The 288,358-nt window shown below is 36.3% G+C and overlaps 1 protein-coding gene and 1 pseudogene across 6 annotated transcripts; one reads left to right on the plus strand and one right to left on the minus strand.

Moving 5' to 3' along the window:
• Nucleotides 1–9,853: 9,853 nt before the first annotated feature.
• Nucleotides 9,854–193,827, plus strand: ARAP2 (ArfGAP with RhoGAP domain, ankyrin repeat and PH domain 2). 6 transcript variants are annotated; one of them, XM_032853582.1, is made up of 33 exons: nt 9,854–9,959; nt 23,575–24,628; nt 33,602–33,639; nt 34,729–34,805; nt 35,542–35,633; nt 37,768–38,121; nt 53,354–53,423; nt 59,433–59,553; nt 68,017–68,195; nt 78,811–78,926; nt 81,938–82,137; nt 85,042–85,127; nt 86,106–86,288; nt 90,515–90,689; nt 91,149–91,283; nt 100,187–100,331; nt 102,402–102,504; nt 103,177–103,375; nt 103,558–103,621; nt 121,192–121,355; nt 126,135–126,347; nt 129,568–129,673; nt 135,380–135,527; nt 137,024–137,092; nt 139,522–139,596; nt 142,587–142,704; nt 150,791–150,919; nt 164,261–164,400; nt 174,831–174,913; nt 175,973–176,008; nt 177,909–177,972; nt 184,715–184,849; nt 192,809–193,827. In XM_032853582.1, exons 2-33 carry the CDS (start codon nt 23,727–23,729, stop codon nt 193,190–193,192), a joined length of 5,103 nt encoding a protein of 1,700 aa, XP_032709473.1. In that variant the 5' UTR covers nt 9,854–9,959; nt 23,575–23,726; the 3' UTR covers nt 193,193–193,827. The 6 variants fall into 6 exon arrangements, with proteins under 6 accessions (XP_032709473.1, XP_032709508.1, XP_032709502.1 ...); XM_032853589.1 differs by lacking the exon at nt 9,854–9,959 and adding an exon at nt 19,509–19,556; XM_032853597.1 differs by lacking the exon at nt 9,854–9,959 and adding an exon at nt 23,304–23,486.
• Nucleotides 193,828–243,063: 49,236 nt separating this feature from the next.
• On the minus strand, nt 243,064–243,680 carry LOC116858961 (annotated as a pseudogene).
• Between the last annotated feature and the right edge of the window lie 44,678 nt (nt 243,681–288,358).

The following is a 288,358-nucleotide window of genomic DNA, read 5'->3' on the forward strand; positions in this document are numbered from 1 at the left end:
AGCAGGATCTCTGCTGACCAGAGAGCCCAACATGGGGCTCGATCCCAGGACCCTGAGACCATGACCTGAACCGAAGGCAGTGGCTTAACCCACTGAGCCACCCAGGTGCCCCCCCACCTCTTTTTTTCTAAAGTAAGAACCTCAGACACTGATGGCATAGAAGTTGCTAATAACCAATGTACAAATTATCCGTGATGAATGACCCTTTAAATCCCGTGTCCATTTGTGGTGCTCTTAGATATAGAGACAGTAACTGGTTAGCATCTTCATTGTGAAATCTACCAAAACTTTTACATGAAATGCTGGGGCATTCTTAATCTATGTTTACCTTCCTCCAATCTATTTTTAGTTATCTGGTTTTGGGGAAATGATTGAATTTGTTTATCTAACACAATAGAGGTAACTTACAGTTAAACAAAAAAATAAAACAAAAAACAAAAAACAAAAAACAAAACAAAACAAAACAAAAACCAAAAAATGAATCTTCCCCAACATTGGCGTCTGTAGAAACTGGAAAGATGAATTGACTCAATTGTCCATTTTGTTTCCCAAAGCCCAGAGGTATCAAATTATAAATACCAAAAATTTTTATAAATCCCTCAAAAAGCTGGTGGATTAGTCATAACTATTACTTTAAATTACAATCTACAAATGTACATACCCTGAAATTTCTGCAGATTAGACTGTGTACTTCTTTTGGGTAGGTGGAGTAGAAGCGTGATTAAAAGACTGGTCCCTAGAATCATATGTATGTATGTGCTATCAACTGCTACATTTGCAATTAACTTCTCTGCATCTCATTTTATTCAGTTGATATATTGGCATAAAAATAGTACCTTCCAGCAGGGGTTGTTTTGAAGATTATATGAGATGAGGAAATAATTTCATTCTCTTCTGCTTCAATCCCTTCAATGATTTTCCTTTGTCATCCCAATGACTCCTGATAAAATCCCCAAACCTAGATATGGCCCATGAGGCCCTACGTAATATATGTGCCTGTCCTTCCAGCCTTGTCCTGTCTACTCTATCTATATCCTTGCTCACTATATAGCTGAAAGACCTTATTTCAGTTCCTCCAAAGTTCCTACTTTTGCTGCCTCTGAGGTTTGACAAATGCTCCTCTTTGCCAGGAATCTATTTCAGTCCTCCCACATACAAGCTCAGCACACATAGCTCACTCCCACCCACCCTTTACTTCTCAGTTGAAACGTCACTTGTTTCAAGAGGAGTCTTCTGATTAACTGGTCAAAAACCGTTTCTCTCCTTATTTTCTTGCATACAATCTTGTTCATTCCTTTTTTTTTTTCTTTTTAGATTTTTTTTTTTAAGATTTTACTTATTTGACAGAGAGAGACACAGCGAGAGAGGGAACGCAAGCAGGAAGATTGGGAGAGGGAGAAGCAGGCTCTCTGTTGAGTAGGGAGCCCTATGTGAGGCTCGATCCCAGGACCCTGGGACCACGACCTGAGCTGAAGGCAGATGTTTAACGACTGAGCCTCCCAGGCACCCCAACCTGGTTCATTCGTAATACCAAAAATATTGGGTGGGGGTACCTGTTTGAAGTGAATGGAAAGGTAGACAGGAATCAGGCAGACAAGGAAACAAATATTACTCATAGTCAATATGTCAGGTTCTGGAAGCTATGAATATATGTAAACCTCCCATAGGTGTTACAGCTTGGAAGAGCTGCACAGAGTTCCCACACTATAAGAGAGAGGGGATGAAGGAGTGGGGTTCATGTGACCAGGCCCTTCTTCCAAATATATCCAATAAATAAGATACTCCGGTAGCACAGGGCAGTATGTAAGGATGAGGAATGGGGGCAAAGAGAGGCAGTAGGGTTCAGAACTCCTTCTGCTTGAAGCAAAGATTGGTAGTAGGGGAAAAGCATTTCCTCCATTCTCAATTACAATTTATTAACATAAAGCTCATGCAGTGACCATTTTTGAGGTAAAATATAGACAAATATCAGCAAATTCATATGGTTTAAAAATAATCATTCAAGCTTATGTTGTGTACATATGTAAATATGTAAATGCATATGTCTGCCTGCATAGATATACTATGTAGTATGTAGTATATGTAATATATGTACACTCTACTATGTGTTCTATATGTAAATGTGTAATAGTACATGCATGTGCAATATATACATGTGTATTTGTGTAATAATTTGTGTAATATCTGCCTGTGCTATCACAGTGCAATCTCAAAAAGATAGTGAGACATGTCTATGTTTATCTCTGCATCTCTGTGACTCATCACATCTTATAATATCCACAAAAATTTAGTTGAATGAATAACAGTTACAAAGTGTTTAACATGTTCTTTCACTTACTTTAAGAACTCACTAGATACTAGATTAGGCTGCTGCTGCTTCTGCTGATAAAACATTCTTAATATATCGGGTACTGACTTTTGACCTGGGCTGTATGTTTCTAAGACCTCCATTTTGGAAATTCATAAGCTTGCCTCATAGACCACTCATATAGCTTGTCTCCCACTGATCATAATTTCAGGCAAGATCCCATAGTTGCAATCTTCACAGCTCCTAAGTTACAACCTCAAGGAGAAACAGGGGGAGTGGGACTCTTGCAGATTAGAAGAATGTCTATCCTGTCCAGAAAGGGCAGCTGCGTTTCCAGTAAATTCAGACTTGCTTTGTGGGAATGAGTTCAGTTTTATCAGACATTCTGATTTTTCAAAAGAAGCTGAAAATCCATATTTTAATATAAAATCTTCTCAATTTGGGAAACTAACAATTGCTAAACTCTAAGCTTCTGAAAGATACTTGGAGTTCACGCTGCCCATAGTTAGTTAGTGACCTTTGCTTTTATGGCGGTTGTCTTGTGGTATGAGGTCTTATCAATCCCTTCCTTGTTTTTTGTTTACCTTTTCCATGGGTGTTAGTCTGTGCTTTTCAAATTAGGTTTTTAAAAGTTTAATTTCATTGCTGTGTAAGGGATCTATTTCTAGCTGTTGTTTTTGTATTTCTAAACTCTCTACCTTTTCCTTCTTTAAATCCCTCCCCCCTTTTGTTTCTTGAGGTCAGAGAACTGTCAAAGTTAATTATATATTATAAGGGTAGCATTTTTAGCAAAAAGGAAAAACAATGGAGCTATACAAGCATTTTCAAACTATAGCACAAATAGAATTTTCTGGCATGTTTAGTAAACTGAATTTTGGAAAGATAGGAGAACAATTGACACAAAAAGTGAAAGTAATGATTTTATACTCAGTGAATGTATTTCATCTGTGAATCCACTGGGCAATAAGTAGGTTCTCTGGAATTCCTTTTAACAATAATTTTTCCTTAAGGAACTTTTTTTTCATAGAAAAATAAAATTAGATATTTATGTTAGCAGTTGTAGAGACTACTGGATGTCAACAACTCTAAAATGCAATCTATTTTAGGATACACAAATCTTTCTTTAAACCATGAGAAAAAAAATCACTACGACCTAAAGATATAATACAAATCACTTAGAATTTTTATTATACGCATATGTGAAAATACTCTTCAATAATTATTTAGATGTAGATTTTGATCTAATATCACACTGTTCTCTTTCCTTGACTTTTTGCCGAAACGTAGCGTAATCTTTTTAAAGACGTTGGAGATGATGGTTAAGCTCAACATGGGTTGCACTGTCCATAATGATGACAATATAAACACGTGTGGTCAAGTTCACGAACATGCAGACAATGACAAATTATAGTATGACTACTGCCTGGCCAACCGCAGGTCATCTAAAGATGAATCCCCATTTCAGAAGTAGTAAAGTGTAAAATACATATCAGCATCAATTAAATACTCTAGTCTCTACTGCCTAAATAAGTTTCTGAAACATTAGTTTTATAGGAAAATTTATTTTTAATTTTATAAAGTTTATTTTTAAGGGTTTATTTGTTTATTTGAGAGAGAGAGAGAAACAGCAAGCATGTGAGTGTGGGGGGATGGAGGGCCGAGAGAGTGAGAGATATAATCTTAAGAAAACTCCGTAGGAGGCCTGCATGGGCTCAGTCTACCTGAGCCAAAACCAAGAGTCAGCTGCTTAACCTACTGAGCCACCCAGGCACCCCTATTTTTATTTTTTTTACATCTTATTTTTTTTTATATCTTTGAAATTTTCCAGTCTAAAATATAAGTTGTATACAGGTTAGCAAGAGAGACAAAATTCTCATATAAGATTACATTCATAATTTATATGAGTAAAGTTTTCTTCGCACAATTGAGGTCTTTAGTTAGAGTTGGGTATCTGTGTTCTCTCCTGTGAGATGCAAACCCCTAACGATCATGTACTCTTTCAGACCACAGGAGAATGGTCTTTGAGAAGGCTTTGAGGAGATAAGAATTCAGAGGTTTGTGGGGACCGCTGATTTTAAGGCGGACCCCCCAATTTGCTTCCTTCATTCATCTTTCTTTTTCTCTGCTGCCACCAGCTTCATTCTATCCTTTTGCCAATTCATATAGTTTTATAGGAAAATGTATATTCACTTTTTAAACATTTAATGATTTCTGAAAATCTTTTATTTTATTTAATTAACTTTGTTTTTTAAGACTTTATTTATTTGAGAGAGACAGGGAAAAGGAGAGCAGCAGAGAGGAGCAGAGGGAGAGGGACAAGTAGACTCTGCCCTGAGTGCAGACTCCATGCAGGGCTCGATCCAAGGACACTGATATCATGACCTGAGCTGAAATCAAGAGCAGACACTTAACCAACATAGCCACCCAAGTTGCCCCAAATTTATATTTTGAAATAAGTTATTTCCACAGTCTCATCAATATTTGGCCAAATTTAATTGACTGAGTATTTGATGTTGCTCTATTGCATAGTTTACAGTAAACATCCATTAGGCAGTTCCCTTGTGGTGAGAAAGTTAATAAAACTTTCAAAGCAACTCTTAAAGCTTATATAAAATATCAACTATTTAACGTAATGAATATAAGTATTTCCTCTTAATAAAACAAATATTTATTCAAGGCCCTATGGTGGCACTTCATGGAATTCAAATAGTAATAAAACATTCTAAGTACCCCGAAGGCCAGGCAGACTGACAAGAGTACTCCAGTAGAGGTAATGAAACTTCAGGGAACACAAATAATAATAAGAAAAGCTCCTCAGTGCCTGTAATACAAAATCCCTTAACATCAGTATGCCAGTAGTGGTAAAAACAAGGGTCAATGGGAAAATCCAAGAGAGAGTATTGTATATTTCTGAACATAAGGCACGTCATTTTTGCCCCCAACTCAGGCATCAGAAAAGATATCCTTCCACCAAAACTTTAAAAATCTTCTCTGAGGGGCATCTGTCTTCAGCTCAGTTCATGATCCCAGGATCCTGCTCCCCAGGATCCCTGCTAGGCAGGGCAAGTCGACCTCTCCTTCTCCATCTGCCTCTCTACCTGTTCATGCTCTCTCTCACTCTCTCTCTCAAATAAGTAAATAAAATCTTAAAAAAAAATAAATAAAAGTCTTCCCTGAGGAAGAATTCTTGGGGAAATTATAGACTTTGAATTCACATTATCTGGGTTCAAATCCTTTTCTCCTTACTGTTCTTAGATGAAATAAACTCGGTGTCTCTTGTTTTTTCACTGGCTAAGAAAGGATATAATGATAGTATGTACCTTCCAGACTTGCTACGAGGATTGAATGTTAAAAAGGTGTAACAATGCCTGGTACCTATATTCTATGTATTACAGGATTTCGACCCTGCCATCATTATTATCCTAATCCAAACTGCAAACTACCCGAACTACTGAAGTTGGGTGTGGGGCGTGTAGCCTGAAACATCCGCAGTCAGTCATAGTTTAGGATAACATACAAAGGTCATCTGAGGGAATTTGTTTAAAAATCAAGTAGGTGAAGATATTTAAAATAGATTAAGTAATTATGTATGGAGATGTGACTTCACAATTGTAAGTCTCCTATGTTAGTGCAAGCATCCTTTTAAAAAGCATTCAAAAAACAAAAAAACTGGTAATTACAAATGTACATATTTAAGATGAATGAATGAGAAAAAAACAACTTCTTTATATAATGCAGGTGGAAACTTGTGGTTTGCAATAACATCCCTAGTGACAGAAACATAAAAGGATTCAGAAAGTTAGATTTAAAAAAAAATTTAGACATGAGAAAATAATATGCTTTGAAAAAAAATGAAAACAAAACGATGATTTAAAATGTGGCTCTGGTGATGCTGTTATTGATGTCAAAGTTGTATGCTAAAATGTGAATAAAATTATTTTATAAAATATGAATGGAACAAACTGTTTATATGTTAATCTATAAATTTATTTTTATAAATATTTGCTTATCTAAAATGAATTAAATACCGTAAATAGACGTATGCCTATTTTATCTATATTCCTAAAGTTTTATATTTGGCAAAAATATTGGGTTTTCCTTTACAGAAAAATAGAATACTTTAAACTCTGTTGTGTGTATGATTCTGGGTAGCAGAGATTTGGAAAGGCTTAAGAGGGAGGTGGGATTAGAACCCAGTTTTGAAGAATAATTGAAGTAAAAAGAATGGAACAAAATTTATTATGGGACTACTATTTTCTAGGTGTCTTAGACAAGCAATTAAATTAAATTCTGACAGGTATTATTATTCCCATTTTACAGATGGGGAAATTGAAGCTAAAAAAATTAAACGAGTCTTTTCAAAATACCACAACCAACATGGTCAGGCTTCATTTCCAGAATGGCCTTTTCAATTCCAGCACTGTGATTTCCCTAAAATGCAATCCAGTGCAGAGGGTGGATGCTGGCAAAGACTGGTTTGGACTTCTTTTTTTTTTTTTTTTATTTCCTAACTGATGTAAATTACTCAACCTCTCTTTCTTAAGCTTCTTACCACAGGGATAACAACACTGTCTCTTTAAGGAGCTGTTGAGATAATTCAGTGAGCTTTTACAAGTTCTGGGAATAGCAAGTGACACCTCAATACTCTATGGGAGTTAGCCTCCAAGATGTAAGGAAAAGGGGGAGGAGGGAAAGGAGAGAGAGGAGGAAAAATTTCCACTCTGTCAAATTACCTCTTCCAAAAGCAGAGTGTATTCTGGGTAGGAGGAATAGGAGGGGCAAAGACACAAAATACGGCAAGGGACACAGCTAAGCCTTCTGTCTGACTAAAAATTGAGGAAATAAGGGTGGGACTAGGTCATTTTGGAATAAATCCAACCTAGATGGAAATTACTGGGAATATACACTCCAATGGCCTTGGCAGTAAACAGATATCATACCTCAGTTTTTATGAAGTTAATTTTCTCACAGACTTTGCTTCCTGGATGCCTCTCTGTAAGGGCTGCTAAGTAATTTATAGTGTATGAATACAGCCTAGACATGTTCAATTTATACACTATTGATCACTTAACCTAAATCTGGATTAAGCCTATTTTTATAGAATTGGAAAAAGTTTTAACTTATAGAGTTGTTTTATATATACAACATGTATTTTAGATGTTTGGCTGGAATCTGATATGATGAATGAACACTTAATAGAAGAGAACTTTCGACAGATTTCCTCAGATACCTTTTATTTTTCTTCGTACATTAAGGTTCTTAAAACCAGAATATATCTTAAAAACAATGTATACATTCAGCGTGGGACCACTGTTTTTCCTTTACTTCCCAGAGCTATTCTTAAATCATTGGTGTGCCTTAGAGCTCTTAACTTTATTTCCCTTCAGAGAATATTGTAAATTCAGAGGTTGTATTGTATTTGCTACTACTGTATCCTCAATTCATCAGGCAATAAGTGTTCAATAAATTTTTTAAACCATAAATGACTGAATAGTAATCAAGGAACTAAGATACTGTTGCAAAGAGAAACAAGGTCCCAATTAGTTTATAAAATCTACCCGGAGAAGTAACTTGAGGCCAAAGCAATGCTTGGCGTTCTGAGACACACCATTACTAATGTTTCTGTTCATTTATAACCTACCTTGCTCAGAAAAGAAATGTGATGGCTTACAAAAATAAAAAATAAATGACGATTATGTGAGAGCTCTTAAAGAGAAAGAAAAAAAAAAAGAACAAAACCCAGATTAAGATCCTCAAATGAAGCCGGGAAAGCCACATAAATACAATTATATGGGAATCCAAAGAAAGGATGCTTGAGGTTCAAATAATGTCAAGAAAATTTTCTGGAAACGGGGTTTGCTATGACCTATTCATTTCAAAGACATGGAGATTTGGTGTCTCTGGAGCTTTTTAGAGCTGCTTCAGAGTCTTCCAGGCAGGAGGGGGCTTTTTGGTGGGAAGTATTTTGATGAAGATGACGCCTACCACCGGCCTGGGCTCCTGGGAAGGCTTCTACATGTTGGACCTCACCAATTATCTAATTTTTATAATAAGCTCACCACTTTCCCTAATTGCTTCACTTTCTTCAACAGGTACAGTGGAAAGATAAGGATAGTTCATCATTCAAGGGAGAGAATTTCAGGTATAGTCTGTGAAGAGATGTTTATTAAAGAAAAAATAAAGGATTTGGCCTTTGAACTCACTGGCAAAAAAGTGGTATTAAGTATTGGGAGACACCCAAGTGGGTGTTTTGTGTCCCCCCCGCCCCCAAATATCCCCTTTCTTTTGCTGCCTCCGTATTATCACTTCCAGGAGCAGAATGTCAACGTCCAACTCCAGTGGGCGATGTCTTTCCAGGATCTAACCATCTCAGCTACCAGAAGGACTGCGGGCATCCCTCCCCTCCAGGTGAGAAAGACAAGGGGGGAATTTAGAAAATCAAGGAGTAGGCTGTGTTTCTCAGGGTTAAGAGTTCTGATCTAAATAGACAATCACCGCCGTCCCTTCAAGTTGTGTCGGCTTGGCCAAGTTGCCCTGTCCCTCCGACACTTCAGTCGGAAACTGGAGCTATTACTCCCTTCCTTACGCACACCGTGTGCGGGAGAATCCTACTAGGCTCCGGCTCATCAATCTGCTCCGAGCTGGGCAGACAGATTCCCCCTTTACCAAGAAGCAGCCTGGGAAAACCAGCGCCCTAGAGGAGTCTTGAGTTTGGGAAACGCTGAGGTGACGAGGAAAGTACTTAGAGGGATACTAGCAATCGGTGCTGGTGAGGTTCCGCCCATTTGACCAGCACCCCCTCTCTGAGAGCGCAGGGAGAAACCCAGGGCGGGCGGGGGCCGGGAAGGGTCACCCGCATCTCCCTCCTGCCGGGGTAATGCCCTCGCCGATCTTCGCCCCCGGACGCGCCCCCGCAGGTATCCCAGCCCCGCCGGCCCGGGAGCCTCGCGGCCGAGGTGCGCCAGGTGGCGAGGGTGCCAGGCGCGGCCAAGTGGCGGCGGACTGAGTCAGCCGCCCAGCTATGTTGCGGAACCAGGGCGGCCGGCTCGGCCGCCCCCGCCGCTGAGCCCGGGCTGCCCCCGCGCTGGGCGCCGGCCGCCCGCCGCCCGCCCCCGCGGGCGGAGAGGAAGCGGCCGAGGCGCGGCGCGAGAGCACCTGGGCAGGCGCCGGCGGCGGGCGCGGCGCTTCCGGAGCTGCGCGCGGGCTCGCGTTCCCCGCGCTCCCCGCCTCCAGGTGCGGCGGCCGCGGCGCGCCCGCCCGTGTGACAGCGCCGCCCGCGCGGCCGCCGCCCGACCCCAGGCGCGGTGCGGGCAGCCGGCGGGGACCGGGAAGGAGGAGGCCCCGCGCCTGGGACCGACGGTGAGGACCGAGTGAACCGGGCGGAGCGAGACGCCGGCGCCGGGGCTTCCCCGCCCGCCTCGCCTTTCCCAGCTCGGCGGCCCGCGCGCCAGGCGAGTACCGGGGGCCGCGGGTGGGCAGGGCGGCGAGGCCGGGGCGGGGCCGGGCGGGGGCGGAGGGGACAGCCTAGAGCCGGGCTGGGGCTTTTCGGCACTTTCCGGGTAAATTTCCAGAGCGCAAAGTGCTTGGCTCTGGTTTCTGCCCCTTGGATTTCCCTCCCGCGTGTGGGCGTCTAAAAGGAAACCAGAAGCGGGTAAGTGATATAAAAACTCCTTACTAATGTGATTTGACCCGGGAGGGTGAGAATCCGCACAGACAACCAGGCACCTCCTCCAGCACCCCGCACCCCCAAATAAAAAGAAGCTGCCCCTTAGCGAGTTTCAGGCACCACGTTATTTACTCGGTGGAGGTAATGAGTTTGCTCGGGTCTCTGTGCTCCCCCGCACCCTGCTTGTTACACACTTTAAGAGGACAGGCTTGTTAATTAACTTTAATCACAGTCATTTGGCCTCCACCTGCCCGAACCCGACACCGTACCCGGGGACCTGTCGGCAGTGAGTTTACTAGATTGATCTTTCTCATTTTGTTTTGGAGACAAGCTTCTCGGGGGAATGGGTGTCCATCTCATTGAGTGAAGTAAGTTCGCCCAGGCTTGTTTTCTTAGACACTTTCCTCATCTCCTTTCGGCGATCTGGAGTTATTTTGATTTGGGGGAAGGCTAAGTGAAATTATATTGTGAATATGTCCTTTGATAATGAGAGGAAATAGACTCATGACATTGTAGGTTTTTGCAAGTTTGTGTAGTGATAGGAACATTTTTTTTTTGAAAGGTTGTCCTTGAAGTAGGCTGCTCGGTGGATTATATCCTTCTGGTTAAAAAAAAAAAAGTATTGAAAAAGAAACTATTTTTAAAAGTACGTTTAATCGGATGTCACTGTGATTACCAATAATAGTTTTGTACTTACAAGCTCAGTATTGATTTCCCCCGCACTTAAGCACTCTACACCCGCATGAGCTTATGGAACTTTGCCCATAAGTAATTGGAAGATGAAGTTTTGGCAGTTTTAAAAAGGAAGCTAACTTTTTTAAGGTGGGGAAACCCTCTAAACTTTTAGTTATGACTTTCATACACTTACAAGAGAAATACTGAGGGAAAATTCTCATGACATGACACTTTAACTGTGTTTAAAAAAGAAAGAAAAGAGTGAAATGGGTCATGGAACTAAGTTGGAGCCTAGAGTGGAAATGTCTCCCTGGCTCCTTTTTAAACACATAGTTAACAGATAGACATTTAAAGTGGGTCTTAACCCCACCAGTGTTTTATATAGATTTGGTTTGTTAGTACTTAGAGGTTTATTTAAATTAAAATGTATCTAGGGGAAAGTCAGTTGACTTGTTAAAACTTACTTATGTGGGTGTGTGTTTGTATTTTTTCTGACCTGTTAGATTTTATATGGATTGCCGGTGAAAGAAAAGTTGATTGTGTGTGTGTGTGTATTTTTTTTTTCTGATGGTATATTTAAAGATGAACTCTTAATCATCTAATATCACAACAAGCTTCCAGCAGTGACTCACAGATTAATGCTTTTCTATTCAAATACTCTTAGTTACTGTGGTTAAGTGTAGGACTCAGATTACAGTAAATTGTGATTTTATTTTTAAAGATTTAAAAAAAATTATTTGAGAGAGCACGCAGCAGGAGGGGTGGTAGGGGTGGGGAGGAGGGGGATGGGCAGGGAGAGAGGGACAAGCAGACTCCCTGCTAAGCACTCTGATAAGGGGCTCTATCCCAGGCCCCTGGGATCACGGCCTGAGCAGAAGGCAGACACTCAACAGACTGAGCCATCTTTGTTCTGCTGAATTGCAATTTCCTTGGGAACTTTTACATTAATATTATGGACTATGAAGTTTTAAAAGCCCCAGGACTCCGAGTTCTAGACTTCGTGATATCCAAGAAGTATTTTGTTTTGAATTTCTACCCCACCTTCCTGCAACTTTGAGAAAGTTTGGTGAAAGATGTTTTGAAATTGCCAAGTATTATGATGGTCTTCGCTTTCATAGCTTTCTTTTAACAAGAGTTTTGTGTTTTTTTTTTTTCCTCATTTATTTATAGACTCATTTATTGGATCCAGTCTTGGCACTTACTAAACTGAGGAATTTTTGGAATTCTTTGTAAAATATTAATTATGTAGAGAACTTTTTATTAATATTGGAAATATTTCTTAGCTTTGACCAAATGAGAATTGATGAGAGATTAGTAGCTATGAGATGTCTTTTTAAGCTTTACTGTGAAGACCTGGACCCGGGTAGTTTGTCATTTTAGTTTATCTTTTTTTTTTTTTTAATAGTATTGGCCAGATTAAACATATAATGATGATTAAACCATTTTGCTTGCTTATTTCCTTATTTGAAGCAATAGTCAATGGTATTCTCTTTATAAGATCTTTTCTAGTATAAGTATAGCCTATTTGTTTACCCATGCTATGGAGGGAAAAAAAAGAATCCTGATCTGGGTTGTGTCGTCATTTGATCAGCTTCAAGAGTAAAAACTACTAGTGAAGAGGTGAGAAGAATTATTTTCCTCTCTGACACCATTTATGTACAAAGGTGGATGGGTAGCTGAGGGCATACTCAGGGAAGGAATAAGAAGGTGATGAACATGCCCTCATGTTTCTCACAAAAATGGGAGGCACTAAGGGACTCTCTGCAGGTTATATTACATAGCTATTGCAAAAGGAAAGAAAGGGTAATCAGCGTGAAGCTGGAGAGATGATCAGGAAAGAGCAGAAGAGAGGTGTGGTCTCCATGCCGATTATCAGGTGACTTAGGCTCATGGAGGTGGTGATGGTTAACAGTCATTGTCAAGTCTCTTTCACACTACCCTGATGAAGTCTGGAGTCTTTAGACTGTTACTCAAGGCCCTTCATAGCCAACTCCACCTTCCTTTTCTGGCCTCACCTTTCATTACTTCTTGAACCTTAAGTTTGCTCCAGCTGTTCCCATCTCCTTGCTGTTATCACTGGAAGATATCTCCCTCTGTGCCCCCTTTATGGAGTTCCTTCTGCTTCAGAGAGGGCTGCCTGCATCTCCATTTCTTCCTACTCATCCTGAGATTCTCTTGCCTAACCCCTTCACGGATTGTTCTATCCTCAAAGCTCTGAATGGCTGCATATTTCACTGACTTCCATGGATTTAATTTGATATTTTTAGAGTTCCCTGACACTCATAAAAAATGATGGTTCTACTTCTCTATGTCATTAACAATAAAGCAATATTTAAAATGTAAGCCATGTGAAAGGCAAAGTCACAAAATTAGACTTTTCTTAGTATTATTTAAGTGCTTTTTGGGGGTATTATCAGAGTGTTCCAATTTCAGCATTCCTTCTTTACTGGGACTTAACTGAGGGGTAAAGAAATGATTTTTTGCCTGTGTGCTACTTTCCTTTGCTTATAGATCTTTCTGTACTCCTTTAGATTTTTGAACTCTGAGAGAAGATATCGCATCTTCACTTTCTTTGTGGCACTTGACACTGTTCTCAGATGAGGTAATAGGTAACCTTGAACTGCAAATATTTCTCACTATTATTACTCTTGGAGAGAGTAGTGTTCCTCAAATATTTATTGAATGAATAAATGTAAGTAAATGAGTCAGTAAGTTGGTAGACATTTGCTAAGATACCCTCTTTTCTTAAGAAAAAGAGACTGACAATAATGGAACCAATAGGCGTTAGCTCCCAAATTCAGCTGGAAAAGAGGTCAGGGTGCTATTTATAAATGCAAAGAGAGGAAATGTTCACAGTAGGCTATTTCGAAACATCTGGTTGTTAGTCTAAAAATGCGACTCAAATTCAGAGAAATCGTGGGGTATATGTTTATACTAAAATTTTAGAATTAAAATATAATGTATGATAAAATGCACATAGCATTAAGTGTAAGTCTTAATATCTCCCTGTTGAACTGTAGCATCATGCTAGTTTTGACCTGAGTAAATGAACGGTATGTTCAGTGTAGCATGAAATGGAACAGAATCCTGAAGAATGTGTGCTGGTGTTCTTATCAAGAGATCTAAGTGGTCCGGTTCTCCTTCTTGCAGCTGGCACCTGGCAGAAGCAGCCGCCCCACTAGGGGCCCACAGGTGGGAGTTCTCCACTATGATGCAGCTTTGGCTTGATGCCTTTTTACTATCCCCACTTTTGTTCTTGTAGAAGCTTGGCAAGATGCAACCTTTCTGGTTGCTCAAGAGATATGGCTCTCCTTCAAAGATCTGTGAATTAGAACTGAAAACAAGTTTCAAACGTTAGTCAGTTAACTTAAAAATCTAGATGGATAGCTTGAAAGAGAAAGATTTACTGACGCTGAGGAGATTATCCTGCACTTAACTATGAGATTATTATCTGAAACACCTAAACCTAGGTACTACTTAACCTCCTAGTAACTTCTCGTAATAAGTCAGTGAATTATCACTCTTAGCCTTTACCAGCTGTAGAAATGGATGTTAAGTTCTAGATTTTTGAAAGAGTTGTATTTTTCAGATTGCACAGTAAATAATCAAAATGTAACTTAAAACAGTCCTTTCTCCGTGATCCAAGCTACAGAATGCTTTTGCCCAGGCTGTGGCTATTTTCAGCTCAAACCTTTCCATCCAGCAGACACTAATTAAATGCTGATTGCTTGCCAGGGACTGTTATCTTTATGCATATTTACTTATTTCACCCTCAGAACAGGCACTATTGTCATTACTGCTTACAAATAGATGACAGTGGTGAGGCACAGAAAAAGGAAGGAACTTTTCCAAGGTCATGCAGCTAGCACATGGTGGAGCTAGGATCACTGGTAATCCCTGTGCTCTGTGTCCCAAGTCTAGTTTTCAGGTGAAGTCCTCATTCTCACTAATCTAACCGCATCTCTATATTGCTAAATTAATAAAACTATATTTACTGCTGTGTTAGGTGCACTGTAGGTTTATTAGAAGAATAATTTACAGTGCTAATTTAAAGGCATGTAATTTTACCAGGCAGGCAGAAGAAAACCAGTCAAACCAAGTGCAGTAATACAGTATATGACCAAGTGCAAGATTGTTACAAGTGAGTGAATAATAATAGACAACATTGATTGCACATTTACAGTTTGCACATTGTTCCGTATACCTTATATATTTTACTTGTTGAATCCTAACGAATCCTATTAATATGAGGTATGTTATCCTCATTTTACAGATGAGGAAACTGAACTTCAGGGAAGTTAAATAACTTAGAAGGATACACAGTTAACAAATGGGGAAGGCTGGTTTGGAATTCCAGTGGCCTGATTCCAGAGCACAGTGCTCCTGCCTGGGCGGAAGCAGGGATGGAGTAGGTAGGGAAAACTCATGGATGTGGTGGTCCCTGGTTGTAAGATTTGAATTAGCCTCTAAAGGAAAGGAAAAAAAAGTCCTAAGTATGTACAGGAAGTTCAGTTTGAATAAAAGCTGAGAAGTTGGCCCAGACCTTCTAGTCTCTCTCCCTAGCTCCTTGTTGTGCTGCACAAACGGGAAAAAAAAAAAAAAACAAATCGTAACATAAAATTTGCCATCTTCACTATTTCTGAGGGTACAGTGGGGTAGTAAGTAATTTACATTGTTGTGAACTAGATCTCCAGAACATTTTCATCTTGTAGAACTGAAACTGCACACCCATAAAACAGTTCCCCCCACTGCCAGCCCATTCTACTTTCTATGAATTGTTCTACTTTAGATACCTCAGAGAAGTGGAATCCTGCTGCATTTGTCTTTTTGTGACTGCCTCATTTCACTTAGCATCATGTCCCCAAGGTTTATCCATGTGGTAGAATATTGCTGAACTACCTGTTTAAGACTGTGTAGTATTCAGTTGTCTGTGTACACTGCATTTTGTTTTTTATCTGTCAGTCAACATTCAGATTGTTTACGCTTCTTCTTCTGCCTCACATTTAAAGTTAAACTTTTCTGACCCTGGTCTAGTACCGTCTGGAACAATACTTCAGTACTTTCTATTCTAGCCACACTGTCTTTGTTTTTACCATCACTATTGACTGTTCTCATGGACAGTGACTACTTTGGTTATATTTGATGATTTGATTTTGACTTCATACTGTGATGGTATATAGTGTCACAGTAGCTGTCTTTCCGCAGTGATAGATGCAAAATACATGTTAATCAGCTACATTAAGTTACCATTGCTGTATACAGTAATTTCGAAGATATTTTCCCATAATTTATGTCATTTTGTCTCAAATCTCACCCTAAGTAAAGGTAAATGAATGCAGGTTTCCATATATAACCACTTCCATGGAGACACACACACACACACACATACACAAACTGAAAAGGTATATAACACTTGAGCTCATAAGACATGGTATATTGAAACGGGATTTTCCCAGTGACTGTAAGTACTTACACATAGCTAGAGAGTAAAAGGAGAGGAAAAACATGAAGTGCTTGGTACCACTCTATTGTTAAATCAGTTATGTGACTGTTAGGGGGCATCATGGTTAACAGCGCAGATCATGGAATCTGACCCTTAGAATTCTGGAAACTATCCACTGTTTATCTGCTGTGTAACTTTGGGCATGGGACTTTCCTCCCAAGGCAGCTTTGAGGATTAAATGAGATCCTACACAGATGGTTTGCAAACATCTGTACATATTGGCTATTAATAGCGTGTAAGTCTGGGGGAAAATGAAAGAGGATGGCCGTGTTTTCATGGGTGGGGAGGAGTAGTGGTCAAGGTAAGGAGCATGGCAGGGAAGGTCAGGGCCTGCGGATGACCGCAGTTAAGACAGATGGCCAGGTTGGGGAAACTGGGCTTCCTGTAAGGGATTTGGTGGAGGTAGTGTTGCCACAAGGTAGCTATGTGAATGGGCGGTAGGAGAGAGGGGCTAAACGGCCGATTTTTTAGTATTTTCGGCAGCTAAGCACTCAGCTGGAGAACAGGATTTTAGGCTTTCGACCCTTTGCAATCTGTCTTATAGTATGGGATGGAGTAATGTGACAACAAGCATATTTTCTCTAAACCACTTCCTCTTCTACATGGTTGTGGGGGAACAGTCAGATATCATCTTATGAATACTTGGAGTTAACATCTTGGTATTAAACATGAGTTTACTTGGGGCGCCTGGGTGGCTCAGTGGGTTAAAGCCTCTGCCTTTGGCTCAGGTCATGATCCCAGGACTCTGGGATCGAGCCCCTGCATCGGGCTCTCTGCTCAGTGGGGAGCCTGCTTCCTCCTCTCTCTCTGCCTACTTGTGATTTCTGTCTGTCAAATAAATAAAAAATCTTAAAAACAGCAACAACAAACAAACATGAGTTTACTTGATATGCACATGCCATCATATGTATTTCTTGTGACTGTATTGTGTAGTGAGGCAAAGGCGGAATTCTGTTACAACCTGTAGCCTGAACTAACTAGTTCAGTATGTTATCCATATGGAGCTCATTGGTTTCTTAAAGGATTAGCTATTTCTCCACAGTAAGTTTATTCTCAACTCGAAGTCAGGGATATTTCCCTTATCTATAGTGCCAGTCATCCTCTGGGGGTAACTGATCATTTGTAGAGATTTAGAGGACTAAAAATTGTATGTGAGGTTTCTACCTTGGTGATCATTGCAGGGTGTCATAAATCAATTTTCCTATCTACTGGTTCAGTCATGATGACCAGCAAAATAATTTTTTTCCACACATTTCTGGGTTCTCCCTGGGAGATAGTTCCACTCTGTTGGGACCCATTATTCTGGAATATAGTAAACTCTCATTGTTCTTCAGATCAGTAAGACTTGTATTGATAACCTTGGGAGTTTCATTATTCATGTGGCAGCCTAATTCCGCTTTTATTTGGTAGATATTTTATAAGGTTCCTTTTGGGTTTTGTGATCCTGTGATGGTTAAACCTACTTGAACACATTTGTAGTTTCTAAATATTCTAAGGTTATGTTTCTGATTTTAAAAAGGTGTACTTTAAAAGATGGGTTAAGGGCGCCTGGGTGGCTCAGTTAGTTAAGCGACTGCCTTTGGCTCAGGTCATGATCCTGGAGTCCTGGGATTGAGTCCCACATCGGGCTCCCTGCTTGGCAGGGAGTCTGCTTCTCCTGCTAACCTCTCTCCTCTCATTCCCTCTCTCTCTCCCTCTCAAATAAATAAATGCTTAAAAAAAATGGGTTAAAGTTATGAACGAATTTAATTGTATGGTGCTACTTTTTTCCTCCTCTCATAAGATATGAGAGTTAAGCAAATGGGATTCTAGAAATTGTTAGAACTGTATACTTCAGTGACTTCATGGTTTTCAAGAAGTGACCCCTGATTTTCAGTTGTTTCTTTCCTAGCTCAACTAGGGGATATGACCAAGATCCACTCCACTGGTAGTGGGTGGAGGGATGAGTGGTGGGGAGTGGCTCACTGAGGTGGTTTACCTTACTTGAGGCACGGGAGTAGGATAGCTGCCCCAACCCATGAATTTTTAAAAGCCCCACATGTGGATTGGAATTCTTCCAGCTGACCTCCTGCTAACCTCCAACTCCTAATTTGAAGATCTCTTTTAGTGGTTAGATGGATTGGAGAAATCTGTATGTGAATCCTGTCTCTGCTTCTGACAAATTTGGTGACCTAGACATAAGCTTTAACACTTTGTGTGTTTTATACTTTCTGTTTTAAATCATCTGAAAGCTGGGAAGAAGTCATTCAGCAAACATTTATTGAGTACCTACTGTATGCCCGACAGTGTTCAAACATGAAGGCTAGAGCAGTGAACAGTACACAAGATCTCTGCCCTCTTGGAACAGTCCACAGATACTAGGTTGTAACAAAGCCGTAAGATAGAGTAGGAGTAAGGAATAGTGAGGCACAAGGCCACTGGCATGCATGGCGGGAGTAGGGAAGGCCTCTCTGAAGTGGCCACATTTGAGCAGAGACCTGCTAAAGTGAGCCATGTGTGTTTGTTGAGAAAGCAGATTTGAAAGAGATGTGAGGGTGAGAAGTGAGCTCATGAGGTGGGAATAAAACTGAGGCCACCTTGATGGGAATTGAGTGATGGGAGTGGTTAGCCAGGGAATATGAAGTTGGAAAGTCCCAAGGAGTGATGTGGTGTGACTTTTGTTATAAAATGAATCCTCCCAGCTGCTCTAGTGAGACTGTACTATATGTGTATGGGGGGGGCGCACAGGACAGAATCTGGATTTGAGTCAGGAAACTATTGTAGTGGTCTGAGATGGACAAGATGATGGCCTGGATGAGGCCGTGAGCAGACGTGGTGAGAAGTAGTTGGTTCAGGATGGAGTATCCAGGTTGAACTCAATAAAATAATAAGATCTTGTGTTATTAAGTGATATTCAAGCCCGGCATGGAGCAGGGAGTCCTAAATATTACTTCTCTTTTACTTTCTCTTGAAAATTGGTCAGGATAGGATGGACAAACATGGAATCACATCTGTAAGGCCAACTTCTTGTACATTCCCTGAAGATGTACTACATACACATTGTGCACTATGTTTATAAACAAATGATATGACTGGCGTTTATGGGGCAGCTTTTATGGGCTGGGCATCATCTTGGCAGAGTTATTAGTTTATTATGGGGTAGTAAATAATAGGAAACAGCTTTTCTGTGTGCAGTTCTAAATGCTTCACAACAGACATATGAAATACGTATTATTATTTTTTTACAGGTTTTTATTTGACAGAGAGCACAAGTAGGTAGAGCAGTAGGCAGAGGGAGAGAGAGAAGCAGGCTCTCCACAGAGGAGGGAGCTTGATGCGGGGCTCGATTCTAGGACCCTGGGATCATGACCTGAGCCAAAGGCAGCTGCTTCACCAACTGAGCCACCCAGGTGCCTCTGAAATAGGTATTATTATTATTATTTCTGTTTTCCTGATGAGGGGAAACTGAGGCCCAGAAAGGTTAAATACTTGTTTAGGCTCACAAAACTAGTAAGTAGAGGAAGTAGGATTTGACTCCAGGTGTCCAGCTCCGAAATCTCGGTTTTGTATTTCAGTATTCTACTTCTGTAGATTACTATGTAATGAATCAAATATGATTCAATGCTTTTAAGAAGTAAATGCTGTAAGAGTACAGAGAAGAGAGCTTTTTTGTTCAGTAGAGACCTTGTAAAGGAAGTGGCATTTGAGTTAGACTTCAAAGAATGGGAAAGATTTCAGCTGTGGGGAGATGGTGATGATAGGGATGGAAATAAATAATTATAATGATGGAAATGCATGTCTACTAAGGACTTAACATGTAGTAAGCACTGTTCTAACAATCTTCTTCAGTACAGAGGTACCCGTAAGTGTTTCCATTTTATGTATCCGGAAACAGACACACAAACATATACCTGTGTTGGGGCATCTGGGTGGCTCAGGTGTTAAGTGTCTGCCTTCAGTTAAGGTCATGATCCCGGGGTCCTGGGATGGAGTCCCACATTGGGCTTCTGCTCAGCAAGCCTGCTTCTCCCTCTCCTACTCTCCCTGTTTGTGTTTTCTCTCTTGCTGTCTCTCTCTGTCAAATAAACAAATAAAATTTTTAAAAAACAGAAAACAAACCCCCATATGCTTGTGTTTATACTGCTAGGATGTGGAAGAGGTGGGGTTTGCCTCTGACACCAGACTGATGGGCAGTGGGTTAGGAGGGGCATTCCATCCTGGAGGGGAGAGTGATGCGTTTAGGCTCAGGTGGGATGGTGTAAAGTATATTTGGTGAATGTGAGGAATTTAAAATTGTAAAATTTTCTTCCACATCACTGGTCATCTCTGGGGTCTGTTACAAGTACATATTTCTGGGCCTATTATCAGCCACTGTTGCTGAACAGAGGATCCGCAGACCAGCATCATGGAGAGCTACTGACCTAGATCATAGCATGCATGCCAGTGTGCCCAGGTGGAGGCCAGAATACAGAGGGCATTGATACCATTTTAAGGAGTGTACACATGGTAGCCTTTGATGGAATGGGCATGTCCATCTCTTTGTGTATGATGTGCATATGGGGTAGAAGCCTCTGCAGAAAGAACTGGATCTGTGAACACCCTTGAGTGGTCAGACAGTTAAAAAGTCTGGTGACTGGAGGATGGAGCTGACAAAGTGCAGAGAGGATGGTAGGGCCTGTGGGGAGGGAGCCTCTTCCAAATCTTGAAAAGGAATCAAGTTCATGTTCAGCATGTGGAATGATAGCAGAGGGGTGGTTTTGGGCATTTGGTGTATCTGTCCTTGATTCAGCCACCCAGGAAGTGTATGTATATACTCCAGGGGAAGGGAAGGGCGTTGCGTATAAAACCTACGTGCACACACACCACAGAACTAACAAAATGGGGCTCTCAACCACTTGTATGCCTACCATCCTTCCCTATCTCTTAAATGTGTCCCAAGCAAGCACTCTGTAGAGTTCTAGGATTCCAGTTGTACATGTATCTGAAGAAAGGAGTGATCCATTGTATTTTAAGAGGCTGAAAGGAAGCCTTCACGGAGGTGGTAATACCTGCCTGCAGATGGAACAAATGCCAGAGGAATGGGGCGATTAAGCAGTTTGTTGCTTCAGGAATGATAATTAACAATAATGAGCTACAGTGAGCGATGATGCTGGTAGAATGTTTGGCACAGTTGAAATTGAGACTGGAGCTAGTCCACAGAACACCTACCTTGCAGTAGATAGTGGGAGGTATGGTATCTGCACATAATTGCTGTTTACGTCAATAGTAGCTGCATTATTGTTGTTATTAGACTGACACTGTACTGTGGTAGGACATGGTAACAAGCTTAGACTTTTTCTTTTCGAGGATGCGGAGGGACATGCTAAATTTGGATTTTCAGTAGCTCATTGATAGCTCACGGTCTCCATAGACCATGCTGAGGGATTTGTTTAGAGACTGTAATAATCCAGGCAAGAGATCTAATGAGCATCTGAACCATAGCAGGGGCAGTGCAGATAGAGGAGTGTATCAGTCAGTTTGGGCTGCTGCAACAAAAATGCCACACACTGTTTGACTTTTAACAAAACAACACAAAACAAAATTCTTTTTCTAACAGTTCAGGAGATGGGGAAGTCCAAGATCAGGGTGTTAGCCAATTTGGCAATAGTTATTTCCATTTGTGATGTGAAAAAAAAAATAGATAATATATTTATAAAATAATTGCATAGAGCAAGAGCGGTATATCCGAGTATTAGTTTTGTATATAGTGTTGAGGTTTAAGCTTTCTTCTTTTTTTTTGGTCTTGACGTATTTTTATTTTGACTGTGACAGAGGGACACTTTATTGTCAAAGTCATTTCCTGCCCTGCATTTCATTTGTATTTTCTTTGCTTCTGCAGTGCTGCCTGAGTACAGTACATGCTTTCCCTTTTTTCACATACCTGTGTGTCATTGTTTGCTGATATTTTTAAAGAGTTGAGGCAATGGCTTTTGGGTGACTGGCAGATAAGACTTGTGGTGTTGGAGTTGTGCCTTTCGGAGAGCTATTTTGATTTGTGATTTCCAGAGGCATTGTATCAACACTTTTTCAGATCAGTTTACCTAGGTGAGGGGTGTCTCCTTTGGTTATTTCAGCATGTGTTATGCATGTTTTGTACTTTTTTCTTTTTATTGAATGAAGCATAATATCCAGAAATGTGCACATATCCTACATTTCCACAAACAGAACACAGTTGTATGAACAGCACCTAGATGAATTGACCTTTTAAAAAATTTAATGATGTTGTTTGGGAGAAAAATGAACCTATGTGAATCTGCTACTCATAAAGGAAAATGTAACCTTTAAACTTTTTCCTTTCCCTTTCATATTAATTTATTACCTGTTATCTAATGTGTTTAAGAATTACCTGGTTTTATCTTGTATATCAATATTGTACATAACATGCTATTGCATTTTTTTTAAGATGTTATTTGAGAGAAAGAGAGCACAGGAGCATGGTGAGGGGGAGTGGCAGAAGGAGAGGGAGAAGCAGACTCCCCACCCCACCCCCCACCCCAAGCAGGGAGCCGGATGTGGGGCTTGAACCCAGAACCCTGAGGTCAGGACATGAACCGACGACAAGATGCCTAACCAACTGAGCTACACAGGCACCCCAAATGCTACTGCATTTTTTAAATGGAAACTCTTGACCTGAGAAATAAGCTTAATTGTGCTTTTTAAGAGAGTCTTTGAAGAGAGTGTATAAAAGAAGAACATTGTTCATAGCTAGTTACAGTTAAGAGAAATTATCTAAAATTTGGAAATCAAAAGAATGTACAGCATGTTCTTTCAGTGCCTTGTATGGAGGTGTTGTTTAACAGGCCAACCCTAAGGGTATTTAATTCTCATCTTGTGCTCTACTTTTTATTTACTGTTTAGTTAGAGCCCTGAACAGATTACAGATTTTTGTCTGGTAAAGAGATAACCCCAAAGGTTGTGGTTTTATTGCCTTGCAGGACATTAACAAGTTTTTTAAATCTAACCCACCTATCTTAGTCTAACACTTAAAAAATAAGTCTTTTCTGATGGGCTGTCTAAACCTGTTCCCACAAATGCTCCTGGAACTAGCCTTACCATCTTACTGGTTCCCTCATTAATTAATGGGTTGAATAAATTATTTGGCACGTGTTCATTTTATATTTGTGGGTAAGTCATTTTCTACCTTTTTTGAATATCATCATTGGATACTACCATGGCATTTCTCTTCTGTACTTTCACATTGTACCTAGGAATTGACTTCTGAGGACATGCACAGTAATGCCAAAGATTCTAAATTCTGAGTGAACTGAAGTAATTATCCTCATTTCTGTTGCGTTTCTTCAGAGAAAGTTTATAAGGTATAAATTAGGTTTTAATAACTAGAACACCCTAATACATTAATATTCTCTTTCTCTCTCTCTCTATCTCTCTTTTTTTTTTTTTCAGGCTTAAGCACATAAAACATTCACTGTGAAGAAAATAACATTTTGACATTTTTCTGTCACAAGTGGTAGAGGAAGAACCAGAAGTGCACTCTCCTCTGTGTGTACCTCATTTTACTGCTTTTGATATGTCAGCTTAGTAATGAAGCCACCATTATGTCCTCAGTCAGTGAAGTAAATGTTGATATCAGAGATTTCCTAATGAGCATTAATTTGGAACAGTACCTCCCACGCTTCCGCGAATTTGGTTTGAATACTGTGAAAGACTGTACAGCAGTGAATGATGGTGTGCTACACAAAATTGGAATATCGCCGACGGGACACCGGAAGAGGATACTGAAGCAGTTACAGATAATCTTGTCAAAAATGCAAGATATCCCAATATATGCAAATATCCATAAAACAAAGAAGGACGATGAGACTTCAGAGGATTGCCACACTCCATCTTCTGGTCAAAATACCTCCACAGAACTTTCTGATACGGGTGACGTACAGGTATCTGGCCTGACGCGCTGGGAGACTGTCACCAAAAATCTTGATCCAAATGACATTGCAAATAGCCAGTCTCTTAAATCAGACGATAATCTGTCTCTTCTTAAACAGAACTTTCCTGTTCCAGAAGACGAACCACACCTGAATTTGAGTTCTTTACAACATACTCCATTTGGTAATGAGAATATTAAAACGGAATCTTTGATTACAGAGAAAACTACGGATTGCTCAGTTGAAGAACAACAAACAAAAAGATTTGAAGTGATCTCGGAAAATGTGAGCAAGCTTCCTGATGTGTATCCTGAATGCTTTTCTTCCCTTGGCTGTTCAATATCGGAGGCACATTCTGGAAATGGAACTAATGGTTTAACAGAAAGATCACCACCATCCCCATTCTTTCAATTTCAGGGAGAAATGGTTGTTAATGATTTGTATGTTCCATCATCTCCAATCCTAGCACCTATGAGAAGCCGTAGCAAGTTGGTTTCAAGACCATCTCGGTCTTTTCTGCTAAGACATCGGCCTGTGCCAGAGATTCCAGGGTCAACAAAAGGAATTTCAGGGAGGTAAGAATTTTTATGGTGAACTGTATGTATTCAGTTTGGGGGAATTTACTTACTTTTAATACAGATTTTTAGTGTTTGAAAATTCGACTTATATTAATTTATCCACTCAACCAACATTTTTTTTTCCTTCTTTTTAAACTAGAACATGCCATTTCTTTTACATATTATTACCCAGAGTCTATTTTCAACTTATAACTGCCTGGGACTCTTTAGTTTTCTCCCATGTAATTGGGGGAAATTCCCTTCAATTTTACCTGGCTGTTCCTTTCCATACTTTCCCCTCACACCTGGTATTATATTCTTCCATGAGTGCAGTTCTCATACTGAAATTGCTGATTCTGTCTCCCCACTGGATTCTTTGTTCTTTGGCGGGGACAGCCTTTCTAATGTGTATATTTCTACTGTCTGACACAATGCGTTGGCATGAATTAATAATTCAAGACACATCTGAGGAGCTCCTGCTTGGGTGCTGGTCACTGCGCTAGGTGCAAAGGAGGGAGGGAAGAATAAAGGCACTTGAGGTGTACTGTAGGAAACGGATATAAAAAGCATGGTCACAGTACAGTGCGAAAACCAGTTCACTCACACCGGAATTCTAAGGAGGGGCCCCCCAGCATGTTGGGTTCGTAGCCTTTGAGGTAACTGTCAGGCTTAAGAGCTGACTTAACAGCAGCGAGAGCTTTCATTCCTTTCTCAAAGTTACACCTAAAATAGTTGTGGTTTTCTCCAGGGTTGTGGTGGGATGTTTTTTCACTAAAAGCTAACACTTGTCTCTCTGCTGGGAGTCCTGAGGTTGTTCGACTGTTAACTGCTGTGGTACTAAATGCAATTACGGATTTCCTGCACGGGCGTTTCTTCAAGATCCTCTGTCCCTGCCTGCATCCACTCTGTCCCTACGGTTGGTCCTTTTGCCCTTGGGCATCCGTGGTGATTATTGTGCATGATCCCGGTTGTGTTTGCAGGGGGAAATGTGGTGGCTTAGTATTTGCCAAAGAAAATGTGGCCATTTACAGGACTGTTCTTTTAAGAACTTCTCATTAGAGGGGCATCTGAGTGGCTCAGTGGTTAAGCCTCTGCCTTTGGCTCAGGTCATGATCTCAGGGTCCTGGAATCAAGCCCCGCATCAGGCTCTCTGCTCAGCGGGGAGCCTGCTTCCCCCTCTCTTTCTCTTCCTGCCTCTCTGCCTACTTGTGATCTCTGTCCGTCAAATAAATAAATAAAATCTTAAAAAAAAAAAAAAAGAACTTCTCATTAAAACATAAACTCTTTGAGGGCGAAGAGCCTAGCTTGTTTGTCTTCATCTTGACATCGCTAGTGCCAATAGCGATGTCTAGTCTTTCCTTGGAAATCAGTAGTGATAGTGTCATTTATTAAACACTGTAGGTTTTAGTTTGGTTTAAAATTTCCCATGGATCATCTAAATCTCACAGTGGCCCTATGATACATGTTGTATTAATCACCCACTTTTTAATGAGGTGACTGAGCCTCAGTTCATTTTCTAGGATCACATGACTGGTAAACTAGGATTTCATTCCAATACATCAGACTCCAGAGCCCACACTCACTTTCTTAACCACTCATTTAGTAAATATTCTTAAAAATGTAGATTGCGTGTAGGAGATTTGAAGTATTAGTTACACAAGTAGAAGATGACTAATTTTTGTATGACACTTCAGTTTTAAAATGTTTTGCTAATTTTAAACAAAAGAAGGCAACTGAGAAGGGTTTGCTATGAGTACACACATTGAAAGTGTTTCTTTGCCAGTACAGAATCCTTTTGGGAGTTGGTAGGATAGCTTCAGATAAGAAACATTTGGCTTAAGTTTTAAACAAGTTGTGCTATTTTTCATACATTTTTGAGAATCTTGGTGTTTATTCAGTTGTAAGTGTAAACTGTGCATCATATGAAAGGCTTGTTATTCACATTATTTGTGTGAGTCTTTGAAGATGAAACTTGAAATAATGTTAAAATTATTCATGAATAACTTAGTGCTAGTTTCTTCGGAGCCCTGCCAAATTATCCCATGTAACCTTTCTGCTATGATTATGGCAGTAAATGGTACCTGTGTATCTATGGTGCTCATATCATAACATGAGAAAGGAAACTAAATTATTTTCAAACTGCACTGTGTTTTTCCTTGTGGTGCTGGCCTGAATTGCAAATAATAATTTTGCAAGATTTAAAAAATGTCATAATATGACTTTAAAACTGTGGATTCTATAACCTGAGATTGTCTGTAATCAAATAACATATAAATGATATTTTAGTACATTTCTCGAGGTACCAAATAAAAATATTTTTTGTGGGCAATACTCGTAACATAATTCCTTTACTAGGTAAACATTTCATGTATCTGTTAAAAGGTATAGATGTTGGATGTGTTACCCTGGTGTGAGGCTCGCCCTTTCCTTCTCTCTCCCTGAACACAAGTTCCTCCCTCTGCCTTTTCTCTCCTTATTTATCTGACACAATCGACTCCTGGCCAAATGGGTTATCTTTGTCCTTTCCTTGAGTTTCCCCTGAATTCCTGCCTGCTCCTAGTCTTGGAAAGGCTGGACTATGTGGGGATATGGACGATGAACCTCAGAAGCTTTTTTTAATCTTGAAGAGCCAGCTCTTCCCTTATCAGCTTCCCCTGGAGGTCTCCCATAGAGGCCTCCAAGCAGAGAATTCCAGAATCTTGCCCTTTCCTGGGGAGCCTCTGAATGTTTTGAGGGAAGGGGAAAAAAGCAGAGAGGCGGAGAGGACGATGGGACATAGGGCTGCACTGTGATCAGAGGACATCCGTTATAATTTAAGACTGAGGTACTGTATTGACTAACGCCCCTTGACAGCTGTGAAATATAAACCCCAAGTCTCTAGGCTTCTCTGAAATTTGTATTGATAATAGCAACCTTAGATATTTTTCTTTAGTTATACATAGACATGATATGAACATTAAAAGTGTCCCATTACATGGTAAAGTACCCATTACATGGGTAATACTTTAATGTTGAAATATACATGAGCAGAAAGTGTACAAAAAAGTAATAAGCAACTGTTGGGTACATTGAAGTGGAAAAATACGGGAATTCAACCTTTCTCATGTTCAAGAAAACTGTACATTTCACGTTACAGTGGAAAAGTGCTTAGCTGTCCAAAATTTATTTTCTTTTAAAATTCCTTCTTATGAATTCTGTGAAAAAAGTAGGCTGATTATTTCAATATTTGCAAAATTTTGACTTCATCTAAATAACGAATCAAAATTTACTTCATGGTCTGATTTATTCTTAGAGGATGATGATGTGTTTGCTCCATACTTTTTATAAGTAAAAAGACATTAGGTTTATGCTTTTTAAAATTTTCAAACACCGCTTTGTTTGCAAAAATATATAAAATTTTTAAGTTTTTGCTGAAATTCCAGTTAACAGATGGTGTAATATTAGTTTCAGGTGTAGAATGTAGTGATTCAGCACTTCCCTACAACAGTTGTGCTCATCACAGTAACTGGCCTGCTCCTCAGTCCCCATCGCCTGTTTAACCCCTCCCTCCACCCCCCTCCCCGCTGGTCACTATCAGTTTGTTCTCTGTAGTTAAGGTTTGCCTCTCCTTTTCTTTTTATTCCCCTTCGATCCTTAGTTTTGTTTCTCAAATTCCACTGAGTGAAATCATATGGTATTTCTCTAACTTGTTTAGCATATACTCTCTAGTTCTATCCATATCCTTGCAAATGGCAAGATTTCGTTCTTTTTTATGGTTGAATAATGTTCCATTGTACACATATGCACACCCCATCTTCTTTATCCATTTGTCAGTCACAGGACACTTGGGCTCTTTCCATAATTTGGCTATTGTGGATAATGCTGCTATAAATATCAGGGGGCATGTGTCCCTTTGAATCAGGATTTTTCTATCCTTTGGGTAGACACCTAGTTGTACAGTTGCTGGGTTGTAGGGTAGTTTTTTTTTTTTTTTAAGATTTTATTTATTTATTTGACAGAGATCACAAGTAGGCAGAAAGGAGGCAGAGGACAGAGAGAGAGGGGGAAGCAGGCTCTCTGCTGAGCAGAGAGCCCGATATGGGGCTCGATCCCAGGATCCTGGGATCATGACCTTGAGCCAAAGGCAGAGGCTTTAACCCACTGAACCACCCAGGTGCCCCTGGGTAGTTTTATTTTTAACTTTCTAAGGAGCCTCCATACTGTTTTCCAGAGTGGCTGTACCCATTTGCATTGCCGCCAACACTGCAAGTTTCCTCTTTCTCCACATCCTTGCCAACACTTATATATTCTTGTGTTGCTGATTTTAGCCATTCTGACAGATGATTTGAGGTGATATCTCTTTGTAGTTTTGTTTTATATTTCCCTGATGAGTGATGTCGAATATCTTTTCATGTGTCTATTGGCCATCTGGATGTCTTCTTTGCAAAAATGTCTATTCATGACCTCTGCCCATGAAAAACTATATTTTGAGCTACAACTTTTGCTAGTTGATTAAAAAAAAAGTTTGAGAATAATGATGTAGATTTTTGTGTTGCAATCCTTCTGTAATTATCATTATTCTTACCTTAAGGATGTTTTTTGGAACTTCTTGGATTGAGACTTAATTGTCTGTACATTGTAAATTTCACATGCTTGGTCTGTGTTGTAGTTAAAACACTCTCATGTTTTCTGAAATCAGATTTGTGTGTTTTATTTAGATATTATGTAACCTCAAGGCAGTTTTAAACTGATGCCTAATGATTGTGGTTTTCTTTTGAATTGAGTTCTATAATGACCTGTAGTTAGTCTGTTGTAGTAAGTCTGTGACAAATTTCAAGAATTGGATTTTTAAAAAAACATTTTATGAAATGATAGTCCATTTATGGTGTGTAATTATTTTTTGGTGTGGCTGCCTTCTCTAAGTAACAGTTAAGTATAGATCCTAAAGGGAGACCATTAACATTAATTAACCTTTATAACACGGCTTTTCTTGGTAATCTTAGGGATTAAAACATATATGAAAAAAAAAACCATCTGTAGGCATGCTGAAGATCCACTTTAATAATCAGAGTTTTTTTTTTTTTTTACCACTTGGTGTTTTACTTAATATTATTTTTGAGATTTGTCCACATTGATGCACATATTTTATGCAATGACTGTTACATATTTTTTTTTTTAAAGATTTTATTTATTTGACAGAGAGAGATCACAAGTAGGCAGAGAGGCAGGCAGAGAGAGAGGGAAGCAGGATCCCTGCTGAGCAGAGAGCCCGATGTGGGGCTCCATCCCAGGACCCTGAGACCATGACCAGAGCTGAAGGCAGAGGCTTTAACCCACTGAGCCACCCAGGCGCCCCTGTTACATATTATTTTATTAAAAATAACACTCTACAGTTTATTCCCTTACTAGGTTGTTGACATGTTTTTTCTATCACAAGTGAAAAGTATGATTACTTTTAAGGACTTTAAGAAACAAATGTGCACATAAAGTTTCCTGGGAGGAACGACCATTTTTTTTCCTCTAATAAAATAATGATTTGTTCATTCTTACTGAGTGTTTATATTGTGAAGGGTACTTTTTAAATGTTTTAAAAGCATTTTCTCATGAGTACTCCTAATATTCCTAGGAAGCAGGCCCTGTTTTATTCCCCTTCAATAAATGAGGAAACCAGGCTCAGGACTCTTAGATAACTTGACCAAAGTCACGAAAGTGTAATTAACAAGAGAAGATGGTAACTACTGCTTTTCTGTATGGGTTTTTAATTTTTGTAAATCAACCATGCTTTATATTTCAAATTTAAAAGCAGTCTACAGTTTTTTGGACAAATGGTGGGATATCAACAGGGCAGAAAGAGACAGAAATGAGGAAAGAGTGTGAGCTTTGCTTCTTGTTAGCTGTGGGAGGTGGGCTGGGAGAGCCTCCTTTCTTTATTGGTGAGATTAAGCCCCAGGTCCTATGTCATAGGGCTGTTATGAGGATGAAAGATGAGATGCAAATATATAGATTCCTAACATAATGCTTTGGGCATAATAAGTATTAGAATATAAAATAGCTTGTGATAATTTATTCATAGATAAATGAGAATATACAGATAACTGATTTTCAAAACAACTTTTTTTCTGTATTGAGCTAATCTTTCATCAACAGTAGATCAAATGAAGTTGGTTGATTTGGTAATTGTTTGCAGGTGGATATTTAGTATAAGAATTAAAATCGCAAACATTCTTCTTTATATTTCATATGGCTAATAGTAAAACCAGCAAAATATACTTTAAAACACCCCTGGTAGATAAACTTAAAATTATTCTAATTCCTTTTTAAGTGTGTTTTCTGTATATGTAAAATATGTTAGCTTTTCATTAATTTTATTAAATATTACATGTATATATAATTCTCTTTTTTGGTTTTTGTATTTAAGACACATTTGTATACTCAAAGGTTGCAAAGATTTTCTTGTGTGTATTTCCAGGCGTTTTAGAGCTTTAGCAGTGACTTGTAGTTCTAAACACTATTTCAAGTTAATTTTAGTATATAGTATGAAGTAATGGTTGGTATTCACATCTTTTTTTCCATTTTCCCATTTGTTCCTGCAACACTTGTTGAAAAGACTGTCCTTTCCCTATTGAATTGCCTTGATTTCTTGTTCAAAAACTGATAGAGCATAGATGTGTGGGAGATATGTGGTATTTTTATTCTGTTCCATTAATTTATGTTCTTATCCTTTTACCAATAACACATTGGTTTGATTGCTATAGGTTTAGATTAAATATTGGAACTATATAAATCTCCCAGTTTGTTCTTTTAAATATTTATTTGGACCATTCCAGGTTATTTATATGTGCATGTAAATTTTAGAATCACCCTGTCAATTTCTATGTAAAAGCTCACTGAAATTTTGTTTGAGCTTATGTTGACTGTATATATCAATATTTGTAGAATTGATATCTTAATAATATTGAGTCTTCCAGTCCATTAACATGGTATATCTATTCATTTTGTTATATGGTTATATGGTTATATGTTTTGTTATATGGTTTTCAATGTATATATCAGTGTTATATGGTTTTCAGTGTATAGATCAAAGCAGATCATGTCTTGACCTATTTACCCCTTAGTATTTCATGTTATGGGTGTTACTATAAAAATTGTATTTCAAACTATTTTTCCAGTTGCTCAATGCTAGTATTTAGAAATACTATTGAATTTGTTAATATTTTCCCCTTCCTGTGGGACCTTGCTAGACTTTCTTGTTAATTTGGGAATCTTTTTGGTAGGTCCCTTAAGATTTTCTACATAATAGATACCTTCTGCTTGTAAGAGATTTTCCTTTCCAAAGTGCATGCCTTTTCTTTCTTTCACTTACATTGCACTGGTGGGGACCTCTGAAATAATGTGAATGTAAGTGGTGAGAGCAGACCTCCTTGTCTTTCTCTCAATCTTAAGAAAAACCATTCAGGCTTTAACATGAAGTATGGTGTAGGTTTTCCATAAATGCCATTTACTAGGTTGAGGGGTTTTCTTCTATTCCGAGTTTACTGAGAGTCTTAATTGTAAATGGTTGTTGAATCATGTCATTGGTTTCCTGGATCTATTGTTATGACAATGTGATTTTTCTCTTTGATTTTCTTCATTTGGTGAATTACATTGATTTTTCCCATGTTAAATCAGCTTTGGTCTCCTGGGCTAAATCTCATCTGGTTATATTATTTGTATAGGTTGGTTGATTTGATTTGCTAATAATTTGTTAATGAGTTTTGCACCTGAATTCATGAGGCATATTTCTCTAACAGTTATCTGTAGTTTTGTCTTTGACTGGCTTTGTATCTGTAGTACTGACCTTATGGAATGAATTGGGAAATAGTCTCTCCTTCCCTATTTTTTGAAAAAGTTCGTATAGAATTGCTATTATTTCTTCTGAAATGTTTGGTGGAATTCACCAGTGAAATGTCTCAGCCTAGAGTTTTTTGTGGGTAGGTGACTAGTTACTAGATTCAGTTTCTCTAATAGATACAGGGATATTAAAATTTTTGTATTCTTTATTATATTTAATAAATTATGTCTCAGAGAATTTTTCCATTTCATCTAAGTTGTTGAATTTATTGGCATAAAGTATTTTTTTCCTAATAATCTATAAGTATTCCTTTAATGTTTGTAGCATTTGTAGTGATGTCCTCTTTTGTTCCTGATATTGGTAGTTTCTGTCTTGCTTTTATTTTCCTTTCCTGAGGTTTATCAGTTTTATTGCTGTTTTTGAAAAACCAGCTTTAGTTACAATGATTTTAAAATTTTGTCTATATTTTATTTCATTGATTTCTATATTTTTTTTCTTTTTTCGTTTTATATCCTTGCTTGTAGTTTCTTGGGCAGATAGATGTTTAAGAGACATTAAGGACACTCTCTTGATCCTTGCATTTATATTCAAGAATAGAACTCTTGCATATAGTAGTGGGTATTTATTGCAATTGTTTCCAGAGTGTTTTCTTTCTCTGTCATTATTATTATGTTGGATTCTAATTAATTTACCTGAAATCTTTTTCTCCCAGGGCAGCAAATTTTTTGAGAAAAGTCTTAGGTATTTTCATACTGTACTCATATACTCAAAAAGCCAACAAATTTTTGACTCAATGTTGTAAAGCTAATGACCAAAAAAACCTACATAAATACTGAAATCTAGTTAGAAAATTAGTTTCTTACAAGTGTATGGCTAGCAGTTTTGAAATTCCTATGTGCATCCTAGCATTGGGCAATCATATTCATTTACTTTTGGGAATTATAAATGTGGGAGGCAAATGCTTATAAAATCCAGTGAAGTCTCATTAAGGCTACTTAGAAAAACATTTATGGAATTTAGCCATTCTGTTTAATTAAAATCAAATTTGTTTTTCAATAGAAGTATTTTTTTTTCTATCCAGAAGAATGTATGTCTCTACAATTAATCTTTTACTCAGGATAGTAATTTACCTATTTTTGCTTATCTGTTTTAATTTATCTATTTTCCCCCTTTGCTTTAAGCTATTTCCGTGAGAGAAGAAATGTTGCTACCTCAACTGGTAAGTCTGTGACACAGGAAAGTGAATCTCCACATTTAAAGTCTTTGTAAATTAGCATTCATTTTACAGTCCCAACTGTGTCAAAGTTGTGATTTTAAAAAAAGCAGCTCACTTGTGGAGTAGGGAATAATGGGAATAATTGTCTGCTAGGGTTCATAATACATCGGATGCTTTTAAAGGTGAGTGAATAAAAGACAGTAATTTGTACTCAGATTCCTGAAAACCTGTACATACTAATATAAAAATATTTTTTTGCACCAGGCTTCATTTATCATAAGCCACAGTCGAAGGCATTTAACTAAATTAAGTGGTTTCTTTCCATAGATTTATGGAAAGTAATTTTTCCATGGTAACTGGAAAGGGCTGACATTATTTTGGTAAATTGATTATTGACAGGGCTTTTCTTTCTTTTTGAAAATTTTGCTTGTAGAAGTTCAGGAACATTCTTCATAATAATAAGATGGCAAACACTTGGTTACTGACCCTGTAAAAAAATTTGCCATAACAAAATGCAAGTGTTGAGAATTCTTGTAGATCTGTGTAATTCAAGGACAGTAGAAATTCTCTTGAAATAACTTATTTACAGATGTATTAGTGGCTGTGATGTTAGATCATATTAAGTGGATTCTGGTATTTTGAATGATACAATAACTGTTATATTAGTGAACTTCTAATAATTAAGTTGTTGAAAATTATACATCTAATACTTATTTTCTGCCATTAGTACTATTCTCTTATTTAGGAATTAACATTATAAATGGCATTTTGACTATTTGCATCATATGTGGGAAATGTGCTTAGTTATATTAATGTGGATCTTAGAGGTTAGCAAGGACATATATGACACATCACACTTTAGGAAACAGTAATGTGTCTTTGTGGTGAAGTGAGAGGCATACGCAGTGAATTCTATATCAAGAAGACCATAGGAGGAATTGATTGGAGGGTGAAAATCATAAGCATAATTTTGGACTCTCAGAATAAAACTTAAGTTGTGATATTGTTATAAAATAATTAAACACTTGCTTTTAAAAAAATATTTCACATTATTCACATCTTTTCATTCTTATCCTATCATTCCCCTAAAAGATTCAAATGAGGAAAACTCATCTCCCATTTTTCCTTATGGAGAGACCTTTCTCATCCAGAGACTAGAAAATTTCAAGGTTAGTCCCATACATTTACATTTTTTTTCCATATTCAAGTCTTTGCTTTTCTGTCTATATTTGCCTCTTCATTTATTCCTTTAAGGTGTTTGAAAAATGAGTTATATTGAAGAAAGACAGTAAAATTCTGTCAAAAAATTCTGTTCAGTAAAATCCTGGTAAATGTGTATCTTTAAATATATTTTGCAAAAACATGTTCAGTTTCAGGAATACAGAAGGGTGGGTTTTCAGAATTTTCCAACTTTCAGGTTTTTCCAAAAGATAAGTTACTTTAAAGACAAACCCCCAGAGAAAGCAAAAGCAAACAAACAAAAATCCCCTCAATTTTGCATTGCCTTATACCCAAATGTTTACTTCCAGCTATTTATACATTTTATTCAGTTTATCACTTAACCTTTCCTCTTGTGCTCTTGTTGTATTTTATTTCTTGGTTCCAATAAAAGAAGTTGGAAGACAAAAAGTGGCAAAGTAAAAGTGAATAAATTTTGTTCTTGGGTGGCATTTTCTGTTTTTCTTGGTTGAAATGATGAATTAAAATATAATATTGAAAAAGACATCAAAAGACTGCTTTTAATTAGTCTCCCTAATTAAGTTGTTTTTACTGAAAATTGATCTAAGCAGTTAGACATTTGTATAAAAAAACTAAACTCAGATATTGTGGATATTTGTAGACTATTGCTAGCCTAATAAAAGTGTATATAAAAAATCCTAAAAAAAAATATATGTATTTTAATAGAAGAGGTCTATAAAGAATGAATTTTGGACCCATGAAGAAACACTCAAAGGGGAAACAATTACTGAAAGAAACTCTTTTGTCATCAAATCAAGGTATGAGGTCATGATTGATACTGATTAATCCTTTTGAATAAAATGTTATGAGTGTTGACTTCCTGCTCATACAATATTTCTAAGAAAATGGTTTACATTGGTATGTTCAAATCTTTCTAGACGTTTTAGTAACAGCCCTTATTTTAATAATTGAATTTAGAATCTCTAAACTAGGCATATAGTGACATTCGGTGGCACTTTATATTCGTTTTCCTAACTGAAACCACTCTTTCTGTCCCAAAGTGGCAGATATGTTGTGGTGCTCTCCAACTGCACATTAAAGATGGCAAGTTATGTTACTATGAAGGAGAAAGGGGTGGTGCAAAAAATATAAAAATGCTGTGCAGCATTTTTATAAATGTAATATATCCTTCTTATTGGATGTATAACATTGACAAGTGGCTTGACAATAATCCAGTTATTTGGATCACACGTGAAATTAAACAGTGAGGCACCAACTTAAATTTTAGTGTTCTCAGCTTTATTAAAACTCCATGTACTACCTCATTACCAAATGTTCATTTTATTTTTGATTTTTATTCTTCCCTTTCCAAGGCTGACATCGTTGTGGGTTTTTTGTTTTTTGTTTTTAAGAGGAGAAGGGGTGGTGGAGAGAGAGGGAATGCGGGGGAGAGAATCTTAAGCAGGCTCCACCCCCAGTGCAGAGCCTGATGTGGGGGGTTCAGTGTCATGACCCTGAGATCATGACCTGAGCTGAAATCAGGAGTTGAATGCTTAACCAGCTGAGCCACCCAGGAGTCCCAGTTGTAGGTTTTCTTAAGTCAAAACTAAATAATTGAAGACCGTCAGTTAGCATTTGATATGAATGTATTATAATGCAAAACGTGCAAAGGGCCAGATGAAATCATTCCTTTAAGGAAGCAGTAGTTTTTAGAACACTATATCCAGAATGGTGTAATTTGAGCCCTATGCATATCTATTCCATTGATTAGCAAAAATGTCCTTGTAATGAGTTTTTTTTTTTTTTTAAGATTTTATTTATTTATTTGACAGAGATCACAAGTAGGCAGAGAGGCAGGCAGAGAGAGAGGAGGAAGCAGGCTCCCTGCTGAGCAGAGAGCCCGATGTGGGGCTACATCCCAGGACCCTGGGATCATGACCCGAGCCAAAGGCAGAGGCTTTAACCTACTGAGCCACCCAGGCGCCCTTGTAATGAGTTTTATTACACATAAATGACTGAGTGAATCTATTTTGTTATTCCTTAAGTCTTTAGCAATATACTTAGTTATTACGAATGTCTTCTGGTGAATATTATAGGTTATACAGCTTTTACCTTCTGATTGTCTCCTGACTCTTTCTCATTTTCTGGCCAACAGTGTGGTGCAGTTTTTTCTCATTAGTGTTGCAAAATAGTACAGAATCTTTCACCAGCTGAATGTACTCACTATTTTCTGACATTATGATGGAACATAGGATTCTTGGAATTGAATAGCAGAGAGCCAGCAAAGGGCAACCAGTTTGGAAGTAAGATCTGCAGATAGATGAGGTGGTGGTTCACGACGTTGCCTGGGGACTAGACCTTGGGCTGGCTCCATAAGGGTGTTGGTGAAGATATGAAATTGTGATGCAAGGAGTATGGTCAGTCTCCACCCTTACTACCAGTCTGCCCCAGCCCCCTAGAATAAACAGATCAGATTACTGACGTGTAAGAAAAACGGTACTACTTCTAGCAGTGTTCAAATATGTTAGTGTAATAAGAGATTTCTATTTAATTTTTCCAAAAGAATTTAAGAAAATTATCAGATGGATTAATTGAACGCCTAAGACTTTTCTGAGCTTAAATTTCTGTGATTTCTGGGTGCCTGGGTGGCTTATTCAGTTAAGCATCAGTCTCTTGGTTTTGATTCAGGTGGTGATCTCAGTGTCCTGGGATTAAGCCCCACCTGGAGCCCCGAGCTCAGTGGAGAGTCTGCTTCTCCCTTTCTTCCTTCCCCTCCCCCTGCTCACATGTGTGCGTGCGTGCACTTGGGCACGTGTGTGCTCTCTCTTTTTCTCTTAAAATAAGTCTTAAAAAAAAAATTCTGTGATTTGTTGTTTATAAATTTGCAAAGTAACCAGTGGCTTAAATGACATATGGCACTTCGAAATATTAAGACCATTTTTTTCCCTTTAGCATATATGATAACAGGAAGGAGAATATAAGTGAAGACAAAGTGGAAGATATTTGGATACCTCGAGAGGACAAAAATAACCTTCCAGTAGACTCTGCTTCAGAATCAGAATATTCAACAGTAGAAGAATGCTTTCAGAGTTTAAGAAGAAAAAACTCAAAGGCATCTAAATCTAGGACTCAGAAAGCATTGACTATGGACCCCGCCAATAGGCACAGTTATCCATTAAGCTCAACAAGTGGAAATGCTGAGTCCTCAATCGTTTCCTCAAATGCAATATCTCCCTATGCCTGTTTTTATGGATCCTCTGCAAGGAAGGTTAAATCGGGATGGTTAGACAAACTGTCTCCTCAAGGGTATGTCGTTATTAATTTTAACCCTCTAAGTAGCATAAGTTCAAGTTTATCCATTTCTAAACTTGCTGGGTTGCTGCTACTCCTCACCCCTACCCTTCCCCCATGCATACAGACACCGTTTTTAGGGACTTTCAGTGTACTTTTGCAAATGCTGTTCTTCAGACCTGAGGAGGAACATGTGCGATGTATTATATGGAATGCTGAGATAAGGTTCCGAATAGCAAATTGAAACTGAAGTTTGCAGTTTCACATCTACATCCTTAATGTTAGTTTCTAACTTTACACTGACATGCACTGTGTCCCAATTTGTAGCAAAGAAAAACAACAGAGATTGAGTTGGTATTACTAGGCCCACGCTGTTTGGCTTTTGCTCATATTATAACAGTGTTCTGTTTGGGAATACAAGTCTTAATTGTAGTTAGGGAAAGTACATCATTGTTAGACTTCAGGCTTCACTGTTATTGATATATTGTTTTGATTTTTGTATGTTGCACAGAAGGTCAGAGTCCTTGAATATTATACTTTTAAAACAGATTTATCATTTCAGATGTTTACAAAGAAACTTCTGTCCCTTAAGGTTTTACAGTACTGAAAATACTTGGGGGAGGGATTATGTTTAATTAGAATTGTTTTCTGGCATCCCGATTTTTGAATGTCCTTTTGAAATATTTACTTGAAATATTCCTCATGAACTATTAAGTTATTTTGGGATGAAATATATTCTTGTTTCAGTAGTTAATGTAGTGAGACCCTGCAATGTGCTGGTTTTCTTTATTTCCCCCCAAAATGTGCATCATTTCTAGAAAGACTTTGTTAGACCTAAAATAAATTTTATTAGCAGGAAATCACCAGAAGAAACATTAGTTGACTAGTGGGGAACAGATTTTACATTTCTGAAGAAAGTGGAAAAAAAAATCCCAACTTTTTAAGTATATTTTATGGTTATAAATTATATGGTAAAAACTTTATACCGTTGCTTTCTTTTAGCGAATTAGGTGTTGAATAAACTGAAACAGAATACTTTTTAGTACAAGTTATCTTATCTCCTTTCTGGTTACATTAGGGTGACAATGTAGTCAACTAGGCCTACTTTTCATCAGTCATCAGTATTACTGGTAACTACATAGTCTAATAGCAAAGGTATGAGTAAGCACTCTAAGGTACACACAGGTGACATGGAACAGCGAGTTTGAATATTCTCGAATCTTTCATTTCTGTATAGTTTAAGTGTTTAGGGTAATCCTAGTGCTCTCTCCGCTTATACCAGAAGATTTAGCAGATTCTGGGTATAGAGCCCCCAGCAGCTGTGGTTTCCTGCATGATCTCTGATGGTACCTCACTCTCTGCAGTGTTGATCTGTTTATGCTCCAGGCACACTGAAAAAGCTTTAACATCATTGGCTACCTCTGGGACATTTAGTACATTTTTCCTCTCTATTTATCAGAACTCAGACTTGCCATCCTTCCTATTCTGAATCTGCCTAAGGTTAGATGCTGTATGTTGTCTAGATTTATGTTTTTCCATTTTAGGGGAAATGATTGAGTTTTCTGCCTTAACAGTTTTTCTCCTGGATACCAGGATGAGCAAAGATCACAAAATTAAAGGAACTTGTTATATCACCAAGAGGTTAAACTCTTCTACATGATTTTATTGCTATGACTTGAAAAGAAGTATGTTACTGGCCAAGAAGCATGTATTATTTATTATAAGTAGAATTGGAATTTCTCCTTTTCCTAATTGGACTCTGTAGGCTATTGTTAAGGGTGTTTAAGATGCTCATTAATTAGACAAAGTGATGCTTGCCCCCTCCTTAAGCAGAGGTTACTGGGCTTTATTGAACTCATGGTCATATGTCTGTTTGGTGCTGGGGCACTCTGTAGATGGCATTCTGAACTCCAGAGAGAAGGTATTAGCAAACTTTTTCTGTAAAGGATCAGATAAAATACATTTTAATCTGGGTACAGCCTCTGTAGGATATCTGTGGGAAATCAGCAACTGAGCAGTTGTGGCTTGAAAGTAGCGAGAATATATAAACCAATGAATGAGGCTGCGTTTCAATAAGACTTTATTTATAAACACATGATGGGCCAGATTTGGCCTGTGGGCCATAGAGGCATAAAACAGATTAGAGAATTAACTAGAACCTTATACCAGCTTCTTTTTTCCCCCCTGGGCCCCAAGTAGAAAATTATAACTGGATAGATCACAAAATAGGGAAACTGCTTTCTATTATTCTAATAAAGATAGAAGTTCTGAGAAGCAGGAGCCCTTTTTGGGGACCTGTGCCCTTGTCATTCTTTGTCCTGCAATGCTCTTCCCCACAGAGCAATGTGGCTTCTACCCTTCCTCCCTCAAGTTCTTGCTGTTATGTCTCCTTTGCATTGAAGTCCTGAACACTAAAGTTAAAATTATCACTACCTCTCTCCTTCTATGACCCTATCACTCCATTAATTACTTTATTTTTCTCTGTGGGGCTCACATGCTAGATGATTTACGTACACTCCATAGGGATAGTCGTCTGTGTTGGTTTTTGTTTATTGTGAAATCCTCAGCCAGCTAGAATGTAGACTGGCATGTGGCAGATGCTTTTAGTATTTGTTGTTGAGTGAAATCAGTGAGAAAACAAGTGTTAGATATGTTTTTTCTTTAAATTTTTTAAAAATAGTTTTTTATGCATAGGGATTTTATAATAAGAACTGAACTGCAGGGGTGCCTGGGTGGCTCAGTGGGTTAAGCTGCTGCCTTTGGCTCGGGTCATGATCTCAGGGTCCTAGAATCGAGTCCTGAATCGGGCTCTCTGCTCAGCAGGGAGCCTGCTTCCCTCTCTCTCTCTCTGTCTGCCTCTCCGTCTACTTGTGATCTCTCTCTGTCAAATAAATAAATAAAAAAAAATCTTTAAGAACTGAACTGCAAATAGTATGTTGGTTGAAGATCTGGAGGTGCATTGACAGCACTGGTATACAATAACAGTGCAGTGGGCTCTCAGCGTTCTTTTTAGGATTCTCTTTCCCTCTTAAAGACACGTTTTTTCAAAACACAGTTGGAAAACAAAGAGCCATACTCACTTATCCTTCTCCAAATAGTGTTTAAATCTGTCCTCAATCGGGTGGGACATTAAACAAAATAATCAAATTTATAATCTGGGTTTATTTCACATGACTGTCTATTTGCTTTTGCAGTGCAAATGCCACTCCTGAATCAGTGCATAGTATGTGAAAAAATGTCTAATATTTAGTAAGAGAGTAATTGTAACATCATGCAATTAAAGAAACACTAGGACATTTATAGTTGGGCTTAAAGTTATGAACATTCACTTAGCTATTTGTATGATCTAATTATAACATAGCCTGATACTATCAAATTCAAAAATTGTATGGAGGAAACCCAATAAAATGTAGACCTTGCGTCTGTTACTAGTGTTTCAAACAGGTCAAGCAGATGAAAATCTTAATAAATGGTACCTGTTTAACAGAAAAACAAAACAAAACAAAACAAAAAAAAACCAGAACTCACTGGGTTTTGAGGATAAAAAAGCAAGTCTTTTTCCGTCCCTTTTCCTGACTATAACTGATAAGTTGAAAGTCCTCACCCAATGTGAGTGGATGCAAATATGAAAGACTGGATATAATTTATTCCAGCATTTCCTGAGTATGTAACTCAGAGAAAGCATTGTGCAGGTTGCTGTGACGAGAGGCGAGCATCCCTTCTGGGAGGTGCGTATGGTGAAATACCCAAACATTTCTGCAACAAAGGAACCTTTTTGACATTTTTAACTTTCTATTTTCTAAAGTTAATGTGTGTGTTCAGTATAATGCACCATGAATTTTGTAAACATTGCAATGTATCTCAAGGAATTCATATTTTACTTGAGAATATGTTTTATGACCTTATTTCTTATTCAGCGGAATTCCTCTTTAACAAATTATTAACTTTTTCCCCATGGAGAGGCATTGTGTGGTAATCTGAGCCTAGAACAGCAAAAGCTGAGCATGTGAGGCTAACTCAGCAATTTGGATATAGAATGTGCTTAAGAATTTGTGGAGTAATACAAATATATGAAAGATACGTGTGTTCCTTGTCTTTTTTGTGTCTTCCATTTCGGGCAGAAAAAAAGGAAGCAAAAAAAAAAAAAAATACCGAGTCTAGTAATTGGTACAGAAAAGTCCTCAAGAATATAGAATTGTGAAATTACAAAGGGGCTGAGAAAACATTTCTTCAAAGATCTTCTAGAGAGGGGAATTAGCAATTCAGTTGACCTTTGGAAATGGATAAGATTTTAACTGGCATTTTTAGAAGAAATACTTTTCTCGCTAGAGGGAGTGAAAGGGCACTGACATAGGTGATACCTAGAGGTACTGAATTCTGTGAGATGGATAGCAGGGTTTGGTTGGGTTATTTTCTTGGAGATGCAAGATTGAGTTCTAGAACCAGGAGGGAGAAACTACCAGTGGATTGTATGTTCAGGCTGAACAGAGAACTAAGGAAAATGAAGAAGTCAGTGGTCAAATACCAAGAAAAGATCAAATCCCAGATAGAAGTTAAGAGTAGGATCACCCGGAAGCCAACAGTCCATGAGCTGGTGGGAGATCAGAGCTTAGACTGTTGGTGCCTCTGTCAGTGACTGATTTTCTGGCTCATACCCAGCATCTCCAAGGCTGCTTTCATGAAGCAGTTCCTCACCCTGGTACACAAGTGTGTGAGCTCCAGTCCTAGGAATGCTGACCTCTGGTTGGCCTTTATGTGAAAAGCAAATGTAGTGGAAAGTTGACAAGTCTCTCTATCTGACCAGGATGTTATGTACCAATCACCACGTTGAACTTCAAGATGAAGCTTAAATCTTTGATAAAAAGTATCTTGCTGTGCCAAGCAAATAAAAAGCTTCAATATTTTACTTGTAGTTTGAGGAAACAGTTTCTGAGTTTTAGTGTTTATCAAATAACACGACTAATTTCTTTCAGTCTGTTTAGTGGCCAAGAAATGAATGTGAAAGTGTTGGAATCAAACTGAAATTAGAGTCGTAAGCCATCTGTTGGTCATTGGCTGTGTATCCTAAAACCTTCATTTACATAAAAGTATAGGGTCAAGATTTCCTCTGTGGGATCCATTGGAAAATTAGGTAACATTGTGCCTGATACTTAATTGGGGCTTAGTAAAGTGCAGTTACCTTTCTTTTCAGAAGAGCATCACTTTATTTCAGGTGACCTTTGGTAATGTGAAGTTCTAGTCAGTTCTTACCTTGGAAAATATAAAGTAAAGGGAGCATGTGTTCACATTAAACTTTTTAAATTAAGGTTTTGGTGATTGAAAAAGCATATGGTTTAAAGTGTCAGAAAGTTGTACATGGTTTGTTAAAACAAAGCACAACACATAGCAGCTTTCCTTCCCTTCCACTTCATCACAAAAGACAGCTGGTTTCAATTCTTTTAGTAGTTTCTTTGGTTTTTACTTTGTATATCTTAATAATATTAAAAAATTTTTTTTTTATAATTCTTTTTTTCTCAGGTAGGCTCCATGCCCAGTGTGGGGCTTGAACTCATAACCCTGAGATTGAGTCACATGCTCCACAGACTTGGCCAACCAGGCACCCCATCTTAATAATATTTTTATACTATTTTTTCCCCTCACTTTCCAGTTTTAGGGATTATCTACTGAAGTACTACCAAGGAATATAATGTTTATCCATTTTTATCACGGCCCCCACCCCTCTTTCTGGCATATACACGGCTCCTATGTATCATCTTTTTCATATAGTTGTATAAAATAGTAGCTAGATTCTATCTGTATTTAATTTTATAGCCTCATGACTGGACATGCTGCTCGTATGTGAGCTCTGTGACATAGGATTAATTTTTCTTTCATCTGTGCTCTTCAGTTTTCCATGAGATTTATAATTTTTGATTTTTTTAAATTTGTTTTTTTATGTACTTCTCATTCATGGATCCCAAAATTCTTGCTAAACTAAGGACTATAAAACCGTGAAGTAACCAAAATACTTAACAATTTCATCATCAGACAGCCTCCTAAGGAAACTTTAGTTTGGGCTGGTGGTCACCAGATCTGCTGCACCATGAACCAGTGAGCTTTCTGTGGTCCCTTTCATTATTGGCGTGGGGAATCTCTATGCTGAGTGTTTTTGCCTTTCCTCAATCTTGTGTCATTGCCTGCCTGCCAACACACCCACCCATGCTTCCTGGAGCTTCCTCAGAAATGGTGAATTGGAGGGACAGTTTTTTGAGGCTTTGTATATTTGAAAGTGTTACTTTCTTCCTAAGCATGCTTATTGATAATTTATCATGGTTCCAAAATCTTGATGAGAAAGAATACACCCTTCAGATCATCAATCCCCAGTCTTCTAGATCTCTGGTATTATAGAACTGGTATTGAGAAATCCTATTCTCAAGCTTTTCTATGTGGCCTGGTTGTTTTAGTTCTGGGAGATTGTCTTGCTTTATTTCTTTGTTAACTATTCTATTTTTTCTTTCTAAACTTCTTGGTAGTTTGGTGTTGGACCTCCCACACGGAAAGGTTGATAAAAATGTAGCTTTTTCCATTTTCCATTTCTGGGAAGTTTCTTCAATTGTACTTTCTAACCCACTTTTGTTTTTTGTTATCCTACAATTAATATAGAAAGCACCTTCTTTTGACTGTTCTTTTTATAGCTTATTGTTATTGTCCCATGAACACAATATTTTCTGTTATGTTTCTGAAGATCTTAATATATTTTTGAAGCTTTCTTTTCCTGTAGAATCTGTTTCTTTCAGTTTTATTTCTTTTGGGGCAGTGCAAAAGAAATAAAACTTTTTTGGGGGGTCATTCCCCATCTTTTACCTTAGAGGTGTTTTCCTCAAATATTTTATTAATCTTAGGCTGTTTATTTTTAAAGTGAAATCTTACAAAGCCGATTGGAACAGGTTCTGATGAGTCCCGTTATTTATTTCTTATAAGATGTTCTTGCTGGACTTTTCTTAGTATGTTTCCTTGTTGAGTCCTCATGCTACTATCTTTTAAGTGAATCTCTTTCTTTGAGGGTGATAGGACTGGTAAAACAGCTTTTTGGGAGCTTAGTAGGCAAAGTGGACTTTGAATATAAATATGTATGTCACAAACTTTTGATTTTTCTGTTTTGAATACTGCCCCTTACCTCAGTTATATCTGAGCGTCCCAGCCCAGAGACTCTCCCCTGTTTGATTTTCTGCCGTGAATGAAACTCCCCTCTGCTATTGAGCAAGAAGCGGGGCATGTTTCCAGCAGCCTGAAGAGAGGGAGGATTCTGGGATGGAGCAGTGAGGGGCACAGGTTTATCTCTTAAACTGCCTTTCAACAAATCTTCTTATTTTTGGCACCCCCTCTCCTTAGTCATTTCCAGAGTTACTTGATCGCTTCCATCTCCTGAGACTTTGTGAGATTTTGAGGGTAAATTGGTTTTCCTCTCATTTTGATCTGTTGCAGGCTTAGCAGTCAGCTCTCGGAAACTTCCTAAGTCGGGCTCCCATCCTTCCTTCTGCTTTCTTGGTTTCGAATTATTGTTCTTATTGTCTACTTCTCTGGTTAGTGTGGGTTTGTAGGTACTTACTTATTTTTGTTTTTTTAATCCTTTGACGCTTTGGGAGTAGAGGTAAATGCAAGCTTTTAACTGATCATCCTAACTGGGAGCTGGTTTCCTGTGTGTGTATGTGTGCGTGTGTTTACAGAATATGACTGCATAAAGGAAAGAGGTGGGAATCATCTAACGTGCTTTTCATATACCTTGTCATGTTAGCTGTTGGTGGATATTATAGAATTGAGAATGACATTTTAAAAAGAATGTTTTATTATTGACTTCCGAAAGTTCTTTTTAACTTGGAATTTTACATTAAAATAACATTTGTTTTTTCTCATTGAAAGAGGTATAGCAGAGGTAGAAGCTGGGATTTCAGCGAATTTTGGTTTGTTTTTGTTTTTTTGGCCCCGATTCATTTTGGTTCACCTATTCTTGGAAATTGTCATTTTGATATGTTTAAAACTAAGGAAATGAATTTTAGAATAGAGAGGTGCTGGCATTTTACACTTGGTGCTAGCCAAAAGGCTGAGAAGCGATAGTACTGGCGTGTTATACAAATATGATAATTTCTTGCATGTACTTATAAGACACTTCATAACTAATACTGCATCATTTAAAAAGCCTCATACTTAAAATAGTAGGTAAAATAATTACTTAGCTAAATAAAAAATGAGTAATTAGATAAAAATCTGTATTTTTGGAAATTGTGGTAGTTCTAAAATAGTGAGGCTAGAGTAGCCAAAAAGATACAACATGCATATAATTCTTCAGGATTATGTAAACAAGACAGAGGAATCTGGAACACCATGTTGATACCCTTTTCATTAGATACCGTTTAGAATACTTGAGAAGTATGTCTGTGATGATTTAAGTTACCAGATTAATAAAAGCCATAAACGTGACTTAGTGACTTTGAGGTTCATTTCAGTTGCATCATGTTTAATGATGGTTAGGTAGCCTCTGCCACCCTATGTTACTCATTGCTTACTAAACTAGTTTAATTTGGGGACTTTTTTTTTTGAACTAAAATATTAAATCTTTTTAAAGCAAACAAAAAAATCATCCAAAACCCTGTTGACATTTAAGAATGAAATTAAAACAGGAGTACCTTTGTATGCATACTTCATAAATAAAGAATTGTTTAATTCTAATTGTTTGTATATATATTGTTGTTAAAGAATTTTTAAGATACACAGTTTGAGACAACAAAAACTGATATCAGGTGGTAAGGCTGTATTTATGATAGCAGTTGAAACTTTACATCAGCTGCCCTACCAAAGCTCAGGGAAAGAGTTTATAGAAATTCATTCCATAATGTGGCATGAGCTTTATGAATTATTCTAAAAAAGCTTTTTAAAGAAATATTTCCCTTCAGAACCCTAAAAACAAAATAGGATATCGGGGGCACCTGAGTGGCTCAGTGGGTTAAGCCTCTGCCTTTGGCTCAGGTCATGATCTCAGGGTCCTGGCATTGAGCCTTGCATGGGGCTCTCTGCTCAGCGGGGAGCCTGCTTCTCCCTCAGCCTGCCTCTCTGCCTATTTATGCTCTCTCTGTCTCTCTGTGTCAAATAAATAAATAAAATCTTTAAAACAAACAAAACACACACACACAAAAAAACAAAATAGGATAAGATTTAGGCTAACATGTTTCATGTCTCCTCCACCTTTTTTCTGAAGGAATTCTGACGCACTTTGCAAAATTGAACTCACCTATAAAATGAGTAGAGGTCAAGTGTTATCACTGCCTAAAGGGATGTCCAGGATGCCTTGCTACAGAATGTTCTAGTCTGTTTTGCATCATGATTAAGATTGGGGCTGGATTACCTGGATCTGACTCCCAGATATGCTTATTCACTAGTCGTGTGACAAATTATGTAACCTGCCAGTGTCTCTGTGCCTTCATCTATAAAATGGGAATAATAATATTACCTCATATGTCTGCTTGGAGGATTAAATGAATTAATATTTGTGTATGCCTTGCTACAGTGTCTAGAATAAAGCATGACATACTGTTTGCTGTTTTTATTATGAGGTGTATTATGCCAAATAAATTCTTAGTTGAGGCTTTATCATCTCTTTTCTTTGTAATAATTCATTATTATTTCAGATCTAATTTCAGTGCTATGGTAGTAGAAATACAACCGAGGATGGCACTGTATTTCATATCCTGTCTTTATTTTATTAGCATTTACTAAGCAAATTAAGCTATTAAGTGAAATTTAAGGGAAAAGCATAACTTAACCTCAGAGTGAATGTTTAAAATACTTTTGGAACCACTAATTGTGGGTAGTAGATTAATTTTGTATAATTCCAGTGGAATTAGTTGCCTGATATCTAATAGCCTTTTATAAATACGTGAAATATATGACCCTTGCACAGAAAAGATAGTTCTTAAAAGTTTGGTATTCATCAATATCTATTTTAAAATCATACATTGACATTTAGAAACACCTTCTCAGATTTTCCCTTTTATTATTTCATTTAAATTTTAATTGATTGATAGTCTTTACCAACATTAAATCTGAGTTTCCATTTGCTGGAAAGGAGAATAATGTGAGCAGGGATATAAATGTAAGTTCTTATCTTTAATTACCAGTTATTAGAATTCAGTATTGAACTTACATGCAGAAAAACAGTTAATTGAATATTGACGTATTTAATGAGCAAAATAGATTAAACAATATTTATATAAATTGAGTTTTGGAAACATTTTGTATTGATTAATTTGTATTTTTAAATAGGAACGTGTAAAATGCATATATTTTTTAAAAAGTGTATTTTAAAAGTGCTTAAACATAAAACGTATTTTTTAAATTCTGTAGGTATTACTGATGAATTTTCCAAGCTTTTGGTAGGCTCTAATTTTTCTGTAATAACAAGGTATTTTACAAAGCTTTTGTCATATTAAAAAAATCTTTGGTATTTGAAAAACAAAAAATGAAGGGTAAAATGTTTTAGTGGTGTTTCTCTCTATATAAATAATGAAAATTTGAGTAAGCATTTTTCAGTGAAAGATACGTTCTTTTGTTCATTAAATATTTATTAAGCACATTTTATTGCTAGGAACTGTGGCAGATGCTGGTTTTATATTGATAAACAAAACAGAGCCGGTTTCTCCACTCAGGTATCTCAATATCTAGCATGGGAGATGGGTGAGGCAAAACATACATAAATACAAAATCTGTTAGGCGTCATTAAGCAAAGAAATGGAGCAAGAGACCAAGGGGATCTGTAGGATCTGTATGGTGGTAAGGATGGCTACTTGGGAATGCTTTCAAGCTGCGGTTTCAAGGATAAGGAGCCGGCCCTGTCCAGAGCAGACAGGGAGCGTTCCAACCAGAGAAAATCACATCTGAGAAGGCCTGGGGGCAAGAAGGAGTCTAGAGATAGGAAGCAGTACGGCTGGAGGATAGTGTCCACAGAGTGAGTCCCCACGGATGTGATGGCTGGCTGGCTGGATGAATGACAGCAGAAGGAGGGGGTTAATCATAGGATTGCACAGTAGCTCTCTCCAACTGCAAAATGGTGTTTCCTCAGCTGCTACACTGTGTGCCCTCTCCTTCCATTTCACTCCTGGCTGGGATTTGTCCTCCATAGATTATTAGAGAGATTTAATAATCCTTAAGAATATTGAGCTAAAATGGCTAAACACATCTAATAGTTATCTGGTAGTTGTGAAAATTAAGTGGTTGGGAGAATATCTCTGAAACTGAGTGTCACAGAGACTGAGGTGGGACTTTGCTCGGAGAGCCTCAGACCCCAAACCCTCCATCTAGTTGGTGATGGAATTCTGAGAGAGCTTTTTGCGTCCAGGGTGGTTGCAATTAACAATTTAAGTAAAACATTAAAGTAGGCTTTTTACAACTTTTCTCTCACTCCATGCTTTGGCAGGTTTTGAAACTTCAAATTTAATTTTGAGTTTTCAGAAGTTTTCCTGTCTTCTACCAACCTTTTTTTTTTCTTTTAAGATACTGATTATCTGAGTGCTAGTCATTGAGGTTTATTTGTCATCTGGCTAAAAGGACTGCACGCATGTCATTAATTCAACCAATTATTTTTTTAGTGCCGTACATGTCTCTGTGTTAGTTGGAGATTGTGTAGTGAAGGATGAAATACTCTCGGAGTTTGTCTTTATAAAGCATAGGGTATGGGAGACAGACATTGAGCAAGTAAACAAACAAATACACACGCACACACACACAGATTGTGTTAGGTATTAGGAGGAAAATGTGTGTTTTGACAGAAAATAACTTTGTCAGTGCACTGGATTGGTTCCTAAGGGAAGGAATATTTGTGTAGGTAGTGTAGGTAGAACTCTGAAAGAGAACGACTTGTTAGCAAAGGGAATAGAGGGGTAATGGTAATCGTCTCCCTACAGATGTTGTTTTTATTCTGAAATGGAAGATTACATCAACTGTTGAGCTCTAGCTTACCACCATTTGCAAAGTAAGGTGGGTAGGGCCCGAATAAAATCTTGATTTACAGAGTTTTTGCTGACATTGTGTGGGAAGATGTGTATTTACCTGCCCTCAGGTATGACAGAGATCAACAGGAAATGAGTGTGGAGTGATTAATTTGTTCAGTGTATAATTACTGTGTGTTTAATACTTCTTTACCTTTTAATGTTTTTAACACAAGGAATTTAAAGAATCCTTGAGTTTTGAAAGCTAGATGTCTAACTATTGCATGTTCCAGTATTAAGAAAACGCAGACCACAAGAAGTTAAAAAGAAGCAGAAAGATGATAGAAAGAAAACTGAGGAGTTAGGCTTATGATTTCAAGGTCTTTATTGTTACTTCATAATTAATTCAAATGCATATATGTGGACATGTCTGTCCTTATTAGAGTCTGTCCTGATGAACTTTGAAACTTTTATCTGTTTGATCAGGTTTGCTCTAATTTTATGTGAAGCCGAATAGATCAGTGTGGGAGGCTTGCTGCATTTCACTCGAGGGATACATGTTTGGTGCTCAGAAAACAGCTGGGAAGACAAGGTCTCCACACTTCCAGATGTTCTTTCTTCCATCTTTAAATCTTAGGAAAATTTCAGAATGTTAAACTAATCCCTTATCCTAAACATGTTAGCAAACTGCAAATGGAAAAGGTAGACATAGTTTTTATTTACATATTTGCTTAGAAATAAAATTGTTTAAACAAATTTAGTTTTCATATATCATTTATGTTAGAAGCTAAATATATATTGTGTCAGGTACAGAAAGTCACGTAGAGAATAGGATTGTCCACAGCAGGGAAGGGTTCTGAGACAAAGCAAAAATAAGCCCAAGTGGGAACTGGTTCTTCACTTTTCCCTTATATAGTCAGAAAAAGTTTCTCTTTTAAACCTAAATAGGAAACATGTGATTACATTATTTTGCTTCGTTTCTCATTATTTTTCCATGATCATCTTAAATTGCATTTGATTTTCATCTGATTCTTTTTTAAAATATTAATATTTCAATGCATTTTGGGTGATTGTAAAGGATTCTCCATATGGGGCTTTTTTCAGCTCATTTGATAAAAATTAAGTAATTTATGTCTTCAAATCCAATTAACAAAGCTTTGTTATTTTGGCAAAATATTATTCATGCTCCAAAGCAAAAGTTAAGGTAAAGTAAGATAAATGCTGTAAGCTTAGTGAAAGATGAAAGCTTATATTATTTTTTTAATGTTTTTTTAAAAAATTATGTATTTTTACATAAACTCTAATCTCAGTCTGGGACTTGAACTGGTGGCCCTGAGATCAAAAGTTGCCTGCTCTACCAATTGAACTAGTCAGCTAGTCCTATATTATCTTTAGTAAGGGATTATTTTTGCTGGGGGAAATGGATGCAGTGCTAGTGTTTCTCACCACACTTTGTTTTGCACTAACCCTTATAAACATGGATATTAATACTGTTAATAATATCATTATTTTATTTATTTTTATATTTGAATATAGTTGACATACATTGTTACATTAGTTCTAGAATATAGCTACCATGTGTCACCTAACAACACTATTAAAGTATCATTGGCTATATTCCCTGGGCTGTGTCTTTGTTTCCATAACCTGTTCATTCCATAACTGGAGATTTGTATCTCTCATTCCCCTTTACCCATTTTACCTGTCCTCCTAACCCTTTCCCCTCTGACAACCATTAGTCCTGTTTATTTATAGGTTTGATTTGGCTTTTTGTTTTATTTATTTGTTTTGTTTTTTAGATTCCACATGTGTGAATTCATAAGATATTTGTCTTTCTCATCCTGACTCGTTTCACTTAGCATATATTTTTTGGGTCCATCCATGTTGTCACAAATGGCAAGATCACATCCTTTTTTTATGGCTGCATGATACTCTGTTGTATGTGTATGTGTATATGTACACACAAACACCACATTTTTAGCCATTCATCTAATGGATGAACTTTTGGGTTGCTTCCATAACTTGGCTATTGTAAATAAGCTGCAGTAAACATTAGGTGCATTTATCTTTTCAAAGTCCTGTTTGTGTGTGTGTGTGTGTGTGTGTGTGTGTGTGTTTATTGTTTGTTTTAGTAAATAATAGTGGACTTGTTAGATCATAGGGTATTTCTATTTTCAGTTTTTTGAGGAGCCTCCATACTGTTTTGCCCAGAGTCTGTATCAATTTACATTTCCACCAATGAGGAATTGGTGTATGAGGGTTCCTTTTTCTCCATATCCTTCTTAACACTTTATTTCTTATCACTTTTATTCTAGCCATTCTGACAGATGTAATATGATATCTCTTTACAGTTTGACTTGCATTTCCCTGGTGATTAGTGATGTTGAGCATCTTTCCTTATGTTTGTTGGCCATCTGTGTGTGTTGTTTGGAAAAATATCTATTAAACCTAAATAGGTTTAGGTCCTCTACCCGTTTTTTAATTGAATTGCTTGTTTTTTTTGTTTTGTTTTGTTTTGTTTTTTTTTTTTTTTGGTGTTGAGTTGTGTAAGTTGTTTATATATTTTAAATAATAAGCCCTTATCAGATACATCATTTGCAGATATCCTCTCTCATTCAGTAGGTTGCCTTTTTGTTGTGTTGATGGTTTCTCTCACTGTGCAAAAGCTTTTTATTTTGATGTAGTCTTAATACTTTATTTTTTGCTATTGTTTCCCTTGCCCTAGGAGATATATCTAGAAAACTGCTTCTACAGCTGATGTTAGAGAAATTACTGTATTCTCTTCTAGAATTTTTATAGTTTCAGATCTCATATTTAGGTATTTAATCCATTTTGAGTTTCTTTCTGTGGATGGTGTTAGAAAGTGGCCCAGTTTCATTCTTTTGCATGTAGCTGTCCAGTTTTTTCCAACACCATTTGTTGAAGAGACTGTCTTCTTCCCATTGGATATTCTTGCTTTCTTTGTGGTAGATGAATTGACCACATTAATGTGGGTTTATTTCTGGGTTCTCTGTTTTATTCCATTGATCTATATGTCTATTTTTGTGCCAGCACCAACAGTATCATTGTTTTAAATACTTATGTTAACTGATTAGAAAGTATCATTTTTTCCCCTACATGCCATTGCTAAAACCTACATTGTCATAGCCTATTTTTTTAAACTGTTTAACAACGAATAGGAATGTACTCAACCCAGTTACATTACAAATGTATTTAAAATTGAAGTTCATGATATTTTTTTTCAAGTTCATGATTCTTGAATGTAAAATAACAGTTTCATATTTTTTCAGGAAACGCATGTTTCAGAAGAGATGGGTGAAATTTGATGGCCTTAGCATCTCTTATTATAATAACGAGAAGGTAAGTACACTTGATAGTTCTCAAAGATTTTCTTACATATCCAAGGTATACTTAAGTAAACTAAGCAAACAATTTGTTTTTTAAGAACAGGAGTTGGATTACCAACATGAAAAGAGTTTGCACACAATACAAACACTGTGTGCACTAAAAAAACTCTTTTTAGTTTGCAAACACTGTGTTCATAGTTCAACTTCTCTTCATACATAAAATTTGGATTTAAAAAATTATACATCCAACAGTATCTTCTATAAACTACAGGAATTGTTCTGAGTGATGTAAGGATGAATAAGGAATTATCTTTCTCCTAGAGAACCCTAAGAAGTATTTACGAAAGGATACTACAGTTAGGCGCACAAGGTGAAGTTACTTTATACTGTGGAAGGGTATGGAAGAACCAAAGAAGGCTTCTTGTGTGTTATTTCATTTGCCATGGTTCTTGAAAAAAGAATAATATTTACACATAGGGTAGAGAGATAAGATGTGGTAATGTAGAGAACCATGAGATGTCCAGATGGGAAGTCAGTTTTCTGACTGGAAAATGGGATATATGAAGGAAACTTGAGGAGAAGAAGCTGAGAAGTTCTTTGGAGTTAGAGCTCATGGAACATCTTGATAAAGTGGTCACAATTTTGTCTTCAGGCAAGTGAGTCTTAACAAAATGATACTATTTTGATCATGTCTTCATTAGGTATGAGACTTTCTTTATTCTTAGGAGATGTAGGCTAGAATATTTGAAATGTCCTATCTGCAAACGTTTTTCAGATGTATATCTGAAAATGATGTATATGACATTTCATAGTCATAATCTTTCAACTTCTCTGTTGTTGACAATTTCCTTAATGAAAAGTTGGAACTAATAAATATATCATATTTTTATTCATTAAAATCAGGCATTCTTACAGTCTTAAGTATATACATTCTCTTACCAGACTCACTTAACATTTAAGCACATTTTCTTATTTATAGCTTATAATCTAACATTATTTTCTCATTATTTGGAGAATACCATTTCCTATTGTGATATTTGTGGCTTGAATAGAAAGTCCCTTTCATATATTGATTCTTCAGTGCTACCAGGCAGAAGAGTGTATGCTTTTAGATAGAAAGTAACATTCATTTACGTGCGACAATACTAAGAACAATAGAAAGTTTAGAGAAGTATTAATTATTTGGTTTCAATTTGCAGTGATCTAGATAAAACATCAAATAAGTTTAAACACACCTCCTTGGGATTTGCAGGATGGTGGAATGAATATTTTTTTTTAAAAGCTGGTTTTTTGCCTTGGCTACTGATTTTAGTTTGCTTGTGCATTTGACTGTTGAGACAGTTTTTATGCCAGCGGTGGGTACAATGTGGTCTCTGTATCTGCTGGAATCTGACCCCTAGTTTTTTTTTTCAGTAGCTGTGCCCTTCTCTGGTTTGATTGAAATAAGGGGAAATACTATTCAAGAGTGAGACTTCCGTGCCATGAGGCTCTGTTGGTGGTGGCATTATACCCCTTTGGGAGAGAGAATTTCTGGTATCTGTGTCCAACTGGACCCATTCTGTTTGTCCTGTAAAAGGTCTTCTCAACTGTGGTGAGATGAGTGCCTGCCACATTTGTAGGTATTGATGCAATAAAAATCATGCAGCCTTGGTTTGAAATTGTGATAAAAAGTTCATGTTAAAATGAATGGCTACAAATTCTTTAGCTTAACAACTTTTTAAAAAATTCAAATTATTGTTTTCTGTGACATTTTGTCCCTTTACTATCCAGATGGTTGGTTTCATCTTGGCAAAAAATAAAAACATCGATGAGTGTTTCCTAAAAAGAGAGTTTCTGTTGTGACCCACCTTGCTCAAGGGTAGATTGAAGGGCTGGGAAGAGGGCATTTCAGGGCCAGTGTTTAGAAGGCAGGGGTGTGGCCATAGCCACTGCCTCAGGTGAGAGTGCAGTGTCAGTGGTCATGTGCGCTGAGTCATCATGCCTTTTGGTGTTTAAAGGTGCATATGAGGAGCACGTGGCTGGGCAGAGCTCTATACTTCCCTCGTTTTCTCTCACTTTCCTCAGCACTGCTCTATCCTGTCTCTGCAAGAACTTTTTCATTGTATTACTGAAAATGGTACTATCCCGCTGGCCTCGATACCTTGTCACCTGCCAAGAAATCTCACTCACCCTCATTCTCACTCAGCTGTGGGCAGAATTGCCCTGTGGTCATTTCATTGTCTGAAAGTGGTAGTAGATAAATGATGAACTTGGCTTAGATATCTGTGTTTCAGAGTCTAGGGATGCTTTAAAATTTCTGTCCTAAAGGAAAATTTTATACTCTGAAAGACGCAATCACTCTGAGTCTCTTGTCCTTTTTTTCCCTCTATCTTGTCTTTATCATGTGTTGTTTGAAGAGAAACACCAAGTCAACTCTACAGTGTTAAAACTTATGAGATTTCTTGGGAGCTTGTAATAGGTTATGAATGAGCCATTTGAGAAACTGTAACTTCCAGGGGTTAATATGACATGATAGCTTGTTAAGTACATTTTGATCACTCCTGGGGAATTTATTTATTTTTCTGTTACTTTTCTGGAGTATTTACCTGCTAAATAGGATCTTATTATTATAGGCACGTGGGTGGTTACAGTTTTGTAAGGAATTGTTTTTTAATCTCTTTAAGCAGATCTGGAAGAGGGAAAAATCTCCTTTTTAAAATTCCAGTTTCCTACAGTGCTGCTTGATTTTTCTATACTGAAAAATATATTCATGGTAACATTTTTATTCCACAAATGGTTAATTATTTTACTAGAGATCTATTTTTATAAGCTCTTGTAATTCTTAAGCAAACTGAGATTTGAGAATGGATCATCTAAGAGATGTAGCATAAATGTGGACATTCTAGATTTTTCAGTCTGATCTCAGCCACTTAGACTTACAGCTAGAGGGGCTCTTGTACTGTCCCCAAAGGTACTATGCTCTTTCCTATATCTGAGCTTTCCTGACACTAGGGAGACATTTTCCCCTATTTCTTATTCCTGGAGCTCTTAGTGGTCTAGTAGTGCCTCGCATTGCCATCATACCCCACTGCATTTAGTGGCTTTCCTTTAAGCCAGTCAGTCTTGTATTTCTTTGCATGACCTTTTGCAGTGGTATCTGGGTACACACTGTGGGGAGTGTGAACATTTCTTTTTCTTGTATTTTCATCTCCTTGTTTTTCTTTTCCATCTGAACCTTCAGAGCCATTGCCATCCATCAAAATTCTGTGCAAACTTGAAGATCCATTTTTTTTATCCCCTCTACAAATCTTTTATTTTTTTCTAGCTATGACATTTGAACAATCATATGCAAGAAAGGTTAGAAGGAAGAGATGCTGAAAGTAGAGAGGCAAATCAGGGGAGTGTGCAGTAAATCTGACATTAGTTATCAGGGTGTAAGCTGTGTATGCCAGTGGAAGTATTAAAAAATGAATTTAGAAAAAATATCAGAAATGAGCTGTCAGAGCTTGATTTGATTGTGATTGATTGGACATAGAATTCATTCACTGAGAAAATACTTCTGCAATTCCGTTTATGTGAAAGGTTTGAGGAAAATAAATGTATGACTCACTGTCTATTTGGGGAGAATATCTTAATCAAATGACCACACAGTAAATATAAAAAAAAATCACTGTTTAAGTTATAGTTAGTAATTGCTATAAAGGAAAAATACAAATTGTTATTAACCTAAGTTAAGGTTATCTGCCTAGTGAGGATGGGGGGCCTATGAGAAGAGGCTGGTTGGAAAACCTTTCTTCTGAAGCATATACTGAAATGTGAAGGATGGAGAGGCAGGAACCATGTGAAGCTGGATGAGGACAACATTCCTTGAAGAACAGAGTAAGCAAAGACACTAGATTGCGAAGAAATACGGTGTGTTAATGGAATCTCAAAGAAGGCTCATGTGACTGGAGAGAATCAGAGAGTGCCAGGGAGGAAGTGGACACTGTCACTGTAGGGAGAGTCCCAAGTTATATGGGTACAAACGAGCCACACAAATGAAAGACCATGTAAGACTGACTTAGTAATATTTTAATGAACAGATATAGAGGGGAGGGCATGTTTTCAGGAGATAATTTAAAGTTTGAGGGGCTTATGGGATAGTTTCATGTATCATTGATGACTTGAAATAGGATGATGGAGTTGACCAAAATGGATAAGGAAGGAAGAAGGGACAGATTTTAGAATTTTCCTCATAAACTTGGCTGTTGAAATAGTAGGAGGGGATTTTCTTAGAGAAGATAAAAGAAAACCAAAAGTGGAAAACGAGAAGTTACCTTGAAGTTACTTACTTCTTGACATCCTTCTTTTTCTGTGAGGTTGCCCACTCATCTTCAATTACAGTTCAAATATTGTATTCCATCTTGGTTGTCTGAGAAGATGTGGGAAAGCGTCTGTGGCATTGATAGTTAAAATGGGGTCGAAGAATGTGTAGGATTTTGATGCATACATATAGTCAGGGATAAAAGATTGAAGCAGAGGCATTAGAAGAGAAGAAACTGTCAAAGAGCTAAGAGGTAATGCCATGATAGCATAGTATATCTTCTCAGTGGGCCTAGGATAACCTCCCAGTAGAACACTGTGCTGCTGACAGTGACTACCCCTTACCTATCTGATATGCATGGCAGGAGTTTACCAGTAGGAGGAATATGACCTTAGCACTTATTCTCTGTGTGGAATGGTTTAATACATTTTTTTTTTTTAACCTAGCCATTTCCTTCAGATACTTGGGATCTGCTAAAAAATGAAGGTTCCATGAGTCATTCTTTGGAAGGAAATGGTAGAAAAAAAACCCACAAAGATGTGTCCAGACTCTTCTGATATTTAAGACCTTCCATATATGCCCTTGATGTATGTTTCCAGCTTTACCTCTTTGACTCTGCCCTGTGGCTGCTCTTATTTCTATACTTATGCCTCTATTATTAAAGCTTTCCAGCCAGGATGGCCTCCCAACCCGTTATCTGTGTGGTTGAACTTAAGCTTTCTTTAGGTCAGGCTCTAATGTCTTCATGTCTGTGAAAATATCTGACCTCTTTTAAACAGAATTCGGGAGTTTCCATCTTTGTACTCATACTTTCCATGGCTCAGACTCTGTTTTAAATTTTTCTCTCACTACATTGGCTGATTTTTCATTTTGAGGCTCTTTGAATATATAAATACTATTTGAATTTTCTTTCCAACACAAGGTCCAGTAAATATTTCACCCTTAGTAAATAGCGGGCATTGTCAGGTGGTTCTTACGCCAAAGGGTTTTGGTGGATCCAGAAAAACAAAGACTGAAAAAGCTACCAAGAGTCTTCAGAATGACCTTCCTGAGCAAAAGGATAAAATGCCGATGCCAGTTGCAAACAGCCAAAATTGTATTAGGTATTTGCCAGTTGCAAACTGCCAAATCCTTTTTTTTTTTAATTCTTTTGTCTTTTTCATTAATTTTTCGTTGGGGAATTAAAGGTAAACTGAGGCAGTTGTGATATTAAGATAATTATTAGAATCATTGGGTAATATGTTTAATTGCTATAATGCAACAGGCTGGTTTTGAGATGTGTTCTTGTTGTTCACATATGTAGTAGCAGTCGTTTTGAAGTAGTTTAGTTACAGTACCCATTATGGCCAGCAGATGCCTGCAGACACCATCAAATCATTTTGACCAGCGTGTTTTTAAAAAACGTACTGTTGGTTTTGGGAACTATATCTTGCTGGTCTAGTACAACTGTTTGTATTTGATTCTTTGCCTTTTAATTTTAAATTCCAGAAAAGGAGAAAATTGAAAAGTCATTTCCCATGGAAGGGCCATTTAGTATTTTCCTTTCTGGGGTGTCAAGTCATGTCTGAGGAGGTATACTATTTGTATGTTATTTAAAAAATTTAGATTAAAATTATGAAAGAGAAGCACAATGTGCTTGTAAATATTTATAGTATTTGTACCATTCTTTTTCTTGATAAGGTCACAAGAATTTCATTTTAATCTGTCTTGTTCATGTATCTTTTTCTCTAACCAATACAGGAAAAGTATTCAAAAGGAATCATTCCTCTTTCTGCTATATCTACGGTACGGGTTCAAGGAGACAACAAATTTGAAGTTGTTACAACACAAAGAACTTTTGTTTTTAGAGTAGAAAAAGAAGGTAAGGTTATTTCTTTATCCCTGTAAAAACACTCATAGACATTAATTTCTGACCAGTCAGAAGATTGGTAAGCTAGTGAAGCTACACGCGTCAAGAAATCTTAGAATATGTTACTTTTAAGTAATTTACACTTGATATTATCCTGAATGCCATAAACGAGCTGACAGGTCTTTTGTTGGCTCATTATTCCTGCATCTAGCAAATACTTAGAATCTACTACGTGCCAAGAATTCTTCTAAATTCTGGATGTATAGCAGTGAAAAGTAAGACAAAAATCTCTGCTCCTGTGGAGTCCACCTTTTAGCTATTGTTTGACAAGGCGAAGTAGTTATTTAATACGCAAACACAGTTTTTCTCACGATGAAAGTGTTGATTTTAGGGAAGTTTACTCTTGCCAGGTTCAACTGAACACATAGGACCAGTAATCATTCTAGGACAAATTTCAGAGGATCTTTTGTACTTTCTCAATTCTTTTTACCTTCATCCTCTGCTGTAGGACACTTGATGGTGAAATTTAGATGGCATGTGGTTTATGGGTAGGGACTAAACCTTTAGATCTTTTCTGACTTTTGGAGAGGGTAGGGAGGGAGAACCAGGAGAGCTAAGAGCTCTCTGTTGTATACTTTGTTTGACTGTCAACATGTTATTACGCTATCTCTCACTTTTAAATGATACAGATAAGGCCATTGTCATTAATTAAAGAATTATAATTTTAATTTATTTTAAAGCTTCTATTTTAGTATAGATTATAACTCAGTTTTGGAAATACTTCTTGGTCCTTAATTATTTGAATAATGGTGACCTGGAGAACTTACTAAATTCTTGATATATGCAGTGATCATCTGTGCTTCATTATTAACAATAGCCTTTTTTTTTTTTTTTGAAAGATTTTGTTTATTTATTTATTTGACAGAGAAAGAGAAAGAGAGACAGTGAGAGAGAGAACACCAAGCAGGGGAATGGGAGAGGGAGAAGCAGGCTTCCCACTGAGCAGGCAGCCCATCGTGACCTGAGCTGAAGGCAGATGCTTAACAACTGAGCCATCCGGGCACCCCTCATTATTCACAATAGTCTTATGAGGGATGTAGGTGTTACAGGTATCTCATTTTATAAAAATAAAAAATAATATTCCATTTTACACAGAACCCATTTTACCCTTTTATAAACTACAACAGCATTAGATATGATGGGACAATATTTGTCTTTTTTGTGCTGCTAGATTCCTAAGCCATATACCAGTATATGACACACAGAAAACATTCAATAAATCCTGTATGTTCCTAGAAAGCTTTTCATGATTCTTGGCATAATCAGTAAATGCGTGAGTCCAGCTGCTGTTCACACTGGGACAGCATTTTTCGAACTGTGAATCACTATCCATTGATGAAATCAATGTAGTGGTTTCTGAGGATACTAAAATAAATCCCCCCCCAAAAACAGAAAAAAAAACCAAAAACCAAACATGAAATACAATAAGAAATATCAGTGTGCATCACTTCTAATTAAGTATTGTGAGACATACCTGTGTGACTATTGCACGTATGTAGTGGAAAAAGTGTTTCTTACTTCAGCTGCTATTTAATCATTGAGACCTATAGCCTAGTCAGGGTTGGCAAACCATGGCCTATTGCCTAAATCTGGCTGTTGCTTGTTTTTGTAAACAAGGTCTTCTTCCATCAGTCTCCGTCATTCATTTGCATATTGTCTGTGGCTCCTTTTATGCCTCAGTGGCAGCATTGAGAAGTTGCAGTTGCATGGCTGGGAAGGCCCAAGAGACTCTCCTCTTGACTGGGTATCGTGACAATCTTCCCTTACACTTTGGTTTCCTCTGCCCAGAAGGTGACTGCCTGTCTCTTTGAGGTGCTTATCCCTTTCCCCTTGGCTTCTCAAAATGAATTTCACGTATGCCACATAGCTTGCATTTTGGTAGACATACTAAATAAAGCTTCCCACCTGTGTGAAAATCTGTTTAGCCATAATTATGTACTGTATATAAAAGTTAGACAGACACATTTGAGTAGAATATATCAACCCACACGTTTAAAAATTACATGCTCTGATACATAGTTCATATATAGGTCATAGTTCATGTATCACGTAATTGTGATATAAACAGCATAAGAATTTCATTAAAACTTTGGTATAAATTAGTTTTTAAATAGGTATTAGGTCTTCAAGTTTTAAAATATGAAAATACTAAAAAAAAAAAAGAAAGAAAGGCACTGCTTCGGTAAAAATGGAGACCATCCACATGGAATTACTGAGTAAGGTGGTTTCATTGAAAATGATTTTTAGGGCACATGGCTGGCTCATTCGGGTAAGCACCTGTCTTCACCTCAGGTCGAGTCCTGCATCGGGTTCCCTGCTCCATGGGGAGTCTGCTTCTTCCTCTGCCTCCCTTTCTCTTTTTTTCTCTCATGAATGAATAAGTAAAATCTCAAAAAAAAAAAAAAGTCATTTTAATGTCATAACTAATGTTTTCAGAGATGGGTAAATGTAGAGGTGTGTGTGTGTGTGTAAATAGTATACATGTGTCTATGTATTTAGTATGGAACCTTCAACAAGATAGTAAGTATGTTTTATTGTTTTTTCCTCCTTCCATGTATACAGATGGTTGACTATTTTTTACTTTGGGGGAACTGAGAAATCAACCATAGTGGCTTATGAAATATTTGACTTAATTTTTAAGCCAAATGAAACTTTTCTTCTGTCTAATCAAGAAGCAAGACAGAAGTTTAGAACAAAGGGGAAATGGTTTGACATCCTAGCAGAAATGAATTCTCCATTTTTGGTGAGGTTTCTGAATGGCCTGTCCTCTGAAGCCAGTAGAACTGTTTCCAACTGCTGCATTGCCCACCGGCACTGCTAAGACAGGATTATACTTTGACATTTTTTTCCCATGAATTTTCAAAGCCTTCAATTCCCCCAATGCTTCCCAGTGAAGTATTGTTGTGCTCTTAGTTGAAAGTGAATTATGTTGAAATAATTACATTTTAAAAATACTCTCTCAAATGAAAAATTTGGTGGGATTCCTTTTTCCTGAAGCAGAACCACTGGAGTTGGTCAGAGGGTCCTAACAGCTAATGATCTCTCCAGTCTATTCCCCTGGCAGAGGCGGTCACACATGCAGATGCCTGACTTCAAAAAGCAGGTGATGTTTTGAGTTCCCAGTTTTTGTTGTTGTTGTTGTTTTTTAAGATTTTATTTATTTGACAGAGCACAAATAGGCAGAGCAGCGGCAGGGAGAGGGAGAAGCAGACTCCCCGCCGAACAGGAAGCCTGATGTGGGGCTCAGTCCCAGGACTGTGGATCATGACCTGAGCTGAAGGCAGACGGTCAACTGACTGAGCCCCCCAGGCACCCCTCATTTAGCAGTTCTTATAGTGAGAAAAGGGCTTAAGAATTCTGAGTGGTCATTTGTGTTCCTGGGCCATTTTCTATGCTGGGTTTCAGCTGGGGTCTTGTGTTCCTGTCCATCTCAAGTGGTTCTAGATCTCTGGTAGGCAAGCAGGCATTTTTTCCTCTCAACTCTGCTTCCAGACAGCATTTTACAGCCCTCCAGTGGCAGCTGTGGGACCGCAAAGCTTTGTTTCTTTTAAAGAACACTTGGATAAGAAACATAAATTTCCCTTACTTATTTTGGGTAAGCAGACTTACCTGTCTTGAAATATTCAATGTTGCTGTTTTTGTTTTGTTTTGAGAGAGAAAAAGAGAACACAGTTAGGAGGGGTGGGTGGGGGAGAGACTCTCAAGTGGACTCTGTGCTGAGCATGGAGCCTGACACAGGGCTCGATCTCATGACCCCGAGACCTGAGTCAAAATCAAGAGTTAGACGCTTAACTGACCGAGCTACCCAGGTGCCCTGAAATATACAGTATTTCAAGAAGCAAGCTGTGGAACACTTACCAGATGGAGGGAGAGTCAGGGGAATTAAAACTTCTCCATTGTATGTGTTGGTCGACATAGTGGGTCACAAACTGTGGAGTCGTTCTTGAACCTTTTCCTCTCATATCGCACATCCAGTCCATCAGCACATCTGATCTTTTCTGACTTTGGAAATAAGTCTGGATTCTGATCGATTCTCAGCACTTCTGTCATTATTACTCTGATGCAAGCCACCACCTTTATTGGGTTATTGTAATAACCTCCTTTGATCGACTTACAGTCTTGTTTTCTATACAGCTGTCAGCAATCATGCATCAAAGAAGTCTGATCACGTCAGTCCACTTCAGATGCTGTGTTGTCTTGTCCATCTGCCCATCTGAGAGTAAAGTACTTAAATCCAAGAGCCCCTAGGTGATCTGGCTCTGGTCTCTTTGACCTTGTCTCCTCCCATGCTCTCCCTCACTACATTTCTTCTCTTCTTCCCACGTGAACCCCAGGGCACTGACACTTGCTTACTTTATCGGAGAATGGTCTTCCTGCAGCCATCCTCCTGACTTGCTCTGTCACTTGCATTTCCTTTAGGCTTTTGCTTAACCACTCCCTTCTTTCTGAGGCTTTTTCTAGTACCCAGTATAAAGTAGCACTTCTTGTGTCCCTCATCCCTTGCTTTATTTTGTCCCATTGCACTTGTCACTGTGTAGTAGATTATATAGCTATGTTTTGTTGTCTTCCTCCTTTCACAAGAGGGCAGCTTCCAGGAGATTAAGGCTGTGGTCTGTCTTGTTCACGCTTCCATTCCTGGTATTCAGAAAGGTCTTGGAACCCAGTAGGCACTCAATAAATATTTGTACCAATGAATGCCTAATGATTTCGGGAACAGTCACGGTGTGCAGATACTTCTCTGAAATTGATCATGGGTTATGTTGAGGAATCTTTAGTTCAATTATATTAGCATATCAAAAGTAAAGTTCCATCTAAACTTTGTTAGATTCTGTTACTAATCTTTTACACAACAGAGGCCTTATGTAGTAATCCCTAAATCCTTTATGTTACTAAAGAATATGCCTACTGCTAAATCCAGTGGTCAGAGAATATTGTCTCTCTGATTGTTTTTTGTTTTTTGGGTTTTTTGTTGTTGTTGTTGTTTTTGTTTTTTGTTTTTTTTTACTTTATTGGTACTTAACAGTAGTTGGCATTCATTCCTGGAAACTTCAAGGACTAGTTTGAGGGAATTGCTATTATCTTTTATTTATCTTCTAGCATAATTATAAGAAAGTGACAATTTTGTTTTCTTTACCCCTCCCCCCCCCCCCTTTTTTTTCCAACCCAAAATGCTTTACTTTGAACAAAGCCTTATCTAGGTCAGGGCATATTCTCTAAGGAGTAGTCTTAGCACATTGCTAAGATCAAGATAGACAGTAAATATTTGTTATTGGAAAGAATAAAAGCACCTTGGTGTGAAGAGCAGGCAGAGACTAGCATAGTATCTAGCTTTGTCCAAGATACATCGCCCAAGGGAAAATCAGTATTTGATTTGGAATATTGTGGCTTATCAACGCGTATTCCCCTTGTCTAAAGACACACACGTTGCATAGCCAAATGCCAATGATGCTTATAATCTGTTTTATTGTTTGAATGAGCTCTGTCCCTGTTTATCTGCACTTGCCTGGGTAATGAAGAATAAACTGAATGTTACTATTAATTCTCGTACTTATTCATGATTGCTTACTTCCTATTAGTGAATGAGGCCCTCAGGAGTTAGATAATACTTTAAGGCTCTACAAGAACCATTTGTTGAGATGCAGCCGTCATATGTTTAAGTCCAGCAGATGCAGTTGTGCCAGTTTCAGATTATTTTCCTGAGAAACTGAAATACAGACTAAGAACAACGTAGAAGCCACAAACACTGGGGCCTCGTTTATAAAGTTATGACCTACACAGTGAAACAAATCAGAGAAAGACAAATACCACATGCTTTCACTCACTGGAATTTAAGAAACAAAACAAAATGAAAAAAGAAGGAAAAGAGGTGGAAAAAACAGGCTCTTAGCTACAGAGAACTAACTGGTGGTTGCCAGAAGGGACATGTGGGAGGGGATGGGTGAAATAGGTTTAGGGGATTAAAAGTACACTTATCTTGATGAACACTGAGTAAGGTATGGAAGTTTTGAAACATATTGCACACCTGAAACTAATATGTTAATTATAGTTCAATAAAAAATCAAAAGAAAATTAAAAAAAAAAGTTGGGTTTCTTTTCAGTAAAAATATGACCTACATTTCAAACACAATGACTTATGTAGATTAGTAGAAACAAACAAAAAACATTCTGTGCTGTTTACTTCGCAGGAGTATCTTGTGTGAAACTAATGATCACAAGTAATAACCAATGGAAGGTTTGTTGTTGTTCCTGAAAATATAAATTATTCTAGTGCAGTCTGGATCTGTTCATATAGATATAAAATGTAGAGCAGATGCTGCATACTGACATTGACTTAGTCACGTGAACATTTTCATGTGTTTCAGTTTCTAATGATGCTGGGGAAATTGGGTAACTATTTCCTCCTGATCCATGGGAACTATTACCTGGGGACTGTGTAATATGCACAGTAAATCATTGCTGGATGAATTTTAATAAATACTTCAGCCTTGGTCATTAAAGACAAAACTATTTTTAGTAGTTTGGAAGGCGAGGAAAAAGTAAAGAGAATTTAAAAACTACGTCTCATTATAAAGTAACCTAGGATTCATGTTTGAATGGAAGCAAGTCTAATCTGGAGGATGAGACTAAGATCTGGAGATCTTGAATCCATAGTGGAGTACTTCTTTCCACACCTTAGATCTGAGATACTACTCAGGTTTCTAAGCCTGGTCTCTGCTTATTCTTCCCTTCTTCTTCCTTCTTGATAATTTTTCCTACCTGGACCTCAGTCTGTTTTGTTTTGCTCCTTTTGCCTTAGTAATCGCTTTCTCATTTGTTTTTTGCTAGGCCATTTTCCTACCTCATAGATAACAGTTGTACCTCAGCATTTGTCCATTTCTCTTCCTTTCCCATTAATCATTTATCTGCCTCCATGGATCTTCTTTTGTGTAGGTTACCTTCATTCCCACGATGCTATCTGTCCACCTACATGCTCATACGAGGGCCCTGAAGACCTGAGGTGGTTCTGTTCATAAAATGGAATTTTCTACCCTCTTTGGTTAAGCCATGGTACTAAGCTACCTTTTGTTCTGATAATTTAAATTTTTTTGTGAATACCTATCAAACATATTTAAAGCTTCAGCTGTTTTTTCCATCCCTTGATGTCTTGACTTTTCACATATTCTTTTGTTTACATTTTCATTGTGCTTCAGCCCTCTCTTGCCCTATTCCTGATTTCCAAGCTTCCAGTTTGGTCTACATATTATCCTACTAATCATGTTATTTCCTTGCTAAGAATCTTGCCTTGATTTTGTTTGTTTGATGTTTGTTTCCCCTCTGTAATAAAGTTTGGAGGCAAAATTCATTACAGGTACTGCAGAAGCTCTATCCATATTTCCTGTTTCCTCTTGAGTTCAAAATTATCAATATGCTTGTCTGTAAGTCTCTGAGCAGATGTTGGTTCTTTCTGCCTCTGTTCTTGTGTTCTTCTCTGCTTAGAGTCATAAAGTTCTGCTCGTCCCTCACCAAACTCCAGTTACGCTCCTTGTTTCAAGACCTACCACAAATACTTTTTTTTTTAATAGTACTGAGAACAGTTGTTTGAGTTAAGATACTTGATTCTCCTAATTTTAATGCTAACGTGCTGTATGACCTTCAGCAAATGACTTACCTCCATTGAATTGACTCATATTTTATTTGATATCATTTGTATGACATTTATAGTACTCTGTGTTCTGTTATATGTTCATATCTAACTTGACTTACAACATTGATTGCTCCTTGGGGACTAGATCAGGTTTCTGTGTCTGTAATGCAGTGTGTTATAATGCAGCATTGAAGGTCACTTAGCTTTTGTGGAGGGAGAAAACCAAATTCTAATTTACCAAATTGAGATCCTTTTGTTTCTGTGGTGAGAATGGAATGGATGGTTGAATAGCAAGTCAGCATGTACTCTGAAGTAGAGTAGGCTCTAAGTAACAGAAATAAGAGTAAGATTTTCTGGGCATTTGAACAACTTAATTACTAGCTAAAATCTGTTAACTGGTCTCAGTATTACTTCTATTAAAAGAGAAAATCCAATCTCATGAATAATCTGTAAGAGTGCTTTTTAAATATTAACATGGATTCAGATTACCTGGGGATCTTTTTAAACTGAAGATTCTGATTCATCAGGTCTGGAGTGGGGCCTGAGATTTTGCATTCTAATAAGCTCCCAGGTGAGGCCAGTATGGTTACAGAACACCTGGGTAGTGTTATTTCTTTTCTCTTACAGAATTGGGCCATTGGCTCTGACTGCAGTAGCATTTAGATTGTGGTTGTGGGAAAGAATCTGTAAATCATGTGTTACAGGGAGAATAGATCCTTTGCCCATGTTTCTGTGTCTGTGTAATTTATATGAGTATGGATGTATGTACCTTCTCCTGTCTTCATTTTCAGAGGAGAGAAATGACTGGATCAGCATCCTATTAAATGCACTGAAATCACAATCTCCTGCCTTGCAGTCTCAAGCAGCTGCTGCACCTGAGAAATGTGGCTATCTTGAACTGAGAGGGTATAAAGCCAAAATTTTTACTGTCTTGAGTGGAAGCAGCGTGTGGCTTTGCAAAAATGAACAGGTGAGCTGTGTTACAGTAATTGCAAATTGCGGTGCCTTGATTACATTCACAACTGTGCTTTTTAGACTTATTAGTGTTTTTACTTATAGCCTCTTGCTTTTGCCTTGAGTACTGCACTAAATATAACAAAGAAAGAGTTGTTTTGTTGAATTTTCTCAGTTCCTCCTGTGACAGGAAAGTAATTTACATCAAATTTGAGGCTAGACATCGTCTTTTTAAGGGACTGAGAAAATAAAATCTTGAAAATAATTTTTGAAGGGTATTCCTTAGCTGAAGTAATATTGTAATACTGTAATTATATGAAGTAACAATCAGAAACCAATTAAACATTACAGCTGTTGATGAAATGGCCCAGTTCACCTGTTGTGTTTCTTTTATAATAAAAAATTTTAAGAGCAGGCACAGGTAACATGTTTTTGTGAGTTTCTAGCATTTTTTTAAAAGTAGATATGTTGGTTACAGAAGAAATAATTTACTATAGGCAGGTGGTTCATATATGCACAAACATAACACACCACAAATAAATGAAGTAGACTTGAATTGTTGACATTGAATTTGGTTAATATAGAAAGACTTAATAGAGAAGTTCAGTGTTTTGAGGAGACTAATATTAAAGTTCTAACGAATTCTATTAACTTTATTTGATTCAGTAGACTTCCTTTCTCTAACATATCTGATTCTTATTTTTATCTTATTATTTTATTTTTTTAAGGATTCTGTTTATTTGAGAGAGAGAGAGCCCACATGTGTGCACTCACACAAGCAGGGGGAGGGGCAGAGGGAAAGGGAGAAACAGACTCCCCACTGAGCAGGGAGCTGGCTGTGGGGCTCGATCCCAGAACACTGAGATCATGACCTAAGCTGACTGAGCCACCCAGGTGACCCTAACATGCCTGGTTTTTAACATATATATAAGAAAATGCCCCATTTGGGGAAGGAGTTCTTAATCTTTTAGCCTAGAATACATTAGATTTTTAGTAATTTATGGAATTGCACAGTGTGCTTTGGATAGCTGATCTAAGATGAACTCATTGGTGACATATCATAATGAGTGATGATAGGCTGGGATAATAATGCCTACTGTTTTCATAACAAAAAATACAGATGTCAACTCAAACATTAGTTTCAAAAATATTAACTAGAGATCTTTATCTAAGACATCTTCTGAACTTGAGTGTGATCTTTTTCATTATGTTTTCTGGATAAGATTTCTTAGCCAATTAACTGTGGAAGGCGTCATTGAGCGCTGTTGGCACATTAATAACTTGGATAGTTAGCATATTCCTCAAGAATAGTGATGTACAGCTTATAATGTGTGTGAACTGGATGTGAACATTTTCAGTCTGTGAAGTGAGATGATTAAAACTTTTCTCATTGGAATGGAGTTTAAAAATGCATAATTTGCATTTGTCGGTATGGAAGTTGTTCTGCCAGATTAATTGAGGTATTCATTTTTTACTTGCACAGATTTGATGGACTTCAGATTATTAGTTTCATCGTTTCCATTAGCTGGATTGTCTGGGTTTACATTATTCTCCCAAAGTAGATGTTTTTTTAAAGTTTTATTAACATTCTCTGATTAGAAAGAAATTGTATAAAATTATTGCTTTAATATTAGCAATTGAACATAAAAAGCGTAAGAATGACTAGCAGCTGGTGAGTACCGGGTATTGTGCTAATTAATTTATAAACATTTCCTTTTAATCTTGCCCACAAATGTGGGAGGAAGATGTTCTCCTCCATGTTTCATAGATGAGGAAAATGAAGGTTGTGTAAGGATTGTAGATTGTAATGCATGACAAAACCAGGACTTTATGACTCTAAGTGGTAGCATCTTAGCAACTATACCCAAGTGTCTTTAAAGGGTATGTTGCAAATTTCTGGCCTGTGACCTTTTAGAAATAGTCTAAGCTTCTTTTCTTGAATAACTGAGTTGCTTAGGAGGTTCGGAGTGTAAGTATGTTTGAGTAATACACTTTCTACCAGGTGAGGCATTCTACAAGGGGTGTGCTTGTTGAGGACTTAAGTCCTATCTTCCAGGAGGAACAGTTTGACAAGACCTTTGTTTATGACGGGTGCTGAGCCTAGTACTTTATTTGGCTTGTGCAGGGGTTGTAGAGAAGTACCAAAAAGGGCAATTAACGAAGTCTGGAGATTAGAAACACTTCCACATACACGAGTAATGAATACATTCTCCTGAAAAATGAAAACATTAATGCTGGACCCCTCCTCATCTTTTGAGACATAAATCTGTTTTCAGTGCATGTATATTTCTCGTCCTTTTCTATGCATTAACATGCCTTTATATCAACCCTTAAAACGTACATACCATTGCTTGTGTATGTGTTACTTTTAAAAACTTGCATTATTTTATATGGAGCTGGGTCTTAAGGGACATGATCTTGAGTCAAGTCTTAAAGAACTAGTTGGCCTAAGAATGGATGGATAAATTAAGGAAGGCCTTCTAGGGTTAGGCCCTAATTTACCATTCCAGTTTTATCTGTGCTTACATCCTATGTATGCCTTTTTCTCCAGAGGAAGGTTGCCCATTGTTTTTTCACATGGTTGAGCAGATTGTGTGAAGAACTTGGGTGACATGCTAAATGGGGAGTCTTTCTCCTGAATGCAAGGGGCTTTAAGATTACATTTAGGAAAAACACTGGAAGATATACATTCAATGCAACTTCTGAAAGTTTTGTATATACAGTACATTAAGTAATCATGTTTTTTTAAAATATGGAAAAATCTGCTTATCATAAAAATGTAAGTTGTGTTACACCTGAAGTTAACGTAACATATCAATTATACTGATATATCAAAAATAAAAAAAAAATTAAAAGAAGTGTTAGCTTTGAACTTCCATATATAAATTTGCATTGGAGCTAATTGAGTTTCATGCATCAAAACTAAATTGTTTTCAGTTTAAAAAATTTTTAAATAATGAATTTATTGCCCACATAATTTTTAGTATAAACAGAATAAAAATAAGGAAAATCAACCCACACTACTCTAACATGTGAATTATTTTCATTTTTCTAGTCTCTTTTGATAAATAGTTTTACAAATTTACTTTAGAGCTCCCTCCAGAGAGAGTAAACAGATGATGGATAGAGGTGGAAAGGTAGCGTATATTGAAGAGTTATTTTAGAGGAAGCTGCAGTGTTCCTTTAGAGCAGAGACGATTGGACAGAGGTAACAGTTCTGGGTCTTCATTCTTTCTCTGCTACTAATTGGCACAGGTAATTAAATTAATGTCTTTAGGTTTAAATTACGTGGTGTAAAGAAGAGAGATAGCTTACTACTCCTAAGGCCATTATGTAAGTTGCATGTGAAAATTCCATATATATCTGGGCTCATTCCAGACTGTGGATTTAGAATTTCTGGAGATAGAATGTTGGAATCCACATTTATATAAGCCATTCACATGTATCAAAAACTACATACAGTCAAACTCTGCTCTCAGGATTTTTTTTTTTTCTTTAAAAAAAAATGATAAGTATCTAGGTAAAGAGAGCAAGGTATTTTTGGGGTTGGATAATGTGTAAAAATAGCCTTCAGCAACGTTGAATGTTTCATCATCCCACAACTTGGGTCTATTATATGTCTTTTTGTGATTAACTTTCATTTGGAAGTGATCTTTTTCCTCATTGAACATTTTGAAATGTGCCAACATTTAAATAGAAAGTTAAGATAATTATGATTAGTGATAATACATTTTGAGATTTTGAAGAACTATTACTAATTGTGCATAGTTTTGAACTATAGCTACTTTTTTTTTTTTTTTTGCTAAGATATCAATTTTTATGATATTATGGTATGATGCTAGCAAGGAGGATGGCAATCTGCCTCTCCTCTTGGACACTTCACGGACAGGTCTAAACTCTGGAATTAACATGGACTTTTCATTTTCCCATTTACTTGGTTTAAAGATTCATTTTTTTCTTTCATCTCTGTCTTTCCCTTTCATTCATTAGTACATTGTAGGAACTGAAATTTGCAGTAGCTCTCCACTGAGTAGGAGAAATGCCTTAGGGGATGTCATGTTCCCTCCCCCGGTACCCTTGCCCAGTAGGTTATAAAAAATTGAAAAGAACAATGAAGGGATATGTAAAAAAAGGAGTTTGGCAAAGTAGAAACAGACACAAATTCTCTACCTAATTACTCAGTTGCGAAACACTGTGGCGCTGTTACCACATAAATTACGTGTCATCTCTTTATTTAACACCATCTCACAAACACAGTGTTTAATTTTTATAAATATTGCTCTCTTACGTTTTACATGCCTGTGGGTATTATAATTATGATAGTTTTTCTCCAGTGTTATTTTAACTTTGTACAAAATGAGTTGTGTTTCACTTTGTGTGGCTTATACTATACAATTTCCTGTGTTTCTGTATTCATCCATTTTACAAAATGGATTTTTACTGGACACCTTCTCATTTCTGGGCATGGCTCTAGGCTCTAGGGGTATAGCAGTGACGAAAAGATGCCTGTTGTCTCAGCCTCCACTGTGAGTAGCACACTTCGTGATAAAGAAATGAGACTTCTGGTAGCTTTCTGTACGTAGCCTTTTCTTCCTTTTTGATTTTTTTTTTTTTTTTTGGCATGGACTTTCATGACCTTTTCGTAAAGAATTGTTTACATTTCAAATGCTGTTAGCTATGTGAACTAGGTACCAGCCTGATTTTAACCTTAAAAGTGTTAGAATTTTCATATTCTCAAATTAATGGTGTGATGGTTTATTCACTGTCAGGTGTTCAGGAGTTTTAAGCCCCTAGCTGACACTCAATAAACATTTTGCAGAAAGAGCTTGTTGAAGGAGCGGTCATTTACAGCTGTTGTCTTGTCTATAGAGCTCACCATTTTTTTAAAGTTTGTTTTTAAGTTTTCTCTTTTCCGTGAATTGTCCCTTGATTTTCTTTTTCCATTTATTGATTGGGATGTTACTATCTTTTCTGACAATTTCTTAAGCTCGTCATATAATAAAGATAATTAATCATCAGGTCATTTTCTATAACTGCTTTTCTGAGCTATCGTTTACTTTTTCATTCTTCAGTTAATTTTTACTGTGTAGAAATTTTATTATAATTAAACTGCCTTTTATTTCAAATATTGTAGAATTTTGATATTCTGGCAAATAATTATTTTATGAATTTATTTGTCTTGACATGATATGGAAGTAGTATATATGCCAGTATTTAAAATTTTAAATGAGATAAAATCTGAATGTACACTGAAGTATGTGAAGTGTTACACATGTGGTGTTGCTATTTGAATGAAATTTCTGCAAATGGATGTGAGGCACATTTAAGATAATTGGCTTTGGTTTCCATTTGTTAGGTTGTTCTGACAGCCAGTCTCTTTTTTTTTTTTTTGTGATGAGTTTTTTTCAGGATCATGTTAGTATTAGTGAATTCATTACAACCAGATGTCTTGCTTGGTGGGTCTGTGCATCCATTTAATGATAATTGTGGCACTGAGGATTTAACTATATAAATTCACTTGATTAAACATTTTCAAATCAGGGTATAACAAGAGACTCATTCCCCCTCGTTCCCCCTACATAATGTTCCCGGTGTCTGGCACGGGGATGAAACTCTAATAGAATTTAAATAGACCTCATAGGGCTGTGGGTTGAGTAGCACAGAAAGAAGCAGCAGGATGTAGGTGGTGGCCTCAGATTCTCTGGGTTCTGTATCTGGCCAAACTCTGCATCTGGTGTTTCCCCGGAAATGTGGTGCCAGTGTCATACAATGCCACATCTGTTTTCAACAAATGTGTAAGCACCGAGTTCTTAAATTTCTGGCATGGAAACCTGGCATCCAGTATTTCCAAAAATAGGTTTGAGTTTCAGCAAATTCGGGGTTAACAAACCCTTCTTTAATTTTTCCAGTTAGGAATCAAACTTTTGTTTTGCTCTTTTACTGTGTAGTTTCAAAATGTAGTTTCAACCAGGTTCTGTTGCTACAAATAACCCATTTCAGCATCTTGGTAAATATTTACATTCATTCTAAACCGAGTATATACTGTAGAATCATTGGTGCAAATACTTTCATTCCTTACAAATAAAATGGAGATATTTTTATTGAAGACAAATTCTGGGCTTAGAACTCACAAAAGAATTGTCTGTTTGTATTAGACCCTTAATTTATGTGGAACTCCATTTTTATAACAGTGCTGTGTAAGGTAGATATGACTGTGTTTTTTATAAATGAGGAAGTTGAAGTCTAGATAAAGTAAATAACTTGGTAGTAATCATACAGCCAGTAAATGGCTTAGCCAGGATTCTCCCCCGGGTCTGACTCCCAGTGCTGACATGGTCATGACCGCCTTTGCAGGTGGTCCAGAAATGTTCGCCAAGCAACACCGTTGTAGTGGTACTGGTGGTGGGATTCATGCTTTGTGAGATCCCACATTCTGTGACAGCAAATTAAATGTAAGGTATTGTTTAATCCAGAATCTGCTTTGAGCTTTTTGCTTTCTATAGTAATATTCCAGTCACTGAGTTTTTATGCTCCTCTTTTTTCTTTTTCTTTTTTTTTTTTTTTTCTGTCCAGCTTATAGCATTTTATGTGTTGAAAGTGTAGCCTGGTCTGACTTGTGCCTATTTTTCAAAATGAGACTATTGCTGACAATCAGATTATAGTTAAAGAGCAATTTATTTTTTTAACATTTGCCTTCCACCCCATTTAAAAAAAATCTATATATAATTGCTAGTTATCTTAAATATGTGTTTTCTTGTAATTAACTTTTTCACAGTTAATATGTTCCCTTGGTTTCAAATTCAAGAGGTAGAAGCTAACAAGAACGGTAACAGTAACTAACTAGATCTGCGTAGCACTTACCGCATGCCTGGTGTTCTTCTAAGCATATTTAATGTGTTGATTTAATCCTCCCCACACTGAAGAAGTGTAGGTACTACTATTCTCTCCATTGTGCAAATGAGAGAACTGAAACCAGAGAGGTATACCTGATCAAGCTGGTCTGGGTTTTGTCAATAATCTGGTCAAGTGTCACTTCCTTTGGATGTTCTCATAAGAACACAACTCTCTCTTACAGGGATTGGCTGTTTTCAGTGTTTACAGCTATGTACTTATTACATTTCTCCTTAGTCTATAAGCTTTCCAAAGGTGGGGACCCTATCTTATGCTCTGGTGCGAGCCTAGGATTTAGCCCGACTCCTGACCCACACAGAGTACTTCATAAACACTGTTTTGCCAGTATGAATTTTCCCCTTTTAAAAATAGCTTTATCTGTTCTGCCTTGTTCAGAGAATAATTTACAAGATCAAATGAGAGTTCATAGCTTTCTGTACGCTTCAGAGCATGACACAAATAGATATTAAACTAATTATGGAGCGTACCATATAGGGTTAATGAAGACTGATGTTTTTAAAGCCTCTAGATGTTAACACAGGGGTGGGTACCCAGGACAAGTAGGATCTTGAAAATCCAACGTGTCACTGTGTTCTGGCCAGAGTATTTTTAACCAGTAGTCTTAATGATTTCAAAGGATTTTTGTATAATCATTACATGCCTTTTCTTTTTCTTTCGTTCTACAGAAGGCAGGGGGGGAACTATTGATATCCTGATATTTAAATATTGCAGATTCATCCTGTCTAGATTCTACAGCTGGTTCTGCTGTCTCATTCAGTTTTTCTCAACATTGGCTGCATAGGAGAATCACAGGATTGTAGTTTGCTTTTTAACTGGAAATGCTTAAGCTCTGCTTTCCAATTCAGGGGATAAGAATCTCAGGGTTGGAGGGAGCATTGAGGAATTAGATATATTCTTAATGTAGTCTAAATACAGTCTGAAAAAGTGGTTTAATGTCACCACAAATATTTTTAATAGGAAACACAGTTGTTTCATATTTAATAGCTCTCAAGAGCACTGACATTTATTTTGTTACTCTGCTGTACATTTTACAGTCCATTTGTGCCGGTGAATTCAGTGGATACTCTAATTACTCAAAACCATATGGCCATGGCCAGCAGCTGATAAATGGTTACAATTTTCTTTCAGGCGAAAAAAAACCATCTTTGCCTTGCTTGGAAGAAATTTGGGGTCTAGAGCCCACCCTCACTTATTTTATTTTTAACAGAATTTGCAGCTTTATATGTAGACATTTCACTACTTGCTTGTAGAAGAGAGGGGCCACCAATTCAGGTCGGAGCTTGAATGAGGCTCATTAGTTTCCATAAAACATTGTCCCTCCTGCCATCTGCTGGTTTGATGGTTTAAGTATGTATCTCTGCCCTTCCTAACACACAGTACCGGCAAGCCAGGCGCTCATCAGAGAATATAACTTGGCATAGAATGTAACCATTCATATCCAGCTCTTGTCAGGTCTTCATTATGGGAAACTGTTGGAAGGACATGCAGTCTATCCCAGAGTTACTTCTGTTTCAAGTTGGGCCATCAGAAAGCTGTTTTTAAAATATCCTACCTTGCCTGATATAAGGTAGAAGCTGTTTTTAAAATATCCTACCTTGCCTGATATAAGGTAGCTACACTTGTGGCGAGCACAGTACAATTTATAGAATTGTGGAATCACGATGTTTGCATACTCGAAACCAATGTAACATTGTGGATGTACTTCAACTAAAAACAAACAAAAAACACACAAAAAAACTTACCTTGCTACCCCTACTTTATTTCTTCATTAAAAGAGAGTTTGAGTTTCCAGTCACTTGGGTTGGAAGTTTCTCCAACAATTGTTATCTGGCAAGAACACTGGTATTAACAATTCAGAATTTTTTTTTTTAACTGCAGTAAATATAACACTGGAACCTATTTGATTCTCCTTGTCCATATAGATCACGTTAAGTACCGAATTTTAGATGAGTTTGCCATACAAAGTGGAAGTATATGATGTTTTTCAATTATTTTGCAACACTTAGCATCTCTGTGCATCTTCTCTTTTATATTATTGAATCTCAGTTTCTGGCTTGTTTTTCCTAACAGAGCAAGCTATTTGTACTTTCATCAGAAAAAAAAAATCAAATTGATGATATGTTTTATAAATGCGTCACATATTCTAACTTAACGTCATACGTTAAAAAAATGAAGAGAGGCTTTTCTTCAATTTATGAAAGAAAACTCTGGATACTTTTATAAGTGGGGGAAATTTGTTATAATGTTATTTTATTTCACTCATTTTATTAGGAATCCTTTAGTCTGAAATGGCAAAAACTCAAAGGATCACTTAAATAGATAGGCATTTCTTTGTTTTAGCAAATCTCTTGGTGTAGGCAGCAGAGAACCGATGCCCCCAGGGAACAGGGGTCTTCCTATCTTTTTCCTCACTCTGGCATCCTCAGGTACAATAATTTGTCCTCAGGCTTTTCATCTTGAGGATTCTAACATCTTCTGTGTGTCTAGATGTTATTTCCTAAGAAGATGGAATGGCAAGGGGTAAAAGTCTTTCTTCTTCTAAGATTTGCCCCCCACTGCCCCAGGAATTTTTTTATATTTTATTGACCAAAACTAAGACATATGAGCCCTCCTAGCATGCAAGGGAGAGAGAAATATAGTACTTTTACTTTTAGCCTGTAGAGAGAAAGCTGGTGAACTTTCATGGTCTCTGCCAGAAGTATTCTTATTAAAAAATGGACCAGTATTTTTTGTAGTTTTTCGTTAGTATGGCTACTTTTTCCAGTCAAATTGAATTTAGGAATTCAAAGCACATTTAGTTTACATGGATAAATCTTTTGAAGTAGGGAATAATTTTTAAATTTTTAAAGTGTTGAGATTATTTGATAAATCAAATTCCCAAACTGTTATGATTAGATAATAATATTTCAAACATCAGCATTTTTAAAAAGTAGATCTTATAGCCTTTTGAACAGTTTCTAGTTTTGGTGGGGAAGACTGAACAGAGGAGCTATAGGTAGTGAACAAATGACAGTTTTCAAACCAAGATAGCATTTAAAGCAGTTTAAGAATTTAATTGAAGGAAGAGGAAAGTAATAAAATTTTGGGACTGAGATAAAACCATAAAATAAGTAATGCTCTTGTTAGAGAGTAAATGAGAAAAATAATATGACACAGCAGAGGCAACATCACAGAGTAAAACAAAGAACAATCAGCGTGAGTTTTGGTCACTTTGTGCCACATACAACTCACTGCGCTTACCATGTGACTTTCCTCTCTTTGGGACTCAGTTTCGCCTTCTTTTTTATAAGTATACCAGCCTCACAGTGTCATTGACTCCCCTGCTTAGAAATTGGTGGGCACATGCTAAGGGCTAGTTAACTCTTAGTTTCCTTTACTGAAGAGATAAAGATGAAAAAGTCCCTAACTTTGAAAAGTTAAGCATGTACACTTCACAATTTGTGTCCCAGTCAACTTGACTTTTCATGTGGCAGAAGTCTGTACTTCATCAGTAGCCAGCTTGTCCAGCTTGGAATGCTAGCATGAATTGAGAGTGCCTCCTAAAATAAGAAAACAACACTATCAATCCATTTTTAATGACTTATTCAGTTCTACATGTATATGTGTAGAAAAATTTAGTAGGATATAATGGTACTTTGGATTTTAGAGTATATAATGCGTACCTTCAAAATCCATATTTTTGTTTCTTTATAATGTTATTATTTTTTTCTCCCAACTAGGATTTTAAAAGTGGACTTGGTATTACCATAATTCCTATGAACGTAGCAAATGTAAAACAAGTGGACCGAACTGTAAAACAGTCTTTTGAAATAATCACTCCCTATAGGAGTTTTAGGTAAGCTATATTTAAACGTTTGTGTTTGTGTTATTCCACAAAAGCTTGGGTGATCTCCTTTCACATTGCTAGTGGTGATTTTATTTCCTATAGATCACATAATAAAATCATGTTCGTTGTTTTCTGTATTGTCTAATTTATTAGCTGGTATATAAAAACACCTTATAAAAGTGACTTGAATTATCACACAACCTGCAAAGATACTAACTAATTTCATGAGATTTGGGATGTTTCTTTTCTTAATACTTTTTTCTCTTAGTAGACTTCATAAATATATTAATCTTTTATGAACAAATATGTGAAATATTACTTCAAATTTTAGAAATAAAGAATACTATATTATCTTTAAACTATATTTTTATTTACCTTTTTTAGACTAATCGAATGCAACCCTCCTTTAAAATCCTGATTACAATTGCTCCATATTGATTTCTTAAAAGGAACTCCTGCTTAAAATAATGCCAGTGAGTCTCATAGCACTTTTTTTTTTTAAAGATTTTTATTTATTTCATAGAGATCACAAGTATGCAGAGAGGCAGGCAGAGAGAGAGGGGAAGCAGGCTCCCTGCCAAGCAGAGACCCTGATGCGGGGCTCGATCCCAGGACCCTGGGATCATGACCTGAGCTGAAGGCAGAGCCTTTAACCCACCGAGCCACCCAGGCACCCCTCATAGCACTTTTTGATCAACTATTTTAATAGTTCATTATATAGCTTGCATTACAGCAATCTAGTAATTTTTTCAAATAACAATGAAAAAGAAAACTTAAAGTTTGTAGTATGTTTTAATAACCTGTAATAACCCCATAGCTTTGGTACACAAAAGAGGCATAAGTCAGTATCTGTGAGTTTACCCACATTAATTCATTTGTTAAAATTAATCAACAGGGGCGCCTGGGTGGCTCAGTGGGTTAAGCCTCTGCCTTCAGCTCAAGTCATGATCCCAGGGTCCTGGGATCGAGCCCCGCATCGGGCTCTCTGCTCTGCAGGGAACCTGCCTCCACCTCTCTCTCTGCCTGCCTCTCTGCCTACTTGTGATCTCTGTCTGTCAAATAAATAAATAAAATCTTAAAAAAAAAATTAATCAACATATCACAGGGTAGTATCCAGGTCAGAAGCACTTGTCAGAGGCCTTTGAAGAACTAACAGTTACTTAGCAATTTTGAAAATACTCCCAAGTCTGGTATTCATTTCATCTGTCAGAAGTGTCTGCTGGTTCAAATTTTGAGGAAAAAATAATCACCTAGAGAATAACAAACTTTATTTTCACATATGCAGATTCAAGCCTCAACTGAAAATGTAGATGTTGGCTGAGCTGTTTTTACTTGTAGTATTTCTGACACAAAATATGGGGTGGACTTTTTCCTCACATCAGCCAACTCTCCACGTATCCAGATCCCAGGCAGTTGTCCTACAATTCAGTCCAGTTCCGACAGCAGCTACTTGGCATGGGCATTAGACCCCACAAGTTTCAGGGCTCAGTCCCACAAAGCTGCCTTCGGTTCAGACTCTAGTCACAAGCACTGGGTCCTCAGCTTACCCACACTTTGGTCTTGGCTGCAAATTGGGATTCCCCCAACCCCAACTCCCCAGGTTCACTAATTTGTGAGAATGGCTCACAGAGCTCAGGACGACAGTTAAATTAATTATTGCCAGTTTATTATATAGAGTGCCTCTCAGGAACATCCAAATGGGAGAGCCCCACAAAGCAAGGTACAGAGCTTCCATGCCTTCTCTGGGTATATCATCTCTCAGCACTTCAAAGTGTTCATCAACCCAGAAGCTTTCTGAACCCTGTGGTTCAAGGGTTATTACCAGGGTTTCATTCTGTAGGCATGATTGATTAAATCGTTGGTTGTTGGTGATTAACTCAATTACTAGCACCTCTCCCATTCCTAGAGGTCGGGGGTGGGGCTGAAAGTTCCAGTCCTCTAATCACACCTTGGTCTTTCTGACCCATCCTGAAGCTATTGAGGCCTCCAGCCTCAGATTATCTCACAAGCATACAAAAGACACTTGTCACTTAGGGCACTCCAAGGGTTTTAGAATCTGTGTACCAGTAACCCAGGCGCAAGGACTGTTGTGCCATATTGGCTGTGACCAATCTCTGTATAAAAGTGGAAACCACTAAGAAGTTTGTGGATATTATGCTGATAATGGCAACTTAAAGTGCTTCAGAAAATATCCATGTAGGCCACTCAGTTTCCTTATGGATTGTTTGGAATATGTTAGTCATCTGTTATTTTCATTCTATTTCAAAACATTTTCATCTTCAGAACAGAAAATTTTAATGTGAAACATTTTGCGGGTCATTGGCCGAGTTTGGAGCACTGTAGCACATTTCCTGACACATCGCAGATACTCAACATTTCTTGGAGTAAACCCATGGTTAATGTTTTCTCCCTTTACTCAGGTATCCAGTAAACACTAAGAATTAGGCAAAATCAGAACATGGCTAAAAATGAGTTAGAATAGTAATCACTTGAAACTTTTTTGATTTCTCAGTTTCTTCAAGCCATCTGGACATTCTTGTAATTAAAAAAGAAAATCTATTTTTAAGGCTGAAAAAAATCAAAATTTCTGGTGGGTGTTTTTGATAATTTAGTTTCAGACTATCATGGCATACTTTCTTGGCAAGATAATCCAGTAGATCCGAAAGTCTGAAACTCAGCCAGTCTTTCATTGATTATTATATAACCACTGCTTAGGAACATGGCCTCTCATTTAAGCTCTTGACCTAACAAGGCAATTTTTATATCCTGGTCAGAAAAAATGTACATACTAATTTTGGTTCAAGATATGTAAACAAACTCATAAGCAATGTGGGATGTTAAAGGGAAAAATAGATTTTTAAATTAGATGATTTTTAACAGAAAAGACCATCCAGCTGCCTGGAAGGCATATTTTTCAGCTGCTGCTTAATTTGTGAGCAAAATGAATATGCAAACTGAACATACTGCTTAATTGGCCTTTACAAGGGAGATCGATAATGCAGAAACATTCATTGTTCCAGCTTTACAGCCGAGTCTGAAAAAGAGAAGCAGGAGTGGATTGAAGCTGTGCAGCAATCGATAGCAGAAACTCTCTCTGATTATGAAGTGGCTGAGAAGATTTGGTTCAATGAGTCCAACAGGAGCTGTGCCGATTGTAAAGCCCCCGACCCTGACTGGGCGTCCATCAATCTCTGTGTTGTCATCTGTAAGAAGTGTGCAGGTAATTAGTGATAAGTTATGCTCTTCACTGTGGTAGCAGATTGGCACCGAATACTCTTAACTGTCCTACGTCATGTTTCTCAGCCAACAGTTGTGAAAAATACAGAGAAGGCTTATTACATTTCTATTAAATTTAGAAATATCTTAAAGTTCTAAACTTCTCTTGTGCATGACTTAGATGTAAAAATTGATTTTTAAGCACGTCATCATTTTGTGTGCCTCCTGGTCCATGTGTGGATTTTAAAAAGACAGTGTTGAAATTTTTAGATTTTAAGGTGAGTGTTTCAGAATGCACCCTGAACATGCTTGTTTCTTTGCACGATTTGCCCACTTTTCCCCCCATCATATTTTGCATGATGTGTATTTCATATCAAGGTCATTCTGAGCTCTAAACTTGGTACAGCAGATCCTGTATCTCTTTTAATGAGAGTGTTTATCTAGAAGCATTTCCAAAGAGCACTGAGGTTCCTGACGGTAACCAGTCTTATGACTGGTTATCTCGTTGTGACTTTACAGCTTACAGACCATCTGACAGCTCAGTACATTTGGGGGTTCACCGTTGTTCCAGTGAGTGGAAGGCATGGACTCCAGCTGAGGTGTGTGGTCATAGAGGTCTTGGAGAAGGTTAGCCACTGCTAGACTTTACTTCAGCATCCTAGCTTTACCAGGCACGATGCTGGTCCTGGGAATTAAAAATGTGTGAGAGGTTGATATGTGCTCCACAGTTGTATAAATACTCATTGCAGTAGAATATGACAATGGCAAGACCAGGGTAGAGCATCGGTTTCATTGGTAGAATACTGATGAGGAACACTACCTCAGAGCAAATACTAGGACAGTTGCTTCCATCCTTAATGCTTCTCAAGAGTTCTGTGCTTCCACAGTTCTTATCACACTAGATTTTCTCAATTAACATCACTGTCAACAAGAAGCACCCGCTAATCCCCCTCTACTTTCTTCCCAACCTTTTTTCCTCCCCAGTCTCATTGGAAGAGAGCCTTTTTGATGTCTGATGCTATTCTTTCTACTTGTCTCTGCTTCTTTCTTCTCTTCTTAGGATCCTCCCCTCATCACTTGTTCCTTCTCCATAATTATTCAACCGTGATTTCTTTTGTTGCAGCATATATATATATATATACTTGTGTCCATCTGTCATGTTGACAGTAGCTTCCTGAAAACTTGCCGTTCCCCTGTATGTATCATTCTCTGCCTCTTTTCACAGACAGGGTACTTTTAAGAGTAGAATTCTGCACAGATTTCCTTCATTCCTTTAACTTCCTTGTTTTTCTTCATCCTGTGATCATTTTTTTCTTCTCTGTAGTCCAGTAAAAATATTTTCACCATGTATACCAGTGTAGTTTACCTCTCGGTTTCTGTGTAGTCTGTTCCTATCTTTATTGTCTTCTCTACAGTATCTGGCACTTCAGTATTTGACCAGTGTATCTCTCTGTGACTTCCTCATCCCTTAACTTCCAAGATACCATTTTCTCTTTGTGTGTTCCTAACACTCTAGTCATCCTTTCTCAGGTTACTTTTCCTTTGCCTGGTATGTTCCTTTGCGTTACATCCTCCGTTCTCTTTCACTCTAATGTTCCTTGTTGATGTTATTTATCATTTTAAGTTCGGCACTCTCTTGTAAGTGGACACTTCTAACCATGGTGGACACCACACTTGTGGGTCTACCTACTGGACTCTTTTCCTGGATTTTCCCAAGATACCTCAAAAATAACATGTCAATAATGGAGCTCTCATTGCTGCCCAGCTCATTGCATAAAACTGAAAATTCTCATTTATTCTAAATCTTGGTCAGAAGCAATACTCTCTACCCTACATTCAAGTTTAAAACCTGAGAGACCTTCTTGGCCCTTCCCCTCCTTTAAAGCCCAAGTCCCAAGAGTTTTTATCACCTTGGGTTTTCTAAATCTGCCCTCCCTATTGTTACTTCTCATGCTTGTCTCAACTCAGTCTATTTTTTGCCTCTGTGACTCCATGGGTTCTTTCCAGTACTTCTCTCTATTTTCTGAGTTCAACCCCTTTCAGTTGAATAAAGAGCACCAAATGCTCTTTATTGTCCTACATCATGTCCAACATACAGTGTTACCTTTAGTTGGTCTTCATAAATACAAACCTATGCATATTTCTGCCATTGGGCTTTTAAGACTGCTCTGAGTAGTTACCATTTTAAAGAAAGGAGGAAAGGACACTCTTACCTATTGTAGAAAGAGGAATGAGCTTTCATGCTCATAGGCAATGAGTCCTTAAGATAGAGGAATGTCTTGAATGCCTTATTCCCTCCTCAGTGTAGAAGGCATCGGACACATTCCTGGGTGCCCAATATTGACTGAATGATGATTACACAGCATAATTGAATTGATGCTAATAGAATGTTGGGCTCTTACTGTCTTTCAGGCATAAAAGTAGAATAAAAAATCCACTTCATATTTTTAGATACATGTTTATTAGAGTTGTTGCTACGGTTGTTTGTTTGTTTGTTTGTTTTTTTAGGAGTAAAATGATATCTGTGTTCACATATATGGAATGTAAACAAACGTATTATAAAAGGTTTTCCATAATCTCTAATAGCTAATTAATTACCAAGTGATGAATATACACACATATATATTGATACACATATATAGCTAGTTTTAAAACTGTACTTTTATACCACTACAGAGTAGTGAAGAAAATGATTACTGTTGTCTTCATTGTGGTTGGGATTTCTGTATAATTATCACACCATTACTCTTAATAGTATTGGCATTAAGGAAAGTAGATATTGGTGTGTTTTAAGTTGAAAAGATATATGCATACATACATACGTGGATGCACACACAGACATTTTTTAAAAGATAATATACATTTACATACAAATTGAAATAGAAATGCAATTGTGTCTTGACTTCAGGACAACATAGATCTTTAGGACCAAAAGATTCCAAGGTTAGAAGCCTAAAAATGGATGCCAGCATTTGGAGCAATGAACTCATTGAGGTGAGTTTGGTGATAAACTGTGGATGTGGCTAGCAGGGATCAGGTGGTAGTTAGCAGTGGGGTGACATGAATTATTTTAGGAGCTCTTGATAAAGTTCTCACCACACTGTAAAAATGGCTTATAGCCTGTTTGGTAGTAGTATCTTCCTACTTCAACTTTTAGAATGCTTCTTAAATGAGATAGTTACTTGAAAAATATAAAGTACAAGGAGTTTAATAGTAATAGCTACTTTTAAAGGCTTGACAGCATTTTTATTTTAAAGCCAGAATTTCTTTCTTTTTAACCTAGCATGGATAAAATATTAGAAAAGTGAATGAAAACTTGGCAAATTTTCTATTCTTTCTCTTGGCCCTGCTCTGTCATTAACTGTGCTCATGTCTGACTTTTTGTCTCCTGCTTCCATTTTCTTCTTGGATTTCAATAACCCTCCCAACCACATTACCCCACCTACTAGGCCATTTTAAATAAATTTGTCTCTATGTAGTTTCACAAAATAATAATGCTTTTGCTGCAATTTGGGTCGCTTGCAGTTTCTTTTCTAGCTTATCTTGTACCATTACTAAAAGCAATGAGGCTGTATTTAAAATAGAAATAATATCTGCTTTCACACTCCATCTTCCTGAAAGATGTGGATTTTTCATGTGTTTTTGCATATTTTATACTAAGTTATATATATATATATATATATATATATATATATATATATATTTTGGTTGCAGGGAGAGTATGCATGTGAGGGTAGGGGAGGGGCAGAGGGAGACAGAGAATCTTAAGCAGGCTCTGCTTAGTGTGGAGCCCTGGGTGGTGCTCGATCTCATGACCCTGAGATCATTACCTGAGCCGAAATCTAGAGTTGGACGCTTAACTGACTGACTCACCCAGGCCCCCAAGTTATATTTTAATTTGTGAGTCAGGTTTTTGTAAATTCAAATACATTTTATGAAATCATATTGTTTTATAACTTTCTGACAATTTAGCTCTTTATTGTCATTGGAAACAAAAGAGCAAATGACTTTTGGGCTGGTAATCTTCAAAAAGATGAAGAATTACACATGGACTCACCTGTAGAAAAGAGAAAAACCTTTATCACTCAGAAATACAAAGAAGGAAGATTCAGAAAGACCCTACTGGCATCTCTCACCAAAGAAGAATTAAACAAGGTATCAAAAAATATGTAACAATAGATGTGGCTCTTGATGTCTTTTGAAATATGGGTCAAGGATTTTGAAAATAATTTTTAAAAGTCTATTACTGTCTGATAAAAGTATTTAATGTTATTTTATTTTCATTTGTGAGATTGTGCTATTGATTTTACCACTGTTTTACTTAAGAGTTCATTATTGATAGTGAATAAATTCTTTGTCCATAACATGAGTTTCCAGCTAATTAGGCCTACTCCAATATTCTGAGAACTGTGGCAACTTTCCTTATTTTAGGGACAGGACACTAAGCATAACTTCAACTTGTACAGTGTTGACATTGTGTCACCAAAATAAGCATCATTTGCTCAGTGTATTGTTATAAGCAATGCTTTGCTTAGTGCTGTTGACCCCAAGTGTCGTTTGCCTTTGACTGAGTGATTCCAGACCTGCTGGTTTATGCTACCCACTTGTTCTTCACACTTTTGGCAAAAGATATGTTAGCATCCTGCCTGATTTCTTTTTGAAATTGCTGCTTCAGTTTCTTATATATTAGGAGGCTCGTCCATGTAGAGCTGTTTAATACATGGACTTTTATTTATTTATTTATTTATTTATTTATTTATTTTTAAGATTTTATTAATTTATTTGACAGAGAGATCACAAGTAGACAGAGAGGCAGGCGGAGAGAGAGGAGGGAGCAGGCTCCCTGCTGAGCAGAGAGCCTGACGCGGGACTCGATCCCAGGGCCCTGAGATCATGACCCCAGCTGAAGGCAGCGGCTTAACCCACTGAGCCACCCAGGCGCCCCCAATACATGGACTTTTATATGACTGTTGTTTTTGTGCTTAGAGAATATGTTCTTTTATGGCTCTCAGTTTTTTAGTATGCTTTTAGTGGTGGTACTTATGGATAAAAGTCCTCAAGTTATTGGAATTATGCTGAACATTTTGGGTAATAACAAAGGCCTTTTTCTTCCTTCTGTAGAAATTATAAGACCATACAATTGATTTACATTTCTACTGGATTAATTCCCCTAAACTATGTTTTTAGTCTTTGTACATTTTTGATGATAGTAAAGTGAGGCCACCAATTCATTTTAAAGCAATGGCACAGAAAATATGAAGGATTCAGAGTAGGCAGCTAAGGTAGAGGAGAGTGTGAGAGGTGGGATGGGGGAGAGGGTTAGAAACTAGATATTTATACAGGTTATTACTAAGACATTTTGTTTTGGGTAGTGGTTTCGTTGGTGCTAATTACATAATTATAATTGACCAGTTATACCAGACATACATGGAATAATAAGTTATCATAAGCCAAGGATTTTGATTAATTCTATGCAGGAGGAGAGGTCCGTTATAAATAAGTATGCAAATAGTAAGTTGTGGATTTTGGGAAATAATTGGTGAAATTAGAGAATTTGAGAACTAGAAATTAGGGCATGTCTTCCTCTAATGGTTTCTTTCTTTTTGATAGTGATGGGTATCTTATTAGCGGGTATAATAATGTCCCCAAAGTGCTGTCTGCCACACCACACAGTTTCCATTAGATGAGTTTTACATTAATTACTAACAATTGAAGTTTTCTAAGAATATTATAGAGAAGTCTACCTATTGGGATTTATTTATACAGTGGGCTTCTTAAAAATGGTACTCTTAATATCAGCAAATAATTTTTGCAAAAATACATATTTTATTGAATAGGCATATTTTTAATTGAGATATAATTTACCTACAACAGCCTGTTGATTTGGTGCATTTATGTGTTGTGGTGTGATTACGACTGTGGCTATAGCTGACATGTGTATCACATCACATCATTATTTCTTTTTTGTAATGGGAACATTTAAGGTCTAGTCTCTGAGCAATTTTTAAGTTAATAATACAGTATTATTGATTATAGCCACTATGCTGTTCATTAGATCTCCAGAACTTATTTATCTTCTGGTTGCAAGTTTGTACCCTTAAACAACATCTCCCCACCCCCCAGACATCCTGTGCTAACCACATTCTAATCAGTGTTCCTATGATTTTGGCTTTTTTAGGTTCTAAATAATAGAATATACAATATTTGTCTTTCTCTGGCTAAATTCATTCAGCATTATGCCTTCAGGTTCCATCCATATCCCAAATGGCAAGATTTCCTTCTGCCTCATGTCTGAATAGTATTCGTGTGTGTGTGTAGCATATCGTCTTTATTCATTCATCTGTTGATGGATACTTAGGTTGTTTCTGCATACTGGCTATTGTGAATAATCTTCTAATAGATATGAGATTACAGATCTAATACCATTCTAATAGGTGTGAGATAATATTTCATTGTGGTTTCAATTTGCATTTCTTTGATGATTAATACTGTTGAACATCTTTTCATGTAACTGTTTTGACCATTTCAATATTTTCTTGGAAAAACATCTATTCAATTTCTCTGCCCATTTTTAAGTTGGATTGTTTTTGAGCTTGTGAGTTCTTTATTTTGGATATTAGCTCCTTATCTAATGTATGGTTTAAAATTCTGACTCCCATTCTACAGGTTTGCCTTTTCATTTTGTTGATTTTTCTTCAGATGTGAAGCAGTTTTTAGTTTTGATAGAGTCCAGCTTAAATTGATTTTTTTTCCTTTTGTTGCTTATGCTTTTGGTGGTGTCTCCAAAAAGTCACTGTCAAGACCAATTTCAGGGAACTTTTTCTTTTGTTTTCTTCTACGAATTTTAAGGTATCAGGTCTTATGTTTAAGTCTTTAATCTTTTTTGATGACATTTTTGTGAGCGGTGTAAGATAAGGCTCCAGCTTCATTTTTCTGTATGTGGTTATCCAGTTTCCAAGCACTATTTGTTGAAGAGACAACCCTTTTTCCATTCAGTGTTTGTGGTGGATAGATATATATTGCACACTTACAAGACCTGAGTTCTTTTTCAGGTTCTGGGGATACAATTGTAGTAAAACATAAATGTGCTTCTTTTATTCATGAGAGTTGTAGTCAAGGAAGGGAGACTGACCGTGAGCAGCCAGAGTCCATAAATACACCATAACAAAAACATTGTGCTGTGAAGGCAACCTGTAGTGGGGAGATGAAAGAGTAAGAGGAAATACAAGTGATTAAATGGGGGCAGGCATTCACAGGCTATTGCAGTGGATGGGATTTTAGCTGCTATCTTTTCCAACACCCCCATGTTGCAGACCAGGTAGACTAAGATCCAGGAAAGTGACGGGATCACCTGGCATATCGGTACAAAGTCAGGGGTAGGTCGGGCTGTTTGATTGTGATGTAAACGAAATCCTGTAGGTCAGCTAGACCATGGTAGGAAAGGTGAGTACATTTTTTAACAGTTGACTGTCCAGGGCTGGAACTGTGAGTGCGTCAACGGGACTACTTGGCTGAACACTCTTCTCTGCCTGTTGGGATAGTTAATGAGCAGTTACTCTGAAGTTGCATTGGAGAGGGGGAATTAACCAGTGATCTGTCCAGGCACATCATGTCAAGAAGAAGGTAAAATGGTAAGTCCAGGGCAAAAAAAATGAGATGAATCAGGGTGCTCAAATCTCAGGGTATGGAAGCAAAGGGGAGGCCAGTAAAGTGAGGATGAGAAGGATGAGAAGAGATACGAAGGCGGCTCATCACGTCAAAAGAACAACAAAAGCAGCAACCACACAACTAGGTTCCAGCAGTTGCTAGTGTTTGTACAATGATATATAACAGAAGTCAGTGTTGTTTCATTACCGCTGCTTGCCATTCCTCCTCCCCACCTGTACCCCACACAAAAGGAAAGATACTGGATTGGCTTTGCACTCACTTTTCCAATTCTGAGAGCACAATAGTACTTTACAAAATTATATAGATCCTAATTAGGCTGAAACATTACATACCTACAACATTTATATGACAAAACATTTAACAGATACTTCATTATGACATTTTAGATATTTTGTATTTTCTGAGCACCCAGCCATTATCATACTACAGAAGCATAAAAAAATGTCTTCCTAAGGAACTATGATGGATCGGAGGCTGAACATCACAACAACGGAAGAATGAATTAAAACTCGGAGGTCTTAGGTTGTAATTTAAATTCATACAAAGCAGGCCTTTTGAACCTGTTGCTTAATTCAGGGCATACTTATTAGCTTTCTTGGTTAAAAAAGAAATACAAACTTCATTTTATAAATGGCTCGGCAGACTTCCACGCATTTTAATAGCTAGAATTGTATTTCCTGCCCTTAAAGTGTGCATTGTCTTTTAACGACTAGGCTCTGTGTGCTGCTGTCGTGAAACCAGATGTTCTGGAAACAATGGCTTTGCTGTTCAGTGGGGCAGATGTCATGTGTACAACTGGAGATCCCGTGCATAGCACCCCCTACCTGCTGGCCAAGAAGGCTGGACAGAGTCTGCAGATGGAATTTCTCTACCATAACAAATTCTCCGGTCAGTCCATGTCCCTACGTTAGTCTGGTCTCTTCTGATATATATCCCTGAAAGGACTGAAGCACAAATCTGCTTATTTCTCAAATAAGATAAACCATCAGAATGAAGACAAGTGTGATTATTAAAAAGATAGAAGATGCTGAAGACCATGTTTTCTTTCATTTCAAGGAAAATTTTAGGAAATCTTTTATATTTCTTTAATCTTATAAATTAAAGATTAAAATAGTTAATCCCACCCAATCACTTTCATCAGAATTTTATTCTGATTTTCATATGTGACTAATAAACAGAACAATTGCTTATGTGCAAATTCAATGCAATGTGAATAAATATCTGTATATTCTGTGGTGAATTTGAAGTAACTTTTCTTCTAGCTGAAAACTCTCCAACATATTCATAAACAAAAGGAAAGTATTTACATTTTAGATTTCAAATGTATTATTTCTGTAATTTTTCCAGATTTCCCTCAACATGACATTCACTCTGAAGGTGGATTAAGTCAAGAGTCCTCCCAGTCCACGTTCCTCTGTGATTTTTTGTATCAGGCGCCTTCTGCTGCTTCTAAGCTCTCTTCAGAGAAAAAACTGCTCGAAGGTATCCTTTCAGCTTCTTTTCAACTTTGTTATCTGATAAAACTTTATTTCATTATCAAAACTATTATGTTTAAATTTTGATTTTTTTCCCTTAAGATGTTAGATTTGATCTTACAATAGAGAAATTTTTTTTTTTTTTGAGGATTTATAAATCCTTCAAGGCACAGATATGCTATTTCTTGCGCTGCAGCAGGGGTGTACCACTGGGTCGGAATGCTATGTGAATTCTCAACAGAATTCACTGATGTCTTTTTATGGCCAACCAACTCTGTTTCAGTATTTAAGGGTTATTCCAAAGAAATGTGTAGCTCAGCCCCTTCCCTTAGGGAAAAACACCCTAACTGGGGAGATAATAGAGATAAATGTCAACACATAGGCAGAAAGGACACGTTTTCAGTATATATTCTGTTGGCATTGTATGGGATACGAAGTAGTTCATTCTGATTTTTAGTGTGCATGTGTGTGAGTAGAATACAGCTTAAGAGTGGTTTGAAAAAAATGATGAGAATTAATTTAACAACCTATTCTCGGTTTGGAGAGTTATCTGAGCAGTCACAGTAGGCATTTCTCCATCTCTGCATCCAGCTCCTAGTGTCAAACGTATACTAAGCATTAGGAATTACAAAAATGAGTAAGACACAGGTCTCATGGTCAATACATGTGAACTAATTTGGGAAATACAGGCAGAAAAATATGAGATCTGTCTCACTGGAACAAAGACAATTTTAAGAGAGATTAAGTTGTATAGGCCAATTGGTGGTGGGCGCTTAGAGGCTTAGGAGCCTGTATTAATTCCCTAGGTGGCATAATCCAGATGTACTACTCTATCAAAGGAACAATAGGATGAAAAACTGACTTTGGAGTGTTAATCCTGATCTTTGTGCATTTAAAGTGATTATTTCAGTATAAATGCTTTGTGTCCAAAGAAGTGCTATCCCTAAGTAGAATTATATTGGGATTAGCCCTACTTTATTAGATTTTCCAGAAAACAGTAGCTATCCTTTAGTGAGCAGGTACTATGTGTAAAGCATTGCTTTAGGTACTTTACGTACATTAGTTGTAATCCTCATAATTAAAAATGGAGGAGCTCAGGAGGAAGCAGAATTTTACATCTGATTTGTGTTGTAATTGTTATTGTAACACTTTGGCCTTGGTCAAAGTGTTGTGGCTGGATTTGAATTTAGATGTTTTTGGTTCTTTCAACAATTGGTTAGTAAATGTCTTCCTGCATTCAAACTAATAAAAATGACAAATTTTATAGAGATTTTTTTTGAAATCTATTGCTCTTCAGTATTTAACCCTTAGGTAGTCAGAAGTTGGTCAGAAATGGGGAGGGGAGTACCTGAATAATCTGTGAATTGGCTATAGTAATTATTAGAATAATTGAATACTAAGCAGTTAATGCACTATAAATAAGTTTATAAGTTTTCTAAAGTATTTTTTTTCTGAATAGTAGGAGATCTTAGACCTACCCTTCAAATCACTTATAAAAAGATGAAATAGGGAATTTAAAATATGACATTTTCTTTCTAAAACTAAAGTGTATTAAACACTTTTGCAGCTAAAAATAGGCTTTCATTTATTTTTTGGCAAAAATAAAAAAATACTTTGTGCTTATAATATTTATAGACTTAACACTTTGTTTTAATATTTCCTTGAAATAGATTGCTTTTCTTAATCACTTGAGGAATAAATTTATGTTTTAAACTTGTAACTAAGTCATTCTTTACTTTTATTTTTTATAAATTAACTATGGATTTTTGTTGTTGTTGTTGTTAAACTTTATTTCCCAAATTAGAAACTGGTGCATGCTTTGTAATTTAATTGGGGATGTTTTCTCATTTGGGAACATCCTGTTTTAAGTAATATGAAATTAAGCTTTTGCACTTTAGCTATGTAGCACAACAGACGATTTCATTGGAAAATAATCTCCTGGTAATGTCTTCCATCCAGTTTGTCAGCAAGTTCTATCATTTCAAACTCAAAATAGACCTTGAATCAGTTGGCTGTTCTCCATCTGCACTAAAAGAATCTTAGCCCAGCCACCATCATGTCCTGCCTGGCCTGCAAACCACCTCCCCACAACTTGTCTCCCAGTAACTGCCCTAGCTTCATTCCAAACCATTCTCCAAAAGCAGATTTAGTGATCTTTAAAAATATAAATCAGATCTTGTATTTTCATTGTTTGAGTATCTTCAGCAGTTTCCCATGACAGATTATATCCCTGTTCCTTGGTGTGACCTAAGAGACCCTCCTGTCCCTTTCCCTCTTCATCTCACATTAGTCCTCCCTGCACTCATAGGCCTGGCCCCAATGTTTTCCTCTCCATTTCTGCAACATGCCCTTCGGGACTTGGACACTTGCTGTTCATTTTGCCAGGAGAGCACTTCCCCTAGTCTGGCTTTTTCCTCATTTTTCAGGCATCAGATTAGTACCACTGTAGTGTACGATCACTGGCAGCTCTTTCCTTTCATGGGGTTCTTCTTATTTCTGTCACAGTACTTACTGCATGAAGGTGATCCCTCCTTTATTGGTCTGTCTCTCTCTCTCTGGTGAAAGCTCAATGAGACATTAACATTTGCTGGCTTATTTAAGACTATCAAATCTTTAGTACCTAAAACACAATAGTAGTTATGTGTAAATATTTGTTGAGTAAGTGACCATTTCTCTTATCAAGTTATTACCAGTGTAAAAGTGTAAGAAACTTGTTAATATTTTGTTTTTGACTTGCGCCTAGAAAGAGTTGTGGGTCAACAGACACGTGAAAAGATGCTTAACATCACTAATCATTAGGGAAGTGCAAATCAAAACCTTCTTATACCTGTCAGTATGGCAAGGATCTAAAAGACAAGAAATAGATGTTGGAAAGATGAGAAGAACCATCATGTGCTGTTGGTAAGAATGTGCATTGGTGTAGCCACTGTGGACACAGTATGGAGGTTCCTCAGGAAATTAAAAATAGGAATACCATATGATCTGGTAATTCAACACTGGGTATTTACCCAAAGAAAGTAAACACACTAATTCAAAATGGTGTATGCAGCATTTTTTCTGGTAGCTGAGTTATGGAAGCAACCCAAATGTCTGTCCATAGAAGGATAGATGAAGCAGACATGGTGTAGATATACAATGGAATATTACTCAGCTATAGAAAAGAATGCTATCTTGCCATTTGAGACAGTATCATGGACCTAGAGGGCATTACGCTAAGTGCAGTAAGCCAAATTCTGTATGAATTCACTTATATATGGAATCTAAAAACTAAAACAAATGGACAAATAAACAATACCAGAAACAAAATCATAAATAGAACAAACCAGGGGTTGCTAAAGGAGAGGGGGTTTGGGGAGAATGGAAAATAGGTGAAGGGGATTAAGAGGCACAGGCTTCCAATTGTGAAATAATTAAGTCATGGAGATGAAAGCTGCAACATAGGGAAGATAGTGAGATTGTAATAATGTTGTGTAGTGTCAAGTAGTGGCCAGTGACAGCTATGCTTGTCATGGTGAGTGCTGCACAGTGTATAGAAATATCGAATCACTGTTGTATACCTGAAAGGCATGTTGTACAACTACAAACAATATAACATTGTATGTCAGCTAGACTCCAATTAAAAAAATCACGTAATTGCTGACACAAAACGTTTTGTCCAAAAAGTGTCTGAGTTAAAATGAAGAAAAAGTTGAACTACCAAGAAACAAAGTTCTGTTTTTTTGTTGTTGTTGTTGTTGTTGTTTTTGTTGTTGTTGTTTCTCTCTCAAGAGGCTGTAGGGGTGTTACTCCTATGGAGCACCAGCCTTATGGAAACAAATGAATTATTTGGAAAGATTGAGAGATGAAAGTGTGGCTGTCGCCTTTGCCCCTGACTGGCAAGCACCCGGACCACACCACTCTGTCAGTGCTTGTCAGGACAACCAGAGAGCAAAATGATTAAACAGGAAGAAAAAAGTCAGCAGAAAATGCATGCAGGTCTTCAGAGAGTTACATGAGGCTTCAGATTGTCAGTTCAGGTTTTCAGGATTTGAAGTTCTTCTAGCCTCAGGTTATGAAGACTGATCTGTATTTTTCTTTTTATTTTTTTTTCTTATCAATTTAGTGTTCATGAAAAGAAAGATTGATAGCTCGTGTTAAACCTAAGTATAGAGCTGAATAATAGCATCCTGGTTTTGTTTTCTGTTTTCTCCTCTCAACCGTATTTTTTTCCCCTTGGTGTCTTACTGTGATTTGTTGACACAGTGTTTGATTTTTAAAAAGAAAGTGGTTGATGTGGTTTGCTAGAAACTCTGTATCGTTTGTTTATATTTAATTTCATAAATTAGCATTGAGGAATTTTGAAGATCTTTTGTTCTATCATTGCCTAGCTTATATAGCCTAAACATGTTCAAGGCTAAACCACATTTATTTTATTTTTTTTAAAGATTCTATTTATTATTTATTTGACAGAGAGAGAGAGATCACAAGTAGGCAGGGAGGCAGGCAGAGGGAAGCAGGCTCCCCGCGGAGCAGAGAGCCTGATGCGGGGCTCGATCCCAGGACCCTGGGATCATGACCTGAGCTGAAGGCAGAGGCTTTAACCCACTGAGCAACCCAGGTGCCCCTAAACCACATTTATTTTAAATGAAAAGAATTCCTAGTGAAAAGAATTCATTTTCAGTGAATGCTGAATGCCATCAGTTTAGGAAATCCTTCATCAGGAAACAGCTTCATGGTTTCAAAAAATAATAGTTGGCCTTCCCTGTCTTGGATTTACAGTGCACATGTGTGTTAGAAGCTATGACCTCCACTCTCTAATATGTTTTAAAAATGGACATATAAGCTCCAAATGCGTAACAGGCACAGAGAGGCAGTATTGTTCAGTGGTCAAGGGGCTTGGTTCTCAGAGCTTGGCTGCCTGCGTTCTACTCTCCACTCTGATGCTAGTACTTGTGTGCTCTTGGAGCAATCGGGTAACCATTCTGTGCCTGTGGACGGGCTACAAGGGAGGGGTGTATGATGGAACTGACCTAGTAGGGTTTTTCTGAGGATTCAGTGAGTTAACGTACGTACGATGTGGAGACGAAGTATGATGACCGAAGGGCTGAGCATCAGGAGAAGCCACAGCAGAGGGTCCGTCTATATATGCAGCTGTTTCTGATCCCCCCCGGTGGCAGCTGACCCCCGGTCCCAACAGAAGTATCCGTGTCCCTTCATCATGGTACTTCAGTAGCTCGCCTCTGCAGTCCTTTCTTGTGTTGGAGCAAATCCCAGTAATGTTTTTCTTCTCCGATCTAAATACCAAGATTGGATAGAAAGAGTGAACGACCCCTCCAGCCGCTCCCACCAGCAGACACAGCAGCCCTTGTCAAACAAACAGCTTGTGTCCTGAGGGTTACCCTTTCTGTGGTCCCGGTTTTACTTCTGGTATTGGTGAACGGTGAGACTTCCTCTGTAGGAGAGCGTGTGTTCTCAAAGTCAGACTTAGGAGCGCCTACGTGCATTGAGCTAAGCAGACTGGCACAGTCCGGCAGGAGCTCTTCATTGCTTCCCAAATGAGCGAGCGCCAGATTTCCTACCACAGCTTTGTTACTATAAATCCTCAAAGGAAATACCTGCGACTGCTTTGTCTGACCTCTTGCCCATTTCCAGTTACCAAAAAAAAAAAAAAAAAAAAGAAGAAAAAATCAAGGGTTATAGTGATGATAATGCCATAGTACTAAATCCCCTCAAGCTTCTGTTTCTAACCGAAGATGAGTTTGTACTCACCTTTTTAAAGGAGCTATCATTTGTTTTCCATTAGAATTTACATAAAAATTAGATTCTAGCATTTCCATTTATTTTATGCATCGTGCATTTGGCACTTTTTGTTTAAGACCTTCCAATGACTCCCACGTGTCTGCCGAGAAAGGCATGAACTCCTGAACATTTGTCACATAAGACTCCCGGGGCCTGGCCTCTGCAGTGGGTCTGTGGTCTTCTTTCCTATTTGCTAACTTCATGTGTAATCTGGTTCTCTGGCCAAATCGGTTTTTGGCAGTTTCCCCTTTCCTTGACTTTTCTCACAGTGTTTTTTCCCCAGGATTATGGAGTAGTTATAGCTCAAAATGTATTTTTCGCTACTTTAATGTCTTTTCATTAAACAACTATTTTCATTAAACAACTATTTTCAAAAGCTGTGCTTCTCTGTGATACAGTTATCATTCTAGTCTGAGGATGGCTTCCTTCCATGAATGCTTCTAACCCCGAAAGGCCCCCCCGCCACCACTAGGGTTATTACTGCAGACATAGCTCTTCCTGGACTGGACTGCACACTGCTTGAAGACAGGGGGTGGGATTCCTAGCTGTGCCAGTAATTATTTATATACTCAATAAATGTGCATTTTTTTGCTTTATTCTTTATGAGGATTATCCTCTTCATCTGAGTACATTATTTTGAAGTAGTTTTATAATTCCAGTTAGTTAATACTTTGCCTTTTCCTTGTCTTATATCTCAAAATCTACAATGAATATTCATTTAAAAATTACGGCATTTCATGATTTCCATAGAACTGCGCAGAGTACGTACTATGACTCAGGATTTGGCGGTCCTAGATGTTCAGGACTGACACAATCCGGCAGAAGCTTTTCATTGCTTCCCAAATGAGTGAGTGCCAGATTTCCTATCACAGGAATTTAATGTTCTTCCATTAAATTCCACTCTACCTTCCATTAGGCATTGGTCGGGTCTCTGTGAGCTTTCTTTCCCAGTACCCACAAGGAATTCTTTGTGCTGTTTTCCTCTGCCATTTCTGATTCAGCTTTTCATTTGGCAGTTACTCAGAATACAATGAACTTAAGCTCTCAGGATTTTGCCCTTTTAAGTGTTTCTCCTCTTGATGGTTCTTGAGGCTAAACACCTCATCTTGTTTTCTTTCCAGAATTCAATAGGAGTAAAACAAGCCTGAACAGACCTGTTTCCGAAACAACTGCTTTCTTCCCAGCCCCGCAGCCTTCCATTAAATTCCACTCTACAGATAGGCTTTATATCTTTTTTTAGAAACGACCCAAACTTTTATCTTCAAAATTAAAAGGGAAATTAGAAGGCCTTTAGGAAGTAGTTTCTGACTTCTGTTAAGTCTCCATTCAGTTGTAGCAGTTAATAACTTTTCCTCCCTTTGTATCCATTTCCATTGTCAATAACAATCGTCTTTAGCTTAAATTCCATTTATTACAATGTTATTTCTATGTGTATGCTCCATTGTTGATACTCATGGCTACATTGACTCAGATGTTCTGTTAACCTGTATGTATTACTGTACTTCCAAACTGATATTCTCAGAATTGATGCATTAGCGGAATTTGGCTTATTATGTACCTTTAAAGTAATGCTCCATGGTTAACACTGTTGTGATCAGTTCTTATTTTTATTTGACCCTTTCAGTTATTCTTGTTCATCAACCCCAAACAAATCATTTCCGGTTTTGGCTTATCAACCCTCTTCCACCTTTAGTTGGATCTCAGTTGTGATTTCAGAAGCATTCTTGCTACCCTCCAAAACTGTTTATTTCTTTTTACCCATTAAAAAATAGCTTGGCCAGTCTCTTCTATTTTCTCTACTTTTGTTTTCATACCTTTGAGATTGCTGAGAATTGCCAATTAGGGAACCATGCCTTTTGAGTTGGCCAAAAATTCATGTTTTTTTTTTTTTTTTTTTTTTAACTAATCTGGAAGCAACACACTAATTGGTGATCTTTATAAGCATTTTTCCCCTAATTTTTATTTTACCAAGGCAGTACATGCACAAGCATAATACAGCTTTAATGGAAAACATATTTGTTCCTTTTTTTTTTTAATTTTTAGACATTATTCTTTGTTTTGATAAATTCTTTTTATCTAGTCTTTTTCCTGAAAGTAATATTACTTCTTATATTACTTCTATAATCTTACAGCTCCATCATCTTATACTGTCTTTTTCTCCCTCATGTTTTACTTTTGGGAGACTTTCTTTTCTAAGCTTTCTCTCTCTCTCTCTCTCTTTAATTTTTAAATTTTTAAAATTCATGATTCCATTTTAAGTTACCAAAATATATTCTTTGTGTTCTTAAATTTCCTTTTTAGAACATGTTTTCTTGTTTTATGTCTACAGTATCTTCCCTTGACAGTCTGATATTACTTATAGTTTAAAAAAATTGATTATTTTGGTTTTGGTCTCTGTCTTTTATGTTGGAAACTTTCTTTTAAATGTTTGGGATCAGTTGTCAGAAGATTCTATCTCTTGCTAAGAGTGTTGGGATTTGGAGCTTAGTTATCACTGGCTTCCTTTTGTAGGTAAACTAGGAGTCTGTAGAATGTCCTGTAACCACTTTGTTTCTAGAATGGCACCTTACCTCTGTCTCCACATAGTGCCTAGACAGCCACAGATAATCCATAAGCTAATACATGTGGCTGTGTTTTAATAAAACTTTATTTATAAAAACAGGTGATGATATAGATTTGGCCTGCAGGCCACAGTATAAGTCCCCTTACAATGTGAATTTAAATTCCCTAACCAGGGCATTAAGGACACGGCAGGTTAAGGCCCCTTTCTTCTTTTGCATACCTACCCAACATCGACCACAGTCTGTCTTTTTACACTACATATATTCCTCTGAATAGTGCAGACATCAGTCCTTACTGTTTCAGAGTTGTTTCACAGCAATCTCCTTATGGATCTGTCTGCTTTTCTGGTCATCCATATCATCGTTATTTTTGTCTTGTACATTCCTTGTTACTAGAGTGTACATTTTTTAAGAGCGGAGAAAGGGACTTTATATCCCACACAGCAATAGCATACTCTTTACACAAAATAGCAAATTAATAAATTTGAATCCTGTTGTTATTTAAATTGTGTATTATTTAAAAATTAGAATTATGATGTAACTCAGTTTGTGATTTGTTTTAAATTTCTAGAGACAAATAAAAAGTGGTGTGTTTTGGAAGGAGGCTTCTTGAGTTACTATGAAAATGATAAGTCTACCGCACCTAATGGCACCATTAACATCAATGAAGTTATCTGCCTGGCTGTACACAAAGAAGACTTCTATTTAAATACTGGGTAGGTCTACTGTTAAACAGGTAGGAGGTGAACAATAGTTTCTGATATTTTTCATACCTAATAAGAGTTTTGTTGATAATTCTTCATTTACTTACTGTAGAAGGGTTTAATAGTTTCTTGAAGCCTAATCATTTTGCAGCTTCTGGAAGTTCCTTAGGGAATTTGCTAAAAAGTAGGAAAATTAAAATATTATACTGGGTACTCTGAAAGGCTAATGTATTTACATCTAATCTTAAATTTATAGCATTCCGTTCTAGAACATGTAGTCCTAAAGTTTTTATAATTTACTGATTTGAATGGTGGACTAGTAGCAGAATTTATGCATTCATTTAATACATTATCATTCAAAGGAAAATATTCAGTAATGACTTATTTGCATTAAAATAAAAAAATATATTTAATATGTTGAAATGCTACATTATTAAAGCATTATTAAATTAAAATTTAGCATATTGAAATGCTAAATTAAAGTAAATACCTAAAGATTTACTTTAGCATTTTAATGGTCTCAAAAAAGTTGCAGTTAAAAGAGTGAGCATTATTTATTTGATATATTTGACTTGAAGAATGGTTTATTAATTTTTTGTGAGGACTTTTAAAAGCAAACTCTAAGATACTTGGCGTGAAAGTTACATTTTATAATGTAATTAATAAAAAATTTTAAATATTAAAATCTGCATAAGTCAGTTTCATAGAAACATCATAATTTAATATAAATTTCATGAGACTAGAAAGAGATTTTCAAAACTTTGTCATTTACATAATATTACATTTAACATAGTATCATTAGTATACCCTGACCAGTATATCCTAGATGAAGTGACTATTGTTTCCTAGTAAATCAACAAAACTGATTATTAGTTGAATTTGTTTTTGTTTCAATCTTAATAATGCTTTTATTCCAAATGAAGTATAAACTTAATGTGGCTTACTGTGAAATATTAAAATAAAATGCATTCTAATATTTGGTTGCTCAATTAGTAAATAAAATATAAGTTAAAATAATATTAGTTTATGTAATCATTCATGCTGATTAAAATAAAACATTCTTGATAGAATGTTCCTGATACAAGTAGGCATGCAAGAGAAACAATCCACAATGAAAGAAGGTTATGAAGTATCTATTGCAGCCATACTCTGAGTCTCCTTAAATAGCACTTTAAAGAGTTTGGACTCATTGATGTAGGCAGTGAGAGGTTTTTGAGATTTTATTTAGATTTGTATTTGAGGAAGAAAGCTGGCTGAAGTGGTGAGAGAGAGATGGGAGGATGAGAGACCACAATTACTGAGAGTTTACCTAGAGGAGGAGATCAAAAGTGAGTTGACAGAATGTTATGATTGAACTAATGAGATCAACTCTCTTGACGGGATGAAGAGCTGCTGTTAAGAAGAAATTAAACCCCAAGTTTTTGAGCTTGTTGATGAAATAGATGGTGATGCCTCTGAATTAAAGGAAACATGAGGCAAATACAAGCAGTGTGGGGTAAAAAAGAGGAAGAAAGATGATTTGGATATGGAGTATTTTGAGATTTTTTTAGGTAACAACAGCAACGTACTTAACATATTCCGGGAAATAGTTGGAGATCTGGTTGAGGGTCCCAGGGGAGAATTTAGGACCTGGGATGTTGCTCTAAATCTAAAATAAGGAAATAAAATTTTGGGATAAGATGATATAATGGGAGGAATATCTGTGAAGTAAGACAGGAAGAGGGCTGATTAGAGAATGGTTTGGACAGTGTTTGCTTTAAAAAGGGTGTCAAGATGGCCTGGTCTAGGAGGGAAGAGGAGACCAAAGGGATTGTCGCATTAGTCAACTAATGAGTGTCCGGGGCATGAACACAGTCATGCATTAGAGTGATTCAGTCATCAGAAGGATATTCCTTTTGTCTGATACAGTGTATTCCATTTAGTCAAATGAATTAAAATATTAATTGCTGGAAAAATATGATAGATTTCAAAGCATTATCGGGTTTTCAAAGGGAATTTAATAAAAAACTTGACTTTTGTGTTATTTGTTTCCCTAAGAGCCAAACATAAACAGTGTTATCTTTTTATTCATGTGTGCTGCAGGCCCATCTTTACCTTTGAGATCTATTTACCCTCAGAACGTGCATTTTTATTTGGAGCTGAAACATCTCAAGCTCAAAGAAAATGGACAGAGGCAATAGCCAAGGTAATGAAATATTACATGTTTACCCTAAGTCCAGAGAATACTCTTAACTTGGGTTCTGTGGTTGAGCTTCAGAGATCCATAGAAATTTTACACAAGATTCTGGGAAAAATGTCCATACTTCATTAAGTTTTCAAAGGTTATAGTCAAAAGAGATTATGAGTTTCCTTCTTATAGCCTTAAGCAGAGAAAAAAAAACAATGTAGGACCCTGGAGGAATCATTCTTTGAATTCAGGCCCTGTTATGATGATTAAGATCTTTTCACTATTGTGAAGTCATTTCTATGTATGTCTCTTCATAGGTAGATATGTTATTCATTGTATACATAAAGGGGAAAGGAGCAGATTCAGTAAAAGATATAAATGGAGACAAACATTGAAGGTTAACATTTTGAAAAATGCCACAAATCAGCATAGAAGATGTCTTCCCATTTCAATTCTATATATATCAAAAAAAGTGGTTTGAGATGCTGCCATTTGAAAATACATTATAGCTGTGCAGTTTTAAGATTGATAGCAAGTTTAAATAATTGTTTTGAAATTTGGGTTACTTCTAAATATTTTAGGTAGAAAAACTTGTTTACATGTTTTTCTGCTTTCCCTCAAGTCCGTGGGTAGGGAAGGGGATTTTCTATTTGCACTGTATTTATTACTTTTCTGTATTTGTTTTAACAGCATTTTGTTCCCTTTGTTGCTGAAAACTTAACAGAAGCCGACTATGATTTGATTGGTCAACTCTACTACAAAGACTGCCATGCCCTGGATCAGTGGAGAAAAGGCTGGTTTTCTATGGAAAAGTCTAGTTTGCGCTTTTGTCTTCAAATGCAAGAAGTTCAGGAAGATAGAATGCACTTAAGAAGACTGCAGGAGCTCAGTAAGATTTTTGTTCCTCTTTCATCTTAAATTTCTTTATTGCATATGATAACAGTAGCTTTTACATAAAATTATGACACCTGACTTCCCAACATGACTAAGTATTATTAATAATTGTGTCTTAATGGGTATTTAGTGTCATGTTTTAAATCATGGATTCATGCTTTTCTCCTCTCTCTCCAGCAATCAGCACAGTGGTTCAAAATGGGGAAAAAATGGATGTCTTGCTCTTGGTAGAAAAAGGGAGGTAAGTGCATTTTTGCTTTTTACTATTTAGTGCAATAAATCTAGGGAGTAGGGTGTTTTGGTTATCGTGCTTGAGAAAGAACCCTTATTTTATAGCCTGTTGGAAGTTTGTACACACACACACACACACTCTTCAGTAGAAAGAATACACCAATAAAGCTTGCAGATTTTTATGTTTGTTACAAAAAAGTCAGTGTGATCAATTGTACTTTTCTGTAGACTTTGAGACATTCACATTTAAGTATTTGGAAGCAGTTTGGCAGTTGTAAATATGTTTTCAGTGTTGGTATGCATGTGAGTCCTGCAAAAATAAACCTTGATTTCTTGAATTTATTCATTTTTTCAACAAATATTAAGCACCTAACTCTGTATCAGATACTATTATAGGTACTGGGGATTCAGTGCTGAATAAAATGGACATGGTTTATGCCCTCAGGAAGTATATGCACTCCTGGTAGAAATAGAATATAAGCAGACAAAAAAAAAGTAATGCCATAGTATCATGTCCATCAACTTTAAATGCTTGAAGAAAAATAAGGTGAAGAGAGAGAGCATGATGGAGCAGTATTCTGTTGTAGATAGGGTGGTAAGAGAGGGCCTTTGATTAGAGATGTGCACAAGGTGAAGAAGCAAACCATGGAGTGGTCTGAACAGAGTGTTCCAGGTGCAAGGTCAGATAAGGTCAGAGATGTTCTGAAGACTCTGACAGTGGGCTGTGCTTAGCATGTTCACGGTCGGCAAACAAGCTGCTGTTGGCTGGGAGATTCGAAGGAGTTCGAGGGTGGAAAGAAATTATTTCAGAGATTTCTCAGGGCCTAATCCTTTATGACCTTGACCTTTGTCAAGGTCCTATTAGGACCTTGACAAATCATAATATGTCAAGATTTGAATTTTATTCTAAGTGTGATGGAAAGCTGCTCATTTTGAAAGCCAGGAAGTGGAATGGTCTGACTTTGGTGTTTAAAGTGCTTCTGTGATTCTAGATGAGTAAGCTCTTGGGGTACAAGAGTGACAGTGAGTGTCCACTTAGGATGCTGCTACAGAGGCCCGGCAAGAGATGGTGTTGTAATAAAATAGTGTTGAGTGGTTAGAGCTGTTGTGAAGGCAGAGGAGGCCAGAGGGTTTATTGTTGGATCAGATGAGCATAAGAGTTATGGTTACCCCAAGATTTTGGCCCGAGCAAGTACGTGAATGATAATGCTGTTTTTTCCAGATAACAAATATAAGAGAGTAGAATTAGGATATTAGTAAGTTTAGGGTAGTAGGTTGAGAATTTGGTATGGGAAATGGTAACCTTGAGACGTCTATTTGACAGCAAAGTGGGCTTAGTTAGTGGCCATGTGGATATACAAGTCTGGAATTAAGTGGAGAGGTTGCAACTGGAAATAGAGGTTTGAGAGTCATCAGTACATTGATGTTATTTATCCAATGGTCTGGATGGATTCATGTAGACAAAGAGTATGGACCGAAAATAGACTCGAAGATGAGCTCTAGGGACTCCAGTAATTAGAGATCAAGCGGAGGGGGATGATCCAGAAGAAGAGCCAAGGAAGCAGCCGCTGAGTTGAATCACAACATTTAGATAGAGTCTCTTGACAAACTTTTAAAAAAATTTTTATCATTTGCTTTATCATTTAAAATTCCTTAATTACAGTGATGTAGTATGTTTAGCTCTATGAGAGTACAAAATAATTTGCAAAACCATCTATAATATAAAAATAAAGCTGAATTAGCTTTCCCTTTGGTTATTTGCTTTGCTGGTGACATGAATAATGACTTTCAACAGTTGTCTGAACCTGTCTTCTCTTCAGTTTCGTGGGATGACATCAACAGCTTTAGACAGCAAGCATATTGCTGTTTAGATATTTACGTCAGGGGGTGTTTTTAAATTTACAGGCATAATTAGTATTCAGTGTTTTTACTCGTTCATTTCTGGGATTATAATGGTTCATGATACCTGAGATTCTCATTTTTGGTACCAGGTGATGGTTTCATCGTACTTTCAGAGTACTGTTCGTTATGTGTTCACAAGTAACAATGAGGTAGTATTATGTTTAGATAGTATTATATCATTAAAGTACTAGCAGAATGTAGTTTTTACAGTCATCTATTCATATTTATGGAATGCCTGTTGCCTCCTACAATAATGGTGGGAAAAATGTTGGCAGCAATACAGAATTGGAGTCTGAACTCCCAGAGCTTACGTTTTTAAACAAAAAACCAACAGCAACTTGTTAGTTGAATTTATTGCCTTTATCGTTTATATTATCAGGTTACTATAGCTGAAGTGTTTTTTGTTTTGTTTTGTTTTTATCATTTTCAGGCTAAGAAGGATTTGACCAATGATACTTAGGTTTTAATTAAAATGTTACAAACATGGATTAAAATGTAGCAAACAGGAATTAGGATTATTGTAATCAGTTTGATGAATTTTTATTTAATGCTTATTGCATGCAGTGTACTCTCTCATGAATGCAAAATAGGGAAGCCAGAAGACCAAACGTTTTGTTATTTTGTAACATCTTGACCTTTCCACTGGACTGCAGGAATCAGTAGGTGAACTCAGTTACACTCTAAGTTCATGGAATAGTTGAGAACTAATGGAATTACAAAATAATGGTCAGAGCTACTTAATCGTCTTTTTGACAATTCCAAAATTTTTATCTACATGTGTTATTAACAAGTTATGTTGCAAGCCTTTTTACTAAAGTGAGGAACAAGGAATGTGTCAGAAGTACAGGGACAAATATATAACCAAGTTATTTTCCTTAAATCTCTTTGAACAGCTGCCATACAAAATGTACCATTTGAAAACAACTATATTTATCGCATGCTTATATCCTGCTTTCCCTTGTTTTTGCTATTTTCTTCAAGTCAATGATATTCTGACAATAACAAAAATATAATGATGAGCATCTGTATCAAACCCACTGTATCAGGCACTGTTTCAAGCACTTTAATAGCCTTCCGGTGCCTATGTGGGGTTGAGGAGGGTAATCTCTTACCCTTTAAGGTAAAGCTTCCAGTTATTCCAGCAAAAATGGTTTTATTGGGGAACAGAGAATTGTAGTTAGGGACAAGCACACTTCAATGAAAGAAGCATAGGCAAGTCTGGAGAACAAAAGAAAAGGAGTAGTCTTTGGGAACTTGTGGGGTGAAGGGGTGGGGGTAAGGAGGTGGGTTTATAAATAAAGTCTTGCAAAGTAAAACTGGCAGTTTATACCGGCCTTTCATTGGCTGAGTTGTGATGATTTCTCATTGGCTGGGCAGTTGGGGATGAGGAGAAAACCTTTCTTCCTCCTGCCTGAGTGGTAAAGAAGTGTTCCAAGCAGTATGGGCTTGCAAGATTCCCTTCCTCTTGGTTCTGCAGATAACTAGTGGTTATGCATGAGAGCTCCCCCTTCTGGCCTTCTGACTTCGTTCTAAACTAGATTTTCTTTTATTAATTTTCACAAATCCATTTTGAAATCACGGTGAGGTCAGTTTGTAACTTAACAACCTAAAGATTCTTTTCCTTTTAAAACAAGAATTAGGGGGCACCTGGGTGGCTCAGTCAGTTAAGCATCTGCCTTCGGCTCAGGTCGTGACTCCAGGGTCCTGGGATTGAGTCCTGTGTTGGGCTCTCTGCTCATTGTGGAGCCTGCTTCTCCCTCTTCCTCTGCCTGCTGCTCCCTCTTCCTTTGCCTGCTGCTTCCCCTGCTTGTGCACTCTCTGTCCCTCTTTCTCACTCTCTGTCAAACAAAATCTTAAAATAAAGCAAGAATTAAGCTTAATTTACTGACACCAAATCATTCTCAAGAATTAAGTCAACAAATGTACCAGGATCCTGAGTAAATAATATTAAGTTACCAGAATTTAAAATTTCCGCATTTTGTGAGAAACTTTTATTAGAAAAAATCATTTTGTTAGAAAATATTTTGTTAGAAAAAAAAAATATATATATCTCCATATAATTCTTACCTAATAAAAAGAAAGCAGAAAGAAGGGAGGTCAGAAGTGTGATAGTTAAGAATGAGCCTGGGAAAGGGAAGCAAGGGCAAAAATGAACTATTGGGACTTCACCAAGATCAAAAGCTTTTGTACAGCAAAGGAAACAGTTAATAAAACCAAAAGACAACTGACAGAATGGGAGAAGATATTTGCAAACGACATTTCAGATAAAGGGCTAGTATCTAAAATCTATAAAGAACTTATCAAGCTAAACACCCGCAAAGAACAAATAATCCAATCAAGAAATGGGCAGAGGACATGAACAGACATTTCTGCAAAGAAGACATCCAGATGGCCAACAGACGTGTGAAAAAATGCTCCACATCACTCGACATCAGGGAAATACAAATCAAAACCACAATGAGATACCACCTCACACCCCTCAGAACGGCTAAAATCAGCAAGTCAGGAAATGACAGATGCTAGTGAGGATGCAGAGAAAGAGGAGCCCTCCTACACTGTTGGTGGGAATGCAAGCTGGTGCAACCACTCTGGAAAACAATATGGAGGTTCCTCAAGAAGTTGAAAATAGAGCTACTCTATGACCCAGCAATTGCACTACTGGGTATTTACCCTAAAGATACAAATGTAGTGATCCGAAGGGGCACTTGCACCCGAATGTTTATAGCAGCAATGTCCACAATAGCCAAACTATGGAAAGAACCTAGATGTCCATCAACAGACGAATGGATAAAGAAGAAGTGGTATATATACACAATGGAATACTATGCAGCCATCAAAAGAAATGAAACCTTGCCATTTGCAACAATGTGGATGGAACTAGAGGGTATTATGCTTAGCAAAATAAGTCAATCGGAGAAAGACAAATACCATATGAACTCCCTGATATGAAGAAGTGGAGATGCAAAAGGTGGGGGGATTGGGGAGTAGGAAAAGAATAGATGAAACAAGATGGGATCGGAAGGGAGACAAACCATAAGAGACTCTTAATGTCACAAAACAAACTGAGGGAGGTCTGGGGGGAGGCGGTAGGGAGAGGATGATGGGGTTATGGACATTGGGGAGAGTATGTGCTATGGTGAGTGCTGTGAAGTGTGTAAACCTGGCAATTCACAGGCTGTACCCCTGGGGCTAATAATTCATTATATGTTTATAAAAAAATTTAAAAATTAAAAAAAAAAAGAATGAGCCTGGGAGATTGTAAGTGCACTAGATTATAAACCCTGACACAATGAAGAGAGTGCAGATGTACCAGCAATGGCATCTTGTGTGGGGCAAAGTAGGCTCTCATATTTATATATCTGTGTATTTATATACACATATACACACATGTACTTATATGCACATATACATATATAAACATGTGTATATATGCATGTGTGTGTATTTATATATGTACATGTTATGTGAATAAATTACCTTTGAATAGGGAATACTGGGAAAAGAGCAGGTTTGAAAGGGAGCTTGGGAAATAAAGAGTTTGATTTTAGATGTGTTGAACATGAGTTGCTTATAAACATCTAAGAACAAAGTGCTAGGAGGAAGTTATATTTATGGATCTAGTGTTCCTGTAAAGGTTAATGGGGTGGAGTTACAGATTCTGGAGTTACCGTTATATAGAAGGAAGAACAGGAAGTCACTTAGGAGGAGTCTATAGAGTGAGAAGGGGGGAATTCGTGTGTTGGAGCCTGGATGAATACACATCATTTCAGAGGCCGAGTAATTGTTAGGGTGAAGTAGCTGCCTTGGGTTTATTAGCTAGTTTATCCAGAAAGTGAGACGAGAAACCAAGAGAGAAGGGCGTCCCAAAACCCAGGGCGAGAGAGTGTTATAAGAAGGCAGGAACGGTCAGAGCTGTTAGGTGCTGGGTGACAAGGGCACGTACTTTATTGGATAATTGATGCGGAGTCCATCTGGTGACTTTGAAGTGAGCAAAAGTGATAAAGCGGACGCTGGGTTAGATGAAAAGCCTGGGGATTGAATAACTTGAAACAGCTGCTGAGGAGCTTGGCGAGGATGTCTGCGGGTTAATAGGATTCTCGAGGTAGAAGGGACTTGTCCCAGGAAGGGTATGTGTGTGTGCAGTTTGTTTTAGATGGTTTGAGCTTGTGCAAGTTTAAATTATCATGGAAGGAGGCACAAAAAGGGAGATAGTGAAGGTATAAGAGAGAGGACAAGAAGAAAGCAAGGCATCTTGATTGTAACAGGCGGAAAAGAGGAATTGATGGACAGTTTTGGATGTTGGAAACTTTCTGGATCTCGTGGGTGGAATGTTACCCATCTGACGGTTTGTGAACTAGAAGGATGACTCCCAAGCTTTTTTGGCCTGAGTGACTTTACAAATGGTTGTATCGTTTACCGAGATAGGAAATGCGTGCTCCTCTCCTGGTACTTAAACAGGCCAGTTAATTATAGATGTGATTGCTTAAGAGCTGTTTTCATACCATGTCAAAAGAAGAAAATTTCATTGAATTTCCCTCTTTTTCATCTCTTTTTTGATCTCTTAGTCCCTTGGGAAATTATGACTGTAAGCTAAAGTAGATTGTTAGACTTGTCAATGACAGATAAAATTGTGGCTTTAGGAAATAAAACAACTTCCAATTATTCATGTTGATGGCATATAGAGATACTGTGAATAATTGAAAGAGAGGGAAACCAACCAGCTCTGAGTTTAACCTTTGTTTTTTTTTTTCTTTTTTTGCTAGTAATATCTTGAACCAGAATTGCAAATCATAAATAAATTTAATAAATTAATTTCACATCTTTTCCCTGTCTTTGTCTACCTTTGATTAAGGTGCTAAAATATATGAATATTTCTTAAAGCCAAGGAAGACAAAGAACTCCCTGAACTGGAAAAGTTCATAAATTGATAATCATCCACTGAACATAGTCACTATTTTTTTTAATTATTTTTATTTATTTATTTATTTATTTAATTTTTTTTTTAAGATTTTATTTATTCACAGACAGAGATCACAAGTAGGCAGAGAGGCAGGCAGAGAGAGAGGAAAGGAAGCAGGCTCCCTGCTGAGCAGTGAGCCAGACGTGGGGCCCGATCCCAGGACCCTGGGACCATGACCTGAGCTGAAGGCAGAGGTTTTAACCCACTGAGCCACCCAGGTATCCCATAGTCACTATTTAGATACAGATTTTAATCTTCCTGGTGATTTTCTGTAGGTGCCTAGCATGAGTGTCTTTAAACAGTAAAACATTGCAATAATATTTTGCACACGCCAAGCATTTTTCCTCTAAAAAGCTCTAAACAGAAGGTGTTCCAGATGGTGTCGCTTTAATGTGTATTCTTTGTATACTTTAAAAATTATTATTTTAGAAAATAAAGCTTTCTTGATTACACTTAAGGGTTTCTGGCATGCTATTTGGTGCTATTATTGGGACTTAGATTTTGCTTTTCTTTATGCATTAGTTAGGACTTCTTTGTGTGAAAAAAAAAATAATGTTTTTGAATATCTACTGTTAGTGAATGTTCTGGACCATGAGGTCAGAAGGCATTTTCCTGGGTAGTAGCTTATATATTCATTCACTCTACCTGGAATGTTGAAAGCATCCTTTTCTTAAAATTTGAAAACTATTTCTGCACTTTAGCCTGCACACTCTGTGTATCTTTTTCTTATGAATAAGCTGCTCTGTTCACAGCCTTCACTTTCTGTAGCTATCTGCCCATTTGTCAGAGACACCTGTTACTAAGCTTTTACTGAAAGATTGTTGGATACAATGAATACAGTATGAATAACTCAGATATGTTATCAGAAACAGAGAAGAGTGGCATTTTTGTTTGTTTTTAGTGGGAGTTTGTTTTTTAGGACTCATTGGTTGACCTATAGTAAAGCATAAAGTACTTCATGGCTCCCAAGCCTGGGATTGCAAATTCCAGACAAAAAGAAGCTAACATTGGAGAGTAAACACTTCCATCAGTACATTCCACAGTTATCGGACAGACTACTTTTCTCAGTTTGGGAGATTAGGTCCTGAGTTTAAGATTCTTATTTCATATCAATTTCATATGATGGGTTTTTTTTTCCCCCCTCTTGAATTGTATTTTGCAGCAGCTGAGATGTTAGCAATACTCCGGAGGGTGAATTATCTTAAAGTGGTTTCTAAATTGTGCATGTAATTGCAAATTAAATAGTAGCTGATCACCCATAATATCAGCTTGACTGCTTTTGTAACTTTCTGATGATTTAATTCATAGAGATCATTTAATCTGAATGTTGCCAAGACAAACAAGAGATTCTTCTCTCTCACCACCTCTTACTGGTTTTGCAAAAAGAAAGGGACTATTCAAACTTAAGTCATTTTTTTGTTAAATAGAATTATAATATAGGGAATGCATGACTATTTAACACAAAAGTAGACTTTAAAGTATATATTATTTGCTTCCAAAGTTCCTCTTACTCAGTTTAAAGCACCATCCATATACTAGAATGTAAGCTTATGAACAAGTAAATGTGATATTATCTAAAAACATACGAAAGAATGAGAAGATCGCTTCTCAATAAATGGGAGCAGAATTATATGTATGTGTGTGTGCGTATTTTTTTTAAAGAGAAGACTATTTAACTGGATCTGGAATTCTAGGTAGGATTTCAGTAGAAAAAAAATGAGGGGGTTAAGAGATTGAAGTATCCCAGGAGGTGGAAACAAGGTTCAGAGTTTCAGAGGAATAGGATGGCCAGGGAACAATGCCAGTGCCAGTTGGCCTTGACCTTGAGTTCCTGAGGAGGAAGCATGATCCAGTGACCCTGGAAAGATAGACTGACACCATATTAGTATTATCAGTTAAATGTAATTAATAATTTGCCTTGTTCTGGAAAGGATTGCAGGCTCTTTACAAGGGTCCAGAAGATGTCTTTTTTAAAAAGATATTTTAAAACTTAAAAAAAAAAAATGCTGTGAATTTGGATTTATTCTGCAGCCAGTGGAACACCATTAAAGGTTTTAAGCAGACTGAAACAGGGCTGTTTTTTCTATTCCTGTAGGTGATTGCCTAATAGTGTGCAGAGATGAGATTGTAAAATGGAGCCTTTGCCTTCCTGGGGAGTTAGATGCTTTGACACTTTTTACTGAACTTTTGGCTTCAGAGGAAACAAGATATTTAGAACATTATTTCTTTCTGCATTATTTTTGTAACACAGTCTCTGTATCTGCAGATTTTCTTCACAATTGTTTGTTTGCTTCTGGCTAAACTTCCATTCTTATGCAGCAAACTCTTATCTGAAGGTGTGGGGAAAAATACTGTATCTCTGTAAATTAAAATAAGAGGGATTTATGGGTACAATGACTAAAGAAAATGTGCCAGACCCCCATTTCTGACAATGAAGAAATAACTGGCATGGTACATGACTTCCCATTTCAAACAACTAGAAAGCCGGACGAAATGTATGTACCTGTTTTCAGACTCTGGGACAGTAGGCATTCCAGTATTGTGATTATGGAGAGAAGGGAAACAAGCGAAGTAAGATTTGAGATCACCTTGTCTCTCTACCTGTAGGCACTTTTCAGTCCATGGCCCAGAGATAGGGGAGATTGAAGCAGAATGTGGTGGTTTTGCTACATTGCAAAGGTAGAAATGGGAGTTTAGGGAATCTGTAGTAGCTACAATTTTCCAGAGAGCATATTAGAACAGAGGTAAATATGTAGAAGACAATTTTGGACATCTTCATAGACGTTTCCTTTCACATGTGGCTCAGTACTGATCTGGATGTTTGTTGGATGAGATTCCCAGAGGTCAGGCAGAAACACCTTCCATGGTATTAGGAGCTGAAGAGTTCCCAGAGCTCAGGGGCACTGGAGGGCGTTCACACCCCATCCAGCAAGGTGAGACCTCATTACACACACAGCGCATTGGCAGAGACCCCAAAAAGGTAACACCGTAGATTTAAGGCAAAACTAGCCCTAGGGTAAAGATAGATTTATTTTTACCTCATTTTTAAGCTTAAAAACAGACTTCCAAAGGACCCCAGGGCTCCACAAGTAATTTAGTTGCCAGGGGTCGAACAGGCAAATGATGCCAAAATAAACACCAGTACTCTCTAAGAGAAAACAGCAGTCCCGACACTCTGCATTCATAATGTCTGGCATATAATTGAAATTACTAGTGTTGTGGAAAAGCTACAAGTGTTCACAGGAACAGAACCAGAAGAGAAGGATAATTGAATTAGCAAAGATTCTAAACAGTAATTATTAAATTTTATAAATGTATCCAAAGATGTAGAAAAAAAACATGAACAATGAGGGAAAATGGGTAATTAAAAAAAGAACCAAATGGAATTTCTAAACCTGAGGAATACATTCTCTGTAAAGAAAACTTCACTATCAGCTTAATGCCATTGTAGATTCTACATTAAAAAGAGATCAATGACCTTGAAAGATCAGTGACCTTGAAAGCATGCTGATAGCTACCAAAACCCAAGCATGGAGAGGGAAAAGACTAAATAAAATCAGTAGAGCCTCAGTGACCAGTGGGCCAATGTCAAGCAGCCTCATGTAAGTGTTAATTAGAATCCCAAAATGAAGGAGGAGAGAGAAGTCAAAAAATCTTTGAAGAATTGTGGGCAAATTTATATGAAATTGATAAAAACTGTTAACCCACATATGTACCAAATCAGCAAACCTCAGGCATATGATAATCAAATTTCTGAAAACCATTGTGAGGGGGAAAAAAAAAAAAGTACCAAGAGAAAAAAGACATTAAATATAGGTGACAAAGATGAGAGTGTCTTGTCATCAACAGTGCAAGCCAGAGGATAGTATATTGAAATCCTTTCAAGTGCTGGGGAAAAACAAACAAAACAACAAGTAACAAAAAACCAAAAACAAAACAAAAACAAAAAAAAACCCTCACAAAATAAGGAAACCAGCAGCTGTTAACCTAAAATACTAAATTGAGCAAAAATATATCTTTGAGGGGCGCCTGGGTGGCTCAGTGGGTTAAAGCGTCTGCCTTCAGCTCAGGTCATGATCCCAGGGTCCTGGGATGAAGCCCCACATCGGGCTCTCTGCACAGCCGGGAGCCTGCTTCCTCCTCTCTCTCTGCTGCCTCTCTGCCTGCTTGTCATCTCTATCAAATAAATAAATAAAATCTTAAAAAAAAATTTAAAAATATATCTTTCAGAAATGAAAGCAAAATAGTTATGGCCAAATAAATGCTGACTTACACTACAAGACAATGTTTTCATTTTTGTGTAAATGCATAAGATGGTCCTTTTTCAGTCATATATGTGGGGCGTGCTATTAGATTTTTGGTTGTGTTTAAAACATTCTTTATGTAATTGTATTTTTTTTAATACAGTCAAATTTATTGATCTTATTTGTGAAGACATTCTGGTTTTGGGCAGTAGACTGGGCTCGAGCATGATAGTCTATCTACACTCTGTGGTTATTATATTGTAATTTTGAGAAAATTGTTTTTGTAAGTCCTGGGGCTTGGTTTCTAGGTCTTATCGAACTGTCTTGATTCATTATAAGGATATAAGAATGTTTCGTTATATGACATTGAAGTGCCCTTTAAAACTTATGTTTGAGAAGTGCATAATTAGAATAATTTATTTCTCTGTAGTTAGAGTTCTTCAAAGTAACTTCAGATTTTCCAGATGTAAATGAAATGTTTCTTTGAAATTCTTATCTAGAAATGTAAAATCATTGTTTGATAATAATTGGAATCAAAAAGTCGGCCAGCATTTGTGTTGAAAATATCTTTTGATACTTTATTCCAGGCACAGAGATTAGATAAGCATCACAGAGAAAGTTGTTGAGCTGAGACTATTAAATGTCACACATCTACTTCACTAGATGCCATATTTTAGGATTCAGTATTTGACAAATTGACTCAGGAGTTAACTTGTCATTACTTGTTCTATCCCTCACTAGTTCACAAGGAGACAGCTAAACTTGTCATCATGGGATTTCTTCTGACTAGAAAGAAAACTTAAAATTCAAAATGTGCACAGTTCACGGCAGAATTATACTGGTATTACAGGGAGGTTGTTGTATTTTGGATTTCTTTCACTGCTTGCTGAAATACCCACTGTACTTGTTTGTTTATAAGCAAGCAATACCAAATACTTTGTATATATTTAGAGTTTAAGTGTCAAGTTAAAAAATTATGTAAGAATCAACAAAAATTAAAACTTTCCCTTTACCTAAACTCCTGAATTTAGCAAGTCCTAATTTTGATTGTCTACATAATGTGGGGGCTTGATATTTCTCAGAGAAGTTACCTGAATTACATTGTTTCAGTTAGACAAATTGTACCCAGCAATTTTGATGATATGACATAAATGGAAAGGCTAGAGCATGTCAGCACTATTACAACAAGTGTCAGATTTCTTCAAAAAGAAAATTACAGAAACAGGAGGTCAGGGTTGCTCTGATGCAGTGGAGAATAAGAACAGTTGATATATGTGTCAGAAAGCAAAAGATGAAGATTACAAGTACGCATGTCCAGGAGGAAGTAGGCATCCTAGGAAGTTCAGAAGTGTTAGCGGTGTGTCTAGTAAGGTGCTGCTAGCTTTATCTTCTTAGAGAAACATTTATAGAAAAGAAACTGAAGGAAAGAAAGGTGGACTTTTATTTTCTTTTTAAGTTAAGGCTAGTGAATTACCAGGAATGTAAGATGAGGGCCCCCCAACACAAAACAAAACAATACAAAAAATACAACAACCTAGTGTTCATGCAGCTCATTTCTTTCTCTTTAGAGTGAATCCAAAGTAGCCCGCTCAGAGTTTGAAATCAAGATCAAAGAGTTCTACTTTGGTATAAATATACAGCAGTGATTACTTTTAACTTATGTTTCAAACCAGATTTTTTCTACCTAGTGATAGGATTTTAAAACTATTATGAACCACGAAATGCCATACACAGTGCTCATGACTAGACATATGAAAATGCTTTCTTCCTTACCTCTCTATGCAAGTTTGGGTTCTAGCAGCCAAACATTTATGCATAGAACAGATGGTATAATGGAGGGCAAATCAGCTATTCATAATTAAGGAGGGGCACACATACTAAGCATCTGGACATTAGGAATAGGACATTAAGGATAGAGTTCCAGGGAGGGTTATCTGGAGTACACCTGGGGGAGAGTTGGAGTAGCCAGCCAAAGATCAGGAGATACTTATTGCAATAAAATGTGATTTTTTTTAAACTGTTGTCTTTAATATAGGAGACTGGCAGAGTTGGAGGGGAAAATATGGGCCAGATCATTAAGGCATTTTAATATTGAAAACTCCAGAGCTGGAGAAGGCAAACGATTAGGAAATGATGCCATTGGCTTTGCATTTATTTATTTATTAATTCATTTTTAATTTTTTTAATTGAAGTGTAGTTGACATGTAATGTTAGTTTTGGGCATACATGTAGTGATTCAACATTCATATAGATAGTGAAGTGATCACCATAATAAATCTGTCTACCATCTGTCACCTTAAAAGATTATTACATATTTTACATTTCCTGTGCAGTACATTGTATCCTCATGTCACATCTATTTTTAACTGGATGTTTGTACCTCTTATTTTCTACTTAGTTTGTACCCTTCCCCAATTTTCCCTTTCCCTTCACTCTCCTCCTCTCTGGCAACCACCATATTACTCACTGTATCTAAGGGTCAATATCTATTTTTGTTTCTTAGATTCCACATATAAGTGAAATCATTTATTTGTCTTTCTCTGACATATGTCACTTAGTATAATACCATCTCTGTCCATCCATGTTGTCACAAATGGCAAGATTTTAGGCTTTTTTATGGCTGAATAATGTTTCATTCAAACATATACGTATATACATAGATGTATATACATATACTGTCAGTGTCTTCCTTTATGTCTCCCCCCCATATGTGTGTGTGTGTGTGTGTGTGTGTGTGTGTCTTTATGAAAATCCATTCACCCCCCCCCATTTTGTCTTTCGATTGGAACGTTTAGTTCATTTACATTTGACGTAGTTATTGATAGACATGTACCTATTGCCATTTTGTTGATTGTTTTCTGTTGTTGTTGTTGTAGTTTTTCTGTTCCTTTCTTCTTCTTCTCCCTTCCCTTATGATTTTGTGACATTTGGTCCTTAGTGTTAAGTTTGTATTCCTTTTTCTTCTTCTTTTTTTTTTTTTTTTGGTGCAGATTTTATAGATATTTGGTTTTTGGTTTCCATGAGGTTCATATATAATATCCTTAACATACAGTCATTTGCTTTAAGTTAATGGTTATGTTCAAAGCACTACATTTTAACTGCCTACCCCCACCACTTTTTATGTTTTTGACATCACATTTTACCCATTATTATTGTGTGTGTCCTTTAATTGTGTAGTCCTAGATGATTTTACTACTTTTGTCCTGTAATCTACATTCTAGCTTTGTAAGTTGCTAGGCCCACTTCCTTTACTATATATATATATATATATTTACCATTATCAATAAGATATTTTTTTCTTTCATAGTTTTTAATTTCAGTTATGGCCTTCTCTTTTTATTTAAAGACGTCCTTTTAACATTTCTTTTAAGTCTGGTTTGATGAACACCTTCAGTTTTTCCTTACCTGAGAAGCTTCTTACCTCTCCTTTAATTCGGAGTGATAATATTGCTGGGTGTAGAGTATTCTTGGTTGTAATTTTTTTTCCTTTCAGCACTTTGAATATGTCGTGTTACTCTGTTTGGTAAAATTTCTGTTATAAAATCAGCTGATAGTCTTGAGGGGGTTCCCTTGTATGTAAGGGGTTGTTTTCTCTTGATGCTTTTAAGATTCTCGATTTAACTCCTGCACTAGTTATAATATGTCTTGGTGTGAGTCTTTTTGGGTTCATGTTATATTGGACTCTTCTGTTCCTGAACTTGGAGGTCTGTTTCCTTTACCAGGTTAGGGAAGTATTCAGACATTATTTCTTCAAATAGGTTTTCTGTCCCTTTTTTTTTTTTTTTCTTTATTCTCCTTCAGGGACTCCTATAATGCAAGTATTTGAATACTTGATGTTGTCTCATTGGTCTCTTAAACTGTGCTCACTTTTTAAATTACCTTTTCTTTTTGCTGTTCTGTTTGGGTGATTTTTGTTCCCAAGTCTTCCGTTCCTCTGCACTCACCCATTCTTCTGCATCCTTTAATCCGCTGTTGATTCCTAACTTCCTTTCAGTTATTATATTCTTCAGCCCTGATTCTTTTTTATATTTTCTATCTCTTCATTGAAGTTCCACCTGTGTTCATTTTTCCTTAGATTTTAGTAAACATCATTATGATCCTTACTTCGAGTCCGTCTGGTCTAGCTTGTCATTCAAAGCCATTGTTTCCTTGTTTATTTTCTGTTTAGATTATTGATTAAGTAGGGTATTAAGGTCCCCTATTATTGTGTCATTATCAATTAGTTCCTCTATGTTTATTATTAATCGTTTATATATTTGGGTGCTCCCATGTTGGGGGCATAAATATTTACAGTTGTTGGATCTCCTTGTTGGATTGTCCCCTTTATTATGATATAGTACCCTTCTTTATCACTTCTTACTGTCTTTTCTTTTAAAGTCTATTTTGTCAGATATAAGTATTGCCACTCCAGCTTTCTTTTGACATCCATTTGTGTAATAAATGTTTCTACATCCCCTCACTTTTTTTTTTTAAGGTTTGTTTTTATTTATTTGACAGAGCACAAGCAGGGGGAGCAGCAGGCAGAGGGAGAGGGAAAAGCAGGCTCCCCACGGAGCAAGGAGCCTGATGTGGGACTTGATCCCAGGACTCTGGGATCATGACCCAATCTGAAGGTAGACGCTTACCTGAGTGAGCCACCCAGACACCCCATCCCCTCACTTTCAACCTATAGGCGTCCTTAAGTCTAAAATGAGTCTCTTGTAGACAGCATAATGATGGGTCTTGTTTTTCTATCCATTCTGACATCCTATGACTTTGGATTAGAGCATTTAGTCCATTTACATTTAAAGTAAGTATTGATGGATATTTATTTATTGCCATTTTAGTATGTGTTTTGTTGTTTTTGGAGATTTTCTCAGATCCTTTATGTCTTTGTCACTTTTGGTTTTTCCACTCAAAGAATCCTCTTTAGTATTTCTTGCAAAGATGGTTTAGTGGTATGACCATTACTTTGAATTCTTTATCTGGCAGATTGCTTGTCTCTGTTTTGTTGTTTTTCTGAGATTTTGTTTTGTTCTTTCATTAGGAATATATTCCTCTGTCTCATTATTTTGTCTCTGTTTCTTTCTATCAGTTTCATTTCTCAATCTTGAGATTAGTTTTGCATATTAGATCATGCTGGAAGCCCTAAGGAGTGGAGATTAGAGAGGTGGAGAAGTGGGAAAGGAGGTTTATTAGGAGGCATTTTAGTGACCTTAAGGAGAAGTGTGAAGACCTGAAATCAAACAATGCTGGAATGAAGAGGAAGCAGAGTAAATATATTCAGGAACAAGAAATCAGCAGAATTCGTATGGCAGTGATAGGGATGGGGGGGACAGGAACCAATTTAAAATCAGTTAATCCTGGGGCACCTGGGTGGCTCAGAGTTATGAGATTGAGCCCTGTGTTGGACATGCTGGTTGTGGAGTCTGCTTAACATTCTCTCTCCCAACCCCCCAACTTAGGTGTGTGCACGCACACCCTCTGTCTCTTAAAAAAAAAAAAAAAGAAAGAAAGAAAGAGAAAAAATTTAAATTAATCCTAAATTTCTGGTGGGATAAGCGGAGAATTTTAGTACCCGTTTGGTATGAGAAAGAGAAAGTTTTGAGATAGTTGTGGCACAGTAAGATGAGGGTGTCCAAAAATTAATATTAATTAATATAATGGTTTACTACTTAGTTATTAATGTTACATTCATTGAGTGTTGAGGTAGGTACTATTATTACCTTCATTTTGCCACTGATGAAACTGTGGCCCAAAGAAGGTTGATAACTTGCCCCAGGTCACAAAGGAATTAAGTGCAGAGTGAAAATTTGAATTTGGGAGGTGATTTTCCAGGCTCTTGACTGCTTTACGCTCTGGCTTTTCAGTCACATGGAGATCTGATCTGTGAGATACATATATAACCTGGAGATAGGGATTTGTGGTTATCACCTCCAGGAGAGGGACAAAGCCACCGACCTGAATGAATGACATGTCTCTGCAGAGTCCTTGGAGTTCATGCGAGTGCACGGAGGTTCAAAAAGAGGAAGTGAGCTTGTGTGGAAATCGAGTGACCAGAAAGACAGGAGGAAAAACCAGAATGAATTGTATTTTTTTTCCTTAAGAATGTATTTTTTTTTTTTAAGACATGAAATCATTGACAGTTCTAAAAATGTTGAAAAATGTAGCCGCAAAATCTAGTCACCCATGATGCTGGCCAGAGTAGTTTCAGTTCACATATTCAGAAACAAAATAAAAGGGGTCAGGAAATGTAAGGGAGATGAGATCATGAATTCAGAGAACTTCCTGTCTTCTTGGAGAGATGTGACTACACAGGCAAAAGGGAGCTCGAATGGGAGCTAGTGGTGGATGGAGGGTTTTTCTGCTCATGGATGAGACAAGATCACATTTATATGTATTAAGGATCATCTGTCTAGAAGTAAGAATAAAAAAAAAAAAAACCTAAAAAAAAACCACCCAAATTATAATTTGAAATGCTTTTAAACTTTACAGAACATTATACATCCATGGGCATAGCAAGTTGGATTTCACAGTCTGGCATACTGCAATTGAGAAAGCAGCAGGTACAGATGGCAATGCTCTACAGGATCAGCAGCTCAGCAAAAATGACGTCCCCATTATTGTGAACAGCTGTATAGCATTTGTTACACAGTATGGTGAGTATCACAGAGTTTTTATTCAACCCACAGAACTCATAGTATCATTCTTAGAGTTTTTAAGTGTTACTTCCATTGGACTGCACTAGGGCTCTTGATATTTGTAAGTACATCCGTGAAAAATAAAAACGTAGTCACTATTCAGCCAAATGCCATTCTTTCTCCCAATAAAATTCAAATTACATAACGTACTTTTACTATTTTCTTTTTCTCACGTGCATAAAAACTTTAAATGCCATATTGAAACAATCTGTAAGATGTATATTAGAAATAGATTGAAGACTATATTTTTTCAGAGGTTTTAAGCTTTCAGTAAAGTGAAGGGGAAGGTAAAGTGTTGCTTCATAATCATGTTTTTGGAAGTGGTAAACTGTGGGACAATATTGTGAAAGAATGGATTCTTTTGGTGCCATATATTCAAGTGTGTGGGTACATTTATTTCATTCAGCATGCTCTTGTTCACGTGTTTGCATTAAGAATTGTAGTTATTATAATAGTTTTGACTTAATTTTAACAGGCATTTTTATGAATAGCTTCCAAGTAAAAGATAACTGGTTGACCATGTATGGTCTAGCTTCATTTTAATTTAATATGCTATGATAGTATTTTAGATGTACCTGAAAAGTAAAGTATGATTTGATTTTTTATGTTTATTGTCAAGTTACTTTGAATTCCTCAAATTCCTTCTTTCTGTTTCATATTTCCTTAATACTCTAAAAGGTAGAAGTTTAACTGTATTTTTATTTTTTATTTATTTTATTTATTTTTTAAGATTTTATTTATTTATTTGACAGAGAGAGAGATCACAAGCAGGCAGAGAGGCAGGCAGAGAGAGAGGAAGGAAGCAGGCTCCCTGCTGAGCAGAAAGCCCGATGCGGGGCTCAATCCCAGGACCCTGAGATCATGACCTGAGCCGAAGGCAGAGGCTTAACCCACTGAGCCACCCAGGCGCCCCTAACTGTATTTTTAATATAAAAATGTTTTCTACCTGTTAATCTGTAGATAAGTGTCATTGATTTAGATTACAAACGTGGAAAAGTAAAATGATTGATCTTATATTTTGGAAGACAATTAACTTTTATTTTTGTTCTCTCAATATTAGAAGTGTCCTTGGGTGTTTTTAATTTGAAAAGAAGGTATAATCAGTGAGAGAGCTGCTGTAAAATATTGTGTTATTAGTTCGTTTCTTATTTATTGTCTGTTGTATGCCAGCCATTGATCTTGGTGCTGGAAATAAGCAGTGAGAGTAAAAAGTTAAAGACAAAGCCATGAATCATGGATTTCAGTATGAGAACTGACAATAAGCTGATATGAGCAAAATGTCAAAAATAACAGGCTATGAAGAAAACAATTTTTAGAAATTAAAATGTGTGTATATTAACCTATTTTCTTCTGGGGAGAATTCCATTTTAAGTATTTTGCTTATTTCAGATGTAATCCAAGTACAACTATCATTGATACTCAGATTCACTGTGTTTGAATTATATATGTTTGAATTATATATCTACCATAAATATGTATGTAATCACATTATTTGGCTATTACTGTATGAAGTTCCTTCCTATGATATTATGTCTGTATTTTCCTTATCAGTGGTAATCATCTGTTCATTTGAAAATGGGAGAGGAGGAAGGTTATTGTCTTTATTTATTAGTCATTCCTTATTAGAGTGCACTTGAATTTCATAGGTATAAATGAATTACACACATATTATGTTTTAGTAAGAGCATAACCTCATTGGGAATTTTCACATTATTAGTTTCATAATGGCAGAGGGTCTTTCTTAAGCTGAGAAATGATTAAAATAACTCCACTAGCTCCAGTGAATCCAATTTATTGTTTCTCTAGGGAAATCAGAAGTTTGTGGTGTTTCTTTGAATTTAAAATCATTAAGCATTAGATTGTTTCCAACCAAATTTCATACTTTAAAACTACTTTGTAACACTGGCATAAGGTACATTAACTTGCATATTAAAGTAATAAAGCCAACGGAAGACTCTTTATGTTTTGTTTTGTTTTTAATGATCAGAACATGGGGAAATCACAATGTTACCAGTATGTATAGAAGTAAAGATACTATATGCACTTAACAAAATGCCCCGTGATTAATTGAATGCAGGTGGTTGATTCAGAGCTTTTACAAAACTGCAATTATTTTGAACTTCCTGACCTATATATTAAAATCTGAAGGCCAGGGGCGCATGGATGGGTCAGTCTGTTGAATGCTCTGCCGTCACCTCAGGTCATGATCCTGGTATCCTGGAATCAAGCCCCGCATCAGGAGCTGCCTTTTCCCTGCTTGTGCTCTCTGGCTTTCTCTCTGGCTCTCAAATTAATAAAATATTTAAAACAAATAAATAAAATCTGAAGACCAATTTTTTTATGCTCACAGTGTCAAGGTTTGATCTTGACCAAGTTCACAGTCAATTTTGTAGAGTTTAATTTTTTTTAATGAGTTATAGTAGTTTTTTGCGGGGAAATTTATGTAAACAAAATTGTTTAAATTCACGTGCAGTTAACTTATTTGAGTACTCACTATTAGAAATTCAACTAGAAGCACAAGATCTCAAAAACTTAGTCACATTTTTTTTTGTTTTTGTAGAAGTTGCTTATTCTTGCATTAAATAATCATTTATTGAATGCTTACTAAGTTCTAGTCACAGTGTAGTTAACTGTACACAGAGAATAAAACATGCCCCTTGCCTTCTAGGTATTTATAGACCTTTGAATCAAAGGCAAACAACTAGGCAGTTACATCTCAAGCGTACAAAATTCTGTAGTAGAGAGTCAGCGGTTGGTACGAGGTGAATTTCACCTGGAGTATGGGTAGTCACTGCTTCATGGGTGAGATGTGGTGCCTACCATGATTAAGAGAAAGTAGGAGCTATTCAGAAGAAGAAGGGAATAGGACTTCTAGGAGGAGGAACAGTCGTACGCCCATGTATAGAGTCATGAGTGGGAAGGTGGTACACAGATTTTTTTTTTTTTTTTTTTTTTTTTTTGGTACACAGATTTTTAAGTATGTTGGTTACACCAGCAGACCTGTATCTCAGATCAAGCTGTTATCACTGTGGAGGTGGCCTGGAGGGTTGCCTAAAAATAGGCATGTGAAAATGTAGTGAGGAATCGAATGCAAAAAATAACAGTACATGAGATGAAGAAAAGGGGACAGTTTTGAGAACAAGGTTATGATGAAAAATGTATGTGACATTTGTTTTGTTTCACTTTAATATTGTAAGTGAGAAAGAAAAGTTCTGACTTACAAAGGACTGGGGAGAAGGCACTTCCATGTATTGAGATACAGGAACAAGATAAAGAACATACTGGGATTGGTAGGTGACCTAGCAAATGGGACAGGAGACTTAATTCCTCAGATTTTTTTGATTTGTCCATGACAATTTTGTGTGTGTGTGTGTGTTATAGTTATCTTACAAAGAATCTGTGTATTAAAGTGTATGTGTGTGTGTGTGTGTGTGTGTGTGTTTGACATCTTAGAAATGAAAACCCAGGTGAAAATGTATATGTAGTAGTTGAAGTAATAAAGTTGGGTTCACCCTGAGAATTTTGTGGGGGAGTCAGAAAGACAGGAGACTTGATGAATTTCTGGAATCATTAGTAAACGCTAGATTATAATATATCTAGAGGACTGGAAGAGTCATCATAGAGGAAAGGGGGGAAGATATGCGATCATAATGTCACAAAAGCCATGAAAATAAGAATTTTAGCATGGATTCATTTGAATGTCAAATACTGCAGGGGATTCTCATTGGATAAAAACAGGAAAACATATAGAAAATAGGATGTCATTGGTATTCTTGATGAAGGTGGTCCCAATTGCATGGGGATTGGGCACAGAGGCAAGATTGTAGCTCAAAGATGAACAGGAGTGAGGGTGAGATGGTAGGAAGAATAAATATAGGAAATTCAGCAGGGTTTTGGAAGGAGGAGAAACCAGAGACCTGGGGGGGGGGGCAAAGGTACCATTTAATTTTATTTATTTATTTATTTATTTTTGAAGTATCATCATTACCATCACTCCTCTTTACTCCTCTTCCTCTTACTAACCACACCTCTCCCCTTTAGTTTACATGGGGCACTTAATGAACCAATAACTTTTTAAAGGAGATGACCCTCAGGGCGCCTGCGTGGCTCCATTGATTGAGCATCTGATTCTTGATTTCAGCTCAGGTCATGATCTCAGGGTCCTGAGATCAAGTCCCACACTGAGCTGTGCTGAGTGTGGAGCCTGTTTAAGATTCTCGCTCTTCCTCTCTCTCTGCCTCTCCCCTGCCTCAAAAAAACAAAACAAAACAAAACAAAGGATATCCAACTCTTCATCTAGAAGAAGAAAAAAATGTGAAATAGGAAGAAATTAATATACAAATATGAGTGCAGAGGGTTAAGAAAAAATTATACCAGAGAGTCTGTTTACTGGTGAAGCTGAAGACAAACTTGAATTCTGGGAGACAAAGTGAAGCTAGCGCACCATTGGTTAAGAAAAAAAAATTTAAAAAAATTGCAGATACCATGAAAAACTGAGGGAAGGGCTAACTAGGGGCTTGCTAACAGCTGAGGATGAGGCTGCAGTAGTTCATCAGGTTTACATTTTAAATACCTAAATTAGTGGGCAGGAGAGGCTCTTTCCCTCATGTGTTTCTATCAACTCTTGGATAATGATTTTGTCTTGCTTAATATCCCAACACAATTTTTTTCTATTTCTAAGGTTTAAGAGTGGATTTTGATTTTCAACTTTTTTCATATAATTTTTTTTAAACAAAGGTTTAGGATGCAAATATATCTATCAAAAGAATGGTGATCCTTTGCACATAAGTGAACTTCTGGAGAGTTTCAAAAAAGATGCAAGAAGCTTTAAATTGAGAGCAGGAAAACATCAGCTTGAAGATGTGACAGGCGTGTTGAAAAATTTTCTCTCTGACATTGACGATGCACTTCTTACTAAGGAGCTCTATCCGTATTGGATCTCTGCTTTAGGTAATACATATAATATAGAACATAATAAATGCTTGTCTTCTAATTTGATAATTATATCTTTTAAATCTTTGATCTGAGAATTGAAAGGAACAATGTACATAATGGCTTAGAACAGAAATTGTGCAAATATCAATTATTTGTATCTACCTAAAAGAAATTTCTAGTAATAATTGCTAAGTAGTGTATTAAAGTAATTCATAGTTTTCAGATTTCTTAGTGTTTGTGTTAACTTTGAAGTTTTATGGTCAGGTCCATGTATGCTATTAATTTCTCATTAAGATTAAAATGAAAGGTGTAATATAAGTTTGATTTTATCCCATTCCCTCATTAGCTCTTTGCCTGTATCATTTACTCTACCTCTGTAGGGATACATAACAGTATTTTTTTTTTAACTCTTTCCTTCTTCATTTTTCATTAATTAATTAAAAAAAAAAGACAATTTTGCTACACTGTAAGAAAACCTATTTAAGAAATGACCCTAGAAAAGTAGTTTATTTAATCACTTACTGGGTTAAATTGATTCAGTAAAACCTACATCTATATCCATTAATTCAAAATAACTCCTTTTACAGAAACATTACAAAAATGAAGACTTTTAAATGTAAGCATTACCTTTAATCCCATTTTTCTAATAGAACTATTTTCATTTTTATATATTTTATAGTGTTTGTCCTACACTTATAATTTATGTAATCCTTATTATAGTAATAAACCACAAGCATTTCTCCTATATCTACAGTATTTTCAAAATGATTTTCAATCTTTATTTTTTCAATTTAAAAAAATTTGTCATTGAATTTTTATGATAATTTACTAATATATTTCTCACTTGTACATTTAATCTGTTTAGGATTTTTGCAAAAGTGGCCTTTGAATTTGACTATATGATACTTCTCTATTGAGAAATAGGCTTTTCCAGTGAACGTATTTGTTTAATTTTAAATATAAACGTGATACTTAAGGGATTAATGTGGAAATGATGTCATAAAACATCCACAGTTTGGAAAATTATCCCAAGAATGATCTGCATTAGTGTCAGCAAGAAGGGAGTGGGATTGTTATTAAAGCTTTTCACAACTGCCCAATTCAGAAGCCTTTTGTTTGCCTCCTGATGCTGCTCAAATCAATAGGTTCAACTCCAATCACAAAGAGAGTTGACTGCATAATTACGTGGGATATAAAATACGGAATAAGATATACATCTCTTTAAGCCCAGTTATCTTGCCACCCTCATTTTTGTTTCAGAAACATTTCTTTGTAATTTATAACTATGAAATTATTTATAGCATCTCAATAAAGGCTTACAATTTATCTTTGTTGTAAAGTCAGTTATCAAAAATTTGAGGCTTTTGTTCAATTATCAGGGTCTATGACAAAGATGTCTTTAATGTTGTCAATCTATCAGGAGGAGGTAGTTGGTAGATAGTAGCATATGTCAAAGAGGAATGTGTTTATCTTTTACTTGAATGTGAATTCTTTGAGAATTTTCTTGGAGAAGGTTTCGGATACGAGGTCAGATAGCCTTAAAGTTATTTGCTTTTAGATCCAGCATAGCCCTGACTTGTCAGAAGTGCCTTGTGTTGGATCTGACAAGAATAAACTGGAACTTTCTGGGTGACCTCATAGGAGAGCTCTCTTGGGTCCTGTGCACTGAGGCAAAGAATGCCTTACAGTGTCATACCACCTATTTATATGATATATGATCTATTCTTCTAAGAACACCATTAAATTGTCTGAAGTCTATGGCTAGCTGAACATTTCTTTGTATTTTCTGTATGACCTGAAATCTATCTTAAGTTTTACTTTCAAATTGCTTAAGCTTTACTTTGAAAATACCATCTATTTTATCCTTATTAGATTTGTGAAAATGTGCTTTACTAGCATGACTTCTTATAAGTATAATAGAATTAATTACATTTTATTAAGTAAATACCATTACAGTTAGAAACTGGATGAGAAGAGGGTCAGTGTTTGGATTGTACTAGAGATGATAGATAATTCTTCATCCACTTCCAGTGTAGTCCTTTGAATATAATTTGGGTGTTTTCCACTCTTGCTTATAGAGGGTCATCTAGTAGCACATTTAAGTCAACATGATCATGTTTACTTTCATAGTCCTTCCGTGCAGACTGTATCAGTACAAAAGAGCTATCAGTTACAGTTTTGAATAAGAGTGTACTTCAAAAATGTGCCACAGAGTTTCTTACTACCCCAGGGATCCTAGTGCCCTTTAAAAGTGACCGTGTACTTTTAAAGAATCATTAATGAGCATGCTGCTGGCTTTCTGTGAAAAGAATAGGTAGGGCTAAGCAGAAAATGAAAAAGTCTTGTTTCCAAAGGTAGTTGGAAATTGCAAGGGAATATCTAAGTGCAATCTCCTTAAGGTACAAAGTCAGTACAAGTTATTTGTTTGAAGAATGGCCTTTCATTTCCCCTGTGAGCTAGCCGGTCAGATCAGACCACCACTACACATCTTTAGAGTCTAGAACTTCAGGGGTTGCTGGGCCTAGTTTCTCCAAGTATTTGACTTAGGAGGTTAGGAGAGGGAAGCATAATTCCTTTTCACCCCCCTCTCTATAACAGAGGGTCCATCCTCCTGTAAGTCTGTGTCATAGCTGTCAGGGCTGCACATGATTTCTTCCATTGCCCCCTTCTCTTTTCCAAGGAGGTGGAGGTACCAGGTTTGGTAAGAGGCCCTCTACATGAATCTGCAGGGTAATGCAGTTCATAGCTTTGGGATGGTTCGTAGTTTTGGTAAGATTTTTGTGATTACTAACACACACACACACACACACACACACACAATCACAAATGTCATTTTCAAATAACAGATAGTGAAATCTTTCCATAGCCAAAGAAAGTACTTTTGGTTTATCTTTCAATTTGTACTCCAATATGAGTTCTTAATTGAATATATTCCTATTAGTTGAAGTTCAGTAGTTCATCAAGTGGGAGATAAAATGCAAACCTGGGTTTTGAAAGTGCTTCATTTTTAATTAGAAAGTATTATAACTATAGCTTATTACCACATAATGTTGATGTAAGTGCTTTGCCAGAATTAGAGAAGTTTGAATGTTTATTCTATTGAAACTTGATTAGATCACTTAGTGAAATAATAATGAATACTATTTTAAAATAGTGTTAAAAGGCAGATGTGTAGTGTAGACTATTAATTTAGGCTTAAGATTGTTTTGTGTTTTGTTTTGTTTTGACCATCTAGATACTCAAGATGACAAGGAAAGAATTAAAAAGTATGGAGCATTTATACGTTCTCTTCCAGGGGTCAACCGAGCAACATTGGCAGCTGTAATCGAACACCTTTACAGGTGAGCGGTTTCCCTGAGCTTTCCTAGACATTTCAAACATGACATTCAGTAAGGCATTGTATCTTAAATTTAAAGCAGTGTAGCAAACTTTCTGTATGGGGCTGTAAATTTCCCATCATATCTTAAAAATGGTTACAATCTACCAAAAAACTACTAGAACTGATAAATGTATTCAGTAAGGTCGTAGGATACAAAATGAATATATAGAAATCTGTTGCATTTTTAGAGGCTAATAATGAAGTAGCAGAAAGAGAAATTAAGACAATAGTTCCATTTATAATTGCACCCAAAATAATAGAATACTTTAGGAATTAGCTTAGCCAATGAAGTGAAAGGAAAGATTTGTACTCCAAAAACTATAAAACACCAATGAAAGGAACTGAAGATGACAGAAGTAAATGGAAAGATATACTGTGTTCAAAGAATGGAAGAATTAAATTGTAAAATGACCATACTTCCTAAACAAATCTGTAGATTTAATGCAATTCCTTTCAAAATCCCAACAGAATTTTTTATAGAATTAAAATCAAGTAGTCCTAAAATTTGCATGGAACCACAGAAGTTCCCAAATAGTCAAAACAGTCTTGAGAAATAGCAGCAAAGCTGGAAGTACCACAATCCTAGATTTTAAGATATCCTACAAAGCTCTAGTGACTGAAACAGTGTGGTACTGGCACACAAACAGACACATAACGCAATGGAACAGAATAGAGAGTCCAGAAATAAACTCATGCTTACATGGTCAATTTATGACAAAGGAGGCAAGAATATACAATAGGGAAAAGACAGTCTCTTTAACAAGTGGTGCTAGGAGAACCAGACAGCTTACATGTAAAAGAAACTGGACCACTTTCTAACACCATACACAAAAAACAAACTGAAATGGATTAAATACCTAAATGTGAGACCTTAAACAATAAAAGTCCTAGAAGAGGACATAGACTGTTATTTCTTTGACATTGACTTTAGAAAAATCTTTCTCGATGTCTCCTCGGGCAAGGGAAACAAAAGTAAAAATAAACTATTGGGACTGTACCAAAATAAAATGCTTTTGCACAATAAAGGAAACTATCAACAAAACAAGGCAGCCTACTGAATGGGGGAAGATATTTACAATGACATATCCAATAAAGGGTTAATGTTCAAACTATATAAAGAACTTCTGTAAATCAATAACAGAGAAACATATAATCTCATTAAAAATTGGCAGAGGACCTGAGTAGACATTTCTCCAAGGGAGACAGATGGCTAAATGACACATGAAAAGATGCTCAACACCATTAATCATTAGGGAAATGCAAATCAAAACTACCATGAGATATCCCCTTATGCCAGTCAGAATGGCTAGTAACAAAAAGACAGAAAAATAATAAGTGTTGTTGGCAAGGATGTGGAGAAAAGGGACCTGTCTTGCACTGTTGACGGAAATACGCAACAGTGTAGCCACTATGGAAACAGTATGGATGTTCCTCAAAACACTAAAATAGAATTACCATATAATCTAGTAATTCCACTACCAGTTTTTACTCAAAGAAAGTAAAAGCACTAATTCAAAAAGATATATGCACCCCCATGTTTATTGCAGTTTTATTTATAATAGCCAAGTCATAGAAGCAATGTTAAGTGTCCATCAATAGATGAACAGATGAAGAAGTGGTAGCAAGTATACACAATGAAATATTACTCAGCCATAAAAAATAATGAGGTTTTTGTTATTTGCAACAACATGGATGGACCTGGAGGGTGTTATACTGAGTGAAGTAAATCAGACTGAGAAAGACAAATACCGTATGGTTTCACTTGCCTGAGGAATTTAAGAAAGAAATGAACAAAGAAAAAAAAAAAAAAAAGACCAAAAAAATGCCAGATTCTTAAATACGGAGAACAGCTGGTGGTTACCAGAGTAGGTGGGCAGGAGGATGAGTGAAGAAAATGGTTTTAAAATGAAACTCCCAGTGAACTATCGCTTTAGTGTTTCTTTCTGTAACTAAGGCCTGTTTCAGATAAATAGCATATGGAAGATTTCTTAAATGAATTCGAAATCATCAGGTGCAGCTTCCCCCAGATGAGTCCAATGCATAAGCACAAACTTTCTTGAAACTCATCTAAGAGGGAAGCTGGAGAAGAGAAGGAAGTACAGAGATCAGAATTCTCTAGGAGGCGTCTGTCGGTGAGCATAGTATTTTCTCATGATGGTTTTTACAGAAACTTTTAATTCTTCAATATGAATTTGTATCTAACTGGTAATTCCAGCATTTTAGTGTCAGGCTGTTGATTAGAGGAGAACAGTTTAGAAATCAAATAATCAAATATTTTAGAAATCAAATATTTTCTATGTCAAGGTATGTAGTTTCCTCCATTTGGGAGGAGAGGAAGAATATAATAGTTCCTTGAAAAGTGGGATCTCTGAAGGATGAGGAATGTTTGGAAAAAACAAAAACAAAAACCGTTTCCATTGAAATGAAAGGCTGGTTTGTTTTGCTGTCTGCAAGAATTACTACAGAACTTCAACAAGTGTGAATATGGTTCAAGGAATATCATTGTAGCCATAATCCTTCCCGCACGGATGCAGGACTCTCTCGAATGAATTTTGGTGAAGTTGGATTCTACTAGAACTACCTTATTTGTGGTCTACATTCAGAAATTCTTCACAATTTCTTTTTTTGTTATGTTTCTCTTCCCACTACCACTTCTCATGCATGTAAACTTCATTACTGTAAAACTGATTTTCTTATGACACCATACAAGTGTAGTATATATGTTATATAGTCCTATCCCTAAGGAGACATTGGGACAGGTTTTTCTTCAAATACTTTAATGTATGACCGGGTTCCTAAAGTTCATTAAGTTAACATTTTAAACATTGATTTATACTTAATTTTTCTTAAAATCTGTTGATTGAGCGAGAGTTGGCACACACTCTCGGGGTGGGTAGGGGGGAAGAGAGAGGTGAGGAGAATCTAAAGCAGACACTCTGCTTAGTGTAGAAGCCTGATGTGGGGCTTGATCCCACAACCCTGAGATCATGACCTGAGCCAAAATCAAGAGTCAGATATTTAACCAACTGAGCCACCCAGGTGGTTAAGAATCTTAAAATTCTTAGTTCCAATTTGAATTTGAGATAATGAGTTCCTGTCCTCCGCCCTCCCTCCTTTTCTTCAACTGACATATATTTCAACTGGCTATATTTTAGTGCTTACTATGTACAAAACAGTACCTATTAAGATTCCATGTGAATAGAAATATGTGATAATAATACATAAAGATAAAAAAATCTTAAAGTCCACTGTTCCAAACAGAGTATCTGGATGTCCAAGTGAATGCCCAGGGGTGCTGCAGGGCATTTTGTATTTTTTAGGGAAAAACAGCAACATTGGGACAGCTTTTAAAATAAAGAATTTTAGCATGGGCAGAAGGATTGAGTGACTTGTCGTGAGTTGACATCCAGGGGATGCTTAGCATCACAAGGGGTATGTGAGCTGGGTGTGAAAAGAAGGTAAATACAAGAAATGAGTGGAGGATATTTTCTGGCAAACAGGTGTGCCGGGGATCAGCTGGTTTGTTGTTGGCTGGCAGGTAGTTGTGAAAGGCTCAGGTGGTCATGTAAAAACATTTAGATTTTATTCCTTTAGGTAATAAAGAGTGATCAAATCCGCTTAAGGACAATAACCCATGAATGGGATTGACTGGGAAGAGATTGGAGTAGATGCTGAGAAACGAATCAGGAAACCATTCCCTTGTTAATGAGAATGCCTGAGTGAGAAGAGACTCAGTGAGCAGACTGGGAGCACTTGGAAATGACAGAGTGTGGGGCAGAGAAATAAAGGAAGGGGAGGAAAATATCCTAGTGTGGACTTTATGCCAGAAACGAAGGCAGCTGCAGAAATGGAAGAGGAGAGAGGTAAAGACTAGCAAAGAGGTATTCTATGGCAGAAGGAAGTCTCACAGAAGGCAGGAACGTGTGATAGAGTTGTCAGAAGTTTGAGAGGTCGATTTGGATAAGGTCAGATTGATTTAGCATTTAATTCCATCCCTGCCCAGGATAACAGATCGCTTCCTCCATGACTAACATTTACTTAATTCCATTCACCAGATATTTATTACACGCTCCAGGGTGATTAAAGCAAGAGTCCCTGATGGGGTGATGCTTCGATTCTAGTAGCACAGGCAGACCTGCAGATAAATTTTCCAGATGTTATAATTTAGTGTGATAAAAGTACAGAAGTGGTTTTGAGAGGGATGTCCACAGTTATTATTACCCCCCATTAACTTGCCATTCCTTTTGCATCTTATAAATCACATATGATGATTATACTTGCTCTGTCTCTGCTGTGCAGTTTGGTATTTTATTCCGAGTTTCTTATATCATCATATATATATATTCCTGTCACCTTTACTCTTTTTTGTAACTACAAGAATCTGCTTTTTATAGACAGGGGTACCTAACTTAGTCTTGTTTTATTCCTTTGATACAACTGGTCTCCCTTTTTTAGTATATATTTTAAAATTTACAGATGTAATTAGACAGTCAAGCAGAGTCCTATTGTATATAGTCAGTGACACATATCAACAGATACCTCCATGTGTGTATCACTTATAGTTATCATCTGTGCATTTTTATCAATGTAAATTTCCTCCAAACACATGTAGTATTATTCAAATCACTTTACACTCAATGTTTGTGAATATACTTTACCCTTGAACAATGCAGGATTTAGGGGCACTGCTCCCAGACGCAGTTGAAAATCCACGTATAACTTCTGACTCCCCACCTCTGAACTTAACTACTAATCACCCACTGTTGACCAGAAGCCTTACCAGTAACATACATAGTCAGTTAACATGCACTATATGTGACAGACGTGTTACATAATGTATTCTTACAGTCAAGGTTATTGAAGTCACGAAACATATTTATACTACTGTACTGTATTTATGGAAAAGAATCCATGCGGAAGTGGACCCACACAGTTCCAATTGTGTTGTTCAAAGATCACGGAACTTTGAGGGCTCTCTGTAAAACCCACATGTTGTAGCCTCTTCATGGGGAGAGTTGACTCCTCTGTTTGCGTCTGTTCATTGCAAAAAGCTGTTCTTAATAATATCCAAGAAAAGTCTAATTGTATTTTTAAGTTAAGTGTTTGCTTCTTGAGAGAGAATATCCAATTTTGAACAACCATACAAACACATGGTGCCGAGTGTTCTCTCACCTGATTGCCCTTCCTGGAAAACTCAGCTTAGCCTTGAAGAACCTTGAATTTGGAACTCTCTTCTAAATGCCTCCCAATTCACCTTTCCTGCCTTGTTCCCTGCTTACCTACTGCCCCCTAGTCCCTCTTTCATTTATGCTTCAGTCCCTCTGGTCATTTTCTGCTACTGTGCAAGCACATCTTTATGCCTTAGCTGCAGGTTGCACCATTATCTGGAATTATTAGAATATAGAGGGTCCCTCCTCCAATCAGCCAACAAGTACTGCTTTGTAACTTGTAATCGTATCTTCTTTTAGTTTTTTTCTTATGTTCTTAACTAGACTGTAAACTACTTAGAAAAAAGAACCACATTTTTCTTTAAATCACCACCATACCTGTTAAATCAGAGACCTTCAGTATGTGTGTGCTAAATAATGATAAATGGGTATTGTGACTAAAGTTCTATGAAATTTTCAAAAAGAAGTGTGTGGTAATGAGCTGTGCTTTTCTCTAACAGGGTTCAGAAATGCTCAGAAATCAATCACATGAATGCGCATAATTTGGCGTTGGTCTTTTCATCCTGTTTGTTTCAAACTAAGGGACAAACTAGTGAAGAAGTGAATGTAATCGAGGACTTAATTAATAATTATGTTGAGATATTTGAGGTAAATATTTTATATCCTGATCTTGTTAAAATAGTTTTGCTATTACTGTTGGCAGATTTAAAAATACATTTTAGGATGTTGATAATCAAGTCTTTATGAATATCTAAAAATAAAGGATAATTATATGATTTTTAATACATTAGATACAACTAACCTTTTAAGCTATAGCCATTCATTTAAATTTGGCTGCTTTGAAAGCCCTCTGGTATCTTTTCAACAGAATATTTCAATTTATGATGTTTCTGTTTTTTTGTTTTTCTTTTTCAGTATGTGCATGCAGTAAGTGTGTCTACTCAGAGGTGTGAAATTATGAATTTCACAAATTTGGAAATAAATACCAGGCTGATAAATTTTGTAATTGAATGCATTTTAGTGTTTTCTTTTAATTGTGTCTTAGTTAGAAATTAAAAAAAAAAAAAAAAACCTGAAATAATTATCAGGTGGTTTTTACTAAGTTACCTGTTCTAATTATTGGACTTTCAATTTGCTATTTTATGAAGTCAGTATATTCATGTTTCATCAGAAAACTGTCGGAATAAGAATGATTTCTTAGTTGAAAGAAGTAAAAATAGAGGGAGTAAGCCCAGAATTTGAATGTAATGGATCTGAGTCAGAGGTCCAGTTCCGTTCACCTAATTTCCACTGGCATCTTAATTACCACTGGCATGGCTGTCATTTAACCTTTGGGGCACTCTTAAATAGGGCTGTATAAGACTTCTTGTTTTCCAGGGTTATGGATATGTTAGTTGAAATCAAGTGGGTTAATGTAGTAGGTTATTATATGTAGACTTCTTACATTCTTAATGTAAGTGATCACAAGATTCCTTAGCCAAGAGAAAGAAACTCTTTTAATAAAATAAAAACACAGTTTGTATCTTAATTTATGTAGGAAAGGACACCAAAGTTGTTGGGTTCTCTTTGCTCTTTGATCTCTTTTTAATTTTCTTTCTATATGTGTCCACTGTTTTTGATCAACAGCAGCTTCTTCGCAATAATTCTGATGCTGAAAAATGAAAGAATTCGGGGACAAAATGTGTGGCTTTATGTGCTCTCTTTATTTTCTATTTTTGTACTGTTACATAAATAAAAAATCAAATGGTTATCTTCATAGTTTTGCTAATTCCAACTTGAAGTGGTAGAAATTTCGTATGCACTTAATGAGCATTTCAGTTTGAGACATGAGTCTTGTCTCTCAACCTACATAAACTCTAGCAAATCATTCATCAGCCCCTTGCTTATTGAATTGCTTAGTGATATAGCTTCCGTTGCTGGAATCCACAGCTTGAAGTGATGTCATCATAAAACGCTCTGAACTTTATGAGGCTCTGTTATGTTGGCTTTATTTCTGCCCTAGCTGTGTGGGCCCATGCTGATTAAGATGGCCATTCTCATTTATTTTTAAATTGTTGGTCTTTAAATTCCTGAAGAGTTATGTGAGGATGAGTACCATAACTCCTTGTATTTTATTAGAATATCCCAAATTATATTTTAAACAGGTTAAAGAAGACCAAGTCAAACAAATGGACATAGAAAATAGCTTTATTACCAAGTGGAAAGACACTCAAGTGAGTAGTATTAGTTAGATCTCCAAAGAATTAAAAAAAAAAAATCACAAAAAACAAAAACTTCTGTTGTAAGTAAAGATGTTTGTTGTATTTATTTTTAAGTTCCTATATGAAGCAAAGTAAAAGTAATGGGGGAAAAAAAAACCTAGATAAAATAGTTGCATAATTCTGCAGCATGTTGCTTATATGCGAAATGCCAAAGTATGTTAAAATAAATTTTTCAAAATACAGAGGGAAAAATCGTTATTAATCTTATTAATGCCCTTTGTAAAATCAATTTTACTTACAAATGCGCTATTAAAAATGCCAGTGGATTTCAAAGGAAGCCTTTAAAGCCAAAAAGATACTAGAGTAAATGGAAAACTCAGCTCTATAATGATTGTTTCCATTCTGATTTTTGAAAATATAAATTATTTCTTCTACGCTTTTGCTCTGCATGCTCTCAGATGATTATATTAGTGGAATGTTTCTAATGTCATATTTGTCATATATGCTGATTTATATCTTAAATTTACTATTTTCTAAATCTTCTTTTGCTTGCTTCGGTTGCATTGTATTGGATTCGTGTGTTCAGGTTGCGCAGCAGTTTTCCAACATACCTTGCCTTGTTTGATGAACCTTCGTTAGACTTTCTTAAAATTCATATTTAATGTTCCTCTAATCACTTTGAATTATATTGGATTCAGGATACCAATGTAAATAAATAATATCCATAGGTCAAATATATCCTGTTTATAGATATACTCAGAGAATGAGGCAAATGCTTCCTTATTAGTTGACTCTAAATTTACCTCATTCCTGAAATATTAGAGAAGTCATGCAGCTACCATTCCATAGCAAGGAGGGAAGGAAAAGCTTCATTTCTAGTACCCAAGGTCCCTGAGTACTAGTACTGTGATAAAGCATCTCCTCCATTTTGACCCTAAGTATTAATGCAGCTTTTAACCATAACACTAAAAAACCTAGCTTTTTATCATTTCTCTTGAATTACTGCTTTGTAGGGAGTTTCAGTCATGAAATAAAGGGTTGTGTGAGTCCAAGGGATAATCTCTGGCAGCATAACCCATGTTGTTATTAGATAAAGTATGAGTGTCCTTCTGCATTTTTCTTTTATATTCATATTACAATAATGAGTCTTGGCTGCTTTTTAATTGAGCCCATAAGTAGAAGAAAAGAATTGTCTACAAAACAGAGTAATTGGACCAGAAAAGTGGAAGACTTTGGAGAAACCTGTTTTTCTCTAATCCATTGAAAATTCTGCTATGGTGTTTTTTTCTGACAGTCTCCATGTCTTATCCCCGTTTGAATTTCCTAGTTATTCTTGTTTTGGCTTCTCTCTATGAGTCCTTTGTGTTTGTGTTTTTAATTTTTAAAATGTGTCCTTCCTGGAGAGTTGTTTATGCAAACACAGTGAAAAGTAGAAATATCAACTGTATCTTTTCTTCCCTTGAATTTTTGTGTAGCATCGAAAGTGAGGAAGAAAAATTGGAAATAAGCTTTCCTAAGTCTCTACTGCCAGTATAATTAAGAACTTCCTCAAAGTACATTTTTAATGTTTTCCTCACTAATTTCTTCATCAGGTTTTATTTTTAGGCAAATTTATCTTCGGGATGATTGTTTCTCCAATACGATCATTTTTTTAAAATTGGGAGATACTATTTCTAAGTGGTTACGTAACTTAAGGCAGTTTCTGAATAAAGCTACTCAAAATATTTTTCATAGATTCATGTGGTTTTTCGTTACCCTTTTCCACATTATACTGTCAATGTACATTGCAATATCTTATGGTTTTTATTTTCTGGATTGTCTCTTCTTCACTTAATATGTCTGCTGGGATATAATAGTGACCCAAATATTGGAACACTAAATGGTTGGCTAACAATAATTAAAATAAAAACTTCTCTTTTCATCTACTTTATTCTGTCACTTCACTTTTTTTTCTTTGCTAAATATATTTTCTCTATTTTTAGTTTTAATATAGCTCCAAGCTAATTTATCCTCAAATGTCAGTTTTTGGACGTATCTCTGAAAATTTAGCAACACCTTTTTTCCCTTTTTATTATTGTTATTGTACCCACACTGTAGCTTAGAGCAAGTTACATGTGGATCATTTTCACTTCTCATTTTGTTTATCCTATTAACACACATGGCGATGGCTCTTACAACCTCTGTTGTTGACGTCAGCATATTCCTTCTCATTGTAGCCAGATTCATTATTTTACTAAGAATATAAGAGTATTCAGGACATTAAACTCTTGATTAAGAGATGAAAAAAAAAATGGCCATTTGTGTAGATTCCTTCTCAGCTGCATCTGGAAAATGGGTATTATCATGTTATCAACAGGCTCATTTCACTATTGTGAAATATTTGGCTTTGTGTCTTAAGTGTCATACTTATATTTGCTGTTTTCACATTTGCCCCTTTCTAGGTTTCCCAGGCTGGAGATTTGTTAATTGAAGTGTATGTAGAAAGGAAGGAACCTGACTGCAGTATTATAATTCGGGTGAGTCCTAAAGATGTATGTAAAGAGTACTTTTGGAAGTTGCAAGTATTAATATGCATTAATTTGTATATCTTGAATTTTCCATTATTTCTCATATTTTACCTGTCCAGTTAAAAAGATGACTGATTGATAGGATTGACATTTTATTCCAGTATCCTCCAGAAAGTCCATGTTTTAGTCATTTGGAAAGAAAACATCTTAGGTGCTTTAGTTATGGTTAAGATTTTCTGTAGGTTCTAGGAAAAAACCTGACCTCAAATACTTGTTCCTCCCCTTTGTAGTATCTTAGCATTAGGCAAGTTAACTTACTCTGAGTTGCAATCATCTCACCTATAAAATGAGGAAAATTAAAGTATTTACATCATATCATTAATGTGAGTCCTCAACAGGATACTGCTTATAAAACAATTGCTTGGCACATAAGTGTTTAATAAATAATCGATACTACTGGTCCTATATTATTTTTATTATTTATTAATGGTCTTCCACTCTTGTATTCTAGACTAACTTCCTATCTTCCAATTGATTTGAATATTGGAGAACTTGTCTTTTTTGAGAATATAAATCTTTTTTTTTTTTTTTTCTTTTTCTGAATTAAAAGTGTCCTTCTTGTTCTCCCCTTCTGTGTTTCATCAGCCTTAGGGAGGGTAACAGTGATAATTCAGATTCCTACTCAGTTAAGACTACATTCTCTGTGTGAGGAAGACATTCTGCCATCTAAAGTCCAATGTTTAAATAGAGTCATATCTTTCTGGACTTTAGTTTTGTTAAATACGTTGTAATATTCACTTATATTTTTTAATGATTCCATATTGTGTCTCTGTGGCAGTGGTTAACTCACTTGCAACATGGAGTGAAATACTACAGTCATAAGTCCCTAAGAGCAGGAGCCTTGCCACTCATTGGCCACATCAAATTTCTTATGCTGAACGTGGTATGCTGGTAATAGGGGACACAAGGAAGTAGTACAGATAATCAGCACAAGTTCATCACTAATGCTAGAAGAGGTATTCAAAGCACATGACTTAGCTCCACCTACACACTCTTTAGTAGCTCATTTTAATTTTATCTTACTGGCAAGACCATAATACAAATTACTAAAATTGAGCAAAATTCTTATTTAAGTATATGTATATAAAGGACTGTCAGTTTCACCTTTAACAACTCCAAATTCTCTTAATTTTTTTATTTTTATTTTTTTAATGATTTTATTTATTTATTTATTTGACAGAGAGAGCGAGAAAGGGAATACAAGCAGGGGGAGTGGGAGAAGGAGAAGCAGGCTTCCCGCTGAGCAGGGAGCCTGGCGCAGGCTGCATCCCAGGACCCTGGGATCATGACCTGAGCCACAGGCAGATGCTTAACAACTGAGCCACCCAGGCGCCCCTCCAAATTTTCTTTAAAAACTTAACAAAAACGATGTAAAAATAATCATTAACACTTTTTTCATGCTTCAGACTTTAGAAAACTCTTCAGTTATATTTATTTCAGCTGGTCATTACCTCTGCCCCAAGAGGCTGGTGAAGCAAGTAATGTCTCAAGTTCACATGAATACAAACTGGGAATTAAATAAGTGTTAAAGCCAGAACACATACTTTGACCATCATATTCCTAACTTGATGATCATCATACTGATTTGTATATTCCTTGGAGTAATAATTTCCAAAGCATGCTTTGGGTAGTTCTAGTAGTTCTGGGGGTTCCCTGTCCTTGGGAGTCTTCTGGGATAAGGAATGGAGTTCCGGTTTTCCGTTCCTTGGTCAACCTCCTTCACAGTTTAGTGTCTTAGTAATTTATTATTTTAAGAAAGGGTTATGCTTCTTAAAAAAATGTTAAAGCCATTCAGGTGAGCAGCATTATTGAAATGCTTCATCCAGTGTTTCTACTACTAAAAGTTTTCCAATTTTCCCAGATAGTGAGGTTTTTATTCTTTGAAGATTATATTTCATTTGGCTTTTAAAAATAGAAACCAGTAGACTTTATTGTATCATTCATACATTCTGAAGAATGCTACACATTCCACAAAGTCCAGAAGAGAGACTGTAGATGCTAACTGTAAGAAAGTGTGTTTTATGTTACTTATATAAGTGCGAATGCTTTTGCTTATGATTGGTACTGGACAGGAGAAATGGTAATGAGCACATTCCTTTTTGAAGAAATGTTTAAATAGGGCCATACTTTCACTGAAAATGTGCAAACTAGGTTGCAGTTGCAGTATCCCAATGTTTAAAACATCTTCTGTTTGTTTAGCATTAGAACTAAATTCATATTGAAGAAAGTCACTTGCTTTTGTCTAGTATGCCTTTAAGAATGGTTAAAAAAAAAAAAAAAAGAAAGAAAGAAACCAGTCAGAATTCCCTAAAGTCCCTGAAGAAGATGGTGTGGTTATGCCATGGCCTGAGGCTTTGGGACTCTTGTGGAACTGGCCCCAGGGCTGGCACGGCTGGCACAGAGACTCTGCCCTCTGCCCTGAAATCCCGGCTCCAGCTTGGTCCCATATCCCACCATCTGTCACTGGCACGACAGGGCACACCACAGCCCACTAAAACCCTGGAGCTTTTTGGCATGGTAGACAGCAGTCGATTGTGTATAATTCAGGGCCCAGACCGGATAAACCAAACCGCTGTGAACTCTTGATTACTGAACTGATGAGTAAAAATTTTTAGTCCTGGAATACCATTAGATTCATTGTCTGGTGAATCCTTCCTTGAGTGATCTAATGGCTCACTAAGTGAGGAAAAAAAAAAAAATTCTTCCTGATTATGTCTTTACTGTAATATCTTTTTGCACTCACATTAAAATGTATTCTAGTTCATGGAGAAGAACTGAACAGGCTGTTTTTCTATGTGCTTAGAGAAGCTAGGTAAGCATACTAAGTAAGAAACTTAGAGCATCATAAGTTGGTAGATGGGGTGAGTACTCTTGGTGCTGTCATTAGGTGACTTCTGTGTGTGACATACATTCTTGAAGGAATTTTGCCTCTCTTATAGATATCTCCTGTGATGGAAGCAGAGGAATTAACTAATGATATATTAGCAATAAAAAATATAATTCCTATGAAAGGTGATATCTGGGCCACATTTGAAGTCATTGAAAATGAAGAGCTAGGTAAGTGATTTTCATGCTAAGATTCTTAAATGCCTTACAGTGTGAGGAAGTGCTATTTTTGTGACAAGTCATTACAGACGTGTTTTTTAAAGATTAACATCTCATTTTGAATTCCCTTCTACCTCTGTGCATGTGTTAATATGTTATTGCCACTTGAGAGTGCCCTCCTATGATTTTACTCATCTTGATAATTATTTTCTTGACTATAAAAATACAGTGCAAAACATTAGGCATCTATGTTGCTGCTTTATGAAATAGGCCTTTGTTTATAAGGACAAGCAGTTTGATTTGTAACCATATTTTAAATGGCCACCCACCTCATTCCTGTATACTACTCTTTTAACAAAAACAGAGAATGTTGATTTAAAAGATTAATATTTTAAAAAACAATTTGTTTTAAGCCGAGTGGAAGCTTTTTGTTTTTTTTTTTTGTTTGTTTGTTTTTTGTGTTTTTCCCTGTCCTCTGTCTGTCTTCAGTGGAGTGGATCAGATATTTTGTCATCTTTTATCTCAGAGACGGAAGGATGGAGAGAGCTTTTAAAACACCTTGACTACCCCAGTAGTCAAATGCTGAATAAGCTTTACATTCTAATGACACTATTTGGTTGTAAAGACCTCTAGGAGGAAAAAAAAAAAAGAAAGATGCAGAATGTCTTTGTACCTTGACCATCTGTCTAGCTGATACCTACTAAGGTCTTGGGACCCTTTCAAGTATAGTTGTCAAACTGCCAAAAGTAAAATCTTGCCACCTGCAAGCTCAAGATAAAAATTAAAATTCAACGTCAAAATACCCCATCGTGTATCATCAGGAGTTTTGCAGTCAATGTTAGAATGAAATGGGATGTCCGATACTTTGTCTTTCATTAGTTCATCTTGATGTTTTCATATCTTTTTACAGTGCATGATTCTTTAAAAATCTAATTTATATTAAAAAGTAAATTTTCAAATAGTCATTGTCAAGAGTCCATGACTCCCATGCTTTGGTGTTGGTTCACATTGTGTCTCCCCATACTCAGTCACTCCATTTACAGGAGATGGTCTAGTGGATGTTCACTATGAATGCCCCCCTCAACCCAGCTTCCAAGCCCACTTGATTTGGTTCAGGCTTTACTTGTCCTTTCTGTAGAGTTTATTGTTAATTATGATTCCCTTTCCTTTTGAAGGTCTTCACTCTGTTTTTGACACTGCATGGATTCTCCAACCTGGCTTTCTAATCATTTTATCTCATTTGTCAGTTCTTTTTGGTCTATCCCTTTAGTGGTAGGTTTCTACTGACCCAATCTCCTTTTTCATCTTTTCTTATTTAACATGTTCTTTTATAGATAATCCCTTCCTTCTTTGTACTCACCTTCATGAGCCGGTGTTTCCCCAATGTGTCTTTATTTTCCCCCATCTGGGCCAACAGTTGACCTCCTTTAAAACCCATACTAAGGGTTCCTTTGCACTTTGTCTCATCTTACAGTGCCCATCACATGGATTTATATTTATCTCTTGGGAGCTCCTTGGAAGGAAGGGGGATCTTTCTTTTTTCTATCTCTGGTGTCTGGCGTAGTGCCTTGGACATATTTGCCAGATGATTAAAATCTACTGAACAAGTGAAGCACAGTCTTTGCATTATTGTAGGTATATGGATGGTTCAGGCTTTTGCTTTTTTGTTGTCTCATTTTAGGGAAAGGGGGTAGGTCATTAGCTTCATCATATTTGTGAGTAAAAGATAACTCTTACTGCCAAAAGTATCTTTCTAAAATTACAAATAAAATCATATTGTTCCATTGTTTGAAACCCTTTCCTAATTTCCTCATTGCCTATCCTTCAGTATTCAAATAACCCCAAATAACCTTTTCTCCATGATGATGTTTAGATGAACCTAGTTCTTCTCACTGAGCTTTTTCTGAATACTAGTTTATCATCTATAATACTGCACATTATCAGTCAGAATTACTGTAGAATAGTAATGTGTATATATCTGGTTCTGTTAGATCCTATTTTTTTTAGGACATTTACCATGTTTTTTAGACTCTTATATCTGTCACTACCTCTAGTATAATGCATTGATGTGGAATATACCCCACAAATATCTTGTTAACTAAGGTGGAACAAAAATAGGTGCATTCTGAACTTGAGCGACTTGGACTGTTGCTCTTTGTATTAGACGTATCAAAATGTGGAAGGTACATGGAGTGATTTCTGCTTACAGATTAGGAATCACTAGATCTCATGGCCCAGTTTAGCTCTTAGACAGCTGATTGTTTACTATATGCTTCTGTTCCTGTTGTTTTTATTAGGAGATCCACAGCAGAATCATCAGTCATGGATTTGGGGGTAACCATCCTCTCCCCACTACTCTTAACTCTCTCAAGGATTGAGTCAAAGCAGATCCCTGTGTCACATCATTGGAGCTCTGTGCCTTTGGGCATTGGCGTTCCTGACTGAGGAGCGAGAAGAATGAATGAGGATAGATAGGAATTCTATATAGCTAGAAGAGAGATTTCAGTATATCTGGAAACATCATTGCTGGAGTTCTCTTGGAAAATGAAGGGTTGCTTACTCTGAAAAGTGACTGAGTATCAACTTGCATATGACAATTAGTACATCACAAATAGAACATTGGATTGGTTGTTTTTTCTGGTCTTTGGTTCAATTAAAAACAAGTTTTAATGAGAATATTAAAAAAACTTAGGAGACCAAGTTGTTTGGATTCACAAATGTCTAAATATGTAATCAAAGGAACACCCCACACACCAAGAAAAAAGACATTTGATGGAGTTAAGAATTCAGATTTGGCATAGTTTTAATATTTGTCCACTCATTAAGTAGAACTCACTGGAAGAGAAAGCTAGGATCATTTTTACTGCTCCTAAGGGAGCGATGCTGGAAGAGCAGCAGAGGCGCCTGTGATTGTGCTGGCTTACTGAAGCAGATGGGAACCTGTGTGCTCCGCCTGACCTTCTGAAATGTTAAAAGCTTTATTTCTAGTAACTTGCAGGGAAGAGAAAATGAAATATAAAAAGAAGATAAAAGTGAAGGCGTTGGTAGTCACAAGATTGTAGCTGATAGGAAGAATGTCAGCAGGTAATTGCTGCTTTTTCAAATGTAAATATAAATTCCCCCAAGTAACAAAGTAACCAAAAATAAATAGATAGCTAGATAGGTAAATAGGTAAGTAAGTGAATCAGAAGTGCTGGATTTTATTTTAGGTGTCAGTAAATTTTAAAGCAATAGTTTTCTACCCTAACTTATCCAGTGCCCCTTTTTTATAATAATTATTTTGTAATGTTCCCTTTACCCTTCTGAGATAATTTATCATACTTACTTTTTTTTTTTTTTTAAGATTTTATTTATTTATTTTTTTGACAGGAGAAACACATGGAGCGAGGCAATAGACGCAGGGAGAGTGGGAGAGGGAGAAGCAGACTACCTACTGAGGAGGGAGCCGGATGGGGGGCCCCATCCTAAGATGCTGGGATCATGACCTGAGCTGAAGGCAGAGGCTTAAGCTTAATGACTGAGCCACCCAGGCACTCCTATTATACTTACTTTTAAACAAATTAATATATTTCCCTAATTATATAAAAACGACAGGAAAATATATATTGTGTAAATGCTCAGACGCTCCTAGATGGCTGAGAATAATGAACATAGATAATGGGATTACCATGGATGCGACAACTACAGCGCAGACCGAAGCATGTCCGTTTGTGACTCCTGTATCATCGGCATCATTACTGTCTTAGTCCATTTGGGCTGTTCTAACCATTCTGTAGACTGGGGGCTTATAAACAGTAGAAATTATTTTTCACAGTTCTGGAGGCTGGGAAGTTTCACAAGATCAAGGTGACAGCAGATTCAGTGTCTGGTGAGAGCCTGCTTCCAGCTTCATTGAAGGCTGTCTTTTCCCTGTGTTCTCACATGGTGGAAGGGAGCTCTTTGGGGTCTCATTTATTTTAAAAGGGCACTAACCCCACTCATGAGGGCTCTGTGCCCACGACCTCCAAAATGCCCTATCTTCCAATACTGTCACATCAGAGATTAGGTTCTGACAAAGAGTCATCTTGTTTTGCTTTTATGGTAGTCAGATTGATGGAAAAATGACATATTAAAACCATATAAATATTTTGAGAATTTATATGTAAAGTTGTTAGATTCTAGGCTCAATTTATGAATTGGTTTTCCCTCTAAATGAATGTCTGATGGGACATTTGAAATTTGTACTGGATAAAGAAAAGTCATTCTTTGTGTCATTCTTTGAAAGATGCAAGCATACTTAACCCCTGGTGTCAATCACTAAGACAAGCTGAAACCCGCTGTAGGAGAAGGTACTGCCTTCATCTAGAGCTAACCCTCTCAGGTATGCTCTTATTATAATGTTTCATCTTAAAACTGAAGCTGTCCTCTGCAGATGTAATCCCATATCTTCAGTGCCTTCACCTGCTGAAAAAAAGTAAATAAACAAATAAAAAACCACCCCAGGGGCCTCGTTTAAGTAGGCTTCTGGACTGAGAAGTTCAACTTTGTGAAGCAGTTCTGTTCTCAGCAGCAGCAGCACCACAAAGTGTTTTCTTATTTCTTCCTCATAGTTACTGTGATGCAGAATATCTGTTCATTTTTGATCAGGATTCTTTCCAGCCGGTCTCCTGATAATACGGAAAGTGCTTTCACCCTCTGAGTGTGGACAGGACAGAGCAAAACTTGAATAGCTCTTGGGTTTTAACTACTGAGGGAATCATTATTGTTTCAGGAAATCCTGTGTCATTTCTGCCAGAAATTTAAGGACAGTACCTGTTATTTGGAGTGGAAAATGAATAGTTCTTTATTTAACAAGGGAGGCCAGGTTATTCTCTGAACCTGATTTTCAGATATTGATAATGTGATTTACCTCGCTAAATAACCTTTTGTTCTCAAGTAACCTTTTCTTCTTCATAACCTTTTCTTCTCAAGTAACTACACTGAATTTTCAGCAATATTTAAGCTATAGATAGTATGCAACTGAGTTATTTATTTCTAGTAATGCCCTAATGCCAGATGATGTGCATCCCATATAATCTATCATGACAGATGGTTGCAAATGGAACTATAAATACAAACTTATTTATTTGTAGGAATTTACATTCCAGCAGTGTTTAATGTCTCACTTGTTCCTGCCTCCTCTCTCTTCAGGTGGATTTTAATGCCATTTTATAAAGGTAGCATTTGAGAGACTAATAAATACTTATCTTTTCATCTCATGCTTCAGCTCTTGCTTTTATGTAGGAATTTGGATCTTCAGGATTTTCATTCTTCTGAAGTATTTCATACTGTGATACTGATGAGAAAAACATACTTGACAAATTTTTGGCAAATTTGTATTTACTTCTGTATCTATGGTGTCAGTTATACTGTGATTTCAGTATAACTGAGAACACTTTAGAGCTGTAGTATCTGCTTGTCGTAGTGACCCTCTTTAATACAAATGTTCTGATACTCAGAAGTCTCATTACCAATTTAATCTTGTAAGAAAGAAAAAGCTTTTATTTCACTCCAAATACTGTTTTCCAGTTAGGAATGGAATTCTCATTTCTAAGTCAGCTGTGGGTTCATCCGTTTCCCTGAGTGCTGGATGTTGAAACTTTCTTGGTATTATTTCCTAACCATCTTCTCACCAAGGATAGGCAAGATACCTTGTTTGGTCCTCAAAAAAATCTTAGCAAGTTGATGCTTTTTTCCCCGAATTACATGTGAGAAGATCATTGTGTGGGACTTTACACAGTTTCCCAAAATAAAACTGAAGTGTGGCATTTAAAAATATCGGGCTTAGAAGTAAGGTAGATTTGAGGTTCAAATCTTTGTTCTTCCCTTGAACCAGCTAGGGTTTGACTTTAGGCAAGTTGACTCTGATCTTTGGGTTTCTTTACATGTAAAATATGAATGATACCTAATAAAGTGTGCTGAGCAGATTAAAAGTGATTATATATAATATCTGATTCATAGTTATTCCAGAAATGGCAACTGTTAATTGTATCAGTGGTGTCCCAGAGATTGCAAGTAGTAGAACCAAGGATTAGGTAATGCCAAATGTAAAGAGAGTGCTCATTCTATTACTAGTTGTTTTTTTTTTTTAATACAGTTAATCTAATTATAGCCTCCATTAATAGAAGACAATCATTTATGGAGTAATCAAAAATCGAATTTATAACTTGGGCAGTTTGTGGGAAATTATTATTTTTGTCAAACCTTTCAGAAAATTACTGGAATTAGCGGTGCCTGGCTGGCTCAGTTGGTTAAACATTTGTCTTCAGTTCAGGTTATGATAGGGTCCTGGGATCTAACCCCGTCTGGCTTCTTGCATCTCTCTCTTCCTCTGCCCCTACCCCCAGCTCATGCTCACTTGCTCTCTCTTACTCAAATAAATAAAATCTTTTTTAAAAAAAATTACTTGAAGAAAAATGGAATTGATAAAGCACAGAAGATTTTGTCTTATTTTACAAAGAATTTTGTTTGCTGATTATTTACAAATATTTTCTATTAATTATAGGCCACCAGAGAAATTCACGAGATACTTTATTCCTTAAGTATTTATTGAATATCTGTTATGTACTTATCAGTCTGCTGTGTACAAAGGATATATTTGTAAATAAAAGGCAGATTCGCCTTTAAGATGTATGGCTTATTTGCTCATTTTTGTTGTTTTGTGTGTGTGTGGTTTTTGGTAATTGCTATCATCATACTGAGTAGGCTTGCTCCAATAAGCATAGAATTCAGGTTGCATTTTCTCATACTGAACAGTAAGCACGAATCTGTTTCTTTAAACTGGAATCAGAAAAATTTGTTTTCTTTTTCTGTGGACCTAAGATGATTGATAAGTTCTGGAATGCTGTGGTCATAGCAGGGGAGATCAGGATTAAGGAGGATGTGATATATTTGGTCATTTTACTTTTGATTTTATCACCAATTAAAATATCATGGTTCCTATATGAGTATGATGCTTTTGACATGCTCTTTCTTGTTTGTCATTAGCATTCTTACTTCAGCTGAAAATGAACAGCCAGAATGCTGTGCTCTTTGTACTTAGGAAGGGATGAAAGAGTTGGATTGACTTATACATGGCTATGATCCTGAGAAGGCCACATCAGCATCTTTGTGTTAAAGCTGATGTTCTTGCCATTTCAATCATGCCATTCTCAGGGTACTGTGAAAAGTTTTGAATTTCCTTTTTTTCCGAGCATATGTTTCTGCTGTAACATTTTATTAACTGATTGCCCTATTTTGATCAGGAAAAAACCTTCTATGAAGCTTTGATTGTAATTGTAAAAACCAGGTGTTTTTCACTCTATGCTAAAAATTTGTGATATACTTAAAAAGAGGATTGCCTAAAACAAAACATATGAATGAGTATTTATCAAGAAGTCTGTAAGATGTCATTAACTTCTTGATTTTAGACTATTGTATCAATAGTTACATATGATATTGCCACATATTTCTGATTGATATTTTCACTAGTGGACATAAATGACTTAGTAGTATTTTATGATTCTTTTCATCTATTCTCTGTTGAAGGCATATTTTATAAATTCATATTAATTGACTGTGGTAGTTTCAGCTCTAAATTGTTCATTGGTATTGATCAGAAATTATAGCATGCTACTCATGTTGGGATAAACAAAGGTTATTACTTACTACTGAACAAAATTAACTTTGCTAGTCCTTTTACAGTTAATTACTTGCATATGCAAATAGCTTTCCATAAGCAAACCAGAATGTTACCTGAATTAAAAAGAAGATGGTATAAGAAACTGGTTTCTTTTACAAAAGGGTAGCATTATTTCTGAGATTTTATCTAAAGGATAGTACCTCTGATTTTTTTTTTTCCAAAAGCTGAGTAACAGATGTCCCTGCATAGATTCATTTATACAATAAATTAAATTTCATCATATGCTTAATGGTGTTCTATGTGTTAAGGTCTCTTATATGTAGTCCTAGCATGTTATTGTATAACATAAGATGTGGTTATATTTTTTGTTGCGTACAGATCTATTTTAAAGGATTTTTATAAATTTATAAAAACTGATCATTTTTTTTTTTCAATTTGATTTGGTTTTATTTTTTGCAGAACGTCCTCTTCACTACACAGAAAATGTGTTGGAGCAGGTGCTTCGGTGGAGTTCATTATCTGAGCCTGGCTCTGCTTACCTTGTGGTGAAGAGATTCTTAACCATTGATACAATGAAACACTATAATGGTAGGTGTTGTTATTTCACATTGCAACTACAATTGAAACTTCAAGTGGCTAAAGGATACTGATCATGGCATAAGTACTATGTAATAATGTAAAAGAAAAATTGGGAAACTAAATACAGAATCCACTTGAGGCAGTATTGGAGGATTGGAAGGAGAATATATAGATAGGAGTCCTAAGTGCCAGATTCAGACTTTCCTGGAAAGTAGCATTCTGCTAATAGTTGGCTAATTTGACAGTCCCAAGTTAAGGTTTTTATAATGAATGGTTTCTATTTTTAAAAGGACTTTTGCAGTACTTAATGTGTTTTTCTAAGTTTTAAATAGATGGTGATACTTCTTCCTGAATTATGTTTCCATTTGAAAGTTCTCTGGGCATTCAAGAAGTGCAAGTTATACAAGCTCTGAGACTGAGTGGTTGTTGGTAATTCCCACTTATTTTGGGGTAATTTGTGGGCAAAAAAAAAAAAGAAAAAGAAAAAAGGAAGTACAAAATGTTATGCTTCCAATAAGTATACTTGCCATCCAGTTAGGAGAAGACATGTACACATGTAAGGTTAAATAAGTCTGCTAGGACAAGGGAAACATGCCAGCCAGTCTCTGAACCCTTGTGAACTATCAGAGAACTTTTTGTTCAAACTGATTCTTCTGTTGTCATTAACTGACAAATTAGAGAAAAGATCTTCTGCCAACTCCGAAAGCAAAGAATTTAAGTTTTATAAGATAAAATTTACTACAGCTTTTGCAATTGATATTAATAATGACTGTTACTATCTATTTATCACATATCATTAACTGAGCTCTGTACCTAACAAAACTCATTTCAAGTTTTTTAAAATTTCCAAATGGGGAAAGAGAAGTGCACAGAAATGAAGTAATTTGCCCTAGATCATACAGTTACTAAATATTGGATTTGAGAACAGATTGGTCTGTCTTCTAATTTTATATATATGTACAGCTCTTAAATGCTATAAACCTGCTTAGAAGGATTTCAGGCTCTCCAGCTAATAGCCGTAGATCAGTAAGCTCTTAATTGTACCACAGCTAATCTGATACATTCCTGATTTCATGGTAATGTCCTAGCACTAGGATAGACTGGAATAGCAGAAGTTGATTTCTCACCGTCTGGAGGCCGGAAGTCTGAGATGAAGGCACTAGCATGGTCAAGTTCTGAGAGCCATCTTCAGGATGCAGACTCCCTTTCTTCTATCTCCTCACAGGATGGAGAGCAAAGAAAGGCAGCAAGCTCCGTTGTGACTCTTAGGATGCTAGTCCTTTGGGAGCGCTCCACCCACTGACCTCATCTAATCTCAATTCCCTTCCTAAAGGCCCCACCAGGGGGTAGGATTTCAACATATGAATTCTGGGGAACACAAACATTCAGTCTATCACGTGTCCTTTATATCTCAGATATCTGTCCTGTATCTCGTATACTTACCGAGAGCATTTTGACAGAAGCAAGCAGTGTCACAACTTATATGTCATTCTCGTTTTACATCTAAACAGGTATTTTCTTCTTGCTGGAGAAATTTAGCCTTTTAGAAACCATTATCTTATTTTAAATTCTTTAATATAACTGTATATGTTTTTGACCACATACCCACACCTCTTTGGGATTGCAGCAGAAATTTTCTCTACTCCTACAAATGTGACATGATGTAGAGCAGTAGTTCTCAGGTTGATTCTCTTTTTGTTCCCCTGGGGACGTTTGGCAATGTCTGTAGACATTTCGGAATCACAACTAGATGTTTCTGGTGTTCAGTGAGTAGGGACTGGAGATGCTGTTAATCATCCTATAAAACATAAGACAGCTCTTCACAAAGAATTATTTGGCTCCAAGTATCAGAGGTGCCAATGTTGAGAATTTTCCAGTCAGATAATCTGTGAAATCTGTTCTAGCTCCTAAATTCTTTTATTTCATGTTGACACTGAGATGAAGAAATAGTATCGAGCTTATGAACCAAGACCTGTCCACATTATGAAATATATATAATAGGTTCTCATGGTTTCTTTTCTTTTAGAAAATCATCTTTTCAGGTACATTTTAATTTTTCTGGTGAGAATTTTTCTTTTCCTTTTCCAAGTATTCTTCTGAAATGTGTCTAATTTACCATGTTACAAAGTACTTGAAACCCATACCTAGACATAGTACCTTAGCTCTTGTTTGAATGCTAGTGGATTGGCCAGATGAATGAAAACAGACAAGAATAAGATCTTAAAAAGGCTGTGATATAAAAGAAAGTTTCGTGCAGGTAGGCGAGAAGGATAACCAATGCAAGAATACTATTAAGTGCCCTTGGTCTTTGATGAAAAAAACAAGAGCATACACATTGAGCTGGTTGAGAGCAGTCACATCTGAATAGAATCCTTAAGGTTGCTTAAGGACCCAGAGAAATGGTAGAGTGGGGGACTGCGCTGGCTCTGCCTGAAACTGGGTCAGAAGATTAGGTGTCAGCATGATGCCCGCGTATTCCTGCATGTCCTCTTCATGGGGTTGGGAGTGTGTCCTTCTGGTGTGAAAGTATCAGGCATTCGTAAGGTGTAGACAAAATATCTGTATAAAAACTGGAGAGCCCAAGCAGTGGAAAGCAGGCTCAAATGATAGGATCAGGGATTTGAAGGAAATACTCTCTAGGGTAAAATGTCAGCAAACTTTTGTGTTGCTCTCCCATCTCCTTCGTTCCTCTGATGGGGTGGGAGCCATAAAACACATGCCTGTGCCCTGCCCTGTCCCTTCCTCTGGTTTCCAAACGAGTATCCAAATTGTAATTATAGTTTCTGTAGTTCTTTGTACCAGGAAATTATTTCTCTTTGCATGGAAAAAAAAGTGAGGTGTTAGAGTAACACCAATAGCAAATAGATTAATTGGACCATTTCATATTAGTAGTTAATGTATTTTTGGTCAAAAATAGGAGTGTCGATGCAGTAAATATTTTAAGAACTTTTTTTTTAATCTTCTAGGCAATAAAATTTTTATAAATGTTTTTTAATTAGAGCTTGATTTATATTCAGATTGTCAAAGCAAAATAATCTCTTTCATTATGGTTTGCTCTGCATCTGTGTGAATTTAAGATTGTCATTTTAAAGCAACTCCGGCCGGTTGTTTATTTTTTTAAATCAATTTCTTAGGTCATGATTTGTTTTCCCTATAATTGTATCTTGCAGTAACCTGGAGTTTATAAATACTTCTTTTGGCATATATTTGGTGATAGATTTTAGGTTGGTTAGATATTCCGTCTACTTTGTCTCTGTCTTGGCATATGTCTCCTAAATCAATCACAATGACCACCTACTCCAGAGTCATTGCTCCGTTCATTACATCCACTGCTCCTTAAAATTGGGATCTAAAAGGAAAGGAATGAAAGTAAATCAGATGTGATTTCTCTGTCAGTTTGTTAGCAGAAAAACTGGAATCATCTCAGAAATACATTGCTCTTCGTGACAGAAAAGGAATAATGTGAAGGGTTTTTCTTTCTTAACATTTTCTTTCTTTAGCCTGGGGAGCAAGTGGAAATTAACAGAATTTGAAACAAGGGTAGTTGGTTGCAACCACATTTTTTTCCTCAGTAACAAATAGCTAATGTTTTAACATTTTGTTAAGATAAAAAGTAGTACTTTCTGTGTTTTTCCATACCTGATGTCTAGTTGCCACAGATGTTACTATCTGCCTACCTGACCCTATCTCTATTCCTGTGTGTGTGTGTGTGTGTGTATGTGTTTGTATATATACATGACTTGCACTTCATTAATTGAATTTTTCTGATTTATATAACAAATCACAAGCATATAGTTTTTTACATTACATTTTCAACACCTCCTTGCTAAGTCAAAAATTTTATCAAATAAGTTTAAAGGCTTAGGGTAGTGTAGGGGTTTTCATTCCCTTAATTTTCTCATTTTATCTGAACAATTTAAAATGTTGGCATCACAAGTAGGAGTGGATTTTAAAATCATCCAACACTTAATTTCTGCTCATTCATTTAAGGTAATGAAGTAGCATACTTCACTTTTATAAAAGTATATGAGAGTAAATAAATTTTCTATGGCCTCTACTTAGAAATCAATTTTGTGTTCTTCAAAAGGAGCATTTTATTTCTTAGAAACATTTTATGCCATTGCCATTATTGTAATGAGGAGTTAACTAACTTGAAAAGGAAGATAATAGTCCTCAAATTTCTTTTCTACCCCATGGATTATGATTGAGACTTTACAATAGGGAGAATAAAACTTCATTTAATTTGCCATTTAGACTTTGTCATAGCTAATCTCACTAGACTGTCTTTTGTTATCATTATCTCTTGTATTGAGTTAAGCTTCAGCATCTCTATCACAGGTAAACCATAAATGAATACTTTCTGTAAGGCTCCGGAATAAATAATTTTATGTTGCTAACGTCTTGTTTTAAGCATTAAAGATCTTTAAAATTACCCAGATAGTATGTGATCAAGTTTTAATGATCTCAATGGGGAAGAAATACTTTTAAGATATAAGCTGTAACTCAAATGCAGATCCCTGTGGGTTTCTAAATTTAGATTGCTGCATAGGACAGATGCTTTGGAATTAAATTTGCATTAGAATAGAATAGTTCAAAATGCAACTGCTTCTGGCAAATACAAACCTGGAAAGCTACAGCATTCACTATGAACTGACTTAGGAAAATAAAAGAAAATTCCAGCGAAAATAGTACAAGTCCATAAATCATAGTCTAGCTGAAATGATTCGCTTTCCATTCCCCGTCAAATCTTTTTAAATCCAAATGTGTATAAACGTTGAAGGTAAGCCTCGTCCATGTCAAATGGAAGTATCCTCTTGGAAATTGATGAGTCTTTGATATTCACTATGAAGCATGAATTTTCTGACTTCTTTTAATATTGTCATTCTGTAGTGAGAAAACCAACTGGTAAGTTTCTATTAGGAATCTACCAGGCATCTACCGGGGAAAATTTGAAGGATTGTTAAGCATTATCTTTCCGCACAAGGAACAGAAAATCCAAATGTATGAAGTCTATTTAAATTCTAAGGCTACAAACACAGCGTGTGGTACATGACTGCTAAGGGCCAGGAAGGGTATGGAGAGCTTTCAGGCACAGACAAGTGGTTCATTTAGTTGACTATTGACATCTCTTCCAACACCGATGTCTCCCATTTAACAAAGTATCATTTCTTGTTTAGTTTTTCATATATGGGTTATCCTCTATAACAGGACAATGTCTTATGCTTTCACTCACTCAAAGTACACACTGAGGAAACTTTTTAAACTATAAATGAACAAAACACTTTGTTAGTGGCCAAGTACCGACTGAATAACCCAGCAGGGCTATCTCAGCTTTTTTTTTTTTTAAAGATTTTATTTATTATTTGACAGAGACAGAGATCACAAGCAGGCAGAGAGGCAGGCAGAGAGAGAGGGGGAAGCAGGCTCCCCGCTGAGCAGAGAGCCCGATGCGGGGCTCGATCCCAGGACCGCGGGATCATGACCCGAGCCGAAGTCAGAGCTTTAACCCACTGAGCCACCCAGGCGCCCTGCCATCTCAGCTTTTATCTGGTTAGGGAATGCTTCCCAAAGGAAATTAGCATCATGGTATTATTGAGAAAGCAGGATATAGTCCTCTGTTTCTTGGGTTTGAATGCTTTGTGAGAGATTAGGATAGGGAGTATAGAAGGGGGTTGCTGGTGGTATGACATAGGGGTGCGGTCACTGAATTCTGTTTTGGATGTCTTAAGTTTTAGTTGTCAGGTGCCCAAGGGTATATTGTCTAGAAGGGATCTAAATACCCATCACTACAGACCACATTATTTGGAACATGGTTTTAGTCTTTGGAGACTATAACATCATGCAGTTGTAGTGTGAAAGTAAGAACATTAGAGTACTGAGCATGGAATTATCAGCATTAAGGCACCGGTGTATCAAAAGAGGCCCTTTGTGTGAAGGAACCTTCAGAAATGTTGCCAGAAAAGGACAGAACAATGTCATGGAATTATCAAAGGAATAAGTTTTAGGAAAAATTGTGTTTAACAAGGTAAGATGGTACACGAAGCCAGGAAAGGTACTGGAAAATGTACCATTACTGTGGTAATGATGGTGATGGTGGTGGTGATCATGATAATAATGACCATTACTTGGAAGTGTCTCATTATAGAAAATAGAATTCTATGTTACATGTTAAGAGACTTGAATTGTAATTATAGGGCATTTGCTTCCTAACCTTGTCACAAAACTTTGTGAGCCATAGTGTTCTCATTTACAAAGTGAAATCGTATTACCTATACTTCCTACTTTAGAAAGTTGTATGGGGGGATGCCTAGCGAGCTCAGTCAATAGAGCATGCAACTCTTGATCTCAGGGTTATAAGTTCAAGCCTGACACTGGGTGTAGAAATTACTTAAAAAAAAAAAAAACTCAGAAAAGTTGAATGAGAATCAAATGCGATAAGATACATGAACACTTTGGAAAGCCTAAAGTGTTACCTATGTGTTAAGAGTATCTAAAAACAAATCGTGATTTAATATAAAAGAATACATCATTTACTATGCTAATTTTTTTAAAGTTTATTATAATTCAGTGTAACAGTAAAAACAATAGAAAAGTAGTTTCTACTTTCTGTAACTTGCATTGTCAGTTATACGACATGGAATTTCTGGCACTTTTCTAGTCAATCCTTCAATAGTAATTATGTTTATAATTTTATTATTTATGGAGACTCTAATTGTAGAAGAATGTCAACGGGCTACTAGTTCTATTAAGCATTGTTTCTTCAGTACAAATAGCATAATGGAAAATAGACTGGGAATGAGTCAGGGGACGTATTTGGCTTTTTCTAAGACATAGATTACTTTCCAGCAGCTATTACCAGTTTGGTTTCTACTCAGTTGCAGAACTAAATTTTACTGAAATGAATTTTGACCAAATGTCATGCAGCGAGAACAATGTATCTGAAATTCTGCTTTCTCTACATCATAAAAAATGCACATGTTCTTTGTCACACGGTTATTTGTCTTTCCAGCCTGGCTTATTTTCCTTAGCATAATATCCTCTAGGTCCTTCAGACAAAAGAAAACAAAACAACGAATAAATAAACAGTAGAATCAGACCTATAAATACAGAGAACTGGTGGTTGCCAGAGGGAAGGGGGTGGAATGGGGGAATTGAGCAAAATGGTAAAGTGAGTGGGAAGTACAGGCTTCCAGTTAGAGAATGAATAATCACGGGATTAAAAGGCACAGCATGGGTTGGGGGCACCTAGGTGGTGCTGTCAGTTAGGTATCTGACTTTGGTCTCTGCTCAGGTCATGACCTCATGTTCTTGACATCAAGCCCTGAGTCAGGTTCTGTGCTCAGCATGGAGTCTGCTCCGAATTCTCTCTCCCTCTCCCTCTGTCCCTCATGCTCATGCTCTCTCTCTCTCTCTCTCTCTCTCAAATAAATGTTTTTGTTTTTGTTTTTAAAGGCATAGCATAGGGAATAGTCAGTGTTATCATAATAGTGTTGTAATGGGACAGATAGTAACTATACTTCGGGGGACATAGCATAAACTTGTCAAATCATTGAATCATATACCTGAAACTAATGTAACATTGTGTGTCAACTGTACTCAAAAAAGAAAAAAAGAAATATACATCCTCTATATAATCGATATCAAAGAAAAATGTGCCTAATTTTTAATTTGTAGGAAATTTTTAGCTATTAGGTAACAAATATTGCCAGTATCACGTGGTTGTGGCATGTTTTCAAGAGGATGTCTCTCCCGGAAACTGCCCATTTGCCTCCGTTACAGTTCACGGGCAGAGATGGAATAAGGAAGTTTTTCAGGTAACGTGTAGCCTTGAAGAAATAATCTTTGCCAGCAAAAGAAGGGGAACACATAGAGACCATGAAATATAGAAAAAAAATGGACCTTTTTAAAATCCTGTTGTCTTGTTCAGAACGTATATAAGAAATATAAGACATAACAATACATTTTAGTTACTATGCATTTACTCTGTGACAGATGGTGAGTTGAATACTTTGCATTCACCATCTCATTTATTCTTCCTACTTAGTCTACTAGTACTTAACTAGGCCTTTACAGATGGAGAAATTAGGATATGGAGACATTACATCACTCCCTCAAGGGGACCTGCTTGTAAGGTGGTGGAACAGGCATTTGAATCAAGATGTCTCCAAATCCAGGCCATATATTCTGTTGTAAGCCACCAAGTATCCTGAAATCAGGGATAAATCAGATTTCAGTTTTTCAAACTCTTAAAAATTCAGTCTCTAAATCATCAGGACTTCGAAAGTATAGTTCTTTCTGGTTTTGCTTTCTGTAGACTTCATAGTACAGAGGAAAATGATGTGTGTCATCTGTTAAATTCTACTTCCTCTGTCCCAAGCACTGTTCTAAGTGCTTTATATACTAAATCCATGGAGTATTGTAGGTGTTCCCATTTTGCAGTTGAAGAAACTAAGATTCAGAGATTACTGCCTGAGATTGGGTGTAGGATGTGGTTGTCATTAAAATTCATTTGCAAAGTGTGCTCTCAGTTACTGTGCTATGTCAGCTCTCCCATAGGTTGGGGAGGAAAATCCAAGGTACACACTGTTTTAAAAAGCAAATATGAAACAATCATGTACTTTAAAGCAAAGTGTTAAGCAAATATGGTTTATGCATTCAGGAACTAAGTTATATCTTAAAGTTAAGAGACATAAATAACAAGTATGGACTAGAATAGTTAGAAAAAATCTCTGTTATAAGTTGGGAGAAGTGGGATAGAATTTATATAGAAGCAAGAGAATGGAATTTCACTTAAATTTATTAAGGTGATCAACTTAAGTCATGCATGGAGATGAGGATTAGTTTTCCAAACAGTATATTATGATCGACTGAATTTTAAATATATTTTAATTTAATATTTTATAGAGATGAGTAGGAGACGTTCAGTTCAGCCTTTTAAATGTCAGGAAAACGGGTGTAGACGTTTGGTAGTAAGAAAGTCTTTGAAGGGAGTTGGGGGGAGGGGATTAACCTGTTAAAGCAGCATTTGCATAATCTGTTTTATCTATTTATTTCACAATCTGAAATCATTTGCTGGACCCATTAGAAAAGAGGATGGTGTTATAGAATCCTGGAATCTCCAGGTAGTCAGTAGGAAAGGCAGGGGTTAGAAAATAACATTGGGAATGAAATAGAATTGAGCCCCAAAGAGAAATTCTCAAAGAACAATGGCTGACTTGCCCACTGCCTGCTGTGGAGGATAAAAGAAGAACATATATTTTAGTAGTACCATTCCTGGATTTATGTTTCTCCCTCCTGTGTCTCTGTCTCTGCCTCTCCTTACCAGGAAATTTCCACCTCCTCTACAGATCAGTTCTTTTATTGGGATTATGGACCACTAGTTAGGAATTGTTCTTTTTGTATAAAAACTTGAGGATTTCAGGTGATTTGGAAAAATTTCTTTCTGTTGTTTTTATTGCCCCAGTAATATGATAATCTGTTCTGTTTAAATAAATTTGGCCATTCTGTTTTGTTTCATGCCTGTGACTTTTAAGGGCTTTTCTAATTAATAGTAACATTAGAGCACAACTGAGAATACTATTTTTTTTTCTTGACTCCACTGTTAACGCTAAAGATGTTTTAAGTCCAGTTGTGCCTTCCTTGTCCTATCAATCAACAAGACGGGAAGAGGGATTTGTGATTTTCTAGAGAAACAGTATGTTGGAAATTTATTGGAATAGAAGACAAAAAGATAGTAAAGGAAATTCTACCCATTAGGGTACATCCCAGAAACTTCCTCTGAAGGAATTAAGTTCTTGGGGAGTGCATTAAATCTTCAGATTTGTGACATTTGGGAAAAAAATAAGATGATTTTCCCAAGTTACTTAAAGGCTTCTTTTAGTACATTAATCATGTGCTATATAGGTTTCTTTTTCAATTAAAAGCAAAATTACAGAGTATGTCCTATGTTTTTTCTTTCCTTTTCTTCTTTTTTATATTCTTAGTACTATGTACTAAGTACATAGTACATAGTACATAAGTATTCCATGCTTATTAACTTACACCATGCAGAGGACTGAGGTCATGGACGATATGACATGTGAAATCATTCTTTTTGATTAGGTCAGAGGGATTTAATGTATATTGAATGACCATAGGAAAGGGTGTAGCCAGGAGGACTGCTTATGTGGCATTCGAAATACTAGTGCTCTGAAGTTTGGATCCTTAAAAAAAAAATCTAGGACGATCACTGTGCTGGGAAGGACTATGAAGAGAGCAAGACTTCGTGGAGTTGAGAAGCCCAAAGCATAGCAGGGAGACGGGAGTTCTGATATTCTCAAGAGTGATGAAGCAGGAATTTGAACTCCAGCTAAGAAGAGATGTGCAGGGCCAAAAGCTTATATTCTGACAAGCTAGAGTCGAATTCAAACCTGGACAGGGTCTGGATAGCAGGCACAGTTTACACAGCTGGCATGAACTTTTACTGAACCAGATTCCTGTAGAGCAGAGAACCTTAGTAAGCTTCCTGCCTGGGGTGAAGGGGAGGGATTGAAAGTATAAGAATGAAGTATCCCATAGTTGAGGGAGCAAGCAGTACTGGAAAAGTTTGAAAAAGTGAATTATTAGAAGCCATTTAATTCATAACTTTGATTTTGTTACACGCTGAGTCATACACGATGTCCCCCAAAGTATGTAGCTTCATTTTGTCCTTTAAGTAGTGGGTAATTTTTCTACATGTTTTAACATTTTGAGATCAAATAGAAATTTAGTTGTGAGAGCTTTTGAAACATTTTTAACATCCTTGATAGTTACAGAACTTCATATTTCAAAGTTCTTTTCATTCTTCCCTCCTCCTTCACAAATATTTTTCTCGAAGCCTTTCTCCTGAGTCCCTTAATAATGTATGCTGCAAGAGTTAGTTAATATACTCAATTATGTAATAATTAAATATTACCAAGTATGAACCCAAACACAGCTAAAATATTTTTCCTAAGCCTGTTTTCTCTTTGACCTACAAATGGTTTACTTAGGCATTGGGCATATGAATATTGGTAAAATTTGAAAAGTTTATTAATTTGGACAAAAATCTAAATGAAAAAGTATCATTAAAAGGTGTGAATGGAATTTGTCTTAAGCATTATATAATATCTGCATCTCACAACTTGATTTTAATTTAAACTTTAAAAAATGATTTACCTGTTTCTAAACCAACAGTGTTGTAATTGCCTTTCTCCACTTCCCTGTTCCACAGCAGCTGAATCATTAATCCTGCTGAATGTTTTTTGAATTATTCGCTTCTGTCAGCAAATGTAGCTTTGCTTCTCAGACGTATTTAACTCATTGTCTCCAAGGTTGTCTATTACTAGAACCGAGTATATACCAGACCCTCAGTACCTTATGAAGAAATGAATGTTTTGATGTAATATGAATTTCACTGAATAGTTTTATGTTTATTTTTTTCTTGACCTTCCAGTTGTATTAAAATACATCTTCTTTCTTTTCATTGGAAAAGTTATTTTTAATTTAAATAGAAGTTATTTAGCTGTAAAATATCATTTGAAATATTTTTCTGTGGGATTGAATATTGAGTAATAATTGTTTGAGAAGACAAATTTTAGCAGTGTTTTTCAGAAATTAAAGTTGCATACTACCAATAAAGAAGCTATTTTAGTATGACAGTGTGATTAAAAGAGTGTTATCTATGGCTAGTGCATGTATCGTGAAGACTATTGGGGTTTGCTAATTACATTTGTTTGCACATCTGTGCTTAGCATCAGAGATATGATTATTCCTGGGAATTTTTGCTTCCAGGTATCCATGCCATGCTCATATTTGAGTATAATTATGAGGAACTTTTTTTGTTTTTTTGAACTTTCATTTCCTTATGCTGATTATAATTCTGATCCTCTGTGTATTATTTGTCACATAAGTACAGGTTTTCCTCAAACAAAGGAAATGTTAGATTTTAGACTAAGAGTTCTTTCTAAAGCCATTCAAGTTATTTTGTAAATTTCAGAAATAGTGCATGATTATTTTGTATTCACATTGTTTTAAATTTCAGAAACCGTGCATGAATATTTAAGAATTATCACCTGACTAGCAGAAAAATGTTAAAGGTCCTGGTCTGATATAGTGTCTTTTTGTGGTCATTATCTAATATGAGGCCCACAATAATCTGTAGGATAGGTGTTATGACTGTTATTTTCCAGGATCCAGTAGATACTGATGCTTCTAATACCCAGCAGATATTGACACCATAATAACCGTGTCATAGCTGTTTGACTTAGGGTTCCTTTTTTCCCCTCCCATTGTTCTTCAGTTCCCAAGTAGGCAGTTGAATATTGTCTAGATTTTAAGGAGAAAGCTTTAGACTGGAGCTGTATTGATAAATTTATGCAAGTACAAATTGGTGTTCTTTTTCTCTTTTTAAGATTTTATTTATTTATTTGTGATAGAGTGAGAGAGAAAGAGAGAGAGAACACAAAGAGGGAGAGCAGCAGGCAGAGGCAGACTGCAGGCTCTCTGCTGAGCAGGGAGCCTGATGTGGGACTAGATCATAGGACTCCGGGATCATGGCCTGAGCTGAAGGCAGACGCTTAACCGACTAAGCCACCCAGGTGTCCCCAAATTTGGTGTTCCCACCAAAAAGTATTTTTATAGAATTGGTTGAGTGTTTCTAAGTGTGGGGCATGGCAGTATTGCACATGAAATGTAGTTGTTGATAAATTCTCTACCTTAGCAGTTTTGCCTTTTTTATCCTTACGTGGTTCAGATGTATAGGATTTTTATTTTTTTTTTAGATGTATAAGATTTTATTTAGTGCCCCAAGAATTCCCGGGTTCCTATATCAGAATTCTGGGAGAAGCTTCCATTTTTACCTCTGTATTTGCATTGTTCTTTCGAGAGCAGTTCCAAAGAAATATAATAAAGCCAATTATGTAATTTTAAATTATCTAGTAGCCCCATTAAAATATCTAAAATAGATGAAATTAATTTTAGTAATATAAACTCATTATTTAAAATATAATTTGATCATTTAATCAACCTTACAAACTTATGATATTTTTACCTTTTTTTGGTAAGGTCTTTGAAATATGGCATCTATTTCATACTAATAACACACCTCAATTGAGATTAACCACACTTCAAGGGCTCATTAGCCAGTAGCCAATTGGACAGCGTAGGCAGACCTTATAAGTAGATAGGAATATCCTGACACATGGTGCTCCCAGAAATTAACCATCAGCTTCTTACTGATAAGAAGCAAGTTCCGATTTTCTATTATCAAAATAAAAAATAGAAATGTTTTATATTATATTCCAAATAAATGAAAATGTACTTAACTTACAAAAGCAATGTTGTACCTTACAGAGAGGAGGGCCCTGGAAAGTATCAAAGAAGGAATGTTGAAAATTAAAGAAGAACCATCTAAAATACTTTCTGGAAATAAGTTTCAAGACCGGTATTTCGTTTTACGAGATGGGTATCTCTTTCTCTACAAGGATTCAAAGGTAGTTGTATATTTAGTATTTGAACATGTATGCGTGTTTGTGTAGGTATTAACATTCTCATTTCATACCCCTGTCCATCCTCTCTTGGCAGTCAAGCCCTGTAGTAAACAGACCGTCAGCTAATTTCTTACAGCCTCTGAAGGTAACATTAATGCACTAAGTAATACAATGAAGAACTTCATGTGGCCTTTCTGAGCACTTATCATTTTTTAGTGCAGAGAAGTCCTTAAAGAAAAGTCTAATATGTATTACATAAGCTAGCATTTAAGTCAGCATCTTCATCAATAAAATTAAAAGCCATCAGAAAAGATGAAATCTTACCATTTATATGGATGGAACTGGAGGGTATTACGTTGAGTGAAATATAAGTCAATCAGAGAAAGACAATTATCATATGGTTTCACTCATACGTGGAATATAAGAAACAGCACAGAAGATCATAGGGGAAGGGAGGGAAAACTGGGAAGAAGTCAGGAAGAAAAACCATGAGAGGCTCTTAACTATAGGAAACAAACAAATAGGGTTGCAGAAGGGGAGGTGGGTAGGGGGATGGGGTGACTGGATAATTGGCTTTAAGGAGGGCACATGACGTGATGAGCACTAGGTGTTACATGCAGCTGATGAATTACTGAATTCTATTATCTGAAACTAATGATCTACTATATATTGGATAATTGAATTTAAATTAATAAAAAAGAGAATGTTATGCCCTGAGGCAAAAATGGCTTGACTTTAGCTAATGGAAATTATTAAATGTGGAATAAAAAAGGCAAAAACCAAATAATAAAATAAATTTGATTAATGTATTTCCTATATGGTTGAATGAATTGACTCATGTAATATATTTATCAACAGAATCTTACTTATATATCCCTGTAAGTTTGAATTTTCAAAAGCTTTTGTTAAGGAGTTGTGGAATGGAGAGGAGATAGAGAAATGAAAGAGGAAATAGATAAATTTATGGAATTGTAAGAATATTGATTAGTAGTGAAAATCTCTAATCCACCAAATTGGTTGTGTGAATAATAACTTAAGCTCTCAACCTCAATTTCTTGAATCTGTAATATGATGATAGTATGAATCCTGAATGCCACATTCTTTTATTGCTTAGTTAAGAATATATGTTCTTTTAAGTCATGAAACATTACATATAATAACATTATGCATGTAATATGAAACAATATATAGTCATAGCTTATATATTGGTAATAGCAGCATGCTCATCAAGACTTCATGAAGAATATCAATGGGCAAGTCCCAGACAGAGAAAAATATATTCATAGTATATATATCTGTGAAAGGACTCATATCTAGAATATGAAGAACAAATCAACAATAAAAAAAAAAACAATGAAAATTGGGTTGCAGTCCTGAATGGACACTACATGAAAGAAAATGGAGGAATGACCAATAAAGCATTGAACTAAAGACAGTCGAACTCATAGTCCCCAGGGGCATGCAGATTGAAACCACACAATACTATTTTATACTCACTGGTATGACTAAGGATCTTGATTAACTAAAATCATCCTAAATTGCTAGTGGAAGCATAAGATCACACAATCACTGTGTAGAACTGTTTGGTAGTTTTAAAAAATAAAGTTATTCATACGTCTACCCCATGATCCAGGAACTGATTCCTAGTATTCTGTCCACAAAGCACTTGTTCCAGAATGTTCATAAGCGGCTTTACTCATAAAAGCTAAAACCTGGAAACATTCCAAATGATTCATCATCAATAAAAGAATGATATATTCATATACTAGAATATTACTGGGCAGTAAAAATGAATACTAATGAATGTGGATGAGCATGGATGAATCTTTGAGTCCTTGTTGAGCAAAAGCAGCTTGATACAAAGTAGCATCATATGAATTTGTCCATAAGAAATCGAGGTACAGGCAAAACCATTTATGATGAAAGAAGTCAGTACATGTCTACCTGGGGTGTGGAGGAAGGTTGCTGCAGAAGCAGGACAGTGGAGTCAGTAGGAATCTTTCTAGGATGAGAGAAATATATGTTCTCTCTCCAGTTCTGAGTGGTGATTACAAGGGTGTAAGCAGTAACATCTCTACTTCCTTGAATTTCAAATAACACCTACCTAATAATTTAAACGTAGAATGACAGCAGGATCTAAAGAAAGACACACAGGATCTGTGTAGTGCTTTGCTGTGATCTGTTGTGGAGATGTACAAACACAGACCAGACTAGTTATGTCTGTGAATATGTTAGAAGAATGGATTCATAGGCAGCTTTCCAAAGCTCTGTGCTCTCATTTTGTTATGGCTTCTGTTGAGCTCCTCACATTCTTTGACCGCCTTCCCTGTATGTTCCTCCGGCAGAAAGGCCTCCATGGGGGCATAAATAAATCTGAGTAGCATTCTTCCTTTGATTAGGACAGTGGACTGTCCAGGCAGGGGGGCTAACAAAACAGCACTGACTCCTGCAGCCCTCATCTATGCAGAGAGCTATAGTAAATACTGTACTCAGACTCTCACCTTATTATTCCATCTGATGGACCCAGCAGGGAGTCTGTGTGCATATCAAATGGTTATTATTTCTTATCACCCTGCAGTTTTTCTAGTAGACGAAGAGTGGAGTTTGCAGATGTGAGGCACAGAAGAATTTGGGTCTATGTGAACTGAACACATCAGATTTTAAGGTTCATGAACTTTTAGATTTGTGTTCATGAAAGTAAATTCAGGACGTCACAGCTGATTATTCTAGCCATCTAGAACTGAATCTGATTGAATTTTCTTTGGTTTTCTTCAGTGGGTCACGCACTTTGATATTTGTTGGACAGATTTCCTTAATCCTTGCCCTTTTATATACATAATATGTTGGTTAAAGGGTCACTTTTGTAGTTGGATATCTGCTTAGGGTATTTGAAAATGAACCTGAACTTTTTGGTCTCACTGTGGAACCAAGACTTATATTGTGTAGCAACAGAAGGTTGCTAGAAACAAACGACTAGTAGTCAGTAGTTAGTAATAGCAGTTCCGCCATTATGGCAACAACCAGCATTCAGGCAGTTGCTCTATAAAAAGTAGAGTTCTGTACATTTCACTTGTATTATCTCATTTTATCTTTATCATAACCCTGTGAAATTAGTACTATAATTATTCCCACTTTACAGATGAAGAAGGGAGCTTATCAAGATATTCTATAACTTGCCCAAGATCCCATAGCCAGTAAGCAACAGAGTATGCATTCCCAAGTATTAGACTCCAAAGTCTCCATGCAGGAATTTACTAAACAAATCGTAATTTTGCATTATTTTAAGTTAGGGGATAAGTTTTTTGTTTTGTTTTGTTTTGTTTTTTATTTAGCAGTACCAAAGATTCCCAAATATGATAATCCACACAATTAATTTTTTATAGTGTTTTCCCCCAAGCTGATATAAATTTAAAAATCTGCCACAGGAAGCTTATTCATGGACAAGTGTTTTTTTTTTTTTTTTTTTTTTTTTCAGATGGATTGATTTTGTGACAGAATCTCATACCCTTTAACAGAATATGTTTTAGGAATTTATATGTTTTTGAAAGGTTGAATCTGCTCAGTCTAAGATAATTCATACAGTGACAGTATCAAGTTTGTCTTAAAGAGTGTTTTTTTTTTGTTTTTTGACATTTGAAATACTTCCTTTTCCCAGCTTTAGTGAGGTGTAACTGACAAAAAAAATGTATATATTTACATTGTACAAGGTGATGTTTTGATACATTCATTACACATTGTGAAATGATCACTGCAGTCAAACTAATTAACATATCCATTACCTCACATAGTTATCTGTTGGCGCTCTGTGTGAGTGTTGGGAGTGGTGGTACCATTTAGGATACACTCTCTTAGCGAATTTAAGGTATGCGGTACAATATTAACTATAGTCATCATGCTGTACCTTAGCTCTCTAGGACATTCACTCAGCATAACTGTAATTTTATACGCTTTGACCAGCATCTCTCCATTTCCTCTGCTCCCAACCCCTGACAACGACCATTCTGCTTTCTGCTATGATTTCGACTTTCTTAGATTCCATATGTAAGTGAGATACACTATTTGTCAGACAGTGCTTTTTAAGGACACTGAACCCATTTTGTTTTTATAACAGTGAGCTCAGGTTATGGCCTTATAATTATTGTGCTTAAAAGTTGTATTTATACATCTGTCAGAATAAATTAATGCAACTGATACTTTAATTTGCATATTCAGACAAGGAGACTCGACTTACGGTTTTCCTTCAACTACCATTATTTTCAACACATGATTTTATACGGCTGTTTTGTTTTTCATGTTGCTGCTCTGTCCCTTTTAATATTGATGGTAGAGTCATTGACAATGTTAACATTTCCAATTATTTTATAGTAAATAAGCAATAGTGAAAATCTCCTAACTTATTTGAATAAACATTTGGCTCTGGTTTTGACAGTTGCCATTAATATATGTGTGACTATATATACTTAGAAAATGATTTACTGAGAATGAAGTGGAAATTACAAATTGAAAAGTATATTTAAAAAGACTAGGTGTTAATTAGAGATAATTTATGAATGCTCATTAACAACAAATTAGGGTAATACACAGGGGAAGATACATTTTGTTTTGAGTTTTCCCTGCATAGAAAATGTTAATTAAAATGTTTTCAGATTTAATTTACATAAAAGGTGAGACATTTCAAAGAATATCACCATTATACTGTTAATGGTGTGAAAAAAAACAAGTGGCTAAGGGAGGGGTCGTTAAAAGTTGCATGCACTAATAAGCAGACTCCTTTTAGGAGCAAGAATAGTTTTTTAAGCACACTAATTTAATTGGCTTAGTTAAAAACTTTATTTTGAATTATAGTGCCTGAAGTAACACATTAGAGACTTCCTAACAGTCTAGTATATTGAACTTTCTGAATAAATTCTCCAGAAAATACACATACCAAAAGAGAGAATTGTAATAAACCAACAGTAAAGTTATCTTGCCAAATGAGATTTCTTTTTATAGAACTTTCCATTAGTGTCCTTACAGTTCTACTTTATGCATATTCAGTTTAAAGACAGAAACTTAAAAAAGCTTTCTTTCCACCACTGCTGTTTTCTTCTCAAATTCTGTTATTAGTGTTCGTTTTGGACAGAATATATGGTGTAAAGTAATGAGCCTGCATGTCAGGAGTGGCTTGAGAATCTGTTGTATGACTTCAGACCTTCTATTGCCAAAAGTACACCAAAATGTAGGCAGTCTTGGAATTATGATATCCTGTTGTAAATGCACACTACCTGCTTCAGCACTGTTTGTCTCATCCTGAACTGTGCAAATCCCATTGTTCTGGCTCTCACCTCACCTCACCTGGCCACCTCCCTCAGGATTGAGCCCCAGGGAAGCGCCGTCTCAGCCAGGAAGAGGGCTTTTCACCTCAGCTGTGGTCTGATGTCCTCTCCCTACAGGTGTGGCCGGGAGGTGCCCCTGTTGTGGATACAGCCCGAAGTTCTCCTTGCTTTGACTCTTTCCGACATGGAATACTCACTGCCTTACAAAGCTCCCTCACTGTTCTATATTAGATTTCAGTGCTTTTCCTTAACATGAAGTAGGGTAGCATGCTACAAAATCAGCACCCAAAACCAGTCCTCAGTTGGAATAAAAAGACAAAGCACATTAACTACCGGAAGATGACCTTAGCAAGAAGTACAGACGTTATGAGGGAAACTATAGAACTTCACTGATAGAAATAAAATGTATGTAAAGTCTATTAATATTTATCAATAGGTTTCATGTAATGCCTTTCAAATTCCCAAAGGGATTATTTTTAGAATCTGGCAGAACTGATTTGATAATCACCTCAAAGCATAAACAGATAAGGTACTTGCAAACATCTTGGTGTATAAAAGACAAAATAAGTGTGTCATATATTCCATCCAACATTTATGGTATACAGTAAAGCTGAAATAGCTGAAATAATATGATCCTGGCATAAAAATGAACAGAGATAGCAATGGTACCATCAAGTCAGGTAAAAGACCTACTTGTATATTAAGATTTGTTTTTGACAGATAAATGCCAAACAAATGCCACCATAAATGTATGTCTAAAGAAAGGTTTGTTTAAAGCTGCCATCATCAAGACAGTATGGTACTGGCACAAAAACAGACACATAGATCAATGGAACAGAATAGAGAACCCAGAAATAGACCCTCAACTCTATGGTCAGCTAATCTTCGACAAAGCAGGAAAGAATGTCCAATGGAATAAAGACAGTCTCTTCAATACATGGTGTTGGGAAAATTGGACAGCCACATGCAGAAAAATGAAACTGGAACATTTCCTTACACCACACACCAAAATAGACTCAAAATGGATGAAGGACCTCAATGTGAGAAAGGAATCCATCAAAATCCTTGAGGAGAGCACAGGCAGCAACCTCTTTCTAGGAACATCGCCAAAGGCAAGGGAAGCAAGGGCAAAAATGAACTATTGGGACTTCATCAAGATCAAAAGCTTTTGCACAGCAGAGGAAACAGTTACCAAAACCAAAAGACAACTGATGGAATGGGAGAATGTTGCAAACGACATATAGATAAAGTGCTAGTATCCAAAATCTGTAAAGAGCTTATCAAACTCAACACCCAAAGAACAAATAATCCAATCAAGAAATGGGCAGAACAGGGGCGCCTGGGTGGCTCAGTGGGTTAAGCCGCTGCCTTCGGCTCAGGTCATGATCTCAGGGTCCTGGGATCGAGTCCCGCATCGGGCTCTCTGCTCAGCAGGGAGCCTGCTTCCCTTCCTCTCTCTCTGCCTGCCTCTCTGCCTACTTGTGATCTCTCTCTGTCAAATAAATAAATAAAATCTTTAAAAAAAAAAAAAATGGGCAGAAGACATGAACAGACATTTCTGCAAAGAAGACATCCAGATGGCCAACAGACACATGAAAAAGTGCTCCACATCACTCGGCATCAGGGAAATACAAATCAAAACCACAATGAGATATCACCTCACACCAGTCAGAATGACTAAAATTAACAAGTCAGCAAATGACAGATGCTGGCGAGGATGTGGAGAAAGGGGAACCCTCCTACACTGTTGGTGGGAATGCAAGCTGGTGCAACCACTCTGGAAAACAGCATGGAGTTCCTCAAATTGCAAATAAAACTACCCTATGACCCAGCAATTGCACTACTGGGTATTTACCCTAAAGATTCAAACGTAGTGATCCTAAGGGGCATGTGCACCCGAATGTTTATAGCAGCAATGTCTACAATAGCCAAACTATGGAAAGAACCTAGATGTCCATCAACAGATGAATGGATAAAGAAGATGTGGTATATATACACAATGGAATACTGTGCAGCCATCAAAAGAAATGAAATCTTGACATTTGCAATGACATGGATGGAACTAGAGGGTATCATGCTTAGTGAAATAAGTCAATCGGAGAAAGACAACTATCATGATCTCCCTGATATGAGGAAGTGGAGATGCAATGGGGGGTGGTTTGGGGGGTAGGAAAAGAATAAATGAAACAAGATGGGATCGGAAGGGAGACAAACCATAAGAGACTCTTAATGTCACAAAACAAACTGAGGGGGGTCAGGGGGAGAAGGGTAGGGAGAGGGTGCTGGGGTCATGGACACTGGGGAGGGTATGTGCTATGGTGAGTGCTGTGAAGTGTGTAAACCTGGCAGTTCACAGACCTGTACCCCTGGGACTAGTAATACATTATATGTTAATAAAAAATTAATAAAAATATTTTAAAATGTTCGTTTAATAAATAGTCCTGGGGTAATTCTTAAAAATTTTCAGTTTAAACTCTCATCTATTCCAGATTGACAAAAGAAGTAAAACTTTAAAAATAGTAGCCCTTCAAATTACATGGCCATCAATTCAGTATTTGTCAGCCATGTGAGAACCCTTTAAAGTTGAGATAGTTAAGAAAGTTCAAAAGAAAAGATCAATATGACTTCCTAAAACTAGTAAAAGGAAACAGCAGAATTAAGGCAAACAGCAGTTTGTATAGAATATTTCATTTAAAAAGACAGGGAAATTTCTTATTTCATATATACGAAACTAATTCAAACAGATAAATTGTGAACCAAATCAAAAGTGAAAATTGCTAATGAATATATGAGTGTATGTTTAATTGTAAGTAAATGTACACTATCAATCTGGCCAAAATCTTATTTTTTAAAGATGTTATGTATTTATTTATTTGAGAGAGAACAAGAGTGTGAGTGGGAGGTAGGGGAGCAGAGGGAGAGGGACAAGCAGACACCATGTTGAACGTGGAGCCCAATGTAGGGCTCGATCCCATGACCCCAAGATCACAATCTGAGCCAAAATCAAGAGTCAGTGTTCAATCGACTGAGCCACCGGCACCCCTAAAATCTTAATCTTAAACATGTTCCTAGCCTTTAGCCCAGTGATTCCATTTCTAAAAATCTAGCCATAAGAGAAAAAAATATCCAAAATAACTATTCTAAATTATCTACTGTGATGATAATAGCAGACATTGTTATACTGACTAGGAGTAAATTCACCAGGCACGTTCCAGGTCTCATTGATGCCCTAGAGCACTGGTCACCCAAGCTTTACTCCTGATCATCTTCCTGCTTGTTTTTGCCTTTATATTTCCTCTATATTTTCTTAACCTGTTTTCTCTATGAAAGGCAGTTTTTAATTTTAAGTATATTTTCCATCTTCTACTTTTCAAATTCAACTGCTTTCATGAAGAAAAAACTTCACAGTAACAGTTTAATTTTTATAGAATTTAGTACTAATTTCAGCTAATTGTACTTAGTACTAAATTTTAGCCAATATTTGCTAAGTGGGCTTTTGCATACTGTTCTAGGATCCTAACAATTTGTCTGTATTACTGGGTCTCTGAAGCAATATATTCTAAGTTCCTAATAATAATAATAATAATAATAATTCATTGGACACTAAATGCTGATTACTGGACTAAATGTTTAATAGACATTTTTCTCATTTAGTCTGTAGAATAATCCTTCATAGTACTCCTTTACTTACTTTATCTTCTTTTTTAAAAATTCTATTTAAAAAAATAAAAATTCTATTTCTTTGAGAAAGAATATGAAGAGGGGGAGGGGCAAAGTGAAAAGCAGACTCCCGCTGAGCAAGGAGCCAGATGTGGACATGGGGCTCGATCCCAGGACCCTGAGATCATGACCGGAGCCGATGTCAGACACTTAACCAACTGAACTGCCCAGAAACCCCTTACTCACTTAATAATAACCCTATGAGATACTTGATATTTTTATTATCCCTCTTTACTAACAAGAAGAGCAGAGCAGAGTAACGTGAGCTCACAAACTAAGTAGCAAGCCAGATTTGCACCCAAGTTTCTGTGATCCCAAACCCCTTGCTCTTAGTTTTTAATGCTATATGCCTAACACTTTAAACAGAAGATTTCCTTCAGAATTATTAGGGTATGGGGAATGCATGGGTTAATAATCATTTCCAAGGTTGTTACATTTATGTGTAATGTGTGTGTTTGGTTTGGTATCAGTTTTGTGTGTGTGTGTGTGTGTGTGTGTGTGTGTGTTTGGTATAAGTTTTGAAATTAGAGGATAATGATTCAAGTTTTACCTGATGGTCTATGTTCCAAGATTTTTAAAAAATATTAGTTACGGATAAATATGTCAGGATGTGTATGTAGAATAGATCATTGATCCAGAATAAATGTAAATTTTTAATAGTCTACTTACATTAGTTATTTGTTTAAAATGTTATTAATATGGATACTTGAGATAGTTCAATATGTACCCATAAAAGTTCCTAGTATGGAATCCACAAAATACAGAAAATCATAATGCATTTGGCAACAAAACCTAACATGAAGGTAGTTGTCTTAGTTACATGAATACTGGGTGCTGTCCCCAGACAACATTGATGGGATTACATAATAGTGACATTATTCTATTTTTCAAATATGAGAAAAAAATGAAAAATTATCCGTTCTGATTTATATCTGGTTCCAGGTGTCTTGAATAAAAAATTATTATGTCTGTGTATACATGTACACACATACATAAACATGCATGTATATTCAAAATTTTCTATTTAAATTTATAACATTGTAATCAGAATAATCTTCATGTGCTAAAAACTTAGTATAACATCCATAAAATATTGGAGAAACTGATTCTGAATCCAGTCATTAATACTCAAAATATAAAGATATTTTGGGGCACCTGGGTGGCTCAATGGGTTAAGCCTCTGCCTTCAGCTCAGGTCATGATCCCAGGGTCCTGGGATCGAGCCCCACATCGGGCTCTCTGCTCAGCAGGGAGCCTGCCTCCACCTCTCTCTCTGCCTGCCTCTCTGCCTACTTGTGATCTCTGTCAAATAAATAAATAAAATCTTTAAAAATATATATATATATAAAGATATTTTTAAAGTCTGTTTAATTACAGATTATTTTGTTTTCCTTACAGAGTAGTAAATATGACAAAATGTTTTCTCTTGGTTCACTGAAGTTTTATCTTGGAGTGAAAAAGAAAATGAAGCCTCCAACAAGGTAAAGTTTGAAAGGGAAGGGTTTTTGAAAAGTGGAAGTTTTAGGAATATGTATCTATGCAAGGATTTGGAGGTCAGAGACATTAATCAGGCTTTTTATAAATTAAGCTACAGACAAAATCTTTGAGCTGCCATGGACATGGCAGGAGACCTGTTGCAGATTGCGGGAACTTCTGTGGGCAGATAAGAAAGCATAATATTCCTACTGAAGTCAAATTCCTTGGTGATGGCATCTCTGTTGTGTAAAACAAGAAATCCCCAGAAGGCCCTGTCTATTCAAAAACACCTGGGTTTTTCTCCACATTCCATTCCTTGATCACTCTCACAACCTGAGGGCATAAGGAATGTTCCAGCCAATTCTACATACAAGAAAATAGCTTCTTGATGCGTGGCTGTGTAATTTGCCTTTTTTTTGGCCAAATTTGATAGTAAACCCACTAGTATCCAGGCAGTGTCCTCTTCAACATTTGAATCATGCCAGCATGTGGTTTATGCCATACTTTCTAATCACAGATTGATGTGATTAGCTAATTAATGTTTTCACAAATACTTACAAAACATTTTCATGAACTGTTAGATACTTACTTTGGGTTTCTATTACTGAAAATTTTTCTCATTTTTTGCCTATATGCTTTATTTGCAAACCCAGCACATACACCTGTGTTGCTGTTGACAAATTATTTAATTTCCCACAATATCAGTAGGAGAAGGTTTATATCTTGTTTTGGCTGTTTTCCTAGATATCTGTCCTTCCTCAGCCAAGAATATCTTCTGAGAGATTTCCTTCACTTTCCCATGATGTCATAAGATCCCTTCCCTCCCTCTTCCTTGAGCATATTTAAAAAAATTTGTAGCCAAACCCTTCATTTATCATTCAACTCTAGATCAGTCATATCCACTGAATCATGATGTGTGGGTTTTTCTGTTCTGTTATACATTGCCACCATTGAGTCCCTGCTCCTTAATATCTAATAATCCTGTTTTTGGTTTTGTATGATTTCTCTTTTTTAATATGTGTGTGTTTGTTTGTTTGTTTGTTTTTTTCCCCCATGTAATGTAGTTGGGGATTGACAGCGTATTCTGAAAAACATCACTGGTAAGTTAACAGCCGGCAGTTTGGGGATTTGATATATCGATAACTTTAATAAACAAATAATGTTATTGGCAGATAGAACTACAGACAGGAAATGTTTCACCAAAGTGAAGTTAAAAATTTTTTTTAAATACTTTGAGAAGAAGAAAATAGATTTGCTTCAAGATTTAGGTCCATTTCAATCCCAGGTGTCCTACTTGCTAGTGCCCTCCTAAGAGAAACTACATCTGATTTCTCCCTAGTTATTATGTGAGTGTGGGATAAGCAGGCTGAATTCAGTTTTATATAAAGGATAAGAACTAGCCAAAACTTTGTATAAAAAAAAAAATCTTGGCCTCAAACCTTTTCTTTGCAAATATGTATTTTACATTGATGTCACAAGACCTAGCTGGTCTCCCTAGAGATTGTACTATATGTCTCTTCCTCCCACCTTAGCTGCATCTAACCAACCACTAAACCATATGGGATCTGCCTCTCAATTGTCTCTCTGATCAGGCCATGCCTTCATCTGTGTGGGTTATTCCAGTTATCCTAGATGCTCTTTATGCATCTAATTTTACTTTTGTTTTCTAGAATATTCTCTATCCAGCCACCAAAGGGGCTTCCTAAAATGCATTGTGTTTCTTTCCTGCATTAACTGTCTTCAGAAGGATAAAGTGCAGGATTGTTGGCACAGCATACAAGACCCTTTAATATGAGGCTCCATCAGCCTTCTCTCCCGTGGCTTCCTTCTTTTTTTTTTTTTTTTTTTTTTTTGGCTTAAAGACAAAACAGCAATCTATCTTTAATTCACAGTACATTCCTTATTCCTTCATCTTTCCATGTTAACGTCTGTAGTCCCTTTAGTGAGCCTTCTTCCACACTATATGCTGCTTCCATCCTCTTCCTGCTGATGTGGTGGACTCAACTGTCATTCTTCTTTCAAACTATAGCTCACATGCCCCAAAAGTCTTATCAGTTAACTCTCACCTCTAATCATTACTTATTTCTTCTTGGTATCTGTAGTATTTTGCATACATAGGTGCTTAATTATAGAGAAGACAGGTTTTTGGGACATGGTAATGGAAAGGGACAATACTTTTGTGGGAATCTAATGAAGAAAGCAAGATTTTTTTTTTTTTTTACAAATTTCGTTTTAACATTTTTATAATTGTTTTTCATACAGGAATAAAAATATATAATTACCTTGAAATGTCCATGTCTAACATCACTTACAGAATTTTCCTTTTGTAAGAATCCTTTACTGCATCCCCAAGTGTGCTCCTTCTTGTGTTCAACTTGACTTTCTCTTTTTCTCACTGTGTTCTAATTTATTTGTTTACATGCCTAGCTCCTCTGATAGACTAGGTGAACCTTGAGGGCAAGATCTCTGTTTTACGCAGGTTTTTAATAAAAGGCTACTGAATCAGTGTTATTGAACATGCTGTAGTAGTTTTTCATTTAGTTCGCTTTTTACAAGTCTTATGGGTATTAATGTTTATAAACCTTATGATGGAGACTGTCTAAGCCTTTTTTAAAAGTCTGCTATTAAGAAAATGTGCACATATTTTTCTTCTTAGGCTCAGAGTTTCTGGGGAAAAAGATGTTTAACATCATGTACCTGAAAAAGGAAATGACGGTGGCCTTTCTGCCTTTCCACAAATATTGCTGATCATTTTTCAGCAGTTCCCAAAGCCTGTAGCTGTATTTTGTTTAAACTAGCATATTTTACTATTATTTTGTTATTGTACATTTAACAAAAGCCTAAAGCAACTTATACTGAAATACTTCCATTTTGATTGCATTAAGTTATGAATCAGGAGAAATCCAAAGAGGTCTCCAATCACTTAATAACCAAACAAATACACAGGAGAACAGTCTGCTATCTTTTTGAATTATGTATTCGATAAACCTTGTTTTACAGGCACATTTGTTGTGATAGTCTACAAACTCAGATGGAGTGGATGGCCAATGTTTTCATTGCCCAGGTATGATCTCTGTTTCAGCTCTCCAACAAAGTGTAACCACTGCTCATAGGAAATGTTAGTGTGATGGACAAGCATTTTTAATGAGTTTTATGTGTATGCTCTAGTTTTCTCATTTATGTATTTTTTAAATATGTGAGAATCCAGATGTACCCATTACTCTTTGAAAGAGAGCTTACTTTCTTTGTTGAGGCTTCCTTCCTGGCACTCCAGCTACTCCTTACCTCAGGAGAGGTGCACAGCTTCAAGATGGTAGTGTGTTGGAAAGAGGAGCTTGTTTTACCAGAGTCCCGCATTTGTCTTCATTTAGAAAAGTGTGCTGTTTTCCTTCTTGTCCTCCCTATGGCCACCTACTCCCCCGCTCCCCACCCTAGCCTTTCCAGAAATAAGGACAGGAGCCCACATTCCTTTAATACTTACTGTGTGCGTGCTGGATTCTTCAGAAGAGTTAACTCCTGCATTCTTTGCAACAAACCATGCATGGTGTTGCTTGTTGTTGAGGGAATAAAGGTATAAAGATTCTCTCACTTGCTGGGCACCTTACATTTAGTTAGTGGTTTAAACCCAGGGATGCCAGAGGCTAATACCTATACTCAATTCCCCATTTAGTCACCTCCCTACAGGAGGATTGTGTCTTTGGGGGAAGGGTTAAATAGTCTCATTAATAGGATTGGTTCCACCTCGCACCTTGTCTGGCTGAATTCCCAGCAATCCTTCCCACAAGAGCATTGAAATTCACTGGTAACGATTAAGTTGCCACTCTTTATTACTGAGGACATACTTCTCTGTTTCTCTTATAAGTGGGAAGTTAATTCACCCCCAGATCTGGCCCTTATTTGTTTTGAAAATCATTTTTCTCCCTTAATTTATTAACCTTTCCAGTGGTTAATAAATCCTGCTCTTCTCAGTCTGATGCTACTGTTACTACCTGAAAACACAAAGACAGAAAAAGACTTAACTTTTTTAGACACTTTCCCTCTAATTTGTGACTTTTCAGAAATTCTGTTATTTAACTCTTTAAAAAGAAAGCAAACTAGATTTGAAGTGTTTTAGTAAAATTGGAACCATAGAGTCAAAACTATTACAGTGTCTGTGGTATAACTACATTGATTTTTTGTTTGTTTTTATAACTGAAGTCACTAGACTTGTTTAAAAATCAAAGTATAAGTAGAAATAGCCGGAAAGCAGAGGTTGCCCTCATGGCCAACTTCTTTCTCCTTGCCTCACTTATCCTTCATTGTCCTGGCCCTAGAAATTAGCCCGGTTACTTTTCCTCTGCTCATTCCACTTCTTTGGACTAAGATAAACACAAAGGCCTTCTTGGATTTAAGGATTTAATGGCTCACCTCCATAGGGAGACAGATAGGAAACTAGCAAATGCTGATTTATACATGTTAACACACACACACACACACACACACACACAGTCCTCCTTACAAGGAGTTCTTTGGGGTGTGCAGAATACTTTTCTAGTATCCATAGCCATCTGCACCCCTGATTCAGAAGCCCTCTTGATTTTCATTTACGTGTCACATTCTCAGAGGAATTCTCCCTGATCTTCAGACCAGTCAGACCTTCAGGCTGTCAGAACCCTGAACATTCTGTACACTAGGTGTATTTCTAACCAGAAAGTGTTGTGTGATTAGATTTTTCGTATCTGCCTCTCCTACTAAAACGTAAACTCAGTGAGAAGAAGGGTTCTGTCTGTCTTATAAAACCTGTATGGATACCTGTACCAGAGAACCCAATGCCACTTACAAAAGTACATGGAGCCCCACATCAGGCTCCCTGCTCTGCTGGATTCTGTTTCTCCCTCTTCCTCTGCTTCTCCCCCTGCTTGTGTGCTCACTCTCTCTCTCTCTCAGTAGTTATAAGAAAGGGGAGAGAACATAAACAATTTGACAGAATTTCAAACAGATATTAGTTTGATAAAAAGGAGAAGGAGGGGCACCTGGGTGGCTCAGTGTGTTAAAGCCTCTGCCTTCGGCTTAGGTCATGATCCCAGGGTCCTGGGATCAAGCCCCGCATCGGGCTCTCTGCTCAACAAGGAGCCTGCTTCCTCCCTGTCTCTCTGCCTACTTGTGATCTCTGTCAGATGAATAAATAAAATCTTTAAAAAAAAAAAAAAAAGGAGAAGGAATGAGTGTGACTGAGGTAAAGAAGTGCACTAACTAGGAAAGATTCTCAGGAAAATGCCTTTCTGAATAGCCGACAGGTGTGTTGAGACCTGTCTGAAATTAGGGAGCAAATCATGCAGGTATGCAGGAGTGGGAAGAGCATTCCAGTTACAGGGGCCAGCAAGTACAAGGTCCTGAGATGTGATCACAACTTTGTTCCATGAACATCCTGAAGGGCTATGTTGCAGGAAGATGTAAAAGATGAGGAAGGCACTAAACAGATCATATAATCCCAGTTTAGGAGTGTGGGGAACAAGAGAAGGATTTGATCTGACTTATATTAACTGAAGAAATAATAATTTAGTTTGTTGTGGGCACACTGTTGGGAGTCCAAGATGGTAGCAGGAAGAACAGCTGTGTGGAAGATGGCAGTTCCGGCTAGGGTGGTAGCAGTGGACATAGTGAGACATTAAGATTCAAGAGTGGTTGAAAGTGGAGCCAACAGAATTTACAGATTGATTGGCTACAATACTTTGAGAGGAGTACTAATCAAGGAAGAGCCCTAGGGTTTGTTTTTTGTTTTTGTTTGTTTGTTTAGCCTTGGGCAACTGGCAAATAGAAGTGATAAGATCAGAGATGCAGAAGAAAACTGAGAGTTCTGTTTCAGCCTATGAAATTGGAGATGTCTGTTAGACACACAAATAAATATTTATTTGAATAGCAGATTTGATGTATAGATCAAAAACTCAGACAAAGGGTACCTGGCTGGCACAGTTAGAAGGACATGTGACTCTTGATCTCAGGGTTGTGAGTTCAAGCCCCACATTGGGTGTAGAGTTTATTTTAAAAAACAAATGCTCAGGTGAAATTTTGGGAATGCAGTGTAAATTTGGGGGAAGTCAGTATTCAGTTTGCATTGAAAGCTCTGGATTTGGGGTAGATAGGCAAATCTAAAATGAAAGGGGAGTATGGTGTAGAGAGAGAAAGAAAGAAATGGATGGAAGAATAAGCCCTGGGACATTCCAAACTCTAAAGGTCAAGCAGAAGAGAGAAAAAAAGAAAACAAAAGAAATGCAAAGGGTTGAGAGGAAGAAAAAATCAGATGATTGGTATAGAAAATCCAGCCAAGGAATTTGCTATGCAGATAAATGAGGCTGTGTGGTTAGAGAAAAAGAGGAGGTCAGGGTAGGTTTTGGGGTTTCAATTTATATGTCCTTAAGATGGGAAGGTATATACTTTCAACATACACTAATAGAGAAAATTCAGTAATTGGAAGAAAAAACTGAAGAGGAAAGTGATTTTTTTCCTTCTAAGTTTTTATTTAAATTCAAGTTAGTTAACATATCGTGTATCATTAGTTTCAGGAGTAGAATGTAGTGAATCATCTATTACATACATACATTACATACATACAGGGGGCTCATCACAAATGCCCTCCTTAATGCCCATTGCTGTTTTACCCATACCCCCAACCCCACCCTCCATCAACCCTCAGTTTGTTCTCTGTAGTTAAGAGTCTCTTATGGTTTGCCTCCCTCTCTGTTTTTATCTTACTTTATTTTGAGGAAGGTGATTATCAGACCAGCAGAGGCCCTGAGCAGACACGAAGCAATGTGAACAAGTGCACATTTGTTCATCTTGCTGAAAAAAATGGTTGTACACCAGAGTGTCAGACCTTGACTGTGTATTATAGTCCACTGAGCACTTATGACTGAAGAAAAGTTATTTGTAATCAGAGTAATTATTACGAAGAGAAGGGAGCCTCGCTTATATGGCTAAAAGATGCAGGGAGAGTAGTATATTTCATGGAGGGAAAGTGAAATTCTTCAGTGATTACTAGTAATGTTTAAAATTAAATCAGTGAGCTCACCTTCAGTGAGTTAGGGTGGGGTATTGAAAGTATAGAGGCAGAGGAAAGGTGAGAAATAATCTTCAGAGAGTGAGAAAGACGATTGTCCTATAGTAGAACTTCAACTTAATGCTGAGCTCTTGCCTGACTTTAAGGTTAAATTTAAAGTGAGATAAATCTATAGAGTAACCATCTTTTTTTCTTTCTTCATCAATTGGTAGGCACCCATAGAGTAAGTAGAATTGGGTATAACTAGGTTGGGGGCTCTGCCAGGCAAGTATGATGAAAGGAGAAGGAGCACAGGAATTGAAGATATTGATAAGCAGGTGAGCATACTTAATGACTATGAAACCTATGACAGGCTATCAAGGAAGTGGAGGAAGATGTGGAAAGTAGAATGATGGTAGAGAATAGATTGGAGGTCTCAAGGAGTCCAAAGAAGTAAATGAAACTAAATTGTTAGCTGGAAAGGTAAGAGGTCAAGCTCAGAAAGAGTAAGAAGCAAACTCAAGTACTTACAGCATTTTTCACAATTGCAAAGGTACAAAAATGACCTTGGATCATGTCTAATGACCTAAGTCCAAGGATGAATGGATAAAGAAAGTGCATACACAACTAAATATTATTCATCCTTAAATAAGAAAGAACTCTTATCATCTATGATGACACAGGTGAACATGGAGGGCATTTATGCTGAGTGAAATAAGCCACACAAAGATTGCAGTATTATATGTGGGATCTAAAAATAAAAGTCGAACTCCTAGAAACAATGGAAAATGTGTTGCTGGGTGGGTAGGGGAAACAGGGAAAGTTGGCAAAAGGGTAAAAACTTCCAGCTGTAAGATGAACAAGGTTTGAGTTGCTCATGTAGAACATGGTCACTGTTGAGATAGTTGATAATGCTATACTGTATCATTGAAATTTGTTAGGATTAGCACTTAAATGTTCTCACCAAAATAGATGATAGACGTCTTAATTGACTGGATGGAGGAGAATCCTTTCACAGTGTATACATAGATCAAATCATCACATTGTATATTTTCAGTAGCCTACCATTTTGTCAGTTATGCCTCAAAGCTGGATGGGTGGGAAGAAATAGAAAGTGGGCGATAGAACTGAAGATTTTGGGGTGTGATCACTGGTTATAATAATGAAAGTATGATCCTCAGCTCTATGATCCATCAGCAGAAGTGACCCTTAAGGTCACTTATAAATAACTGTAAAGTGTCAGAATGTATTACTAGATAAAATGTTTTGCATGTTGGGAAAAATACCTCTTGGATCAATCTGTTAACTAATTAGCCAGTATACACAATGTAGTATATCCTTTCAGAAAAAGAAATACGTATTTGAGACTGTGTTTGCTTTTAGATTTCTCTGAATATCATTTGGCACATGTAGTATACCTCAGTGAGTACAAGTATAAGCATAATCCATAAGGGTAATGAGTCCTTTCCTGCCACTTTTTTTTTTGAGCTTTACATGTTGGGAACATCCCAATTATATAACATCAAAATTATTTTTACCATGTTTGCGGCTGTGACATAAACATAGCATTACAAAGCTTATAACTTTCTTTCTGAAATATTTGCTAATCTACCATTACAGATTTGCTGAACCAAAATAAATGCTACACTAAAATTCAAGGGCAGATCTAATGCATATGCACTCAGCCTAGTAATAAAGATTACACTGTAGGATCATTGAAGATTAAATGAGATTATGTACACTGGTAAGCACCAAGTCTGGCAGTATGTCCCTCAGTATAATCTTGCCATTAATTATGGATACACAGTCAATATTAGTTGAAACGAATTCTTTGCTATAAAACACATTAAAATACTAATTACACTGTAAGACAGGAATGTGTTGAATCATAAGAAAAGGCATTTAGCTGTATACTTTGCCAAAAGGTTTTCATTTCATCAGAATATCTGTAAAGCTTATCATTTTATAATTGGTATTCTATATTTCTTTCATAGATTGTTGTCTGAAAATCAGTTTGCTTTTGCCAACTTCTGAAAAGTTAATCTACCCTGAGGAGTAGAAAAATTCTTTTAAGGTTTTTCTTTTATATGCATATCTGAAGGATTTATCACTCAGGGGCTTATATTTTTATCAGTGGATATTTCTCCCCATTGCATAATTAATTTCTCTCCAGTCATATCTATAGTTCAGTTAGCCAGAATATGTAGTCAATAAGTTGAGAACAAATGTGCCATATTCTCTGTTGTACAGTGATTTTCAGTATAAATGTCTGTGTGCAAGGTAATTTCTTTGGAATTCAGTTAGATGAAAAAGTAACATTTTTCAGAAGGTCATAAAATGAGGCTAATTTTTCTGATAGCCGTGCCTTAGGTTGAATTGAGGTCTGTGGGGTTAAATTATTTTTACACTAAAGTTATCTTTGGTGGAGGGAGAAAATGGATGCATAGTTACTTTGATTACAGGGCTGAGAAATACAGACAAGTGTATTTTTTTCCCAGAAAGAGATTTGCCAGTTTCCTCAATTATTTTCCTCCTTTTGATTTGATAAGTAGTACAGAAGCCATGTACTTGAAACTTAGAAATTGAACTGAGACTTCAAAGCTCTGTTCACTTAAGAGTTTTACATCCTGAAGCGGTGTTCCTGTCAGAGTCAACAGCATAATTTCAAATGGCATTCTTGTGGAAAGCAGATCATTTGATTTGGATATATGGAAAAGGAGCCAAGTGATTCTAACATGATATACCATGTAATAAAATCACACACCAACAGCAAGAAATTGTGTTTCCACAGCATGAAAATGATATACGGCCACCAGCTGGAAAGGAACGAAAACGGTCTATAACCAAAAATCCCAAAATTGGAGGTTTGCCTCTAATTCCCATCCAGCATGAAAGAAGTGCAACTCAAGCCCAGAGAAATATTGAGGTAGGTTAGGATTTTATTTGTTTTATATTAATTATAACATTTGTTTTCTTATGTCTTAATGTGACTAAGTACATTAGTTACTTCTTTGGCTTCAAAAGCACAACAGTAATCTTTGAAAAGCATAGTAAAAATCACATCCTGCTAAGAAAACATTATGAGTAACCCTGTGTTCCTTCTTTAAGTTTTATATTTTAACTTTTCTTAAAGAGTTTTAATAATGTCATTGACCATCCAATTAAATATGCTTAATACCACTTATTTTCTTATCCCTCACCTAACCAAGCAATTTTAAAAGTGTATACAGAAGTCCACCTGGTAAATCACAACCTCAAATTAGTCTTACAAGTTCACTTTTAATACCCTTAAAGTGAGCCCAGGGCCAATTATGTCTGGAGCCATGGTAACTAGACTTTCTAGTAACACAATCAAATTCCAGTGGTTTGGGAACTGATGGGGTGTAGTGGTTAATTTAAAGGACTGCACGATGACCTCTGAGCATCAATAAAAAAGACCTCGCATCTTTCAGGAAAGCGGCTCTTTGTTTTCCTTCTCACCTTGCGGGGTGGGGAGAACATAGCATCAATCTTGACTTGAAGTTCAGTCTTTTCAGGAAAGGAGAAAATCTGTTTGCACTCAAAAGTCATTAGATACTTTGGGATTAATGCATGTTTCATGCCCTAATTGAGCCCCTCAACGCAAAAAGAAAAGCACATAAAAGGTGTTATTTCCTTGCAGTTTGGGATTGAGCTGTTTGGATCTCTTTCTTTGCAAACAAATAAAATGCCTTTAGTCTCTTAAAAGAAGTTAATTTAATGATCAGATTTTAAAAATATTTTTTCAGGGTGCCTGGGTGGCTCAGTGGGTTAAGACTCTGCCTTCGGCTCAGATCATGATCTCAGGGTCCTGGGAACGAGCCCCACATCAGGCTCTCTGCTTGTCAGTAAGCCTGCTTCTCCCCCTCTCTCTGCCTGCCTCTCTGCCTACTTGTGATTTCTCTCTCTCTCAAATAAAAAATCTTTAAAAAATTTTTTAAAAATAAAAAATATTTTTCCATATAGATCTTTCCTTGAACACTTACCCCTATTTATTCTTCTTCACTAAAAGATAAAAGTTGTGAAAATAATGGTTATTTCCCTTGTCGCCTGTTCAGTCCTTCTACACATAGAAGTTTTCTTGGTTTAAAAAAAAAAAAAAAAAGTATCCTGCACAGTTACAGGTTCCTCAGCTAATCTAGAATCTTAAAATCTAAGGGTCACATTTCCCAAGAACCCAAATTAGGAAACATAGTTTGAAGAAATGCAACAAACGTAGGGAGTAGACATGCCCTACTTGGACCCCAGCTCCTCCTGATGTTGCTTTAGGATCACTTATGGAGCAAAGCAAAAGATAAATTATTAGGACCAAATCTAAATACATTAACCAATATCCAGTATAGAATTAGGATGATAACTAAATATATAGTATAATAGTTTCTTACCTAATCTCAGATTCAGAATTTCAGAGACAATTTTTTTTTCTGTTTTAGCATACTTAAGATCAGAAAACTGATGAACTCCAAACTACAAAGAACTTATTATAGGCTCTTAAAACAATTCCATGAAATTGTAATTGCAAGTATTTAAAACTAAATTAACCTTTTGTATTTTTTGTAAATGTGGAGATCCAACAAATTTGGCAAAGAAAAATTTTACATGTTCCAATGTTGGAAAAACATGGGTAGTTTAAAAAGCATTAAAATAGAAATTGAACCATTGAAATGTTTTCTATAGAGTCATGTAAATATTTAAGAAAATATATTTATAAAATGAATAATCACTTTTGATCCTTTGTATTAAAAAGGGAAAATGGTTTAAAATACTGATAAATGGGGAACATCTAGGTGATGCATTCAGTTAAGCATCCAACTCTAGGTTTCAGCTCAAGTCATGATCTCAGGGTTGTGAGATCAAGCCCCACGTTAGGATCCGTGCTCAGTGAGGAGTGTGCTTGGGTTTCTCTCCCCCTTGCACTCTCATTAATAAGTAAATAAATAAATCTTTAAAAATATATATTACTAAGTAGGATATAGTCATAATAAAAAAAGTAGTAATATCAATGTTGACATATTCAAGAATTGTTTTCAAACAAGATGTTTGCAGATTGGTAAATTTGGTGCTTTGGACACTTGGTAATTTACCATTTCAAGTTTTGTGCTCGCTTCAGCAGCACATATACCATTTCAAGTCTTGATTTCATGAGGTTCTATTAAAATGCATGTGAGGATACCTCATTCAGGTAGGAAGTCTTCCTGGAAAAAGCAACTTCTACTTGAGTAGTGAGCTAGCTGAATAACCCAGGGAAAGTAAGTTGTCAAAAAAAATCACACACAAAGAGGCAAACATAGTGCTTAAGAATGCACACACTAAGTCCTACCTGCGATTGGGTAACTCCAAACTTCATTGCACTCAGCCTTTTTATCTGTAAGCATGGAAGGATAAAGAAAGACTCTACCTTCTAGGGCTATTGTGATGATTCAGTGATATCATACTTTAGGATTTATTAGAATAATGCCTAGTGTATAGTTAACATTTGAGTAAAAATAACAAGGAACTTGGAAGACAATATGGGATAATTTACTCTTTTCCAAAATTGTCATTTCTGTCATCTATAAAACAAAAACAATGAAAAAAGAAGAATGATGCAGTTCCAGCAGAAAGTGGTGACCTAGAATCTTACCCATTGCATGCTTCTCTCCTCTGCCCCCATCCTAGAGCAGGTGGTTCCAGACAGGCCAACGTGGCATCCATTCCAAATTCCCACTTATTGGGCATATTGGCATTTCTTTGCATTTCTATTTCTGTGTCTTCAAATATAATATACTTTATAGTTTAAATAATCATAATGTTTATTTACTGTGAATAATGCATTTAAACCGGTATCGTGAAGATTACTGATAGGATTATATTTTATAGCATGGAGATTATCTACTAAGACAGTGACTTTAGTAGTGAAAATTATTTAAGAGCATTTCTGCTGCAATCCACATCTTAGTCAATGCACGTTTTGGTATTTTGAGGCTTCTATAACCAGTGGCCTACATCTGGATATAATGGAAAATAGATGTAGGCACAGACTAAAGCCACATGAGTCATTTGCTCTGTGAACACATTCCTGAATCATGTTCTGACATAGGAACTACTTACTCTCTGTAGGGAGAGGGACTGCTCACCTTGGCTTTCCATTCAAATAACTACTTTTCTGTAAACAGTCTCTGACAGATAGTCATCATCTGGACCATGTTAACTCTCACTCCTCTAATTTTATAACTTACCTATCCTTCTTTTTAAATTATTCATGTCTTATCCTTTAAGAACAGTGTAGCACATAAACTATGTCTTTCTTTCCCCACAACATGAAAGGTGCTCTAGCACACCATAATGTTCAAAGCCTCACTGCCCCATCTTCTCAACTTAAAAAAAAAAAAAAAAAAAAATTATTTGTTTGTTTTTATTTATTTGAGAAAGAGTGTTGAGAAGGGAGAGGGTCAGAGGGAGAGAACCATCAGGCAGACTCCCCTCTGAGCACAGAGCTCAACATAGGACTTGATCTCATGACCCTGAAATCATGACCTGAGCTGAAATCAAGAGTCAGATTCTTAACTGACTGAGCCACCCGTGCACCCTCCCCCACCCAATCCTCTTGACTCTTGGTCATTTTCAGCACCTCTCTCCATCTTTGTAAAAGATTACAGCCCTTAGGCTAATATTAAGGTTTACTTAAAATTTCAGCATTCCCCTCATGAATACTTGACCCCTAAATTCTACATCTAAACCCCAGGTCTACCTGTTATGGCTGAAAGATAATGAGAACTGTTACTATGATTTGTAAAATCACTATAGACCCTAAAGACTCCACTAAAAAACTATCAGTAGTGATAAATGAATTCAGTAAAGTTGCAGGATACAAAATTAATACACAGAAATATGTTCTGCTTCTATACACCAATAACAAAGCAGAAAGAAATAAAATAACCTGGGAAAAAATATTAAGGAAGTGAAAGACCTCTACTCTGAAAACTATAAAACACTGTTGAAAGAAATTGAAGATGCCACAAATGGAAAGACATTCCATCTCATGGATTAAAGGAATATTATTAAAATGCTGAGTTTCTGAACACTAATGGAATAGCAAAAAGAGAACAATCCCATTTACAGTTGCACCTAGGAATAATCACCTTACCAAAAAGATGAAAGGGGCACCTGGGTGGCTCAGTGGGTTAAGCCTCTGCCTTCAGCTCAGATCATGATCTCAGGGTCTTGGGATCGAGCCCCACATCGGGCTCTCTGCTCAGCAGGGAGCCTTCTTCCCCCTCTCTCTGCCTGCCTCTCTCCCTACTTGTGATCTCTCTCTCTAAAAAAAAAAAAAAAAAAAAAAAAGAAAAGAAAAAAGATGAAAGACCTGTACTCCAAAAACAGTAACACACTGATGAAACAAATTGAAGACGACACAAATGGAAAGATTTTTCCATGTTCAGGGATTGGAAGAACCAATATTGTTAAAATGTCCACACTACCCAAAGCAATCTACAGATTTAATGCAATCCCTATCAAGATACCAATAACATTTTTTACAGAACTAGAATAATACTAAAATTTGTATGGAACTAGAAAAAGAAGCTGAATAGCAAAAGCAATCTTAAGAAAGAAGAACAAAGCTGAAGTTATCACAATCCTAGATTTCAGGATATACTACAAATGTATAATATCAAAACAGTTTGGTACTAGACAAAAATAGACCTAGATCAATGGAACAGAATAGAAAATCCAGAAACTGAAAAGCAGAAAACACTACCCAACAGCAAAAAGACACTCTCTTCGATAAATGGTTTTGGGAAAACTGGACAGCTACATGCAAAAGAATAAAACAGGACCACTTTCTTACACCATACACAAAAACAAATTCAAAATGAATTACAGACTTTAAATGTGAGACCTGAGCTATAAAGCTCCTAGAATAAAACAGAGGCAGTAATCTCTTTGACGCTGGTTTAGCAACATATTTATGGTACATCTCGATCAGGAGAAACAAAAGCAAAAATAAATTATTAGGACTATACCAAATAAAAAGCTTTTTGCACAGCAAAGGAAACCAACAAAGGCAACCTGCCAAATGGGAGAACATACTTGTAAATGATATCCCCAATAAGGGGCTAATATCCAAAATATATAAAGAACTTTCACAACTCAACACCAAAATAACAGATAATCCGATTAAAATGGACAGAGAACCTGAATAAAGAGTTTTCCGAAGACATCCAGATGGCCAACAGAAACATGAAAAGATACTCAACATCACTCATCATCAGGGGAATGCCAGTCAAGACCAAAATGAAAACAAAACAAAAACAAAAACGCAGTGAGATGGCACTTCACACCAGTCAGAATAGTTGGTTTCCAACAGACAGGAAATAGCAGATGTCGGGCTGTGGAGGAAAAAACCCTCATTCACCTTCCTCTGTTGGTGGGAATGCAAGATGGTGCAGCCACTATGGAAAGCAGTATGGAGTCTCCCCAAAAAATTAAAAATAGAAATACCATATAATTCAGTAGTTCCACTACTGTGTATTTACCCAAAGAAAATGAAAACATTAATTCAAAAAGATAGATGCACCCCTATGTTTATTGCAGCATTATTTTTACAATAGGAAGTTATGGAAGCAACCCAAGTATCCATTGATAGTCAAATGGATGAAGAAGTGGTGCATATGTATTGAATGGAATATTACTCAGCCATAAAAAGAATGAAATCTTGCCACTTGCAACAGCATGGATGGACCTAAAAGATATTGTGCTAAATGGAACAAGTTAGAGAAAGACAAATACAATGTGATTTTATATACATGTAGAGTCTAAAAAACAAAACACAGAAACAGATCCATAAATACAGAGAACAAATGGATGGTTGACAGAAGGGAGGTGGGTTGGTAATGGGCAGAATGGGTGAAGGGAAGTGGGAGATGTACAGGTTTCCAGGTATGGAATGAATAGTTCATGGGAATTAAAGGCATAGCATAGGGAATATAGTCAAATGATATAGTAGCAGTTTAGGATGACAGATGATAGCTATGTTAGAGCATAACACAGACTTGCCAAATCACTATGTTGTATGCGTGAAACTAATGGAATGCTGTGTATCAACTATACTTCAATTAAAAAAAAAGTCTATATTGCTCATTAAATTTCTCCAGGTAAGAGATGTCAAGTGAAACTTAACCTGTTTAATATTTATAAACTCAGTCACAGCCCTATGCTGGTTAGCCATCATTCTCAATAATCTTTCATTTTTTGCAGGAGAGGGGTTATTTTGTTGTAGTGAAGTATATGTAACATGAAGCTGTTTATTTTAACCGTATTTAAGTGTATAAACTTCAATGGCAATGGTTACATTCACATTATGCAAGCATCACCAATTTCTCAACATTTTAACATATTCAAATGAAACTTTGGAATTCAGCTAGATACTAAATATTTCATCAGTTCTTACCTGACAGTTACAATCATAATTTTATCTGAAAATTCCACGTTACAAAAATGTATAAAATACATTTGTGAAAATATTTATATTCAGCCTGAATTTGTATGTTTCAATTCCACATCTGGATTTGATGGAATTTAGGAAAATAATAGTGTTATATGTTTGAAAAATTTTAGACCTTTCTTTATTCACTATTTAATAAGTTAATGATCACTTTCTAATGATCATGTTAATGATCACATGATTACAGGCACTGTACTAGGCTCACATTTCATTGAACATATCAGACAAACACCCTGCTTACATGGAGTCTTTCTAGCAGGGCATTCAGATAATCACATTAGATAACTGCCATAGAGTAAACTAGAGAACGGTGGGGTGTTATCTTGTAAACATTACTACATGGAAGATCTTTACTGTTTATGCTACTCACAATTTCATACTTAATGTTATATTACCATTTTCATTACATTTTCTTTCAATATCCGTAACTTAAGTGCTCCTTCAGATTTTTGCTTTCTAGGCTTTGCAGTTTTTACTGGGGAAATTTCTGGAGACGTTTCTTCAGTTCTTGCTTCTTGTGAAAAGAAAAAAATAACTTTTCTCTTTCCACTCCATCTACACCCTGAACCAGTTTATTGGGTATCCTTCCCGTGTGGCTCCATCTGCTGTATGCTTCTGATTCTCTGTTGTGTGTCCTCACATCTTATACTTGATTAAATTTTCATCCCTATGATAATCTGATGGAAGTTCTGTATGCCTGAAATTTCCCAGTCACAAGACGTTCTGAACGCTAGTTAGGAAAATGCACCTTTATAGCCCGCAGAACTAATGTGAACTCTAATCCTTGGATTCAAAAGTGGATTTAATACATAACTATGTATTTTTCCGCATTTTCAGGAATGTATCTGTGGGATTCTAATAGGGATTGCATGGGAGGAAGAGAAAAACAGAGAAAGAAGTTAAACAGATCTGCCATAGAACTTCTCAGCATTTTTAATATACTACTATGTACTGTAAGTTTCAAAGAAGAGGCTGCAGTGCAAGTATAGAGCATGTCCCCAAATCCTGTGACCACAGACAGGACACCACAGGAATTACAGATAACACAAGCATATGATGCATTCAAGCAGAAATGACCTGGTGGAGGCAGGTTTGAAATGAGAATCTGAATAAGTAACCCGAGAGACTTCTTTGAAGCTGTATGTTAAATGCATGTTAAAATGCATTTCCATGGTCTACCTTTCAGTTGATTTTGTAGCTCTAAGATGCCTGTATTGCTTTCTTGGTTAGTAAATTCCAACGTGCCAGTTCTGTCCAAGTTAAGACCTCAGTCGTGGCAATGAGCACGAACATGAGAAGCATCCACGTTTACCTGGCATGTATCTTTTAAACTTACCTTGTACCAAGTCTTGCTTTCCTGGAGATGTTGTATTTTCTTTTCAGAGTGCCAGAGCAGAACTGGAAAGGCTGAGGCTCAGTGAAAAGCGGGATCAAGAGGTGGGGGATAGCAGCTTGAAGGAGAGAGCCTCCATGGTGGCCCACTGCCTGGAGCACAAGGATGAGAAACTTCGAACTCGAACCAGAAAACATCGGAGTTTCAACTGTCTGGAGGACACAGAGGCTGAGGTCTTTCCTGGGCAACAAAAAAGCCATAAAGGCTTCAAGACATTGAGGAAGACTGAGGACAGGAATGGCAAAGCTGCTTTGGACTCTGATAGTAAGTTACCGTCGAGGGTAATTGAAGAACTTAGCGTGGTGCTGCAGCGCACCAGAACGCTTCCCAGAGACTTAGAGGACGAGCAGATCTTGCAGAAAGAGATAAAATAGTTTTGCACATTATTTTTTTTAAATATTGTATAGTACGTGTGTGCAAACCAGAAACTGAACAGTAAAACTCATGGTTTGTGAGATTTGTCTAGCTATACATAAGCATTTAAATAGCATCTTAAAATATCTATGTACATATGTGATAAGAATAAGATGATGCTCTTTTAGGTCTGAACAAAGCTTGTATAGTTCAACTGTAGACACCCTGGGTTACTTGGAGCCAGCGAAGCTTTTTACAGTAGTCTGCTGAAGGTGTGATTTATGAGCAGAAACCTCAAACTGTACTGTACTGTATAAAATGCTTTGTTTAAATGAAGCCTACGAAACTGTATGTAACACATTTTGCACTTTGAGAAACCCTGTACATTAAGTTACCGTCTATGTGTATGTTTTTAGATTTACATAGGGTCCACCTTAGGGAAAAGAAAGGGAAGATGAAAAGGGGAAGGATATATTTTAGTAGCTGCCTAGCAAACATTGGAGTTTTACAAAGAGGCAAGGAGTGAACCAAAAACCAAGGAGGTCACTTAAGTTCTGATCCATAGTGAACCAGAATGAATCTCATTAATGGGAAACTGTAAGAAAAAAGCCTAGGGACTGTTTCCCAAGATAGTGTTCAGCCAACAACCATGAAAAATGGCGGTGGCCGCGCTTACCTACGGTGTTAGTGAACGACCACAGAGTACACTCACTACACTTCAGTTCTGCAGCATGGGCTGCTGACAAGAAATGTATGCTGCATTGAAGAGTCATTGAATGCATGGTACCTGGTATGGATGCCGTTTGCACTGTTGCTGTATACATTTTGTTTTAATTCCTTGCTATGGTTTTCATACAAATTCACTCTCACAGGGTTTTGTTATTTGATTTTTTTCACCGTTGTTGTTTTACTGGGTATTTCCTTTCTTATTTTAAGTAAGGTGGTAATAGGTTTCTCTGCAGTGTCAGAATTAACTGGAAGTTTACAGCTTGTGGCCATTTTAGGGTGAGGGATAGCTTATCCCACTCTTAGTGGCTACCAGTTCACATTTGAACATGTCTCTTTATTTAAGGAAAAAAAAAAAAAAGTCTCCTCCCGGTACCTAATAAATAATAAGAAAGCCCTCTGTTTTTGCTTCCACGTCAAGGTCAGCTACTGAGTTGGCGATTTTCCTCCAACAGTCGATACTAATTATAGTTCACATTAGGAACAGTGCTTTTCATCAGTTTATTAAGAATTTTATTAGGTCTGATGAGTTTTGATTAAAATTATATAGGAAGCTCTATTTCAACCACTTATTTCCCCCCTGTTTTTCAGGTGACTTCTTCAGAATCCGTTATACAAAGGCCCATACTTTGGTCAGTCCAATTCATAGTATAGTGATATACTCTTAAATGCTCTGAATTTCTTCATTGTGAAATACTGATCACTTATATTTGGTGGTGAAACAATAGTTTACTATGGGTGTATGATATTTATTCGTTAAAAAAAAATTCCAATCGATTTGGATTTAAAGAAACTGCAGGTCAGTTTATGAAATAGGTATTAGCACTGTTGGGGAGCCTTCACTTAAAGCAAGAAATGGTATTTAGGAAAAAAAAATCTAAAATTATTATTCCTAATAAATGATAATATTTATGAGATAAGCAGGCATATGATAGTGTTTGACACTGGGAAAGTATCCAGAGTTTTTTTTACCTGCCTTATCTGAATATTTTTGAAACTGGAGCTTAAAATCTAATAGCCCTGTTTCCCTTCCCTTCCTGTGTAATTGTCTCCATTTTTCAAGAGTAAGATAAGGGCTAATGATGACATCTCGAATTTTGAATAAAAATTAAAATTGTTTTACAAGTCCATGTGAATGTGATTGTTTTCAGAAGTTAAAAGTTATTTTGAGATAAATCCACTCTTCTTTCCTCTTTCCTTTTTTGAATATATACTTGAATATATACTTTCCTTTTTCCTCTTTCCTTTTTCCTTATTTGAATATATATTTCAAACAAGCTATATCATTTTTTCCCAAATATGTCAGTATGAATATCATTCTACTTTAAATGATTAATATCCACAGATAGGACACAACTATATTGATGGTACTCTTTCATTTCTATAGCCCTAAAGTTAATTTACTAGATGCAGCTGTTAAATATTTGACTTCTAAACAAATCATTACCTGATGATTTATGAAAGTGGCACTGAAAACTCAAAAATAAGCAAAAGTAATTGAAGCGAAATTCGACTTGTGTTTCTAACTATAATAGCTGTCAATTTGCACTGTTCAGATGACAGTTTATAGTTCTAAAATACACATCAACTGTTTATTGCCAAAGGAAATATTTTTGAAAATGCATCAAATTTGTTTGAAAAGACTAGTATTCACATATTTTCATGTCTTCTCGAACTTGAAAATCACAATGGGGAAAAGATGATTGAAACTTTTACCATCTTATCAAAATTTGCACCAAGACACTGATAATTATCATATGCTCAAAAAAAATAGAATTACATTTATAATGTGAACAATTTTCTGTCATGTGTAAAATCATATTTCTAATTATCTGGAAAACAAATGAATATTAGGTAACAAATTAATCTGTTTCATATCTATTATTTATTATTTGAACAATTTTTTATGGCAAATGTTCTAAGTTATATTGTACATTCCTATCTTCTCTGCCATAGCTACATATGTTCAATGTAAACTTAATTCAGATAGCTCTATAGATTTAAGACCTTTTATGAATTATGAGATTCATGTTCAGAATCTAAGTGTCCTCATTTGAGAAGTGGGAGTAATACCTGTCTTGTAGGCATTTTGTGATAACTAATTTTATATATATATATTTATATATGTGTTTGTGTATATGTATATATACACACACGTATCTCATAGAATTTTAATAAATGTTACTTATTAATGTATTAGTTTTTCTAGACCTCCTTTGATTCAATCCCTGAAACTTCTTATTTATTTTCAAATTGTCTCCGTCAGTTTTTTTCTTCCCCATGGTTTTTAAAATATACACTGATAAAACAGATTACCACAGGTTGTGGGCTGAATTGTGTTCTAAAGCCCTTTGTTGAAGACCTAATCCCAAGTACCTCAGAATGTGGAATATTTGGAGATGGGGCCCTGAAAGAGGTGATTAAGTTAAAAGAAAGTTGTTGCGGGACCTAATCAAATCTGACTGGTGTCCTTAAAAAAAAAAAAAGGAAATTTAGAGACTTGAAGAAACACCAGGGATGTAATGTGCACAAAGAAAAGGCCATGTATGTGAGGACACACCAAGAATGTGGCCCTCTGCAAGCCAAGGAGCCAGGCCTCAAACAAAACCATCTAATATCTTGATCTTAGACTTCTAGCCTCCAGCACTGTAAGGAAAAGCCCTATTGTTCAAGCTACCCCGTCTGTGGTATTTTGTTAATAAAAGCCCTAGCACACTTTTATGTTAAATCTTAATATAGGTGTCAAACAGAGTACTCCCTGATATTTATACATATTGGTTCTTACACTTTTGTTATCTCACCTATCAGAATCTAACATCAATGCAATTTAACATCAATGCAATGAATAGTGTGATTTTACTGCTATCATAATGACTAATGGAGAAGATGAGGCCATGTTGAGATGTAATTACTTAGAAGTCAACTAGCCAGAAAACTTGAGTGCTGAAATAATATAAACAATTGAAAATTTGCCCAGCAAAATCATAATTTGGGTCTGCTTGTAAAGATTCAAGTTCTATGACCTCAAGAACACTATTCCAGCAGAGTGAAGATGCTGACCCCTCATACACCTGATAGAGAATACTGTGAATCCTTCCAATGAACAACCCAGAGAGATCTTGAGTTCAGTAAATATTCACTAGACTAGAGACAAAGTCCTTTCAAACCATAATCCTACATGCCTAAGATTGGATCAACATTAATCTTCATCTAATAAAAGTGACATTTGTATCTCATTGGAGGGGATCTCATCTTCCCTTCCCCTCCAGTAAATTATCTCACTTGCTACATTTTTTTATCCCCTCCCATTTTCTCTCTGAAACCTCTGCATTCAGCCTTGTTTCCTGATATTTTAACTGCTCCTGGCAAGGTCAGAACAACCTTATTGCTAATTTAAATGGTCACTTCTCAGCTGTTGTACCTGACCACCTGTCACCACCTAGCATTTCACACAGTTGATCACCCCACCTTTGTAGAATACATTCTAACGTTAGTCTCCAGGATATTTCTATCATGTGATTTTCTCTTTCATTAGTCTGTCTTGGATTCCTTACTGGATACTCATCTCTATATAACTGAACTAGAGGAACTCATTTAATCTCATAGCTTCAAATAGAGTACATATTCTGACTAAATAGTTTCAGTCTGGATCTACCCATTGAGCTCCAGACTGTAATTTACATTCCCACCTGAGTGCCCAGCTGTCATTTCAAATACACCATATCTAATGTTCTTTATTCCTCATCCTTTCCATTCCACCCTCCTTTGCCCTTTCTAGGACTCAGGTACGAAAGATCAAGCAGATTACTCAGGTAATGATCAACAGAGTTGGCATTTGAATGCAAGCAGAAGTCCTAGCTCAGAAGCCTTTCTAAACTCCACATTAGCTTGCTCAGACCACTCTCCTCTCTTGCCTGAATGATTACCAAAGATGTACTATGTGGAACAAATCACAAATTAATCTTTTTAAATATAAGAAAAAGCCAAATTAATCTTTTTAAATAAAAAAATAGTCTCTCCTAACAACACTTGAATAAGCTTTCTATTTCTGTTAAATTGAAAGTATAAATATAAGCCCTGGAATAATTGGTTTCAATGTACCAACTGCTACTTCTGTCATCTCACCAATTTTCACCTCCCTCACTTTGATACAAGCATACTTGCTCCTCAAAATCACCACGCATGAAAATGTTTTAGCTTTGCATGAACTATTCCCTGTAAGTAACATGCTGTCCAGACATACATATATTTCACTGGTCACCATCAAATGGCTCCTTAATAGACCTCTGAACATTCCATATGAAATGGCATCATTACTTTCTATCCCTTTTATCTTCTTACATCATAGAACTTACCACCATCTAAAAATTTACGTATTTATTAGTATACATTTTCATGGTCTAATTATTTCTAAGAGGATCTGTCAGTGGAGAAACTTAGGTTACCACTATATTCCCAGCACTTAGAACAGTGTTGGTACCATAGCCTATAGTCACTACTGAAATATATACTAAATAAATGAAGTCATGGTATAAAGAAATGCTTGAAGGAAAAAAAAAATGGTCCTACCAAGAGCTAGGAATAATGGATCTTAAAAAATCTGTAAAGACTATTGCTGAAATGAATAGGAATAAATGTGGCAACACTCTGAGGAAGTAGGAACTTTCAAGATATTGTACAGCTGCTCTTTTTCTGGGGGTATTCACAGAATCTATACACAGGGAAATAAATTGAAAATAATCCGGTCTTTGATCAAATTGAGAGATGCTTTTTGCAGAGAGATAAATCAGAGTTTTTGGACACTTGTGTAGCCAAGGAGGCAAAATTAGAGACTCAAGGGACAAAAATCCCAGGAAAAAGGAAAGAATGAAACTGACTACAGCTGGCTTTCTTTTAAGACAATGTACTGAATAAGGAAACATAGGGCAGTATGCTACTAAGTTCATTGGAAAGGCTTCAAGAGCAGAGTAGAGTTTGTAGGCTTACAGTACTAAGAAGACAAAGATTCAAGTTTATTTACTATCATGGAGAGGTTTCCTTGTGAACATAGAAAGCTCCAGTTGGAAACCTTGGAGATCCATATGGTCAGAGCATATATGAATTGGAATCTGAATGGAACATGGTCAAAACTGCCTCACAACCTCAATTCATCTCAGTTCCTGACTGGGTCCAAGATCACGAGCTTTCTCTGCTAAAATAGGAAAAATAATATTATGTAGAACTTCATTGTCTAGCATTGGAAAAAATAAAAAAAAGCATCTGCCTTCTGGTGTCAAAACCACATAAAGACACTACAAAAAAAAAAAAAAAAAAAGAACTACAGACCAGTATTCCTATAAAAGTCGTCAGCAAAACATTAGCAAGCTGAACCCAAAAATACATAAAAAAAAAAATCATTCACCATGATCAGGTGGGATTTATTTCCAGGAAACCACAGTGGTTCTATATTTAAATTAGTCAACGTGCTACATCAACAAGACAAAAGATAAAAACTATACACTCATTTCAATGGTGTAAAAAAAAGTACAACATCCATTCATGATAAAAACCCTCAACAAAGTAGGTTTATGGGGAACATTTCTCAACATAACAAAGGCCATATACGAAAGACCCACACCTAACATCACTCTCAATGGTGGAAAACTGAAAGCTTTCCCCCTAAGATCAGGAACAAGACAAGGATGTCCACTATCACCATTTTTATTCAACATGGTATTAGAAATCTGAGCCACAGCTATCAGAAAAGAAAAAGGAATAAAAGGCATCCAAACTGGTAAGGAAGAAGTAAAACTATCACTGTTTGCAGGAATCATGATACTATATATAAAAACCCTAAAGACTCCACCCAAAAACTATTATAACTGATAAATGAATTCAGTAAGCCTGACCCCACCCAAAAACTATTACAACTGATAAATGAATTCAGTAAGCCTGACCCCACCCAAAAACTATTACAACTGATAAATGAATTCAGTAAGGCTACAGGATACAAAGTCAATGTACAGAAATTCATTGCACTTTTATACACTAATAATGAACCAAGAGAAATTAAGAAAGCAATCCCATTTATAGTCACACCAAAAATACCTAGCAAAAAACTTAACCAAAGACCTGTACTCTGAAAACTATACAATATTTTTTTTAAAGATTTTATGTATTTGAGAAAGAGCCAGCACAAGTGGTGCTGGGGGATGCCAAGGAAGAAGCAGACTCTACTAAGCAGGGATCCTGATGTGGGGCTCGATCCCAGGACCCTGGGATCATGACCTGAGCTGAAGGCAGACACTTAACCAACTGAGCCACCCAGGTGCCCCTGAAAACTATAAAATAGTTTTGATGAAAGAAATTAAGGACAACACAAACAAATGGAAAGCTATTCCATGCTCATAGACTGAAAGAATACATTTTGTTAAAATGTCCATATTACCCAAAGTCATCTACACATTTAGTGTGATCTCTGTCAAAATACCAACATTTTTCTCAGAACTAGAACAAACAATCGTAATTTGTATGGAACCACAAAAGATTTTGAACAGACAAAACAATCTTGAAAAAGAAAAAAACAAACAAAAAAAACCTAGAGGCTTCACAATTCCAGAGTTCAAGTTATACTATAAAGCTGTAGGGATCAAAACAATATGGTACTGGCACAAAAACACAGATCAATCAAACAGGATAGAAAGCCCAGAAACGAACCCACAATTATATGGTCAATCTTCAACAAAAGAGGCAAGAATATGCAATGAGAAAAAAACACTCTTTTCAACAAATGGTATTGGGAAAAATGGACCTCCACATGCAAAAGAATGAAACTAGACCATTTTCTTACACCATACACAATAATAAACTCAGAATAGATTAAATATCTAAATATCACACCTGAAACCATAAAAATCTAAGAAGACAGCACCAGCAGTAAATTTTCTAACATTGGCCTTAACAACATATTTCTATATATGTCTCTTCCAGCAAGGGAAATAAAAGCAAAAATAAATTACTGGGACTACACCAAGATAAAATTTTCTACACAGCCAAGGAAAATAATCAACAAAACTAAAAGACAGCCTACTGAATGGGAGAAGATATTCACAAATGATATACCCAATAAAGAGTTAGTATTCAAAATGTATAAAGAACTTAGGCAACTTACCACATAAAAACCCCACAAATAATCCATTGAAAAATGGTCAGAAGACATGAAAAGACATTTCTCCAAAGAAGACATATAGGCCAATAGACACATGAAAAAATGCTCAACATTAGTCATGATCAGGAAGTGTAAATCAAAAATCACAATGAGATATCCCCTCAAGCCTGTCAAAATGGCTAAAATCAAAAACTCAAGAAGCAAGTGTTGGCAAGGATGTGGAGAAAAAGAAATCCTTGTACACTGTTGGTAGGAATGCAAACTGGTACAGCCAGTATGGATAACAGTATGGAGTTTCCTCAAAAAACTGAAAATAGAACTACCCTACAATCCACATTTCACACTACTAGGTATTTACCCCCCAAAATACAAACACTAAAAAGATTAGATGTGCCCCTGTGTTTATTGCTGCCTTATTTACAATAGCCGAATTAGAGAGGCAGCTCCCGTGTCCATAGATAGATGAATGGTTAAAGAAGGTGTGGTGTGTATACAATGGAATAGGATTCATCCATAGAAAAAAATGAAATCTTGCCATTTGCCATGACATGGATGGAGCTAGAGAGTATAATGTTAAGGTAAGACAGAGAAAGACAAATAAATGATTTCATTCATGTGGAATTTAAAACACAAAACAAATGAGTAATGGGGGTTGGGGGGAGAAATAAACCAAGAAACAGACTTTTAACTATGGAGAACAAACTGATGGTTACAAGAGGGGAGGTGGGTGGGGGAATGGGTAAAATACAGGTGATGGGGGCTAAAGAGCACACTTATCATGGGGCACCTGGGTGGCTTGGTTAAGCATCTGCCTGAGGTCCTGTGATCAAGTCCCACCTCAGGCCCCTGCTCAGTGGGAAGTCTGCTTCTGCCTCTCCCTCTGACTGTTCTCTCTGTCAAACAAATTAATAAAATCTTTAAAAGTAAAAAAAAATGAGGAGCACTAAGTATAGAATTGTTGAATCACCATATTGTACACTAGAAATTATTATAACCTGTATGTTAACTATGCTAGAGTTAATATTTAAAAGCTTAATAAAATTAAAAGCAAAAGATTGTGATACAGAATAACTACATAAGAATTTCAGATATAGTTTATATTCAGATACAGTTTATGTTAAAATTACATTTGAAATAACCTTTAATTTCAAGGCAATACATTGATGGAATAGTTTATTTAAAAAAAGAAAAAAAAGTTTTGGGAAGATGGCAATGTAGGAAGATCCTGAGCTCATCTCATCCTGTGGCCACACCAAAATAAGAGCTACATCTATGTGACTAACTGAAAATAACCTGAAGACTGGCAGAGAGACCTTCCATAGTTAATCACAGCGAGAAGACCACATGAAAAATGTTAGGAGGGGTGGAGATGAGAATGAGAAATAAACTCCTCGCACGACTAGGCACAAACAGAAAAGAACATGACAAGCATGGGGAAAAGAGAGGACGGACGCTGCACCCAGTCTCCCTGGTATCAGGGAACCTTGCTGCAAAGATGAGTCCCCAGAATGTCTGGCTTTGAAAACCAGCACGGCTTAATCCCAGGAGCTTTAAAAATCAGCAGGGCTTAACTTTGGAAGAGCAAAAGGGCAATAAGAAACTGCGTTCCTGCCCTTAAAAAGTGAGCATACTAAATAACTTGGCTCGAGACTGCAAAGAAGCAGCAGTTTGAAAAGCCCCAGGGTATTATGTGACAGCAATATACTGACTAATTTCAGAACCTGTGCTGGAGGGACAGGGATCTGCAGGAGATTTCTCCAGGAACAAAAGCACTGAGAGCTGGTATTTTCTCTTCCCCTCCCCCAGCCTAGATAGATGGAATGCTTGTGAGAGTCAGCATTAACACACTTTATCAGCCTTGCTAGCAGCACCAGGTGCCCTGCCCCCATGTTCCCCTGCCAACCCACTCCATCTAACCTACCTTTCCTGATAGGCAACCCTCCAAAACAACTGCCCACACAGCCATACCCAGCAGGCAGTCCCAGCAGGACCAGCACCACTCCAGAAATATTCCTGCCCTGTGGTTGGGGGATAGATAAACCCATACACCAGCAAATCCGCAGTTCCTACAGCTTAGCTTCTTAGCTGGCTGTGCAAGGAGCAAGCCCTGCTATTCAGGGTGCCTGCAGCTGTGGCAGAGAGGTTAACTGTAGACAGCAGGCTGACTGCTGCCCAGTCCACCAATAAAGCACCACCAGTGCAAATAGTCCTCTCAATACTATAGATAGAAAACATGGCCCAGTGCATCCTCAGCAGGCAAAGCTGGTTTTTGCAGCTGGCTGGGAAATCATGCCTCAGCCACAACAGGAGGGTACATGCAGCCCACAGAGGGACATCCCTGGAGTGCCTGGTTGTGGTGACCTGGGGATTGTTCTACAAGGCACCACAGGACCGCTTCACAAGACCACTACTTTCAAGACCAGAAGACACAGCTGACCTACCTAATTAACAGAAGCAAACACAGAGAGTTAGACAAAATGAGACAGATGAATATGTCCCAAAGAACAAGGCAAAATCACAGTAAAAGAGCTAAATTGAATGGAGATGAGCAATATGCCTGGTAAAGAATTTAAAGTCATGGAAATAAGCATACTCATGGGACTTGAGAAAAGAGTGGAGGAACACAATGAGAACTTCAAAAAAGAAATGGAAAATACAAAAAGGAACCAGTCAGACATGAAGAATACAATAACTAAAATAAGAAAATAGAGTAAATCTGTGCACCTGGGTGGCTCGGTTGTTTAAGCAGTTGTCTTCAGTTCAGGTCATGATTCCAGGGTCCTGGGATCGATCCCCACATTGGGCTCCCTGCTGGGCAAGGAGTCTGCTTCTCTCTCTCCCTTTGCCTCTGCCTGCAGCTCCCCCGACTTGTGCATGCTCTCTCTCTCTCTTTCAAATAAGTAAATAAAATAAAAAATTAAAAAAAAAGAAAATAGTGTGAGTCAACAGCAGATTAGAGGGTACAGAAGAATAGATCAGTGATCTGGAAGACAGGGTAATATAAAGCAACCAAGTTGAACAGGAAAAAAAAAAAGAAAGAAAAAAGAAAAGAAATGAAAACAGGTTAAAGGAACTCTGTGACACCAATGAGCATAATAACATTAGCATTATAAGGATCCCAGAAGGAGAAGAGAGAGAGAGAGAAGGGGGCATAATACATATTTGAAGAGATAATGGTTGAAAGTTGCATTAATTAGGGTAAGGAAACAGACATCTGGGTCTAGGAAACACAGATAGCCCCTAACAAGATTATCCCTGAAGAGGCCCACAAATTAAAACGGCAAAAAACAGTGACAAAGAGAAAATGTAAAAGCAACAAGAGAAAAGAAAAATTACATAAAGGGGAAACCCCATAAGGCTATCAGCTGGTATTTTCAGCAGCAATGTTGTAGACTTGAAGGGAGTAGCAGGATATATGCAGGATGCTAAAAGGAAAAAACAAAACAAAACAAAATGAAACACCCGACAAACAAGAATGTTTTACCCAGCAATGTTATCACCTAGAACAGGAGAGATAAAAAATTCCCCAAAGAAAACTGAAGGAGTTCATCACCACTAAAGCAGCAGTACAAGAAATACTAAAGGGAATTCTTCAAGCAGATAAAAATGCCACAAGTAGAAGAAAATTATGAAAGGAAAAAATTTCAAAGGTAAATATAATAAAGATAATTGAGGAATCATTTACAAAGCTAGTATGGAAGTTAAAACACAAAAGTGGCAAAATATCTACAAAAATTAGCCAAGCGATATGCAAAATGAAAGATGTAATATATGATATAATGTACATCAGACATAGAAGAGGAGGGAGTAAAAATTTAGAACTTTGTGAATGTGTTTAAACTTAACCAACCATCAACTTAGTATAGACTGTTATATACACATAAGATGTTGTATATGAACCTAATAGTAACCACAAATCAAAACCCTGTAATAGATACACAATAAGTAAAAGGGAATCTAAGCAAAACAGTAAAGAAAACCATCAAAACACAAATAAATCAAGAGAAGAAGGAACAGAGAAGAACTACAAAAACAACCAGAAAACAACAAAATGGCAATAATTATATACCTATCAATAATTACTTTAGGGGTACCTACGTGGCTCAATCAGTTGAGTGTTCAGCTCTTGACTTCAGCTCAGGTCATGATCCTGGGGTCCTGGGATTGAGCCCCATGTGGGCCTCTGTGTTCAGTGGGGAGTCTGCTGGAGGATTTTCTTTCCCTCTGCCCCTCCCTCTGCTTGTTTTCTCTCAGAAACATTTGAACCATTTCTAATATTCAACTGACAAAACCAACACCAGGAGTTGTTGTCTATGTTTAAAGATATAATCTGCCAATCAGTCATTTCATTTGAATAATAAATTTCTGGCAATACGTATTTTAAATTATTACTGCAAAACAAATTTGTGACCTCATTTGTAATCAATAATCGTTGTAAAATGTACTAAAAGTAACCTACAGGCCCTTAAGGGATTTCCTATTATGTCACAGGACGAGGTACTTAAATATTTCTTGGATGATTACATAGACATGGGCAGACATCTGCCTTACAGTCAGTGAAAATTTTTTTCCAGATTTTGATAAATCTTTATCTGACAGTTTGTGGTAATGATGTGGTATTTTTTTGTTTAGTGTTATCTTGTTTACTCAATTGTTCATTTTGTCCTTTTAATTTGCTTTCCCCCTCCCTTTGTTAATGGTACTTAAATAGAAAATTGAGAAAGCTTCTTTCATTTGTTCTATAAAAACATCATTTTATACTGGATGTCCAGATCTGATCTCCCTCAATTCTGATTAAAATTCATTTTCCAGCTTGGTCTTGAACATGCATATCCTTATAAATTCCCATTGCACTTCTGAAATAGATTAAAATTGAATAGCTTTTAGCGTGGAATACTAAAATTTATGTATTCCGCTTATCAGAAATTCTGTAGCTTTTTTAACTTACCAATTAAAGTGGGAAAAATTCTGACTCAAATAAAGTTGCTGACTTTTACAGTTTTTAGAATGGAGCAATAACTAATAATCAAATGCCAATGGTTTCTACATTCATAAAAAGTTTCTAGAGCTACTTTTTTCTGGTCCAGACAAAATTTGTGGATATAAAAATGTTAGTGTTGGGGCATCTGGGTGGCTCAGTGGGTTAAAGACTCAGCCTTTGGCTCAGATCATGATCCCAGGGTCCTGGGATCAAGCTCCACACTGGGCTCCCTGCTTGGCAAGGAGCCTGCTTCCCCCCCTCTCTCTCTGCCTGTCTCTCTACCTGCTTGTGATCTCTGTCTGTCAAATAAATAAATAAAATCTTTAAAAAAAAATGTTAGTGTTAAGCCTGTTGCACATGGGTAATCCAATTGGTGCTCTGATGTTCTGGGGGGTTAAAACCCTGGTGTAAATTATAATCTGTACAGTTCAACAGTTATAGTGATCCATTTAGTTAGGTTATTGTGATATTTTGAGCACTTATTGTATACAAGGCATTAGCAAAGTGTACCTAACTTGCAGGATTTTTAAATTTTTATTTATTTATTTTTTAAAGATTATTTATTTATTTATTCATTTATTTATTTATTTGACAGACAGAGATCACAAGTAGGCAGAGAGGCAGGCAGAGAGAGGGGGAAGCTGGCTCCCCACTGAGAAGAGAGCCCGATGTAGGGCTCAATCCCAGGACCCTGGGATCACGACCTGAGCCGAAGGCAGAGGCTTTAACCCACTGAGCCACCCAGATGCCCCACTTGCAGGATTATTTTTAAAGAAAAGCAAGATAATAGTTTAAAAATATGTAGCATTCTGCTAGTCATATTTCTAAACCTTTAGTAAACATTAGTTCCCTCCCCAATCTTCCTTTCGTTTTAATCATTCAACAAATATTTATTGTGTATGTACTGTGTGGTTGGTTTTGAGCTAGCCAGGAATTTCAAAACAGGATAGAAATTTGTGAGATAACTAAGTGAAGAACAAGAAATGTGAGCATGGTTCATCTTTAATGAAGATAACTTAACCAGCTCTCTGAGATTTGATGGAATGTGCCTAATGCTCCAATCTTCAAGTAAGCATGACCTCCCTTTAAATAAATATTTAACAACTCCAGTTTTTACTCAACTATTTGAAAGAGGCATAAGTATTCCACAAATACAATTTGAAATATTTTTCTTTCATCGAGAGGAAGTATTGTCAATATCCTTGGAAAACAGAAGTCCAACAGTTGAGTAGATGATATTTTTTTTTTTTTTTTACTTAGTTGATCACTTTTAGAAATGTGCAGCATTGTAGTGGAAAATCACAGGAGTGGTTAAAGGGGTTCTAAGCACCACTTTTCAACGTATGTGTTGGGCAAGTGGTTCCCTCATACCACTGAGCAATGCTCCAACACCCGCTGGGTGTCTCACAATTCAACCCAGTTCCAACATTATCTACCTAAAGACAGTATCAGCTTCCATAGGTCAAAATTTCAATACCAGAAGACTGTCCTCCATCTTTCAGACCAGGATGTCTGTTACATGTGCTTATGATCTATTGGCTATAAATTGGAGGTTCCAACAACCCCTTTTCTTGAGTTCAATTAATTTGCTGGAGTGGCTCAGAGCTCAGAGAAACATTTTACTTGCCAGATTATGGTTTATTATAAAAGTATAGAACTCAGGAAAAGCCAGATAGAAGAGATGCATGGAATGAGGTATGAAGAAAGGGCAAGGAGCTTCCACTCTCCCCAAATCTCCATGTGATTACCAACTGGAAATTCTCCTTCTGTGTCTTTATGGAGACATTTTAATATAGACATATTTGATTAAATCATTGAACATTGGTGACTGAACACTATTCTCAGCCCCTCTCCCTGGAGGTCAGGAGGTGAGACTGAAATTTCCAACCCTCTCATCACCTGGTTGGCTGCATTGGCTACCAGCCACCATCCTTAGGTGGCGTTCAAACTCCCTCATTAACATAACAAAAGGAAAATTTATTACTGTCCTTGGAGGAAATGCCATGTGTTCTAGGAACTCTGTGCCAGAGACAAAGATGAAGGCCAAATATATATATATATTTCTTATAAGTCACAATATGACAATAATTGTTTTGGATGGAAATGGAAATTGAGTGGGATGATAAGGAAGTGACCGTGAAGTGGATGAATTATTATGTTCTGTATCTTGTTAGAGGTTTGGACTAGACAGGTGTACGCATTTATCAAAACTCAGAATGTACACTGAGAATATGTGCACTTTGCATAAATGTTATTAAAGAACTTCTTGCTAAAGTATTTGAGGAAGTTGTTGAGATGTTTGCAATTTACTTTAAATGAGTAGAAAATAAGATGAGCTCATGTATGAATAGAGAGAAGGATAGATAGTATGAATGAGAAGCCTAGTAAAATGTTAATGGTAGAATCTAGGTGGTGGATTTTAGGTTGGTCACGAAAAAGTTTTCCCAGCTTTGCTCCATGTTCAAATGTTCGCATGATAAAGTCTTGGAAAGAAAAGAATCAGCATTAAGGGTGCATATAATTTATTCACCGTGTCTAGTATTTTGATGTTAATAAAAGTATTCAGGACTTAATTAAATTGTATTTAATTTCAATGCTGCCTTTTCATATGTACTTGCTGTTAATAATAGCGAAAGCTGTTTCCTGCATGTGTTCCTTTTAGAACTCAATTAACATTGATTTGTCCACTGCTGCAGACTATATTAACACTAACAACTTAGAATAAATTAGTGTTTGCTCTTTATGAATAAGTTCAACAACTTGCCGTTTTCCTTGCAACTTCCTTTCCAATGTGTTCAAATTAAAAGCTATTAATGTTTCCATTTCCTGGCAATTTTATTTTTATATTCATATTCAAATTGCATTACTATAATGCATATTTTTCCTAATAAATGTCAGATTTTATTGTTTGTTATTTCTACTTATGAGTTTAATGGCTCTATTTGGATGTTCAACATATAACTTTTTTTTTTAAGATGTATTCACTTATTAGAAGTGGGGAAGGAGCAGAGGGAGAGGGACAAGCAGGCTCTGCTGAGAGTAGAGCCAGATGTGGGGCTCAATCTCATGACCCTGAGATCATGAGCTGAGCTGACATCAAGAGTCGGAGGCTTAACCAACTGAGCCACGCATGCACCTCTCAACATTTAACTTTCTAAGAAAATTTCATAATTTATAAAATATAACATGTCCTATTTTTCAGTATGCTTTGGTCTAATAGAAAGCACGAGGGTGGAGTCCAGAAAATGGCTAGATTCACTGAAGCGGTCATAAAGTGCATAAAACTATCTGAATTTTATTTTTATTAAAAATTTTATTAATATTGAATATGTGGATTGACCAGGACATGCTCACTTGGTCTTTGTCAGTCACATATCACATGAAGTATTTGGATTTCCTGAAGAAAGAATGAGTTTTGCAGTGTGGGAGAGTTAGCCGTTAAGCCTATTTTGTTAAATTGTAGTTCATACCTGACTGTTGTTACGTGGATTCCCAGCACTGGTCTCTGAAGTCATATGGGACTCTGAAAGTGCTACCAGCTTGGACAGGATCCCCAAGGAGATGGACTCCTTAATAATCTTCTTGACTTTTCAGTGAAGTGTGATAAACTGTTTGTATTTGGTAGAGTTATTCATGTTAATATAGTCAGAACATATTTTATTCACATATTTCTATCTAATGAAGTCATCTTCATGACCTAATAAGATCATTAACTATGTGCCTCACTTTCACTAGTTTTTGGATTTTTGCTGATCTAGTTGTATTAGTTCTGCTTTGGCCTGGAAAGAAGAGAGATAAACTTCTTGGTTTCCTTGTTGTGATTATTGTGGTTAATGAATGTTTTTTCTTATGCCAGTGGGTAGGGTCTGTGGTCCCTGATCATGGCCTATACTTTGCCACAAAATTTCAAAAGACATTCTTTCTGTGGTCTGCATGAAAATGTTTTCTAATACCCAAACAGGAATTCTGTACTCAGCAGGGTTTATATGGTAACTGGAACAGGGAATATGAGAATTTCTCTTACCTTTAGGCTACAAGAATGAACATATTTGAGGACATACACCCAGTTCACAGTGAGCTGAATAATTACTTCCCTCCAGGAAGAAACAGCATAGATTAGAACTGAAAAGAACCTTTGGAGTGAGACATCGGAGATTATATTCCAGGTCTGCCACTTGCTAGCAGTAGAACCCAGGCAATATTTGTAATGCTTCATGTCTCAATTTCCTCGTTTGTCAATGGCTCTGACAATTGTGTCCCTCTTCCTTGAATACTAAGTTTTCTGTCTCTGCATTATTATTGTCACCAGCATACAAACACCTTATAAGAGTTTTCATTTTAATTTTTTTTTTAAAGGAAGAAAAAGACAAGCTCTGTCTATATACCATGTACACCTCCTGCTATGTCACAATATCCCAATAGCAAACTATCTTAAAAGATTTGGTTTATAGTGTCCTATTTATTCCCATTCTGTCTTGAACTCTCTCTGACCAGGCCTTTCTCCCCACGAACCCTCTCCTCTACCTTCTAACAAAACAAAACAAAATAAAAATAAAACAAAACCCAAACCTATTTCTAGCCAAGTTGATGAGTGACCTCCACTTTTGCCAAAAACTTTTCATACTTTAGATAATTCACTTAATCAGTGGCTTTTGACACAGTTCACCACTTCCTTTTCAAATGCTTTCTCACTTGGTAAATGGGGCACCGCATTCCAAATGAGCAAACACAGAAACATGAACGTATTGGTGGGCTTAGTCCTTTTTCTTCTTCTCTTGTATATTGGTAATCATTTCCTGAGTTATTTTATCTAGTATCATGGCCTTAAATATCATGCTTTTTCTAATTACTACAGATTTGTATCTCAGACAATTTCTTTTCCTCTTTGAATGACATGCTTTTAGGTTTTGGGGCATGTATGTGTGTTCTTTTTTTTTTAAGATTTTATTTATTTATTTGATATAGAGAGAGATCACAAGTAGGCAGAGAGATATAGGCTGGGGGGTGGGGGAGCAGGCTCCCTGCTGAGCAGAGAGCCCGATGTGGGGCTTGATCTCAGGACCCCGAGATTATGACCTGAGCCGAAGGCAGAGGCTTAACCCACTGAGCCACCCAGGCACCCCTGTATGTGTGTTCTTATTATAAATTCCAAAAATAGTTCCTGTTACTTGCAACTCCAAAGTCCAAATACAGTTGCTTAATTAGCCTTCTGAGAATATTGTTCTTGATATCTAAAATAAAGCTCCTATAACTGAAACACAGGCAAGGCAGTTTTTGGTGAAAGACTGGTTAAAACATATAAATGAAATACAGGAAGAAAAAATGGAATTCTCCAAAGTTTCCTTTAGTTTTTTCATATTATCAAGAATTAGTTGATAAAACTAATGATTATTTTATTGATTACAGAGACCCAAAACTTAAGGGGTATCAGGGATTCTTTACCCCTTAGTGGGTTTTAGTCATGAGTATGACAAAACTGCAAAATCAGGAAGGGAAGGTATCTGCATATGACAGTCCATAAAAATGTGTTAGGAAGAGGGATGCACTGAAGACAATGTATTTATTATTGAATAAATGAATGGCCAATGAACTCTTGATCAGAGGGAGCCATTAGCATGATATCCACAAAGGAGGCATCCATTAAACCATATTTAAAAGGCATAAAGAGCTTTTCCCCTTGCCCCAGCAAGATAAACAGTTCCTGTTTTATTTGAAGTAATCTATCTAACCATCTAAGGAATACAAAGAGTGTAGGAGGTAGAAGAGAGCCATTATGAAGTATTTGAGAGGCAAGAATGATCTAAAACACTTATACATATCTAATCTTTTGAGAAAATAAATGCAAGAGAGCAAGGTACACTGGAATAGTCCCATAATTGTGTTAAGTCTCTTAAGGTTCATGTCTGGCACATTAAACATGTTATAATTGAACCGTTGAGAAACAAATTAAAATTTCAATGATCTCCCCTCCCTTTGGAAGTAAACTTAGTTTCCTATTACTGATGTTGTCAGAGCTTATAATATTATTTTCTAACCAACACTTAATGGTCCACTCTAACTACTTCTAATATTCTATAATTAATGTACATGTAAAAGAGCCTTGCAAATGTTTTATTTTTGTATGCTACATGCTGGAAAAATATAAACAACCTAGTACTAGGTTCTTACTTTGGAATCTCCTGAGATGTTGGTGAGCAGTTTTGCACAGATATGGGTAGGAAATGGGTATTATGTTTTATACAATACAATATATTCTGTTCATTCATCTCCCCCTACTCTGATGGTCACCTCTTTACAGGTCACTAAAAAGAATAACAAGCAGTATGAAATCTATTTTACATAGATAATATGATGCAACTTACAAATGTTAAAATTGCTCACCAACTTTAACTAAAAATTAAACTGAGCATTGCTGGAGGGGAGGGGTGGTAGGTTGGGGCAACTGGGTGATGGACCTTAAGGGGGTCACATTGTGTAACAAGCACTGGGTATTATATAAGCCTGAAGAATCACTGACCTCTACCTCTGAAACCAATAACACATTATGTTAATTGATTAAATTTAAATAAAAACTTTTAAAAATTATTCTTTCTTTGTATGAGGGTAATCATAGGAGTACATTTGTACATTTTGCCTCATCCGCTTTCTCCTAATAAATTCCTCTTCCTATGAGTTTACAACCTGTGCTGAAATAGCATTTGCTTACACAACTGAGAAAGTCTCTTACCTCCTTCACAACTGATTTCTTTTCTTCCTTGGTATTCACTGTTTGGTAGTCTGACTTGTGCCTTACACAAACTTTTCCTGAATTACTCTGTTTTAGGGCAAAAAGCTTGTCCTCACAGCAGTTTCATCCTTTTCACTTACATGGTCTTCCTGCCATTATGTAAGGCACCCCTCTCAAGGCATACTGATCCCCTTTATCACAGTGACTTGCTGAGTCAAGAGTATTTGGGAAGACTCAGAATAATTTCCTTCCAAAGGCCTCAGACATAGAAGTCATGTTGTAAAAGGAACTTGTTTTAAGGGAAAGAGGACAAAGAGTGACCACAAGGTGTGGAAATGAAGATTAAGAGTATGGGAGGAGAGGGTTCTGGTTCAAAATGGCAACATAAGGAAGATCGTGGACTCACTACCTCCCACTGACACACTGAATCTGCAACTACCTGTGGAATATCTTTCACTTTAAAAAATGAAAACCTAAAAACTGTCCGAGCAACTCCCTAGCATTGGGTAAACAAATAAAGAGTCACAAAAAAGTGGGTAGGAAAGGCTTGCCCTAAACACCATCCCAGGCTTGGTGATCCTAATCAGGAGGGAATTCAAAACCCATAACCTCTCCCTGAGGAATTAAGGGTTTGAACATCACATTGTTCATCCCAACTTCCACCTGAAAGATGAGTTACGTCTAGCTCTGAAAACCAATGGGGTTCCCATTCATGAGACACACAGGCTAAAACAATCTGAGAAATGGCTCCTAAAGCCACACTTTTAAACTCACTCATCTTAGGGACCATCACAAATGCCTGACTTCATGAATAAAGCCCATTTGCTAATTTAAAACATTGGCTTGAGGGTCAGGCATCTAATTTAGCATACATCTAGGGGGCTGCTGGCCCCTTCTTGCTTTCTCTCTGCCTCATTCTAGTCAGTAAGTTTCATCTTTCTTTCTTTCTTTCTTTCTTTCTTTCTTTCTTTCTTTCTTTCTTTCTTTCTTTCTTCTTTTTTTTCCTTTTCTGTGGGTTCCATCTATGTGTTCTCTCTCTTCCTTGTTCTAGTTAGTGGGCCTCATGTTCATGCTCTTCCTCTGCCAGTTCCAGAGTGCCAGCATTTCCCAGAGGGGATCTTTCACACTTACCCAATATACCAGTTTTTATGGCTGCTGTCCAGGGAATATATGCCCTGATCTCTTTGGTACAGTAAGAGGCAACAGACCCAGGAGCTCAATCTTTCTCTGAAGGTAATTTATTAGCTCATCATCATAGCTGAATCCTGAGGGGCAGCTTCTAGTTAGACACACACTGAAGGGCTGGTTTTAATTCTTTCAACAGACCTTGGAGGGCAGGCATTACCTTCAAACTCTTCCGTGGCCCTGCTCTAGAGGACCAGTACCTCCGGGAAGGGAGCTTTTAACACACATACAATGGCCCAGAGTTTATGTCTGGTGCCCAAGTTTTTGTGCCTATAACCCAAGGTATGCCCTTTGATCAACTGGATCTGATAGTCCGGGGGCTTGTGTTCTTGTGTCACATAAAATTGTAACATTTGGAGAGAGTGTTCTTGCCAGGCTACCACCCCCAGGTGACTACTTGTCTAGGAGCCTTGGCTTGAGGGCCATGTTTATCATTTGGCCTATAGCTAGGGGCCTACAGAGGTTTTCTCAGGGAACAGAGGCCAGTAGATAACAATATTTGCACTCTCCCTCTGCTCTGTTCATGGGTGTCTCCCAGAAATGAGCTTATACTCTTGTCTAGTGCCTCCAGTTGTGTGACTGCTATCCAGGGGATACCTCCAGATCACCTGCCACTGGTGGTGAGTAGGGCTTATGTTTATGTCCCTATATAATTGTATATATTTTCTTTCTTTAAAAACTTCTGCCTGAGGATCTGGATTCCAATCAGCTTAGACCTAGATGCTAATGGAGCTTCTCCCTTCTGACACACTGACAGATCCTGGCACACCGTTAATTTCAAGGAGCCATTAAAAGTAAAATAGGCTGCTTGGACAATCACAAAGATTGGTGAGATTAACAAAGAGCTAAAGCAAGGTTGAACAATAAGTTTCATCTCCTACATCAGGCCCCTCATTCAAGACTTGAAGTGGCTGTTTTATCTAATGCAGAGAAATCAACACACAGGGAGGCCTGGGTAGCTCAGTCAGTTAAGTGTCTGATGTTGGCTCAGGTCATGATCCCAGATCCTTAATGGAATCAAGCCCAGCATAGAGTTCCCTGCTGAGCAGGGAGCCTGCTTCTCCCTCTCCTTATGCCCCCACCCCTGCTCATGTGCCCTCTTTCACTTTCTCTCTCTTGCTTTCAAATAAACAAATATTTTAAAAAAGAAAAAGAAAAATAATAAACCAAGACACAGAGTATTCCAGTCCAAGATGGCAATGTTAAAAGACCCTGAACTCACCTCCTCCACTGAACACACCAAATCTCCCTATTAATAGAACAATTCCTCCTGAAGAAGAACTGAGGGCTGATGAACAGCTACTGAACAACCAAAGACAGAGAGAACGATAAGAGAACTACAAGAGAGATGGAGACACAGTAACAAGGAAAACCAGAAAACCCCACATTGCAAATGGCAGTGGGGAGACATAGTCTGAGGGACCAGAAAAGATCCCACATTAATTGGGTACAGAAGAAACCCACAGTTTAAAAAGGAACTAGCATATAAAAGAGACAACATTAGAACTCCACCAAGTGGTAGAAGAATTGGTGGTATTGCTCTCTAGGTAAAGGAACTGGAGAACAGCAGTTTACATTCCCACCACATCTTAAAAGTCTAGATTGTAGAAGAGTTTGGACACAATAATGGGGAGGTCTGATCATCACAGCAAGCTTGAGACCTCAGGGAGTTCAATGTCCATAAGCCCATGCCAGCTCTGTACATATTGGGACATAGGAAAAAAGGATTTTGAGAGAGGGGTGTCTAAGTGGCTCAGTCAGAAGAATAAACAGCTCTTGATCTCAGGATCATGAGTTTGAGCCTCACAGTGGGTGTAGAGATTACTGAAATAAACAGAAGAAGAAGAAGAAGAAGAAGAAGAAGAAGAAGAAGAGGAGGAGGAGGAGGAGGAGGAGGAGGAGGAGGAGGAGGAGGAGGGGGAGGAGGGAGGGGAGGAGGGGGAGGAGGAGGGGGAGGAGGAGAAGGAGGAGGGGGAGGAGGAGAAGGAGAACAACAACATGTTGTTGGAGAAGAAGAAGAAGAACAACAACAACAACAAGAACGTGTCAAGGACCTGTGGGAATAGCATTTTCCTGATCCACCTTAAAAGACTATGCCAGAGGGGCACCAGGGTGCCTTTAGTCTTTAAGTGTCTGCCTTCAGCTCAGGTCATGATCCCAGGGTCCTGGGATGGAGCCCCACATCACGCTCCCTGCTCAGCTGGAAGCCTGCTTCTCCCTCTCCCAACATTAACCCCCACCCCGCCTGTGTTACCTCTCTCGCTGTGTCTCTGTCAAATAAATAAGTAAAATCTTTAAAAACAAAACAAAACAAAACACCACACCAAAGTAGGGTCTGGATGCTGTAACAGGTGGGTCGGATCATCACAGACAGCTGGGGTCCTCAGTAAGTCCAGGGTCCACAAGGCCACATCTGCCTCTGTGGTGCTGGGGCACAGAAAATAAGCCACAGGATTTTTAATTTCTTTCAACAGGGGGGATCATTTTTTATATTTTATTTTTATGTATTTTTTTCTACTTTGCCATTTCTTAATTTTTGTTCTTTTGGGTTTTTTCTTTTCTTTTTTTCTCTTCTTCCTTTTTATTTTTACTGTTATATTTTTCTTTTATTATTATTGTTTCCTTTCTTTTGTAAAAAGTCATGGTTTAAGAGAATACCTAGAAAAACAGCCACAACTCCAGCCAGCCAGCAAAAGTCACCAAGGACACACAGTTTATATAGGGAATAATATATGGAAGACCATTCTTTCAAGTTCAAGAAAAGTAGTCTTTCCATCTAATCCATGGGGATAGGAGGAATACAGAAAGTCAAGAAAAATTGGGAGACAGAAGAATATGCTCTGAAAAAAGGAACAAGAAGAAAAAAAAAAAAAAACAGAAACAAGAAATATGCCTGACCAAAATTTTAAAATAATGATCATAAAGCTACTCACTGGGCTAGAGAAAAGAATAGAAGCTTTCAGTGAGACCTTCAATAAAAAGAAAATGTTAAAAAGAACAAATCAGAGTTGAATAGTATAATAACTGAAATAAAAAACACAAGAGGGAATTAACAGTAGGTTAGAAGATGCAGAACAATTTGTTAGGGATCTGGAAGACACGTAATGGAAAGCACACAAGCTAAACAGCAAAAAGAGAAAATAGTTTTAAAAATGTGGATAGATTAAGAGATCTCTTGGCCAACATCAAGTGAATAAACATTTGCATCATGGAGGTCCCAGAAGATGAAAAAGAAGAGAAAGAAAGGTGTAGAACACTTATTCAAAGAAATAATAACAGAAAACTTCCCAGAGTAAGAAATAGACATCTAAGTTGAAGAATCAGAGCGTTCCAAATAAGATGAACCCCAAAGAGGTCCATAGCAAGGCATATCATAATTAAAATGTCAAAGGTTAAAGAAAGAATCTTAATATCAGCAAAAGAGAAATAAAAAGTTGTATGTGAAGAAAGTCTATAAAGCTACAAGTTGAGTTTTCAGCAGAAACTTTGCAGGCCAGAAGAGAGTAGGATGATATATTCAAACTGCTGAAGAAAAAGAAAATCTACAATCAAGACTGGGAAGGTTATCATTCAGATTGTATATTCAGATTCATAACAAAATTATGAATAAATAGATGTAGAATATGATAACATATACATAACACATGGAGAAGGAAGTAAAATGGGATTTTTTTTTCTTTTTCTGTCTTTTTTTAAAGAATGTGTTTGAATCTAAAGGACCATCAAATTAATATAGACTCCTATTTTTTAGGGTGTTATATATCTACCTCATGGTAACCATAAACCCGAAACCTTTTATAGATGTACAAAACATAAACAGAAAGAAAACTAAACATAATATAGAAACTCATCAGTCACAAAGAAACAGAACAAGAGAAGAAAAAGGAACAAACATACACAAAAAATACAATAAAAAAAAAACAGAAAACAAATATCAAAAATGGAAATAAACACATCCCTACAAATAATTATATTAAATGTAAAGGCCCAAATGGACTTGGACCACCTGGTTAGCTTAGTTGGCTAAGTATCTGACTTTTGATTTTGTCTCAGATAATGATCTCAGGGTGTGAGATCAAGCCCTGCAGTGGACTCTGCATTGGGCATGGAGGGTGCTTAAGATTCTCTTTCTCCCTCTCCTCTCCCTATGCCCCTTTCCCACCATACTCTCTCTCTAAAATAAAATATAAATGTCCTAAAGGCTCCAATAGAAAGATATAGGGTGGCAGAATAGATTTAAAGGAAAAAAAAAAAGGACCTATCTATATGCTGCCTGCAAGAGATTCACCTCAGACCTAAAGACCCCTACAGACTGAAAATGAAGGGATGGAAAAACTTTCACCATGCAAATGCAAATGGAAAAAAAAAAAAAAAATGCAAAGCCAGGGCAGCAATACTTATGTAAGACAAAACAGACTTTAAAATGAAGGCTATAACAAGAGACAAAAAAGGACATCACATAATAATAAAAATCAATCCAACAAGAAGATATAATAATTGTAAAGATCTATGTACCTAACACTGGAGTACTTAAATACATAGAACAAATATTAATGGAAATAAGGAGAAAAAATAATGGAAATACAATAATAGGAAACTTTAACACCCCATTTATATTAACAGATTACCTAGACAGAAAGTTCAATAAAAATAATAATAATAATAATGTCTTTGAAAGACACATTGGACCAGATGGACACAATAAATATATATAGAACATTCCATACCCCCAAAGAGAATACAATTTCTTCTCAAGTGCACATGGAGGATTCTCCAGAATAGATCATTTACTAGTCCACAAAACAAGCCTCAATAAATTTGAGAAGATTGAAATCAGACTATGCATCTTTTCCAATCACAATGGTATAAAACTAGAAATATATTGCACACACAAAAAGAATGGCAAAAACATAACCATGTGGAGACTAAAAAACATGATACTAAATAACCAATAAGGTAAAAAAGGCAGTCAAAAGAAGAAATAAAAAAAAAACAAAACACATGAAAACAAATAAAAATGAAAACACAATGGTCCAAAGTCTTTGGGGCACAGCAAAAGCAGTTCTAAGAGGGAAGTAAATAGTGATACGGGCGATCTCAAAAACACAAGAAAAAGCTAAAAAAATGCATTTTACATTTAAAGAAACTAGAAAAAGAACCAACAGAGCCCAGGTTGAGTAGAAGAAAGGAAATAACAAAGATGAGAGCATGGAGACAATAATAATGAAATAAATGACATAGAGAGAAAAGAGAGAGAAATCAATGAAGCCAAGAGTTGATTCTTTGAAAAGATTAAAAAAAAAAAAAAAAAAAAAAAAGGATGGGGGGTAAGCCCTTAGCCAGACTCATCAAGAAACAGAGAAAAATGACCAAATTAAATCAGAAACAAGGGAGGAAAAGCAACAACTGACACCATAGAAATACCAAGGATTATAAGTGAATACTACAAAATATCATATGCCAAAAAACAATACAACCTAGAAGAAATAATTGCCTAGAAGCAGATGGTCTTCCAAAACTGAACAAAGAAGGAGAAAAAATCTGAACACACAGATTACAAGTAATGACTGAATCAGTAATCAAAAAACTACCAAAAAATAAAGTTCCAAGACAAGATGGATTCAGAGAGAAATTCTACCAGACTTGTAAAGAAGAGTTAATACCTTTTCTCCTCAAACTATTTCAAAAAAATGAAAGATAAAGAAAATCTTCCAAATACCTTGTAGGAGGCCAGTATTATCCTGATATCAAAACCATATAAGGACGTCACAAGAAAGCAAACAAACTACAGGCCAATATCCCTGATGCACATAGATGTAAAAATACTCAACAAAATATTAGCAAACCAAATCCAACAATACATTGAAAACATCATTCATCGTGATCAGATGAGATTTCTTCTGGGGATGCAAGGATGACTCAATATTTGCAAATCAGTCAATGTCATACACCACATCAACAAAATGAAGAATAAAAATTATATGAACATTTTGGGGCACCTGGGTGGCTCAGTGGATTAAAGCCTCTGCCTTCGGCTCAGGTCGTGATCTCAGGGACCTGGGATCTAGCCCCACATCAGGCTCTCTGCTCAGTGGGGAGACTGCTTCCCTTCCTCTCTCTCTGCCTGCCTCTCTGCCTACTTGTGATCTCTGTCTGTCAAATAAATAAATAAAATCTTTTTAAAATTTTTTAAAAAATTATATGAACATTTTGATAGATACAGAATGACAATATTCAACATCCATTCATGATAAAAACTCTCAACAAAGTGAGGTAGGTGAAACATATCTCAACATAATAAAGGTCATACATAAAAAATCCACAGTTAACATCATACTCAATGGTGAAAAACAAAGCTTCTCCTCTAAGTTCAGGAAGAAGACAGGATGTCCACTCTCACCACTTTTATTCAATACTGTACTAGAAGTCCTGGCCACAGCAATCAGAAAAAAAGTAGAAATAAGAGGTATCTGTACTGGTAAAGAAGAAGTTTAACGTTACTATTTGCAGATGACATGATATTATACATAGAAAGTCCTAAAGATTCTACCATAAAAACTACTAGAAGTAATAAACAAATTCAGTTAACTGGCAGGATATAAAGTTAATGCCTGTAAATCACTAGTGTTTCTATACACTAATGACTGTGTGGAATAAAGAGAATTTTTTTTTTTTTTAATTACAATCTTACCAAAAAAATTACCTAGGAATAAACTTAACCAAGGAAGTGAAAGATCTGTATTCTAAAAACTCTAAAATACTAATGAAAGAAACTGAAGAAGACACAAACAAATAGAAAGATAGGTCATGCTCATGGATTGGAAAAATATTAAATATCCATACTACTCAAAAGAGTCTATAGATTCAATGTAATCCCTATCACAATGCCAATAACATTTTTTATAGAACCAAAACTAATATTAAAATTTGTATGGAATAACAGAAGATCTCAAATATCCAAAGTAATCCTAAGAAAGTAGAACAAAACTGAAGGTATCACAGATTTCAAAATATACTATAAATTTTTAGTAATCAAAATGGTATAGCACAGGAATGTCTTTTTTGTGCCTGTGCCATCGGCATTGACATAAGTGGAACAAGATAGAGAGCCCAGAATAAATCCACAATTATACAGTCAATTAATCTATGACAAAGGAAGCAAGAATATACAATAGGGAAAAGACAGTGTCTTCAATAAATGATGCTGGGAAAACTGGACAACAACATGCAAAAGAATGAAACTGGACTACTTTCTAACATATACAGAAATAAATTCAAAATGGATTTAAAGACTATACATGAGTCTTGAGAGCATAAAAATCCTAGAACAGAGAACAGGAAATAATTTCTCTGACTTGAATTATAACATTTTTCTAAATATGTCTTCTAAGTCAAGGGATACAAAAGCAAAAATGAATTGTTGGGACTTCATTAAAAAAAAAAAAAAAAAAGCTTTGCACAGTAAAGGAAAACATCAATAAAACAACAAGGCAACCTACCGAATAAATGAAGATATTTTCAAATGCTATATCTGATAAGTGGCTAATATCCAAAACCTATAAATAACTCAAACAACTCAAGACCAAAAAAAAAAAAAGTAAAAAAAAAAAAAAAAGAATAACCTGATTAAAAAATGGGCAGAGGACTTGAATAGATATTTTTCCAAAGAAGACATACAAAGGACCATTACTAATCATCAGGGATATGCCAATAAAACCCACAAAAGATAGTACCTTATACCAGTCAGAATGGTTGGTATCCAAAATTCAGGAAATAACAACTGTTGGTGAGGCTGTGGAGAAAAAAGAAACTTTGTGCACATTACCCTATTTGTGGAAATGTAAACTGGTATAGCCACTATGGAAAACAGTGTGGGGTTTCCTCAAAAAATGAAAAATAGAAATGCCATATGATCCAATAATTCCATTATTGGGTATTTACTGAAAGACAATAAAAACAGTAATTCAAAAATATATATGCACCCTTATGTTTATTGTAGCATTATTTACAATAGCTGAGAAATGGAAGCAACCAAAGTGTCCCTCAGCATGCAAATGGATAAGGAAAATATAACACACACACACACACACACACACACACGAATATTATGCAGCCATAAAAAAAAAAAGATGAGATATTACCATTTGCAACATTATGGCTGGATGTAGGTGGTAAAATGGTAAGTCAAATAAATCAGACTGAGAAAGACAAACACCATAATTCCACTCATAAGTGGAATCTAAAAAAAAAAAAAAAAAAAAAAAAGCAGAATCAGACCCACAAATAAAGAGAACAACCTGATGGTTGACAGAGAAGAGGGGGATAGAGGGATGGGTAAAATGGGTGAAGGGGGATGTAGATACAGGCTTCTAGTTTTGGAACAAATAAGTTACAAAAGTAAAAGGCAGAGCATGAGGAATATAGTCAATGATTTTGTAATAGCAATGTAATGGGACAGATGGTATCTATACTTGTGATGATCATAACATAATGTATGAACTTATCAAATTACTAAGTTGTACACCTGAAACTAATGTAATATTGTGGGTCAAGTGTACTCAAATAAATAAAAGAGCAACCAACACAGAATCAAGGAAAATGAAGGAACAGGGCAACATGTTACAAATGAAAGTACAAGAGAAAACCGTAGGGGAAAAAGTCTTAATGAAATGAAGATAAATAACTTGTCTGACAAAGAGTTCAAAGTAATTGTCATAAAGATGTTCAACGAACTAAGAAGGATGGATAAATACAGTGAGAACTTCAACAAAGGGATATCCAAATAGAATTTCCTGAGGTGATGAACACAACTAAGCTTATAAGTAAGGAAGAGGGTTTTAACAGTAGACTAGATGAAGCAGAAAAAAGGATCATTGAATTTGAGCCAGAACAGTGGAACTTACCCAAGTACATCAGCAAAAAGAAAGAAAAAGAAGGAAAAAAAAGTGAAAATAGTTTAAGGAACATATGGGACAATACCTAGTGTACTAACATTCACATTACAGGAATCTCAAAAGGCGAAAAGAAAAAGAAAGGGGCAGAAACTTATTTAAAGAAACAATGGCTGAAAACCACCTAACTTGGGAAAAGACAAAGACCTCCAGATATAAGGAGTGCAGAATTCTAAATAAGATTAACTCAGAAGAGTTAAAGACAATGAGAGAATCTTAAAAACAGCAATATAAAAACAACTCATTATGTACAAAGGAACCCCTATAACATCATCATCAGGTTTTTCAGAAGAAATTTTCTAGACTACAGGGGAGTGACACAACATATTTTAAGTGCTTGGTGGTGGGGGGGGACAAACTTCCAATAAAAAAAATATTTTACCCAATAAAAATTATTTCAGAATTGATGGAGAGGGGGTAGCTGGGTGGCTCAGTAGGTTGCCTCTGTCTTCAGCTCAGGTCATGATCTCAGGGTCCTGGGATCGAGCTCTGCCTTGGGCTCTCTGCTCAGCAGGGAGCCTGCTTCCCCCAACCTTTTCCTACCTCTCTGCCTACTTGTGATCTCTCTGTCAAATAAATAAATAAATCTTAAAAAAGAAAAAAAGAATTGATAGAGAGATTATGAGTTTTCCAAATAAACTAAAGCTGAAACAATTTATCATCATGAAACCAGCCTTAGATGAAATGTTGCAAGAAATTCTTTAAGCTGAAAAAAAAAAAAGGCACTAGTTAGTAACAAGAAAACATTTGAAAGTATAAATATATAAAGATGGTGAACTAATCACTTAAAAACCTAGTATAAAGGTTCATATACAAAAATAAGAAAAATAACTATAATTACAATAATTAGTTAAGTGACACAAAATATAAAAAGATGTAAAATGGGACATTAAAAAATAAAATGTTGGGGATGGAGTTGGAGACTAAAATGTAGAGCTTTAGAATGTTCAAACTTAAATTGTTATCAACTAAAATAGACTGGTGTAAATATAAGCTGTTCTATGGAAGCCTTATGGTAACCTATAGTAGATATACAGAAGATAAAGAAAGCTAAGAAAGTCATCAAACCATAAATGAGAGCAAAAGGAAAAAGGAACACAGAGGAACTACAAAACAGACAGAAAACGATTAACAAAATAGTAATAAATACATACCTATGAATAATTACTTTAAATATAAATGGACTAAATTCTCTAATCAAAGGACAGAGCAGCTGAATGGACAAAAAAAGTTAAGAACCATCAGTATTCCCTATAAGAGGCTCACCTCAGACCTAAAGACACATATAGACTAAAAGTGAAGGGATGGAAAAACATACCCTATGTAAATGGAAACCAAAAGAAAGCTGGAGTAGCTATCTTTATATCAGACAAAACAGTCTTTAACACAAAGGTAAAAGGAGACAAAAAGTGCACTAGATAATGATAAGGGGGTCAAGTCAACAAGAAGACATATATTTGTAAATATTTATGCATCCATCAAGAGACCACTTAAATATACAGTTGACCCTTGAACATGGCTTTGAACTGCACAGGTTTACTGACATATGAATTTTTCCCCTGATAAATACAGTACAGTTCTAGAAATCTATTTTCTTTTCCTCATGATTTTCTTAATATTTCTATTCTCTAGCTTATCTTATTATAATAATATATCATATAATACATAAAACATACAAAGTGAGTGTTAATAGACTATATTATCAGTGAGGCTTCCAGTCAACAGTAGGCTATTTGTAGTTCAGTTTTTGGAAGTCAGAAGTTATATATAAAAGGGCAGTGCCCCTAATTACCATGTTATTCAGTGGTCAACTGTATAAAACAAATATGGACATAACCTAAAGGGAAAAATCACAATATAACAATAGTTGGGGACTTTAATATTCTTCTTACATTCAATGGCTATATCATCTTGATAGAAAATCAGTAAGAAAACTTTGGCTTTAAATGAAAAATTAGACCAGATGAACTTAAGAGATATACACAGAACATTCCATCAAAATCAACAGAATATACATTTTTCTTAAGTGCACATGGAACATTCTCCAGGATAGATCACATATTAGGACACAAAACAGTCTTAATAATTTAAGAAGACTGAAAACATATCAAGCACCTTTCCTAACAACAATGGTATGAAACTAGAAATAATTTATGAGAGGAAAGCTAACAAATATGTGCAGATTAAATCAATATGTCACAAAACAAGCAATGGATCAAAGAAATCCAAAAATACCCTGAAACAAATTAAAATATAACATATCAAAACTTTTGAGATGTAGGAAAAGTAATTCTATGAGCAAAGTTCCTAGTGATAATGGCTACTTCAAGAAAGAAATATCTTCATTAAACAACTTAACTCTATATTTCAAGTAACTAAAAAAAAAAAAAAAAAGAACAAATGAAGACCAAAGTTAGCAGGAAAATGGAAGTAATGGAAATAAATGAAATAGAGACTAAAAAGACAATAGAAAAGTTCTATGAGACTAAGAACTGGTAATTTAAGAAGATAAAATTGACAAATCTTTAAATATACTCAACAAAGAAAAGGAGAAAACACAAATTTATGAAAGAGGAGACATTGCAAGTGATACTACAGAAATACAAAGGGTAAGAGACTATTATGAACAATTATATGCCAATACATTTGATAACTTAGAAGAGATGGATAAATTTGAAGAAATCTACAGCCTATCAAGATTGATGAAGAAATAAAAAATTTGGAATAGACTGATTACTAGTAGGAAGATTGAATCAGTAATCAAAAACCTTCAACAAGCAAAAATCCAGAATTAGACAGCTTCTTTGGTGAACTCCATTAAATTTTCACAAAAGAACATTAATCCTGGGCATCTGGGTGGCTCATTTGGTTAAGCATCTGACTCTTAATTTCAGTTCAGGTCATGACCTCAGGGTCTTGAGATTGAGCCCCATGTCAGGCTCCATAGTCAGCATGGAGTCTGCTTAGGATTCTTTCTCTTGGGGCACTTTGGTGGCTCAGTCAGTTAAGTATCTGCCTTCCACTTGGGTCATGATCTCAGGGTCCTGGGATCAAGCCCCATGTCAGGCTCCCTTCTCAGTGGGGAGACTGCTTCTCCATCTCCCTCTGCCCCTCCTTACCCACTTGCTTGTGCTCTCTTTCTCAAATAAATAAATAAAATAAAAAAAAAAGGCTTCTCTGTCTTTCCCTCTGCTCCTCCACTCTCTCTCTCTTGCTCTTCCATTAAAAAAAAAAAAAGGAACACTTAATTACTCATTTTATAAGGTCAGCATTATCCTGATACTAAAACTTCACAAAGATATTACAAAAAAGTCACATGTCAATATCCTCAAACATATAAGCAAAAATCCACAAAAATGTTAGCACACCAATTTTAACAATTCATTAAAAGAATTCTATACCAAGATCAAGTGGGATTTATTCAAGGGATGCAAGGGTGGTTCAACATCCATAAAATCAACCAACAGGACACAGTACATTAACAAAAAGAATAAAAATCATATAATCATCTAAATAGAGAAAACATTTGACAAATTCAACATCGATTTACGATAAAATTTTTCAACAAAATGGGATTAGAGAGAACATACCTCAACATAGTGAAGGCCAAGTATAAGAAGTACACAACTAACATCACATTCAGTGGTGAAAGCTGAAAGATTTTCATCAAGAATCAAGGAATAAGAAAAGATACCATCTCTTGACACTTTTATTTAACATAGTCCTAGAAGTCTTACTGAGAGCAATGAGGCAAGAAAAATAAATAAAAGACATCCAAACTGGAAAGGAAAAGTTAAAAGTCATTATTCATCACTGATACAATATTATACATAGGAAGCCCTAAAAACGCCACTAAAAAAGCATTGGAATAAATTCAGTAAAATTGTAGGATACAAAATCAAAATACACAAACTTGTTCTGTTTCTGTACAATACTAACAAACTACCAGAGAAATTAAGAAAATATTCGTATATATAATTATATCAAGAAGAATAAAGTCTCTAGAAATAAATTTAACCAAGAAGGCAAAAGATCTGTACACTGAAAATTAGAAGATATTGGTGAGAGAAATTGAAGGTGACACAAATGAATTAAAACACACTCCATACTCATGGATTAGAAGAATTAATATTCTTAAATGTCCATACTACCAAAACCACCTACAGATTTAATGCAATCCTTATCAAAATTCCAATGACATTTTTTGTAGAAAAATTAAATCCTAAAATTTTTACAGAATAACAAAAACTGCAAAGGGCATAAGGAATCTTAAGAATAAACAAAACTGGAGACATCATGCTTTCTGATTTCAAAATTATTGCAAAGTGATACTAAATAAAACATTATGTTATTGGCAGACACACACATCAATGGAAAAGAATTGAGAGCCCAAAAATAAATTAATTACAAATATTGGTCATATTTGTGTGGGTTTATTACAAAAGAACCAAATATACAGTGGAAAAATAATAGGCTCTTCCATTAATAGTGTAGGGAAACTTAACAGCTACATAAAAAGGAATGAAACTGGACCTGTTTTATATCAAAATTAACTCAAAATGGGTTAAAGACTTGAACATAAGACCTAATACTATAAAACCCCTTGAAGGAAAAATAAGTGGTAAGCTCCTTGACATCAGTCACAGCAATGATTTTTTGAATTTCTAAAAGCAAAGTCAACAAAAACAAAAATAAACAGCTGGGAGTACATTTAACTAAAAGATTTATAGACAGCAAAGGAAATCATCAACAAAATGAACAGGCAACCTATTGAATAGGAGAAAATATCTGCAAATCACATATCTTATGAGGGGTTAAGATCAATAAAATAATTCATATAACCCAGTAGCAAGAAAACAAAACAAAAATCAACTAAAAAGATAGGCAGAGGAGCTAAGTAGACATTTTGCCAAAGAAGACATACAGATGACCAACAAATACATCAAAAGATGGTTCATATTATTAATCACCAGGGAAATGCAAATCAAAAACACAATGGGTTATAACCTCATATCTGTTAGTATCTCTATTATCAAAAATATAAGAGCTAACAAATGTTGGCAAGAATGTGAAAAAAAAGAGAATGCTGCACATAGTTGGTCAGAATGTTACAGCCATTATGGAAACATTAGAGAGGTTCCTAACGATTAAAAACTAGAGCTAGCATATAATCCAGCAATTCAACTTCTGGGTATTTATTCAATAAAAATAAAACACTAATTTAAAATATATATGCACCCCCATGTTCATTGCAACATTATTTACAGAAGCCAAGACATGGAAACAACCTGAATGTCCATCAATGGGTGAATGGGGAAATAGGTGGTATACATTATATAATAAAACACTCAGCCATAAAAAAATTAATTCTTGCCATTTGCAACAACATGGATGAAACTTGTAGGAATTATGCTAAGTGAAAATAAGACAGAGAAAAATAAATGCCATATGACCTCATTATATGTAAAAATTAAAAAAAACAAAACAAAACTACCTAACAAGTTCTGGTCCAAGATGGCCACATAAGAAGACTCTGAAATCATTTCTTCCCTGGACATAACAAATCTACATCTATTTCTAGAGCAGTTCCTGCTGAACTGAAAGCTGGATGAATAGCTTCTGCTCAACAAATAATAGGCCACAGAGAAAACAGCAGGAGAGACAGAGACATAGTAAAAAAGAGAACCCACATCCTCATTGCTGGGAATGACAGTTGGGAGAGATAGAACTGAGGGATGGTGAAGAGATTTAAAGTCTGCCCTGGAACATAGAAAAAAAAAAAAAAGCTGTAGTTTAAAAGGACAACTAAAGGGGCACCTGGGTGGCTCAGTGGGTTAGGCATTTGCTTTAGGCTCTGGTCATGTTCCCAGGGTCCTGGGATCGAGCCCTGCATTGGGGTCCCTGCTCAGTGAGGAGTCTGCTTCTCCCTCTCCCTTTGCCTCTCCCCTCTGCTCATGGGCTCTCTCCCTCCCCATCTCCAATAAATAAATAAAATCTTAAAAATATAAAAAGCAACTAAATATAATGGGTCCAGGCTTAGAATTCCATCAAATGGTGGGAGAGCTCTGGAACTCTTTCTGGGTCAGAGGGGCTGGTAAGAACCACAGTTTACACTTTTCCTCCACTTAGCATAGACAAGAACAGAGTCTGGATGCCACAGCTGACTTGCTGCCTCAGCAAACCCCAGCCCCTAGCCCACATCAGCCTTAGATACTCTGGGACAGAGAAAAATAAGAACAAAAATGAAACAGTTGTTTAAAACAGTAAGTAGATTATAGAGTAACCAGCCCCAGAATCTTGCCAAATAATGGGAAGCTGCTGAAAACCTCTCCAGATCAGAAGGGTTGGCAAGACCCACAGTTCATGTTCACTTTCTACCTTGATAGTGTGGATGGGAGCAAAATCTGGGCCCTCTAGTTGGTCTAACACCTCAGTAAGCCCCAGCCTAGCCCAAACCAGCCCTAGCTGGTCCCAAGGTGGGACCAGAGTGGTACATACAAGGACACCCCTGGTCAGCACTCATTATAGCTCCAGTCATCATGCCAAAGAGACAGATACAAAGCTTCCCAGAATACATTCTAATCCACACAAATTCTGATGCTCCACTTCAGGTAGCTTGCCAGGGTACCTCCATTACAGAGTGTTTCAGGACTTCCTGGATCATCTCTGCTTCAGCTTCAGTCACTCCAGCTAGGCAACCTCTGCAGGGAGAGCCCTGGGACTTCCCCTAACCCATATCCCACTTCTGCTCCAGCCACCCACCAGGGCACCCTTGGTGCCGAAGACCCTCAGAAACACTGTCAGGCTCCCAATTCAGCTTTCGCTTTCCCCCTAGGGTACTCTATATATGGAGAGCCCCAGAATAACCCAGCTTTGCACCAATTTAGCTCAAGTCCTCCCAGGGTGTACTCTGTGCAGAATATTCTGGGATGGCCCATGCCCATGCCCACCCATTTCAGCTTTGGTTGTTCTGTTAGGGAGACCTCTGTGCAGAAAGACCCAGAACTACCCTAGCCCATGCCAATTTCAGCTCTGGTAACTCCATGAGGGCAAGCCCAGCATAGACTACTCAGGACCTCCTGCACATGCAAGCCACAGCTATAGCCAGCTAGCAAATCACCAAACACACACAGTCTACAGAGGGGATGATGATACCTAAGACTATTTCTTCAGCTACTTAGCTGTTCCACCTAATTCATAAAAATAAATACAGGAAGTCAAGCAAAATGGGGAGACAGAAAAATATGTTCCAAATGAAAGAACAAGAAAAATCCTCAGAAGAAGAACTAAATGAAAGGAGATAAGCACTATGCCTAATAAAGAGTTTAAAGTAATTATGGTAAAGATGTTTATTGGATTGGAGAGAAGAATAGAAGAACTCTGTAAGAAATTCAACAAAGATTAGAAAATATAAAAAAGAACCAATCAGACTTGAAGAATATAATAACTGAATGTAAAAATATATTAGAGGGAATCAACAAATTAACAGATGCAGAAGAATGGGCCAGTGATCTACAAAATGGAGTAATGGGAGAAAAAAAGATGGAGTAATGAAAGAACCCAAGCTAAACAGAAAAAATAAAAAAAGAATTTTAAAAAATGAGGGCAGGGGTGCCTGGGTGGCTCAGTGGGTTAAGCCTCTGCCTTCGGCTCAGGTCATGATTTCAGGGTCCTGGGATCGAGCCCCACATCGGGCTCTCTGCTTGGCGGGGAGCCTGCTTCCTCCTCTCTCTCTGCCTACTTGTGATTTCTGTCTGTCAAATAAATAAATAAAATCTTAAAAAAAAAAAGTCTTTAAAAAAATTTAGAAGATTAAAAAAAAATGAGGGCATATTATAGGATCTCCTGGGTAACATCAAATATAACAACATTTGCATTATAAGGGTCATAGAAAGGAAAGAAAGAGAATGCTGCAGAAAACAATTTGAAGACATATGAGTTGAAAACTTTCCTAACATGAAGAAGGAAACAGATGTCTAGGTTCAGGAAGCACAGAGAGTTCCAGAAAAGATGAATCCAAGGAGACCAACACCATGGCAAAATAATTAAAATACCAAAGGTAAAAGATACAGAAAGAATTTTTAAAAAGATAAAGGTTACATACAAAGGAAACCCCATAAGACAACTGGCTGATTTTTCCACCAAAACTTTGAAGGCTAAAAGAAAGTGGCATGATATTTTCAAAGTGCTGAAAGTAAAAAAAAAAACCTACAACCAGGAACATTCTACCTGGCTAGGTTATCATTTAGAATGGAAGGAAAGATAAAGAGTTACCCAGATAAAACTTAAAAGAGTTTATCACCACTATCATGGCCTTATAAGAAATGTTGAAGGGAATTCTTTAAGCTGAAAAGAAAAGGCCATAGTTAGAATAACATTATGAATAAAATGATATATAATATCTAGATATAGGGATAAAATGATATAAAATATGACTATAAATGTATGTATGTATCTATGTATCTATGGACGGTGAGGAGTAAAAAATGTTCTTTTAGAATATGTTCTAACTTAAGTGATCATCAGTTTAATACAGACTGCTCATACTTATGATGTTATATATAAACTTCATGGTAACTCTAAACCCAAAACCCTGTAAAATAAATACACGCACACACACACACACACACACACACACACGCAAATAGAAAGCTAAGCATAACAGCAGAAAGTCATCAATCACAAAGAAAGAGAGTAATAGAAGAATGGAGAAGAGCACCAGCTTTATGATGTTCAGGTATGTTCCCTCTATCACTACGTGTTGAGGGCTTTTATCAGGAATGGAACCTGTACCCCGGGGCAAATAATGCATTATATGTTAATAAAAAAATTGAAAAAAAAAAAAAAGAATGGATGCAGTACTTTGTTAAATGTTTTTTCTGCATCTATTGAGAGGATAATATGGTTCTTATCTTTTCTTTTATTCAAGTGGTATATATCAGTCATTTGCAAAATTGAACCACCCTTGTAGCCCAGGAATAAATCTCACTTAACTATTGTGAATCTTTCTTTCAATGTATCCACAGTTAATATTATCCTCAATGGAGAAAAACTGAGAGCTTTCTCTCTGTGGTAAGGGACAAGACAGGGATGTCTGCTCTCACCACTGTGATTTAACATACTACTGTAAATCCTAGTCTCAGCAATCAGACAACCAGCAGAAATAAAAAGCAGCCATATTGGCAAGGAGAAGTCAAACTTTCACTATTCACATCCAACATGATACTTTATGTAGAAAACCTGTAGAAAACACTCGACCAAAAATTGCTAGAACTGATACACAAATTCAGTAGTTGCAGGACAAAAAAATCAATGTACAGAAATCTGTGGCATTACTGTACACCAAAAATGAAGCAGCAGAAAGAAAATCATGGAATCGATCTTGTTCACAATTGCACCCAAACCCATAAGATACCTTGGAATAAATCTAACAAAAGAGATTAAAGATCTGTACTCTGAAAACTATAAAACACTAATTGAAGAGGATAAAAAGAAATGGAAAAACATTCCACACTCATGGATTGTAAGAAAAAGTATTGTTAAAACATCCCACTTACACCAATGGATAAATCATCCAGGCAGAATATCAATAAGGAAACAATGTCTTTGACTGATATATTTGACGGACCAGCATTACCCTGATACCAAAACCAGACAAAAACACTATGAAAAAGAGGGAACTACAGAAATATCCTTGACTAACAAGATGCAAAATGCCTCAACATAATATTAGCAAATCACACTCAACAATATATTAAAAGGAAAATGTACCATAATGAAGTGAGATTTATTCTGGGATTTAAGGATGGTTCAGTATTTACAAATCAATCAACATCATATACCACATCAACAGAACAAGGATAAAAATCATATGATTATCTCAATAAATACAGAAAAAGCATTTGATAAAATATAAGATCTATTCATGGTAAAAAATATCCATAAGGTGGACTTAGAGGGGAACATATCTCAACATAATAAAGACCATACGTAAGAAACTCACAGCTAACAACATACTCAATGGTGAAAAATTAGAGCTTTTCCTTTAAAGATCAGGAATAAGGGGCACCTGGGTGGCTCAGTGGGTTAAAGTCTCTGCCTTTGGCTCAGGTCATGATCTCAGGGTCCTAGGATCGACCCCTGCATCGGGCTCTCTGCTCAGCAGAGGGCTTGCTTCCTCCTCTCTCTCTCTCTCTGCCTGCCTCCCTTCCTTCTTGTGATCTCTGTCAAAAAAAAAAAAAAGTTATGGAAATCAGGAATAAAAAAAGGATGTCAACTCTTATCACTTTATTCAACATAGTATTGGAAGTCCTAGCCAGGGCAATCATATAAGAAATAAAAGGCTTCCAAATTGGTTAGGAAGAAGGTAAACTTCCACTATTTTCAGATGACATACTACTATATATAGAAGACCCCAAAGACTCTATCAGAAAGCTCTTGTAAGTAATAAATTCAGTAAAATTGCAGGATACAAAATTAATATCCAGAAATCAGTTGCATTCAATTCACTAATAACACAATAGCAAAAAAGAAAAATTAAGAAAACAGTTCCATTTACAATTACACAAAAAAGGATAAAATACCTAGACAAACATTAACCAAGGTGAAACACCTATGCTCTGAAAACTGTAACACACTGATAAACTGAAGACAACACAAACAAATGGAAAGATTTCCCATGCTCATGGATTATAAGAATGTTATTCAAACATGCCCACTACCGAAAGCAATCTACAGATTAAATGTGATTCCTTTCCAAACACCAGCAGCATTTTCACAACTAGAAAAAATATTCCCAAAATTTGTATGGTACCTCAAAAGAGCTTGACTAGCCAATGCAAGAAGAAGAACAACAAGAAGAAGAAAGAACAACAACAAGAAGAAAGAAGAACAACACTGGAGCTGTCACAGTCCTAGATTTCAAGATATACTACGAAACTATAACAATCAAAACAGTTAGTGCAGTCACAAAAATAGATGTACATATCAATGGAGCAGAATAAAACCCAGAAATAAACCTATGCTTTTACATTCAATGTCTGTACGAAAAAGAAAATAAGAATATACAAAGAAGAAATATTGCTAGGAAAACTGGACAGCTGCATACAAAAGAATGAAACTGGGCCACTTTCTAACATCGTACACAAAAATAAACTCAAAATGGATTAAAGACCTAAATGTGAGGCCTGAAATCACATAAAACTCCTAGAAGAAAACTGACAGTAATCTTTTTGAGATAGGACTTAGCATTTTTTTAGACATGTCTCCTGAGACAAGGGAAACAGTAACAAAATAAATTATTGAGACTACACCAAAATAAGAAGCTTTTGCACACCAAAGGAAACTATGAATAAATCAAAAAGGCAATCCACTGAATGGGAGATGATATCCACAATTGATCCAATAAGGGATTACTATCTAAGACATATAAAGAACTTAAATAACTCAGCACTAATAAATAACCCAATTAAAAAATGGGCAGAGGACCTGAATAGATACTTCTCCAAAGAAGACATATAGATGCCCAACAGGCACATGAAAAGATGCTTAACATCACTAATCAAAACCATTAGCTATCACCTTATGTCTGTCAGAATGGCTAAAATAAAAAGATAAGAAATAATGAGCACTGATGAGAATGTGGAGAAAAAGAAACCCTTATGCACTGTCAGTGGGAATATCAATTGGTACAGCTATTATGGAAAACAACATGGAGTTTTCTCTCAAAATAAAAATAGAACTACCATTTGATTCAGTAATTCTACTACTATACATTTCCCCCAATAAATAAAAATACTAATTTGAAAAGTCATACATACTACTATGTTTATAGCAGCATTATGTACAATAGACAAGATATGCAAGCAATCCAAGTTTGCAATGATGAATGAATGGATAAAGATGTTGTGGTGTATGTATATACAATGGAATATTATTCAAGCATAAGAAAGAATGAGATCTTACCATTTGTAATAGCGTGGATAAACCTAGCAGGTATTATGCTAGTCAAAGACAGATATCATATAATTTCATTTATATTTGGAATCAAAAAACAACAGATGAACAAACAAAGCAGAAACAGGTCCATAAATACAGAGAACAAACTGATGTTTGCCAGGTGAAGGCGAGTGGGAGATACAAGCTTCAAGTTATGGAATAAATAAGTCATGAGAATAAAAGGTATAGCATATGGAGTATAGTCAATAGGATGGTAATGGCATTGTATAATGGTAGATGGTAGCTATGCTTCTGGTGAGCATAATGTATGGACTTGTATAGACTATATTGTACACTTGAAACTAATGTAACATTGTGTCTCAACTTCAAAACAAAAACAAAAACAAAACAAAATACTGGAGATTCTGGATATAGAGAGCAGATCGGTGGTTGCCTGAAGTGGGAACTGGGAAAATGGGTGAAGGAAGTCAAAAGATGCATATTTCCAGTTATATAATAAGTCATGGGAATGTAATGTACAGCATTCTGACTACTGTTAATAATGCATTGCATAATTGAAAGTAGCTAGGAGAGTAGATCTTGAAAATTCTCATCACAAGAAAAAAATTAACTGTGTATGTTGATGGATGTTCATTGGACTTATTGAGGTTTTGTAATATATACAAATATCCAATCATTATTCACCCTATAATTAATATAATATTATGAAAATTATATCCCAATTAAAAAAAAAGAGTATGGCTATAAGGCCAGCCTGGAAATATGAGAAGGATTTTCAGGCTCAGCATGCAGACCAGAGATTATTTTTAAAAATTCAAACAGTTGGGGTACAGAAGCAGAAATAGGTCAAGGTTGTACAGGCCAATGCTGCACACAGTCTAAGAGGCCCAAGTTGGAAAGGAAGGCTTAAAGCAGAAACAATCCAATAACACAGACACTACCTAACATTCAAGCCAGGTCTGTAGAAACTACTGGAATCAAATGACTGAAAACAACAATTTGCAGATTTGTGGGGCTGGTACCTCCAAAAAAAAAAAAAAAAGATTTATTCTTTGGCATTGTTTTAGTGACTTTTCTGAATGCATGTTAGAAGGAGTGCATGTGCAACAAAGGGATACGAAGGATACAATTTTTCCAGGAGAGGCAGAACTTTGCAGGTACTGCTGTTTGCAGAGAAGGTGAATTTCTCATTGAACTTCTTCCTTAGCTTCCTATTATTGGGATGTATCCTGAATCTCCCTTTTATGCCTTTACTTGACTTTTCTGTGCCTGTATCTCTGGTGACCAAGACAGTGATAATTATTTAAATAATATGACTATTTGTCAAAGGCACTTAGCCATATTATTTTTCCCCTTTAATGAGGTAGGAGTGATAGTGAGGAAGTTTTACATTTAGTTGGCATGAACGTTCTCAGAAAATTAAAATAAAAGTAAAAGATGACATTTTACAAGATTGCTTTCCATTCTTATCATAATGAACAAATCAGTCACTGTTGAATAGCCCAATCTATTTTATTTCTTTGAACAAATTCCATTGTAAGAGCCAACATCATCTATGTGCTTCCAAAGCAGAAAGTAATTATCATCACAATTAACTTTTACAGAGATACACATTTTCCTTATGGCATTGCTTCTCATCTTCACCTTCCTCCCCAATTTGTATTCATATCTTCAAAGTGGTTGTTTTAAAAAAATTACCCCTTTAGCAGTTTGTTATATAGCTCTGTAGAGGAACTCTAAAGACATTAGATACAGATAACTGTTGCCTGAGTCACCAAAGTTACATTTTAGTCAATATGTAAGGTCAAGGGATATTGTTAAGGTCTTTAGAGAGTCTGAAGGAACTCTAGAAATACAGACGTTATCTTACACATATAAAGATATTCAAAAGAATTTCTCCTTAGGTATTTATGGTAATACAAGGACTTTAAAACTGCTTTTCTGACCTCTATTATGCCCTGATTCTTCACAGTATTTTGAGGGAGCCAAGTGTTTTTTTGTTTTTTTTTTTTAATTTTATTTTTTTATTTGACAGAGAGACAGATACACAGAGACATCGAGAGAGGGAACACAAGCAGGGGGAGTGGGAGAGAGAGAAACAGGCTTCCCACTGAACAGAGAGCCAGATGGGGGGTCGATTCCAGGACCCTGGGATTATGCCCTGAGGTGAAGGCAGATGCTTAACGACTGAGCCACCCAGGCACCCCAAGCCAAGTGCTTTTAACTGTAATTAAATATGCCTTAGAAAAAAACAGGAAACAAGTGGGAGCCTGAGCAGAACAGATCCTTATCTTCACAGTAAAGCTGTGTAGGCGGGGAAGACTAATCAGCAATATCAGTGGCCCTCTGAGATAGGCCAGAACGATTGATATCCAAAGAGCTAATATCAATCATGTAACTGCTGTGATCAAACTGTCCAGAATCCACTATGTGTCTCAATAGCTGGCACAGAGGTAACTGAAGGGTCCCTGGACAAAAGGACCAGACCAATACAAAGCGAAAGTTAAGCAAGACTTTATTTCGCACCGGCACCAGAACCAAACCTACAGCTGGGGCCACTTCCTACAAAGTGAAAGCGACAGCCCCCTAACCTCATAGGCCAGTTTTTATAGAGTAAAGGCCATGCAGTTGAGCCTGGCCAATGAGATTGTAGCGTACAGAGAAAGTCACACAATCATGCTAGGTTACACACGGGTGGGCAATTGGATTACAATTTACCCTATAATAGTCGTTTAAACTAGCCTATCACTTTGGTCAGAATTGGCACCTTAGTTTGGCGCTTGAAAGGTGGGGTTTACATTCTTTGGTGGGTAAGGAGGTAGTAGATGTGCTCTTACTGATTGGACATCTCCACCTTGCCTAACATGTCCTGGTATCTGGGCTCTGTTATCTCCGCCTAGCCTGACACGTCTTGGTACCTGCACTATGTTACCAGGGGCTAGTCAGCCGTATTTTATTGGTCCTGTTTCTAAGTAAGTTCTTCTGGGGGGCAGGGTCAATCTAAGTTCACTGCATACACAACACAATGGCTGTTCTATGGGGATGGGGTTGCTCCAGTTGAGTAGGCCCTTACAGTAACAGAAAAAGTACAGAGAAGGTCTTACATATGTGTGTGGCCACATTACCATAATTTTTTGACTAGTTCTTGGTTGGATAAATTCATGTGGGTGATAGTGAGAAGCTTTCTTGGAATTTGGAAAACAGGTATAAGAATGGTCTCTAAGAATCAGGATATAAAATCCACCTCAAATGATAAGAGAGATTCAAAGTCACCTTGGAAAGACATGTTGGCCTCCTGAATAGAGCAAGACAAAAGATGTTAAGTAATCTAAAAAGATTTATTAGAAACAGGGATTAATTAGCTCAAAATATAGAAAAACAGGTATCAAGGACAGTAGTCCCTCCTCTCAGCCCTGTGGAAGGGAGAAAACACATTGATAAAAGTTTCACCCTGCATGGTTTTAGCGGGAAGTATCTCAGTATTCTGATGAGGGATGTATCTGACCATCAGAACAATGACATAAATATTACATTGATGAACTAATACCCTTTGCACTAATTCTATGCTCACAAACCAATTTTATGATTATAATTATATTTTGCTGGAGTGGTTTTCCTTCAGGGAGAGAAGACTGCCAGAACACATGGATGGATAATCATCCTTTCAAGTGTAGTGTGATCACCTTCCCAGAACCCAAGTCCCTACCTTTACTAAAGTCCTCTGGCAGGCAAAACAAAGGTGTGACAATGAAGAAACAATGTAAATGTCAATTTGCAAGGCCTCTGAATGCCCTTCCAGGCAGCTTCTCCGATGACACTGCAACTTTGGTGCACTGATAGTAGTAGGGAACCTAATTCAGAGTGAAAAGATATCCCTCGTCTACTTTTGTTTTTGAGACCACACCTAAAATAATGGGCAACACACTGAGAAGTGTGAAGAATGCATGAAAGTCTTGGGGTGCATTGGGAGAAGGGTCATCACCAAGGTGGTGAAAAGGCTGGATACCATGTTTTACGAATGGGAGAAAACTCTTAGATCAGAGGAAAAAAGGGGAGGAGAGTAAGAATACAGACACTGCCCTTATGATCTCAAGAGTTGTCACAGGAAAGAAGAGAGTGGTTCTGTATTGATATTGGATTAAAATAAGAACCAAAGTGTGCTAACTATATGGAGATATATTTTTGGATCATTATAAGGAGTCGCTAATATTTGAAGTAGAAGTCTCAAGAGAAATGAATTTTCTGATTTTGTAGCTATTCTAGCGAAAACTGTACAGCAGCAATTTGAGAGGAAGATTGATGATTAGACTCCTGGAGAAGATACTCTTTCTGGCTATTTTAAAAACCTCATTCTCTAAAAATTTCTGCATTTAAAGATATAATTGTCTGAATTCTAAAACACTGAAATATTTATGTATAAATATTTCATTTATATGAATAAATGTATTTTTTATTAAAAAAATAAATATACTTCCAGTATATGGAAGAATTACTTTTATTTATAAGGTGACATTTTAAACCTATTTTCACAGAATTGTATTAATCATTAGCTTTCCTTCATGAAATAGTAACTCAAAATATTTCTTTTTATTTTGAATAATGAAATCAGTCCAAGTAAGCCACCATTGCAACATCAAAAACCAACAAATATGTAGGAATAAATCTATGGAATATCATGCAAAACCTCTACACTGACCACTATGCTACTGAAGCAAGTTAATGACTATCCAAATAAATGGATGAGTAAACCATGTTCATGGATTAGAGTATTCAAAGTAGTAAATATGGCAGTTCTCCTCAAAATAATCGGTAGAATCATCCTAATGCCAATATTAATATCAGTATCCTTAAGGTGTATTTTGTGTGTGAGTGTGTGTGTCTGTGTGTGTGTTGACAAACTGATTCTACAATTTTTAATGGAAATAAAAAGAAAAAAATTATAATTAATTTTAGAGATAAGTTAAAGATGAAAAGTATACTTTACAAGATAGTGAAACCTATTCCAAAGATATAGTAATTAAGACAGTGTGGTTTTGTAATAAGAATAACTTTCCATAAATAAAAATACACATACTAGAAATAGACTCACACAGACTTGTCACTCTATTTGTGACAAAGGTGATGTTGCATAATAGGATGTTTCTTCAATAGATGTTTCAATTGGAGAGCCATATGGGAAAACATCTTGACACCTGCCTCATCCCCCCCCCCCAAAAAAAAAATCAGTGGACTCCAATACAAACACAAAAAGTAAAACAATAGAACAAGTCAGATCATCATTAACATCCTGGAGTAAATGATCCCAACTATTAATAAGGATATGGAGAAATAAGAACTCACATAGATTCTGGTAGGAATGTAAACAGCCACAAATACTTTGAAAAATGGACCCAACATACTCCTAGGCATGTATTCATCAAAAATGCAAAGTCATGGTCTAGAACGTTTATAGCATCACTGTAATAGCTAAAAATTGGAAATAAACTGTTATCCATGAATAGAATAGATAAATGTATTCAAACAATGACATAACAAACATTAGTAAGATAGAACATTCCACAATTATAAGCAATAATATGCATGAGTCTTACAAATAATGTTGAGTGATAATAGCTTGACAAAATATGTACTGTAGGATATTATTCAAACAATAAAAATATAGATCATGCTTATATATGCTATTAAAATTCAGGAGACTAATTATACTTGATGGGGGTTGATGACTGGAAGGGGATTCAAGAGTAACAGGTGATTGGGGCACCTAGGTGGCTCAGTGGGTTAAAGCCTCTGCCTTTAGCTCAGGTCATGATCTCAGGGTCCTGGGATCGAGTCCTGCATTGGGCTCTCTGCGCAACGGGGAGCCTGCTTCCCCCTCTCTCTTTGCGTGCCTCTCTGCCTACTTGTGACCTCTCTCTCTCTGTCAAACAAACAAACAAACAAACAAAAAAAACAGGTGATTGATATTGTTTCTCAATCTGAGTGTTAAGGAATGTTCAACATCTGAACTGTTCACTTATGATAGGTGCACATTTCTATATATTTCTTATAATTTAATAGTTTAAAATCATTAAAAAATTTTTCAAAAAAGTTCTTAGGTACTTGCTGTTTTCTAACAATATTTTAAATATTATATTTTAAATTACATAACTAATTTTGTTTGTTGGGGTATAGATGCACTTGACTTCCACCTCTGTATAAGAATATATATAATCTAAAGAGGTCTTAGTACAAGCATGTTGAAACCCACATATCAAAGTTAACAAATACACATTCTCTTACGCACACATAAATCATTTAAAAATGGATCATACATTAGGCTGAAAGTCAGCCTGAACATATTAGAAAGTGAGGGTATCACACATCATATTTTTGTTAGTGCAATTAAGAAATATGATTATTTTCTGAGTCACCTGGGTGATGTAGTCAGTTAAGCGTTGACTTGATTTCAACTCAGGTCATGATCTTAGGGTTGTGAGGTTGAGCCCCACATTGGGCTCTGTGTTGTGCTGAGCATGGAGCCTGTTTAGGATTCTCTTTCTCCCCCTGCCCCTCACCTCCACCCCCTAAAAGAAGAAGAAGAAGAAGAAGAAGAAGAAGAAGAAGAAGAAGAAGAAGAAGAAGAAGAAAGAAATATGCTTATTTTCAAAAATAGCTAAGAAAAACCCTATAAATGTTAAAAATTCAAAATACATTGCTAAATAATTCATAATTTAAAGAAAAAATCATAATAGAAATTTAAAAACACTTAGAACAAAGGAGTAATTAAAAAAACAAAAAACATGTATCAATGCATAGGTTTCAACCAAAGTAGTGTTTCAATGGAAATTTATATCCCTAAATATTTTCAGAAAAAGTTATATTTAGAGAAAATTATCTTACATATATATATGTAGAAAAACAGACAAGGCTGCAAACTTATATGTAATATCCATCTGAAGCTTGAAAAATTAAATCTGAAGAAATTACAAAAAATACATACTAAAAATAAGAATGTAAATAAATAACAAAATAAATATACCATATGGATGAATAACTAATCTAAAAAGCTTGTTTTATGAAAATATATCAAAAAGGCACATTTTTCATGCTAGGAAAAACAAAAGACATAAAATAATTTTTAAACTAGTCACAACTAGGTATAAACTATACATAAAAAGAGATAAAAATTTCAAACTTAAAAAGATACAGTTAAAAACTATTTGACAATACTGCAGTCAACTTCAGTGAAATATATGAATTCATGGGGAAAGGTAGAATATAAGGCTTTTTTTTTTAGTCACTTAAACACTTTTCACCTGTATTCTCCTTCTGAGTAAACACATAACTATAACTTATAATATTTGAAATAGTCTTACTCCTGTTGTTAACCTATAAATAGACAAGTTTTTGGTGGAACTAAGTAATTTTTTCTACAGATTTGTTAAAAAAAAAAAGGTCTAAAGACCTAGATTTGAGTTTATTAAAGATGCCAATTATAGCTCTAATGAAATTAACTTTTCATAGAAAAATGAAAATCTAACATAAGAAAATGTCAACAAATAGCAATGCTAATGTTATAATTTCATGATAATTTTAAGAGAAATTAAACCCTTTTAATAATTGATTCTTGTATATCTAAACACTTCAGACAAGTTCAATTTTCCATCTTGATAATTATAACTATTTTTGTTTTTAATATGTATTTATTAAGATCTCATTTACCTATAGCATTTTGTTTTAAATGCTACTGTTGTCTACTGTGAATGAAAAGTGACATTGTCTTTAAAAGTAGAGAATAAATTTTCTGATGGTTTTGACAGACTACCTCCATCAAAGATTATTTTTTTAAGCTTTGGGATATATTTGACATATAATATTGTGTAAGTTTAAGGTGTACAATATATTGACTTCATACACATATAAAATGAAATGATTACCATCCTAACATTAGCTAACATCTCCATCATGTCAAGTAATTACTATTCCTTTTGTTGTCTGGCATTTGTGATCTACTCCCTTAGCAACTTTCAAGTACATAATATAGTACTTTTAATTATAATCATCATGCTGTACCTTCATTCTCCAGAACTTACTCATTTTATAACTCAAAGTTCAGACTAACATCTCCCATTTTTTCCTACCCACCAGCCCCTGGTAACCAGTACTCTTATGAGTTTGATGCGTGTGCACGTGTGTGTGTCTCTGTATGTGAAAAAGAAAAATAGCTTCTTATGCTTTTATGGGTAAGAAATTGTCAGATGCCTTTGGACAGGTGCTTTCTGACCTTTCTGAGTCTTTGGAGATGCTGCCTCTGGCCTGCAGCTTTCTGGGCAGGAACCTTCTGGGCTGGAGCCTTCTTGTCTGCAGTGACCGCCTTTTTTGCTGGAACCTTTACAGCAGCTGCGGCAGCTGCACCCTTAGCAGAGGGTGCTTTTTTTGGAAGAAAATTCCAGGAGAGCTGCTTTTTTTGTAGCTTCCTAACTTCAAACTTGATTATTCTGTTCCTCATTTTCTTGGCCTTCCTGATTTTTAAAACAATCAAAAGCTGTCATCTTGGCTCTCCTTTCTCTGGCTTTCATCTTCTTGGCCCATCCTGTGGCTACGCATTTTGTACTGATATCTGTCTTCTGCCAGGCTTGTCAGACATACTTATGACTGGCATCGTGTGGGCCCTTGAAGTCAGTGAGCTGCATGCATTTGAAAGGCAAAGCCTGACTCCTTACCTGAGTGCAGGGTCCATCAACCTAAGGCCTTTTCTGATCAATAACATCTATAATCTCAACCACCTTCCCTGCATGAAGTCCAAAGGAGATTAGACCACCTGGCCAACCTCCACAAAGCTCCTGAACACCATGTTGTCAGCGTTGGGCAAGAGGGGTTTGGGTTTTTTATATTCCATTTGTAAGTGACATCATACTGTATTTGTCTTTCTCTAACATTTCACTTAGCATCATGCCCTAAGTTTCATCATGTTGTTACAGATGACAGGATTTCCTTCTTTGTCATGGCTGAATAATGCTCCATTGTATATATGTGGGTGTATATACAATGGAATGTTACATGTACACATATATGTATATATACACACATTCCCCACATATTTACCCATTTATCTGTTGATGGACACTCAGGTTATTTCCATATCTTGGCTTCTGTGAATAGTACTGCAATGAACATGGGAGGGCAGATATCTCTTTAGGAACCCGTTTTCACTTCCTTTGGATATGTATTGAGAAAGATTGCTAAATCATGGTATTTCTATTTTCTAATTTTTTGAGGAAACTCCATACTGTTTTCTATAATGGCTAAACCAATTTACATTCCCACAAATAGTGCACAAGAGTTTTCTTATCTTCACATTCTTGCCAACACTTTCACCTCTTGTATTTTTGATAATACAGTTCTAACAGAGATGAGGTTATATCTCCACATGGTTTTCATTTGTGTTTTTTCTCTGTCAATTGGTAATGTTGCACCTTTTCATGTACCTGTTCCTCCTTTGCAGGTCTATTGAAAAATGTCTATTAAATCTCTGCCATTTTTAATTAGATTTTTTTTTGCTGTTGAATTATATGACTTCTTTATATATTTTGGATATTAGCTCCTTATCAGATATGTGATTCGGAACTTTGTAGGTTGCCTTTTCATTTGGTAGATGATTTCCTTTGCTGTGCAGAAGTTTTTTAGTTTGATGCAATCCCACTTATTTATTTTTTGTTCTAGGGATCATAATAAACAATCATTACTAAGACTAGGTCAAAAAGCTTTTTCAGCAGGTCTCTAGAAGATTTATGGTGAGTTTTCATTTTTAGGTCTTCAATCCATTTTGAGTGAATTTTTGTGAGTGATGTAAATTAGGGGTCCATTTTATTCTTTTGCATGTGGTTATCCAGTTTTCCTAACATCATTTATTATTTATTGAGGACGATTCTTTCCTCATTAAGTAGTCTTGGCTCCCTTGCCAAAGATTAGTTGACCATATATGCAAGGGTTTATTTCTGGGCTCTCAGTTCTGTTCCATTGGTCTATGTGTTTATTTGCATACAAGTACCATACTGTTTTGATTACCACAGCTTTGTTCTATAGTTTGAAATTAGGAGGTGTTACACCTCCAGCTTTCATCTTCTTTCTCAAGACTGTTTTGGTTATTTGGGGTCTCTTGTGGTTCCACATAAATTTTAGAATTGTTTTTCCATTCCTATGAAAAATGTCACTGGAATTTTTATAGAAATTGCACTAAATCTATAAATGGCTTTGGGTAATAAGGACATTTTAACAATATGAATTCTTACAATTCATATTTTTCTACTTGTATGCCTTTTTAACCAAACTTTAGTTAGGTTCTTTGAGCTCTTTTTTTCGAGGGAGACTTGACTTTAGCTTGCCTTTATCACAAATCCTGCTGAGTCAGTTTAGTGAGAAATTACCCACCCTTAATATAGAGTTAAGTTCCTTATACTCTCCCTGGGTATCCTCACCCTCTACTTTTACTTGTTTTTTTTTTTTTTTTTTTTTTTTTTAAGATTTTATTTATTTATTTGACACAGAGAGAGATCACAAGTAGGCAGAGAGGCAGGCAGAGAGAGAGAGGAGGAAGCAGGCTCCCTGCTGAGTAGAGAGCCTGATGCAGGCCTCCATCCCAGAACCCTGGGATCATGACCAAACCAAAGGCAGAGGTTTAACCCACTGAGCCACCCATGTGCCCCCGACTTTTACTTGATTTATTTGGAGGTCTATCTCTCTACTCCTGGTATCTTGAATAAAATCTCCTGTACTGTTTTAACAAGTGTCAGAATAGTTTTTCTTTAACCTTTAAAGAAAAAAAATACTAATTACTCATACAAAATCTTGTTCTTACAATTCTATGAAGACAGGCTAAGAATCGGTTATGGTTATCTTTAATGTAGGTCACATTCTTTTCTGGTTACCCAACGTGAGAGCTCATTTAGCATATTGTTTAAGAAACCTGGTACAAGTACAGATGTTGGGCACATTTTTGAAACTGAGTATTTCCCTTGGGGGGGAAAAAAAAAAGAGATCTTCTGCCCCAATTCTCCAATTTATAGGAGTGAGGGATTTGGGTTTATTACTGGGGTTTTTAGTATAAGAAGGCCTACTATTGGTATAAATAAAGTGCAGTTTTATTCATCTGTGATTATTTATTGGAGGAAGGGTTGTACACAATGAAAATAGGGTATTTTAAAATGAACAGAAAGTGGCAGACAAGATCATACAAAGGAAACATAAAAATTTGTAAGATGAGAAATTATTTCAGGTGAAACTCGGTCTTCAAAGTCAACCTTCATGCAGACAAAAACACCTTGAAGCAGGTATTCGAATACTCAGAATATAAATAGCTCCCTGGTGTCACTCAAGCCCAGGAAGAATCTCTGTCCCAGGCAGCCAAGGTCAAAGACCCTGAGTGCAAGGGGATTGAAATAGAGCTCTCTGAGGGAAGTGCCTCAGCAGTGGGGCCAAATTATACATAGACTGAAGCCTGTCCCAGATCCAGTTGACACATATTCGAAACAATTCCCCAAAGCATTAATATTCCAAATAATGGTATCAAAGAACAAAGCCCAACTTTATTTAAAGGAACAGAAAATACTCAGCACTCAACAATTTAAAATGTGCAATGTTGGTCTCTTACCTAGAGTTGCCAGGTGAAACAAATACAATTCACCACTAGTAGGGAAATCAACCAATAGACACCCAATACCACCACCACCACCCCAAAGAGATACGATTGGTATAGAAGGACTTAAAAACAGGCATGAGAAATGGACTTTCCATGACTAAACATAAAAGGAAATAGGAGCATAACAAGATAATAAGACAAAATCTAAATGGATCTTCCAGAGTTGAAAATTACAATAACGAAGATAAAATATCAAATAAGACACATAATTCCCTTAAAATCAGGAATTTGTGAAGGACATGCCACCAAACAGTTGAGAAGTAGCATAGGACTGCTGTTAAGGTACCATCGTGCTGGGTTTCTATTTCCAGCTCTGCAATGACACCTTTGGATCCCTGTTCAAGGTAATTACCGTGCCATGCCTCAGTTTCTCTCTCTGTAAAATGAGTATAGTAATAACATCTTTTATTAGGCTTGCTGGGAGGGGTGAAAACAGTTCATATTTGTAAAGAACAGAGAAGTTTGCAAATTTTAACAGCTATAAAAATGTTTATGAAATAGAATGAAGACAACCCGGCAATCCTCCTACAAACGACCAGGAAGTAGGCTGCCTCTCAAATCACCTCTCCAGGTTTATTCTTGAGTCTTCTCTATAGCCAAAGGGCTTGCAGAGAGCTAGTGCTTTATCTGCCCTGCTGGAGTTCAGGAGTGTCAGGAGGTCCCAGAAGGTTGAACTGTGCTTGCTCTTCTCTGCTTCTGGCAGTGTTTGAAGCGGATGGGCAGTCCGGCCACTATTTAAGGTAATGGAGGTGACCCCTCCTCTTCCATCCCCCATTAGTGCTCTCATCAAGTTGGCTCATATTGCTCACCTGGGTCTCTGGGAGTCACCCCATTCAGAGGCCTGCCCAGACAGCGACATCCCTCAGAGACGTTTCCCTGTCCCTCTGTCCTCAACCTTGACTGACACTTTCTACAGGTCAACATACTTCTAGTAAAGTGTATCTCTCCCACTAGTTTATAAACTCAGCAAAATCATGGAACCTGCCTACAAGTGAATTTAGCTATGAAACAGCTTCCCAGCGCTGATTCTACAATGGCATCAGCTGAAGGCATTTCAAAGGCCAACCCCTGTGATTCAGATTTAATTATTTTGGGCTGGGTCCTGGCATTTGTGTTTTGAAAAACTACCTTGGTGATTCTAACATGTAGGCTGGGTTGAGATCTGCTGTCTCAGAGGACAGTTTGGGCTTTGCCATGAGGTTGCACCTGAGTGCAGGGGACGCTTCTGTCCATATCCACCTCATTATGCTCCAGGCAGGTGGAGACTTCAGTCACTGAATCCCACCAGGCTGCAGCTTGGAACTGCCTAAAGATGACTATACTGATGAGTGTAGTTTCTCAGAGATTCTCACTTGATGAAGTTTGGGACCTAAGTATCACTAGTTCTGAAGATTTCTGGTGGTTCTAAGGTATCATCAAAGTAGAGAAATTCCTCTTAAAAAGGATCTGATGGTCAGTAGATTTTTTTTTTTTTTTTTTTTTTTTGCTTCCTGGCAAATGTTGGTAGTTTTCAGGGAATCTCTGGGGCCCAAGGCAGATGACCAAGGTCTAATCTAGGAAAGACTTCCTGAGGTCTGACACTTATACATACGAGGATGTGGATTTAAAGGAATTAATTTCATACAATTTCAGTGCTGTTTGTCTTTCTGAAGATGAGGAAATTGGGTATTGAGTTTCAAACCTTAGGGAAAAATCCTCAGATTTTGGAGAAACTTTCTTTTCTCTTTTTTAAAAACTATGTATGTATGTTGTATGTATGTATGTATTTATTTCTGATATCTATTCTCCAATGTGGGGCTCAAACTCAGGACTCCACATGCTCTTCCCACTGAGTCAGCCAGGTGCCCTTAGGAGAAACTTTAATTGTGTCTTTGTAAAACATTCATCTGTGAAGTTTCTTGGATAAATTTTGAAATGAGAAGGGAAACAGGGTAGAGTCTTGGGAGGAAAAGTATTTGAAGTTAATGAAAGTATAAAGTGATCCTGGATGTCCTTTATGAAGTAAAATCACAGGCTATAAGTATGGGTAACTGTGAGGGCTGGTAATAATTTCTGATGTGCCAAGGAAGTGACTAAGAAGTATTATATTTTTATTTTTTTAATAATTAAAAAAATTTTATTCATTTGAGAGCAAGAGTAAGAGAGAGAGAGAGAGAGAGCACAAGTGGTAGGGACAGGCAGAGGGACAAGCAGACTACCCATTGAGCAGGGAGTCCAACACAGGCTTCGATTCCAGGACCTTGAGATCATGACCTGAGTGGAAGGCAGATGCTTAACCAAATGAACTACCCCAGGAAGTATTTTATTTTCTGAGGGAAAATGGAGTCTTTTCAGCTCTTTGAGTGCCAAAAGGAAAAATAAAGACACTTAAGTACTATGAAATCAGGGACACTGAGAAAAGAAAAATGTTAGAAACTGTGGCATTTTCTTTTTTAAAACAGATACTTATTTGAGAGAGACTGTGAGCGTGCACACGTGCACACACACGGGTGGGCAGAGGGACAGGAAAGAATCCCAAGCAGTCCCTGTTGAGCTGGAGCCTGATGTGGGGCTCAATCTCACCTGAGATCATAACCTGAGCTAAAACCAACAGTTGGAAGCTTAACAGACTGAGCCACCCAGGCGCCCCAAGAAACTATGGCAGTTTCTACCTAGATGGTGTCATGTAAAGCTGAGACAAACTCACACAGGGATTCTTACTGTAAGATAAGCCACCTTCCCTAGCCTGAAGACAATCAGAGAGAGAAAGAAAGGGAAAGAGAGAGCATTTAATTGACCAGACTCCAAGAGGGACTTTTCCATAAACAAGGGGCAAAGCTTTCTACCCCAGTGTCTGATTTTTCTCCTCAAGGGTCAATATTAGCCTCATAAAAGGATGTGCATTTCACTATGATTTAGAACTGCTTCTATTTTCAAGGATATGAGAGGAAACAGGTGCGCTGATAGAAAATCACCAGTTTAAAAGATTTTTTTCATTACCAACATAAAATATAACCTAGGAAAATGTATACAGACAACATTTTGGAATGAAAAGGAATCTGGAAGGAATGGAGAGGAATGTCATTGTGTAATGACATCAGTGTGCCTGCATAGAAATAGCTGTCAACAGAAAAGAGGTTTGAGGAAGAGAAGTCAGAAATTATGGGTATGAGTGGGATCCAAGGGGAGTTTTTGCTGAGTCCTGGAACTAGTGGAGTTGTACAAGGAGATAAAAGGGAGTCCACAGGCTCTTTAGTAGCAAAAGAAATATTTTAGGTAGAAAATCAAGGCTTCAGGAAACATGAATATGGAGTAGAGAGAGAATGGCATCTCGGGACAGGTTAGGACACTCTTAGCCAAACTGAGAGGGGAGACTGATGCTAAGATAGGAGAGTAGACAATAGAGGAGTGATTGACACATTTCCTGGCAGTGAATATATTGGTGTAGAGGGGAGTTGGAGGCCATTGAGGCAAAAACTGGCCCTGATGTGTAGGAACTGGCCACCACCCACCATTGGCATTGGGTATCAAGGCCCTGGTTTTTAATATGAGTACTGTTTCTTAGGATCCCCACTTGACTTGTGATCCTGGACACACATCCTACCTTATCTTTGAGTCCTGGTATCCTCTGCCACAAAGGAGGACAGTTGACAAATCTTACATGTGATTGAGTCAGGCTAATTTTGGACAGCAGCCCTTTCGATTAATTCAAGGGTTGGGATTCTATCTGCCAAATCCCTTCAGCTGTATCTAAACTAGTGTTTGGATTACTGGGAAAAGGTGTGATTGATTTCTATTAGGACAGGGGTTCACAGGATTCTGGGCCACATACCCCCAACTAAATAAAAGATTGTCTCTTTTCTGCAAATGCACATTCCTGACTTTTGAACTTTTCTTTTGACTTCATTGAGAACTTCTAGTTAAGCAGGAAGGGCTGAAACCCCTGCCTCTATAAAACAGTGGAACTAGCTGTGTTTTCTTCACTCTGGTATCAAAATAGTCCTTTCATAAGTATCTTTCCCATGGACGATGGCAATAGCATTCTCAGGGGCACTCCACTTATATTACTTCCACTTATATATTGTGTTCAGATCAAACTTCCTTGTAGGGGTTTGGTGGAAAGAGGATATTGCTCCAGGGGTGGAGGAAGGGCCTTTGAGCCCTTGTGGTGGTGTGTCAGTCCTGGCCTGATGTGCCTACAGCTAAGTCTTTCGGTGAAGTTTGGGTTGGCTCTCCCATGCCTGTGAGTCCTAGCTGTGAGCCTCTGTCTGGGACAAAAGTAGTGTTTCCTAATCAACCCTGTCCCCAGCTGCAAATGTTTATTTCTGCCCCAGCTAAAGATAATGGGGACCCTTTGGTGACCCGTTAATCAATTGAGTTCTCACAAAGTTTATAGTCTCCATGGCTAAGCAATACTGTTCAAGGACCTTGATTACTAGTTCTTCTAGTCATTGTTAGAAGAATGCAAATAAGGTTGTACCTGTGTATGTAAATGATAAAACTTGTTCATAAGAAAGATTTGTGAGGTTGGGATCTGTACAACACAGAAGTAAAATAACTTTATAAACTTAACTCAGGAAATGTAGAGAAACAGGTCTAAGGAGCTGTAAACTAAAATAGTTTACCTTATATACCATGTATTCACATCATCCAAAAGGTGAGTGCTGAGGCTAAGAAGCATCAGCTCACAAGAAGTGAATTGGGACCAGGAACATTAAATAATGGGACCTTGTTCACACAGCCAAGAATACTGATAGGATGAATTTACCCTACTAGTTCCTTTATCTACAAGTTTTCCTTGTGGTTAATGATCTTCCAGAAAAAAAAAAAAAAAATTGGGGGGAAATGATGAGAGGGGTGAGGGGTGAAGGATCCCAAGTTACAGTAAAGCTGACCTCCAGCCCTTCCTGTTGGCCTCTCTGTGTGTATTTGGTCCCATCCAAGCCCTGGCCAATAGCAGAATTTGGGGATCCTCCAGTTCAACTTCACATTTGATATTCATTCTGTTGGTATTGGGAAGAGAAGGACTCATGAAATGCCTTGTCTTTCAAGTGGAACTGGGATCCAGGTTGAAATTTCCAGTGTAGCATCTGGGTCAGAGACAGAAAGTGTGGGTCACTGCAACTGGGAATGAGGTCTGCAGAGAGAAAGGCAGGAATATCAGGCACCGAGATCCCATGAAGTGCTCAGTACAGTCATGCTCATCCAGAGCATGATGGGATGGTGGTGGTGGTTGAACAGAGATAGTAAAAAAAATCTGGGACATGACAAAGTGAGAAAGCACAAATATTAGTATACTGGGCACAAGAAAACATTTAAAGAAAAGACAAAGTAATCTTCGCAATTAAGACTAAATTAGAACTCACAGTAGTATACGTTCAACTGAAAATATAAAAAAGGATTTTAGACAAGGTTTGTATATACTTATAACAACAACAAAAAAGAAAACAAAACAATAAAGAAGACATAGATAAAAAGGATAAAAGAAAATAAAAAACAAAACAAAAAAAAGAAATAGATAAAAAAGGATCAGAGAGAATAGTGATTTTTAATGAAGAAAGGAAACAACATCCAACATAGGCATACTTGAATTCCATGCAGAAGAAAAACAAAACAATGCAGAAGAATTAATATTTAAGTGATTCTCCAAAAAAACTCCATGTAAATAAAAGGCTTTCAGTGACATATAAAGGGATACCTAGTGAATCTGGAAAAATTGATTTAGATTTGTCATCTCCAAGAATATTATAGTAAAAGTATTTGATTTTAAAGATAACAAATTTCCCTAGAACATCAATAAAATACAAAACAAAAGTCACTTACATAGAAAAATCATTTTAACCTCAGATTTTTTGACAGTAACATACAAATGAAGACAACACTACAATAACTTAAAAAAAAAAACTTCAAAGAAAGAAATAGGTGATCCGAGGATTATATTTCTAGCTAAATTGTTTTTCAAGTATTATGGTTATAGAAATACAGATTTAAATACACCAAAACTCAGAGAATATGGTATCCAAAGCTCTTTCTGAGTAATATACAAAAAAATAGGAGGGGGTTATGAAATTTTTGGCAAAAAATTTAGAGGGACCATTGAATATATTTAATTGAATGACTAAGAAATAGAGGGTAATAGAATAGAATTGTTGTTTGCCTTGACATTAAAAAGTAATAATGTTATAAAAAGGTGAAAGGGAAGGTAATGAATTAGAATAAGCTCAGCAGCGGTCACTTAAATAATAGTGGAATCAGTGGATATCATTATAAGCTGGTAAATTAAATAGTAGAGAACTAAGTAAGGGATAGTAGACTAAGAACATTATTAAATATGTTATTTAAAAGGCAATCTCAGGAAGAAGACCTCAAACTTTCATAAATCATGGAAGAAACTGAAAAAGAGAAAGCAAAAGACATTCAGAAAACAAAGGTATATATAAAATGCTATACCCAGTTAAGAACGAACATATCAACTATATTAGTCAAATATGCTTCATTTACCTATTAAAGTACAGAACATTTTAAATTGTCTTACTAACCAAAAGTCAACACAGTAAGATAAAGTTGTTCAATAACACTAAAAATAGAGAGATGGGCAAGTGTATACGGGACAAATGTGTATAACAATTTGAAGGCTAACGAGAAACCAGAAGTTTTCGTCAAACCAGAGGTTTAATCCAAGATGAGGTAGAATTCAGGCCAAAAAGCATTAGATGATGAACATCTCAAAATGTTACAGAACAAAATGTAGGATGATAGAAAATATGAATATGCACAGATAACACAGCAATTACATTAAGTAGTATTTCTCCTTGCAGGTGGTGCAAGGAGAAATAAACAGAAACACATAGAAGACTTTAACCTTTAAAACACTATGTTTAGTCCACAAAAGACCAAACAAATAAAAATAAGGATATAGTAGATCAAAATAACTGTATTAAGGTAGATTTTATTGATATGTGTTGGTATATATTTAGATGTGAAACTTTACATGCTTAATATCACCCCACACCTGTCAGAATGACTAAAATCAACAATATAAGAAACAACACAAGGTGTTAGAGAGGATATGGAAAGAAAAGAAGCACTCATGCACTGTTGGTGGGAATACAAACTGGAGCAATCATTGTGGAAAACAGTATGGAGATTCCTCAAAAAGTTAAAAGTAGAACTACTCTATGATTCTACAATCATACTACTGGGTTTTACCCAAAGAATACAAAACCAAGTATCTGAAAGGATACATGGGGTGCCCCTATGTATATAGTAAAGTTATTTACAATAGCCAAGAAATAGAAGCAGCCCAAGTGTCCATTGATGAATGGATAAAGAAGACTATATCTATATCTATATCTATATCTATATCTATCTATATCTATCTATAGATATATCCATAAAATTTCATTTTTATGGATATGTATATTTATATATCTTTATCTATATATCTATATTTTTATGGATATGTATATCTATATCTATATCTATAGAAATTTTATGGATGGAGCATAATGGAGTTAGAGAGTATAATTTGAGTGAAATAACTCAGTCAGTGAAAGACAAATGTCATATGATTCCACTCATATGTGAAATTTAAGAAAGAAAAGAAAGGGAGAGAGAAAAAGAGAGATAAAGAAATCAAGAAACAGACTCTTAATTATAGAGAAGAACTACTAATGGTTATCAGAAGGGAGGTAGGTGGGTGGGGGATGGGTGAAACAGGTGATGGGCATTAAAGAGTGAACTCCTTCCAATTTCCCCCAACTCCCTTCTCCTAACTCCCCATGTCCTCCATGCTATTTGTTATGTTCCACAAATAAGTGAAACCATATGATAATTGACTCTCTCTGCTTGACTTATTCATAGTCTCTCATTGTTCACCTCCCCTTCCAATTGGGGGAAATTGGAAGTGGAGGTGAACAATGAGAGACTATGGACTCTGAAAAACAATCTGAAGGGCTTGAAGAAGTGGGGGGTGGGAGGTTGGGGGAACCAGGTGGTGGGTATTAGAGAGGGCACAGATTACATGGAGCACTGGGTGTGGTACAAAAACAATGAATACTGTTATGCTGAAAATAAATTAAAAAAATGATTAAAAAAAAAGAGTGAACTCATCATGATGAGCACCGGGTGATGTACGGAATTGTTGAATCACTATTTTACACTTGAAACTAATATAACACTGTATGTTAACTAACTGAAATTACAAACTTAAGAAGCCAAAAAAAGGGAAACTTTATGTGTTTATAATACAAAATATTTTATTTATATCATAATAATAAGATGATGTTATCTTATTAAAGCACTCATTTAATTTTTATAAAATTGATCATAAAGTAGAAGTGATACAAATAATATCCTTTGATTATAATACAATGAAACTAGAATTAATAATAAGAAAAAAATAGCCCTTCCATCTTGCGGGGAATATCTCTGTTATGCAACTACTGTGGGGAGGATAAAATAGAACTCACAGGATTCAAAATTGTAAAATTTTTTAAAAATAAGAATGGATGAAGCATTGAAAACATCCAAACTTAAGAGCTAGTGTGAGAAAAATAAAAGTAAAATAAAATAAAAGTAAAGTAATGCAAAGATTTAAGAAAAAAATATAAGAATATATATAAGAACAGGGTTAGTGACAGATAAAACAGAAAAAAATTGAATAAACAAGTCAATAGACTTTCTGGAAAGAAAAAAAATAAAATAGATAAAAACACTAGGCAACCTAATAAGAGAAAAGGAGAAGGTACAAATTTACAAATGGTTAAATGATTAACAGTCATAGCCACTGAAACAGAAACAATTCTATAAAAGCTATGAGAAATCACTGTATGGACCCCTACAAATATATTTGAAAACCTAGATAAGGGAAAAATATACAACGAAAATAAAATTTACTAAATTTTAACTAGAAAATTTACTAATTCATCTATTTAGAAATAGTTAAACCAAACTATTCCCATGAAAGAAAGAACACTTTTTAAAGAAACACTACTTAAAATAGCACTACATCTAGATGATTTCATGAGGGATTCTTACTCTGTGGAGACTAGATAATCATAATCATAAGGTTATTTATGTTTTCCAGAGGGAAAATTTTTTAAATTCTTTTAATAAAGTGTATTAAATTTAACATGCATATGGATAATAATAGCATGTAGGCATGTTGATATAAAACTATAAATGAAACATGAATAAGTAAAATCCAGTATCACTTGAAAAATAATAAGTATAAACCAGTGAAATTTATTCTGGGAATGCAAGAATAACTCAATATTAGCATATCTATTGTATACCTCAGTCCTAAAGTTAGTAATATACAGTAATTTGATGTGTAACTACTTAGTGGTGTTTCCAGTAGTTCCTGACAGGGATGACTTAATGGGTCCAATGCATTCACACAGGTATTCATGCTTAAAAGAGCCCACACTTGGTTTAACTCTCTGCTGTGGCCATCGTAAAATTCTTAACTTCTTCACAAGGGGTCCCATATTTGGCATAGACTGATCTGGAACTGGATCCTGGCTCTGTCACCCATTATTTACCTGTCCTTGGGCAAGTCACTTAGCCTGGCTATACCATGCTATTATGGAGTACTATGGTATGGATGGAAGTTGGTATAGGGTAATGTTAAATGCATAGTAAGTGCCATTATATTTGACAGATACATGGTAATTACTATTGCTATTGTTACGGTGGCAGTAGTAGCTATTGTTTGTGCCTAGGTTGGTGTTTTGTTTTTGTTTTGTTTTGTTTTTCAGCCAAGGTCTAGTATCAGTAAAAAGGAGGAAGTAGGCAACTCTGTTTGAAGTATCAGAGATTACTTTATAAGGAAAGGGATTATTTAGTTGAGTCCTGAAGGCTGAGCCCCATCAGCCATGAAGAAGGGCATTCAAGATGGAGTGAAGAGCAAATGTAAAGGTAAGGAGGTTTGCAATCAGATGGTCTTCTGTGGAAGGTCTCATGGTGGCCAGGAGCCTGAATTTGGGGTACCTGGGTGGCTCAGTGGGTTAAAGTCTCTGCCTTCGGCTCAGGTCATGATCCCAGGGTCCTGGGATCAAGACCCACATTGGCTCTCTGCTCCGCGGGGAGCCTGCTTCCTCCTCTCTCTCTGCCTGCCTCTCTGCCTACTTGTGATCTCTGTCTGTCAAATAAATAAATAAAGTCTTTAAAAAAAAAAAAAAGAATTTCACCTTTGCTGTCTGCATAACCTTGGGCAAATCACCTCACCTCTTTGGGTCTTTATCTTTAAAAACTTGTAATGATAATATGGTACTTAGAGGCTTCTTTAGAGAATTAAGTGAGTTTATGTATGCAAAGTACATAGCAGAACACCTAGCAAATTATACACGCTTAATAGATAATATATTATTCATGGAAATCTGGGTCAAACAAGAAATTTAAAAGAAGTAGGTAAGGGCCAGTTCAGAGGATTAGTGTGAAATGCTAGAGACCCTAAATGTGATGTTGAAAGTAATGGGAGGTAATTAAAGTATTTAAGCTCTATTGTGACATGATCTGACCTGTCTTCCAGAAAATTGTTATGACAGCATTATAGAGATTTAAAGAATTATGGAATAAAAGTTGACTTCCAGTTACCACTGCTTTCCCTGCTGGCACATCTGACAAAGACAATTTCAATTTCTAGTTAAGCAATAATCCGGATTCAGCAGATAAATTCTCAGCTCAAGAAAGTGCCTTCTGGCCACAGTATCTGTCCTGGGAGGCACCCTGGTGAAGTCTCAACCATAAATCATATCCTAAATACCACTTATACCCTGCACCCAAGAAAGAGTCAGAATATGCTCTAGATTGCCACCCCTTATGATATCTCTTCCAAACCAACTCCAGGCTTGCGGAGTCAGACCTGGAACCTGCTGAGAGCTTTAACACTTCCAATCCCATGATGCCCAATTGATAGTCTTCAACATTTGCTATTGCTGCCAGAGGATCCTTGGATGCTTCATTCACAGAAGATGTAATGGCAGCCCATAAACAATGTGTATTGAGCACCCACTGTGCTTATAGCATAGGAATAAGACTACAGAAAGTTGCCACAGCAAAGAAGCAGTGGGAGATGGTAACACCTCTTGTGTAGTGTCTGACACCCCTGTCAATAGCATTAGCTCTTCCAGGCCATTAAGAATTTTTCAATATGACAAAAAATGTGACTCATAAACTGTCCTTTTGCCAATTTCTAAGGCATCTAACAGCTGGGGATTCACCAGGCATTGGACAATTCTTAGAAAATGTTCAGAATTCTCTTTATGAATTAAAGAATGTTAATTTCTCATGCATGATCAATTTTCTCTGAATTTCAAGTTGATTTATTTACTCATAATTTTGACCAACTATTTAAAATAGTGAGAAACAATCTTTTGTGTACTATATTTTATTTTTAATTTATTTTTAATTTTTTAAATTATTTATTTATTTATTTGACAGAGAGAGAGATCACAAGTAGGCAGAGAGGCAGGCAGAGAGAGAGGGAAGCAGGCTCCCCGCTGAGCAGAGAGCCCCAGGCTCCATCCCAGGACCCTGAGATCATGATCATGATCATTAAGCAGAGGCTTAACCCACTGAGCCACCAGGTGTCCCTATTATATTTTATTTTAAAACTTCCAGTAATATCATTCCTGGGTATATATTTCTTCCAGCAATTTGGAAGATTTTGTTTTGCAATACGAACTGTTTTGAGCTCTCACGAAAAACATGGTGCATACAATAAAACTATATTTTAAAAGTTTGTCGATAATATAACTGAACATCATTCATCCCATTATTTAAGGAATTCTTAGGCAAAAAAAAAGTCACTGATATTCAAAGCAAACCTTCATTATATGTAGAAATATAATTATTTTTTTTGGTATTCTGAGTTTATAAAAACCTTTGCATAATACTATTATCTCACTTTCAATCGCAAAGTAATATTGAATGGTGGTGAGTGGTTACCTTCTGTTTTTCAAGTTTCCTTTTTTATCCTGCAAAATATAGTTCCCACAGCTATTCCATAATTATATTTACAAAGATAGATGAAGGACCTTGTTAAAGATCTCAAGCTTGTTCAAAAAATGAGATTGAATGGGATGTCAGATTGGTCAACTCTTCTGTGAGAAAAACATTCTGGAGATCCATTTTGTGTGACAACAACATGCATTTAACAAAACAAAAAATAATCAATTCCATGCCAGTGACAGGAGGTGATTCAGCTAGCTGGCTGGCAGTAAAGGTTGTTCAGCAGGTTTCAGATTCCTAATTGGGTATCTAGCTTGCTAAGTAGCAGCTGGTCTTTAATTAGTGGAAAAATTATTACCACTAAAAGTTGCTTTAAAAAGAAAAAGAACAAAATAATTAAAATGTTAGAATCCATATGGTGAGTGCTTATCCTCACTTGTCAATAGCTGTTTTCCTTCTTTATCACTAATAAGTTTAAAAATATTCATATGCCAATTTTTTAAAAGTGTAAGTCATGTAAATGTAAAATCCCCAAGAACTCCGAGAATGGAATAGCCAAAAAAAAAAATAGCCGTGTGCCATCTAATAATTCTTTCTAACCATGAAATTATCTCGGATACTTCCAACCCCATGGACTAGATGTCTAATTGATAAGTAAATCTTCAAAAAACCCCATTACTAACCCCTTACTGAAGGGGTTAGTAAAACACTGAGTTGATTTTTTATAAATGCAATGACACTGGTGAAAATTACAGGAAACCCAAATTTTATTTCTTTTTTAAAATATTTCATTTATTTATTTGAGAGAGAGAGAGAGAGAATGAGAATGAACATGTGGGAGGGGCAGAGGGAGAAGCAGACTCTCCACTGAGCAGTGAGCCCGATGTAGGGCTCAATCCAAGGACCCTGAGATTATGATCTAAACTGAAGGCAGACTCTAAACTGACTGAGCCACCCAAGTGTCCCTGTAATTATATTACTATTATACTTAGAGATCAAGTTTTATAAAAATGTTATTTTGGAGATAAACCAGTCTTTGTAAACATTGAACATGCCATGAAACACTACAGTTAATTATATTCATAGGACAGTATTCTTACCTCCCATATAGACAAAGCTGTGTTGCTTAAACTGATTACTTATAAAAATATTTGTTTTTAGTTTTTATTATTTGAGTTTGGAGGTGATGTTATAGCAGAAAGTGTGTGAATTTTGGTGTTAGCAGAGCTAGATTCAAGTGTTAACTTTTCTTTTGCTAACCTATTATGTCCTAACTCATCTTTGGCTCTATTTTTAATTCTGCAAATTAAAATCCAACCTGTCAGATTATTTTAAACTCTACAAAATACTTAGCATTGTTTCTGGGATGCATCTCAAATGCTTTTCTTATACTTATTTCAATATGCATGTAATGCATTTCAGTTATCTGGAAAAATCAATGATCAAGTCCACCTCATGCTCTAGTGACATGATACCAATGAGGAATAATTTATGTATCTAATATAATTTTGAATAAATATATCATTCATCAATCTTTGAGACTTGCACACTTTTTGGAACTTGAAGATCATTTGATTTTTACATTGTTCACCCCAGGGTAGCTACAGAAAATGAGACTGATTTAAGTGGAAATATTAATATAATATTAACTCTCCATTCTTCTGAAACTTCTAACTCACATGAAGAAGAGTTCTCATATGAGTATCCAAGCTAATTCTCAAATGTATGCATGTCGTAATGTGCCTGCACTTATTGAAAAGAAATATAGTCACACCCAACAGTGTGGTCCTTAGTGGCTGTGCTGGGACAACGTGCCTTCTTTCCTGACAGAATGAGAAGCTTACTTTGTTTTTTAACCTTTAAAATCTTCTTGAAACCACTTTTCTTATTTTAGTATTACTTCTCCAAGTTCATTGCAGAGTAATAAAAGGATTCATTCCTAATGAAATGTTTTGTGTCAACTTTTGTCCCTCTTTTTTCTGCTTGCTTTTCAGCACTGCCTAAAGTCTCTGCCCATGCAATTTCTCCATGATTGTGTTCCGCATGTTGCTGGGTTCACTGCTGAAGTTCAGTAAATTTCAAATTATCATGCTCAGACAATGCCAAGTGACAGAAATACTAACATGTGGTACAGTAAGATGCAAATCAGGCTATATAGATTAATAGCAAACATTTGGTTGACATCTCTAATTTCGCTTGGGTTGAAACTAAAACTTTATTGTGCTTCGCTGTGGTCTGCCATACTGCCAGCTGTCTTTCCTACAGATGTTCTCAACATGTGAAGGGGAGTCTGAGCATTAACCCCCTGCTTCATATCAACAAGATGCAGATGATCATACCATAATTTGCTTCCTTTTCAAGACCTAACTGTTGATATGACATGATGGAAAACCTCATTGTTACACTCTGTTACAAATGTCTGTAATTACTGCTGCTGCACAGCTCAATGACCCAGCTTATCCACTCCATCACACTCAAAAGACACCCAAGTGACATTTTACTTTTCCTGCCCTTGGTTTTTCCCAATTCATGGCCTAATCATGACCAGCCTTGCCAGAATATGTAAAGTTTTACTGTTCCATGGCATGGCAGTGATGATTTTTAAGTTGGTTGGGAACAAAGTATAAAAAATAATGGAGGATTCTCTGGCCACTGTGTCCTGAATGCATTGGAGAGTGGGAAAGACCAGAGGTATTCTGCACATTTAAAAAAAAAAAAAAGTCACTGAGAAAGGAGGCTTGTCCCAGACTTTTCTATAGTTTCTTGGTTTTTCTCCTTTATCTATTCACTAATGTTGCCTAAAAGCACTGATACTACAAGAAACTTCCAAACTCCAGTTTTGGTTTTTTTTTTTTTTTTTTTTGTAGGACCTTGAAATAAGTTTAATACAACATGCCAAATTTGTTATCCTTGCTCAATAATCAAAATGGGATCTCTTGGACTACTTTTCCACTGCCCCTTTTTGTCTGAAAATAACATTTTTTCTTAAACTTCCATTCTTCATCTTCTTTTTTAATTTTTTAGAAGTTCTTTTATTTTATTGAGAGAGAGAGAATAAGCAGGGACAGAGGCAGAGGCAGAGAGAGTGAGAGAGCAGCAGACTCCCAACGAGTGCATAGCCTGATGTGGGGTTCAATCTCAGAACCCTGAGATTATGACCTGAGCTAAAACCAAGAGTTGACACACAACCGACTGAGCCACATAGCGCCCCTCTATTGTTCCTTTTTAACAGTATTTTTCCATCATGCCCTCTGGAAGTTGACTTTCCCCTGAAGATAATGCTTCTTGCAACTTTCTTGAGAAAAGACCATTCTTCTGGAAACCATCCTGAGATATAATTGGTATCCTTATAACTCTCCACTGTGAATCTAAAGGATTACTTCTTCACTCTCAAGTATATGTATTTTTTTTTTATATTAGCCATAATTCCTCACCCAGCTGACTTCTATTGATTGGCTGCTCACCCCACAATCATCAAAAGCATACGTATCTGGCTTACAGACCCCCTTTTCCTGCCACCTTCTGTGATTTTCCTGGATAAGACTGAGCCAATACCCTGGTCTCTCATTCTTTCATCTTTTAATGTCAAGTGATCTTACCTTCCACTTTATAACAGCCATCCATATGTTTCTCTGTAATCCTTCAACATGAGTTTAGCTGGAATTGTAAACCCAATTGCAGACAAGAGTTTAGTCTCCTTCTTACTCTTTCTCTCAACTGTTTCCAAGACCAACCCATAAACCTTATTGATGTGTTTACTCACAAGCCTGTTGTCTCTCCCTATCTACTTGCAGTCACCAGTCTTGGATTCCTTTTCAATATTACATATTCTATTTTTCATCTTTACTTGATGTCCTTAGTACCTCCAATACTCTTGCCCCATTAACCATCTGTTCCTCTTGTCTAAAATATATAAAATATGGTTGACTTTATCTGATAGCCTGGATGCTAAGTGAAGCTGAAAAAAGTGATGAAAACTTTGGTGTCGCTACGAATTCATGAACATTGAACTCTCTTCTGAATAGCTCTATAAGCAAGGGTCACAGGCACCTCTAACTCAACATTTCTAATGGAATGCATCATCTTTCCTCCCTGCTTATTCCTCCATTCTTTCTCTTGTTGTCCTAATCTGATTGAATGATGCTAACTTTCACCCAGTTTCTCAAACAGTTGGAATTCTCTTTCTCTCTTTTTTAAAGATTTTATTTATTTATTTGTCAGAGAAAAAGGAAGAGAGAGAGAGAGATCACATTTATAAGCAGAGCGAGTGGCAGGCAGAGGGAGAAGCAGGCTCCTTGTTGAGCAAGGAGCTGGATGTGGAACTCAATCCCAGGATCCTGGGATCACTACCACCTGAGCTGAAAGCAGATGCTTAACAGACTGAGCCACCCAAGCATCATTCTCTCTCTCTCTCTCTCTCTCTTTTTTTTTTTTTTTAACATCATTCATCTAATTAGTAATTAAGTCCTGTGGATTCTATCTTGTAAATCATTCTTGAATCATCTACTGTCTCAAACTTTACTAGCACTGCCAAGGTCTAGGACAATATTATATCTAACTTGACCTTCACAACCACTTATTAGATTCCCTGTCTTAGATAGCTGTTCCAAAAATCATATATCTACATTGTAACCAAGAGTGAATCTTCAGAAACATAACTTATATCACATTAGTCTCCAGTCTAATATCCCATATAAATTTGCCATTGGAATTAATGATAATTTACAGTTTCTTCCAATAGCTTTTGACATCCTATGGGAACTCACTCTTAGCTTATCTCTCACCACTCCCACTTTCACACTCTATGCCTCAGTTCTTTAAATATTATCTCATCCTAGACCTTTTGCATTTGCTATTTGATCTACCACTGATTATCATTCTTCTCTTTATCTGGCTAATAACTTCACATTATTCTTCTCTTAGTTTAATAATCTCTTCCTACAGGATGAGCTTCCTTTGTTCCAGCCCTAGGTGTATGCACACATATAAATGAAAAGACATATAAAAGACAAGGGCTATGATATCTGATGTCTTCTTCCTTGTCAGTCTTCCATTACAGCATATATCATAATTTTTTTTTTCAAATTGCTTTTTAATTGTCTGTAAATGTCTCTGCTATTAGGCCCAAAATCTCTGAGATTTGAACTAGGTCTCTCTTGTTCACATGGAATCTTTAGTTCCCAGTATTTTGACAAAATAAGCATTAATAAATTAAAAGAGTTCTTTTTTTTTCATCTAAATAATAATGTGTAATCATCCAAGAATAACAGTAAATGATACAGCACTAAAATGCCTCTCATCGGGAGCAACATCAATTGGGCCATTATATGTAGTCTTTATTATAACTTTACTACCTACTCTACCATTGAAAAAAGCAATGAAAGTAATGAAAAAATTCTATTATTGTAAAGGTAACTTTCTTTTATCATGGTTTTTGAAGTGGAAGTATTTTAAAATTTTGTATATTAGTCAAGATATAAATTCAGCGGCTATTATCAGACATTGCAAAATAATAGTTACCTATAAGACAATTTTTTTCCTCTTATACCAAAAATTTTTCTGCTATCTTCTGTCCAAACTAAAGTTTTATTTAGATGAAAGACAGGAAAAGTCAATATTGGGAGAAAATAATCAATCTTACTTACATTTGCTGAAATATAGCTTATTTGCTAAATATTGCAAATTACATAGATCATTGTGTTGTCCTGTCCTATTTATAATACAGGTCTGAATTTGTGCATTAGCTTCATAATCTTTAGAAAATTCTAATATATTTTACTTTTCAGTTGAGCTTTTGAGAGGTGTTGAGTGAGTTCTCTCATACTCTGTCAAATATCCTGGTTGCAGTGATTCTAGGCTGCTGTTGGCCCAGTGCAATCAGATGCTTTATCAGGTACCAGAGCTGGGTTTGATTGGCAGCCTCTAATGGAACACTGAGGACTCTAACAAACACCCAAGTCAGAACAGACCATTCCAATTCTTAGACCATTCTCACTCCTTACACAGGGCCTGAGCGTGGTACTTTTCAATAACCTTTTTGTTCTGCTCTAACATGGGGTAAATAAGTAGTAGATGACTCCACAGTTATATTCCATGGCCATAATAATTTTAGACTAGGAACATTTTAGGGGTGCCTGGGTGGCTCAGTGGGTTAAGCCTCTGCTTATGGCTCAGGTCATGATCTCAGGGTCCTGGGATTGAGTCCCACATTGGGCTCTCTGCTCAGTGGAGAGCCTGCTTCCTCCTCCCTCTCCCTCTCTCTCTCTCTGCCTGCCTCTCTGCCTGCTTGTGATCTCTCTCTGTCAAATAAATAAATAAATTCTTAAAAAAAAACATTTTAAACTAGGTACCCTTTAAATTACATACTGAAAAACTAATTCATTATATTATGAATTTGAAATTGTATAATTTTCAAGAGTTTATAGTTTCAGTAAATATATTCAGCTTAATTTACTGTGATTACAATATACTTTATCAAAAATAAACTGAGAAACAGGAAAATAAAAGTAATCACACGTGATGGTTTTTGTTATTTGTTTCCTCCATCCCCAAATATCTTGATGTGCCAAGCCATGGTTGTCTCTTGCCTCCTGCTGGTCTTTCTGCTTTCATCCTTTCTTGTCTACACACTCCATTCCTCTGCTCAGAAATTCTGAGTATAACAGCGAAAGTAGTTGCAGTTGCTTTTGAAAAATGTCTTACCAGGTCCCCATGTGAACCCTTAATACTCTCTGATATTTTCCCCACATATTTCTTTACTCTCCACAGTAGTCATGTGACTTGCCGTTGCTTGGACACACTAAGCATATTTCCCTTTAAGACCTTTGCATGTGCTGTACCTTCTGCCTAGAACATTACACACAAAACTCTTATCACTTTCCAATGTCCATATTTAAATAACAGTTTATAAATTACATATTTTCTGAAAACCACTCTCTACAAAAGAACACCATCTTTCATGTTTCCACTCCTCTTACCCTCCTCATTCTCATTCACTTTACTCCATATTGCTTATCACAATCTGACATATTCAATGGTTTAGCTGCTGTCTGTTTCTCCCAGGTAACATAAGATACAAAAGGGAAAGGACTTAATTTTGTTCTAAAAATAGTACCTGGAATACAGAAGGCTTTCTATCATATTTGCTAAATGCATATATGAAAGAGCCTATCTCATTAAAAAGCACAAAAATAAATTATAAGAAATGGATACCAATTTTTCATTTTTAATTGGACACTGAAATGAGTGTATATTTGAAAATGAGTTTCATGAAAATTATCTATAATATTTTTCTTTAACTGTTGATTTATGTCCTGGGCTCCAGGCTTTTCAGGCTTGTGTGATTTCAAATAGCATATAGTAAAACAAATGAGCATTGGTTTGACACAACCAGACCTTTAAATGACAACAAGAGCAAAAGGGCAGAATGAATACGGCCTTATCAAACTCTTATGAGAATAGAAAATTTCCAGTAGCCCCAGAGAATGTCAAAAGAAGTGTTCCATAAATGGGATGGGGAACCAACTGAGAGGTTTTCATCAAATAAGGGTAACAGACAGAGGTCTCTCAAAGAATATATAATGAGGATCATTGAAGTCATTCAAACTGAAGAATGGGTAAAAGGTTGTGTGATTTATCTCACATTTTCAAGCAAGGCATAATCATTATGGAGAAATACTATATTTTAAAAGGTAACATAATACTATAAAAATTCAGAGCATCAAAAGATATAAAGTCTTCTTTACATACCCCTCAGCTCTCTGATTCGCTTCCTCAAAGACACCCACTGGTACTAATTAGTTTTATAAATTTCTGAAGATATTTTATGCAAATACAATCTGACTATATTTCCTTTAAATATTTCTTAACTTTGAAAGATTTCAGGCAGGCAAGAACTGTAGAGGATAATAGAATAGGCATCAATATACACGCCAGACAGATTTTATGAATAATATTTGTCCAAATTGCTTTAGATGTATATTAAAAAAACAAAATGTGCTTCACTAGCCTACAAATACACCATTATGTAACATAGCACATGCCTGTTAACTCTTTCAAAGTTTTTACAAGTAAAAACTTACATTTTGTTGCTTTGAAAGGTATTACATTCATAAAAGTTTGGACTGTGATTCTATTTTGTTTTGACTCATTTTAATGAACGTTACTAGAATAGTTTGGTAAAGTAGGCAAAATGATGCCAGTGTTTCATGTTTTTACTAAGCTAGGTAGTCATGTGTTTTGGAGAAAACTCCATGACCTCCACAGGAAAAGGCTAAGGTTGGAACTGGGAAACACACTTCCAAGAGAGTTCTGATCATCAGGAACATGAGTTACCTGGCTTGCACTCTGTTCCACAATCCTGGGATCTCCTTATTACTTGGGGTGGGGGGGTGCGTGGTGAGGGGAGAGGGCAGGGAATTGAGTGTACAGCATGAAGAAGCATGCTGTTTGGCAAAATGTCAATGCATACCATTAAGGACTACACAACACTTTGAGGTAGTCCTGATCTCTCAGGAGCTGTGCATTTTGAAAATGGGGTGGGTGAGAAATTCAATGTATATGCTTCTGCTGTCAATTTAATGAAATTGTACAGGTTGGGATGAAAATATGCAAGACAAATCAGAAAATGTTTGTCACATTTACATTAAAATAGGCCCACTTATGTATGTATTGATAAAGCAAGGGCACACTCAAAACCAAATAAAGGTGAAAAGGTTATTATTATAAAGATATCATTAATGGCAGCTGGCTGGAAGGAGTACTTTAAACATGTTTAGCAATGGAAAAAAATGGCAAGTTTTCCATTAAACTAAGTGTATTTGAGTGACCTAAAGCCCAAATTGTACCTGACAAAATTGAAATGTCCTGAGGTCATGGAGCTAACACTTTTTGCCTCAGCAAAATTTTACATCTACAAGAATAGCTACCAAGTGAAAACCACAGCCTTTTCTAAAAAGGTTGTATATCGCATTGACATTTTCTGAAGAATCACAGAAATTAACTCACACATTCTAAAAGTTACAAATTAAGCATCCTCTGTAAAATTATTTAATAGTGATAAATCACTTGAAGAATTTACTTAGAGACCCTCTTCATTTATGATCATTCCACCACGCTTTAGATAATTTGGAAATATTGACATAGCTGACACATTCTTGCTTTAAGTTATAAAATAATAATACATTAATATCATTTATAATTTTAAAAATATTTATACTCCCATTAGTTTTAATTAATTAATTTTTTAAGGAAATACGCTAAGCCTGCCATCATGTGTTTTTCCCTGTGAAGAGAGGGATGTAGTTCTCAAATTTTTTGGGTGTATTTGAGATTTCCCTCATTCCACTACTTTGTTTACTTAAAACATTTTTTGAATTGTGAAATATAGCACACACTCAAAAGGGTGTATGTAATTACATGTACAGTATAAAGAATGACAATGGGAGCACCTTTACATAATTCCCAATCTAAGAAACAGACTGCTGGTGCATTTGAAGATTCTGTATGTGATCCCCATGGCAGCATTCCATTCCCTCCCTGCCAGAAGTGACTAATAATACCACTGATATGTCAATCAGTGTGCTCTGCGAGTGTTTCTAGGTGGCTCTGGCTAAAGGGCTGTGTGGTAAAATAGTACTAGAAAACTTAATGTTTAAGCCAAATTATAAGGCACAGTATATTTACTGTGGGAATTCAGAATCCTAATATACTAATGAATTAGAATCTCTATGCAATCTTTATTTCCTGTAAACATATGGAACATATTTTACAAAACATTGATCTAGGTAATTTACCAAACTTTTGCATAATTCATGATGAACTAAAGATCAGAGAAATGCAGACTTTTTATTTTATTTCTTATTTATTTATTTATTTTGTATAAGCCTTGGTTAATCTTTCATGGAAACTGAGCCTATAGGTGGATGAATAAAGCATAAACTTAAAATTTCACAGGCACAAAAGAACAAATATTTATTTCTCATTCATAATATATGTTCATCATAGATTTGCTAGGGACTTTGTTCTGAGCAGCCTTCTCTTTGGGCCATTCTCACCTAGAAAGTGTTGATTAAGGCATTTTTACTCAATTCACATGGTAGAACCTGTCAAATGGCTCCATCCCAAAGCAAGAGGGCTGGAAAATGCCATGTGGGAAATATTTGAGGAGCAGAATTAATGATTATTCTCATAGGTTGAGGGGCACAACTACAAGTCTATGCAAGGAGTTGAGTTTGAAAGGTAAGAATATCTATTATGTCATTTGGTTTGGAGAAAGCCTTAGACCTCACCTAAATCTGATGTGGGAGCATTGGGATGGCATTTTCCCCTCCAAAAAATTCTATCTGCTATTCTTTTTTTAAAATTTTAATGATAAATTTTATACATGTATGTAAACAATTATTTTTTGTATATTTCATAAGTATATAACAAAGTCACTTTCCTCTGAGCTTGCACAGGAGTTCTGTTTGCTTAGCAGGATTACAACAATATTCAATATATTTTTCAAAATAGTGTACTTTTCCACAGAACAGCTTTTCTCAGATATATACAAATTGCTCTAAATTATATTTTCTGTTCCAAAGGAAAACAATTTTTAAAATATTTTTTCAAGTTAAGCAAATGAGACAAAATGTTCAAATTGCTGTAAAAAAACACTCCATGCTAAACCCCTGTGATTCATAAGAGCTGTGGAATCTAGACTTTGGAGCCAGAAATCCTGGCTTCAGTTGTTGGCTCCACCATACAACCACCACATGACTTTGAACTAACTTCTTAATTTTTTATCTATAAAATTACATCATAATTCTATCAATCTATGCGTTAGTGACCTTTAAGTGTGTTTAGGACAGTGATAACATTCAATAATCACTCACTAAACAGTCATTATGATTATAGTAATAATAATATATGAAGCAATATTATAAATAAAATCATTGTATTTATATTATTGTAATAATTATAAAAAACACTTTCCTAAAATCAAGTGAGGACAATATTCCTTCCTAACAATATTCCTTCCTTCTGTTAGAGTGGGTTCAAAATTAATTTGTAAGGGACCCCTGGCCCTACACGAGGTGTTCATCTGACTTCCCTTTTGGAGGAAATGGATAATCTCCCGTTTATAACATGTCTACACTTCCTCATTTCTCAAACCCTTCTCTATTCTCATCCATCAGTTAGGGCTTTGTACTGAACTGCTAACATAGAAGAACAAAACATTTAAAAACTCACTAGTGAATACAGAATCAAACTCCCTGCCATATTCTATTTCTTAAAAGATTATCAAAGAGAAACAACAATTGGAGGGAAGTGTTGCTTGGAAGCTTACTGCATCAAATGGTTCCTTTGAAGGAATTTTTATAGGAATTGTACTTAGATTTAATGCCATGGTCACTTTGAGAGAACCTATGGAGGACAAAAAGGGAGCTTGCAGCTCTGAAGATGTTGTTCACTCTATTACACAGGCTTTTCATTTTGGGAACCTTAAAAGACATTCTTTTCTTATATTTCTTTTCTTATATTGTTATTGTTCTTTTCTTATATTCTGTTCTTATACTGTTAAATTGTGATTTTCCTGTTTAGTTGGTTTTATGTGTTTATCTTAAGGAGAGTTTGAGATATCTAATTTACTGTATTTTCCTCCTTAAGTTTTCTGGTAAACAGCTTAAAAGAAAATTATGGTTATTCTATGGCAAATGTTTAGAATCTGACAGTATATAATCTTGATTTAGTCTCAATTATTCTCACTTTATTAAATTTATTTCACTTAATAAATATGTCTACATGTGTCTATTAAAACCACTGGAAAGTGTTTTTGCAGCAAACTGGATTAGTAATAATGATGTCATTTATGGAAGAAATTTTAAAGTCTCTTCAATAACTTTATAGCTTTCAAACACAATGGATGTCAGTGATAAAAAACCTGATAAAATAGAAATACTTAAATGACAAGCAGTGGAAGTTTAAGGCATATTGGGGAATGATGCAACTCTATAGGCTCTGTTATAAAACAGAGAAAGATGGAGAACCTGGGTGGCTCAGTTGGTTAAGTGACTGCCTTCAGCTTAGGTCATGGTCCCAAGGTCCTGGGATCGAGTCCTGCATCAGGCTCCCAGCTCAGTGGGGAGACTGCTTCTTCCTCTAACCTTCCCTCTCATGTTATTTCTCACTCTCACAAATAAATAAAATATTTATAAAAAAATAAAAACAGTGAAAGATGAAAACTTTTTACTTATCAAATGTTAGTATTAATATCTATTAGATGTTAAAAATTGTTCACACAAAACATTTTAAACTCCTTCGAAATGAAAGAACAAATTCTACAAACATACTGTGTTTCAGTTTTCCTTTATAAAACTATTTCTTCATAGCATATAAACTGTTACCAGGCATCTAAAAATTTTCTATAGAAGTTTAGAGAAAAAAAAATTCTACATGCCAAATGGTAATGATATATAGGGTAAAACAATCATTATCTATAAGAGAAATTACTTTTCTCTCTTTTTTTTTAAAGATTTTATTTATTTATTTGACAGAGATCACAAGTAGGCAAAGAGGCAGGCAGAGAGAGAGGAAGGGAAGCAGGCTCCCCGCTGAGCAGAAAGCCCGAAGTGGGGCTGGATCCCAGGACCCTGGGATCAAGACCTGGGCCGAAGGCAGAGGCTTTAACCCACTGAGCCACCCAGGTACCCCGAGAAATTACTTTTCTTTTTTGAAGTGTGTCCCTTCAGTGAAATTTTGTAGTGCAGGATTTAGATTAATACCAGGTGAAAGGTTAACATTTGCATTTTAATAAGACTATTTTATGGAAAATAATCAAATGTACAGTTATGTTTTTTCATATCCATTTTGACAAAATGCTAAATTAAGAAACTCAGGGGCTTATCTCATCAGAACTATATTTATATAAAGTGGCTATCATAGTCTTCCTCTATAAATTATGGGAAGATATTAATTAAAAAAATACAAGACAAGTAAATCAATAGAGAAAAAGTTAGTTTCTTTTGTTAACATACACTTGCTGAAAGAAATGATCTCTCTTTTAGATCTTGCTCTTTGAGCACTCAGGAGTGACAAGCATTTGTTACATATGTTTAGCTGACAATGAGGCTGTCTCTTGCAAAAGACAAATGAAAAGAATTGGATTAATTTAGTTATAAAGAGATTTACATTTTGCTGTTTCTAACATGTCTTTTGGAGATTGATGAATAAGAAATGAGATAAGAAAGCCCCTCGGAAGCTACTATTGCTGAATATGGTAGAAAAATTGCTCTTCTTGGAAGATGAATCAAGTTTCTGTCAGATAAAGCTAGGGAACATTCTCTTGTGTTATCAACTAATCTTACTGGAGAGGGAAAATTATGCAAGATGTATGACATTGCTTTCTCCCTCTCCCAGAAGCAAAGTGGTTGTGCACTTCACCAATCTAACAAGATTTCTACACCTTCATTTTATTTATTTACCAGCTTAGTCTTGAGTGTATAACAAATATCCCCTGATCTTGCCTGTCCATTAACCTTCTTCTGGAAAGTTTTCACCATGTAAAATTAGTTATTAAATCTTTTGTAACAACAATAAAATGCAATATACTGAAATTATTTGCTTTGCTTTATTTTTTTCTGATTAAAATATATGCTGGCAAGCAAAATATAACTAATCTAAATTCAAGGAATACACATTTTATTTTGCCTGCTTACAATCTTTTAAGTACTTACTCTTCTGTCAATCAAAATCTTAATTTCTTTTTCTTCCATAGCCTTTATATTCAGTATATATGGTAGCACAAAATCGCAAGACTAAAACTAATTCTGTTTAATTCTAACGCTATATGGGGATTTCACTAGTGTTTTGCCAAGCACAACAGTTGCAATAAAAATCAACTTAGTGTGAAAACTCATCCCAATAAAAATATTTAAGTAGCCTAGACTTAAGTATTCTAGAGTAAACAAGCGTGAAAAAGAAAGTGCCCATTTCAAACAGCTAGGATATTTCTCGATCCTGATAAGAGCTACTTAATTCAGTGCTTCAGTGTCCTGAAATAACACTTGGAGGAAATTTGGAGTCGAGTATCTTTTGGATACCTGTAATTGCTGATCCAATAGTGATACCTCAGGGGGACAAAAGAGGAGATTCATGAGACAAGCATATTTTGCTGTCAAAATGGATCAAGTTGATTGCAATTAGGTCCTATCATTCCTTCTGTAATGCCCTAGAATGGCATCCTACTGCACTCCAAACAGTGAATTCAAGACAAGGAATCCTTGTTCCTTACAAGGCTTTCTATCTTGCCACCTGCCTTCTGTTAGTCTTCCACTCTGTCCTCACTGTAGAGTGCTCTCCCTTAACACTTCCTGTTTCAGGTACCCTGGTTCTTTCTGATATGTCAACTTCTCACCTTTGGGCTTTTTGCTAGCCGTTCTTCCTGCCTGGCAAGTCCTGTTTTTAAGATTCTTTATCAGGCTTGCTCCTTTTCAGATTTAGTTTTCCATTTAAATTTTACCTCTTCAGCAAATCCTTCCTTGATTAGCCAATCCAAAGTGGGTCTTCCATCCCTTTCCATTACATTATTGTGTTTTTGTTTTTCAAAACATAGGAACTATCCAGTATGTTTATACTTGGTTATTTTTCATCTCCTATTAGTAAACTATGCCTCGTAATAACCAGCAGAGGCCTTATCTATATCATTTATTGCCCAGTGTATTGTGTTCACTAACTACCTGACAATTTGAGGATTTTCTTTATTCATGATAGTCACCTATCTTGATATTACATGATTTGCCTACTGGAACCTCACTAGACCTCTTTTTAATAAGTTTAGTTTATGGATGAACTTTTTTTTTTTTTTAAGATTTATTTATCTATTCAACAGAGAGAGAGTGAGAGAGCACCAACAGGAGTAGCAGCTGAGGCAGAGGGAGAAGGAGAGTCTGTGCTGAGCAGGGAGCCTGACGTGGGTCTCGAGCTCAGGATGCTGGGATCATGACCTGAGCCTAAGACAGACACTGAACTGACTGAGACACCCAGGTGTCCCTATGGATGAAATTTTTTAATCTTCCTAGGTATATGGATGAAAAGTCTTTGTATAATGCTGGACTAAACATTATCTACTGTTAAGTGGTAGAATAAAATTACATTTTACTGTCTCCTGATTAAAACCTTGAGTATACGCAGTATGTTCTGCATATTTCAGGTTCTATTACTCTTTTTAGTTTCTAAAAACTAAAAAGTTTTTAGATGGTGGCTATTGGCTGAGAAAAAATCCACATGTTTCAGTTCTTCATGTTAATTAATATCATTCCCAGTTTACAAATGAAGGAATGAAGTCTCAGCCCAAGAAAACCAAATTCAGGTCTTCTGTTTCAATGTCAAGGCTCTTTCCACAGTATCTAATTTATTTCTTTAAAATTAAGGCACAGTAAACATCTTATATTTCTTTATACCCTAGGACAAAAAGTATAAGAATAGTGTTCCAAACATTTTTAAATCCTTGACATAAATTAAAAAGTATATTAATGTACACACTTCCTAAAGTTAAAATTCAGGGTGGTGGAACAATATTGAATAAAATATTAGAATCTAGCTAAATAGGAAACTCTAGTTTTCTATCAAAAGACAATAATGGTTAACTTGTTCACTGGAAATAAAATTAGAATGAGGGAAAAAACCAAAACAAGACAAAAACAAAGTCCAACCAAACAACAAAGAAAAAAAAAGAAAATGAATTTTTATTTTTGGATTTAAAATCAGTGTTGTGATTCTAGATGTGTGATTATATTCATGTAGCTTGGTTTCTTCATTTGTAAGATAAGGATCATCCATTTCTTAGTAATCTTTTTAGTACTGCTAAAGGGAAAGTTTGAAGTAATGTGAAATTTGCTTTGATAAGGCAGAAGTAGGATTCTTAGAATGACAAGTACAGAGAAACAAGGTGACATATCACACTTGAAGCCTGTGGTCTCTCAGTGGAAAGTCAGAGTTCACACCTTGGAAAGTGTGCAATTTGCTCATTTGTTTGGGGAAGTTTGGAAGGTCTAAAGCAAGTGAATTTGTAATCAAATCTCTGTTTTGTTTCAGATATGGAAATTATTAGCATTAGCATTAGGAATTAGCATTAGGAATATTTTAATACTAATCTTTTACTTCCTTTCTCCTGGTAACTGTTTCATAAGTACATATTTAATAAGAAAGAATTGAATTCAATGTAATACAAGAAATAAATATGTCCTTATGCAATATGAGTCAAAGGGTAAAGAGTGTGGCAGCATGACTGAGCCCTACTCACACACTGTGTGTCATAAAGCTGGAGTTGTGAGCATGATTTTTACCTTGTTTTAGGGAGGTAGCTGCCAAAGACTCAGATGCTTTTCTTAGAACTATTTATGGCCATAGAGCATGGCAATATGATTTCTCCTATTCTTTCCTCACACATCACTGTCACCTGTGGCTTCTTTCCTACTGATGCTGTTTCAATTTCTCTTAATAGAGGGACTTCTCCCTAGAGTGTAAGAAAAAAACTTTGAAACCAAGCATTTCAGTTTGTAAATACTAAAGTAATATGTTCGACAGGACCCCACTGAAACTATGGCTTCATATTCTTTCTACAGTGGGCATCATCATTGTAGATAAGATATCTCTTCCCAAAGCTCAAAATTTTCAATCTTAACCAAAAATACATAAAGCATAGAAAATGAAATAATGGTTTCTATAGAATTATTACATTTATTTGCATGCTAATAAAATTAAAAGATAACTGGATTCAATAAGATTATAATTTATTGTGCTTTGCTTATGGAAATAAAGTGCCTTATTTGTCAATGAGTAAAATGAGTATATCTAGGATGGTCATTTCATTTTATATTTTAGCACTGCAATAAGGACATAGTTTTTGTATCCAGAGAGGTAACATGAAATGAGACAAACGTGAAAATGGATATGTTTTGTTACACCGTGAAGAGTTAGAAAATTTGTTTCTACCATTGGATCTCTTCTTACATAATATATATTATAATTCAATATAAACTTATTTAGATATTATTCAGATTACAAAGATCTATTTTTGTCTATTTGATATTAATCATATTACATTTAAGCAATGGTTCTCAAACTTGAGTGTATATCAGAATTACCAGGAGGTCTTGTAAAACATGGATCTTTAAGATTCACGTGAAGAGTGATCTGAAGGGGCAGATGCACCTCAGTGTTTATAGCAGCAGTGTCCACAATAGCCAAACTATGAAAAGAGCCTATATGTCTATCGATAGATGAATGGATGAAGATGAGATGTATATAGATATATAATGGAACCATGATATATCATGCAACCATCAAAAATGAAATTTTGCCATTAGCAACAATGTTGATGGAACTAGAGGGTATTATGCTAAATGAAATAAGTCAATGAGAGAAAGAATTATCATAGGATCTTGCTCATATGTGGAATTTAAGAAACAAGGCAGAGGATCAAGGGGGAAGAGAGAAAAAAATGAAATGGGATGAAAAAAGAGAGGGAGACAAACCATAAGAGACCCTTAATCTCAGGAAACAAATGAAGGCTGCTGGGGTAGAAGGAGTGTGGGAGGGCTGATGTGGCTGGGGGATGGACACTGGGGAGGGTATGTGCTATGGTGAGTGTTGTGAATTGTGTAAAACTGATGATTCACAGACCTGTACCCGTGAAACAGTTAATACATTAAATTTAAAAAAAAAAAAAAAAAGACCCACCTGCAGAATTTCTGAATCTCTAGGTCTGGGATAAGACCCTTAGCTCTGGATTTATAAGAAGTTCTCAGGAGAGGCTGATGCTACTGCTCCAGAAGCCACCGATGGAGAAACTCTACTTTGTATTAACCATTGGGTATCTTGTTCCTCACCTGTCTCTTCTATGAACTAATGGTGTTAAACTAAATGACCACATGGCAAAGTTGTATTAACTGGCAGATTTGTCAAGTATTATGCTGGCATGGTCCCTACTTTTGAGACGATCACAAAGGAAATAGCTGATTCTGTCTGTGAGAAAAGATCTAAGAACACTTTATAGAGACGATGTATTCAAAACTGATAAAGATTATAAAAAGTTACAACATACAGAAATACATCAATTTAGAAAAATACTTACCTCTTGTCCATCATCCCAACCCCCACTCCACCTCGTATTTCTCACTTCTTAGGACAAAACATTAATAATTTGAGATGAAATCTGTCAAATGTCTCCAAATTCTCCAGCCTCTTGGAGTGATTCATTAAATATCCAAGTAGAATAACCAAAGTTCTTTATCTCACATATAATAGAAAGTTGAGCAAACATTTCCATATATTTTCTGGGAATTTCTAATGTTTAAGAGTATCTCACTATTACCTCTAGCTCTAAATTCCGGATACTGATGCCATTTGATTCTCACTCATCTTCTGCCCCTTTGACTGCCAACCTCTCTTTGCCCTACATTACTTAACACACAGACACCTTTAAACTTTCCCCTCTCAAAGCAGCACACATCTAAGGCTGGTGTATGTAACAGACTTATAGTAAGTATTGAGTTCATATTTTTCAAGTATTACAAATGTCAAGTGTTACAATTTCAAAAAATATGTGCCAGTCTTCCCCATAGGAAGTTTATTGCCTACTGTGGATCTATCCTTAAAACCAAATCTGCTGCCATGTGTTAGGAAACCTTCTTTCTCTTCCTTTCATTAATGTCCATGTCACTAAACCCTAAATTAGGGTTAGCCAGAACTAACCCCAAAATTCCAGTTGCTCTATCATGCTAAGTAAAATTTTTATTATGCTAAGCATCAATCTGTTTTCAATTAGATTAGTTCTTTCCTTACCTTTTATAACTAAAAGCTACTTATTTCTTAAATTGGGCCTATGCCCTTAGCAACACAAAACAGAAACTTTAAAAATGTCTATTTATTGAACAACAGTTATTGCCAGGTTCATTTTTATGTTGTAATTCCAATTCATTTACTTTATTCTGGATTGTAAACAATTCTATAGAATTTATGGAGTATAGAATCTATAGAATATCAATAGAAATTGGTGAGCTCATTATTTATAATTATATTTCTTTTTTAAAAAGTTATTATATTTTATTTATTTAAGTAAAATCCACACCCAATGTAGGGCTCAAACTTATGACTCCTGAGATCAAGAGTTGTAGGCTCTACAGAGTGAGCCAAGCAGGTGCCCCTAGAACTCTATTTATTAAAAAAATTACTCAGGCTTTGGGGTACCTGGGTAGCTCAGTTTGTTAAACATCTGCCTTCAGCTCAGGTCATGACCCCAGAGTCCTGGGATGGAGACCAACATTGGATTCCCTGCTCAATGGGGAGGCTGTTTCTCCTTCTGCCCCTCCCCCATCTGCTCTCTCTCTCTCTCTCTCTTTTAAATAAATAAATAAAATCTTTTAAAAAAATTACTCAAGCAGGAAAGATAAATATTTATGAAAGATGAGATAACCGACAGGTAAGCAGCCTGAAAACAGTATCAATGGTCTGGTTGAGAAGTTTGAAGGCCTGAATGGAAAGAGTGAATGTGAACTGGAGCTTCAGTACATATGAAAGATCGAATACAGAGGATGAGAGAGGGAGGTTTTGAAATGAATTGTTCATTTCTTTTTCTAGTTACCAGGTGAATATATCATTAACTCCTTTCTCTATTATTTCAAATTTCAAGCTTTGATTCCATGTCAACTATATGATTGAGAACTGAGATACATCAAGAATGTGGCTGTCAAGTGGTGAACCATTAACTTACCCTAGGCACAAATGTTAGGTTGAGGAATGCAAGGTATGTATCTGAAATGGGATAGAACCATCCCTATTATACATTAGACACAAGAGCTAGCCAAGTCTGTCTTTTTGTAGTAAAAAATCATAAACAATTGGTAACTAAACCACATTTAGAAAAAGAATACGTTTACTACATGATTTCCAGTGACAAAGAAAGCCAAGTGACATTGTAGAATCACATGGACATGCCTTCCCAAGATACAATTGTGTTCAGGGTGCACATAAAGATAATACACAAGATCTCAGAGATCTGTTATGACACCAAGATATCCAGGACTGTAAGAGATATGCAGAGATGTTGGAAATTGACAATGAAGTGTAACTAGGGTAAATGAAAAAGTTGTGGTTTGCTATCTAGATATATTAAAGAAATGTTAGGAACACAGTCTGTTAGAGTTCTCAATTTAATATAAGTAAAATCTGTGTTTTATTTATTATTTTGCTGAGGAAACACGGGCTAGAATTTTTAAGTGATGTGTCACTTCTGCTGCAACTCTTTCACAGTGATGCAAATATGTAGATAGACATAGATTTGGAGAATCCCTAAAGAATGCTATTTTAACAAGGCTTATTTCTGACTGTGTTTACTAAATAATGCACTATATAAATGACTAGGCATTGAAGCATCATAGAAATAATTTTAATCTGCAATTAAGGTTGTTCACCACAAGATTAAAAAAAATCACATTGAATCTTGCAAGGCATTTTTTTTTGATATATTAAAATATATCATTTCTAACAACTGCACATAATATAATGAGAACTGTTATGCTTTGGGGTAACTCTCCACAGATTCAAATGTTTTAAAAAAATTTAGGATATTCTGGATTCAATTTTATTCTCTAAAATCCCATCTCCTCAGAATATTTACCCCTCATGAGATTGACTTCTTAAAGTTGGCCTTTGTCTTAAAGAATTTATAGGGATTTTTATAAAAATGGAATTCACTTTTGCTAGCCCAGTAACATTTCTTTTAAGGTGTCAGGCCAATAAATTATTCTTTTGCCAAAAATATGTAAATTATTTCTCATTTGTTTGTCTGTTTTTGTCATTTGTATAAACAACATTTAATTTTTTTAATCTTATCCACTTTTAAAGCATCTGTATTGAGGTACAATTTACATACCGTGAAATTCACCAAAATATACAATTCAATAGATTTTAGTATATTCACAGTTGTTCAATCATTAACACAAATTAAGTTTGAAATGTTTTCATCACACAAGAAAGAAACCCCATACCCATAAGTTATCCCTCCTTATTGTCATCCTCCCTACCCCCAGCCATAAACAACCACTAATCTATATTCTGTTCCTCTAGACTTTCCTGTTATGGGCATTTAATATAGATGCAAACATACAACATGACTGGCTTTTTTAGCATAGTGCTTCCAAATTTCATTAATGTTGTAGTGTATATTATTTCATTAATTTTTATTGCAGATAACATTTCATTTATCCATTTATGACTTGATAGACATTTGAGTTGTTTCTACATTTTGGCATTCACGAATAATGCTTTAGGAACATTTGTGTACAAGTTTTTGTGAGGAAACGTTTTCTATTTCTCTTGCATAGATTTGGATAGATTTCTCATGCACCTAAAAGTATAACTGTTGGATCATATAGTAACTGTTTAAGCTTTGTAGGAACTCCCAAACTGTTTTGGCTGCACCATTTTCATTCCCATAAGCCATGTAGAAAGTTTCCAATCTATCTACATCCTCACCAACACCGGTCATTGTATTTCTCCCTGACCATGGCCATCCTATGAGCTATGAAGTGGTATTTCATTGTGATTTTGATTTGCACTTCCCTAATGTGCTTATTGGTCATTTGTATGTCTTTTTAAAGAAATTTCTATTCAGATTCTTTGCCCATTTTCTAACTAGGTTATTTGTCTTTTGTTATTGATTTGTAATAATTCTGTATATGGTCTGCAAAAAGTCTCTTACCACATATGTGATTTGTAAATGTTTTTTTCTCATTCTGAAGGTTATCTTTTCACTTTGATGGTATCATTTGCAGCATAATACTTTTTAGTTTTGATGTAGTCAAATTATTTTTTCTTTTGTTTCCAGTGCTTTTGGTGGCATATTTAAGACACCATTGTTTAGAGTGCCTGAGTCGCTCATTTGATTAAGCTTCTGCCTTGGCTCCAGTCATGATCCTGGGGTCCTGGGATAGAATTCTACATTGGGCTCCAAGCTCACAGAGAGTCTTCTTCTTCCTCTCCTCCGTGCTCCTGCTCTCTCTCTCCCTCTCTCAAATAAATAAATAAAATCTTTAATAAAAAAATTTGTTTAATCCAACACCATGAAAACTTAAAATTCACTCATATGTCTTTATCTAAGAGTTTTATAGTCTTAGCCCCTATAATTAAGTTTATGATCCATTTTTTAGTTAATATTTTAGTATTTCTTATAATGTGAGATTAGAGTTCAACTTCATAGCATGTGGATATTCACTTGTCTCAGTAGCATTTGTTGAAATACTTCTTTCCTCATTGAGTTGCCTTGGCACTCTTATGGAAAATTTATTGCTCATCAATTCATGGGTTTATTTCTAGACTCTCAGTTCCACATATCATACTGTATTACTTACTGTAGTTATGTACCAAGTTTTGAAATCATAAAGTGTGAATCCAACTTTCATGTTCTTTTTAAAGACTTTTTGATTGGTTGATTTTTTGCTATTCTTGATCTTTTGCATTTCTATATGAATTTTGGTGTTGTTGCCTTGTCAATTTCTGCAAAAAGGGCAGTGGGTAATTTGAAAGCAATAGTATTGAATATGTAAATTAATTTATAGAGTATTGCTATCTCAGCAATGCACAGGAAGTTTTCATTTTTCTTATTTTATTTAAATTTTTTTTTTTTTTTATTCAAAAGAGACAGAGAAAGAGAGGGAGAAGCAGGCTGTCCAAAGAGCATGGAGCCCAGTGTGGAACTCAAATCCAGGATCCTGGGCTCATGACCTGAGCTGAAGGCAGATGCTTAACCGACTGAGCCACCTAGGTGCCCCAACAGGAAGTTTTTAAATACTAATTCAATCTTTACTTGTTATAGTCTTTCAGATTTTTCTATATATTCTTGAGTCAGCTATGGTAGTTTGTGTTTTTAGAACTTTCTTTTCCATTTTATTTGGAGTGTCTAATTTGCTGGCATACATTGTTATAGTATTCTCTCTATTTCTGTTAGGTTGGTTGTGATATTCCCTATTTTATCCTTGATTTTAATAATTTTCCTTTTCTTTCATGGTCACTCTAGTTAAATATTTATCAATTTGTTGATCTTTTTGAAGAACCAAGTTTTAGTTTTGAGTATTTTCTATTCATTTTCTCTTCTCTATTTCATTTGTTTCCTCTCTAATTTTTATTTCTTTTAATTTACTTGATTTGGGTTTACCTTTCTCTTCTTTTTCTAGTTCTTGAAGGTGGAAGTTCAGATTTTTGAATTGAAGTCTTTTTTCTTCTTCTTTTTTTCTTTTTAAAATATAGGCATTTACAGCTGTAAGTATCTCTCTGAGTAGCTACATCCCATAAGTTGTTATATGTTGTGTTTTCATTTGCGTCTATCTCAAGGTGTCTTTGAATTTCACTTGTGATTTCTTCTTTGACCCATTGGCTATTCAGGAGCAATGTGTTATTTAAATTCAACATATTTGTCAATTTCCAAACCTTCTTTTGATATTTATTTATAATTTAATTCCAGTGTGGTTTGAGAACATCAGTTGTTATGATGTCAATCCACTTAAATTTACTGAGGTTTGTTTTATGGCATAGCATATTGTTTTTCCCAAGAGGGTTTGATGGGCAATTGAGAAAGATGGTGACATATTGTGTAGAGAGCTGCTGAATATAAGCAGTTCACACTCTTGCTCAGGTCTTCTATTTCTTATTCATCTTCTACCTCATTGCTTTATCTATGATTGAAAGTGGGGTACTGAAGCCTTTATTCTTTTTGAATTATTCATTTCTTCCTTCAATTCTGTCAGTGTTTGCTTCATGTATTTTGGTGTCCTTTGTTAGGTTCTTTTATGTTTATGATTATTATATATTCATGATGAATTGGCCCTCTATTCATTATGGAATTCCACACTATATTTTTTTGTTTTAAAGTCTGTTTTTCTGTATAGCTCTTTCTGTTCTCATTCAGTTGCTGTTTCCATGATATGTCCTTTCCTATCATTTTACTTTCAAATTGTTCATTTCTTTGAGTCAAGAGTGGTCTTCAGCATATAGTTGGAATAGGTTTATTTTCAATCTGATAATCTCTGATTTTTGATAGATTTTTTAATTCATTCACATTTAATGTTATTATTGATAGGTTGGATTTATATCTGCTTTTTTGTGTTTTATATGTCTCATATCTTTCTTGTTTGGATATTTCTCTATTGCCTCCTTTATTATTTTTTAAAAGATTTTATTCATTTTATGTCAGAGGGAGAGAGAGCATAAGCAGGGGTAGTGGCAGGCAGAGGGAGAAGCAGGCTCCCTGCTGAATAAGGAGCCCAATGTGGGGCTTGATCTCAGGACCCTGAGATCAGGACCTGAGCTGAAGACAGACACTTAACCAACTGAGCCACCCAGGCATCTTTGCCTTCTTTATTATTAAGTATATATTTTCTAGCATGTAATTTTAATTTCTTTAATTTCTTTAATTATTTTATATTTTCTAATGGTCTTCTTTGTGATTGTTCTAGGGCTTAAAACATACATAACAATTTACCAGAGTCTGCTTCAGATTTGAAGTGCTATTCCAATGAAAGAAACTTTCTCCAGTATATCTACATTTTCTTCCCCTCTTTTTTTGGTATTATTTTTGGTACACATATTGTGTTACATACAGTAACTTACATTATGTAAGTTTATGTCTTCTAAAGAAGCTGAGAGAAGAAAGGAGTAGAAGTGTGTATTCATAAAATTTGTTATATTAACATTTTAATTTACCATTGTCATTCTCTTTATTTCTTCTTGTGGATTCCAGTTACTGCCTTATTTCCTTATACTATTACAGCTTTTTTTCCGCCTTACTTCCTGCTACATTTATTGTCTGTATTTCAATTTGTATTTTTTAAATCCAACAATACAATTATATTCATATGGTATTATGCAATTATGTTAAGATCAGTTAAGAGAAGAATAGAGAAAAATATGCAATTACATTGTCTTTTATAATTACCTGTATAATTATCTTTACTGACACTCTTTTTTTTTTTTCCCTATGTGGATCTTAATTACTGCCTGATATCATTTGTTTTCAGCCAAAATTTCCATTAGTATTTTTTGGAAGGCAGGTTTGCTAACAATATATTATTTTAGCTTTGGTTTATATAGGAATTATTTTATTTCACTTACATTATCAAAAGAGTTTGGCTATATGTCAAATTCTTGGTTAATTATTTTTGTTTTTGTTTTTAATTTCTGCACTTAGAACATGTCATCTCACTGGATTCTGCCCTTTTTTGTTTTTAAAGAAAAATTAGCAGTTAACCTTATTGAAGCGGGGAGGTCTCTTATGAGTGTTGAAACATTTTATTTTACTGATTCTAAGATTTTCTCTTTATCTTTGGCTTTCAATATTTTGGCTATGATAAGTCTGGGTGTGGGTCTCCTTATATTTATCATGTTTATAGTTCTTTGTGTTTCTTGGATATATAGATTAGTGTTTTTAATCAAGTATGGGGAGTTTTCAGTCATTATTTCTTCACATATTTTTTCCCCTTTTTCCTTTCCTTCTGATAATCTCATTACATTATGGTGTCATACTTAATCATATGCTATATTTTTCTGAGGCTGCTCTTAAATTGCATCATCTCTGTTTATCTATCTTCATGTTTGCTAATTCATTTTTTTTTAAGATTTTTTAAATTTATTTGACACAGAGAGAGTCAGCAAGAGAGGGAACACAAGCAGGGGGAGTGGGAGAGGGAGAAGCAGGCTCCCTGTGGAGCAGGGAGCCTGATATAGGGATCGATCACAGGACCCTGGGATCATGACTTGAGCCGAAGGCAGATGCTTAATGACTGAGCCACCCAGGTGCCCCACTAATTCTTCTTTTGAAAATTCAAATCTACTGTTGATTTCCTCTAATAAATATTTTATTTTGGTTATTGTACTTTCCACTCTAGACTTTCTACGTAAGTGGATGTTAACCAAATGGAAACTTGACATTACATTTTACTTCCATTTAGAAAATTATTCATATTTTATCAAATATTTTATTTCTTATCAGAAATGACACTTTAATTTATATGATCATATATATAGAAAATGAAAATGTTTTCAGTCAATAGTCAAATTATAGAAGCAACCCAAATGTCTATTGATAGATGAATATAGAATAAGATATGGTATGTAAATATATATATATTTATATATATATATGTATATATATATACACACATACCTACATATGTATATACATATATATAACACATATATATGTATATAATGGAATATTATTCAGCCAGATAAGCAAATGAAATCTTGCCATTTGCAACAACATGGATGGATCTAGAAAATATAATACTAAGTGAAATAAGTCAGCAAAAAATGCTGTATGACTTTGGTCATATGTGTAATTTAAGGAAAGAAACAAATGAACAAAGGGGAAAAAGAGACAAACAAAAAAAGACTCTTAACTATAGAGAAAAGATGATTACCAGAGGGAATGTTGGGGGTTGGTGAGGAGATGGGTGAAATAGATGAAGGGGCTTAAGAGTACATTGATCTTGGGGCACCTGGGTGGCTCAGTGGATTAAAGCCTCTGCCTTCAGCTCCATTTGTGGTCCCAGGGTCCTGGGATCCAGCCTCGCATTAGGCTCTCTGCTCGGCAAGGAGCCTGCTTCCCCCTCTCTCTCTGCTTGTCTGTCTGCCTGCTTGTGATCTCTGTCTGTCAAGTAAATAAATAAAATCTTTAAAAAAAAAAAAAAGAGTACATTGATCTTGATGAGCACTGAGTAATATATGGAATTGCTGAATCCCTGCATTGTACACCTGAAACTAATGTAACATTATATGTTAATTGCACTGGAATTAAAATTAAAAAAAAATATTTGAAATAATGAAATTATGTATTTCTATTCATTGCCTTCATTGTATTTGTTTTCCTGTGAGTGTGTGTGTGTGTGTGTGTGTGAGAGAGAGAGAGACATATCTAGCTGTTCTAATAACAGTTGACTATAACATTTGCCAAATTTGATAGAGTAATTAAGAATGATTTAACTTTAATAGACTTTTAAAATGTTTTTACCTTTTATTCATGACACATACATATTTCTTTCTAATTTGTTAATGTTCTTCAGAAAAATTGTAGGTCTTCCGCAATGTTACTTTGTTTTAATTAAGGGCAAATACTTCCATTTTAATTAAAATTCTGAAGCAAAATATTCGAAGATAAACTTTCTGTCACCATAAATAGAATCTGGATCAGGTAACAACAGTACATAAGCAATCATAAGTTATAGCCATTACCACAAAATTATCCTATATAATCATAAATTATTTGTATAAGTCTCAATAACAACATGTAGGTATTTTATACTATTTTTGATGCATTGCTTTCTGTGCTTACAAAATCTGCTGTGCAGAAATCTCAAGGGAGAACTTTATTACATATAGATCATGTATCTTGTGGCTAAAATATTGATTAAAAAAGAGGAAATTTCTATTTCTTTAAAGTTGTAGTTTATATTCTAATATTTAACAATCTTTTCTGAATTTCATTGAAATACACAAAATATTTAAATGATACATAAGGAAATATTAATTGATAATTTATAATATAATGTAAAAAATCACAACTATCATGTATTTAATTGTTTTATTGACATTTTCAGATACTGAAAATATAAATATCTGAAATTAAATTTTTTTCAAAGGCATACTTAATATATACCAAATAATAAAATAATAAACTTCTTTTTTAATCGTAGTACCTGAAATTTAAAAAAAAATCTCAGAGTAAGTATTTGTTAGAGATAACTCCCTAATTAATGTCAAATAACTGGTATAAAACTGAGAAAAAGATTCTGACAGTTCTCTTCCTTGGGGCCATGTAACAGGTGGTTAATAGCAGGAGAAATGAACTATTGTAGGTGATTTTCTGCTTTTATTTATATCCATAACAGCAGTGTGACCTTGGAAATGATCAGCCTACTTAGAATTCTCTTAACCTTTCTGCCAAAGAAGGGAGAAGTCTTGACTTGATAATCCCTATGGTCCCTTTTCATCTCCAGTAAAAGGTGCCTCAACAAACTACTTGGTTGTGAGTGAGCATGTGTGTCTGTCTCTGTGTGCCTATCTGTGTATCATGGTGTACATGTTTGTGTGTCTACACTGACATGTGTAAGCACAGTAAAAAGCATACTGTACTTGATTACAGCAAAAAGCAACCCTACTCGAAATTGTTCCTGTTGTCCTGATTTCTTTGTAAGCATTTCTTAAAGTGTATGATAAGAGTCTTGAAGGAAAGGAAAAGACTATACTATTGGAGTTGGAGATGTATATCTACCGTAAATTCCCTACACCAAGGACTATATACGTGCTTCACTTTGTTCACTTCAGCTTTCACTGAATACCACAGGAGCCCCAAGAGGAAGGTTTTCTAATCCCCACTTACAGGTGAGGGCCCTGAGTTTCACTGAGTAAGTTGACCAGGGTCACATAATTCAGAGAACAAGTGAAGAGGGGAACAGAAAATGATGGTTAGGAGAGGCATCATCTGAATGTCAAAGAGGTAATGGGGTATAGAAGGTAACAGGGAATAGAAGTAAGGCAGAGTGGCCTAATCAGGTATTTAATTAAACATCCGATTAGTTGGAAAAGTTAAATCCATTAAAAGGGAAATGGCCCAGTGTGGTCTACAACTTTCCCAATGGTAACTGCAACTCCAGCAGATCTGCTTTGAAGGAAAGGAAACTGGATTAGAAAGGGAAAAAAGATACTAGTATTCTGGCCTTGGTTAGCACTTATTAATAGCATTCACTAATTCTTACTAAGTCTTAATATGCCTGACACTTTTCTGTATTCTTAAATACTAATTCACTCAACTCCAGTATCAACCATTTGAAGTTATTTTGCATGGAAGGAAACTAATCACAGAGATTTCTGGTAACTTGCTCACAGTTACATGCCCCATCAGTGATAGAACTGGAATGAGAGGTCCAGCATTTTCTCTGTAGATCGGCACTGTATAGGATGACATACACCGGCCCCATATATTTACAGAGCATTTGAAATGGAGCAAGTCTGAACTATAATGAGCATTAAAAGTGGATTATAAACACTGAATTTTGAAGACTTAATATAAAAAATAATGCTTAACAATTGGTTATATATTAAAACAGTCCTACTTTGTGTAAATTGGGTTAAATAAGATATACTACCATTTACTTTTTTTTTTTTTTTGTAAAATGTGGCTACTTTAAAAGTTTAAAATTATCTCTGTGGCTAACATTCTATTTCTTTTGGACAGTGCTGTTCTAGAAAATGATGTGTTTATCATAGGCAATAGTCCTTCCTCTTATCTGTATGTAACAAGGTAGATTTATATTTCTGGTGCTGCTTTAGTTCAGCGAATGAACTTTCAGATAACACTGATTAAAGTGAGATTGGTTCACATTTTTAGCTATGCAAATGTATGGCAACTGGGTGTTCTTTGAGCTAGAGTTTGTTTAAAAACTGGAGTGGTTTTGGGTTGCCCGGGTGGCTCAGTCAGTTTTGTGTCCAGCTTTTGATCTTAGCTCATGTTGTGATCTCAGGGTTGTGAGATTGAGCCCTGTAACAGGCTCCCCACTCAGGGGGAAGTCTGCTTGGGGTTCTCTCTCCCTCTGCTTCCCCTGCCCTTGCTTGCGCTCTCTCTCAAATAAATAAATATATAATCTTCAAAAAAGCTACTTGAGATAAAGAGTGGGCTGTTAGGTAAAAAGTTAATAAATTTGCATAAAGAACTCAGGGCATTTGGGGAGGAAAGCAACGGATATCTCAGCTTCCACAGTCTAGGAGTCTAACTGAGTGAATTCGTTGGGGGTAGGGGGAAATGGTAACAATTATGAGAAAGTAAATGTGAGGAACCCTGAACTGGGTTTTTGTTCCTCATCAGAATGGGG

This window comes from Lontra canadensis, unplaced genomic scaffold (genome assembly GCF_010015895.1).
Source record: "Lontra canadensis isolate GAN:19392208 unplaced genomic scaffold, GSC_riverotter_1.0 scaffold1, whole genome shotgun sequence".
Classification (NCBI taxonomy): Eukaryota; Metazoa; Chordata; class Mammalia; order Carnivora; family Mustelidae; genus Lontra; species Lontra canadensis.

Coding starts and splice junctions, on each gene's coding strand:
- ARAP2 (XM_032853582.1), top strand. CDS start 23,727: ATGTCCTCAGTCAGTGAAGTAAATGTTGATATCAGAGATTTCCTAATG. Junction 33,640..34,728: donor AAATGTTGCTACCTCAACTG/GTAAGTCTGTGA, acceptor TTCCCCTAAAAG/ATTCAAATGAGGAAAACTCA. Junction 126,348..129,567: donor GTATTGGATCTCTGCTTTAG/GTAATACATATA, acceptor TTGACCATCTAG/ATACTCAAGATGACAAGGAA.